Raw genomic sequence first — 288358 nt, forward strand, 5'->3', positions numbered from 1 at the left:
TAATAATGCAAAAAACTTCCAGTCCTTGTCTTGTTCTCCTTTTCTACGCCTGCCATGCTAGCCTGTCATACCTTTTCCTGGAGGGTCACACGTCTGGCGTGACTGTAGCTCCAGCAACATTCCCTGGTAGGACAGCAAGACCCAGCCCCTGGTTCATGAACCAGGGATGAGACACAGCCTGAAGTTCAAGTGGGCCCAGTGTCAACCTCTAGCCCAACCATCCTCTTCCCAAATCTTTGTTCTTCTTGGAAGTAGGTGTACAGGGATCTTGTTCCTCAGCTTTGCTTTTGCCAGAATCCCCTAGGTGTTATCAGCTCTAGGCCTTGACCCTGAAGGATCATGGGCAGGTGAAAAGATCATTTATACCCCTGAAGAATACACAGATGGCATGGAAGCAAGGGGAAAAGACGCTATAAGGTAAACTATCTAAGGTTAGGATTAGATTTAGTCTTAAAGAGAGGGTTTAGGTCAGGATGAAGGTCTGACATGAATAACAGCAGCCTTCCCCTTTAAGGATAGGGGAATGTGCCCCTTACTTCAATGAGGAGGCTGGTCAGAAACCCCTGGTGCCTCGATTAACAGGTCAAGAAGTGGATGGCAGCTCCCAAGCTGAGTGGAACAACCATGACAAAGAATGGTATTGGAAAAAAGAGCTATGTTTCTGTTATGAGGATTTAAACTCCCTAAACAACCCCGTTTTTTAGCTTTGCTGTCAGTCCTGGGTTCTAATGTCAGCGCTTTCACTTTTTAGCTTTCCAGTTTTTGGTTTCTTTAATCTTCAAGAAAATAAGGATAATTAGAATTGCTTCTTTGAGTTGCAAAGATTAAATGTGAAAATACATGTAAATTATATCATTAAAATCCTGGTGTATAGTAGATGCTCAAAAAATATCTCACACTTAAGGAACCCAAGGCCCTAAACAGAACACATTTACTATCTAGAGTTTTCACTGATATATTTCATTCCTTTTATCTAACTAGAAAACCATTCCTTTGAAAGAATACTAGGATCTTTCATTTATCATGACAAAGTATCATATAGTGTCATGGACTATATCTCAATTTAAACCTAGAAAATGAAGGATTGAAAAAGTGAAGAAAGACAGTGAGCTGATGATATGTATAAAAGCCAAATATAAAATGGACACTTTCTAATATGGCATTTTATCCACTGGGAAACACCTGATCCTGTCATACGTTAGGTCACGTACAGCAGGGTTGGCATGGGAGGTCAGCAGAGTGACAGACTGTGGAACATGTCTCTCAGTGTCCCTGAGGGCTCTGATGTCTTACCTCTCTAGAAGAGAGGCTACCCTGGGATTATGTATAGAAGTTTGGAGCTGTATATTCTAGACAGGCCAGCATGCTTCCCCTCTCTGGTATGAACAGTTGCTTCTTAAACAAAGGGAAGAGCAGTTAACTCATCTTCGATGACTTAACTCTAAAGCAAATCAATTAATGTCGATGAGCCTCTTTTTCTTCATTGGTAACAGGTAGATGATCATATTTTCTTTAAAGAATCATGAAATTCCAGGTATTACCTAGAAAGTGCCCAGTATAGCACAGTGCTTGGAGTACAGGGTGTTCAAAAAAGGATCTATTATTATGGCCATAGTCTGGTTCTCAGAAACAGGTTTGCCCAAATGGACTGGGCATTGACCCAAGTAAAGAATCTATATGTAGTATAGTATAGATTGTGTCCCCAACCTCAAGAGTCCTTTAGGAAAAGCCTACTTAAATACATTTGCTCTCTATATTTTTCCTCCAACTGAATCTTTAAGTAGCTGAAAGTTTTAGTCGCTCTTAACAAGGGTGATTAAAAAGAGAGACTGAAGGCTGGGCAGAAACAAAGGGCATGAAGCAGAAGTAGTAATAGAAAGAAGGGGCATAGGGATTTCTACACGTTGCTTTAAGAGAGGGAAAGTAACTGTGGGTGAACTAAACCTGGCCTTTGGAACACATTTTTGTCCTCCTCAGAAGATGGGGTCTGATCTCAGGAGAGAGGATGGGTGGAGATAGGTCACAGTGTCCTGCGGTTCTCTTGTGTGAAGTTAGCAAGGGTGGAACAAGGCTCCCTCAGGGAGCAGGGGGGGTGGATTGATAAAACCTCACTTTTTCCAGTGCAGGAGTCCAAGTTCTTCTTCATCTCTAAGTCTATGGTGGGATCCAGGAAAGAGAATCAACAGCTGAATCATTATAGATGAGACCTTGAACATCTGGATGGAGGAGCAGCCACAGAGGGAAAAAGCCTCTTGGTATCCATATTATCTGTGACTAATTAAAAGAACTTTATATGCATCCCACTGAAACTTAGAGCCTGAAAATATTCCAGTGGTGATGGGGGGGGTGCGGGGAGTGGTAGAGTAAATGGAAATCAACTGTAAAGTAGCCAATTGTAATAATTAAACATCTGCAAAATTTTGTGATAGTTTCCTTAGTGTATTGTTTTCATTATTTTTGAGCAAACCTAAACATACTCTTAAAAAAGGCTTCCATTATCCTCCTTGTCCCTTCTATTTTTCTCAGAATATTTTTTAAACCTCTTATTTACAAATTCTCCTACTACGGGGATTTTAAGCCTTGGGAGAAAAAAATTATAAACATCTGCCCTATTATTTTCCTGGTGGGGTAGATGGGTAACTTTCTGCTGAATAAGTCACCCAACTACTAGTGGAATGGCAGATATGTCACCAGCCATTCTGAATCTTCTCTGGACTAGTTCTATGACCTAAAGCTAGTTATTTAACCAACCACTCCTCCCCCTGCACCCTGCCCAGATCCCCAGCCTTGGCCATGTATTTTAAAATCCTGATATATTGCTTTCATGGACTGTTGAAAAATGCATGCAAATTTCTTAGCACAGTGTCTGGCTCTTCCTAGAAATGCTTTCTATTCTTATTATCATATTCCTATGACAGCAGTCATCAAGTACGAATGGAAAGTCTAGAGATGATATGTTTTATCTGAGGGAGAGGAAGAGAAGAGCCATGTAGAATTGGACAATGAGGCAAACAATCTCAGGAAGACATGCTCCCATAATTTCTTTCCAAACAACTGTTAGCTGATCTCTCTGCCTGGTGCCGGGAATGTATGAAAAAATATAGTCCTTACCCGCCCAGTCCGGTGGAGGAAATAAACACACAAACACCCAACCCCTATGGAGATAGGCTCATAAGAAGAAATGGATCTGCAAAGGAGCACTGCCTGTAAAGCCTCTGGGGCTTGTTAGGTGGCCCCAGGTGGTCCTCTGCTCTTTGGACAGCTAGGAGTGGTATGGTTATTGGCTATCTGGAAAATGGAGCTCTTTCTTGCTTTCAGCACAGAAGTTCTAAGTCCTCGGTATCCTCCTAGGACAAATCTCTATTAGGCAGGCCGTTTGTTTCTGGGTCCCTGAAGTTCATTTGGTGGACTCAGCTGTTTGTGAAACCCAAGGGAGTTATTCATTAACGTCAGTAAGAAATGCTTGACTAACATCTGGCTTGTTGGGGGCTGGGCTTGGTTAATTCTACTTGGAACAACACCAATATTAGTTCTGCTTGGATTAACACCAGCACTAATGATGACATAAGACTCTTACTTCATTAGCCTGATGAAGGGAAAATCTTGCATATTCAGCCTGAGCCAAAGAATAGAGCCCAGGTCCAAGACTCAGGAACTGAGCCTAATGAGTGAATCAAGTTAAGTGGACAGAAGAAATCACCCAAGTATAGAGGGAGGTGCAGGGGGATGTTACAAGGGTTACTCAGGCCCAGACAGATGTATTGGGAACACTTAAGTGTTTTAGAAGTTATAGGGATCAAAGAAGGCATAGACCAAGTCTCATTTTTTAAGGATAGTTACAGCCAACCAGAGAGCTGCTTTGGTTTTTGTATCTCAAATGTTCAAATACTGACTGATAAGGGGACAAATGGACTGTGCTCAGGAAAGAAAACCATTGGCAGTTTGATTGGGAGTACTTCTTTCATCCCTAAGTCATCTCTCCCCACCCCGGGTTCAAACACATCTATGCTTACACACACAGTTTTCCCACTTTCCACTCACACTGCAAATACTTAACATGCACGTGTCCCGAGTCTCATGAAGTGTTAGAGCTTGAGAGACAGATGAGGTGGACATGCCCCTCTTCAGGGAACCCAGACTGGAATCAGGGGTGTCCTGACAAGTAAGCAGAACACTAAGCAAATAGAGGTTTGGCTGATGGAATAGCACTTCTCTCAGGTGTGGGCAGGGCAAGGAGTGGGAGAAGGAAAGCCCTGAAACTGGAGTGAATAGGAATTACTCAGGTGAAAGATGCTCTGGCAGAGAGGCCAGCTACTGAAGACCCTTCAGAAGAGGGAACCTGGGGGCTAGAGGGGCGAAGAGCCCTCCAGTGTGTTCTGCAGGAGAACTGGGAGTAGGGAGAGCAGAGTAGAGAAGCTGGCAGGATCTAATCATCACATGCCAGTTGCAGTGAAGAGTTTGTCAACATCTTCGTCTCAGATGACATCTTTGAGACTATCCAGCCTAGACCCATCGTCAGAAATTCACTTTAGGAAACTGGGAAGTCCTACCAGCCAACCTGTTCCTACTACTCTTTCTTGGGTTTCAGATATTTAGGAAAACTTTGGCTTGAGTGGTGTGAGTCCAGATTCTGCTATACTTCCTTCTTTGTCCCAACCTGGAAATGACAAGTGTTGGAGGTAATGGTTGTGGTCCTGCTGTTATTCTGACCTGGACATGCCAGGGTATTCATCAGTGGCTGCCAATCCAAAAAGGCTTCCAGCCCTCAGTTCAGAAACTCCGCTTGGAGACGAGAAGCCCCTTCCTTGGGGTCTGGCTATCTTCACCTGCCTCTCAGCTGTCCAGAGTCATCCAATGCACAGCCCAACTCAATAAAATTTTTTAAAGATTTTATTTATTTATTTGAGAGAAAGAGCACGTCAGGGGGATGAGCAGAGGGAGAGGGCAAGAGAGAATCTCAAGCAGAATTCCTACTGAGCATAGAACCAGACTTGTGGCTGGATCCCAGGAACCGGAGATCATGACCTTAGCAGAAATCAGGAGTCCAATGCTTAACGGACTGAGCCACCCAGGCACCACCCCCCCCCAATTTAATCAAATTTTATTAATCTCTACTGCTTACAAACATGTCTTCTGTTCATGTTTATTCAAAGATAAGGGCCACTATTTAAGTCATGGAAAGAGTCAACAAATTTGCTACTACCATTTCATCTGCTGCCATCAAGTGCTTCCAGTGCCTCTGAAAGTATTTCCTCTTTTGTCTACATATTGTGTTGAGTCACTAGCGGCTGATGAACCCAATAGCCGCGCAGGCTCAGCCTCGGGTGCAGCTCTAGAGCAGGCAGCACAGTGCATGAGCATCACGAGAGGCTGTGGTCTGATTCCAAGACCAAATATCTGGTGACAGCAGGACTCAAAGACTACAGCTTAATCCCCCTGAACAAACAGGAAACAGTTTGCTAGTAAAACAGAGTTGAGTTTATTACAATTGACAATATTAAAATTAAAAGAAAAAATTGTTGATGCTGGCTTCGCTTTTCACTGGCCTGATGAAATGCAAAGGGACAGTAGGAAAAGCTGGTGACTTCATCGTGTTTTTGTCTCTATGGCAGAAATCTGAGGTCTGAGGCCTTTGCTGGTTCCCTGGGACACCAGGGGGGCAGTGGAGGGAGGCGGATTGAGGCTGGGAGCCACCACAGAGCAAATTCTGGGTTCGAACTTCTCTCAGTTCTTCCGCCCCTGATTTGCTGATGGTCCCTGAACAGGAGTCTTCCACTGCCCTGTGGTGACCTCTGGTAATAAAAGGAAATGGCTATAAATGATCAGTGGGGTCTCTGCAAATGTAAGACTTAATGAAAACATGAAATGAAGAAATAGAAAGTCCAGTTTTAAATCTGAGTTTTCTCAGCAGTGAGGACATCTGTTCTAGGAGGTCTGGCTTGGAAGGTGAAAGGATCAGTTTAGATTTGGAACAAGGAGCTAGAGCTTTGAAGGAGGTAATTGCCACTGATTAAGAAGAGCGAGGTCAATTCTGAGGTCCCCACTTAGAGAAGGCCATCTCAGATATTACTTGGGTTCTACATGACGTTGAAGCTAATATTACTCTCCAGGGGATCTAATGTTGATTGAGTGTATATATGAAATGAATTATGTACATCATTTATTTAGTCTGAAACTGTGAAGTCGACACTGACCCTTCCTATACAGAAGAAGAGTTGAGCTCAGAGAGATTAAGTCCCAGAAAGAGATATTGGAGTAGGGATTTCATTTGTCTGATTACAATAATTCTTTTTCCACTATACTTCCCAAAGGACATGGAGGAATGTGATGGTTTTTAATAAATCCTTTCCTTTACTGTAACATTACTGATACTTTACTGTAACTAATCTTTTTATGATGTTTTCTGGGGAGAGAAGTTTGAAGGACCAACCCTATGATTTGTCCCACTGGATTATAGATGCCCTTCCCCGCACCTCTGCCACATAAGCCCTGGAGGGGTTCACCCTGTCCTTGTTCCAGATACTGCCTTGGCCACCCCCTTCTGCAAAGGGAATGAATGCATGCACACATGCACAGACACACACAATTTTGAATAACATTTTTTTAAGGATTTTATTTATTTGAAAGAAAGAGAATGGAGCACTGGGTGGGGTGAAAAAAATAATGAATACTGTTTTTCTAAAAATAAATAAATTGAAAAAAAAATTAAAAAAAAAAGAAAGAGGGGGGACAAGATGGCGGGGTACTAGGAAGAGGCGTCTTTTCAGCTGGTACCCCAAAGTGAGCTGATTACCTACCAAAGAACTCTGATCACCCATGAAATCAGCCTGAGATCAGAATTATACACGTCTGGATCTCTACAGGGGCAGAAGACGCCAGTGAGCAGGTAAAGCGGAATGGGAACAGCGGACTGATATCGGAAGATAAACAAAAGGGGGAGGGAGCCACCAGAGGCGACCGGTGCGAAAGTAATACCCCGATACGAGCGAGAGTGCCCTGCGTCTGGGGACCAGCATTAACTCGGAGACTGGTTGAAAGCACTCCAAAAGAGCAAAGGATCGCGGGGGCAAACTGTGGGAATCGGGGCGGCTAGGGACAGGGGCTTGAGTCCCCGGTCCCAGACGGCCTCCCCGGCGCAGAGGCAGAGAGAGTGCGGCGGGGAAACCGGCTCCTGGTCCCTAAGCCGCCAGCGCACCCCAGAGCGCGGGGTTCCGGCTCCTGTGAGGGGATGGGAGCTGCGCCAGTCTGCAGAACGCGCGCTAGCCCTACCACAAAGCTTGAGATGCGCGTGCACATCGCTCCAGCTCTCCTGGGTTTCTAAGGCCCTGGGGCGCTTCTTGACCCGGGCCATTGTTTCAAAGTCTAAGCCTCCCGCCCGAGAAACTCTTCCCCGGACAGAGGCGCGCAAAAGCCCAGCCTGCGGCTTACGGACCAGCGCCCCGTTCTCAGTGCCCCAGACGCGCGCCCGACCCACAGCCGCCTCTGAAAAGAGGTGCGCGCAAGCCGGGCACTCCCAGCCCGGGCCGGCGGCAAAATCTCAGTGTGCGATCGCTGCTTGGAACCTCTCTGGCGGTCCGGAGCTCCCAGACAGCCGCCACTGCCTTGGCTTTGGGGACGAGCAAAAGATCCTGCGCCCTCAGGGTCTTTAACTTGGAACCTGCACTGCCAGCATCCAAGGGGGAATTTATTCAGCTTCTGCACCCAGACTGAGGCTTCTGAGACGGAGATCAGGAAGTGTTCCAGGGTGCACCTTGACTGCACCAGAGTTGATACATCCAGCTACATCTGTTCAGTCTTCTCCCACCAAAATGACTAGGAGGAGGAATGCCCAACAGAAGAAAAATACAGAGGATGGACCTTCCGCAACAGAGCTAACGGCTATCAACATAGACAATATGTCGGAAAGAGAATTCAGGCTAACAATTATCCAGGCAATAGCTAGGTTGGAGAAAGCCATGGATGACCAAACAGAATTGACTAGAGCCGAACTGAAAGCGACCAGACAGGATGTTCACAATGTTAGGGCGGAGCTTAAAGCTACCAGGGAGGAGGTCCACAATGCTCTCAATGAGTTCCAATCCAATCTAAACTCTCTCAAAGCTAGGGTAACTGAGACAGAAGATAGAATTAGTGATCTGGAAGACAAACAGATAGAGAGAAAGGATCAGGAGGAAGCCTGGAACAAACAGCTTAGATCCCACGAAAGCAGAATTAGGGAAATAAGTGATGCCATGAAGCGTTCCAACGTCAGAATTATTGGAATTCCTGAAGGGGAGGAGAAAGAAAGAAGTCTAGAAGATGTCGTGGAACAAGTCCTTCATGAAAACTTTCCGAATCTCGCGAATGAAACCAGCGTTCATGTACTAGAGGCTGAACGGTCTCCACCCAAGATTATACACTCCAAAAAAACATCACGACACCTGATAGTCAAATTGAGAAATTATAATTGTAGGTATAATCTCTTGAAAGCTGCCAGGGCAAAGAGGCTCCTTACTTACAGAGGGAAGCCCATCAGAATAACGTCAGACCTGTCCACAGAGACCTGGCAAGCCAGAAGAGGCTGGCAAGATATATTCAGGGCACTAAATGAGAAGAACATGCAGCCAAGAATACTTTATCCAGCAAGACTGACATTCAAAATGGATGGACAGATAAAGAGTTTCCAAGACCGGCAAGACTTAAAAGACTATGCAACCACCAAGCCGATACTGCAGGAAATATTAAGGGGGGTTCTATAAAAGAGGAAAAATCCCAAGAATAGCATTGAACAGAAATATAGAGACAGTCTACAGAAAGAAAGACTTCAAAGGTAACTCGATGTCAATAAAAACGTATCTATCAATAATCACTCTCAATGTGAATGGCCTCAATGCACCCATAAAACGGCACAGGGTTGCAGATTGGATAAAACGACAGGACCCATCCATATGCTGTCTACAAGAGACCCATTTTGAACCTAAAGATACACGCAGACTGAAAGTGAAGGGGTGGAGAAGCATCTTTCATGCCAATGGGACTCAAAAGAAGGCTGGGGTAGCGATTCTCATATCAGATAAATTAGACTTCAAACTAAAGACTGTAGTCAGAGATACAGAAGGACACTACATAATCCTTAAAGGGACTATCCACCAAGATGATCTAACAATTGTAAATATCTATGCTCCCAATATGGGAGCAGCCAATTACTTAAGAAAACTGTTAATCAAGATAAAGAGTCATATTGATATGAATACACTAATCGTAGGTGATCTTAACACGCCTCTTTCAGAATTAGACAGATCATCGAAGCAGAAAATCAATAAAGAAACAAGAGCATTGAACGACACATTGGACCAGATGGACCTCATAGATATATACAGAACATTCCACCCTAAAACAGCAGAATACTCATTCTTCTCAAGTGCACACGGAACCTTCTCCAGAATAGACCACATACTGGGTCACAAATCAGGACTCAGCCGATACCAAAAGACTGAGATTATTCCCTGCATATTCTCAGATCACAATGCTTTGAAACTGGAGCTCAATCACAAGGAAAAGTTCCGAAGGAACTCAAACACCTGGAAGCTAAAGACCACCTTGCTTAAGAATGCTTGGATCAACCAGGAGATCAAAGAAGAACTGAAACAATTCATGGAAACCAATGAGAATGAAGACACTTCGGTCCAAAACCTATGGGATACAGCAAAGGCGGTCCTAAGGGGAAAATATATAGCCATCCAAGCCCTGCTCAAAAAAATTGAAAAATCCAGAACACACCAGCTGTCTCTACACCTTAAAGAACTGGAGGATCAACAACAAATCAAACCAACTCCACACATAAGAAGGGAAATCATCAAGATTAGAGCTGAGATCAATGAGGGAGAAACCAGAGATACAGTAGAACGTATCAATGAAACTAGAAGCTGGTTTTTTGAAAGAATCAATAAGATCGATAAGCCACTGGCTACACTAATCCAAAAGAAAAGAGAGAAATCCCAAATTCATAAAATTATGAATGAAAGGGGAGAGATCACAACTAACACCAAGGAAGTAGAAACAATCATCAGAAGTTACTACGAACAGTTATATGCCAATAAGCTTAGCAACCTTGATGAAATGGATGCATTCCTGGAAAAATATAAACTACCAAAATTGAACCAGGAAGAAATCGACAACCTGAATAGACCGATATCTAATAACGAGATTGAAGCAGTGATCAAAAATCTCCCAAAAAACAAGAGCCCAGGACCTGACGGATTCCCTGGGGAATTCTACCAAACCTTCCAAGAAGAAATAACACCTATTCTCCTGAAGCTGTTTCAAAAAATTGAAGCAGAAGGAAAACTTCCAGACTCTTTCTATGAAGCCAGCATTACCCTGATCCCCAAACCAGGCAAGGACCATACCAAAAAGGAGAATTTCAGACCAATATCACTGATGAATATGGATGCTAAGATTCTCAACAAGATCCTAGCCAACAGGATCCAACAACACATTAAAAAGATTATCCACCATGATCAGGTGGGATTCATCCCTGGGCTACAAGGATGGTTCAACATTCGTAAATCAATCAATGTGATACAACAAATTAATAGGAGAAGAGAGAAGAACCACATGGTCCTCTCAATTGATGCAGAAAAAGCATTTGACAAAATCCAACATCCGTTCCTGATTAAAACGCTTCAAAGTATAGGGATAGAGGGAACATTCCTGAACCTCATCAAATCTATCTATGAAAGACCCACAGCAAATATCATCCTCAATGGGAAAAAGCTTGCAGCCTTCCCGTTGAGATCAGGAACAAGACAAGGATGCCCACTTTCACCACTCTTGTTCAACATAGTATTAGAAGTCCTAGCAACAGCAATAAGACAACAGAGAGAAATAAAAGGTATCCAAATTGGTAATGAAGAAGTCAAACTCTCTCTCTTCGCAGATGACATGATTCTTTATATGGAAAACCCAAAAGACTCCACCCCCAAACTACTAGAACTCATACAGCAATTCAGCAGCGTGGCAGGATACAAAGTCAATGTGCAGAAATCAGTGGCTTTCTTATACACTAACAAGGAAAATACAGAAAGGGAAATTAGAGAATCGATTCCATTTACTATAGCACCAAGAACCATAAGATACCTGGGAATAAACCTAACTAAAGAGGTAAAGGATCTATACTTGAGGAACTATAGAACACTCATGAAAGAAATTGAAGAAGACACAAAAAGATGGAAGACCATTCCATGCTCTTGGATCGGAAGAATAAACATCGTTAAAATGTCTATACTGCCTAGAGCAATCTATACTTTTAATGCCATTCCGATCAAAATTCCACCGGCATTCTTCAAAGAGCTGGAGCAAATAATCCAAAAATTTGTATGGAATCAGAAGAGACCCCGAATCGCTAAGGAAACGTTGAAAAACAAAAATAAAGCTGGCGGCATCACCTTACCTGATTTCAAGCTTTATTACAAAGCTGTGATCACCAAGACAGCATGGTACTGGCATAAAAACAGACACATAGACCAGTGGAACAGAGTAGAGAGCCCTGATATGGACCCTCAACTCTATGGTCAATTAATCTTCGACAAAACAGGAAAAAATATACAGTGGAAAAAAGACAGTCTCTTCAATAAATGGTGCTGGGAAAACTGGACAGCTATATGTAGAAGAATGAAACTCGACCATTCTCTTACACCGTACACAAAGATCAACTCAAAATGGATAAAAGACCTCAACGTGAGACAGGAATCTATCAGAATCTTAGAGGAGAACATAGGCAGTAATCTCTTCGATATCAGCCACAGCAACTTCTTTCAAGATACGTCTCCAAAGGCAAAGGAAACAAAAGCGAAAATAGACTTCTGGGACTTCATCAAAATCAAAAGCTTCTGCACAGCAAAGGAAACAGTCAAAAAAACAAAGAGGCAACCCACGGAATGGGAGAAGATATTTGCAAATGACAGTACAGACAAAAGGTTGATATCCAGGATCTATAATGAACTCCTCAAACTCAACCCACACGAAACAGACAAACACATCAAAAAATGGGCAGAAGATATGAACAGACACTTCTCCAATCAAGAAATACAAATGGCTATCAGACACATGAAAAAATGCTCATCATCATTAGCCCTCAGGGAGATTCAAATTAAAACCACATTGAGATATCACCTTACACCAGTTAGAATGGCCAAAATTAACAAAACAGGAAACAACATGTGTTGGAGAGGATGTGGAGAAAGGGGAACCCTCTTACACTGTTGGTGGGAATGCAAGTTGGTGCAGCCTCTTTGGAGAACAGTGTGGAGATTCCTCAAGAAATTAAAAATAGAGCTTCCCTACGACCCTGCAATTGCACTCCTGGGTATTTACCCCAAAGATACAGATGTCGTGAAAAGAAGGGCCATCTGTACCCCAATGTTTATAGCAGCAATGGCCACAGTCGCCAAACTATGGAAAGAACCAAGATGCCCTTCAACGGATGAATGGATAAGGAAGATGTGGTCCATATACACTATGGAGTATTATGCCTCCATCAGAAAGGACGAATATCCAACTTTTGTAGCAACATGGACGGGACTGGAAGAGATTATGCTGAGTGAAATCAGTCAAGCAGAGAGAGTCAATTATCATATGGTTTCACTCATTTGTGGAGCATAACCAATAGCATGGAGGACAAGGGGCGTTAGAGAGTAGTAGGGAATTTGGGTAAATTGGAAGGGGAGGTGAACCATGAGAGACTATGGACTCTGAAAAACAGTCTGAGGGGTTTGAAGTGGCGGGGGGGTGGGAGGTTGGGGTACCAGGTGGTGGGTATTATAGAGGGCACAGCTTGCATGGAGCACTGGGTGTGGTGAAAAAATAATGAATACTGTTTTTCTGAAAATAAATAAATTGGGAAAAAAAAAAAAAGAAAAAATAAATAAATAAAATATCTTAAAAATAAAAAAAAAAAATTAAAAAAAAAAGAAAGAAAGAGAGAAAGAGAAAGCACAAGTGGTGGGGGGCAAAAGGAAAGAGAGAAGCAGACTCCCTTTTCAGCAGGGAACCCTACACAGGGCTTGATCCCAAGACCCCGAGATCATGATCTCAGCCGAAGGCAGACACTTAACTGATTGAGCCACCCAGGTGCACCTTGAATTACATTTATTTTTTTAATTTTATTTTTTAAAAGATTTTATTTATTTATCTGACAGACAGAGATCACAAGTAGGCAGAGAGGCAGGCAGAGAGACGGGAGGGAGAAGGCCCCCTGCTGAGCAGAGAGCCCCATGCAGGGCTCCATCCCAGGACCCTGGGATCATGACCTGAGCTGAAGGCAGAGGCTTTAAGCCACTGAGCCACCCAGGTATCCCTTGAATTACATTTAAAAACCATTTTCCATTCATCTGACTTACCCCTAGTCCCTGGATTGCTCACCTGGTTTCAGAAGAGGATAACACAGAGAGTGCCTTTGAGGGGGATGTAGACATCATAATCACAGTGTTTATAACCAGTTCTGTCTCAGCTTCCAAAGTTCCCAAATTTTGGTTCCCATGATCTGCTTTCATTCTAGTGTCAAAGTACAGCTCCATTTGGAATTATTTTCTGAGCCAATTAGCTTATGTCTAATAACTTCTGGTCTTGCACATGTTCTCATGAAATCCGCATTCTGGATGCCCGCAAGAGTTAGACCATCCATGGTTTCCTCTCTGCAGACTTCTGGTATGTGACTTTCATAGTAATATAACCCATCCATCTGACTTCCCTAGAGCCACTGTAAAATTTACTATAAGAGTGGTGACTTAGAGCCTAAATAGAAATTTATTCTCCTGCAGTTCTGGAGGCCAGAACTCTGAAACCAGGGTGTTGGTAAGGCCATACTTCTAGGAGAGAAGCTGTTCTTTGCCTCTTCTGGAGGTTTCTCTCTTAGCTCCATCTTCACCCTCTCCTCTGTGCATCTGTCTCAGAACTTCCTCTGCCACTCACCTATAAAGATACCTGTGATCACTTGTAGGCTCCATTTCCCCCCAAACAGAAAATGCTCCTCCTCTAAAGATCTTTATTGCAATCACAGTTTTGCTGTATAAGGAAATATTCTCAGGTTCCAAGGACAAGGAGGCTGTGGGGCCACCATTCAGCTCACTACGCTGTCTCTGCTTCTTGCATTATCCCCACCTCCCATCATCAATCCTTGTTGCATGGCATGTCTGCTCCTTTTTGAGCCACATTGCTGAATGATTTATGGTCTTCTCTTCCAAGGGGCAATGGAGCACATGTGTTCCTGACATTGGTGGCCACCCTCACTCTCTTAGTCTTTTGTTTTTCTTTCTCATCAATCAGCTGTTGCATTTCAACCTATAGTCCCTTATCCAAGGGGCTGTGATGAACTCTCTCTTCTTTTCACTGATCCATTCCATCCTCTGCCCTGCCAGGCAATGGTAATTTCCCACAGCAATATCATCCAGCCAATATCCAATATGATAGTATTCAACCCAAATTTCCTTGGTCCTGATGAGGAACATCAAGAAAGAGTAAGAAAAGAAGCAACTAGGATATCAAAGACCTTTTTTTTTTTAATCTCTCTTAAAGCCATTGATTTCCCTTGAACTAAAATGCATTAGATAAAACATGAGAAAAATGTCCAGTTCATGCATAGTTATCAGGTCCTAAAAAGTAAAACCCAAGCTGGTGATGAATTCTTACTCTAGGCAAGAAAGTCTCTAAGAACAGGGATCAAAGAGAAGCACAATCCAGGAACAGTAATTTAGACCCAGAATCAAGAGACATGGATTCTAATTTTAATTCTCTCACTGAAAATTTACCTACCTGAGAAAGTTATTTCATCTCTCTGGACCTCAGGTGAATCATCTGTAAAGTGGGGTTAATAGTGTCAGCCTTGTTTGCCCAGTAGGGTTATTGTAAGTCTCAAATGACAGCTTTGGAAAACATCACATACAATGTGTGTCTTTCTTCTAGCAATGTGTGTCTTTCTTCTAGCAATGTGTGTCTTTCTTCTAGCAAGAAGACAGGAGCTTGAACTTGCTTCATACAGACCAAACCTAACCTTAGCATTGGGATGCCTACTTCTTGTCATCTACCTTATCCTCAGTAAGTCATTCGATTTGGAGTCTGCAGGCATGGATGTGTGTCACATACTTGCTTTTAATGTATGTGTGAGATTATAGGTAAGTATCACTATATTTGAACCTCAGCTTCTTTTCAGTAGAATGGGAATTCTCACTGTTATTCAATTTAATCACATAAACTCAGGTATTAAGAATAATTTTGAAATTACAAAGTGCTAGACAGATTGAAGTTCATGTTATTGAGATGATTGAATACCCACTGTCCTCCTCTTCTGATTCCCAAATAATTGGGATAAGTCATGGGATGAAGATGTCTCACCTACTGTGACCCCAGGGGCTCATGGTTGGTTCCATCATCCTCGTTTATGCAGCATGACAGGGGAGCTGGCATGGGAGCCAAAGGACACATTCCATATTTGTTATCTTTTGTGTGTCACACCAGCTAAAGTGGTCCACTAATCAGGACAGGGTAACTGCTGAAACAAACAACAAATTTCTGTGGGAATAATAGAACAAAGGACTGTTTCTTACTTGTGTCACAGTCTGAAGTAGGATAGGGAGAGAAGGCAGGTGGCTGCAACTCCTTCCATCCTGAGGCTCTGCCTTCCCCTTAGGCTTCCGAATCCTCTGCTTCATTTGATGCATTGAGCCTGTTGATAATAGAAAAGAGAGTCTAGACGACTATATGGGAAGGGGTAGAGATTAATCCTAGGGGCAGTCTACATCACTTCTACCTAGAGTCCACAGGCCAGAACTCAAGCACATGGCCTCACTTAACTTTAAGGCAAATGGGAAATGTAGCCCAGTGGTTCACCCAGAGAGAAATACATATACTGCTGAGCCCTAGCAATATCTGCCAAAGTGGAATCCTTTAGGATGATTTAGAGATATTTAAATTAGGATCAATTTTCCTTGGTGCATAGCCAGAGACAATAGACTAAATCTAAAAGATATTAGGCATTACTCAAAGTAAATGTATGTGTGTGTGCATACATGTACATATTCTATACTAATGGATGGGTGAGGTTCTTAGGAGTTATGTGTAAGTCAGTTGTTTAAAATTTAAACACATTTCTTAGAAAACCAGAAGAAGTTGTAGGATACATCAGTTAAGATATAAGATTTGGAATCAGACAGCCTGGATGCAAATCCCAAATCACCACTAGCTAGCTGAATAGCCTTAATAAAAGTAATGAATCTAGAGGCCTTCAAGCACATGTAAAAAAGATTTATTTATTTATTTATTTAGACAATGGGGAGCCACAGAGGGAGAGAGACTCTTAAGCAGACTCCGTACTGAGTCTGGAGCGCAATGCTGGGCTTGATCTCACCACCCTGAGATCATGACTTGAACCGAAATCAAGAGCCTTAACTGACTGGGCCACCTTGACTATCCTCAAACACTTTTGAATATGCATACACACATACATATACACATATACCACATATATCCTTGATTCATATGTATGTATGAGTATATGTACATACATGTGTGTATATGTATATATATGCTGTATGCATTTAGGCTGGTGGAGTCAACTTCATTGACTTTATTCCTAGTGATGGGTCATGACCTTCATTTGAAACCATTGACTTAACCTCTCATTAGTCTCAGTTTTCTCAACTGGAAATGGGCTTATTGCATCAAACAAACTAACATTCATAAAGGATTTCACAAAGCGAACATTTACTATATGTCAGCAATTATTATTATTAATTATTATTATTATTATACTGTTTTTTTAAATGCTAGTTTACCAAAATTCACACAACTAGTGAGAGGTGAAGACAGAATTCAAGCAAGGAATTGTTGCCCCCTTTCCATGTTAGCACAGGAGGATCATTTAATTCTTCTTTTTTTCCCTCTCTTCACTCAGTCAAGTAGGAAATATTTATTTAGTGCAAAATATGCACCAGGCATTGTGAGTAGTGCTGGGAATGGAAGAAGGAAGAAATCATGGCTGCTGTTTTCGTACAGCTTGGATATCTAGAAATGAGCTGTGTAGGACAGTGACCACTCAGCATATGTGCTTATTTGCATTTACATTTCAATTAAAATGTTAATAAAATTTAATAAATGTAAATTAAATGTAATAAAATTAAAATGAAATAAAATTTAAAATTCATCCCCTCGGTCACACTAGTCACATTTCAAGTGTTCAGCCACCATGTGAGGCTAAGTGGCTGCCATACTTGACAGTCCAGGTGTGGAAAGCCTTCTATCATCATAGAATGTTCCGAAGTATAAACAAAGTGCATTGATAGAATGGACATCTAGTCTTCAAATTTGGAAGTTGGGAAGAGAGAGAATTCACATGAAATGTCCTTCATCCTCTGAGGAGACTTCAGGATTTCCCAACCATTTCAGAATGGCTCTCATGGATCCAGCTCCATGCTACTCTTGGTTTGCCCTCTTCCTGCATTCCTGGGCTGGAAACTTTGTTACATAATGGAAAGAGCAAAACTTTGGAAACAGGACTGCTTCAAAATCATAATCATTTATGAACTGAGAGCTTGAGTAAGTTATCTATTCACTCCCACTGTTAGGCTCTTTGATCTACGAAACAAGGATCAAAGTGGACAAGCAAGCTGTCCAGGATTTAATTGTCTAGGATATAAAGAGGTAAGAAGGGACTTACACATAATTGATATAAATTTCTTTTTCCTTTCTCCTCCACTTCCTCTCCTAGAGGCTTACCTATCCTGGTTTTGGCTAACTCTGCCCTTGAACCAGCTATCCTCATGTGCTCTATTCCCCAGCCCTAATCTTCAGAGAATAAAGGGGACTATCCTGGGGTAGAGTGATGCAAACCCCCATCTAAGTGAAGGCTGGTGTTTCATTCCATGGTACAGTGGGGTGAAACTCTGATCTGGACTAGAACTGATGGTGGTTTTCTCTCTTTCATGCTGAAGTATAGGATCCTTTCACCTCTGAAGTCAAGTTCACTTGAGACCATGTAGTTTATGAACCAGGAAAGCAGATTATGAGAAAGGAACAGTTATATGCTTATACAAACATCATGTTTATTTGGAACTCTGTAAAGAACTTATCTTTCATATGGGAATGAGAAACATAAAGAAATACCCTCAGATAGGAAATATTAGAGGGTTGACAGTTGCATTAAGGGGGTCACAGTGGTCCTTGTTCAGGTCTTTAAACACCAAGCTCTTTCCTACCATATGATCATCACATATGCACTGACTCCTATCTGCCAAGAATGCTCCTCTTCCTCCTAGTGGGTTTTTGGCCAAGCCCTATTTGATATTCATTTCTCAACTATTAGTGCAGCCATTCTGGATACTCCAATAAAAACCATGCTGCCTGCTTATTCTTCTACCTCATATGCTTTATTCATAAACCTTATGGAAAATAGCAAATTACTATATATGTTCATTTTTATGATTGTATAATTTGTATCTCTTGAACTGGACTATAAGCTCTATGAGGCCATGGAAATATGCTACTAGCATGAGATCATTCTGGATTTTTCTCTTCTGCATATACAGTAGCATGATCCGTGGTCTCATGGTATATGAGCCTTCGATAGCAATAAGGTTATTGTCTAGGGGTACATTGGTCTTCTTTCCACTCTCATTCTGATTATGGTTAAAGATCTAGAGATTGTGAGATTATCCTGACTTACCTGTATGGATTCCATGTAGCTTCAAGGGTCTTTCTAAGAGGGAAGCAAGGGGATGAAGTCAGGAGAGAAGATTTGACTAAGAAGTAGAAGTGAAGAGCTTTAAAAATGGAGGGGAAAGGAGAGGAGTCAGGGATACATGTGCCTCTAGAAGGTAGGAAAGGCAAGGAAACAGATTTTCTAGACCTCTAGAAAGAATGCAGCTCTGCTGACACCTTGGTTTCAGTCCATAAGGTCCATTTTGGACTTCTGACCTCCTGAAGTGTAAAATAAAAAAAAGAAGTGTGTTGTTTCAGGTCATTAAGTGCGTGGCAATTTGCTAGAGCAGCAATAGAAAACAAATACGGCTCGGCAAACACTTGTCTGCCTGGATTAAAGCCTTGTGGGACAATCTGCAGGCTGATATACTTTTGAACCTACTTGGAAAGCAATGAAATGGATGTAAAATTTTCACGTAATCTATATGAAAAGGGTGGTTATATATGGAGAACCCTAGAGGTTAAGGATGCAGCCCAAGCTGTTCTACACTGAAGAGGCTGTAGGTCTTAGCTGTGCCCCTGGCTTGAGGGGCAGTTTGCAATTTACAAAGAGAGTCTATGTAGCTGCCACAAATCTGGGAAGAGGACATAGTTCATAATTTAGCTCAAAGTGGGCAAAGCCTCTGCCCCTGACATCGTGTGGCCTGTCCCGGGCCAAATGGGGCAGGCTCTCCTTTCCTGCTGGGTGCTCTCTAAGCTTTGGTAGAGGCAATGCTGCTATCCCAGTGGAAGTCAAATGCCAAACTGCAACAGGGTTGAAGGAATCCAGTTCTGTCTGGCTCCTGAGTGAGAGGGTGGTAGTTAAGCAGATTTCCTCCAAGCCAGAGAAGCACAACTCTGCCAGGGAAATCAAATTAAAACAGGAAGGTGGAGAAATGATCTTCATTAAAAGCATACCTGCCACACTATTTCTCCAAGCCAATTTGGCACGGAACCTGCCTCTACTGCTTTTAATAGGTGTGAACTGATGTTTTATTTAACTGTCCACCTTCTCTTGGCTCCTGATGCTGCCCAGAAAAATAAAGGTTTTAAAATTTATTTCTGATTTAGCTGGCCATGAGTCCAGGCTATTCCCAGGGCTACAGCCTGAGGGAAACATTAGAAAGAATCCTCATTTTTTTCAGAATTACTTATTTCATTCAAAAACTACTGAGCTCCTATGAATCACATTTGGAAATCTGAGCTTACTCTTTTTTTTGAGGGTTTGTGTGTGTTATTTTTGTTTTTGCAGTACTTTTGATTTTCTCCCCACTGGTTATTAATCAGTTTAAATGCTCTTACTTTTTGAGTTAATTTGTGTAATTTACATTTTTTCAGTAAAATCTTTATTTTCATCCATTTTTCAATTTTACTAGTGTAGTATCAAATGAAGGATTTTTTAAAAAGTCTTCTAATTTCCATGAAATCTGTGAATATACACCCTTTGTGTTCTCTTCTATTGTATACTTGTGTTTTCTTTTTTTATTTCTTGGTAGACCAGTTGGTAGATCCATCCGTTTTGCTTTGTAGATTTTACAAAATCCTAACTCATTGAGTTTTGGTTTTATCCATGTGAATTTAGTTCATATATTTCCTTGAAATTTGTTTACTTATTCTTCCAACTTTTTTTTTCCAATTTATTTATTTTCAGAAAAACAGTATTCATTATTTTTTCACCACACCCAGTGCTCCATGCAAGCTGTGCCCTCTATAATACCCACCACCTGGTACCCCAACCTCCCACCCCCCCGCCACTTCAAACCCCTCAGATTGTTTTTCAGAGTCCATAGTCTCTCATGGTTCATCTCCCCTTCCAATTTACCCAAAAGCACATACTTCCAACTTTTTGAATGAAATATTAATTATTTATGTTGGTTTTGTTAAGTAATGGTGTTGTTTCAGGGTATAAATCTTCCTCTGAGTACAATTTTGTGTGCATTCACGAAGTTTGGATGTGAAGGTTTCCTTTATTGTTATTTAATGTTTTAAGATGTTGACATTCTCTTTGACCTGAGGTTTTTTTAATTATAATTTTTTATTATGTTATGTTAGTCACGATACAGTACATCATTAGTTTTTGATGTAGTGTTCCATGATTCATTGTTTGCATATAATACCCAGTGCTCCATGCAATATCCTCCTTCATACTCATTAAAGTTAAGATATTTCAGTTTGTGAATTATTTGTACTTCTGTTATTTATTTCTCTTCTTAGAGCCTTATGGTCAAAGAGAGTATAGAGTTCTTTGGTATTTATTTAAATTTTCTTCACATTTTATATGATTAATTTTTTAAAAAGAAATTTAACATTTACACATAAAATGTAGATGTATTTTTACTATTAGATGTGAAGTTTGATATATAGAATTTGAAATGATATACATAACTTTATTGACTATGTCATTTGGCATAGGCATATTCTATTAAAAACATCAAAGGCTTTTCATATTTGATATGAAACAGTATTAATGCTTCCTATTTCCAGTGAGTTTCAGTAAAATTTTCATTATATTTTAAACAGATTTTTATATTATATAGTTTAATTTTATTCTGCTTGATGCATACAGGTAGAAGATCGATACACATTTAATACATGTTATGTCTTCATCATAAAAATAGGACTCTCTTTGTCCTATTTAATCCTTGAATTTTGAATTCCACTTTGCCAGACTTAACTCTTGAAATTCTGGCTCCTTCTATTTTAGTTGTACGTGGTTTTATTTCACTTTTCACTTATCTGCTATGTATTTGCCCATCATTTTAGTTTTGGCCTTAATGAATACCTGCTTTGTAGGCATGTTTTTTGTGGACTGAAGTTATGCTTTTTTTTTAACCCTAATCTGGGAGTTTTTCCTTGACTAGGTAAGTTATCTGTTTATATTTAGGAATATATAATGTATTTTTGAAATTATTATGTTATCTTACGTTTCTGTTTGTTATAGTTTTTCTCTTTTTTATGTTATACTAGTTCCTTCTTCCACTTCCCTTTCCTTCCTTCCTTCCCTCCTTCCTTCCCTCCCTCTCTCCCTCCCTTTCTTCCCTCCTTTCTATTTAAAAACATATTTTTTCCTGTCGTCCATGGTTTGTGCTTGTGTGTATCTTTTGCTATGTGTTCTTGATCCTTGTTGTGTCAGTTTTTTTGGGAACTGCTGTTTCTTCTGGTAGGGAATACATGCTGTGCTTAACTAATGTGCCAAAATTTATAATTATCACTTAATGAAATTGAGAAAGTAAATAACATTGATTTTTTTTTCCTGTTAAAGATATACAAATTAGATCATTTAGACTTTGCTGCCTGGGTTTTGTTGTTATATTCCTGAGTGGTTCTCTCAGCAAAATTATTACTACTACATTAAATTATCAAATTATATTCCAGCTCTTATTTTCTCTACTGCATGTCTTGTCTTTGAAGATTTAGATACCTATGATCTTTTCCCTCAACTAGCAAAATTACCTGGGGCCAACTCTCCGTTTCCATATGTTAGATGTCCAACATAATCTTTTCCCAAATATTCTTTATTCATGACCTCTTGACTTTGATTAATCTCTTAGTTGGTTAGACTCTATTCTCAGGAAGGTTTTTTCAGGAAGTGCTATGCTATGCTTTAGCCTCTGAGTTTTTCTTTCTGTTGTCAAAACACATGAATAGAAATTTGGCTACATGTAAAAATTCTTGGTTTCCATTCTCTCACTGCTTTAAAACTCTACAAATATTGTGCCATCTCCTTCTGGAATATTTTGTTTTTGAGGTTTTCCTTTGAGGTCAGTCTGATTGTTTTCCTTTGTAAGTTATTTTTGCCTGGCTCCTTATAACATTCCTTTCTTTATTTTTGAAATGCAAAAGATTCTTTAGGTTATGTCTTGAAGCTTATTGATAATTTCCAAAATTATGGTAAATTCTTTTTGTCTATAGATTGAAATCTTCATGAACTCTAGAAATGTTTTCTTCCATTATATATTGGATTGTCCCATTTCTTCTTCAAAATCATTTATCACTTGCATGATTATTTTCTGTCCATTCTCCATATAGCTTACTAGTTTTTTTTTTAGTGTTTTATGATTTTCCTCTATAGTTGAGGGGTTTTTTTTATTTGTATGTATGTTTGTTTGTTTGTTTGTTTTTAGCAGGCCTACCCTCCATATCCCTGATTCCATTGCTATTTTATTAATTCTCACCTTTCCTGGATCTTATGTCATTTAAATGCAATGGCATTATCATATTACATGTTATTATTTCTAGTAACTTTCTCTTTAAAAAGCTCAGGTTGCTGATTATCCCTGTCTTTTTTTTTTTTTTTAAGATTTTTTTTTTCCAATTTATTTATTTTCAGAAAAACAGTATTCATTATTTTTTCACCACACCCAGTGCTCCATGCAAGCTGTGCCCTCTATAATACCCACCACCTGGTACCCCAACCTCCCACCCCCCCACCACTTCAAACCCCTCAGATTGTTTTTCAGAGTCCATAGTCTCTCATGGTTCATCTCCCCTTCCAATTTACCCCAAAGCACATACCCTCCCCAATGTCCATAACCCTGCCCCCCTTCTCCCAACCCCCCTCCCCCCAGCAACCCACAGTTTGTTTCGTGAGATTAAGAGTCACTTATGGTTTGTCTCCCTCCCTATCCCATCTTGTTTCATGGATTCTTCTCCTACCCACTTAAGCCCCCATGTTGCATCACCACTCCCTCATATTAGGGAGATCATATGATAGTTGTCTTTCTCCGCTTGACTTATTTCGCTAAGCATGATACGCTCTAGTTCCATCCATGTTGTCGCAAATGGCAAGATTTCGTTTCTTTTGATGGCTGCATAGTATTCCATTGTGTATATATACCACCTCTTCTTGATCCATTCATCTGTTGATGGACATCTAGGTTCTTTCCATAGTTTGGCTATTGTGGACATTGCTGCTATAAACATTCGGGTGCACGTGCCTCTTTGGATCACTACGTTTGTATCTTTAGGGTAAATTCCCAGTAGTGCAATTGCTGGGTCATAGGGCAGTTCTATTTTCAACATTTTGAGGAACCTCCATGCTGTTTTCCAGAGGGGTTGCACCAGCTTGCATTCCCACCAACAGTGTAGGAGGGTTCCCCTTTCTCCGCATCCTCGCCAGCATCTGTCATTTCCTGACTTGTTGATTTTAGCCATTCTGACTGGTGTGAGGTGATATCTCATTGTGGTTTTGATTTGTATTTCCCTGATGCCGAGTGATATGGAGCACTTTTTCATGTGTCTGTTGGCCATCTGGATGTCTTCTTGGCAGAAACGTCTGTTCATGTCCTCTGCCCATTTCTTGATTGGATTATTTGTTCTTTGGGTGTTGAGTTTGTTAAGTTCTTTATAGATTTTGGACACTAGTCCTTTATCTGATATGTCGTTTGCAAATATCTTCTCCCATTCTGTCAGCTGTCTTTTGGTTTTGTTAACTGTTTCCTTTGCTGTGCAAAAGCTTTTGATTTTGATGAAATCCCAAAAGTTCATTTTTGCCCTTGCTTCCCTTGCCTTTGGCGATGTTCCTAGGAAGATGTTGCTGCGGCTGAGGTCGAAGAGGTTGCTGCCTGTGTTCTCCTCAAGGATTTTGATGGATTCCTTTCTCACATTGAGGTCCTTAATCCATTTTGAATCTATTTTTGTGTGTGGTGTAAGGAAATGGTCCAATTTCATTTTTCTGCACGTGGCTGTCCAATTTTCCCAACACCATTTATTGAAGAGGCTGTCTTTTTTCCATTGGACATTCTTTCCTGCTTTGTCAAAGATTAGTTGACCATAGAGTTGAGGGTCTATTTCTGGGCTCTCTATTCTGTTCCATTGGTCTATGTGTCTGTTTTTGTGCCAGTACCATGCTGTCTTGATGATGACAGCTTTGTAATAAAGCTTGAAGTCTGGAATTGTGATGCCACCAACTTTGTCTTTCTTTTTCAATATCCCTTTGGCTATTCGAGGTCTTTTCTGGTTCCATATAAATTTTAAAATTATTTGTTCCATTTCTTTGAAAAAGATGGATGGTACTTTGATAGGAATTGCATTAAATGTGTAGATTGCTTTAGGTAGCATAGACATTTTCACAATATTTATTCTTCCAATCCAGGAGCATGGAACATTTTTCCATGTCTTTGTGTCTTCCTCAATTTCTTTCATGAGTACTTTATAGTTTTCTGAGTATAGATTCTTAGCCTCTTTGGTTAGGTTTATTCCTAGGTATCTTATGGTTTGGGGTGCAATTGTAAATGGGATTGACTCCTTAATTTCTCTTTCTTCTGTCTTGTTGTTGGTGTAGAGAAATGCAACTGATTTCTGTGCATTGATCTTATATCCTGACACTTTACTGAATTCCTGTATAAGTTTTAGCAGTTTTGGAGTGGAGTCTTTTGGGTTTTCCACATAGAGTATCATATCATCTGCGAAGAGTGATAATTTGACTTCTTCTTTGCCGATTTGGATGCCTTTAATTTCCTTTTGTTGTCTGATTGCTGAGGCTAGGACTTCTAGTACTATGTTGAATAGCAGTGGTGATAATGGACATCCCTGCCGTGTTCCTGACCTTAGTGGAAAAGCTTTCAGTTTTTCTCCATTGAGAATGATATTTGCAGTGGGTTTTTCATAGATGGCTTTGATGATATTGAGGTATGTGCCCTCTATCCCTATACTTTGAAGGGTTTTGATCAGGAAGGGATGCTGTACTTTGTCAAATGCTTTTTCAGCATCTATTGAGAGTATCATATGGTTCTTGTTCTTTCTTTTATTGATGTGTTGTATCACATTGACTGATTTGCGGATGTTGAACCAACCTTGTAGCCCTGGGATAAATCCCTCTTGGTCGTGGTGAATAATCCTTTTAATGTACTGTTGAATCCTATTGGCTAGTACTTTGGTGAGAATTTTTGCATCTGTGTTAATCAAGGATATTGGTCTATAGCTCTCTTTTTTGATGGGATCCTTGTCTGGTTTTGGGATCAAGGTGATGCTGGCCTCATAAAATGAGTTTGGGAGTTTTCCTTCCATTTCTATTTTTTGGAACAGTTACAGGAGAATAGGAATTAGTTCTTCTTTAAATGTTTGGTAGAATTCCCCCGGGAAGCCATCTGGCCCTGGGCCTTTGTTTGTTTGGAGATTTTTAATGACTGTTTCAATCTCCTTACTGGTTATGGGTCTGTTCAGGCTTTCTATTTCTTCCTGGTTCAATTTTGGTAGTTTATATGTTTCTAGGAATGCATCCATTTCTTCCAGATTGTCAAATTTGTTGGCGTAGAGTTGCTCATAGTATGTTCTTATAATAGTTTGTATTTCTTTGGTGTTAGTTGTGATCTCTCCTCTTTCATTCATGATTTTATTTATTTGGGTCCTTTCTCTTTTCTTTTTGATAAGTCTGGCCAAGGGTTTATTAATTTTATTAATTCTTTCAAAGAACCAGCTCCTAGTTTGGTTGATTTGTTCTATTGTATTTTTGTTTCTATTTCATTGATTTCTGCTCTGATCTTTATGATTTCTCTTCTCCTGCTGGGCTTAGGGTTTCTTTCTTGTTCTTTCTCCAGCTCCTTTAGGTGTAGGGTTAGGTTGTGTACCTGAGACCTTTCTTGTTTCTTGAGAAAAGCTTGTACCGCTATATATTTTCCTCTCAGGACTGCCTTTGTTGTGTCCCACAGATTTTGAACCGTTGTATTTTCATTATCATTTGTTTCCATGATTTTTTTCAATTCTTCTTTAATTTCCCGGTTGACCCATTCATTCTTTAGAAGGATGCTGTTTAGTCTCCATGTATTTGTGTTCTTTCCAGACTTCCTCTTGTGGTTGAGTTCTAGCTTCAGAGCATTGTGGTCTGAAAATATACAGGGAATGATTCCAATCTTTTGATACTGGTTGAGTCCTGATTTAGGACCGAGGATGTGATCTATTCTGGAGAATGTTCCATGTGCACTAGAGAAGAATGTGTATTCTGTTGCTCTGGGATGAAATGTTCTGAATATATCTGTGATGTCCATCTCATCCAGTGTATCATTTAAGGCCTTTATTTCCCTGTTGATCTTTTGCTTGGATGATCTGTCCATTTCACTGAGGGGAGTGTTAAAGTCCCCTACTATTATTGTATTATTGTTGATGTGTTTCTTTGATTTTGTTATTAATTGGTTTATATAGTTGGCTGCTCCCACATTGGGGGCATAGATATTTAAAATTGTTAGATCTTCTTGTTGGACAGACCCTTTGAGTATGATATAGTGTCCTTCCTCATCTCTTATTATAGTCTTTGGCTTAAAATCTAAGTGATCTGATATAAGGATTGCCACTCCTGCTTTTTTCTGATGTCCATTAGCATGGTAAATTCTTTTCCACCCCCTCACTTTAAGTCTGGAGGTGTCTTCGGGTTTAAAATGGGTTTCTTGGAGGCAACATATAGATGGGTTTTGTTTTTTTATCCATTCTGATACCCTGTGTCTTTTGATTGGGGCATTTAGCCCATTAACATTCAGGGTAACTATTGAGAGATATGATTTTAGTGCCATTGTATTGCCTGTAAGGTGACTGTTACTGTATATTGTCTCTGTTCCTTTCTGATCTACCACTTGTAGGCTCTCTCTTTGCTTAGAGGACCCCTTTCAGTATTTCCTGTAGAGCTGGTTTGGTGTTTGCAAATTCTTTCAGTTTTTGTTTGTCCTGGAAGCTTTTAATCTCTCCTTCTATTTTCAATGATAGCCTAGCTGGATATAGTATTCTTGGCTGCATGTTTTTCTCGTTTAGTGCTCTGAAAATGTCATGCCAGCTCTTTCTGGCCTGCCAGGTCTCTGTGGATAAGTCAGCTGCCAATCTAATACTTTTACCATTGTATATTACAGACTTCTTTTCCCGGGCTGCTTTCAGGATTTTCTCCTTGTCACTAAGGCTTGTAAATTTTACTATTAGGTGACGGGGTGTGGGCCTATTCTTATTGATTTTGAGGGGCGTTCTCTGAACCTCCTGAATTTTGATGCTCGTTCCCTTTGCCATATTGGGGAAATTCTCCCCAATAATTCTCTCCAGTATACATTCTGCTCCCCTCTCTCTTTCTTCTTCTTCTGGAATCCCAATTATTCTAATGTTGTTTCGTCTGATGGTGTCACTTATCTCTCGAATTCTCTCCTCATGGTCCAGTAGCTGTTTGTCCCTCTTTTGCTCAGCTTCTTTATTCTCTGTCATTTGGTCTTCTATATCGCTAATTCTTTCTTCTGCCTCATTTATCCTAGCAGTGAGAGCCTCCATTTTTGATTGAACTTCATTAATAGCTTTTTTGATTTCAACTTGGTTGGATTTTAGTTCTTTTATTTCTCCAGAAAGGGCTTTTATATCTCTGGAGAGGGTTTCTCTAATATCTTCCATGCCTTTTTCAAGCCCGGCTATAACCTTGAGAACTGTCATTTTGAACTCTAGATCTGACATATTACCAATGTCTGTATTGATTAGGTCCCTAGCCTTCGGTACTGCCTCTTGTTCTTTTTTTTGTTGTGAATTTTTCCGCCTTGTCATTTTGTCCAGCTAAGAGTATATGAAGGAGCAAGTAAAATACTAAAAGGGTGGCAACAATCCCAGGAAAATATGCTTTAACCAAATCAGAAGAGATCCCAAATCGTGAGGGGGGATTTCTCCTCCCTCACGATTGGGTGAGGGATCTCCTCTGATTGGGATCTCCTTTGATTGGGATCTCCCAATCTCTTCTGATTGGGATCTCTTCTGATTTGGGGATAAAAAGAGGTTCAAAAAGAAAGAAAGAAAAAAAAATAAAAAAAGAATTAAAAAAAAGAGATTGAATTAAAAATTCAATCAAGAATTTAAAAAAGAATTAAGAAAAAAAAAGATTGAAGAGATTAGGATCTCTTCTGATTTGGGGATAAAAAGAGGTTCAAAAAGAAAGAAAGAAAAAAAAGAAAAAAAAAGAATTAAAAAAAAGAAAATGAATAAAGAAAAGTATAAAAAAGAAAAAATATATATATATTAGATAATCTAGTTAAAAAACGTTAAAAAAGAAAAGGGTAAAGTTATAAAAATTTTTAGCAGAAGAAGTGAAAAAAATGAAAAAGAAAAAAATTAAATTAACTGCAAGACTAAAAAATCACAGGCAGAAAGCCATGAGTTCCATGGTTTGTTTTCTCCTCCTCTGGAATTCTGCTGCTCTCTCCTTGGTATTGAAACTGCACTCCTTGGTAGGTGAACTTGGTCTTGCCTGGATTTCTTGTTGATCTTCTGGGGGAGGGGCCTGTTGTAGTGATTCTCAAGTGTCTTTGCCCCAGGCGGAATTACACCGCCCTTACCAGGGGCCGGGCTGAGTGATTTGCTTGGCTTTGCTTTCAGGAGCTTTTGTTCCCTGAGCGCTTTCCGTAGAGTTCCGGAGGATGGGAACACAAATGGCGGCCTCCTGGTCTCCGGCCCGGAGGAGCCGAGAGCCCGGGGCCCCGCTCCCCTGTGCGCCCTCAGCGAACAGCTCCTAGTAACTCGCGTCTGCCTAACCTCCGGCCGCGCTCCGAGCTCACCGAGCCTGCGACCGGTTCAAGGCAACTCCGAGCTGTGAGCTTACTGTCGGCTCTGTCTCTGCAGCCGGCTTTCCCGTTCCAATATCCGCAAGCTCTGCGACACTCAGACACCCCCGATCCTTCTGTGACCCCACGGGACCTGAGGTCACGCCGACCCCGTGTGGGCTTCGCCCCGGTTTAGCCTCCGGAGCGATGTTCCTCAGCAGAGCAGACTTTTAAAAGTCCTGATTTTGTGATCCGCTCCTCCGCCGCTTGCCGGGAGCCGGCCCCTCCCCCCGCGGTCTATCTTCCCATCGCTTTGGATTCACTTCTCCGCCAGTCCTACCTTTCAGAAAGTGGTTGTTTTTCTGTTTCTAGAATTGCTGTTCTTCTTCTCTTCGATCTGCCGATGGATTTGCAGGTGTTTGCAATCTTTAGATAAGCTCTCTAGCTGATCTCCTGCTAGCTGAGGTAGTCTCAGCCTGCTACTTCTCCGCCATCTTGACTCCTCCCTTATCCCTGTCTTTTAATTTGTTACATAGTTCATTTTCTTTAATTTCCTTGAACATGTGATACAGTTTGTATTTTGCTTACATCTTCTTATTAAATTTTATTCTGGAGGATATATTTCATTTAAAGTTTATGACTTCTATTCGTTTTCATTTTGGTGATGTGCATTTATCATTGCAGGATTTTTACATGGGCCTTACATGTGTTCACTTGTTTGATTCGCTTTCCTGGTTGTCCTTTGTTAACATCATGAAACTCTTTCTGGCCTTGCTATTTGCCCATCTGAAGTGAGTTTTTCTTGTTTCCATTTTCAGTTTATTTGCACACCATTTTTTTTTAAAGATTATTTATTTACTTATTTGACAGAGAGAGAGAGATAGATCACAAGTAGGCAGAGAGGCAGGCAGAGAGAGAGGAGGAAGCAGGCTCCCTGCTGAGATAGATCACAAGTAGGCAGAGAGGCAGGCAGAGAGAGAGGAGGAAGCGGGGCTCGATCCCAGGACCCTGGGATCATGAACTGAGCCGAAGGCAGAGGCTTTAACCCGCTGAGCCACCCAGGCGCCCCAGTTGCACACCATTTTGATTTTCCCTTTAAATTTTATCTGAGTTCCTCTATGATGGATTGAAATGTTAGATTCAACTGTTCAGTAGTCTGTGGGAGAGGAAATCAGGCCATGGGCAGCTGAAAAGTTTGGTGTGCAAATTTAGTCAGCAGTAGCCAAAACAACTGTCCTAGAGTTATTTCTGGTTCAAACTGTGTGCGTCCCCATATTAGGAAGGTTTATCTATGTTGCAGAGTTAGCCTAGGAGTCATGTTAGAGAGAAAAACATGTGGCATGACTGCAATTTTCTAACCTAATTGTTGGGTTTACAGGGTACTTTTGACTTCAGTCCAAAAAGAAAATCAGAGCAGGGTATTTGCTTTTTTTTTTTTTAAACTATGGCCAGTTCAATCTTTGTTTTAATAAATTGGGGATTAGAGTATTTAAAAATTATTATATAGAATTTCTTCATCTTCCTACAACACTTCATAGATCTCTTGGGGAGAGGGGGTGAGCTGTCAGCCTCTGATGACTCATTTCAATTTGGACCAGATTGTATCTAACACATATTTCTCAGGGCTTCATAATAAAAAGTAGGGATCATTTCCTCAGTGCAGCAGTTAATAAAGCATTTTTCCCTACTTTGCTTCTTTTTGGGTGTTTTGGGCAGTATATAAGAGGGGGTTTTGTGAACCTTCATTTACATTACCGTCTTTGGCAAAAATTCTCCATGGGATTCTGCTCATTACTTTGCTAAGCAGCTATTAACACAGTAATCTCTAGTGCTTTCTTTCTTCTCTTACCTAATCTCAAGCCTTTTCCTTTTCCTAGAATAACAACCACCTCCCTTCTTCTCATTCAAGTTTCACATATCACACAAGACCCTAACAGAATCTCACCTACTATGTGAAATCTTTCTTGAATACCACACCTTGTGTTTATTTCTCCCCCTCCAACATTTTACATTATTATTGTGTGTGCCTGGAACATACAAAGACATAATCTTTTTCTGGGTGCTCTATACCTTCTCCCAGCTATATTTTAATTGCCCAACATAACGCTTTGCACATAACAGGCTGCAATAAATTCTTGATGCCTCATGACAAATAGCTTCTGAGCAGGTAGAAGAAAACTGTCTTTTCAGATCCCTCCCCAGTAATGACCCCTTGCCCAGCCCTTCCTAGTCTGACCACCTGGATTAGTTTAGAGTCTACAGCATAGTCTTCAGTACTCTCAAGTTTATTTGGTTTTAAAATTTTTTCTGAAATCTCAATTTAAAGGGTCATCCGCAGGTCAACTGTCTAAATATCTCTGCCAGCAATGTAAACAGTGAATCAAATTACCTATTCACTTAGGAGCTCCTTAATTTCTTCTATCCCTTCATCACTCCTTTGCTTTTTATTGTTCTCACTCATTTTATCCTTGTGGCAAGAAAAGTTAAATGAGACTGAAAAAAAAATGCAGCTGATTAGAGCAGATGAACAGAGCTCAGGGAACTATCTTCTTAGGCCCCATCCAGTCTTTCCAACAGATCAATTTTATTTTCCATAGACAGCCTGGCACCTGAGGTATGGGTGACTTTAAAACCTCATATGTTTTTGCTTTCTGGCTGAGCTTCAGGTTTCTAATGCCAAATAGAGTAACAGAGAAGAACAAGGCAGAGGCAACTTTTTAAGAGTATTATTCCTTTCCTGACTCCCTAGACCTCACTCAAAGTTCTCCCAATAAATCATTTCTAGGGTTTTTTCAATGTTGTAGCATGAAGAGGCTGCTGATGATTCAAAGCAAGATCAGTCAGAGAGGGAGTCCAACTGGTGGATCTAATTCTGTATTCTATTTGCAACACACACACGCAGACATACGTACACATGCACAGAATGACTCCACAGACCAACTTCTCATGGAACACTCACTGACCCCATGGGTCAGGATTAATCCTGGGATTGCTGCTGCTGCCTTTGGGGTCTCTTTAGTAGCAGGCAGGTACTTGTTCTTTCTCTTACACAGAAAATCTTTAGAAATTCACATTCTGCTCTTCTTATTTCTGTCTGTCCCTGCCAAAGTCCTACATGAGGGTCTGGCACTCTTTCAGAAGTTGGAAGCCCAGTGTTTTGTTTGTTCGTTTTAAGATGTATTCACTTATTTGAGAAAGAGAGAGAGAGAGAGAGAATGAAAGCATACAAGTGGGAGGGGCAGGGAGAGAGGGAGAGAGAATCTCAAGTAGACTTCCTGCTGAGCACAAAGCCTGATGTGGGGCTGGACCTCATGATCCTGAGATCATGTCCTGAACTGAAATTGAGAGTTGGATGTTAACTGACTCAGCCATCCAGGTGTCCCTATGCTCAGTGTTTTGAGCACTATCTTTTCTCAGATGAGGGAGGGGATGAATGAGACCACAAATTGGTTGTGCTTACATGTGGAATTATAGCCTGAAGTTTCTAAAAGGGCAGCCAGCAGAGAATCTAAAAGCCCCATTGACAAACAACATGCAGAAAAACCCAGGCTCAGTGTCAAATATTCAACACCTAACAGATTGCCTAGGTGTTACACACTATTCTGAGGCTTCAGGGGCTCATATTGGCTGGAGGAGAGAGGATATGCAAATAACTATAGTATGCAAATAGCATGTGCGAAGTAAGATCTCATCAAGTGAATGTGTATGTAGCCATAAGGAAGAAAATATGTAAAATGAGTAAAAAAAAAAAACCAGTCCCCAATGATGATGTAAGATGCCCCACCCACCCAGAAAACGTTGTTGTCCTTTCTGATGAGTAGCTAGAAATTTCTGACTTCGTATCCCTGGCAACCCCTCAAATGGAAATGGTCACAGTTAGGAGGCTCTAGAGAGATGACAAGGAGATTAGGAGCTCTCCGGTGACTGGTTTCAGGAGACTGTGGGAGGGAGGAAGCTGATGATGGTTGTTTCAGTGTTAGCATTCTATCCTTCCAGGAGAGACTTGAGTCTAACGTCCCAGGAAGGTCATAGGCCCACAAATCCAACAGAGCTGAAGATGATGTATCAAAAATAAGGAAGAAATCAGATTTCAACAGTTGGGGGCAATAAAGTGTGGCCTCTGCTAAAATAAGCAAGTTGAACAGGTCAGGGCACAATTACTCCCAGGATCTCTTGAGCAACAGCATCGGGGTTATGTTATGTGCTTGAAAGTCCTGGATTACTAGATCCCTTCTGAGGCTCAGTAGGTGGTTTAGAGGTGCTGACACATAGTGTTCCTATCTCATGGCTTACTGTTCTTATTACTTTTCACTTCTCCTTTCTATTGCTTACTCCATAGTTAATATTCATTATTTCTTGCTTTCCCTATTTTTCCCATTTGTTTCCGATTTGTACATTTGCCTAGACTGGTAATTTTCAAGCATGGTTTCCAGACCAGCAGCATCAGCATCACCTGGGAGCTTATTAAAATGCAAATTATCTGGCCCCACTTCAGACTTACTGAATATGAAACTCTAGGGCTGAGTCTCAGTATCCTGTGTCTTACTAAGTCTTCCGGGTTACTCAGATGCCTGCTAAAGTCTGAGAACCACTGGCTAGGAATTGGGTTTATCCTAGGTAGAAGATGGTGACTCTCAGGAAAAAAAGCCTACCTAAGGAGATGTTAAGGAATATTTATCCATGGTCTTTCTGATGCTCCCTCTGGTAGAGGGTAGAGACTAATTGTTGCCTTCCAAATATTTGTTTTAATTTTCCACTCTAATTTCCCTAATTTCTCAAAGTAAAATTGATTTTTAGCTAAGGACATTGTCCCCTAACAAAGACTACGTTTCCTGGCCTCCCTTGCAGCTAAGAATGGCCACCTATTTTCACCAATGAGGGGCAAGTGGATTGGTCATGGAGATGAAGGCATGCTTTTCTAGCTCTTTGTCTACCTTGCTAATTGGAAATGAATGTGATGGCTGGAAACAGGACAACTGCCTTAGACCAAGTGGACAAAGACTATATCCACGGTTTTAGAGGAACTATCAGTAGGAAGGAGCTTGATTCCATCCAGATGACTTTGGAACTACCATATCACTCTTGGACATATCTATTTCCAACTTCTATTACATGACAGAGAAATAAACGTCTACTTATTTGAATTACTCTTTTCTAGGTCCCTGTTACTGACAGACAAATGTAATTTTAAACACTGTCCTCCTTACTGAAGCTGCAAGACAATACTGCTTCTTGTATTTCTACTTCCCAATCCTAAAGAAGAGGAGGTGATTTCATATTACTCTGCTAGTTGTCCCACAGGAATGCAGAGCATTTGGCAGAAAATTGCCTAATTCATCCACAGAGTTTAGGTTTAGCTTATTGACTGTTAAATGAAGCAGTGTATAAAAGGTAAAAATAATTTCCTCATAGGTTACTTTTCATTCTGCAATACAGTACAGGTTGCCTTAACACTGATGGGACTATTTAGTTTCTTAAAAAATGCTGAGGATTGTTCTGTCTGATTAACATAAGAACAAATTGAGCCTAAGGACATTTAAGTCACTTTTTTAGATCATGCAATTTTACTATGAGCTCCTTGAGGGTAAGGATTATGTCTTCTGTCCTGCATACCTTTAAAAAATGTTTGGGACATAGTAAGTCTTCAATAAATTTTGTTGAATGAGTTAATTAACTAAGAAGAAACTAGGACCAAATTCAGTTGCCTGGTCCCTCAATGAATCTATTTCAGTAAGGTAAATCAAGGGGAGATGAGTTCTGGGTCTTCAGTGATTTTCTAAACTGAGTTTTAGCCTTAGATTAATTTTAATTTGGAGTAATAGGGAAGGAGAGAAAGGAATAACAGGAAATGTAGAATTTTTATGAGGGTGGACATGGTAATTTTATTATCATGACAGTGGAGGATCTCTTTATAGTCTTAGTTTCACCTATAATAAGGTTCTGGAAATTGAGATGATTCTAGAAAATTTGGTCTAATTTTTATTTGTTTAGCCAGACTCTACTCTTTGATTTTTTTTAAATTGTGGAATGTCTCAAGAAGAAGAAGCATTTTGATATATTAGTCTCATTCTTAACTTTAAGTTTGCCCCATTGTGGAGCTCTGTCATTAGCCCATTTCTCCCTCCATCCCTCTCTAGGGTGAATTTCCCTTCATTTGAAGACTCCATCATTGACAGGACTCTGTGCCAAGCCTGTGAACCCAAATCTTTCTTTCTTTTTTTTCTTTTTTTTAAGTTTTTTTTTTTTTAAATTTATTCATTGGACAGAGAGAGAGATCACAAGTAGGCAGAGAGGCAGGCAGAGAGAGAAGAGGAAGCAGGCTCCCTGCTGAGCAGAGAGCCCATGTAGGATGTGGGGCTTGATCCCAGGACCCTGTGATCATGACCTGAGCTGAAGGCAGAGGCTTTAAGCCACTGACCCACCCAGGTGCCCTCATTCTCCTCATCTTTATTGTGCAAATGATGATAACACATTCACAAAAGTTAATGTAAATATAAACTAAATTTGAATTCCTATCAAGGAATTTTTTCAGCTTCCTTAATGCAAGCAAACACAGAGACTCCATGTTTGACAAAATTGTTGACTCTGGAGATTTATTTTCTTCTTGGGGATTTTTCACTAATATCTATCCCACCACCACTGCTCAATTAATGCTTAAACCTAAACTCATAGGTCAAAATATTTTTAAATAACCACATTAAAAAAAGAGGAGTGAGGGAGATAGCATTTAGAATAACGTGCAATTAGCTTGTATGGTCTAGTCCATTCATCTTCATACATATGCCCATACTTGTTCAGTGTCCACTAGTTGCCAGACACTGGCTAAGCCCTTGGCTGTTGAAACTCATGGAGGTGTAAAACTTTGATCTTACGGAGCTTATGCTCTTTTTATCTCCTTACATCTTTTCCAACCTGTCTTCTGTGGGAAAGATCATCTTTTCCCTACCTTCTAGAAACAGGATAGATGTAGAGACAATGAGAATGAGGGTGAGGGAAAGGATTTTTTTTCTTGGTAGTTTCACACTGATTTCTGTTGGCTTTCTAAGACCACCTCTTCCACGAAAACTTGACATTAAGGAAGTCTGTGTCCTTCAGATAGAGGACCCACCGTAAACAAAAGGCCACCCACTATATTTTTCAGTTGTCATGTTAGAACACAGCCAAAAGTAGAACCATGGGTTGTTTCCATTATATCTTGTCCTGAGGTCACCATGTAACAATTTAATGGATTTTAGTTCTACTGCTCCTGAGAGATTGGAATCCATATAACTTTGCTTTGGGGTCCTGGTCTTCTGCCATCTGGTCCAGCATTATATCCCATTATTTCTCTACTTGAACTCTCTGTGTTAGCCAAACTGGTCTACTTACTGTCTCTAAATCAAACTGTTATTTTTTTTCACACATTTATTTCCTTACCCCTCAAATTCTCTCATTTAAAAAATCTATTTCTTTCTTTCCTCCTTCTTCAAGATCAGCTCAATTTTTACTCCCACATGGAAGACTTCCTGAAGTGTTTCAGTCTGTTAAGACCTCTTCCTGCTTAGCATTTATTATCATATCACTTGGTCAATATTTATTTATGTTGTTGCATGGTGCTACTTATCTGTTATGGTTAAGACTTGTTTGTCTAAATGGACTGTATCCTCCCTGAAGGCAATTGGTGAGTTAGAGGGCCATAAGAACAGTATGTTCTCAATGAAATTTACAGATGTTGAAAATAAATTCTTAAAGTTTTGTATGAGGACAGATGGTAGCTACACTGGTGGTGAGCACAGCATAGTGCTTATACAGAGTTCTCAAACCATTATGTTGTACACCTCAAAGTAATATAACATTGTGTTTCAATCATACTTCAAAAAATTTATAATATCTCCTCCCAAAAAACAACATAACTAGAGATGGTACAAATGTCCATCATAATTAGAACACAGCCAAAAGTAGAACCATGTCTTAAATAGGATATTATATCCAGAGAAATGAATAAGCTAGAGCTATACAAAACACAATGGGTGAATCTTAGGGCGAAAAGTTAAAATCATAGATTACCTATAATTTGTAACCATTTTTATAAGGTTCAAAAACAAGGAGAAGCCAACAATATTCTGTATGGAGAAAACATATGTGATAAAGATGGAATGAAAATAATGTTAGATAACCATCTGCACACAAGGATAACAGTTGCCTTAAGGGCGGGATGTTGGGAGTATGGGAAAAAAAGGGGCACACAGGTTGAGCCAACAGTCTTAGTAATATTCTAATTCTTAAGTTGCATGGTCAGTTCATGATGTTCATTTTGTGTGAATTAGTACTTTAATGTTATTCATAACATATATTCTTTGTATGTATCATACACAAATCATACACATATTTTTAGAAGTTAAAAAGTCTACTTGTGAGACTTAACAACAAACTGGAGATAGTGTCAGTAAAGTTAAGGAGTTAAGGATACAGAAATAGGAAATATCCAATCTGAATAAGAGAGCAAAACAAAACAAAACAAGGGTGCCTGGGTGGCTCAGTCAGTTAAGTATCCGACTCTTGATTTCAGCTCAGGTCATGAGATCAAGATCCACATTAGGCTCTGTGTTAAGCGTGTGGTCTGCTTAAGATTCTCTCTCTCCCTCTGCCTCCACTTATGCTCTTTCTTTCAAAATAAATAAATAAACAAATAATATTAAAAATATAGCCAACAAGAAAATAATCCCCCTCTCAACAGAAACTTGGTAATGTGTGAACCAACACAGTATCAAAGCCTCTAACAAATGTGAGGTGCCAAAAGAAGAAGAGACAGATAATGGAAAAGAAAATAAAAATATTTGAAGAAATGATGGTCAAAATTTTTCCAGTTTGGTGAAAAGACAAAACTTTATAGATCAAGAAGCTCAGTGAACTCCAAGAAGGATAAATACCAAATCAAAATAAGCAAAAATAACCATATGTTATATTCAAAATGCTGAAAATCAAGGGAAAAGAGAAAATACTGTTAAAGTAGTAACATTATTTGTCCAGATCAGCACATTATTTTTTGGAAACTCAGACTTTGGGTACTGGAGCTGAGGAGAGGGGAGGGAGAACACAGTTGCTAAGTACATGGATGAAGCTGTGTCTCCCTAGGTGTTCTCTTGTTTCTATGTTGCTGCTGCTTGTTTTCCAGTTTACAACATGGCTCTGGGACAAAGTTAATTTGCTCCAGAGCAGGAGGTATTCTATGTTCTCATCAAGTATCATAAGTAAGGGAGGAAAATATCAGAATTCAGACTGAAGTCTCTGTCTGATCTCTGCAAGAATGAGGTTAATATCCAGGTGTTTCACAGGATCCCTGGAAATCCTCAATTTATCATGGGGCTTTCATCTGGACCCTAGGAATTCAGGGAGTGTCTGTCAAATTAACCTCTTGTGAAGAGAACCAGGAAATACTGGCTCTGGTCATACTCAACCTTTCTGCGAATCCTAAACCACAATGGCATCATAAATCTTATTCTGCCTTACCTTGTATTCTTCATAGCTCCAGGCCTTTCATTCTCTAAATACATTACAATTCTAGCAATGCTTTTCCTTCCCACATGGCTCTAGGGTACATAATGACTGATACTTAGTGGGCTGAGAAAGGGGCAGAATGGGGACTGGTGGTTGAGATGATCATGGGAAGGTGTAGCAGAGCTGGAGATGGATACTAGGGGGTGAAAAAGAAGCAGAAACCAACCTCCTCACAAGATGCTGGCCTGTAACAGAGGGAGACAGATCTGACTTTGCCTAAGCCCTCATATCAGTGTTGGGTATTAGGTCCAAAGCTCTACTTCTTTGAATACGTGTATTTTGAACTCTATCCCTCATTCCTGTAATGACAGATTTGTCAGCTTCTGTGAATGCTGGCAGGCGGGGCAGGCAAAAATGAGGAGAACTTTCATCACTAGGGCACACCCCTGGGAAGCTTACACTCACTTCCCCTCACCTAAACCTTCCCAGCAGCACACTTTCTTCTCTTCCCTACCTTGTCAACCACTCCTCTCTTCTGTCCAATGGCTTGCCTCCACAACCCTGAGTGAATGCTTCTTTCAGCAAGGGGATTTTTCCACCTGGTTGACTTGATGAAAGCTTTATGAGTTGACATTATGTGAAAAAAGAACAAAGTGAAGCCTGTGTGTGTGTATGCGTGTGTGTGCAGGGGCAGAGGTTGAAGCAGCTAAAGAGAGCTGCTGAAAACTTTATTACAAACTAAGAGACGTTGGAAGCAATAAATCACTCATGTGTCTGCCATGAGGCAACAGAAAACAGGGCTGGCTTTCAGGAAGAATCGGACATGCATGGGCCTCCTCTGCTAACAGTCAGGGGTCCTATTTCCCCTTGAAGCTGACCTGGGCATTGTTGTGGACCTCTCCCTTTTTCTATTTCTTAGACTTTTCTTAACCCAAAGAGTAAATAAAATCACTGAAAAGTGTGCAATAAAAGAACAAGCCATTAGCTACCTGGGATATGGGGCTTTTAGTTTTCCCCTACCTGCTGTGGGAAGGTTAAGAAATTAGGCATAAGGCAAATTTCCTCAATCAGATGCATGTTTTTCAATTTGTTTGCATGTGCATGCACACAGGCGTGTGAGCTTCTTGTCTTGAGTCTTTTTAATTTTTTTTTTTAATGGATAAGACACAAATACTTTGCCCTTACATCACTGCAGTTCCCTTCCGAAGAACACCAGTCTTCTCCATGACCCTAACCCAGACTTTGAAACAATCCATAGCAGTGATAAAGAGTGCCATGCATTTTTCTCCTACTCGGGCTTTCACCCCTTGACCTTGTCCCATATCTTCCTTTCAGTCTTCTGGAGAGATCAACACCAAGAAAGATGTATTTAGCTGAGCACAAGGGACCAGCAGTTCTGTTCAATGTACCTCTGTACCTCATTGTCCACAAATCTTCTAAGTCTCTCCTGACACCAAAACTCTCATCCCACAGGGCTCTGTACATTAACTAATCCATTTGTTTAATTAAAAAATGAGGCCATTAGAGTGAGGTAGCTTTCCTGCCTTAGGAGCATACATGAGCAAACCAAAAATCTAAGCCTGAAAAGTCTCAATGTTAAGAAAACAAACCCTAAGAGCAACCAATCACAAACAGCCAACCGGACTTTTCCAAATAAGGCAAATGCTTAAATTATAACCAAACAAATCATTTCCTTGCCTTGCTTCCACATCTTCGTTATAAAATCTTTCCCTTAGTTCCTGCCTATGGAGCACACCTAATCACTTCCACTTTGGCATTGTCCAATTCAAATTGATTTTTGCTCAGATGAACTCTTAAAATATTTAATATGCCTCACTTTATCCTCTAACACACTTTCATTCTTCTCAATCCCTTCAAATCCTTTCCTAGTGTGCTTGTCATCAGGAACTGGTATATGTTTAAACTCTTCTCTGATTTCTTCAATTTCCTGTTCTAACTGAAGACTGGCCGCCCATAAGACACTGACCACTGCTGTGCTCATAAGTACGAACTGTTTTTTTTCCTCTCAGCAGAGCCCTGAGCCTTGAGGTGGACTACTACTGCCCACCTTCCCACCTTTGTACCTTCTAGGCTTTTGTTTTTATTTGCCCTTTGAAGCACATATAATCCTTTATTCGGTTACCAACTATGCTCTTGAAGTTTCCACTTTCTTTCTTTCTTTTTTTTTTTTTAATTTCTTTTCAGCGTAACCGGATTCATTGTTTTTGCACCACACCCAGTGCTCCGTGCAATACGTGCCCTCCCTAATACCCACCACCTGATTCCCCCAACCTCCCACCCCCCACCCCTTCAAAACCCTCAGGTTGTTTTCCAGAGTCCATAGTCTCTCATGGTTTACCTCCCCTTCCAATTTCCCTCAACTCCCTTCTCCTTTCCATCTCCCCATGTCCTCCATGTTATTTGTTATGCTCCACAAATAAGTGAAACCATATGATAATTGACTCTCTCTGATTGACTTATTTCACTCAGTGTAATCTCTTCCAGTCCTGTCCATGCTGATACAAAAGTTGGATATTCATCCTTTCTGATAGAGGCATAATACTCCATAGTGTATATGGACCACATCTTCCTTATCCATTCATCCGTTGAAGGGCATTTTGGTTCTTTCCATAGTTTGGTGACCGTGGCGATTGCTGCTCTAAACATTGGGGTACAGATGGCCCTTCTTTTTACTACATCTGTATCTTTGGGGTAAATACCCAGTAGTACAAATGCAGGGTCTTAAGGAAGCTCTATTTTTTATTTCTTGAGGAATCTCCACACTGTTCTCCAAAGTGGCTGCACCAACTTGCATTCCCACCAACAGTGTAAGAGGGTTCCCCTTTCTCCACATCCTCTCCAACACATGTTGTTTCCTGTCTTGCTAATTTTGGCCATTCTAACTGGTGTAAGGTGGTATCTCAGTGTGGTTTTAATTTGAATCTCCCTGATGGCTAGTGATGATGAGCATTTTTTCATGTGTCTGATAGCCATTTGTATGTCTTCATTGGAGAAGTGTCTGTTCATATCTTCTGCCCATTTTTTGATATGATTATCTGTTTTGTGTGTGTTGAGTTTGAGGATTTCCTTATAGATCCTGGATATCAACATTTGTCTGTACTGTCAGTTGCAAATATCTTCTCCCATTCTGTGGGTTGCCTCTTTGTTTTGTTGACTGTTTTCTTTGCTGTGCAGAAACTTATGATCTTGATGGAGCATTGCACAAAATCCAGCATCCATTCCTGATTAAAACGCTTCAAAGTATAGGGATAGAGGGAACATTCCTGAACTTCATAAAATCTATCTATGAAAGACCCACAGCAAATATCATCCTCAATGGGAAAAAGCTTGCAGCCTTCCCATTGAGATCAGGAACATGACAAGGATGTCCACTTTCACCACTCTTGTTCAACATAGTATTAGAAGTCCTAGCAACAGCAATCAGACAACAAAGAGAAATAAAAGGTATCCACATTGGCAATGAAGAAGTCAAACTCTCTCTCTTCCCAATGACATGATTCTTTATATGGAAAACCCAAAAGACTCCACACCCAAAGTACTAGAACTCATATAGCAATTCAGTAATGTGGCAGGATACAAAGTCAATATACATAAATCAGTGTCTTTCTTATACATTAAAAATGAAAATACAGAAATGGAAATTAGAGAATTGATTCCATTTATTATAGCACCAAGAACCATAAGATACCCGGGAATAAACCTAACCAAAGAGGTAAAGGATCTGTACTCGAGGAACTACAGAACACTCATAAATGAAATTGAAGAAGACACAAAAAGATGGAAGACCATTCCATGCTCTTGGATCAGAAGAATAAACATTGTTAAAATATCTATACTGCCTAGAGCAATCTATACTTTTAATGCTATTCCCATCAAAATTGCACCGGTATTTTTCAAAGAGCTGGAGCAAATATTCCTAAAATTTGTATGGAATCAGAAAAGACCCCGAATTGCTAAGGAAATGTTGAAAAACAAAAATAAAACTGGGGGCATCACGTTACCTGATTTCAAGCTTTACTACAAAGCTGTGATCACCAAGACAGCATGGTACTGGCATAAAAACAGACACATAGACCAGTGGAAGAGTAGAGAGCCCAGTGGGCCCTCAACTCTATGGTCAAATAATCTTTGACAAAACAGAAAAATATACAGTGGAAAAAGACAGTTTCTTCAATAAATAGTGCTGGGAAAACTGGACAGCTATATGTAGAAGAATGAAACTCAACTATTCTCTTATACGGTACACAAAGATAAACTCAAAATGGATAAAAGACCTCAATGTGAGGCAGGAATCCATCAGAATCCTAGAGGAGAACATGGGCAGTAAGCTCTTCGACATCAGCCACAGCAACTTCTTTCAAGATATTTCTCCAAAGGCAAAGGAAACAAAAGTGAAAATGAACATTTGGGACTTCATCAATATCAAAAGCTTCTGCGGTTTCCATTTTCATTCATTCCATTTTCATTTCTGAAGCTGCTGCTTCTTCCCTGCCCCTTCCCCACCATGGTGGGTTCCCTTCCCCCTTCCCAACTACTCGTTTTTTTGTTGGTGACTTCAACATTAAGGTATGAAAATCCATCTAAAACTCTGGCCTCTCAGTTCCTTAATATCCTTCTTGGTATAGACACATCTCTACTCCCTTTTAGCCACATACTCCCTTGGTCATGGCTTAGTCTTTCTCATGATCGATGATAGTACCATGCCCCAATCTTGACTTCCACTGTCCCACCCTTTGATAACCACTTCCTACAATTGCTGCTCATTTCTTCTAAGCATCTTAACTCCAATTAATCTGTGCGTTAATGAGGTTTGCCAATTACTGAACCTAGTACTTTTTTTTCACTATTCTTTATAGCCCACCACCCACAATAACCTCCTCTTATTATTACCAGCTTAGATTCCATGGCCCATGACCATAGTTAGAGTCTTGAATACAGCCTCAATTGCCCTTGACTTCTCTTCCTTCATAGTATTAACCCAGCAAAACCCCAGCCCTGAGTCAATTCCACTCTCTACCTACTCCAAGCACTTCTGATTTTGTTGCCAATTTTACTTTGATGTTAAAATAGGCCTCCTACTCTTTGGTTAAGGGTCTGTAAAAGAAGGGGAGATACAAAACTATTATGGGTTCTGGAGGAAGTGAGTGACCCTTTCAGTTGGCATCTTCCAGATATCTTTAAGGAAATGGACACCTCAGGGAAAGACTCTCCTTTGGATTAAAAGGCCACTGAAGCCTATCAGTTAAAAAAGAGACATAATTGTAATTGAGAGAAGAGACTATCCTTGGACAAGCTGGTGGCCTAACTCAGCAACTGTTAGGGACAATTTTGATCTTGTTTTTCATAACTCAAAAGAAAAATAAAGAAAACTTAAAAAAATACAAAAAAGTTTTAAAGAAAACTTAGAAAAATATATATATACATGAGCCCCAAATTCATCCATAATTCCATCATCCAAAATACACATTGTGAATGCTAAAACTGAAATCATTTTTGTGATAGCCTGATAAAAGACTGATCAGTTTGTTTCACCACTTCTCTGATGCTCTCTGGAGACATTAAAAAAATGGTAAATGAATCCCTGGTGGCCCAGGGTGAGTGATCCCTTACTGCACAATTTATTTATTTATTTAATTTTTTAAAAGATTTTATTTATTTGTTTGAGAGAGAGAGAGCATGAAAGGGGAGAAGGTCAGAGGGAGAAGCAGACTCCCCATGGAGTTGGGAGCCTGATGTGGGACTTGATCTGGGGACTGCTGGACAATTTTAAAGGCTGTAATAGTTTGGTTCAGAACTTTGACATCTGAGGGTGCCAACTGTAGTTCTGGTAATCAGAATGTTGTTGACCCAGACAACTCCATGCAGAGGGAAGTTCAAGGAGAAAATCCTCCAGAGTCAAGAATAAAGCTGAAGGTGCTAGAGAATGTAATTCCTCCTCTTTTTGAAAGGAAATTTATTATTATTATTATTATTGTTGTTGTTGTTGTTATTGTTCTTATTATTATTTTTACCAATTCATCCTATAATTGTTATGACAATTGTAACTTCACTTCTGCTTTAAACTGAGGGATAGTGTGAGGGTTAGTTACAAGGTCTCAATAAGTACCAAGTGCAAAGCTAGATCTAAGTCAGTTCTTTTTGTTTTGCTTTGCTTCTATACATCTGCCTTTCTGGATTAACATAGGGCAACTTCCAAATTCCATTTGCCCATTTTATCTAATTTAATTCTTATAGAATTTCTTTAAATTATGCATTACTTATCTTGGGTTCCGTCTGATAATTATGCATTACTTATCTTGGGTTTCATCTTCTCAGATGCTACACTAAAAGTAAAGGTAAGTCAGTGACCTTCCATTTTATGTCAAAGAAAGCTTCTTTCCAGTATTATTCAAAAAACCAAAAAAACCCCAACAACAATAAAAACAAAACAAAACAAAACAATGTGTACATGACGTGTAGATTATCTCCTAAAACTCACTTCAAGGTTTATCCTTGGCTCTCTGCCAGCTCTCCTAATTCTCCAACAGAGCCAAGTTATCCCTAGAACAGCTTTCTTTTCTTTTTCATTTTTTTAAAAGATTTTATTTATTTATTTGACAGATAAAGAGACACTGAGAGAGGGAATACAAGCAGGGGGAGTGGGAGAGGGAGAAGCAGCCTGATGCAGGACTCGATCCCAGGACTCAGGGATCATGACCTGAAGGCAGCTGCTTAATTGCTGAGCCACCCAAGCCCCCCTAAAACACCTCTCTTAACCAAAATGTCCATCACCTTCTCTTCACTCCCAACTTCCCTTGCCCTGTAATTATCAGCATAGCCAAATTGCCAAGCAAGGCTTTCTACAACCCACACACAAGCTCCCCCCTCCTCCCCAAGCTGGTCGGGCTGCTGTGCTCCGCATTAGCTGCTCCTGCCTTCACCCTGTTCCTGGTCTCTGGGGCGCTACTCTCTGGGATGCCTTTTGCAACATAAGCTATTCTCCTGTTCTGTGAAGCAAAGCAAAGAATTAAAGACAAGCCTGAAATTAGAGTTACCACAGCCCTGGGATTCAGAGAATCATAAAATCATAGAATTTTTCTGGTTGGAAGGGACCATAGAGATCTTTGCAACCTGCTGATTTTACAGAATGGGGAAATGGAGAAAGAGAAAGAAAGAGAGTGTTCAGGGAAACTTACAACCAGAAATGTCCAGTTATGGGGTGATGTTAAGTTGTGGGCCATGGCTAGATGTGTGGAAAGAAGGGTAACATGCCAAGTGTAGGAATTTTCTAGCTTAAGTTTGAGCCCGTCGTTGTTAATGAAGTTTCTGTGGTAGAACATACTGAACATTTTAGACCTAGAAGCTGGGTTACTCTGTTCCTTGCCCACCACACACTGTTTCCCTTTAGATAAAGTAAGATGGCCAAATGATTTCATCCTTTACATATGGGTAGAAAAGGGAATTTTTCCTGAATATCATAGCATATTAAGTTTGGCTCATTTATTTGTTTTCAAGCAAAGCTGGAAAAGTAGGGAGAATGCTCTAAAAGGCAGTATTCTGATGTCTGCAAAGATATTTTTAAAGATCCAAGGATTAATGTTTTTTTCCTACTAAAACAAGGGACTGAAGTTACTTTCAAGGAATAAGTTCAAGTCAGAGTTAAAGTGAGTTAAAGTGAGTTAAAGTCAGAGTAGCTTCCTTCCTTCCCAGATTTTGACTTTTCCTACAGGCTTATCTCCACAGAAATGTCTCATTATCATTCTCTTTCTCTTTCTACCTCATGAAAAATCAAGTCATCAACCAACCTTCCAGAAGGCCTCAGGACAGTAAGAATCCATAGGTAGGTCACTGAGGTCCTGAATGGTTTGTAAACTTCTGTGTGTTTGCACATTTTCCCACAGAGTCCTTAGCTTCCAGAACCTTCTCAAAGAGGCTAAGAGAACTCAAACTCAGACCTCCTTGTAATAGTTTGCTAGCAGCTGCTCTTTTGGATTCTGCACCCAATTTTAATGTGTGGAAGAGGGTTTCTTTCCACACATACAACCATACCATGCTCAGGACAGCAGCTGTGTGTCCTACGGTTAATTCAGTTTTGACCCTATCCACCTATAGACAACATCGGATGCCCACAAGACCGCTCCTACTTCAGATGCCAGATGCAAGCCCAACTTGTTATCTGTGTTTCTGATCCACTGGTTATAAATCAGAGGTTCCCACGACCCCCTACTTGGGTTCAATTAATTTGCTAGAGCAGCTCACAAAACTCAGGAAACCCATTCACTAAGTACATCACTGGTTTGTTACAAAGATTATTAAAAGATACAAGTCAACAGCCAGATGAAGACACATAGGGTGATGTCCTGAACAAAGGAGCTTCTGTCTTTGTGGAGCATGGTGGCACATGGAAGTATTTTGGTTTCCCAACCTGGAGTCCCTCCAAACTACCTCCTTTTGGGTTTTTATGGAAGCTTCATTACATAGACATAATTGATTAAATCACTGGACATTGGTGATTGAACTCAACCTCCAGCCCTTCTCCTATTCTTTGAAATCAGGAGGTGGGACTGACAATTCCAACCCTCTGTTCACGAATAGTGGTTCCCCTGGCAACCAGCCAAGTGTTTTCCCAAAGTCACCTCATTAAGATAAACCCAGTTGTGGTGGAAAGGGCCTTGTTATGAATAATAATACACCAATTTCATCTTTATGGCTCTGAAGAGTTCAAAAAACAAGGAGAAGATACCAAATATAACAAAAGATGCTCCCATTGCTCTTTTTGCTTAGGAAATTCCAAGGGTTTGGGAGCTGTGAGTCAGGAACTGTGGATGAACAATAAATATATGTGAGAAATACATTTTGGTCATCTGACCAAATATATATTTCTTATAAATCATAATATTTAAGCTGCCATACAAGTACTACAGTTTGGGTAGCTTAAACAATAGAAAGTTATTATTATTATTATTATTATCTTAATTCAGAAGGCTAGAATTCCAAGATCAAGATGTGGCATCTGAATGTTTATGTCTCCCCTGCCCCCATAATTCATATGTTGAAATCCTAACCACTAAGGGGATGGTGTTAGGAGGTGGGGCCTTTGGGAGCTATTAGGTCAGGAGTGGGGGACCCTCATGATTGGGATTAGTGCCCTCAAAAGAAGTTTGAGAGAGATCCCTAACTTTTCCACTATGTGAGGACACAAGAAGTCTGCTGCCCTGAAGAGGGCTCTCACCCAACCATGTTGGCACCCTGATCTTAGATTTCTAGCCTCCAGTGCAATACAGAATAAATTTCTGTTGTTTATAACCCACCCGGTTTATGACTTTTTTTTTTTTTTAATATGGCAGCATGAACAGGCTAAGACAAGGTGATAGCAGAGTTGGATTCCTCTGAAGCCTCTATTCTTGGCTTATAGACGTTCTTCTCCCTGTATCTTCACATAAGCTTCCCTCTGTGCATGTCTGTGTTTTAATCTCCTCTTCGTATAAGGACACTACACTAATGACCTCATTTAATCTTAATCAAATTTTGGAAGCCCTACCTCTACATACAGTCACATTCTGAAGTACTAAGGGTTAGGACTTCAACATATGAATTTGGGGGGAACACAGTTCAGTCCATAACATTCCTTAGTTCTTTCCCTCATTGTGTAGGTGGGGACAATGGGTCTTGGGAAGGCTCCATAGTCGACCTTGGGCATATGGTAGAACCAGGCCAAAGCCCATGTGCCTCACTCCTACACCTGTCCTCAAAGCACCTGTCTTCAAGGAGTTCAAAGTCTAATGAAGAGTGATTGACACATAAGTGAATCACCAGTGCACACTGCAGATGTCATCATGTGTGTGATGCTGAAATGAGTAAGGCCTGGCTGTACAGGAACCAGGACGAAGGAGCGGCCTCTTTTGCTTGAGAAGGTCACAGGTCCAGAGAGCTTCTAAAAGTCACAGCCACTGGGTTCCCTTGTCCATGCGAAGGCAGTATGTAGGATGGAAAGAAAACTGGACTGAGAAACTGAATATTCACATTCTAGATGAAAAACAGCCTATGATGGCACTTTCTAGAGATGGACTGCTGAAGGTGGGAAGGGGAGGAGGGTGGGGAGGGACAGACAGGCCTCAGTCAACATCTGGGATGGCACATTCATACTCGAGGCTTGCTGACAGGCCCCTGATCCTGCAGCCTGATTTCAGGAACTTGTTTTTGGCTTTCGCTTTTCTCAGGGTAACGAGCTTCAGCCTTGCGCTTGCTAACACTAACAAATGAGGCCAATGGCAGCTTGGCTGTGCATCACCTTTCAGTAGTGGGTTGACAAGGAGAACAATGCATTTGTTTGTGGCTGTAGGGTCTTCAGGGAGGATCTGTCATCATTGTGGTGAGTGTCAAAGGGATTTCAGACTTCCTGTGACTGTCAGAATAGAGCACAGGAGAAAGGCAAGTTGGAACCCGCTGACATTTCTCAGGTGAAACTCACAGCCACCTTATCCTCTTCTGAGTTTCAACGGGAATAAACTTTGTTCTAGTCAAAAAGGCTTTTAATTATAACAATTGCACACTGCCAATTACTGTTCTTCTTTTTCCTGAGTAGTTACCTATACAACATGTGCAGTTTATGGCTACATGATGGAGGAAGGGTAGCTGCCTTCTCTATATAGAAGTATACATTTATGCCTACATAGAGTAGTTGCTCTCACCCTCATGCCTCTATTGATCTTTTCTAGGCTAGAGGTGGTCTTATGCCTCTTGGAAGATTCATTCTGGCTATTTGGAAGGCAATAAGCAGAACAGCTTGCCTCCTGCCAAGCTTCTGGTGAAACTGCCCTTCTATTAGCTGGGTGACCAGGTGGAAGGGTTGGCAAGGGTCTCAATTATTAGGACCTTTCCCCTGAAGTACTGGACATAACCCACTGACATGAACAATCCTCGGCATTTGTCAAAGGATGGAAACTTGACGGCATGTGCAGAGCTGTACAGAGCACCTGAAGCAGGAACCTATGCAAGTAACATTTCAACTTCTGGTAGTTTATCTATTGGTAACCCTCATGGGGAGCCCTATTTACAGTGAAGCCTCATTCATAGACCTCTGTCTCCCTATGATGCTCCCTATGATGTCTCCCGATGATGCTCTGAGGTGACTGTGATATTATTCGTTAGTTGGGTATTATGTCACAGTCTTTGCTTTCAGACCCCATTTCTGCCAGCTTCCTATATGACCTACTTTTCTGCAAGACCATTAACTTGAGTGTCTCACAATTCCTATCCAGCTGGATGTGACAACAACTGCTTATAACTGAGGGATGCATTTTAAAAAAGATGGAAATTAAACAAAAACAAAACAAAAACACTTTGAAGTTATATAAATTAATTCTACATTTTCTCTCTCATCTTTTTAATGTCACCATTCAATATAAGGGTTTTTTTTTTCTCCTTCCAGATTTGGTGGAAACCTCAACATCCATAAAGAAGAGATTCTGCACTACAGAAATGAGAAAAAAAATACTGCAATGATTTATAAGCAAGAACTTCGGAAAACTGAAGAGGAAGAAAAGTAATTTCAATGATCCAACTCCTGCATCAGGCTCAGGGTTCTTTTGGGCAGCACTTGACCTGCATTCCACAATTCAGTCTAATTCAATCTAGAGATTTCTTATCCTGCAAGGAACCTTAACAACCAAAGTTGTCATGGTTCCATTATTCCAGGGGTGAGATTGTCCAAATTTTCTCTCTTCTGATAAAAGGGGAGGATTCAAACTCCCTCCCCTTTTCCTCCTTCCAGCTCACCAAGGCAGAGATACCTCAGAAGTACTTTATGTTTTAAAAATTGTGAACTACAAGACTTCCCACCTCAAGCAATTGAGGGACTGGCTGACGGTTCTTTATCTGCTCTTTATGTTCTTGAAAGAGTATTCAATTAGGAAGTGAGGAGACTGGCTTTGCCACCAACTCATAATCATGAAGGTATGCAATAACTGTTTTTAAGGATTTTCTCACCACAAAAATTCCATCATTTCCCCTCTCTAATGAGCACAATCCAACCCCATTCTTCACTCAGCCCCACTTTCACCTCTTCCAATAAGTTGCCCAGGAGGTGTGCCCTCACAGGTTCCCTTTGTTTTGTTCATCCTTCCTTTCTGATGTCCCTGTAGTATCTATGAAGGTGTAGATGCATCTGTCCTACTGGATGATCAGCCCACTGGTCACTGGCAGCTGACAGTTCTGCTGGACATGTCTCTGACTGAAGGTCTTAATGACTCACCTTGTGGAGATGTGGAGTTGGAAGCTCCAGGGCTAGTGTTACTGATACTCTACACCGTCAATCTTCCATCTGTTCCATCCTCCAGACAACAGCAACAACTTTCTCCATCTCAAGATCACCACATTTGCTCTCACTAACAAAAACAGACTAGAAAAGAGCTTTGGAAGATTTCTGAGACCCTAGGATAACAAGTTTCTCAGTAGTGCCCATTGAGGGTCACAGCTGTTTTTAGAGGGGAGAGAAGTATCCTTGCAAAAAAGCCGAGGCATAGGGATGAGATAGGAATGTGTGATGACTCCAAGGTGGATACGAAACTAAAAACTAGTTAGGATTTATGTCTTCTCTGGGCTTTTATGCAGGAAGGTAAAAATGAGAGGACTCCAGCTCCAGGGAGTTCCTGGTCTCACCAGCCTGGAGAGGACTTGCCTTCTGGAACTGCTGCCTTCCTGTGTGTCTGAATGGCCACTGAGGGCTTGTGGTTCCCTGCTCCAGCAACCTTTAGAGGAACCTGAAACTAGCCGCTCTCAGTGTTGGGTGATTGTCCCTGGGAGCTGTGGATAAACAGATTTCCATGCTGTGACTCAAAAATGAGTCTATATTCTTCTAGAGAAAACCTTTATAGTATTGTGCTAAGTTAGGACTCCTTTTCTTTTTGCAAAGTAAAGGAGTTTGGCTGAGAAGTCCTACAGAACAGGGTTGGCAAACTTTTCTGGAAATGCCTGGACAGTAAATAATTTAGGCTTATGGGCCACACAGACTCTGTCACAACTATTCAGCTCTGCCTTTGTAGCACAAAAGCAACCACAGATTATACACAGACAAATGAGTGTGACTATATTCCAGAAATGTTCATGGACACTTGCAGTTGAACTTTATAACATTTCCATATGTCATAACATATTCTTCTTTTGATATTTTTAAACCATTTTAAAATATAAAAACCATCCCTTGCTCATTGCCCATACAAAAATTAGACCTCAGACCAGGTTTGAGACCAGGTTTTGCCCATGGGCCATAGTTTGCCTGGCGCTGCTGTAGAAGAAAACCATTTACTATGGAAATCTGTCTCTCCAAGCCCTGGGTGCTTACACTAGCCTTCGTCCTGACAGCCAAATTAGGGTGTCTCTTCAAATCTGTGAAACTAAATAAATGAGGGCAGGCCCCTCTTACCATCTAGAATGCAGTGTGTGTACACTGGTGTTATTTCATGTATCAGATTCCTGCACGGAAAACCCTGTCATGCCATTAATAATCTTCCGAGGAACACCTTGAAACTTGACTCCCTGAAGACACGTTGCAAATGGGCTCTAATGGCTTTTATTTCTCATTCTTGTCACCTCAGATCTAATCAGCTGTTTTGTCATTTTTAATTCCCATTTGGCAGGATTCTCCCAACTTCCCTGGCCTTTTAGAAAGAGGCTCAGAGGAGAACTGGGCCCAGAAGCTCTTGGAACTGGGGGATACATAGGAAGATGGAGGTCTGAGTATAGGGAGATGGGGGTCTGAGTAGATATTGACCTTCAACCTTGGCTGAATCAGGAGGACTGGGAAGGAACCTAAATCCTGGAATGACCCTTAGTCCTGCCCTTCACCTCTCTTCCCAAGTTCATTCGTGTCCTGAAATTGCTTTCTCTGTGGGGAAAAGTTCTCTCACTCCTCATGTAGGAATGAGGCTCAGAACTTGTATCATTCTGCGTTGGCTTGGGAGAAGATGAAGCTCTGAACTGGAGGCCTTTCAAGAATGTGACTCTTTCTTACATGGAGCAATTGAGCTGTGGTCTAGTTTCCCCAAAAATGAACATCCACACCCATCTGGCCTTGAATAAAAAAAGAGCCATCTTTGAGTAGGACTCTGCCTTCCTCAGAAGCAGCAGGGAATTGTCAATAATGAAAAGGAATCTGTTGGATAAAAATAAATTATAATTGTATGACAATTAAAAACAAATAAAACAAATAAGAGCAAGATAGTTTCTAGTGTTTGCATGATGCTAAGCCTCTTACCTATATTATCTTATTTAATATTTACTGTAACTCAGGAAGGATATTACTGTTTTCATTTTGTAGGTCCGAAAAAGCAGCTCAGAAGGCAAGTGGTTTCTCAAGGTCCACAGTGGGTAAGTAGCAGAGCAGTTTACAAGTGCAAATGTATCTTGCTTCAGAGTCTATGATTGTAACCACCCAGATGTGACTGTGCATCTTTGCCAAACCAAATCACCTCTCTGAGCCTCAGTCCTCTTAGTTCCAAAACGAAGCCTGAGACTATAAAATCTCTAACATTACTTCCAAGGCAAAATTTTGATTCTATTATTTTCAACCCCCCCCCCCCACTTTCAGGAAGGGGGAAAAAGTAAACAAATAAGTTCATATGGTAACATAGTTAAGTTAAAAAAAAAAAAAAAAGGTACTAAATTTCCAGAGTGTCATGAGACCATGTCTAGCTGGTGAGTCTCCTATACCCTTCATTATATAAACCTATGAGACAATTAGTACTCACTCTTTCCTAGCCTTGGTAAAGAAACAAAATGGGGGCCTGCTCTGATCTTTGCTTGCAAGAAGCTTGTAAAACTGTCTTGAAGGTAGATATAAATCAGAGCCAAGAGCTTTTCACTCAAAAATTCAAGATTCTGAATTATTAAAAAAAGCATTATGCTTATTACACTCTATTTATTAACACAGAAAAATAGTTGAGAGCAAGATTTTTCAGCAAGGATTAAGGCTCTAGGCACTTTGGAGTTGAGCAGAAACTTGTTTAATCCATCGTTTCAATGAACAGTATTTCTGTTTAATTCGGAAACCTAAGTAGGCAATTAACTAAGACCCCCATTTCTGGGGTGTTCCAATACTGAGTGTCAGAAACATATGGAAAGGATCAGGGCTGGGATGATAAAATCCAAAGCCCAGTCCTGAATAGTTGCTGAGCAAAAGATTGGAGTAATGTCTTTCCGACCAATTAAACCTAGAAATCCGGGATCTATCCCAGCAGGGACATGGGGGATCTGAGGAAGGTGAGTTCCCTAAATCCAACCCAGTGATGCTAGCCAATCAACTCATAGGGAGAAGGCATCACCGACCTCCCCATCGGGCACAAGTTGTGGCAATAAAAAATAGCTAAGAGTGTCTGGCAGAAGGCAGATTTCCTTCTCTGTCTTACAGGCCCCAGCAGAGTGACTTGCTCCCAACTCCATTTATATGCCTCCTTTTGGTCTTTCAAATATTGATTTTTAAAATATTCTTCAGGAGAAAGCCTCTTGGGGACCTTGATGCTGGAGTTCACAAATGACGCATGCCCAGATACGTTTATTGGAGGGTGGAAATAATAGACTTTTTCCCTCTCCTCCTTTCTCTCCACCTAAGTATCTCTTTATTCATTACTTTAATTACCTAATCGTAAATTTCTTTAGGGGGTTACTTAGAAAGAAAATTAGCATCAAAGCTTGGCAGTAAATTCTGGGGCTTTTGGAGACAGTCCAAGCTGTTTCACCTGTGATTAATTAGATGGGCTTTTTTTCCCCTTTAAGTGCCAGAAGGCTGTTGAGGTCTTTAAGCAGTTACATGACTGCTGGCAGTGCTGCAATTATGATGGATGCATGCGTCTGGAGTCTGGGGCTGCAGCCCAGCATTTGTTGGTGTGTATGTGAGAGACAGAGACAGAGGCAGAGACAGAGACAGACTTGGAAAGCACAGGCTTGGAAAAACTCCAAGAGTTTAAAAAACACAATGAGCTGCTTCTTTAATATTCTTGCAAATGCAAGTCTATAAGCGCCTGGCCAGGATCTCCTGTCAACATACTTTGGCAATTTCAGAAATGTTGGTTTAGCAGCACTCTTCCTCACCATTAGCCACCGAAGTCCTCTGCAGGTCTCTGCATAAGCTCTTTATGGCATGCTCAAAGGAATGCACATTTTCGACAATCCTTTTGCTATATAGAAAGCAGAGCAGTCACACCTGTTTTAACATTTCACCCTGGTGAAAATCAAGAAGGGGAGAATGCAGTCTCTTTGGGTAATTCACTGGGTATCAAATTATCCCCAAACACTGGCATAAAATCAAAGCGACATCTTGGTGTATTTGGAAGAAGGTTAATACTTCTAGTCACAATGAATATGCTATCAAGGATGCAACAGAGACATTTGGTGACTGTTTTATTACAAGCCCCGGCTTATCATTTTTTCCTTTATTCCCTGTGTGAATGAGAGAGTGAAAGGATCCTTCAAACCATTTGACTCATTCGAGGTAGCAGAACATTTAAAGTTTTTGCCAACTTCTGCTACAGTGTCCATGTAAACCCAGAAACTCCTAAGCTCCTGGCATTGAGATCGTTGTCATCTCCCATCTATTGCTCCATCTGCCCATAATGGCCATGACAATATTTAAACAGCAAATTAAGTATCTGGTACTAACCTGCCCTCCAAGAGCTGACAGAAATGTTAGTTACATGGGCTGGATACAGAGACTTCTGCCTAGAGCAGGGGTCTGCCAAGTCTCTCAGTAAAGAGTCAGAGAGGAAATGCCGTAGGCTTGCAGGACAGAAGGTCTCTGTTGCAACCACTCAACCCTGTTGCCATGTGTAAAAGCGGCATAATCAAGAGGCAAATGAATGGACATGCGGCATTGTAATATAATGTGTTTGCTGACCCCTGGCCTACAGCACGGCTTCTCAGACGTTAATGGGCATACAGAACACATGGGGATCTTGTTACAATGCAGATTTTAGTTCATCTGGTCAGGGCTGGGCCTGCAATCTGCATTCTAACCCCCTCCTAAATGAACATCCCAAATGATGCTGCTGGTCCTCGGACCTCGCTTTGAGCAGCAATCCTACAGTGTCTCCTGGAAATACACCCAGGGTCTTTTCAATAACACCGAGCCTCAGAGAACAGGGATGAGCAATTAGTTCATTAGGAATACTGCCGTAGGACTAGTATTAGGTTTATGCCCTTTAAGTCTATAATCTTCAAAGAGTCTTCCAGCATTCCACCCCAGGGAGAGCCCAGATTTCCCTCTCCTGAATGTTACCTTCCTTTTTCCACCTTTAAGATTGGTTGTAAAGGTCTTGCGTTCCTAAACGGACAGATGGCTCTGGCTGTGGCGCAGCTGCACACACAGCTCATCACCGTCATTTACGCCGTCTCTGCTGCCTAACTGCCAGCACCTTCCTGGCCCCGGCGTGGAGGGCTCTAATGGCCGAGCAAAGGGCCCTCTGGCCCCTGCCTAATTGGCTGCAATGCAAGAGCTAATGTAGGTTGAGAGACCAATTAACTGGGCTTGTTTCTACTAACACTGCATCTGAACATCAATTATGCTAAACACCACGCTATATTAAGACATTTCCCTGCCACTATCATTTGCTATGGGATACCTCAAAGCAGGGCGGAGAGGAGCTGCCTCTCACTGCCTGCCTGAAGGATTTCTCTCTCACAGTGCAGAGGACTGGCGATTGGGAGCTCAGCTTTAGAACTAGAAAAAGCACAACTCAGGGACATATCTGATACTAATTGGTTACCTTCTCTGGGCCTCAGTCTCTAGACCAGGAGGCTTCAGGTCCAAGAAGCCAGAGAATAAGATGGGTGAGACATAATGATAATTCTATATAACCTGCTGATTCCATTAAGAAATGAAGATGTTAAGCACTCCAAGATACTTCAAGAAAACCTTCCCTAAAACTGGAGAAAAATTAGTAACTGGAAGCTGTGAGGAGGAGGAGGAGGTTATATTTTCTTCTAAAGGTTTAGCTAGTTTTAAATTCCATTCCTCCATCATTTCAATGTGAGCTCCTCCCTTGGAATGAGCTGCTTCATTTTTACATCAACACTTTGGTCTTGAGGCAGCTCAATTCGTTTTCATCCATCCTGATTGTGTAGCTCCTATATGCTGAAAATGCTGAGCAATCCAACAAAATCTATGACACAGTGAGGTTTTCAGTTTAGTTCGGAGGATTGGACTGATTCTGAAAATTAGTCCATTTACTCAAGTATTGATCCCTTGAGCAAATGTTTGCCAATCACCCATTATATGTCAGACACTCTTCTAGGCTAGAAACACTGGTCCTACTCTATCTAGGGTTATTATTACATGGAAAGGCAGATAATCAAATGAGCAATGGTAATGTGGTGTGAGATATGCTATTATGTCTACCATAGATGCTACAAATTGTACAAAAAGCATTAAAATGTAATGTATGTTTAAAATTCTCCATTACCCACAGTACTTACTTCAAACTTCTATTATTTTCCTTAAAGTCTTTAAACTTACAAGAGAAAGAAGGATATCAGGTGTAAGCCACCTTAGTTTCAGCCATTGGAAAGCTATGTTTGCATTTATTCTGAAACCCATCCTTCTGGTCTCATGGAAAGAGATGCTATTTCTCTTGTTGAAGTCATTCCCTCCCCCTACACTCTGACCGACACTCCTGTCTCACCTAGGACCTTTCTGCAGCTGGGACTCTCTTTCTCCTTCCCCAGTTGGCAACTTCATCTCAACTGGTCCCTTCTGCACAGTGTAAAATTATGATCAAGTCTGGTGTCTATCTTAAAAATAAAATTCTCCATTGATCCTATACCTCCTTGTCTTTTCTTAACTTACAAGCCTAGAATTCTTGCTTCTTCCTTTGTTTTCTGTTATTTCCACCTTCTGCTCACTTGCTCTTCAAACACCTGCAGTCTGGCTTCCTCTGGCCCTGAGCACCCAGACACTGTTCTGGCAAAAGGCCCAAATAATCATCTCACACTAAATCTGATGCATTCTCATTTGACTTCATCTTTCTTTATCTTGACCCCAAATTTTACATTAATGATGATCCTCTTCTCTCTTTTCCTTCTTTGCCTCTGGCCTGGTTCTCCACTACTTCACTGACCTCTGCTGATTCTTATTTCTCTGCGTGTACCTTAAATATGGTGTTTCCCGTGTATGTTTCATTTTTCGATCTCTTCTTATCTCATACTATCCCTGAGTGATCCCTGATCACCTGCTGTCATCTACCACCATCTGTGGACTGTCAAAATGCATTCTAGTCAACTGTGCTCCTCTGAGCTTCGGCCCCTCCACCTGCCTCTCAGCCATTTCAGCTTGCTCTAAATGTAAGTCAACAACTTTCCACCCAAATCTGCTATTCCTTCTGTGTTGGTGAATGGTGAGATCATGAGGAACTTGGATGTTGTCATCTACTCTTTTATTTTCTCGCCCTGGCACCCAATCGATTGATAAATCCCGTCAACTCCATTTCTTTACCATTTATATTTGTTATATCTGTTCTCTTCTCCATTGTCACTGCTCTTCTCTTAGTTCAGGCCTCATCATCCTCCTTTACATGGACAAAAGGCAGTTAAATTATCATCTAATTCTTTTGCCTGTGATGGTTTCTTTGATTTTATACCCTTTCAGTCTACCCAACACCTTGTGGCCAGGGTTACCTCCCTAAAATAAAAACCTGATTGAAAACAAAAGCACACACAAAAAACCATCTGTGGCTGGCCACTGCCTGCAGTGGTTGTCAAACTATACAGGAGAGGTTCAGCTGAGACATCTGAGCAGCCTCTATGAGAGGAGAGAGAGGGTTATGAAGGACTTTAAAATCCAGGCTCCCTCTTTCTGTTCCTTACACCTCACCCACTCTTGTGTTGGCAAATGTTTACCAACAAACCCCCAAAGAGTAAAAATGAAAGTGGCAAAAAAACATTATTTGTAAAGTTTGATGGTTTCCATTGTGCCAATACTTCCACTATGGCCAATTTCAACTTACAAATATCTTTGGAGTTTGGAAAAAATGTTCACAGCTGACTCTCACAAGACCACAGTTCTTGTTCTCCTTCCCCACACTGGGTATTTCTATGGTATGTGTGTTGGGGGTGGGGAGGTGGGCAGGTGAAAACATTTTCCTGCCCACGTCTGGCCCATTGTAGGGTAGGCTTCTCACAAGCCTCACTTGGAATCAGCAGAGCCCCGGATGGGTATAGGCTTTCCTGCAGATTGCTAGAACTCAAGAAGGAGCAACGGCATGTAGAAACTGAATACAAACTGATGAGATACCTAGGCTCCATAAACAGAAGGTGGGATGGATCTGATGCCAACAGCAATGCTATGCAGCTACTTGTGGGAGTGCCCACTTTGACCCAGAGAACAGGGAGGCTTAATAAAGAGCTGCCCTTACTCATGGACTGGCCCGCCACCATGCTGATGTCCTGCAGCTGGCCTGCCTGAAAGCCAGCCTCCCAGATGGCACTGCCTCTGATCTCCAAAGCAGCACACATATAACTTTTCATAACTGTGACTGAAAGGATTACTCCTTTCTGTGCAAGAATGTATGTCGTTGTCAACATCAAAAACTTCCCTGCTTTGCTCTGGCAGCATCTGCCTTATTGATTGGGTGCCTTCTGAACAACTCACTTACACAAAGCATTTAAAACTGTCTGACTTCAAAAGTAAGGTAAGACAAGCCACGTCGAGCAGAATAGCACACACCTAATATGATTATTTCTCCTCTTCCTGGTGATAATAGAATTATGCAAAAGCTGCCTTGACCCAGTAAGGATTTGCTCTTCAGAATGAAATCTCTGCTTTCCCCGAATTCACCACTCCTCCCCTTGACCCCCACCCCGGTTTGCTTTCTACTCATTTGGCATTGCCTACATGTTTGTGCTCCATCTTGCAAATCCAAGTCTCCCTGGTAAAGTACAGCAAACTAATGAAAAATGTGACCAGATTTATCTAGTAGGTAAATGATGAAGAAAAGACATCCATCTTTATCTACTAATTCATTCTGCAATGTTAATTATCTCCAGTGGGGCTGCAGTCAGCTCAGCTACATTTAATTTAAGGAGTGAGGCTTTTTACAACTTTCTCAGGATTTCCCCTAGTTTTTACTGTCCTTAAGCTGTCTGAATCCTGGGAAGAGGTGGGCTTTACCACTGGACACTAGTAACAGTTGATTGATAGATGGCCAAATAGAGTCCTTGTAGGAAAGATCCAGAACAAAGCAGATTTCAGAAACCAACCAGCTCCAGGCAGTGGCCCTCACTTTACCTATGGGCAAAATCCTAGAGAGGATATACTTATCCTTCACAAACACCTTAAAAGGGAGTTATTAGTGGAAACCTTTCATGGGTCAAAAAATGATATTCAGAGAAGTTAGGCTACTTCTCCAAATTCATCCCTGACAAATCAGCAGAGCCTGAACTACAGCCTGGCCTCTACTTTTAAAACCAGATTCTTTTCTTCTTCCTGCATTTTACACAAGACTGGTGCTCAGATTTTCTTTCACCCTAGTAGGAAGACAACATGTGCCTAATGAGCATTTATTAGGTTATTTTGTTTGGTGGGTTATTAAGAGGCAAGAATAAAATGAGATTGTGGTGAGAAGGGCATTTGGGAAATGTTAGAGTGACTTAAGTAAGTGGCAGGTTCTATTAACTGTGGAACATTTAATAATCTACTTTAAATGCATGGATTAAGAAAGGACATAATTTCTGAAGAATATTTTCAAAAATAACAATTCTTTCCAGATCAGATCAGAACCCCATGTGTGAAGATGTCCAGACACAAAGTATCCTTTAAAAAAAAAAAAAAGACTTATTTATTTATTCTAGAGAGAGAGAAAGGGAGAGAGAGTGAACACACCAGTGGGGGCAGGCAGAGGGAGAGGGAGAGAACCTCAAGCAGACTCTCTACTCAGCATGGAACCTCCTATAGAGTTCAATCTCATGACCCTGAGATCATGACCTGAGCCAAAATCAAGAGTTGGACACTTAACTGACCAAGCCACCCAGGCGCCCCAACACAAGGTATCTTTGATAGTAATAAAACAATGAGCTGCCATTCTTCTGAACTCCTTTTGTTCATGACTTTAGTGGCTGAAACTTCAGGATGCATGATCTGACAACAAATTATAAATTTATTTGTGAATTAAGTAGTATTTGTAAAGCTATGAAAAGTTGTTCCTTTGGTAATAAAATCCATGTTTATTATTAATTTATTTATCTAATATCCATTTAGCACCTAATGTGTAGGAAGCACTAGTTTAGATGTTGAGAATACAATAGCAAATGGGGCAATGGGTCTTTTTAAAAATCTTACTTAAAGCAAATTGACTTAAAACTTAAAATCTTCTAGGGGGCCAAGAAAGAGTCCCATTGTGAAATTATGAACTAGGAGGAATTAGGCCATAGTGGTGGTGGGGGGCAATGAGTAGGTGAAACCAAGATATGTTTGAGAGGTAGAAGTGACAGAACATGCTGAAAGAATGGATGTGGACTGAGGAAAAGAGAGGATAGGGCCTTCTTCTTTTGATCTGAGCAACTGGGTACATGTGAGGGGAGTTAACTGAGATGCAGTTCCACAGAGGAGGAAAAGATTGGAGCCAAGGGAATGGTAGAATAAATAGTTTTTTCATGGCCATATTAAATTTCATATACTATCAGATATCCTGGTGTTGAAATTAATAGATGCACAGAACTCAAGGATTATATAAGGGCTGAAGATATGAATTTTAAAATATATAACATTTAGAGATCTTTAAAGTTATAGACTTAAACGAAGTCACTAAGGAAGCTAATAAACAGAGAAGATGAAGCAGTTTAGGTCTGAGCTCTGTAAATTTCCAACATTAAGGGGTAGATAAAGGGGTCTATTCAATATGCCTGGAAAGAATGACCAGTGGAAAAGGAAGAAAGCCCAGAGAGTGAGGTATCATGAAAGGGAAGTAAAGAAGGGGTTTTCAGAAAGAGACAATGATAATCTATGTACAACGCTGCTGAGAGAGCAAGTGAAATGAGAACAGCAAGTTAACCCCTGCACTGAACAGCAGTGCAGCAGGGCATTGATGAACTTGATAAGAATTATTTCTACAATATTATCTGGTAGAAGACCAGTTAGGATAATTGAAGAAAGAACTAGGAGTAAGGAAATAAGTCAAGTAGGAAGAATCATTTTGATTTAAAAAATTATATAATGAAGGTGGGGCACCTGGATGGCTCAGTGGGTTAAAGCCTCTGCCTTCGGCTCAGGCCCACATCGGGCTCTCTGCTCCGCAGGGAACCTGCTTTCTCCCCTCTCTCTCTCTGCCTGCCTCTCTGCCTGCTTGTGATTTCTCTCTCTGTCAAATACATAAAATCTTTAAAAAAAATTATATAATGAAGGCTCTCAAAAAAAATCTGTTATATGATAGAATAAATATCACACATCTCATCTGGAAGGTAATAGGGATTTCTAGAAAAGCTTCTCAGAAGAACTGATCTAGTCTTTAACAGAATGGAAAATTTTGTCCTAAATGAATGGCAAGTACCTTAGATTTCTTAGAACCAGAGCTGATATATGACTAGTATGTATATATGGCAATACTGTTTGATAAAACACTTTCATGGTGGTTGGTAAACAGTAATTTCCTTAAGTAACCCTGTTCTCCTTCCATCATACTATGTGACCCAGCCTTCTAGACTTATTCAGAATTTAACAATGATGTAACTACTGACAATGTCGGTGATCAAGGGCTCTGCTCCCTCCATACAGACAACATCCAATATGATTTTGAGTGTCTGTAATCTACGTTTTAGATAGTGTTAGATGCATGATTTCAAATGCCAGTAGGAGTTAACAAAGTATTGACATTTTGTAAAAAGACAGTCTGTTTCAGTGTAGGTTACTTGTGGATATTCTCAGTGGTGACTTTTAAATCAAAGCTCGAACTACACAGCTACACAGCCTCCATAGAAGTCAGAGTTTTTTCCTCTTCATTTGATCAAGTCTCTTGTCCCTTTAGGAAAGCCCAGGGCGTATCGATCATGTGTTTTCTATCTTTACTATCAAAGTTAAACTTATTTCAAGGTCAGAAGCCAGGATAACAAAAATTTAAAATAATGGTGGGTATTAAGGAGGGCATGTATTGCGTGGAGCAGTGGGTGTTATATGTAAACAATGAATCTTGGAACTCTACATAAAAAACGAATGATATATTGTATGGTGACTAACATAACACAATAAAAAAATCTAAAATAATTAATGGAATAGTTCCTGCTGTGGTTGAAGACAGCAAGATATAGGGTGGTACATGAGCTTGGTCTATTACTGGTTACAAAGGCACTAGTTTGCTCTTCCAATACCAATCCTACTCAAGTTATGGTAGGAGACCAACAATGTGGTCCCAGGGGAGAGTCATATAGTAGGAACCAGAAGTCTGGTTTCTGTAAGTTCTGTAATAGATTATCTTAAGTCACTTTTTTAAAAAAAATAGTTTGTATTAACATACAATATATTATTAGCCCCAGGGGTACAGGTCTGTGAATCACCAGGTTTACACTTCCCAGCACTCACCATAGCACATACCTTCCCCAATGTCGATAACCCAACCACCCTCTCCCTACCCCCCTACCCCTGGCAACCCTCAGTTTGTTTTGTGAGATTAAGAGTCTCTTATGGTTTGTCTCCCTCCCAATCCCATCTTGTTTCATTTATTCCTTTCCTACCCCCCAAACCCCTCTTGTTGTCTCTCAACTTCCTCATATCAGGAAGATCATATGATAATTGTCTTTCTCTGACTGACTTATTTTGCTAAGCATAATACCCTCTAGTTCCATCCATATCATCGAAAATGACAAGATTTAATTTCTTTTGATGGCTGCATAGTATCCCATTGTGTATATATATATATACATATATATACCACATCTTCTTTATCCATTCATCTGTTGATGGACATCTAGGTTCTTTCCATAGTTTGGCTGTTGTGGATATTGCGACCATAAACATTCAGGTGCTCTTGCCCCTTCGGATCACTACATTTGTATCTTTAGGTAAATCCCAGTATTGCAATTGCTGGGTCATAGGGTAGCTCTATTTTCAACTTTTTGAGGAACCTCCATGCTGTTTTCCAGAGTGGTTGCACCAGCTTGCATTCCCACCAACAGTGTAGGAGGGTTCCCCTTTCTCCGCATCCTTGCCAGCATCTGTCATTCCCTGACTTGTTAATTTTAGCCATTCTGACTGGTGTGGGGTGGTATCTCACTGTGGTTTTGATTGGTATTTCCCTGATGCTGAGTGACGTTGAGCACGTTTTTATGTGTCTGTTGGCCATCTGGATGTCTTCTTTGCTGAGAAGTCTGTTCATTTCCTCTGTCCATTTCTTGATTGGATTATTTGTTCTTTTGGTGTTGAGTTTGATAAGTTCTTTATAGATTTTGGATACTAGCCCTTTATCAGATATGTTGTTTGCAAATATCTTCTCCTATTCTGTCAGTTGTCTTTTGGTTTTGTCAACTGTTTCTTTTGCTGTGAAGAAGCTTTTGATCTTGATGAAGTCCCCATAGTTCATTTTTACCCATTGGACATTTTTTCCTGCTTTGTCAAAGATTAGTTGACTGTAGAATTGAGGGTCTATTTCTGGGCTTTCTTTTCTTTTCCATTGATCTGTGGATCAGTACTATACTGTCTTGATGATGACAGCTTTGTAATAGGGCTTGAAGTCTTTGGCTTTCTTTTTCAACATTCCTCTGGCTATTCAAGGTCTTTTCTGGTTCCATATAAATTTTAGGATTATTTGTTCCATTTATTTGAAAAAAATGAATGGGTTGATAGGGATTGCATTAAACATGTAGATTGCTTTAGTAGCATAGACATTTTTACAATATTTGTTCTTCCAATCCAGGAACATGGAACATTTTTCCATTTCTTTGTGTCTTCTTCAATTTCTTTCATGAGTACTTTATAGTTTTCTGAGTACAGATTCTTTGCCTCTTTGGTTAGGTTTATTCCTAGGTATCTTATGGTTTAGGGTGCAATTGTAAATGGGATTGGCTCCTTAATTTCTCTTTCTTCTGCCTTGTTGTTGGTGTATTGAAATGCAACTGAATTCTGTGTATTGATTGTATATCCTCCACCTACACCATCCCTGTGTCATACTTTTACCTGGCTCCTACACAGCACTGATTTTGGCCAGAGTTTATCAGAATTAATCATGAAAACATATCATTTGCTTTCTAGTCAAAATGAACTAGAACTTTTGCTTTTGTTGTTATAGTTGATAGGTATTCTTGAAGGGCCCTTACATGGCAAAATAAATTAGCTTGCATAGGAAATGTGCTTTGAGGCACTGCTGGCTGCATAAGAGGTAGAGGAATTTTCCATAGCCAAAACCTTAAAACAGGGAAACAAACATACAAACAAATAAAAATCTACATGCTATGTTCAGGGATGCAGCAATTTACAGGACCCAAGTAGTTGACCTAGGCAGACGACTGTCATAAAGTTACCATCAGGAAATAGAAAGTTGAGCTTGGAATTATGCACTGAATGTAGGGTGTGTGTGTGTGTGTGTGTGTAGAGAAGAGGAAGTGGTAGTATTGAAGTGATTCCAGTCAGTGGTGCCCTCTGAATAGTGGCAATGGTAGAAGCAAACATTTTCTGGAAGTAAGTTTCACAAGTAGATCCAAGTAATTTGACAGATTAAGATCAATAAGCTTGAATGAAATATCAGCAAGCCCAGAGAATTCAGATAATGATGAAAGTGAACAGAAACAAATAAACAAACAAAAAAAATAGAGTTCTAAGAACTGAAATGTTGGAATTGTCAGGCATTTATATACAAAATGTTAACCACACATTAAAGGATACAACCACAAGCACACATTCAAAAAGATACTGTCAAAATTAAATGAATAGAATTGAAAAGGAATACAATTGAGAGGCTCAGTTATTCAAGCATCTGCCTTTGGCTCAGGTCATGATCCCGGGGTCCTGGAATCAAGCCCTACATCAGGCTCCCTGCTCAGTGGGAGCCTGCTTCTCCCTCTGCCCCTTCCCCTGCTTGTGCTCTCTCTCTCTCCTAAATAAATAAATAAATAAATAAAATATTTATTAAAAAAGAATACAAGTAACATGTTTAGAAATTAAACATTTAATAGTTGGATTTTTAAAAATCCAAGTAGAATAATTAAATAGAGATTATTAAGAGCTGAGCAGACAATTAGTAAAGTGAACAATGCAGTCAAAGAACTACTTGTGGTCCTGCACAGAATGATAAAAAATGGATATTATGAAAGACATAATATATAGAAAACATGTCTAGGTATACCCAATCAGAGTGCCAGAAATAGGTAACAATGTTAAAAAGGAATAATATCTAAAGAAACAATGGCTCTAAATTTCCCATTACAAAATAAAATCCCACTAGATCAATGTATTCCAGGAGAGATTAAAAAAAAAAAGCAACTTATATCTGGGGCCATAATAGGATAAAGAAAGACATATAAAAGGTCTTCAAAAAGACATTAAGAGCAGACATTTAGAATTACATCACCCTCCTTAAAAATAACAGTGTAAGCCAGAAGACAATGGAATAATAACTTTAAAGTATTGAGAGAAAGTAACTTTCAATAACAAATTTGATACTTAAGAAATTTTCTTCCATAATGAAGATGAGATATATTTACAAAGACATAAAAACTATGAGAGTTTATCACCATACATTTTCTAAAAGAATTTCTTAAAAAAAAAAAGAATTTCTTAAGATGTACATCTAGAACAAGGAAAATTATTACAGAAGAACATTTTGACATGCAAGATGATGTGGTACAGAAAACCTAGAAGAAATGGGTAAATTCCTAGAAACATACAACTTACTAAGACTGAGTCATAAAGATATAGAAAATCTGAACAGACCTAAAACTGGTGGGGAGATTGAATCAGTAATCAAAATGCTCCCAAAACAAAGAAATGCCCAGGACCAGATTACTTCACTGGCGAATTCTCCCATACACTTAAAGAATGAATACCAACACAATAACAACAACAAAACCCCCAAAACAAACAAAGAAAAGGCCAAAAAATGCCCCCAAACCTCGCAAACAACAATAAAAACATACAAAAAAACAAAAAGAAAAACAATGTCAATCCTTCTCAATCTTTTACAAAGAACCAAAGAGGACAGAACTCTTCCAAACCTGTTTTTGGGGGCCCATATTACCTTATGTCAAAGTCAGATTTAAAAGACACTATAAGGAAAGAAAACTATAGGCCAGTATCTCTGATGAACATCGATACAAAAATCCTCATCAAAATACTAGTGAACCAAATTCAACAGCACATTTAAAGCATCACACAGCATAACTTTTATCCTGGAATGCAAAGATGGTTTAGCACATACAAATCAATTAATGTGATATACTACATTAACAGAATAAGGGAGTAAAACCACAAGATCATCTCCATAGATGCAAAAAAGCATTTGACAAAAGTCAACATCCTTTCATGATAAAAACTATAAAAAAAAAACCCCTAAGAATAGAAGAAAATTACCTCACTGTAATAAAAGCTATATATGAAAGGTCCATAACATACATCATACCTTATGGCGAAAAACTGGAAGTTTATCCTCTAAGATCAGAAAAAGCCAAGGATGCACACTCTCACCATTTCTATTCAATATAGTACTGGAGGTCCTAGCCATATCAATTAGGCAAACAAAAGAAATAAAAGGTATACAAATAGGAAAAGAAGAAGTAAAACTGTCTCTCTATGCAGACAACATGACATGATATGTAGAAATCCCTAAAGCTCTGCTTAAAAACTTTTAAAGTTAATAAATTCAGTAAAATTGTAGGTCGTAAAATCAATAAGGAAAAAAAATTTACATTTCTATGCACCAACAATTTAATATCTATAAGAGAAGTGAAGAAAACAATTCCATAAGCAATAGCATCAAAAAGTGGAGTGAAAACTCTGAGACACTGATGAAAGAAATTGTAGAAGACATGAGTGAGTGAAAAGATAACCTGTATTCATGGATAGAAAGAATTAATATTGTTAAAATTTCCATACTAACCAAAGCCATCTAAAAGTTCAATGCAATCTCTATCAGATTTCTAACAGCATTTTTCACAGAAATAGAACAAGCAATCCTAACATTTGTATGGAACCATAAAAGGATGTAAATTGGCACAGCCATGATGGAAAGCAGTATGGAGGTTCCCCAAAATAGAAAAGTTCTATTTAAAAATGGAATACCATATGATTCAGCAATCTCAATTCTGGTCATATACCCAAAGGAAATGAAATCACTATCTTATTAGGGATTAGTAATTAGTGGAGAGATATTTGCACCCCCCTCATGTTTGTTGCAGCATTATTTATGGGAGCCAAGACATGGAAACAACGTAAGTGCCCATCAACAGATGAGAGGAAAAGAAAATGTGGAACATAGATACAATGGCATATTATTTGGTCATAAAAAAGAAAGGAAATCCTGCCATTTGTAACAATATATATGACAATTGAGGGCATTAGGCTAAGTGAAGTAAGTTGCACAAAGACAAATACTATATAATCTCACTTCTATGTGTAAAACAAGGAGAAACAAGGTGGTTTCCAGGGCCTGGATGTGGGAGAAGTGGGTGATTGTGGTCAAAGGGTACAAAGGGTCCTGGGAAATCTAACATACAGCATGGTGACTATAGTTAACAATACTATATTACGGACATTAAAGTTGTGTGCTAACCTTATTATGGTAATCATTTTGCAATACATATGTATATCTATGTACACTTTAAACTTACTTATATATCAAATATACCTCAATATAGCTGGGGAAAAAAGTTATTATTCCTCAAAATTTTTGTGATGGATCATCACTTTTTGGTAACTTTCTCCATCTTGTCACCTAATTTTTCTTTTTCTTTTCTTTTCCTTTTCATTTCTCTGCAGGACTTCAGCCTCATTTATTAAGCAGCAGAGTTTTAGAAGTCTTAATGCAGAAATGAGTAAAGACCAAGGGGTGAATGAAGACAGGGTTCGTCCCCCTCCACACACTTTCTCACCACTGTGATAAACAATCTACAATAAACAGGCATTTTACATCAGAATTCTGCCTCAGAAAAGTGCTTACAACAAAAATGAGAGAACTTGAAGAATCACAACCAGCAGTGTAATGCTTTCTTCAAGAAGCCTTGTGTGAGGGTACCTCGCAAACATGCTTAGCCCTTCAAGAGCTAGGTACAACGGACTAAAACATCTAGTGTGACCCCTCAAGAGTCACTTTTGCTTTAATATTTATGAGGGTAGGTTTGATGAGAGCAAATAATGTACATAAAGCTGAAAACTGACAGGTTATTTGAAAAGCTCTTCCAGATTCATACTAGCAACTATGATTTCCTTGAAGATAGGCATGTAGTTTAGATTCACCTGCATTGGGCCCTATTCCAGAGTCTTGATCATAGTGTGCTTTGTGTCCTGCTGGGCCAGTGTCCCCTCACACAGCCAGGAGCATGCTGATGTGGTCATCCGTAAAGTCTGGCTGTTTGCTGATCAGTGATATGTCCACATAGAGCAGAGAAGGGTCAGTAATCTTAATGACTTCTGCAGCAGCAATGATAATGTCACCATGTCCACCTATATCTTCACCAAATCCACAAACCAGCTGCTGGAACAAGAAGTGGAATTGCTCAGCCTCCCTGACCATCCCCTCAGAACCTCCCTGTGCTCCAGAATGAAATGCCCTTCTGTGTGATGGCCCACAGGTCCACTTGCCATCCTCTTCTTTTTATATGGATTTTTGACTTTGGCAAAATCATTGAAATATTCATCCACAGTGAGACAGGGGATTTTTTTAATAATTTTTTTTATTTTTTATAAACATATATTTTTATCCCCAGGGGTACAGGTCTGTGAATTGCCAGGTTTACATACTTCACAGCACTCACCAAAGCACATACCCTCCCCAATGTCCATAACCCCACCACCTTCTCCCAACCCCCCCCCAACAACCCTCAGTTTGTTTTGTGAGATTAAGAGTCACTTATAGTTTGTCTCCCTCCCAATCCCATCTTGTTTCATTTATTCTTCTCCTACCCACTTAAGCCCCCATGTTGCATCTCCATTTCCTCATATCAAGGAGATCATATGATAGTTGTCTTTCTCCGCTTGACTTATTTCGCTGAGCATGATACGCTCTAGTTCCATCCATGTTGTCACAAATGGCAAGATTTCATTTCTTTTGATGGCTGCATAGTATTCCATTGTGTATATATACCACCTCTTCTTTATCCATTCATCTGTTGATGGACATCTAGGTTCTTTCCATAGTTTGGCTGTTGTGGACATTGCTGCTATAAACATCCGGGTGCACGTGCCCCTTTGGATCACTACTTTTGTATCTTTAGGGTAAATACCCAGTAGTGCAATTGCTGGGTCATAGGGCAGTTCTATTTTCAACATTTTGAGGAACCTCCATGCTGTTTTCCAGAGTGGTTGCACCAGCTTGCATTCCCACCAACAGTGTAGGAGGGTTCGAGACAGGGGATTTTTTACAGTGTTCGATGCTAACAGCCACTTCTTTGTCATCTTGGATGTTGCTCCAGGTCCAGGAAGATCTTCCCCAGCAGGCTGCTGCAGCCCTCCTTTGCAATGGTGTCTGAAATCCCATTCATGTTTGGTTGCCTCAGGGATATACCCTCTTCTATTTCATTTTGAAAAAATACTCCCTTTTTAAACCAACTTTAAATTCTTCAAAACTCTGACAGTTGATGGTTATCATATATTGAACCTAGTGTGGGCATTGTCGACTTCTCAGCTCTTCTTTATAAAACTGAACTTCTTCTTTGCATCTACTTAACAAAGAATTCATTTGCTGAAGACACAGACCAGTTTGCATCACAAACCTTTGTTTTCACTTATCTGAGCAGCAACATCAAAAATTTTTTCCAAAATGAAAAAGGGAGTGTTACCTGCTGGTACCCACTTTAGTCAAGCTTCAGGCTCAGCATGTTTTACCCAGTCTTTCTTGTCTGTTTCAAGTGCTCTTTGCAGCCAGGTAATAATGTCTGAAGTGAGAATTGACATCTACCTGTGGAGAAGATCAGACTATTTTAGAGAAAGTAAAGTTTCCAGGGGATGGATATCTACTTTTGAGGCAATTCCACATTCCCGGTCATCTCTGTGCTTGTGTAGGTGTTTGAGAGCCATGTCAACCACAGGCTCATGACCTCTTTTGCATCTAGATCTTCTGACCCAAGCTCCTGCATCCATTTTCTCAGAGTCTGGTGGTACATTTTCAGATGGTTTCTGAAAATCTCATAATGGTCAGGAAAACACTCAACTATCAGGATTTTGGCAATGATGGGTTATCCAGGACATACTTCCTTATGATTTCTGGGTGGTAGAGAAACCACATCTTATTGGAATCCTTGCGGTCTGCCTGTGTAGCCCCAATTCTAGTATTCATGGTTCCATCCAAGATGGCAACCATTTTCTCCTTGCAATTCTTGGGCCTCTGGGGATAAACCAAGCTAGTTTGCTTTTTTTGGTCAGATACACATTGGTCAATTTCTTCCTTTTTTCTGATCCTGAAAACTGAGACTAGCAGCGGGGGTCACAGGAGACAATGACCAGCAAACTGCAGCACCATCCACGTCGCTTGGCCAGCTCATCTGAGAGGCCCTGCATGCTCCCAAAGTAAAGCCATGGATAAGAGTCATGCTGTGCATGTTCCCTCTGTCCATGTGGGATGGCTTATACATCAGCTCTTCTTGGGAATGAGCACTCCAGGTCCACCAGCTCTCAGTGGGCCTGCAGGAATGTCCCTAGTACAATGAGGTCCTGTGTTTCCTTCACAATTTGGGGTCCTGAGATGTTCTTGAGGATCTCTGAAGCTGTAGTGATCTGGCTTGCCACATCACAGCATGCTTCACGTACTTGAGGCTCTCAGTGTCACTATTACTCTGTCTCCAGTCTTTGCTGACATCATCAAGGGACTTCTGGATGTCTCTGATTTTGTTCAGTGCCTTATGGAGCTGGCTCAGGGCCATACAATGAACCTGTGCACCCATAAATGGATAGCGATCTTCCATCTGGCACCTGTGGAGGCCCCTTTCCAGGCCTCTTTTCTGCATGGTGCTCCACTTTGTCCAGCTGGCCTGGGCACTGAAACAGCTCAGCGTCCCTTTGGAACATTCTTGCAATAGCTTCCTGATCTGTCTTCTTGGTGGCTAAAAAGCAGGTAAAATCCCTGTACCTGTGATACTAGAGTCACCCCTCCTCACTGCCACTGGGCACCCTGCTATCACCCAGTTTCTTAAACATGTTAATCACAGTTAAAGTAAGTCTACTGTACTAGCTCTAGATTATCTATAGGTTGTCTCCATTGTCTGTTTCTTTTCTCCTGGTTTTTGGTCATTTGAGTCTACTGTCATTCGTGGTAATTATTTTACTTATTTATTTCTTAAGGGTAAAAAGGAAATGAAAGACACTATCAACGTTGCCATATCTCAGCAACTAGAAGGAACCACACTTGAGGGCCTATCTAGAAGCTAATTTAGATTGCTAAAGAAAAACATAAATTAAGGCAAAGGTAAAACTGACTCCAATCATTTTTATAGAGTGCTGACTACTGTGTAGAAACTCTGAATAATGCTAACTTTCAGCAGAGAGTGTTTATTCATTTTGTTACTTACAGGTAGTTACAGGAGGGATTGATCACCTTGATACAATCAGGGAATGGGAAGCACAGAGGCTGACTTCAGGCTTTGTGAGAGCTATTCTATTTCTAGTTTGAAGTAATCCTCAAGTAGGACATTTAAAGAACATCAACTGAAAGGATGTTTACCTGGGACCATCCCCTTGCCAGGCCTTGAATGCCAATTTCTCCCTCCCCAGCATGTTGAGACTGGCAAAACTCTGCTTAGCTTTTTAGCTTCTTAACTGGTCTTTTCTTCCTGGCTTCTCAGCCTCTTACATTGAAAATGTTAGGAATAAATAATATCTGATGGGGTCCGTGATTAAAGGAGTGAGACTGATACAAAACGAAGGTCAAGCAAAGCTTTATTTCTTGCCAGCACCAAGAATCAAACCGACCGGCCCGGGCCATCTCTTACGGAGAGAGCAACCACCCCAGCTTCACAGACTAGCTTTTATAGAGCAAAGGCCATGTGGTTGAGCCTGGCCAATGAGATTGTCTTCACGTGGCCTGACTCATCCTTGTATTTGGGCTCTGTTATCTCCACCTGACCTGACCCGTCCTTGTATTTGGGCTCTGTTATCAGGGTCTGGTCGACCATATTTTACTGGTTTCCCAGACTTGCTTTTAAGTAAGTTCTTCCTCTGGGGTGGGGGGAGGGTGGGCAGGGTCAGTTTAAGTTTTACTGCACAAACAACAAAATGGCTGTTTAACTGAGATGGAGTTGTTCTGGCTAAGTAGGCCCCTACAATATCCTTATGGAAAAAAGAAAGCACAGAAAGTCATGCTCACAGTTCTCCAATTCTCTTTCTTCCAAATGTAGTCCCCCTAATTCCTAGCTGCCTTGACAACCCTCAACTCCACTTTTCTTCCTCCCAGCCCTATCAGACCTCTGAGAGCTCTTAGCTTTAAAATTCAACTTGACCTCCCACTTGGTGCCAATTAGTAGAGGGAGAAATAGCAGAGACTAGTAAGCTCACTCAGTGTTCTTTTATCTTGGCTCTTAGCCTTTCAAGATCTTACTTACTGTGTTGCTTTATGATTACTTCGAACAGGTAATTTCAAAACAATTTTTATACAGTTTAAAATTTTTTCCTTTGGAGTGAGGGTTGGTCTGCTACGCTACCCTATCATAACTATAAAAAATTAAAAAGCATAGTATTTTTATATAAAAATCAGAATTCTTAATTTCTCTGGAAAAACTGGGCCCACATTCTTACATGGAAATAATGACTAGAGATAAGTTGTTCCTGTTCTTTTAATTTCAGGTGTACACTCTCCAGTTTTCTTTAATTATTTGGATAACCCAGTGATCCCTGAGAGTAAAAAAGGAGGAGGTCCATAATCAAGCTTTGAGAAATGCTAATACCTAATTGTGTTGTATAAAAGGAGAGCTGAAGGTGATATGAGAATGCATATTCAAAAAAGGAAAAGGAAAATTGGAGATTGTTGTACCATGGAAATCAAGAGAAGACAATGTTTCAGGTTGGAAGGGGAGATGCCTGTGCCAATTAACTGTTCTAATTCTTCTATATTGAGTGACTGAAGTGTCATTAGTGATCTTGAAAGAGTATTTTTAGTAGAATAATGGAGATGACAGCCAGGTTGGGGTAGCTTAAGTAATGTAATCAGAGATGTGGAAATAAAGTAGTGCAGGTAGTGGGCCGGTGAAAAAGTCTGTCTGTGACAGGAGGGCAAGAGCCAGCATGTTACAAGGGAAAGATGGGATTGAATGATAAATTTGAGTGGCCTTTCTTTACTGCCTTCTTCCCAGTGCCATCAGCTAGCATTTCCTTGATTTCTTGCAAGATGAAATGCTGCTAAGATATTTCCTTGAAGGCAAGAAAGAGTGAAAGGTAGTTAGCATTTTCATATCTCACTGGGCTATCCAGAGGCTGATTTAGGTTGCTACCAAAAAGAGTACATTAAGGCAGAGAGAAGAATGACTTCAACCAGTCCCCTGACCTGAGGAGTCCCTGCATTGTCTGAAGTCACCTCCCTTTCCTGTCTTTCCCAGAAACAGTCAGGAGACAGCAGTACAAAAGATACCTTTCTCCTTTTCAAAAGCAAGAGGAGGGCTGGGACATTTCCCCCTATCTTCAAGGATCTGTTAATTGGCTCCCCAGTAAAATTACGGAAGCAGCCTGCCTGATAATGATTGTAAATGACAGAGATGATCAGGTTTACCTTGTGATGTCCCCATGGGACTTGCAGTTAGTTTGGTCTGAACTTAGCATCAGCTGCTCCGGCACCTTTTTTTCCAGGACGCAGTGGCTGGACTCATCCTGTATTCTTTCAAACGTCATTAGTGTTACAGCCTTCTCTCCCTCTCCCTCCCATCCCCAGCAGCCTCTTGCCTCTCACTGTCCCCCCTCCTCCTCAATTTTCAGGACTCCCAAAGCATGCCAATCTAATTGAAAAACTGATGTTAACATTACTTGTCGAGGTTGGGCTTTTTTGTCTTCTGGCATGGAAGAAACAACTCGTGGCTTTGAGGTGTGGGTTATTGTCCCTCCAGGAAACTACACACCAGCTTCACTGAACTCCAACCTCCATTAACTGCTTTACAGTTTGAAGGTACTCAGCTCGAGGATTTTATAGTTCATTAGAGGTGTTTGGAATGTACCGTAGGTCTTAAATAGGAGTTAATATGCCAAATAGCTAGATGTTGAAGGAGGCAGTTTTCATTAAAACCAAATCTTCAAATTTTCCAGAAGCCACTATGTATGTGGGTATAGTTACATATGTATGCATGTGTATGTGTGTGAATATGAGGATATTTAGTATATATTAAATATACATTATACATTACACATACATATATTGTAATACATGTAATCTATGTGTGCATTTATGTATATGTCTATATGGACACATATTACATATATGTATATATTATATATCTATTTATTTTACAAATACATATATGTATATATGCCATATATATATATGTATTTACACACATACACACACACACACACACACACACACACACACACGTGTATATATAAATCCAAACTTGAATGTATGGATTACTTACAGATCTCATTAAAATGCTGATTCTGATCCAGGAGTTCTGGGTTGGAACCCACTTTCAAGTAATGTAGATATTGTTCTTTGGGGACCACTTTTTTTTTTTTTTTTGGTGTCACAAATGCTGTTTTTATTTTTTTTTTAATTTTTATTTATTTTTTAAATTTCTTTTCAGTGTGCCAGAATTCATTGTTTATGCTGCATTGTTGTTGTTTACTGCATTGTTATCCAGTGCTCCATGCAATACATGCCCTCAATAACACCCACCACCAGGGTCACCCAATCTCCCACCCCCTGCCCCTCCAAAACCATCAGATTGTTTTTCAGAGTCCACAGTCTGTCATGAGTTGTCTCCCCCTCCAATTTCCCCCAACTCCCTTCTCTCCCCATGTCCTCCATGTTATTTCTTATGCTTCACAAATAAGCAAAACCATATGACAACTGACTCTCTCTGCTTGACTTATTTCATTCAGTGTAATCTCTTCCAGTCCCGTCCATGCTGATACAAAAGTTGGGTATTCATCCTTTCTGATGGAGGCATAATACTCCATTATATATATGGACCACATCTTCCTTATCCATTCATCTGTTGAAGGGCATCCTGGTTCTTTCCACAGTTTGGACTGTGGCCATTGCTGGAGTAAAGATGGCCCTTCTTTTCACTACATCTGTATCTTTGGGGCAAATACCCAGTAGTGCAATTGCAGGGTCATAGGGTAACTCTATTTTTAATTTCTTAAGGAATCTCCGCACTGTTTTCCGAAGAGACTGTATCAACTTGCATTCCCACCAACAGTGTAAGTGGATTCCCCTTTCTCCACATCCTCTCCACTACTTCCTGTTTGTTGTCTTGTTAATTTTGGCCATTCTAACTGGTGTAAGGTGGTATCTCAATGTAGTTTTGATTTGAATCTCCCTGATGGCTAGTGATGATGAACATTTTTTCATGTGTCTGTTAGCCATTTGTATCTTTATTGGAGAAGTGTCTGTTCATGTCTTCAGCCCATTTTTTGACATGATTATCTGTGTTGTGTGTGTTGAGTTTGAGGAGTTCTTTATAGATCCTGGAGATCAGCCCTTTGTCTGTATTATCATTTGCGAATATCTTTTCCCGTTCTGTGGGTTGCCTCTTTGTTTTGTTGACTGTTTCCTTTGTTGTGCAGAAGCTTTTGATCTTTTGAATTCCCAAAAGTTTATTTTCATTTTTGTTTCCTTTGCCTTTGGAGACATATCTTGAAAGAAGCTGCTGTGGCCGATGTCGAAGAGCTTACTGCCTATGTTCTCCTCTAGGATTCTGACGGATTCCTGCCTCATGTTGAGGTCTTTTATCCACTTCGAGTTTATCTTTGTGTATGGTGTAAGAGAATGGTCGAGTTTCATTCTACACATAGCTTGGGGACCACTTTTTGAACAGCAAATCTTAAAGAAAGCTTTGCTTATTCTCCTCCAGCTTCTTCATCTTAACCTAACTGCCCTACTCCTCAGTTCTATTCAAATGTTACTCCCATGTCTCTTCAGGCTAACAATCCATTTGTAGAGGGCATTTTTGCTATTTTTCAAAATAACAAAAACTTAGCTATTGAGTAGACTTTGGATTGGTGTTCTGGTTTCCTGTTCCAGTCAAGTACACTGGGAGATAACGAACATGATGTGAAATCTCTTTAGATTTATATTACTCTACTATTATTTCTTTAATTTGCTAAACTGAGCAATTAACTCATGAATTTTTAATTAATTTTTATATATTTCTATATATACATATAAGGTTAGAAATTCACTTTTTGTACTGATTTTTATGTTTACTGTAATTAATTTTTTATTGTGATCACAAACATAAAATTTACCACCATTTTAACCATCAATTAACCATTTTTCAATGTACCATCCAGTACATACAGTGTTAACTAGAAGCACATTGTCATACAACAGAGCTCTAGAATTTTTTCATCTTGCAAAACTGAAACTCTGTCCATTGATCAATAACCCCATTTTTTTCTCTCCCTCAGTCCCTGACAATTATCATTCTCCTTTTTATTGCTAAGAATTTGACTGTGTTAGATAGCCTATATAAGTGGAATATTCAGTACCTGTCTTTTTGTGACTGGCCTGTTTCACTTAGCATGATATTCTCAAGGTTCATCCATGTTGTATTATATGATAGAATTTCCTTCTTTTTAAGGCAGAAGAGTATTTCATTATGTATATATGCTACATGTTCTTTACCCATTCATTCATTGATGGACATGTAGTTTGCTTCCACCTCTTGGCTCTTGTGAATGCTGCTGCAGTGAACATGGGTGTGCAAACATCTCTTCAAGATCTTGTTTTCAATTTGGGAGTATAAATACCCAGAAACGGGATTGTTGGATCTTATGGTAAAATTCTATTTTAAACTTTTTAAGGAACCTACTTTCCCACAGCAGCTGCACCATTTTATGTTCCTACCAACAATGTGCAAATTTCCAATTCCTCTACATCCTCATCAATATGTAATTTTTTTTCTTTTTTGATGGTGGCCATCCTAGGGGATGTAAGTTGGTATTTCATTGTGGTTTTGATTTGCATTTCCCTGATGATTACTGATACTGAGCATCTCTTCATGTACCTGTTGGCCATTGGTATGCCTTCTTAGAAAAGTGTTTATTGAGGTCATTTGTTTATTCTTAAATAGGATTGTTTATGTTTCTTTATTTTTGAGTTGCAGAAGTTTTTTAAATACTTTGGATATTAACCCCTTATCAGATGTATGATTTGAAAATATTTGTTACCATTCCATTGGTTGCCTTTTCACTATGTTGATTGTTTCCATTGCTGTGCAAACGTTTTTAAGTTTGATGTAGTCCCCTTCTCTATTTTTGCTTTTGTTGTCTGTGCTTTTGGTGTCACATCCAATGTCGTGAAGCTTTTTCCTTCCTTATTTTTTATTCTAGAAGTTTTATAGTTTGAGGATTTATATTTAGGTCTTTAATCTATTTCGAGTTAGTTTTTGTACATGATGTAATGATAAGGGTCCCAATTCATTCTTTGCAGGTGTATGTGTGTATCTGGTGTTCCCATCACCATTTGTTGGAGAAACACACTACAAATTTTAATACATAGCCTTTCAATTATCATTTAGATTTCAAAAGGTTGTAATATCCATTATGAAGTTTTAAATTTGACCCATGGCTGATTTAAAATTTTTCTTGTTTTATTTCCAAATATGTTAGCAAATTTTATTTGTTGAGGTCTGGATATTTGTTAACAATTTCTAATTTTATTGCAACATGGTTGATATGGTATCATTGGTTCATTAAGCCTGACCTTGTTGATGACTCCATAGGAAATGAAAACATAGAATATGTATGCTGGAAAAGAATGTCCATTTGCTACTTGTTAGATTATCTATGTATCTACCTATCATCTATCTATCTGCCACCATTCAATCAAGCTAGTTAACTAGTTTGTATTATTCTATGCAAGAAATAATTATTTTTCTGCTTGATTTATCATTTTGAGAAAAGCGTGTTGAAATTCTTCCCTATGATTGATTTCTCAATTTTTCTTCATGATTTTGTCAATTTTTATTTTAAATATTTTAAGGCTATCTTATATGCATGATTTAGTTAAGGATTAGTATTTTGGTTACAAAATGAAATTATTTTCTTCAGTAATGATTTTTTATTTAAGGTATACTTTATCTGATATTAATAGTACCACTTGATTTGGTACATATTTTTCTAGTATATCTCTTTATTTTCTTTCAATTTTATACTTTGTGAATCATTATATTTCATGCTATAAACAGCATATAATTTTTAAAAATCTAATCAGAAAATCTTTATCCTTTATGTAACAAGATTGGTCCATTTACATTTATTTAATATCTTATGTATTTGTATTTCTTACTACCCTTTACATATTTTTCTATATGCTATTCTTTTAATTTCCTTTTCCAAAAAAAGGCTGGTTTCTCATGAATTGAGTTGGCATTTTTGGATTCCTTTTTTTTTTGTCCCTTTACTGATTCTTAACTAATTTAGAAGTCATGTATTCTTCCCTTTGTCTTTAAGGTTTATTCTCCATTTTTTTTTTTACATGCTAAAGACTTAACTAATACTGATGTTAATAATTACCTCTGTCCTCCTCCTGAACAATCATATGATGTTACAATAATTTTACTTAATCACACTTTTTCACATCCCCTATTATTTCTATTTAATTGTGTTAGTTGCAACTTATTTTCACCTCTTTAAATATATTATTAGTAGTAGCAGTATTACAATTGATATGTATTTATATTTACCTCAGAAAATTCCATTTATTTTCTTATCATTGGTCTTTATATATTTCTCCATCATTTGGGGTTTATTCTCTTCTTTCGAAGTATATCCCTTGTTAGTTCAAGGTTTATAAGTGTTATGTTTTCAATCTTTGTTTATCTAAAACTGTCTGTATGTTTGCCCTTCCCCTTTCAATGGTAATTTAGATAGTATAAGTATGCACATTTTTTAGCATTTTTGTTATTTTCTTCCTCAGCATTTTGATGTTATCAGTCCATTACCTTTTCTTTTCTCAATTTCTCAATGGTAATACCTTTGTAGGGAATCTGCTTTCCAGTCCAGGTATGGATATGTCTATATGTAGAATCATTTTAATTTTCCTGTTCATGACTCACCTGACTTCTTATATTTCAGGATTCTTATATTTTATCAGTTCTAAAAATTTTATGACTGTCTGGAAATTAAGTTATTTTCACATTAGACTTTTTCATTCTCTCTTCCATGTTCCCTAACTAATCTTTCATATTTTGCATTTGCTTATCTCTTTATTTTACATTTTATATAAATTATCCAGATTTATCTGTATCTAACTTTGCTTATGTCCACATACTGAATTTTTATTTAATCAGCTATTTCCAGAAGTTCTGCTTCTTTTTCAACTCTGCCTGCTCATTTTTTCACAATATCCTTTTCATTCTGATTTATAATTATATCTTTTTAACCTTTTTCATCATTTTAAATGTATCAATTTTATGATCTTTTCAGATTGTTCTAATATCCAAAGTCTGGGGTCATACTAACCCTCTTATTTGATTTGTCCACTGACTCTGATTTATGAGGATAATTTCCTCATTTCATTTCTAATTTTTTATTGCAGGTTATTGTCAGTTTTTAGAAAATTTTGAATTCATGACTACCCCTCTCATATCAGTGGAGTTGTTTGCCCCAAGTTGTAAAGTTCTTTTCTACAAAGCATTATTCATTTCTTTCTACCAATTATCTCCAGAATGTTCCTTGTCTAGAACCATATTTTTTTTTCCATTTCTTTCTCAGTTTTAAATTCCTGCCACATAGAGTATAAATTTGGATACTAAATTTACATAGAATATGAACTTGGGGCTTCAATTTCTCATAATAGGTGTTTTTCATACAAGGATCCCTAAGCAGAGATAAGGTTTTATTGTGCCTTTCTTGGGCCAGTATGAGGAACTTGTTTATTGCCTCTCACACAGATAAGCTGATCTTTCCCAGTTGATGGCATATTGGGTTTCAGTATCATCTGTATTTCCTGGTTCCACATGGCATTACAATCCCAGCCACTGACTAAACAGTCCTATGTATGAGATGTATGAGTCTTATATCTCTCATAGACACTCTCTCTGACTATGACCTCCCACTTGTTTCTGGCTGTAAGTTTCCACTTCTTTCAAAAAACTGCTGTATGTTTAAAAATTCTGTTAAAATTTACCTAGCATTTCTGAGTATTTGTAGAAGGAAGAAAATCCATTTGAATTCAATTAGTCACACTGTTGGAACCTTAAGTGACAGAGTAATCTTTCAAAATATAAATGACAACACATTCTATTATTTAAAATTGTTAAAGAGCTTTTTAGTGTACTTAGAATAAAATGTAATTTGTTTCTCATGGTCTAAGACTCTTACTTAATCAGATCCTGCCTGTTTTTTCAATATCACCTCATGTAACTCTTCCTGTGGTTTATTCACTATTCTCTAAACATACTGGATTGCTTCCTTTTCTTGAACATGCCAACTCCCCTTTCCTAAAACTGTGTTTCCTTGGGATCCTTCCCACCCTTCAGTTGTCTCTGATCACCATATTCTTTATCACATCAATATGTTTAATTCTTTTCTAGTATGAATAAATACAAAAGTAATGTTCAAAATCCTCTAGTTCAACTTTCGGTTTTTATAAAAAAGTAAAGTGAGCTGGGAAAGTGAAGGAAAGTTTTATGAATATGTTGGGCAAATTCTCTTAAAATCTCTCTTGGAGACTCTAAGTGTTTAATGAGATAGCTAAAACAAGTACTCATGTCTCCTGATTCCCCTGCCCTCTGGTGACTTTCTTTCCCATGGTTCTTTCTGGTGACTACTCCAGTGGTTGTAGAAGGTCTGTAAAAGGAATTAGGGAAGACAATAGATAGACTATAAGGTGATCCATGTCCTCCCTCCCACTTATATGATGAATTTTGTGGAATATACAGACATAATAGTTTTCTGGGGAGGAAGGATGTAACTTCATCTAATTTTCAAAAGAGTCAAAGCCTAAAAAAACTTAGAAACTACTGGCCTACATATTGTTTATGAATTACTAATTTCCCTGCATATTTTCTCTTGTCTTCATATCAGTTCTTCTATAAATAGGAATTGAACAATCATTAAAGGAGTGAAAGAGGGGGAGGAGTCAAGATGGCGGAGAAGTAGCAGGCTGAGGCTACATTAGGTAGCAGGAGATCAGCTAGAAAGCTTATTTAAACATCGCAAACACCTACAAATTCAATGGGAGATCAAAGAGAAGAAGAACAGCAATTCTAGAAACAGAAAATCAACCACTTTCTGAAAGGTAGGACTGGTGGAGAAGTAAATCCAAAGCGACGGGAAGATAGACTGTGGGGAGAGGGGCCGGCTCCCGGCAAGTGGCGGAGCAATGGAGCACAAAATTGGGACTTTTAAAAATCTGTCCCGCTGAGGGACATCACTCCAGAGGCTAAACCGGGATGAAGCCCATGCGGGGTCAGCATGGCCCCAGGTCCCGCAGGGTCACAGAAGGATTGGGGGCATCTCAGTGTTGCAGAGCTTGCAGGTATTAGAACAGGGAGGCTGGCTACAGAGACAGAGCCAAGGAGTGAGCTCCAAGCTTGGGGCTACCTTGAACTGGTCGCAGCCTGGGTGAGCTCAGAGCACTGCTGGAGGCGAGGGAGATGGGGGTTATTGGGCACTATTCTCTGAGGGTGCACTGAGGAGTGGGGCCCCGAGCTTTGGGATCCTTTGGGCCAGAGACTGGGAGGGCGCCATTTTCATTCCCGGCCTCTGGAACTCTACAGAAAGCATTCAGGGAACAAAATCTCCTGAAAACAAACTGAGCAGGATTACTCAGCCCAGCCCCTGATAAGGGTGGAGCAATTCTGCCTGGGGCAAAGACACTTGAGAATCACTACAATAGGCCCCTCCCCCAGAAGATCAACAAGAAATCCAGCCAGGACCAAGTTCACTTACCAAGGAGTGCAGGTTCAATAACAAGGAGAGCAACAGAATTCCAGAGAAGAAAGCAAAGCACTGAACTCTTGGCTTTCTCCCCATGATTCATTAGTCTTGCAGTTAATTTAATTTTTTTTTTTTTCAATTTTTTTTCTTCTGCTGCTAATTTTTTTTAAACTTTTGCCCTTTTCGTTATTAATGTTTTTTTAACTAGTTTATCTAATATATATATATGTATTTTTTTCTTTTTTATATTTTTTCTTTATTTGTTTTCTTTTTTTGTTTCTGTTTATTTTCCTGAACCTCTTTTTATCCCCTTTCTCCCCCCCATGATTTGGGGTCTCTTCTGATTTGATTAAAGCGTATTTTCCTGAGGTCTTTGCCACCCTTTTAGTATTTTACTTGCTCCTTTATATACTCTTATCTGGACAAAATGACAAGGCGGAAAAATTTACCACAAAAAAAAGAACAAGAGGCAGTACTGAAGGCTAGGGACCTAATCAATACAGACATTGGTAATATGTCAGATATAGAGTTCAGAATGATGATTCTCAAGGTTCTAGCCGGGCTCGAAAAAGGCATGGAAGATATTAGAGAAACCCTCTCGGGAGATATAAAAGTCCTTTCTGGAGAAATAAAAGAACTAAAATCGAACCAAGTTGAAATAAAAAAAGCTATTAATGAGGTGCAATAAAAAATGGAGGCTCTCACTGCTAGGATAAATGAGGCAGAAGAAAGAATTAGTGATATAGAAAACCAAATGACAGAGAATAAAGAAGCTGAGCAAAAGAGGGACAAACAGCTACTGGACCACGAAGGGAGAATTTGAGAGATAAGTGACACCATAAGACGAAACAACATTAGAATAATTGGGAGTCCAGAAGAAGAAGAGAGAGAGAGGGGAGCAGAAGGTATATTGGAGAGAATTATTGGAGAGAATTTCCCCAATATGGCAAAGGGAACAAGCATCAAAATCCAGGAAGTGTAGAGAACCCCCCTCAAAATCAACACCCCATCACCTAATAGTAAAATTTACAAGTCTTAGTGACAAAGAGAAAATCCTGAAAGCAGCCCAGGAAAAGAAGTGTGTAACATATAATGGTAAAAATATTAGTTTGGCAGCAGACTTATCCACAGAGACCTGGCAGGCCAGAAAGAACTGGCATGATATATTCAGATCACTAAACGAGAAAAATATGCAGCCAAGAATACTATATCCAGCTAGGCTATCACTGAAAATAGAAGGAGAGATTAAAAGCTTCCAGAACAAACAAAAACTGAAAGAATTTGCAAACACCAAACCAGCTCTACAGGAAATATTGAAAGGGGTCCTCTAAGCAAAAATAGACCCTAAAAGTAGTAGATCAGAAAGGAACAGAGACAATATACAGTAACAGTCACCTTACAGGCAATACAATGGCACTAAATTCATATCTCTCTATAGTTACCATGAATGTTAATGGGCTAAATGCCCCAATCAAAAGACACAGGGTATCAGAATGGATAAAAAAACAAAACCCATCTATATGTTGCCTACAAGAAACACATTTCAGACCCAAAGACACCTCCAGATTTAAAGTGAAGGGGTGGAAAACAATTTACCATGCCAATGGACATAAGAAGAAAGCAGGGGTGGCAATCTTATATCAGATCAATTAGATTTTAAGCCAAAGACTATAATAAGAGATGAGGAAGGACACTATATCATACTCAAAGGGTCTGTCCAACAAGAAGATCTAACAATTTTAAATATTTACGCCCCTAACGTGGGAGCAGCCAACTATATAAACCAATTAATAACAAAATCAAAGAAACACATCAACAGTAATACAATAATAGTAGGGGACTTTAACACTCCCCTCACTGAAATGGACAGATCATCCAAGCAAAAGATCAACAAGGAAATAAAGGCCTTAAATAACACACTGGACCAGATGGACATCACAGATATATTCAGAACATTTCATCCCAAAGCAACAGAATACACATTCTTCTCCAGTGCACATGGAACATTCTCCAGAATAGATCACATCCTGGGTCCTAAATCAGGTCTCAACTGGTATCAAAAGATTGGGCTCATTCTCTGCATATTTTCAGATCACAATGCTCTGAAGTTAGAACTCAATCACAAGAGGAAATTTGGAAAGAACCCAAATACATGGAGACTAAACAGCATCCTTTTAAAGAATGAATGGGTCAACCAGGAAATTAAAGAAGAATTGAAAAAATTCGTGGGAACAAATGATAATGAAAACACAATGGTTCAAAATCTGTGGGACACAGCAAAGGCAGTCCTGAGAGGAAAATATATAGCAGTACAAGCCTTTCTCAAGAAACAAGAAAGGTCTCAAGTACACAACCTAACCCTACACCTAAAGGAGCTGGAGAAAGAACAAGAAAGAAACCCTAAACCCAGCAGGAGAAGATAAATCATAAAGATCGGAGCAGAAATCAATGAAATAGAAACCAAAAAAATAGAACAAATCAATGAAACTAGGAGCTGGTTCTTTGAAAGAATTAATAAGATTGATAAACCCCTGGCCAGACTTACCAAAAAGAAAAGAGAAAGGACCCAAATAAATAAAATCATGAATGAAAGAGGAGAGATCACAACTAACACCAAAGAAATACAAACAATTATAAGAACATACTATGAGCAACTCAACACAAACAAATTTGACAATCTGGAAGAAATGGATGTATTTCTAGAGATATATAAACTACCACAACTGAACCAGGAAGAAAGAGAAAACCTGAACAGACCCATAACCAGTGAGGAGATTGAAGAAGTCATCAAAAATCTCCAAACAAACAAAAGGCCAGGCCAGATGGCTTCCCAGGGGAATTCTACCAAATGTATAAAGAAGAACTAATTCCTATTCTCCTGAAACTTTCCAAAAAATAGAAATGGAAGCAAAACTTCCAAACTCATTTTATGAGTCCAGCATCACCTTGATCCCCAAACCAGACAAGGATCCCATCAAAAAAGAGAACTACAGACCAATATCCTTGATGAACACAGATGCAAAAATTCTCACCAAAATACTAGCCAATAGGATTCAACAGTACATTAAAAGGATTATTCACCATGACCAAGTGGGATTTATTTCAGGGCTGCAAGGTTGGTTCAACATCTGCAGATCAATCAATGTGATACAATACATTAATAAAAGAAAGAACAAGAACCATATGATACTCTCAATAGACGCTGAAAAAGCATTTGACAAAGTACAGCATCCCTTCCTGATCAAAACTCTTCAAAGTGTAGGGATAGAGGGCACATACCTCAATATTAGCAAAGCCATCTATGAAAAACCCACCACAAATATCATTCAAATGGAGAAAAACTGAAAGCTTTTCCGCTAAAGGCAGGAACATGGCAGGGATGTCCATTATCACCACTGCTATTCAACATAGAACTAGAAGTCCTAGCCTCAGCAATCAGACAACAAAAGGAAATTAAAGGCATCCAAATTGGCAAAGAAGAAGTCAAACTATCACTCTTTGCAGATGATATGATACTATATGTGGAAAACCCAAAAGACTCCACTCCAAAACTGCTAGAACTTATAAGGAATTAAGTAATGTGTCAGGATATAAAATCAATGCACAAAAATCAGTTGCATTTCTCTACACCAACAACAAGACAGAAGAAAGAGAAATTAAGGAGTCAATCCCATTTACAATTGCACCCAAAACTATAAGATACCGAGTTTTAAACTTAACCAAAGAGGCTAAGAATGTATACTCAGAAAACTATAAAGTAGTCATGAAAGAAATGGAGGAAGACACAAAGAAATGGAAAAATGTTCCATGCTCCTGGATTGGAAAAATAAATATTGTGAAAATGTTTATGCTACCTAAAGCAATCTACACATTTAATGCAATTCCTATCAAAATACCATCCATTTTTTTCAAAGAAATGGAACAAATAATTTTAAAATTTATATGGAACCAGAAAAGACCTCGAATAGCCAGAGGAATATTGAAAAAGAAAGCCAAAGTTGGTGGCATCACAATTCCAAACTTCAAGGTCTATTACAAAGCTGTCATCATCAGGACAGCATGGTACTGGCACAAAAACAGACAAATAGATCAATGGAACAGAGAGAGCCCAGAAATAGACCCTCAACTCTATGGTCAACTAATCTTTGACAAAGCAGGAAAGAATGTCCAATGGAAAAAAGACAGCCTCTTCAATAAATGGTGTTGGGAAAATTGGACAGCCACATGCAGAAAAATGAAATTGGACCATTTCCTTACACCACACATGAAAATAGACTCAAAATAAATAAAGGACCTCAATGTGAGAAAGGAATCCAACAAAATCCTTGAGGAGAACACAGGCAGCAACCTCTTTGACCTCAGCCACAGCAACATCTTCCTAGGAACATCGCCAAAGGCAACAGAAGCAAGGGCAAAAATGAACTATTGGGATTTCATCAAGATCAAAAGCTTTTGCACAGCAAAGGAAACAGTTAACAAAACCAAAAGACAACTGACAGAATGGGAGAAGATATTTGCAAATGACATATCAGATAAAGGACTAGTGTCCAAAAATCTATAAAGAACTTAGCAAACTCAACACCAAAAGAACAAATAATCCAATCAAGAAATGGGCAGAAGACATGAACAGACATTTCTGCAAAGACGACATCCAGATGGCCAACAGACACATAAAAAAGTGCGCAACATCACTCGGCATCAGGGAAATACAAATCAAAGCCACAATGAGACATCACCTCACACCAGTCAGAATGGCTAAAATTAACAAGTCAGGGAATGACAGATGCTGGCGAGGATGCGGAGAAAGGGCAACCCTCCTATACTGTTGGTGGGAATGCAAGCTGGTGCAACCACTCTGGAAAACAGCTTGGAAGTTCCTCAAAATGTTGAAAATAGAAGTACCCTATGACCCAGCAATTGCACTACTGGGTATTTACCCTAAAGATATAAACGTAGTGATCTGAAGGGGCTTGTGCACCTGAATGTTTATAGCAGCAATGTCTACAATAGCCAAACTATGGAAAGGACCTAGATGTCCATCAACAGATGAATGGATAAAGAAGAGGTGGTATAGATACACAATGGAATACTATGCAGCCATCAAAAGAAATGAAATCTTGGGCGCCTGGGTGGCTCAGTGGGTTAAGCCGCTGCCTTCGGCTCAGGTCATGATCTCAGGGTCCTGGGATCGAGTCCCGCATCGGGTTCTCTGCTCAGCAGGGAGCCTGCTTCCCTCTCTCTCTCTGCCTGCCTCTCCATCTACTTGTGATTTCTCTCTGTAAATAAATAAATAAATAAATAATCAAAAAAAAAAAAAAGAAATGAAATCTTGCCATTTGCGGTAACGTGGATGGAACTAGAGGGTATCATGCTTAGCAAAATAAGTCAATAGGAGAAAGACAATTATTATATCATATGAGGAAGTGGAGATGGAACATGGGGGGTTAAGGGAGTAGGAGAAGAATGAATGAAACAAGATAAGATTGGGAGGGAGACAAACCATAAGTGACTCTTAATCTTACAAAATAAACTGAGGGTTGCTGGGGGGAGGGGATGTGGGAGAGGGTGGTGGGGTTATGGACATTGGGGAGGGTATGTGCTATGGTGAGTGCTGTGAAGTGTGTAAACCTGGCGATCACAGACCTGTACCCCTGGGGATAAAAATACATTATATGTTTATAAAAAATAAAGAATATTAAAAATTTTTAATTTTTTAAAAATAAATAAGTAAAAATAAAGGAGTTAAAGACCTATATTCCCAAAACCATAAAACATTGATGAGGGAAACTGGTGATGATACAAACAAATGGGAAGATATTTCATGCTCATGTTGAAAGAATATTGTTAAAATGTCTGTATTATCCAAAGAAATCTACAAATTTCGTTCAACCCTTATCAAAATACCAATAGCATTTTTCATAGAATTACAGCAAGTAACACTAAAATTTGTATGGAGCCACTGAAGAGTGAATAGCCAAAGCAATCTTGAGAAAGGAAAACAAAGCTGGAGGTATCATAATTCCAGATTTCAAGGTACACTACAAAGCTACAATAATCTAAACAACACAGTATAGGCAGAAAAAAAGAAACATTCAGATAAAAGGAACAAAATAGCCCAGAAATAAACCGACACTTGTATGATAAATCTATGTTAAAAGAGGCAAGAATATAAAATGAAAGAAAGCATCTCTTTGATAAATGGTTCTGGGAAAACTGGACACCTACATGCAAAAGAATGAAACTGAAACACTTTATTATGCCATATACACAAAAACAAAGTCAAAATGAATTAAAGACCTAAATGTGAGATCTGAGACCATAATACCTCTAGACAAAAATATACAAATGGTCAGAGCAACATCTTTCTAGATATGTCTCCTCAGGCAAGAGAAACAAAAAGAAAAACTATTGGGACTACATCCAAAGAATTTTTGGCACAGTGAAGGAAATCATCAACAAAATGAAAAAGCAACCTTCTGAATAGAAGAAGATCTTTGCAAATGACACATCTGAGAAGGGGTTAATATTAAAAATATATAAAGTATACAATTCGCCAAAAAAAATCCAAATAATCCAGGAAAAAAATGGGCAGAGGACCTGAATAGACATTTTTCCAAAGAAGACATTCAGACAGCCAACACACACATGAAAAGATACTCAACATCACTAATCATCAGGGAAGTGCAAATCATAACATAATGAGATATCACCTAACACCTGTCAGAATTCTTATTATCAAAAAGACAAGGAATAACAAGTTTTGATGAATATGTGGAGAAAAAGGAACCCTCATACACTGTTGGTAAGATTTAGTCAATATAGTAAATCAGCGTAGCCACTGTAGAAAACAGTGTAGAGATTCCTCAAAAAATTACAAATAGAAATACCCCATAATCCAGTAATTCCACTACTGAATATCTACCTAAAGAAAATAAAAACACTAATCCAAAAAGATATGTGGACCCTATGTTTATTGCAGCATTATTTAAATAGTCAAGATAAAAAACAGCCCAGGTGTCCATCAATAGATGAATGAATAAAGAAGATGTGGTGTATATGGGTACACACACACACACACACACACACAGAGGAATAGTACTCAGTCACCAAAATAAAATAAAATAAAAAGTTCGATGGACTTAGAGGTTTTCATGCTAAGTGAAATAAGTCAGACAAAGACAAATACCATATGATTTCACTTGCATTTTAATAAGGAAAAACAAAACAAATGAACAAAGTAGAAATGGACCCATTAATACAGAGAACTGGTGGTTGTCAGAATGGAGAAGGATGGGAGAAAGGGGTGAATTACTATGTTGTGCACCTGCAACTATTGTAATATTGTGTGTCAACCATACTTCAATAAAATAAAGGTCTGAACAATCATTATGAATTAAGAATCCACCATATTGCCAACAGATCTAGTGTTGTGACTTGTATTAAAATGTTGCCATTTAGGGGCACCTGGGTGTCTCAGTTAGTTGAGCAACTGCTTTCAGCCTGGGTCATGTCCCTGGAATTCTGGGATCCAGCCCCACATCAGGCTACCTGCTCAGCAAGGGGTCTCCTTCTGCCTCTGCCCTTCCCCCTCTCATGCTCTCTCTCTCATTCTATCTCTCAAATAAATAAATAAAATTGTTAAAAAATGTTGCCATTTATAAGTGAAGTGTTTCCTTCTGGAGTTATGGAATCACTTTGCACATGAATCTAGGGGTATTCTGACAATTTTATTTATCAAGACTGGCAATATAAGTACTCAAATGTTGATGATAGTGTAAACACCTCTATATTTCTTTAGCCACATTTCTGTTACCCAATCCCCTAAAATACTGAAAAATAAAGAATTGCTCATTCTGATTTCTCTGTTGTTTTGGAAATGAGATCATTTGTGAGATGCCCTTTTACTTTGGAGAACTGACTGAGATGCTAATCAGATTGGTTGATATGTGTACAGCAGACTTGTGGATTTTAAGTAAACATAGGCCTAATCTCCACTTTTCTTTCTCAGGAATATTTTGTTTCTACTAAATAGAAATAAACACTGCTATGTGTATAAAATGGCCCAGTGAATAGGGAAAGGAATGATACTGCCTTTGCAGTAGATGTTTGGTAGAATGTCTTCCCAGACAATGAACCATCTTCCCCTTCTTCCCTGAGGACAAGTCCTTCAGCAGAGGCACTCTGCTCCTCAGCCACTGATAGCTGGGGCGACCCCACTAGGGTAGCCAAAGTTGACCCCACTTACATATCTTCTTTCAGAAATTAGAATCTGAGGTTCAGAGATAGGCCAGTGAAATCTTTGATGTATCTATAATTCTACCTATAAATGTGGAATTACAAGCAAATATATTTTGCCACATGTAATGAAAAACAAACAAACAGAAGTCTGTAAAAAGTGAAGGATGAAGAAGACTCAGGTAAGTTTAAAAGAGTGAGGAGGAAAAAAAAAAAGAATTTCCTTGGTTTCTAACAACTTTCCTTAAAATGACTCCCTTTTTTCCCCACATAGGCTGAGTGGATTTTATTACGACCAAAGCTTAACTAATATAAAATTTTATTTTCTGTGGATGAGTGTTTTTTTTTTAAGATTTTATTTATTTATTTGACAGAGAGAGAGATCACAAGTAGGCAGAGAGGCAGGCGGCGGTGGGAGAGGGAGGGGTGGGAGCAGGCTCCACGTAGAGCAGAGAGCCCGATGTAGGGCTCGATCTCAGGACCCTGAGATCATGACCTGAGCTGAAGGCAGAGGCTTAACCCACTGAGCCACCCAGGTGTCACAGAGTGTTTTGTTTTTCTTTTAGTTTTGTTTCATTTATTTGTGTGCTTAGATGCTGAATGTCTGTAAGTGCTGGAGTTAAGTCAATCAGGTTTAAATGTTGATGTGATCACTTGCTAGCAAAGTATACTAATTTGGATGCATCATACTAAAAATTTACTCATTATCTGAAATTCAAATTTAATTGGGTACCCTTTCTTTTATCCAGCAACCCTATTGGTGACATAGTTTCTTCCTTTGTAAAATGGAGGTAAACATACTAAATAAGAAAATATGTTGTTAAAAATGTCAAGAACATCATAAACATTATTTAAAATAATGTATTAGAAATGTGATTCAGGGGCTCCTGGGTGGCTCAGTGGGTTAAGCCTCTGCCTTCGACTCAGGTCATGATCTCAGGGTCGTGGGATCAAGCCCCGCATCTGACTCTCTGCTCCACAAGCAAGGATCCTGCTTCTCCGTCTCTCTCTGCCTGCCTCTCTGCCTACTAAATAAAATCTTTAAAAAAAAAAAAAGTGATTCATTATTTTCTTTTGTCTTCCCTTTTACTTGTGTTGTATCTGTCACACAAGAAGGTGTTGCTTACAAATCACCCATTGGGATTGGAACATGGGGAGATGTTTTATACCTTTTATGCAATGAGGTCTTTATTCTCAGATTAGGGAATTTGGGAGGCTGTCTATATCTGTCTACCTGACTTTACCTAGGCACCCCATCCCAGGATACTCTAATATCCATTCTTGTGCTGATCTTAGTTATACGCAGACTGGTTTCCAATTCAAACCAACATCTCCCCATCTGATCTTTCTCACCTTCTATAGAAAAAGATGAAGAAAGAAAATGAGTGGGGAATAAAAGAAGGAGATAATACACTAGTTTACTATTTGCCTGCTTGAGGATAAAGAATGTAAGATTCTTTATTTCTCATCTCCTGTGTCTAAGTCCTTCTCATTTTTTTTTTTTTTTAATCTTGATGGCTTATATACCCTGACCGGATGAACCCAACAAGTATTGAAGGACCTCTTTAACACAGCTCAGTTTAACATGTTTCCTGCTCGAGGGACAACGGACACAGAGCAATGAACTTTCCTTACAGAGCATTTGTTATGCATTTCTTTATTTATCACTCTAGATCCAGTGGGATTGGATCAGACTTTCGTCTTTCCCCACTGTGGGTTTGCTGATCCACCACTAACCAAAGGGCACAGAAGTGGCATGCTTCCATTTTTATTTTCCTGTTCAAAGTCACCATCTCTGGAGATGCTTTATAAGTAGTGAGCTGGGAGCTTGTGGAGAATATCAACAGGCCTTAGTTTGGTTTTGAAGAAGCAGGGGCATTCTCCTCTGTCCTTTCCTTCATTTTTTCCTTCCCATTTTCTCTCATGGTTTCAGTTTCACCTAAATATGTCTGGGATGGTAGTTTACTGCTCTGAGTCAATACAGTTTGCTTAGAATCACTAATGGAACTAGTTTTTGGCTCCAAATAATGAACGGATGTCGTCAAAGGTTGTGTTGTTGTCTGACTGACTGGGTTAATGGTAGAAGACTGATTTGTGTTTGTAGTTTTCTCTGATGTTGGCACTATATTTATCGTTTCATATGGACTTGGAGATGTAGTATCCAATTTGTAACAAGAAGTGCTGAAAGGGATGGCACAAAACACAAGATCCGAGGGCAGGAGCTTAAAAGTATTGCATGGCCGGGTGATCACAAACCTGTAAGAAAAGCCAAAGATGACTCTGGAGCCTCTGCAGCCGGACAGTTGTGGCTCCAGGCAAAGGTCCAAACAAGAAAGTCTTTCTGCTGGGCCCGAGGAGGAAATATTTTTTGTTTTGCTTGGCTTCATTGGTTTCTTATTAAAAGTAAATACTTCTGGCACAGGGCAACAGAAGTCCTAGACTAGTAACCGGGAGACTAACATTTACTCCTGCCTCCAAACCCAAGAATCTCTGACCTGGGTTTGGCATGGCATCTCCCTTCCTTGGGCCTTGATTTGCTCAACGTTTTAATGGCAGAGGGATAGATAGAGATGTGGACTGACTTATGTCTAATGATCTTTTGGACTCCAGGTTTCCCTGCCTTTAATATCGACTACTCTAATGAATTCAGTCATCCCAATATTGAGCACTTGTCCAAGATTTATCAAAATCAGAATATTACGTACTTCCAGCTTTTTCAATTCTACCTTAGGCTTACCCTAATACTTGTGCCACCAACTTTCACAATGTAGAGTGTCCAGTGTGAGGGGGAAGAATATTAAACTGAAGTTGTATTTGAAATTTTGACTAGAAAGCAAATAGTGAATGTCAATGAGTCTTAAAGAACACCAAGAGCCTGGACTGTATAAGATGACTTCCTAGGGAAGCAGGATATCTTAGCCCCGTATCAGGCACATGGCAAATCCTCAATAATGTGAGCTAAATTAATTAACACACCAGCATTCAGGTCAGAACATTGAGGCAGAATAAACTTTCATGGTTTTTATCCTGCATTTCTTCATTGCTGCCCCAAATGGTCACCTTTTCTTTATAGAACCACCATCTGAAAGCACCTCTGACCTCTTTTTGCTGAATAATCTTCCCCCTTATATCTTTCCCACTGAATCCCCTGTAATGTCTATAATAGTTTGAGCAAGACCTATTATAGTCAAATACTCCCTTTGAAACAGAAATATCATTTCCTTCCTGGGGTCCTCTCAAGTATGGGCTGCACATTCTCCCAATTACAGAGCTCCATGGGTTTTTTGGAGGTGTTGGAGCAAGGGCATGGAGTTCAAGCAGAGATAGATAGATAGATAGATAGAGAGAGAGAAACCAGCATCATTCATGCTTTGCAGTGCTGCTTTCAGAACATCACTGCTCCCTCAGCGTCTTTGTGATTAGTGCTCTATAGCCATATCACCTTCCCTCTCAATTCACTGGTGCCATCTATAGACCTCCATGTTTATTTAGGTCTCTGGCACTAAGGACACTTTCTCTTTCAAACTCTGGTGTCACTATCATCTCATCAATGGCTATGCCTGTACTTCACAGAGAAATTCTGGTGTTACATACAAATTCCTTTGAGTATAGCCCTCACCTATGGCTATGTTTGTCTTGGCACACATTCTTTTCCTTCATTTCCCTGATGAGTAGAAAAGTCTTCTTTCCTTTCAAGACTACCTCACTTTAGCGGCACCTGGGTGGCTCAGCGGGTTAAAGCCTCTGCCTTTGACTTGGGTCGTGATCCCAGGGTCCTGGAATCGAGCCCTGTGTCAGGCTTTCTGCTCAGCAGGGAGCCTATTTCCTCCTCTCTCTCCACCTGCCTCTCTGCCTACTTTTGATCTCTGTGTGTCAAATAAATAAATAAAATCTTAAAAAAAAACCTACCCCACTTTGAGTATCTTGATTTCGTTCCCCTCAGAAAGGAGAACAAGTTTCCTTCAATCTTTCTCCACTCTTTCTTAATTTCTCCTCCTTCTACTGAATCCTGTCCAATCCCACTGTGAGGATCTCAGTTTGGACATATATTATTGTGTTTTCTGTAGATTGTACACTCTCTTTCCCCCTCCTCTCCACATGCATTTCCTTTATGCTCTCCTACACTGTGGTCAGATTGCTCTTTCAACTGAAATCTGAGCATATCACTCCCCTAATTTATACATGTAAAACACAGTGTGCTAGAAATGAGGCAGTCAATAAACATTTACCCAATGAGTCCAACAGAAAAGAAATAAATCTTTCCAATGTGGACAGTGGCTTTCACCTTTAAGAAGTCTCATAGATAAGCTAATACAGCCACTCTTGAAAACAGTATGGAACCTCAAGACATTAAAAATAGAGCTATACTATGACCCACCAATTGCACTACTAGGTATTTACCCAAAAATACAGGTGTAGTAAAAAGAAGGAGCACATGCACCCCAAAGTTCATAACAGCAATGTCCAGAATAGCCAAACTGAAGAAGGAGCTGAGATGTCCTTCAACAGACGAATGGATAAAGAAGATGTCGTCCATTTGTACGATGGAATATTACTCATCCATCAGAAAGAATGAATACTTACTATCTGCATTGACATGGCTGGAACTGGAGGGGATTATGCTAAGTGAAATAGGTCAAGCAAAGAAAAACAATTATCATATGGTTTCACTCATATGTGGAATATAAGGAATAGATCAGAGGACCATAGGGGAAGGGAGGGAAGCCTGAATGGAAAGAAATCAGAGAGGGAGACAAACCATAAAAGACTCTGGACTTCAAGAACCAAATTGAGGGTTACAAAAGGGAGCGGGGTGAGGAGATGGGGTGACTGGGTGACAGATATTAGAGAGGGCACATGGGGTAAGCACTGGGTGTTATATTCAATTAATGAATTGTTAAACACTACATCAAGATCTAATGATATAGGTCAGCTGACTGAACATAATAGAAATAAATAAATAAATAAATAAATAAATAAATAAAACTTTTGAAAAAGTCACATGGACATGGATGAGAGGTAAGTTACAAAAGAATCCCGATTTAAAGTCTGGGTCTACATCTCACAGTTCACTGGAGACACAGACACCATTCTCCTTACATGGTCAATATTAGCCAGATCATCAGTTCATTCATGTTATTTATACCCAGGTTCCTTCTTCCTACATCACTGTCTACTTCCCCTGGACCCATCTTTGTAATTATGAACCCTGATCTCTGGACTTCTCTTTCATATTGAATAAAGTAACTTCGATTCTTGTTTGGACAGAAGGGTAGCACTCTCTGAGCAAGCATACTCCCCTAGTTTGTTCCGGCTTGTTCTCCTCTTCATCTATCATGCGGTATAAACCAAGGCACAGGATTCCAAAATTATCTATTGAGCCACAGAACAGTTGCCCAAATGTCTGTCTTGGCTGGGGAGAAAAGAGAAAAACATGTGTCTGTTGGTACTTTAATTAAGCAATAACAAGCACTTACTGGAAAGCTATTTTCTTTCCTTGCACTAAAAGTTTGGAAGACCCAAAAGCCATTTCCAAATATCTTTTATGGTGGCAGTGTTAAGTAGGAAATTAGGCTTATAAGTTTTGAGCATCTAATCCCAGTGATTATTTTTATCACTGTGGACTTTCAAGAGCCTCTTGAGTGCATGACAGAGCATGTTGTTATCTAGTTTTTATTACTATTGCTATTTTGGTAACTGTTAAAGAAGTAACAATTAGTAAAAGATTGGGAAATTCAGTTTTCAATCTATATAATGGGTTGGGATGTTCAGTGACCTCCAGAGAGTGATCTTCTCATCCTACTCTACCACAGTTTATAGTCCCAAGCATTCCTCTTGACCCTGCTCTCAGGCTGGGCATGATGGGTAGACAACAGGGTCAAAGCAGAGCAAATGGATTCAATGAAGTCACATGAGAGCAGTTTGTCTCATTATGTGATTCGCTAGGGTAGAAAACAAGGTGAGGACCAGATTCAAGTAAAGAAAGGAAGGAGAGCAATGTTGCCTTGTCTACTGTCACCTCTGATACTAAAAAGAGGTTGCCAGCAGCAGTTGTTCTGGGCTTATAATCACTCACAAGTCAGTCTCAGGTGAGGAGCCCAGGACCACAGAAATGCAAAGGACCAGAATGTGCTAAGAGAGCTTTGCCATGTTATTTGCACCTGGAATTCAGATGTACAAAGCATGGGGTTTTCCCTCTTTGGCAGTATCTATCAGGACATATCAGGTGCAGAGACCTGGAAGAGCCTGCTCCACGTGAAGGGGACTTTGCTGATGTCCTCTGAACAAACAAAAAATATGTCCTTAAAATGTCCTGTTCTAGACACTGGTAGAGGGCTAAATGTAATGTCAACCAAAGCTAGACCAAAAGGCACTGATAAGTACATTACTCATTGCATTACTCATTGCCCAAACACACAGATGCCCCATGACTTTGCCATAATGACCTTCTCCCCTTGCCATAATCCACTGCTCACTAGCTCAGTGGGCTTAGAAAATGCAAGCATTTTCCCCTGGCTAGGTCAATCAGAGTCTTAGACCCAAACACAGAACCCCTTTGCCTGATTTAGACTGACATGATCAGATTTCTTTATCAGCTCAGGTATAGGAAGAGAGAGCAGAGCCTGAGTGAGACTGCCTTGGAGGGTTCCCTGCTTTTCCAGTGGGACACGATGTGGCCTCAGGCAAGTCCTTTTCTCTGAGTCTCAGTTTCTTGATCTGTTCAGTGCAATTAATAACAATGCCTACCATATAAATCCTTGGACAAATTAAGTAAACAACAACAACAAAGCAGACAAGCACAGGGAGCATGCTCAGTAAATATTAGTTATAATAATTATTAATAAACTTGCTAAGGTACAAAGTCATTATATTTCTCAGACGCTTCCTGCATACTTGGATTTTTTTTATCTGGAAGATGAGGATAATAATACCTGCCTTACTTACCTCCTGGAATTGTTGTAAAAAAATAAATAGGATACATGAAAATGCACTTTGAATTTTAAAATATTCTATGAATACATGGTTTTATTAGCTTTTGGTATTATTTCTATGCTCTAAGCCATCTAGGAACCCAAAGAGCCTGAATCATTTTCAGAAACCCAGAGTAGTAAGGAAGTAGGAACCTTAATTATGATAAGAGTAGACTCACTTTAATGTCTGACAAAATAGTTTCATTTAAGGACAGAATCCCCAGTTTACACCGCATTCTTTCAGACGTCAATGAAGTACCATGGTTTGTCAGCCCACAGACACTCCTATCAACTTGTTGTTCCATTTGAGAACTTATCCCTCCTGTAACCAGCATCTGAAGTAATTCCAGGACATGATAATTGTAGAAGGCCTGGAAAGCAAGGACAAGCCACGTGCAAAGTCAGAAGAGTGAGCACAGACACTGTGGATGTAAGATGTAAAGTCTTGCAGACTTAGAGGGCATCGCTGTTTAAAATGGACGCAGTGAGGCAAAACAGGGTCTGTCATCATTATTAAAATCAACTAAAAGCTCTCAGTTCAGGTAGGACACTGGGTTAGGCAAAGTACAGAGAAAATAACACTGACCCAGTTCCTGCTCCCTCTTGGCTTACACTGTGGCACAAGAAGAAAATGAGTAATGATGCTAACACCAAGGATGTCCCCTCTCCCAAAAATAAGCAGAGGAGTATGTTGGGCCACAGATACCCTTATAATCATCACTATATTCTTAAAACTATGTACTTAATATGACTTCTATAGATTTTTCCTTAGGGGGCTACTGATACTATTACTGTCATCTATAGCTGAATCTTCTGGATGTGAGTCTACTTGTATTAAATAGGTTAAAAGATGATTTCAAGTGCCTTTTCCTTCCTAATGTCCTGACTGAAGGGATCCCCTGGCTGATGGTCTCCTCCTTTTGATTGTGACCTACATGAGGACAGGTATTGACTTGGGCTTATTAATATTTAGGTCTCCCTTAGTTCTTTTGTACTATACAAATTGTAGCTGTTGAATAAATTAATAGAATTTTGGAATATTTGGCATCAAAATGAAACCAAAGGAGGACATGTGGGACATCTTCTTATTTTGCAACTACTTTGAGTCTGAATAACCCTAACCATGTTCCTAAAATACTTTCCCAAAGGATTCCTACCATATTTAGTGTAAACTAGGCAGTGGCATACATGTAAATAGCACTGTAATATATTACCCATTAGATTTTCCCAAATCTATTGAATACATAGTGTTTTAAATTTTCAACATTTTGTTTTATCTAAATTAGACTTTTACTCCAATAGACAGGAGGAGTTACATGTTTATCTATTACCTATATAAAAGTCAATACTTTTGTTTTTATGAAAAAGAATAGGAATGACCTCAATTGCTACTGTCATAGAAATTTTGCCATTTACTTTCTCTAAGTTCAGGGACTTCTCTTCTGCAGACTGAATTATGATAGGGGCCTATTTGCTAGTCTTCCTGTATTGTTTTTATTCTTACTTGCAATTCATGTTCAAAATGTTTCCAGAAAGATTCTCTAGGACATGAATCAAATCATGCCGCCCACCTCCTCAAACCTTAAATGTCATACCCTTACTGTGAAACCAAGATCATCCCCTCCATTAATCATGCCCTGCAGCGCACAACAGTCTATCTGCTGCTCAAGCTACATATGCACTCCTCCATACCTTTGCTTTGGAACATCTGACCGATAACTCATCAAGCCCTCTGACTGGCAAACTCTATGCTGGTCGTCTCATCAGAAAGAAGTTTTCCTTTTTTGGTGATCTCACAGACACTGACTTTTGCTCCATTTCATCCTTCTGTATTTTCTAGTTAGGAGTTTGTCTGAAACATTCCTGACTTTGAATCTTGGGACTGCCATGTCCTAACTGAGTACCTTTGAACAACTGACGTATTTTCTCAGGAAGTTTTATAACCTTTAAAGTTGACATGACAGTACCATCTTTGAGCATTGTTTGTGGGATGAAATGAGATATACCACACATATTATGCAATTCTGTTCTCATGTATTGGGATCACCTGGAAGGGTATTCAAGAGTGTAGATTTCTGGGATCCAAGATCTAGTGGATCAGACTGTATAAAGAGGAGTGGGAATCAGAAATTTAAAGGCCACCTCTGGTGGTTCTGACACTGGTTGGTGCTTAGATTACCCTCTGTGGCAGCACTTCCTTAAATGATATGGTCTTTCAGAGGACAGACTTTGTCTATTTAATATTCATGCCCTCAGGGGTGCATTGAACAAGGCAGGTGTTCAACAACTATAAGAATATTGACTGCAATTGATAGTCAGTTTTTAACAAATAAACAAATATTGCTGGTAAAATGTAGAAGCCATTGGGACAAGAGGGTCTGGGAAATAATATAAGCTATATGAAACAGGAAAATAAGTTTTAGAATAGTTTTTAGGTTAAAAGATGACTTCAAATGCCTTTTCCTTCCAACATCCTGACTGAAGGGATTTCCTGACTGCTGGTCTCCTTACTTCTTCTTTGTTCCATTTTGCTACCACCCAGAAGGGTGCTTATGGAATCAGCTCCCTGAAATCCAGGCATGAACAGGGGATGTAAATCCAGGTTGAGCCACAATCCGTTTAAGAAGAAATGACCATAGTATAGAGTGATTAGATGTAATGCTGTTAGAATAATTCTCCACTGATTAAAGAAAAGGTGTAAATTCTAGGGTTATCCTGGTGTCAAGGGCTCTAGGGAAACGTACTTTACATATTTAACTGAGAGAGGCTTAGATTTTGAATATATCATTTCTTCAGTTTTGACATCAAAAGGATTGCAATTCTATATTGGGGAAAATAAAAGGATTTACATATCACCCTTACTCCATGAGCTCATCTAATATTCTTATTTTTTGGAGTTCTATGGTATTGATCTCTTCTTTTTTTCCTCCCTTCTTCCCCTCTTCTTTCCTTCCTCCCTCCTTTCTTTCTTTCCTTCCCCCCTCCTTTCCTTTTCTTTTTTTCTTTCGCAGGAAAATAAGAAAGTTGAAATGTGCTTCAAATATTTTAAGATCTTTAAACTTCGATAGTATTTCTAATATAATCAGATTTACTAAAATTTGGACTTCCAGGGTTAGAAAATGTTGCAGCCCAAAGTGTTTCAACTTTTAGCTAATCTGTGGTATCTCTCACAACTTATATATTACTTAATAACATTCAGGCTTTGTTCTATCCTTGGGACTTGCTCATTCATTCCTTTGCATTTATTAAGGGGAAATGGAGAAAAAGGGGGAGAAGTCGGAGTCAAGACTGGTGATCTCATCTTGTTTCTGACTTGGATGAGGTGATAACTAACTTTTTCCTGAGGGAGTCTGTTCTGAATGCTTCTATATTCCCCATACACTCCTGTGTGGTGTGGGCATCAAGGAAACAGAGCTCTAATTATAACTTCCGACCATGCATCAGTGGAAAACAGATCTCTTGGTTCATTGAGCTGGACAGCACATTGGAAGAACCCCCTGGAGGGTGTTCTTTGGCTGGGAGGAAGCTATGGGACAAAAAGCACATGCAGAATGGGGCGGGATGGTGGACTCTTGTTTCTCATACAGGACTCTTGACTGGAAACTGAAAATCTGTCTTAGAAGAGAGTAGAGGATTTTGGTCCTTTCATTTTATGTCTCCCTCTCTGTTGGTCATATATTCTAACTTTTAGGGAGTGGTTTTCTAAGTCTTCTTAACAACGGAAATCCTACTTCACATCAAATCCTAGGCAGAAGCCTCACGCACAGCACAGATGAAAGCAGTCATTTTGATTGAAGAGACAGGTGCAGGCAGGGGGCATGATGGGGTAGGTACACCCTGGGCCCCTCCCTGCTTGTCTGTTCAGCATCTACTGAGCACCTAGGGAGCAGGTTCCTTTAAGCAAAACTTGAAAATCAGTGCACTGGAAGGACACACATAATCACAGAAAGAGCTTTCTGGAAGGACAGCGGACTGTGACAGTGAGGTCTAACTTGGGAATCATACACAGTGGGGTTCAAAAACCAGTTTGTCATCTGTAAGGGCTGTAATTGTGGCACTTCATTCTCCTGCTAAGCCTCAGAACCTTGATTTGTAAAATGAGGCTCATAATTGTATTCTCCTATTTGGGTTGAAAGAAGAATTAAACAAGGTGTTGTAGCAAAGACTTTGGTCCAAAGTAAGTGCTTCAAAGATGTAATTACTCTTCCTATCACAGCTTTTTCTATGATTATTAACATTATTCTAGCAAGAAAATTTATTGGCAGAAGTTGCCTTGAGGTCTGTGTTGAAAAAGACCTGTGGGTGTGATCTGGAGGCAGAGAACTGTGATCCTTAGTGGCAGCTTCCATGGGAATGTGTTAGAGGGAGTGATAACCATGGAGCCCACAACTGCTGTCCTAACTTTAAGACCAAGAGCTTTGCCTTTCTTTCCCATATTGGTGCTCCAATATGTACGGAGAAGAAACTGGAGTATGGACGAATGTATGCTGCAGCTACACAGTGGTGGCTCCCAGATGTTTCAGTGCCAGAGGATAAGTGGTCTCTTCTCTGAGGCTACTGCTCTCAATTCCAGGAGACCCTATGTAAGGTCAGGAGGCCAGCCAAGATCAAATGGTACACAGAAGACTCCAGGTGATAGAATTGGAGGCCCGAACCTGGCCTGTGGGCTCTTTCTTTCTGTGTGGCTGGACAATGGAAAGTCACCCCCACCTTTAGAGATCCAAGTGGACCCAGTACCACCAGACCTAGAGACAAGGGAATCAAGAGTGGGCAGTATGACCTGATCATTTTCAATAGTCTAGCTCGGCTCATCATGGCCAGGGATTTAGGACTGGAGATCCAAATAGTATTAAAGTGTGTACATTTTGTTGTGCCATGAATCATTAAAGATTCAATATCTGAGGCAGAATGCCACTAGGTAAATAGATATGCAGAGGGTCAAGACCCAAGCCAGTCCCCTTAATAGAAAGGTTTTCCCTGAAGCTTGATTGTTATGCTTGTGACCTCGTGTGACTCTCCCGTGGATCAGGCACAGTGTGTGGATTTTCTCTCTCCTACAGACTTCACTGTGGGAAAGACTCCTGAGTTTTTACATAGCTTATTTCCTTTTCTAGGAGGACTAAATCATCCTCTCCCACTGAGAAGCCCACTGATACAATATCTGAAGGTACCCTCAGAGGCAGTGCTGCTCCTCAGTGTGATCACAGGACCTATGGTGAATGAGGAGAGGCCCAGCGGCTGGCTACCATGACCAAGTTTGTGTTTGCTATGCTGGCTGACATTATGTGCTCATTTATTTTTATGTCTACTCTCTCAGCTCTTCTCTGCCCATCTTGCCCTTCCCACTAGCTCTAAACAGAGTTGGTGACTTTGTTCCTACCTCTGGGGGCCAGTGGAGTTTAGTTAAGGCCCCAGTTTACTTTAAGGCACAAAGCCGCCTGCCATTTAGGGATCTCTGAGGAGAATGGGGACCTTAACCCTATTTAAAATGTATCCTGCAGATAGGTCCAGTTCACCAAAGTCACCTCCTGCCTGACACTCCAGTCATTAATTACTGGCAAAGTAACATATCAATGACAGACAGTGATAAAGTCCTTTCCATGACAGAGCCACCTTCCCAGAAAAGTCTTCTGACTGGACTCCTGGCTCAGTTAAGGCTGAATGCTGCCTAACCCTTTAGGAAATTCATTGTCTACCCACACATGCTCAATGTTAAACTATCATTGACGTAGTTTTATCTCTCTGAGAGCTTGATGGGGTTTATGAGGACCACCCTCCATCCCCAAGGCTTAGGGAAGCAGAGCCCAAGGCAACATAATCCCTTCAGGACCAGTGGCACTAATACTATGAGGGCAGCATGTGTGGCCCAGCCATGCTCCTCTAAAAGTGCCAACTGTGCCTTTGAGGCATCCACACAGTTCAGGAATGATGCCCCTTCCACATGGAATTACAGAAGGCTGCAAGTTTATCAAACTGTTCAGAGCCCTGGGAATCTGTACACTGTTATTCAGCTAGGTTGCAACACTTTCATGGAAAATATGGGGGAGAAGGAGTCTGGGAGGTCTTAGACAACAAGAATTTCCTTCAGAGGAGTTCTTGCAATCATTTTCCAATGGCTATGTATAGATTTTGTGCAGATATTTTGTGTTTTGGTCCAATTCCTTGACTTAACCAAGAGTGCTTACAGCTCACTGCCTTTTCCCTTCTTCTCTCTGCCCAGTGTGTCTCTTCCCCAAAGATCAGAATGCCGTGTGCTCTCTTCTCCGTAGCTGGACTCCCATGCCGCCATGTCAGTGCTGCCTTCCCTCTCCAGCCACACTATTGCAACTTTCAGCTCCTTTCCTAACCCCTGTATTTCTCATCTCACATTGCCTTAGTCTTCTAGCTGACATGCCACATATGTTCCTCATTTATCATGTTTCTGTTACTCTCCTCTATGAGCCTGAGCTCCACATGGGCACAGATGTTAGTCTGTTTCATCATTGCTATACTCCTGGCACTTAGAACAGTGTGCCCTGCACACAGTAGGTATTCACCCAGTGGATCAGTGCCACTTACAGAAATACCATGGCCAAGGCAAGGGACCTTCTCAGAAGCTAAAGGGCACCTGAGAGCTGAAGAGCAACCGCGTAATCAAAACCATACCCCAGGAGTGGGGCAGCATGGAGGGAGTGTGGGCTTAACTCTGAACGAAGCTCATACCACCAAAGGCCAAAGCTTTTCCTTGGTCCCCATATCCCTTATGACAAATTTCTGTATAAGCTGTTGGGGATATTTTAGAGACAAAAGAAAGCAGTGTCTTCTAAGCTCTGAAACCAGAGCTTGGTCTGCCAAGATGTAATTGAAGCTAAAAGGTGGGCACTTTGCTTTTTATGTGCTCATTCTTCCTGGTACCAAGTGTTCTGGTTCTAAGGGCCAGATACATTTTAAATCTTGAAAATGTGAAAATTTGGCCTCGTTTGCCAAGTAGTTGTGAAGAAAAATGAAATAATGTATGTGAGCAAGCTTTTTCAGAAAATCAAAGAGAACTCTGAATTGTGAGGCATTCTCATTATTTCCCAAAGCTTGAACCATCCTTTCTCCCCTCTGCAAGCTGCACTTAGCTGCACTTACTGTGGCCAGGAGGGAATCCAAGAAGCTGCCAGAAAAGACAGTGCCAGTGGAAAAGGACGTGCTGAGATGTAGGCTTGTTCCTGAGAAGCTTTCATCCAGTCCACTCAGCTGTTCAATATAGTGGATATTGGAAGGATTTTCTGCAAGGTAAAAGAAGAAAAAAGGAAAGACAGGCAGACAAGCTTAAGAATATAGGACTGTCATACTAAGCAAGCCAAGGGATGACCACCGTACAAAGAATTTGTTGTCTATGCTGGGGTCAATGTGGGATCTGCCCTTACTTCATTAGCTATCTATCATCTATCTATCTATCTATCTTTTCTTCTTTCCAAGTATCTTCCTCCCCTAAACACATGTATCCTTCTTGGGTACCTTCATCATCAACGGCATATACTTGCACCCCAGGCCAGCTCCTCCAAACAACTCCCAGTGTAACCTTTATATACTTTATCTTTCAAACAAAGACACTTTTGGAAGTAAAAGGAGATACTCTCAATAACTTCCCTGGGAAAACAAGTATAAATGGGAACATATGGTCACCCCAGTTACAGACATTTTTCATAATATTATGCCATAGATACCCTGGTATTTACTTGGGTGTTTAGAGTTATCTACATCCAGAATGAGTTAAAGCAGTTCTTATAAAAAATTTAATGTGCATATGAATCTCCTGGAGATCATGTGACAATAGATTATGATTCATTGGGTCTAGGGTTAAGAATGGGATTCTAGGTGTCCAACAAGCTTCCAGATGCTACTGATTCATGGACTACCACTCTGAGTACCAGTGTTTAGAGAACTCTCCTAACTGGGGCTCATGTAGCAGTATCCAAAGTAATTATTTACTTTATCCTTTATTATTATTTTTTACATTACTCTATTATTACTTTATTTACATTATCCTGTTTCTACTTGACCCAGGATGCAACTCAGATCCCTGGAGGAAGCCTCTGAAGGGAATGCAGCTAGTCATTGGAAGTACAAACAGAAGCACTGACTGCCTTTGTTCCAAGACTATTATTTCAAAAATGTTTAAGTAGAAAATAGCATGGGAAGATAGAGATAATATCTCCCACCAGAGCAAAGAGGATCATGCTTACTGCTCATTATAAAAAGTTCTAGTTCCCAAAGCCCAGGGTTCCTCTCCTATAAAGGAATCCATGGTGGGTCCAGGTATTATTTGACCCTTTTCATGTCACCCTGTGGGAACAAGGCCTTGGTCAAGCAACACAAAATTGATGATACTCTGGCCTTGCTTGAGTAGTAAACTGTTCTTTATCTCTGACCCAGAGGTCTCGTGTCTTCTGTTAATGTCCATGAAACTGTGGCAGGTTACGTTGTTGGTTTGCAAGTAAGCATAGGTCTTACTTACATCTTTCATAGTTCCTGACAGTCATATTATAGATCAAACCAAATCTACCAGGCATATGATGCAGAATACATTCCTAACTAAGATTGGATTATTCTTTAATTCTTTAAATTACTCCATGTTTTTATAAAAGATGAGAAATGCATGATAATATCAACCCACATTTTTTATGCACATGTATTTTCTTTTCTCCTTGCATTGCCAATCCAAGACATGCTCACATACCCCAGGAGACCTTGTCCAAATCTTGCTGTGTCATCTTAAACTACTGGCCTCTATTCTCCTAGACATTTTCCTGTATGCCACGGTACATTCTGTACCAAAGTGCTGGCAGTCAGACTTGCAGCTCTCATGTCATCCTGACCCTTTCCAGCCAGTGAAGGAACAAAAAACTGAGTGAGCTGACAAGTGATTTGTTAGACTAATTTAACAAGAGCTTCCTGGTGCCAGCAAGTCTTTCCAAGCTCTGAGTCCCTGAAGAATGACCAGATGTACTTTGGGGTCAGTGAAAAGCTGGTTGGTCCCCTCCTGACTACTCCAACTTACAACACAGTCTTCTAATCAATGTCCTCAGGGTATATATACCTTGGGTTAAATACAGATAAAAACTATGGTTGACAGCTTCAGGTTCTAATCTATTTTAAAGACACTATTCTCCTCTTTCATATCTTCCCCTTTTTACATCAATTATTGTCAGTATTAAATCCCAGTGTGTCCCATTTCCTTCCAAACATATCCCCAAATACACACAGGCACCCTTCCTGCCTTTCCCACCATTCTTTCTATTCCCAGAGCTCCTTACATCTAGGAAAGTCTCATATATGTGTATTTACTGTAAGGTGTTGATGAGTGATAACAGCTTGTTCTGGTATTTCTGCATCGAGTGTTTCCATTTTAGGAGAGCAGTGCCACTTAGGATCAGGATTAAGATGACACAAAGTAGACACTTGGGGCACAACATTTAAGGACCCCAGGAATGGGTGCCTCCTTAACATCTGCATCCTGAGTGCCTCATATGTGTCACCCAAACTCCAGCCCTGGTATCACTACAGGAAAGGAAGTCGTCTGATTTAAAGTCCCACGATGGGTAGTTAAGTGGGTATAGGAACATTCTTCATAGTCCTCCTCAAACTCATGCCTCAACCCTAGGAGATTTCCTCCAAACAAGACTGAGCCAGCTACTGGTCTCCCTTTCCTGATAACTAAATAAAAGGAGAAGGCAGATGTTATTCCTGCACCCTGACACCCAGATATGCCATGCTTTGCATGATGTCACCAGCTAGATAAAAGCCCAATGTAATGTCCAGTCAAACACTTAACATTTATCTGGGGTCCATTCTGATTCCTCAGTCCTTTGTGGATTCTAAAAAGAAACTTGGGAAATCAATTACAGATGACAAAGGTTTCTCCCTTGCGCTTTGTCCTTGAAACACAACTTACTCAGTTCCGTAAGGATGGGGATTCTTCGGTATTTTGACGTCCCAGAAAATCTGTAGCCTGAATCCCTTCCTGTGGACACAGACCACAACAAAGAAGAAAAGAGATGGTTAAATGCAAACAAAGTGGCTTACAAAACTTGGCAAGAATGGAGAAGCCCACCATGTAAGTTGATGCTTCATCTTAACAAAGTTACTCTCATGTCCAAATCCTTGTTTGTTTGTTTGTTTGTTTGTTTTTTCTAGATTTAGGGAGGGAAGTTGGGGCCTCCTCAGCATATTCATTTAAGAAGTGGTGTGTGTATGTATGTGTGTGTGTGTGTGTTTAAATGGCACTTAAAGTGAACTTCAAAAAAGGCAAAGCTCATCCAGTGGCTGCTTATTGACCCCAGTAGTAAACTAGGATTATTCTCTGTGGACTGGTAGTGCTGGAATGCATACGCATTTGCACACAGAACTTCCAGGAATCCGTGAATAACTAGGTGGGGCTGCCCCACCAGTGCTTCTGGCGCACAACAAAAGGCTTCTGACTCCTAGCGCTCTCAGCCTCTTGGAGATGGTCTCTGGATATTCAGGTGCACACAAAATACCACTCATGTCTTCTTTCTTCTTCCACAGAATTGGCTGCCTCCCATCCCCGGTTGGCCTGCCTCAATTCTGAATGCCTTAGAAGTTCCTTAAAGATGGGCAGGGTGTCACGTGGAGCCTCTGAGCTTTGCTTTCAGTTTACAGATTTCCCTCCTATGTGAGGAGGTAAAACCCTTCGCTTTCTTCGGTGAGCCTCGACTCCGTAGGACAGTGATGCATAGCATCAGCCGGAGACAAGTGCTACTAGACAGGGAACTATGGAGAGGTTCAAAACCAGGCAGAGGACCAGGGTTTGTGTCTCTAAGCCAAACTAAAAACTGTAAAGAATGAAAAGGGAAGAGAGAAATGGGGAGCCGGGGCCCCCTTAAAAAAGATACATACACATAATGATCTCGACAGAAGTGATCCTTTAAAACTGCTGGTTACCTTTCTTGAACCTTTTTGAGAATACTACTGTGAAAGGTAAAAGTTCTACTACTTATAATTAAAGCTCCCTACTGTCATGGAAGAGGGTCTGCTGTTTACTGAGCCAGGCACATGGGAGGGGATGGGGTAAGATGGGGAATGAATGGCGATGAACATAGTGGTAAGACAGGCTGACAGAAGACAACAGGAGGGCTGCTGAGATGGGCACAGGGAAAAAGAAATGACCCAGAAGAAGATTCTTCTTTCCAGAGAAAATGCTATGTGCTATAATATTTACCAGCTTCTCCATTTCCCTAAGACATTCAGTGAAAGAGGCACGTCTTGTTAATGAGTTTCTGAGAGCTGCTAAAATTCGGAGTCATACTTCAAGGTGAATTTGGGGGAAAACCTGATGCTCCATAGGAAGCTCCCAAGCTATTTAGTTTATAGTTAGAACTGGCAAGGACCTTTCCCAAGCTATTTAGTTTATAGTTAGAACTGGCATGGACCTTAGGAATTCAGTAAACCCTTCAACTTCAGGTAGGCAGGTAGAAGACCAGAGGGCTAATTATGTTCACACAGCTATTTAGGAGGAAGGCTTATATCACAACTAGAGAGCAGATATCTAACTCATTGGTAAATCTTAATTGTAATGAGATCTGAATACCTTCCAACTATTTTTCCTAAAAAAAAGTCTCTGGGATTTCCATAGTGCATGAAGATTGGGGGAACTAAGATTTACTTTATTCTCAGATTTGTGTTAGATGCTTTCTCTGCTCTATGCACCTTTCCTGCTTTCCTCCTTCTTCCAATATTTAAAGAAAATCTTCTTCATGCTAGGATTATGAAGAGTCCCTGTCCCAGTGGCATTCTCTATGATGCAAATATAAAATATTTTCAGTGATGGGTACTGTGGAAAAACCTAACTTTTACGGGCCAGTGATTGATAAGGGAAGGTGACTTTAGATAGTGTCTGAAGAGAGTCTTCTCTGATATTGGAATGGATTTCTGAGGGGTGAAAACCAACCCAGGCAGAGGGAATGGGATAAGGAATCCAAGGTATAAAAAAGCCAGTATGAACAGGATGAAGTAGGAGAAAATTCAAACTCCCTACAGGCCTGCAAGACCCTATGTGATCTTCCTATAATTGTCATGGGTCACATTATAGGGTTTAAAGTATGGAGCTGACATTACCTACTAAATATTATAAAAGATCCCTCTGGCTGCTGTGAGCAGTAGAAACTATAGAGAGATCAGAATTTTACTACAGTCATATCAAATCAGTGAATTCAGTATATACAGTCAAATACTTCCATCTCAAATGCCCTTATTGGGTGCAGACACATGTAAAACAGTTGGAATAACTGCTTTGGACATCAGCAGAAGGACGGCAACTGAATTTATGCCTTAATTCTATCTTGTCTTGTAGAGCAATGGTTAATTTGAAAATGTGTCAGATCGTAGCCTGGGTATACTGTACTAATGTCAATATTTTTGCTACCTAATAGTACATAGTATTATACCTGAAATCTTCCAGTCTGGCAGGGTGCTATTACAAAAGATTGCTTAATTGTAGATCACTACTGTACATTTAAATTTCAGTAGCATATTAAGTTGTCAGACTTAATTACCGTTATATGTTTAGATTATGCCACAGATTATTTAGTTCAGTACCTAGGTTTGCCAACCTGCTCTCCTTATGATGTGACAGGGAAGCAATTAGAGCATCACTGGAAAGCCTAGAGTTTCCCATGAAAATGTCCAGGAGGGCTGGCATTCTTATAGGCCTTTCAGAAAGTCCTCACTCTGCTGTCCCCAATCCCCAACACCTCTTGGTGAATCACTGTACGAACAGTCTTGGTGGTCCAAGATGGCCTTCATATATAAGTTTATCATGACTGAAGATGTGAGAAAATCCACGTTCCACAAAGGTCTCACCAGATATGCAAGGGCAAGTTTTCTGATCTTGGTACAATTAATCTTTGGGGCCCAAAAGTTCATTTGTTTGTTTGTTTGAAACTATGTGGGGCTGTCCTGTGCATTATAGGATGTCTACCAGCATCCCTGACCTCTACTCACTAGATGCCAATAGTATTCCCCCAAGATGTGACAGCCAAAACTGTCTCCAGACATTGTCAGATGGCCTTTTGGGGCAAAACTGTCTCTGGTTGACAACCATTGTCTCAGAAGAAGGGAAAGTGAACTGTTCATTAGCTAGTCTTATGTTGGAGCACAGCATGCAAGATGTTCTCTGCCTCCTAGTAGAATTTCATAATCCTTTATACTGTCAATTCTTGGGGGCATATACCATTTCCACCTTTTAGAGATGGTACAAGAGTAGTATTAATGTGAAATGGGAAGAATGTTAAGAGAACCAAACAGGCTTCTCCGAGGATTGGGAATCTTTAGATATAAACTCAAGGTAGATTCTTATAATGCCAGAGTAATTTATGAAATTTCTGAATAATGATGCTATGCTCTTCACAAGTTCATAATGTGACTTTACTGATGCTGTGGCACCAGAGAAGCCGATTCCATGACCTTTGCTAGGTGGCACAGTAGCGCCTGACTGGATCTGCATTTCCTGGTTACACAAAAGGGTATGGTGTACCATCCATAAAAGAAATGGTGCATAGTCTACACCACACATTTTTCACTAAACTTTCGCTATTTTCTTTGGGGAAAGCACCTACTCATACTTCATAATGATTGAAATTCTTTGATATTCCTTTATTTTTTCTGCCTCCTTTCAAATCTTTCCCCCCCTCTCCTTTACCTCCTTCTACCAATTCCTCTTTCTCCTTGAGGGCAACCTCTTAACGTGTAACAGAGTACATGGCACATCATACAGGAACATTGTTTTGTTGTATTAATAAATAAGTGAAAAGATAAAAATCACTAGATATATAGGGAACTAGGACTAATTTCTATCTTTCTAGCCCATATAAGATGTGAGACTTAAGTAAAACTAATAGTAGAAAGGACAAGTCACCCAGATGATTAAGTAGATGACCAATGTCAGTTTATCTCTGGCTTATGTTATGTGGGCATTTTCATTTGTATATTGATGATATTGCCTTTACAGTGAATACTTCTCTGTCCAGTCATAGAAAGTTGTAAGTATGGTGTACTCATATACACACTCACACATATACCACACACATATCTCATGTAAATCTGAATGAGCTTAATTGCTATGCTAAGGATTTATGTGCAGAACACAACAGCATTTTTAGATTTGCTCATCAGTGAAATGGCTCACACCTCCTTAGTCTGGATTTTCATGGCACCTTGCTATTTATAAAGTGCTTTGTTATCAGTCTGCTTTGCAAAACACCCTGAAACTCTGGGTGCCAAGTGGGCTTTTGTTACTTAGGAAGGGCATCTCAAGTAGCTGGCTCAGTTCACCTACTAAAGAGTAGGCTTGATTATTCATTTATTCCTTTGGTCCAGGAACCTTCTACTTTCCCACCTAGCAACAGTGACTTAGAAGTCAGAGAGAGTTCCTTTGGTTTCCTAATTTGACATATGAACGTTTTTATCCACAACCAGAATCCTGAAAGCCTTGCAATTCCTGTGATGTCTGACTGCTCCAAGTTCCATGCATAGTAGAACAGTTGTGCTCAGCATCTGCACGGGACTGCACAGAGGACTGAGTTCCTGATCCTGATGATCAACATCCCCAAGGGAAATGGCTGGATTAAGGGGACCACAACAATGATTTATTTTTATTTTTTGAGTTGAAAAAATGTTTTAGATACAGAAAATTCTTCACTAATAACACTTTCATATTAGGTTGAATGTCTAGTAGTCAATTTTAGAAATAGATGCATAGATAAACCTTTTCCTATTTGAGGGGAGAAGGGAAACCACAATTTTTAGTGGGGATTTACCTCAAACATTTGGGTACAGTGAAATGAATGGGAACTCCTCAAGAGTCCAGCTTCCTGGCTCATTTGCTTCAATTCATTAAGTATATGGTAAGCATCGAAGTGACCATAATTGTACTAGGCATTAAGAGGAAGAGAAAGCAGCGCCTGGGTGGCTTAGTGGGTTAAGCCTCTGCCTTCGGCTCAGGTCATGATCTCAGGGTCCTGGGATCAAGCCCCACATCGGGCTCTCTGCTCAGCAGGAAGCCTACTTCCTCCCTCTCTCTCTGCCTGCCTCTCTGCCTACTTGTGATTTCTGTGTGTCAAATAAATAAGTAAAATCTTTTTTAAAAAATGAAGAAGAGAAAGGAAGAAAACACTTGATCTCCACCCTGAATAGACCCTGCTTCTGACATATCTTTCCAGTCTGAAGCTGCAATATGACATTCTTAGTCTATGGAAGTTGAAAGAGACCTTAGATACAGTCTTCTAATGTTCATAGATTGAAAGCACCTTAAAAGAGTAAAAGAGAATTTATACTTCATTTTCTCAAACATAAAACTAGGAATAGTAGTGGAACATCTCTAAGATCCAGTGAGAATTGATACTACTACTATGACTACTAAATATTATTAATTATAATAGCTAGTTTCTATCTTAATTAATATTAAATTATTAATATTAATGAATAACAAAAATATTAATGACAAAATATAATTAATTACAGTAATATAAATAAATAATATATTATGATTAATTATATTAATATAAATAATTTAAAATTAACAAAAATAAAATAAATAAACATATAAATAAAACATTAAAAAATAAACATATAAACATATAAATAAAAGCAAAAAAATTAATTAATAACAAAAATATAATTAATAACAAAAGCAGCACTTAAAATTCAGTGATTTTTCTTAAAATGGGAAAACAGCGTTACATATATTCCATTTAGAAGTTAGAAATAGTTTTTGGCTTAGGATTACCAAGAACTTAACTGTCTGCTACTTCTATTACAGAATTCTCAGAGTTGGGAGGGGTCTTTGAAGATAACTGACCCAACATCCCCATGATCAAAGTACTTCAGAGAGAAGTTAATTCTCCTTCCTTACTGCATTCCTTTAGCCTCCTCCTGTCAGGGAGTTGTTCTTACGTGATTCTCCCGGCGACTGATCAGAGCAGCTAATTCTCAGTGATCCAATGTTGAGGGTGGCCATGATGGTCTCTGTGTCTACCAAAGCTGGGTTGCTTGATGCCTTGCATGAAGAGGATAAAACAGCACACATGGAACATTCTTCTATGTTGGCTGCATGCAGGTCTTGAGGAAAGAGTGCAGATCCCTAATGAGAGAAAACCCAGTAGAGGAGGGACTTCTCAGATGGAGGGATTTTATATTATGACTCATGGTGATGGCTCTTTGTGAATGATGCAGTTTTTGAGCCAAAGCCACTTCAGGCTTCACTGAGTAGGTTTTAAAACTTAGTCACCTGATATGTAAACACATTTAGCATCATTGATCATTAATATCTCAGTGTGACTAAATTTCACAGACCCTTTCCTGAGAGCAAATCTGGATGAGCCAAAGGAGTGTGGAGAAGGAGGATTACATTTAGATGATTCAAGTGAGAGAAATAAAGTAGGGATAACAGTAGGGGTAAAGCTGAAGTTATGGATCTAAAGGCAAATTTGGCATCCCCACAATTTTGCTTGCAGCTGACCTTTCCTATACCCTCTGGATTAACTGGCATAGTGGTGGTTGCTTATTTCCCAATTTAGTGGAGAAATAGAGATATATCTGGTTCTGGATTCAGGTAGCTTAGGGATGAACACCAATAATTCCCAACACTAGCTAGATCTAGAGGTTTCTGGTTCTCTTCCTGTCTTCCTTTCTATGGCTTAAAGTAAGTGCAGAGAACTTTATGGTGGCTTTTTTTTTTTAAGATTTTATTTATTTATTTGACAGAGATCACAGGAGGCAGAGAGGCAGTGAGAGGAAGGAAGCAGGCTCCTCGCTGAGCAGAGAGCCCGATGCGGTGCTTGATCCCAGGACCCTGGGATCATGACCTGAGCTGAAGGCAGAGGCTTTAACCCACTGAGCCACCCAGGCTCCCCTTTATGGTGGCTTTTTAAAAAAGCAAATAAAATTTGTTTCTTGAGAGAACCAATTTTGAAATTTGAACAATATTACATATTGTCAGCATTATTTCATGAAAAAATTAATTGCTTTGGGTGCAGTTTACACTGCACCTACATTTTTTTTTAATCCAGGGAAATAGTGGCATACAATGGCATAGATGTGTATAAAGGTTCAGAGCAAATACAATTACAAACACAGTGCCACATATGCATAATGAATCCACTTCTCATAAATGTAAGCCTAATTCCTCCTCCTCACACATCTATCAGGGATCATGTGGCATTATGTGTTCCATAAAAATGTGTCTTCAGAAAAGATGAGGAAGTCAGACCACAAAGGCTATCTAGTATCAATATTTAGCTGTGGGCATTAAGTCAGAATCAGATTCAGAAATGCAGAGAAACTCATGATTATAAACATAAACATAAAATGTAGTGGCTCCTGGGCATAAACTCAGGAGCCACGATATCTAGATTTAAATCTTTATTCTGCTGCTTACCTGATGTGTAAACTTGTACAGGTTATCTACTCTCTCCATACCCAAAGTTCAACAACTTAAAATCTACCCCACAAATTATTTTGAGAGTAAAATGAGTTAATATATGTAAAATGCTTAGAACAGTTTTTGATACCAGTAAGCACTATATAATTACAAGCTACCGTTTTATTATTATTAATGCTAGTACCATTACGCTATATTATATTCACGATCTCTAATGTGACACTTACAGGTAGAATGAATATTCGGGGAAAATTCCGTAGAAATATCCATTCTCTCTTCAGGTAATCCAGAGACCCAATGAACACAATGTCTTTCAGCTCCATTCGTGTATAACTGCTAGCTCTCAAGGGCATTACAAAATTCCGAAGCCCTATCAGTGTTGAGGTAGCATCTCCAAAGACACATGCTACTACGTGGTCCCGAAACTCGTGTTTTGACTTGTCCATTCGTTTCTAAGAATAAGCATGCCAGAGTCTGGTCAGTTTTAGAAACAAGTTGAGAGTTTCTCAAAGGAGGCTCCATCCCCTCATCCCAACTCTTCCAGGTTCATTCAAAGGAGAACTTTCATAAGAATAATTAAATTCTGCAAATTGCTCATTAAACAGAATTTACCTACTATGAGGCAATTATACTTTTTGCCTTTTTGTGGAGTTCCTTCTTAGTCTACTTTTTAAAGTCTTTTATTAGCATGGAGTGCGTCAATTATAACTCAGTGTTATTCCCCAAGGTGTGAAACCATAGAACCAAATGGGGAATTACATCTTTTATTTTCATTACATGATTTTGGTCTTATATGCGCCATAGTAAGATTCAATGAAAAATTAAAATATTACAAATTTTATTGTTAAATTTATGTCTTCTAGTGAGCCCTGAAAATCACACAATGTTGTACAACATGTTGCAGTTTTTGGTGGATTTTTACACGGATGAAAATACCTATTAGTTTGGAACATATGAAATTGCCTTTTCATGGATCAAAATGGTTGAATATTGGTAACTTCATATAGTTCAACCTAACATACCAAACTCATTCAACAGATACTTTCCAAAGTTGAGGAAATTTGTTATGCGAAGTGCAGAAAAGAAATGAAAAGGTCACAAAAATTCTATGTGAACCCAAACATTTGAACATGCCAGTACTACCATGAGCATCACCAATTGTTAACATTTCCTCTATATCTCTAAGTACTACCTCCAAATAACCAGATACACGAAAAATATTTAGATGAGCTTTACCCTCACATTCACAGAGATTTTTAAGAGTGGTAAATAATTTTTTTTTAAAAAATCTTTATTTATTTATTTGACAGAGAGAGATCACAAGCAGGCAGAGAGGCAGGCAGAGAGAGAGGGGGAAGAAGGCCCCCCACTGAGCAGAGAGCCCGATGCGGGGCTCGATCCCAGGACCCTGGGATCATGACCTGAGCCAAAGGCAGAGGCTTTAACCCACTGAGCCACACAGGCGCCCCAACAATGAATAAAATTTTAAAAAGAGAGAGGGAGATGATATTCCTGTAGGAAACTCATTTCAAGCCTTTGTCTGATTTCTTCTGGGAATGAGTCAGTGCCTTCTTTTGTGGCTCTGGAATGGGCTAGATAGAGCACTGGATCTGGAGATCTGATTCTGTATTCTTTTTTATGACTGTGAACAAGCTAGGTTACCCTCTGACCCTCAATTTTTTTTAAGTTTGAATGGTTTAAAAAATAAAAACTAATTCTGTTGTGGAAATGAAATAATATATTGAAAGTACAGTGTTCAACTCATTAGCTATTGTTCAATACCTTTAATCAACTCTGAATCTTTTTGAACTCCTAGAGTTTCAGAGGAGGACTCTTGGAAGCTGGTAGAGAATAGGTTAAATGCGTGTAGAAGCACGTCATACATGAGTGTGGCCTATATTTCTCAGCACATGAAGACTCAGAATACTTCAAATGTGTATATCATCCTGCCCTATGCCCAACTTTAGCTGGGTTAAATGACAAGCTTCTGTGAAACAGGGGATGATAAAGCCTAACAAGATAAATAAGTAACATCTGACATCTCCACAATTAGTTCATCAAATTAGCATATACTAGGAAATACTCTCTTTTCAAAGGGAATTGCCCTGTGAGGGGAACTAAAGCTACTTGTCTGGAGAGCCTTCTTGGAGAGTGATGTGAATCTTAACCAAATCTATTAAATAATTGTCTCTAGCTAATCCGATTAGTTTTAACTTGAATAATGAAGCCTCTAGCAGTATTTAATGTAACATGCCTGAAGTCCAAAGATTGCTCTTCTGAGTAGAACTAAACAATTAGAAATAAGATACATGGCAGAGTGCATTAATGGGCACAGCCAGAGAGGCAATTTCTCCAAGAAACTGTGGCACAAAACTGTCTTCCAAATGAGAAAGATGGTGGTTTTTGGAGGATGGGAGGACGCACTATTTGTTCAAAGTAGCTTAAATCAACCACTTCCACTTGACCCTTCTGCAAATGAAACCAAATTCAAAGCCTCTCTGAATTCTGCAATATGGACATTTCTCCTCTATGGTCACAAGTTTGAAAACCCTTAGAATTTCTTAAACTAGAAGCCCTTCTAAACTTATCAAAAGACTCAGTTGGTGTTCTGAACTATATTCCACATCAAGTATCATAAAGGAGATATCTATCATAGCAACCTGTCTCTGTGTTAAGAAATACGGTATAATAAAACATCTGCTATTTCTGTTTCTTGGTCTCTTGGATGCCTCCATCTGCAACCAACTTCTCAACCTTTCTAATGATTTCTCTCCCACTGAAAACATGTTTAGCTTCCTGTTCAATGGTGTTTACTTTGCTTAGTTTACAGGAAGACATAATTGCTAAATGGTGAATTTCAGTAGCAGCCCTAAAGGTTTTCTAGTTGATATGACAGCTCTGACAATTTTATGCTTCTGATCAAATGATTGATCATGCTTTTACAAAAAAATTTACAAAAGTATTTATAAAAATATTCTGTTAGGACACTGGTACCAAGCCACAAGGATTGTGTGTGTGTGTGTGTTTAACAGGAAAAAAAAGTGAACATAACTCTTTAGGAAAACAAGAAAAATATATAGTTATCAATTAGTCATAGTTGAAAAAATTATATAGGGTTCATACAAAAATCACTTTGATTATGACACCTGGAAAGCAGGTGTCAGAGTGTGGATTAGAATACAGATTTTTAACATCTTAGTTGTTAGCATTTCAGTAAATTGAGTTAGTTCATTTCCTTGAGAGAACAGAGATAGAGACAGGATTCTAATATTTATTAGGATTCACCCATGTTATGCATCTAGAAGATACATTCTTGACTAATATGTTAAGTATAAGTACAGCCAGCTTTAAGAGAATCACTATAGAAAATCCAAACTTTAAACCAATAATTAGGAAAATATTTACTTAAAAAAAAAAGGGAAAGTCTTTGGAGCTGTTGTAAATGGTTTCCCTGGTGCATTTAAATTAATTAAATTTACTAGCAAAATAACAACATGTCAGGAGAACATTATTCTAAATAACTGACTCAGCTAAACTGTGAAAGGGGGGAAAAAGGACTTGAACAATCTGATCTAATTGTTTCAAATCCAGCATATTACCTGCATGGTCTTTGTCAAATGCCTCATCTGTTACCCTGCAGGCTGGTGAGGAAGGTGTTTTCCTTTGGAATTCACAGTTTACAAACTAAAATGGCAGGTTCTTGCTTATAACTACTATAAGGACATTATTTACCCTAGGTATGGCTTTACCTTATTTGAAATTTGGTGCAAGATGACCTACCAGAATCACACTGTCCAAAGAGGTTGCTCTGCACCAATGAAACATGCCACTGCTATCAAGGTTGTCAGAATCTTTTTCCACTTCATACAGAAAAGTCCTAAACAGGGAAAATGGAGAGTTAGCTGAAAACATTTGTGGCACTGGTGTAACAAAGCCAAGATATCAAACGCATTAGAACCTTGAATGCAAAGCACAAAATAGCACAAGAATAACCTTGGCCTGTTGAGACTCCAGAATAAAGATTCATGTCAGAAGGACACCAAGATTTGAGTTTACAGAGTGTATCACAGCTGAAGACGCACAAAGCACTTTGTGTGTGTATGTGCACATATGTATATTGCATGTGTGTGCATTTAGCAGACATATCAAGCTCTCCTTTTACCTTACATTATATGTGCCTTGAAGGTGGTTAATTTTGCTACTGTAGTGATGCTACTATTGCTTGGGAGAAATCAGGGGAGGTGTTCTGGGCACCTGAGCATAGGTGAAGGCTGTGAGATTGAGTCATGAATGGTATCTCTCTCCTTGGCCTGTTTTCCTCCCCTCTCCTTTCCATATCTTTTTGTTTTAGTCCCTGTTGAAAACTTCCTCCTTATTACATGCATTTTACATTCTTTACAACTTCTATCACTGGCCTGCATTTGACTAAACTCTGCTCTAATCTTAGTTTGAGTCTTGTCAAAGCCCTCCACATGATCGCCCAACACTGCGGTTGGGCACAATCCTAGTCATGTAATATATTCAACCACCCAAAGGGTTAGATGATCTTTGGGAAAAATCCCATTATATCTGAAAGAATGCATATTTGCTCAATAGAGAAGAAAGTAAGCCCTTCTAGAAGCACAGAAAGTTTAGAGTCTGGACCTATTTTAGTCAGGAGAATCAAGGCTTAGTCTTCAGAAACAACCTCAAAATTCTAGGGGCTGAACATAATACAGGTTCTCACTCACACTACATATTGCTCAGGTGAACAAGTGTCTGTGCTCCACACAGCCACTCAGAGTGGTGCAGAGGCTGTACCATCTTTAGAGTCACACACCTAGAACATGCATCCTTCTTAGTCATTAAGGCAAGGGAAGAGAAAGGGACTGGAGAAACAAGCCTGGGCTTTTAACTGACCATGGCCCAAAGTGATGCACATCATTTTTTTATCATATTTCATTGACCAGAACTTGTCACATGTCTCCTGCTAACTTTATGGAAGTTGAGGAACATGGGAAGTGACTGAAATACTTGGTGAACATTTCAGTCTCTACCAGAGTTTAAAGACCACTCCACGTTTTAGGGATAAAGATCAAAGAGCTAACAAATGGTAAAGGTGGCATTTGAACAGAATGGCTGAGATTGAGGTTACTGATGCTCAGAAGATCCAATTCTCCTTCCCATCTTTAACAAATGAGCAACCAGATGGAGCCACATGACTAGTTCTGGACAATGAGAAGTGATGGCTGATGTAGGGACAAGCTCCTGTGTGATTCTTCAGGCCCACTCTTGATCTTTTGTAGTGACGACCAGCCCAGAACTGAGTGCCCATATACAACAGAGTGTCCTGGCCTCGATGACCTGTGTTGGATATGTAACGGGAAGAAGAAAGGTACCTTTGTTATGTTCAGTCACTGAGATTTTGTGGTTGTTACTACAGCATACATCCATCCTATTCTGACAGAAATGCCTATTCTAAAAAAACACGTTGCATGGAATATTAGTAACTGGAGAAGTTGTGAGGAAATTCTTTCTGCAGTCAAATTAAGTTTGAGAAAAATGTCCCCTCTTAGATTCACACTGCACTTCAGTGTTATGAAAGGTTTAGAAAAGTCATACAATAAAGAAAACCTTTTGAGTTTGTATAATCCAGTGTTTTACACACTTAGTTGACTGTATGCTCTTACCATTTACTGATTCATTTATTTATTTAAAAATATCTGTTACTATATCTTGAGACACCTTTTGGGACATATGGTACAGTGTCATACTATAGGTTTAGCCATGGTAATCAGTATGTTAGACAGCACTTTCCTGTGAGACTTTACTATACGTCCTGGGAAAAATACAAAATACTGTGCTCTGTGCTGCAGGGTGAAGGTTTTTGTTGTTGCTGTTTTCCTGTGAATTAATGCAGCTTGTTATTCAACACCTGGCCCAAAGACTCAGACTCTAAGATAAAATCAAGCAATTTTGATCTCTTTAACCTAGTCAGTTTCTAAATTACTCTTAAGTCATAATTTTTCAGACAAAGAAACTTAATATTGTCAGCTTAGAAGTGTCAGGCTTAAAGTAATAGGATAGAGAGAGGACCCAGAGAGGCTGACATGGGGGAAGAGTTTGGAAAGTTAAGAGCTTATTGTTAATGAGATTGGCCAAGGCTGAGATACAATCCTTTGTATTCTTCCCCACTGAAGACTCCCTGTGAACTTAGTGAATTCTAGCCGTTTACCTGGCCAGAAGATGTTGCAATGTAAGCCTTAAGGTCAGTTTAACCAAAATGGGTTACCTTATTCTTTCAACTTAACATGCCTTTTGGTGGTTTAAATATCCTTAACTCAGCAGCTCCAACCCCAAATTCAAACAGCCACTTAGGCTCTCTTAATGCTACTACATAGGTACTACATAGGACTATAATGATAGCTTTAGGCCAAGCTGATTAAAGAAACTCATCAGGAAACACACCTAAGACCAGAGTCTGTTTTTTATTTTTATCAGGATCTGGAGAACTGGCCCTGTTACTCATTCATAGAATGTATTTTTCTTTCCACACGTACCTTCCTAGACACTGTCCCAGACATCCAAGTCTGGGACAACAGTTACTACTTTTCTTCTGGTCAATTTCTTCAGCCTTTTCACATTTCCCCTCCTTTCACTCTTCCCCCTTCTCCATCTCCATAATAAATGAAGACTCCTGCTCTGGAAATTAAATGTCTTTTGGAAAATGGAAAATTATCTTCTCCCAAGCACATTTAAGCTTGACTTGGAATACCAAATCAATCACTGTACACTTTTCTATCATAATAAAAGCATGATCTATATACACAAACTGTCACAGACAACATCTTTCTTTATTCTGATGTTATGGAAAACAGATATGCCTTAGAGGAAACACCTGTTGGAGACCCGCGTAAAAGAAAAGGCTGGAGGATCTCCACTTCATCATAAAGGCATCCATCTGGTGCTCTTGCCAAGCAAAACCTGATGCAACTTATTTCACCATCCTTAGCTATAGCTCCCTTCTGCCATATGCCTTGCAAATGACATGATCCTTGCAGAAATATACCTTCATAAAGAGAATAATAAATCATCTGTGGGAATGTGTGGCACTAGCAGTCTTATTAACTAGGAAATGACGATCAGAACATAAAGGCTGGTGCTATTAGGGGAAAAGGAGCCACAGAACACCATCCAGGTCATCCGGGGCAAAAAGAAAAAACGACATCCTAACCACAGGCAGAAGCCTTTTGCGTGAGGGACCTTTCTGTGTAGGAGAGGCTGGCAAAGCAATATGGTAGGAGCTACCTGAGAGGGCCTTCAGCAGGACATGTTTGGAATAAGGGCAGGTGAGTTCACTGGTCACAAGATAGGCTTCTCCTTGCCCAAGCAAAGTAGGATACTTCTACCTGGGAGCATCCAGGTAGAATGAAATGTCCTCAGAGTTAGGTCTCTGACTGCCATATTTGAAGGCTGACAGGTTCTAGTTTGCTGGGTGAGACTAGCTTTTGTAGCCAGTCCACTTGAGGATGTGCAGAGCAGCATGGGAATGAAGGCTCCAGCTTTCTTTGCTGATGACTGCCTTTTTCTGGGCTGCTGTTGTATGCATGAAGCCAATTGCCTTGTGGGTACGAGCTTGAACCTGTCCCAGCTAAGGAACACAGATTCTTTCCACTCTGCTTTCTGGAACCATTCTGAAGAGTACTTTTATTCTTCCATGTCCATAGCAACATACCCTCTATGAATCCTATCACTTAAAGGAAAATATAAGTGAAGGACTATGTGCCTTTGGTTTCCAATGGTGGCATCTGATGAAAGAGAGAGATCAAACCAAGTAGAAAACCCTCCGTTAAGGTGGGGTAGGTTTCAGTGCCACATCAGGAAGCACAGTATCCAAGAGGGTAAAAGTCTGCTGTCATTATTTTCTCCAATTTACAGATTTGACTCAGATTATTCTTGAAGATGATCTACCATTAGATCCTCCACTGTTCACAATATCTATTATAAAGTTTAAAAGGTACTGACAGGTTCCCCCCCCCCACCATTTGTAGCCTTCATTTTTGGATGTGTTAGGAAATCCTGGCACATAACCATTCTATTTGAAGACTTTTTAAAACTCCATAGGTGGCTTGTAAATTCTTAGGAGACAGCTTTCTGGCCTGGATGTAGAACAATATATTTTTTCGCTCAAGACTTGAGTTAAATAAAAGTAACAAGTTTCAAAGACTTCGCGTAGAAATGACAAGTCCCTTGGCTAAACATTGGGAAGCAGTGGGGAGGAATGTGTCAGTGTGTCCAGGAGTTTCAGTGCCTTTCTTGGTTCAGTCTTTGGAAAAATCCACTGAAACTATATCTTGAAGGCAGTGACCAAGTTCCCACCAAAAATGGATGGAAAATCCTCTGTTCCACTGATGCGTTTGGTGCTGTTAAGACTTTTGTATGCTCCAGCTGTCCTCTCTCTAATTACTTCACATATAGTGATGAGATTACTCAGTTTATACTTAATCTGAAAATACTAATTGATTGTCAATTCTGAATACCACCATTTGTGTTCTGGGAAGAAGACAATCACCTAAAATTTGGGAATCTGAGAGCAAGTTGTATAATCAGCACTTCCCACTCCATCCTGTGCCTGTCTCTTTCTCTCCCTGTCTTGTGCACATTTATACACACCCCTACATACTACACACATGTGATCATCAAATTCAGAATATGAGCCTTTATGGACACATTATGATTTCATTTTTCTTGGTTTCACCTGGTCGCCATTTATTCATAACAAGGCATTTTCTTTTCTTTCTTTCTTTCTTTTTTTTTTATTTTAAACCTTGGAGAGAAACTTAAGGTTTAAAAACATGGGTAATTTTTTACAGTCCATTTCCCTGGAAACCTATGTCTGAGAAAATGGAAAAAGGTTCCTGCGAGGTCTGAGAAACTTTCAGGACCAAGAAACTATGTAAGAATCTCAGGAAGGAGAACACAGTCCACCTTCCCCGTTAGAAAGGCTAGAAAGGCCTCTGTGATCACATCCTTTTCCATGAGAAGGAAAATGGTGCACCAAGCTCTGTGCCTTAACCTCCAGCTTGACCAGATATCATTGCTGCAACTCCTTTACTATAAGGTAAAATGCAAAAAAAACCTGCCCTGAAATCTCATGAGATATTCTATGTGTTGACAGCAGGTTATTTATCTCCAAAGCATCATGCCCGCTTGATTGCCATGTGGGAAGCCTTAGGCAGGAAAGGGAATGGCTGTCACTGTGTGCTCAGATGGAGTTTCCCAGGACAGAAGACTTCCAGCCCTAAAACTGGGCACTCTATTATTAGAATGGGGAAAAGCCCATAGGAGGGAGGAAAGGGGAAGGAAGAATAAAACACTTGAAACACTATGCCCAGAAAACCTTCCGCACCTCTGTCTATAGGTAGGTTTAGTTGATGCCCAATGGAAGAAATGATATTTAGGTGGTCAGAGACATGCATGTTTTAAGGCATACAGAGAATTATATCTTCCAACCTTCTTCTGATTCCTGTCTCTTGAGTCTTTGCATAAGAAATTACTGAGTATTATAAACTTAAATAGTGAGGTTTGTGGGTATAATTTTTTAAAAACCTGTAAACGGCATTTTAAAAATACATATTAAATACAATACATAAAAATACATATTAAAATTCAAGATATCATTGTGTTCAGTATAATCTTATTTCAGTCTACATAGGAGAATATAAACTGTGTGCTAATGTAAGCCAAATCAGCTGTGAACAGAGTGTTCTGTTTGCCTTTAAATGTTGCTTTACAGATGGAGTCTATCAAATCCATGGCCTCTGTTTTTAGTGTTTACAATTTAAAATCTCCACAAAGACATTTTTCCACCCTCCTGCTTAGAAGTGAGACACAAGGTCAGAGTGGTCCCAGACCAGATGAAGGCTAGAATAGGATGGTGTTTCTATTAAATAAATTAACATCTGAACGTACATTTGAGCATCTCTCTGTTAAGCTTTGCTTATTTCTGATGACTACAAACTGACAGCTTTCTTCAGAGCATTTTCTATGAAAACATACATGTAGGCATCTCAGAATTTAAATGGTTACCAGACAGACGATCAAGGAAAAAGATGAAAAAGACAGTTTCCCTCTTCCCTGCCCATTCCCCAGACAGACCGTCATTTAAATCCCTTTAGATCTTATGGATATTGCATTTAGGATTTCCTACAGTGTGAGGACAAATGAGGCATGACCTGAAGCAGCAGGTACTTCTAATAAAGGCTGGAGTTTGTGCCCTCAGTAGAAGAGCCTGGGGCTCCGGTCAAGCTACACATCTCAGGAGAACAAGATCCACAGCCAATCTTTCCAGCGTAAAGCTGTATTTTTAGGTGCTCTTTCCCACACAACCCAAAACCTTCTAAATACCAAACGACATATTAAAAAACAGAGGTTGACCTAAATGAAAAATATTTTCCACAGAGTTTGAGATATAGTCTTCTCTATTCAGTGGACTAGGAACTGAACAATCAACTCCGTTACTGATACTTTTGATCCTAACACACATTACTAAAGCAAATGTGAATTTCAGGCCAAAGGCTTTTACTTCTGTGTTGGGATATGGAGGTGGGAAGTAGGAATTTGATATATGTAAAAACTAACAAATTTTTCACTGTATTGATACACTTTCTAAGGTTTTAAGGGATTGAGCCTGAGTCGAAGATTAGCATAAACAAAACAATTTCCTTTGGCACCAGGTAAGCAGTTTGGTCTGGACAATTACCAATAATCATAACCCCTCAGAAGAAATTAAGATGGGGAAAAAATAGCACCTGCCACAATGTTACCAGTTTGAATGTGTGCATGTGCTTGTATAAATATGCTTGTGTGTATGTGTGTGTGCTTGTGTGCCTGGATGTGTATGAGAGAGAGGCAGAGAGAGAGACAGGGAAGAGGTATCAAATTGAATGGTATAAATTGTGCAAGGAAACACAACTAATTTCAGGGTACATGAATACTATTTGGTGTTCTTCCTAAATAGGAGGTTGTTTGTGAATTCTCCTTATCTACATTCCTTAGTTTTTCTGACATTCCTGTTGCTGATGTCAACATGGAGAGAGATTATCAGTGTGCTGGGGACTAGAGATTTTTGGAAACACTGAAAGGATTTAATGATGTGTTGAGGGCCATAGACTTTAAAAATTTCCTCCCATCTGGAAGCCATCACTGGAGGAAAGGCTGTTGAATAAAGGTATCTTGAATGTTAGAATATTTTACTTAGCACCAGTGACCTGTCAAGAAGCAATGGGGATAATGGAGGGGGAGGCCACTTGGGATCACTCAGGACATGGGGCCCTCCTTCTGCTCAATGGGCTGCATGACGGCTCTTTTTTAAAAGTGGCATGCCTTGATGAAATGTGAAAAGTTAGAAGTAGGAGCCTCTGGTGGGAGGGAGAAGGTTGTGATTAGTGTTCTTTAACAACAAGAAGAAGTGATTAAAGCCAGGCTGTTATTAGGGATGAAAGCTAAGAGTCAGGGTTTTTTCATGTGTGGGGCTATAGAAGAGGATCTGCAACATGAGGTGGACTTAACAAGGCAGGAGAGTCACAGGCACTCTCACTAGAGGTTCCCCAGGTTTTAGCTCTTTAAGTTAAGGATGAATGAGAAAGAAGGAGGAAAGAAGCAGAATGTTCATCTTGTCTGTTCATCTTTAACTTGAAATTGAGTTTCCACAGCAGGTCAAGTCCTTCACTTCCCTTATGTGTCACTATGAAAGTGACGTTCACATTGGGATTTCCTGAAGCCGAGCCTGTTGCATCAAAAAACAATCTGGATGCTCTACCTCTCACCTCTACTGCTTATGCTCCAGAAGGAACGTCCCAATGTTGTTTACTTAGTTGCAGCCATTGAGAGAGGGGGGGAAGGCGGGAGGGAGGGAGGGAGAGAGAGAGGAGAAAAATGAATGGTTCTACAAACTTTGTGTGAACTTTGTTATAATTTAAAAATCACCACCAAATAAAATTCCTTTGTATGTCTCCCGTAAACATCTCCTGTGCTATGGAACCACTGTGCATGTTGATAAGTGAGTTTTGTCTTGGATCTTTCTCGCCCTCTTTCAGAGAAGGGACAAGATTATCCGATGGCCCAACACACTAGTCACCCAGCAGGCAGAAATGCATGCCTGTCCCTCTTTACTGTTGATGTAGACCAAATGGAAGACCCAAAATAGTGCATTGTCAAAGGTTTCAGCTAAACACTCTGCCTTTTGTACATTAGAATAAGTTGACATTTGCACAGAATTATACAGACTACTTAATGCAAATAAAAATGGTATCTGCTTTCCTGATGAGTACTTCCTTGACTATTTTATAAGAATGCAAATGATTTCCTATCATCCCTTTTCCCTCCATATCAAAATCTCCATGAAATAGATTCCAAATTATGTCTGAGCTTTCACCACTCTGTGAAAGAATAAAGAAATTACATGCTCTGTGAAATCTTCCAACCTCTTCCATTAGAGCATCTGAAAGGAACCCATCCTCTCTCACTTAGGATGCTAGGGTAAAAGTCCAACAGCAACCATGCCACATGTCTTAATGGTTATTTTATTCCACCCATTGATTCTTTAATCTTCTATATTATTTATTAATTTGTTTTGGTTTCAGTGGAAAATTGAGATTATATCATTGAAAAGTCACTTTTTATGTGGGCCCTCTTCATTAACCTCTACTCTTCCAAGCTTTTGAACACCCTTTTAATTTAAACTCAAAACTTTTGGTAATAGTTTGAGATGAAAATTAATGCCTTGGTGAAATTATCCTAAAGTTAATCTTCACCTATTATTTACAGACATCTGATGAGATACTATTAACCTCTCTATCTAGAACAGGATCAACAAGTTATTTTAAATGTGAGGGAGCTGAGCAGATAGTAAGTATGTTAAATTCTGCAGGTCAAGAGACAAAAGAGATACTATGAGGTAGTTGTATAAAAAAACAGAAATTAAATTTTCACAATTTCTCATTATGATATTAAATATATAATTAAATAATAGTGAAGAAAAAGAAAAAGGATGAGGAGGAGAAGAAGAGGAAGGGGGAGGGGGTTTTTTGGTATTACAGAGTTACTAATAAAAGTAAAGATTTTTTTTTAAAAGATTTTATTTATTTATTTATTTGACAGAGGAGAGAGAGACAGTGAGAAAGAGAATACAAACAGTGGGAGTGGGAGAGGGAGAAGCAGGCTTCCCACTGAGCAGGGAGCCATGCAGGGCTCCATCCCAGGACCCTGGGATCATGACCTGAACTGAAGGCAGATGCTTAAAAACTGAACCACCCAGGTGCCCCAACTTTATGCTGATTTCATTAAGAAACATTATAAAACCTACAGTGAATGTTAAGTTTTGAAGCCATTTAGTGTTCTATAATCGTGATCTTGGGCAGTTCTCCAGAAAAATTTCAATCTTAACCTAGAGCTAAAAAAAAAGAAAAAAAATCAGTGCTAAGCTCTTAAGCTGCTTTGTGGTAGGGTAAGTCAAAATATTCAGTTTATTTTCTGAGAAAAATTCACAGAACTAACAAGAGAGAAGTCCATGAGAGCAAATGAAATTCATCATTGACAATACTAGCCAAATAAATATGATAAACTCAAATATTTTCCACAAAACACCTGCTGATGAATAATACAATGAATAACAAGAGTATTTACACACCTTATATTTCACAAGTTTTGTGAATTTGTCTAAGTAGAATTTGTTGTTGTTGTTGTTGTTCTACGTGTATTTTTTACCTCTATCAGCTGAAATACATCTTAGCAGGTTCCACTTCAGATTGTACTGGATTAGCGTTTTCTCAGCTCTTTTGAAGACATTTTCATAGGTAGTTGGACCATGCAGACTATTCGCAAAGGCTAATTTTTCAGTTATTTCAAATTCAGCATTGGCTCCCTTAATGAACAACAACTAGACAGTATCAGTAACATTTGTTGACTCACAAGAAGCCAAGGAAACCACTCAAAATCATTTGCCTTGTTTTTTAATTGACTATTGAGATTGCTCCCAATGTCAACTCTTCAGGCAACTGTTTTTGCTGAATGGTCAATAGTATTAAATAATTTTATTTCCTATGGACACCCTCACTGGATGTTGCCATAACAATTTAACTGGCTTACCATTAGTAAATGGCTTTCCTTGCTTGGTTATCATAAATTTTGGTTGCAAATTCTATGTGATTACGTAGTCTTTTCAAATTTTCAAATTTTTTTTTTTTTTTTTTTTAGATTTTACTTATTTATTTGACAGATCACAAGTATGCAGAGAGGCAGGCGGGGCGGTGAGGGGGAGGGGGAAGCAGGCTCCCCACTGAGCAGAGAGCCTGATACAGTGCTCAATCCCAGAATTCTGGGATCATGACCTGAGTTGAAGGCAGAGGCTTCAACCCATTGAGCCACACAGGTGTCCTCAAACTTTCTAATTTTTTAAACCAGTGCTTTACTGTAACAAGGAATACTGCAATGATATATAATACATAATAATGTAATAAATGTCATTTTTTTAGTTTTATGGCAGCTCCCTGGACATAACCACCCACAAATAAAGCCTTGTGTTTATATGACCTGACTTGGAGCTTCCTGGGGGGAATAGCTGGTTCCCCTAGAGAATTTTCCAAAACTGGTAAGCAGCAGTTGCTTAAAATTGCAGATAACTGAGGAAGAGATAGAGTGTGACAAAAAAAAAAAAAAAAAAAAAGAGCAAAAAGTCTTCAAACAGAAAAGCTGGAGAATGAGAAGTCCACAGGAGCTTTGAAAGCTTTGATTTATTCATTGCAGGAATCTAAAAGGAACCACATGCATGTACAGGGCTGTGTACATGATGCCAAAGAGATCTGAGACATCACTAATCTCTTCTTGAAAATCTGCACAAACAAGAAGTGAAGGTTAAGACAGAGATGTAAGCAGCTAGGGTGCGGAAGGCATCCCCCAACATGCAAACAGAGCCCCTTGGCAAAGGTGGAGAGATTTACTGGTTCAAGGCATTTAAGGAAATCTCAGTGCAATCATTAGCTAACCACAAAGCTGAGTGTGTACAGACTTGGTGTCAACACACCACAAAGAATATAAACTTTAAAAAAATATTTCAGAAAAGTTATGAAACAAACAAACAACAGAATGCCACCAACAGCAAACTCTGGGGTGAGGGAGGAAAAGAATTTCTAGAGCTGCCATTTGATATTATTAAAAACATGTAGCTTTCAACGAGAAAGTTTGAGACACAAATACCAAGGAAGTACAGCCCATACATGGCAAAAAAGCAGTCAAGAGACACTGTCCCTGAGGAAACCCAGACCCTGGACTTACTAGACAAAGATTTTTAAAGCAGCTATTATAAATACAGGCAAAAACATGAGGAAATCATGGCTGAGGAACTAAAGAAAATTATGGGAACAATGTATTACCAGATACAGAATATCAATGAAGAGACAGAAAATAAGAACCAAATGGAAATTCTGGAGTTGAAAATATAATAATTGAGAACATATTTTAAGTTTTTAAACTCCAGTTATTTTATATTATATATTAATTATATTTATAATAATATACATTAATTTGTTATTATATTCTAAAATAACAGTTATTTTTTATTTCAAGTGTAAAATATGGTGATTCAGTACTTCTATACATCACCTGGTGCTCATCACTACAAGGACATTCCTTAATTCCCTCACCCACCTCCCCTCTGGTAACCACCAGTTTGTTCTCTATAGTTTAGAGTCTGTTTTTGGTTTGTCACTCTTTTTTTTTTTTTTTTCATTTGTTCATTTATTTTGTTTCTTAAATTCCACACATGAGTGAAATAATATGGTATTTGTCATTCTCTGACTGACTTATTTCACTTAGCATTATACTCTCCAGCTCCATCCATATTGTTGCAAATGGTAAGATTTCATTTTTTATGGCTGAATAATATTTTCATATATATGAAGGAATATTTTATATATATACATATATATGTATATATGTATATACAACATCTTCTTTCTCCATTTTTCTATTGATGGCTGCTTCCATAATTTGGCTACTCTAAGTAATACTGTAATAAACCGGGGTGCATAGTTCCTTTCAAGTTAATGTTTCCATGTTCTTTGTGCTCCATAGTGTGATTATGGGATCATAGGGTAGTTCTATTTTAATTTTTTGAGGAACATCCACAGTGTTTTCCACAGTGGCTCACCAGCTTGCATTCCTACCAGTAGTGCATGAGGATCCCCTTTTCTCCACATCCTCAACAACATTTGTTGTTCCTTGTGTTTTCAGTTCTCACCATTCTGATAGATGTGAGGTGATATCTCATTATGGTTTTTATTTGCATTTCCCTGATGATGAGTGTTGTAGAACATCTTTTCATGTGTCTGTGGGCCATTTGCATGTCTTCACTGGAGAAACATCTGTTCATGTCTTCTGCCCATTTTAATTGAATTATTTGTTTTTTGGGGTAAAAATATTTTTACTAGAGGGTCTCAACAAAAGATTTGAACTGGCAGGAGAAAATCAATTAACACACCTTGATACATTATAATTAAACTGTTGAGGCCAAAGACAAAGAGAGAATCTTGAATGCCAGGAAAAAAATACTAGATTAGGCACAAGACAAAAGTTGTCAAATCTCACTATTTCTATTCAACATTGTACTGGAAGTTCTAGTCAGGCAATCAGGCAAAGAAAGAGAGAGAGAGAATAGAGAAATGGATGAGGGAAAAAAGGAAGATAAGAAGAAAGGGAGGAAAGAAGGAAGGAAGGGAGGGAGAGGAGAGCACCTAGATAAGACAAACAGAAATATGGGGCACCTGGGTAGCTCAATTGGTTAATGTCTTCCCTCAGCTCAGGTACTGATCCCAGGGCCCTGGGATCAAGCCCTGCATGGGGACTCCCTGTGCATCAGGGAGTCTGCTTCTCCCTCTGCTTCTGCCCCCTGCTTGTACTGTTTATCTCAAATAAATAAAGTCTTTTAAAAAATAAAAATTAAAAAAAAAACAACAAACAGAAGTAAAAATAACACTGCATAGGACAAAATCTTATATATACATGAAAAATCCTAAGAAACACACACACACACAAATCTGTTAAAACTAATAAACAACTTTGGTAAGTTTGCAGGATACAGACTGGTAAACAAAAATATATTGTATGTCTATATACTAGCAATGAACAATCTGAATGTAAATTGAAAAAACAATTTCATTTACAGCAGCATCAAAAAATTAAAATACTCAGGAATAACTTTAACAAAAGACATGCAGGATTTGTACAGGGAACACCCCAAAATTTTGTTGAAAGAAATTAAAGAAGATCTAAAGAATGGAAAGGCATCCTATGTTCATGGATTGAAAGACTAAGTACTGTTAAAATGACAATACTCTCCAAATTTATTTGAAATTTTAATTCAGTCCGTATCACAATTCTAGCTATATTTATTTTAGGATAACCTAACAAACTGATCCTAGAATCTATATGTAAATGGAAGGAACCTAGAATAACCAAAGCAATCTAGACAAAGAAGAAAGTTGGGGAATCACAATTCCTGAATTACAAATGACATTAATAAAGATATTAAATTACTGTCATAAGGATGGACATATGGTTCAATGGAATAGAATTAATAATCCAGATATGAACCCTTTCATTAATGGCCAATTCACTTTCAATAAGGAAACACCATAATTCAATGGGGAAAAGAATATCATTTTCAACAAATACTACTAAGACAACTGGATATCCACAGGCAGAAAAATGAGGTAAGACTTTTCCTTACACTTTAGATAAAAATTAACTCAAACTGCATCAAAGACTTAAATATAAGGGCTAAAAGCATAAACTCTTAGAACAACACAGGTATAAATCTTCAAAGCCTTGGATTAGGCAATAGTCTCTTAGACATAACAGTAAAGAGCACAAGCAATAAAAGAAAATATAGACAACTGGATGTCATTAAATTAGGAACCTTTGTGGTTCAAAGGACTCTAAGAAGAAAGAGAAAAGACAACTCATGAAATGTGAGAAAATATATACAAATAATGTATCTGATGAAGGACTTCATCAGGAACATATAAATAACTTTCACAATTCAACAACAAAAAGATAATTCAGTTAAAAATGGGTAAAAATGTTTGAATAGCCATTTCTCTAAAGAAAACATGTCTATGAACATTAAACAGTTGAAAAGTTTCTCAAAATTATTAGCCATCAAGGATATTCAAATCAAAACAACGAGATACTTCACACACACTAGAGTAGCTATAATAAAAAAGACACATAGTAACAAGTGTTAGGATGACAGAAATTAGAAATTTCATACATTCCTCATATCTCATAATTTTAAGTATATACCCAAGGGAAATGAAAATTTGTTTATACAAAACCCAGACACAAAAGTTCATTGCAGCACTACTCATAATACTCATAATACTCATAATAGCAAAGGAAAGAAACAACCCAAATATTTATCAACTGACAAATGGATAAACAAAATATAGTGTGCTGATACATTGGCATATTACCCAGTGCTAAAGAGAATGAAGGACTGACATGCTATAAACCTTGAAAACATTATACTAAGTGAAAGAAGCCAGATAAAAAGGACAAATATTGTATCATTCAAATTTATAAAATTTTTATAATAGAAAAATCCATAGAAGTAGAAAGTAGATTAGTGATTACAAGAGGGTATGAGGAGGGGTGAATGGGAAGTGACCGTTAATGGCTATGGAGTTTCCTTTGGGAGTGATAACCTGTTCTGAATTTAGATACTCATGACAGTTGACAACTCTGTGACTATTCTAAAAACCAGTGTAACAACACTAAACAGCACTTTAAAGGGTGAAGATTAAAGTATATGACATCTCAATAAAGCTTTCAACAAAAACACAAAGTAGCCTTGAGGACAAAGTATAGTATTCTTTTATTTTGTACTATTCATTATTTTGTGTATGTATTATAGCACTAATATAGTATTCTACTATTTTTTTTTCTTGTAGGATCAAATTCTCCTCCAATCCAATGAACTATAACTGCCATGTATCATAATACACATGATCACTGACAGCCATAATGGTTATTGAATACCTTAGAAGAAATTCAGATACAGTTAATATTTTCTTCCATAAAGAATCAGGAAAGTGCCTATGTTTCTAGGATTATTTCCATCATCTAAACTTGTTAAATGATAGTGCTTAGATTATAAATTCTCAGGAAAGCTATCCAGAATGATTCATTCCAAGAGTTCTGACTCACTGAGGTTGAAAAACGTTGTACTGAGTATCTCATATAACATCAAGATTTATAGAAGATGAGGTATTGTTCAAATTTCCTCTCTAAGGCTTATAGAGAACCCTTACATGTTCTATTACTTCCATGGGAACAGCGATCACATGTGTGATCTGGCAACTAGCACAGGGTCTTCCACACTGAAGTTACTGGGGCACCTCTTAAATTTCCAATAAATCTTTGTTAACTTAGTGTTTGGAGACTGAATAACTGATGAGAGCCACTGACTGTATCTCTAAACTTAGCCAGTTGTGTTGTCACATTTTATCGGTTTAAGAGGTATAAATCCAGCATCTCTCCTACTACTGAGAAAGTCAAACTCAAAAATAGAATTCAACTATCTTATAGTTTTCCTTTCCATCACCTTCTATGGTGTTAGGGAAATTCATATCTCTTTGTAGATGCATGGTGATTGCAGTGAGATGTACCTCCCCCAAGAAAAACCTGTAAAACAACAGGTGAAATTTAAAATAATAAAATCCACATGATGGATAATATGGGATGCACTGGAGAACAAACCAAGAGATTATACAAATACCCCCAGATTCCAAGGAAAAATGTTCAAGGTAGCAGGCCGAATATGATCATGATTTAGTAAATGGATCTCAAAAACACCATTTTTGAAGAAATATTCTCTAAGTAAACTCCCTTCAACCTAAGAAATGAAGAGCTGCTGGACCAATATCACCCATCTAAATACTTCCCATAGGAAACATTTCCCTCACTCCTGAGCTCAAACTTATTTGGCAACAGGTTGGAGAGGACTGGTCCTGACAAGTAGATGCAACAGGCTGTGATTAGCATACGAATCATTCAACTAACTCATTCTGTTCTTCAAGCACATTTCAGATTATAATTTGTTTTATAATAGGTACCATGTTTTGAGTGAGCACTGTTTGGAATGCACGGTGCTAGGCACTTCACGTTTATTACTGCTAATCCTGCAATGACCTTATTTTTAAATGAGGAATTTTAGAAAGCTAGATAACTTGGTCAAGATCCCTTTGTTGTTCAGTGAATAAAGAGGGAAAGAATGGCCATATCAACTTGAGTATTTATGTAGTTTAATTGTAAAGGAACATATGTTCATTTGGTTGGCATATCCTCTCCTGGAAGACCAAATTAAAGCTGATCAAACTGAAAACCAAATTCCAAAGAGTGGCAAATAACCAGTTTAATAGGAATACCAACACAAGAGAGGTCTTGAAAGCAAGCAAATATTGCCAGCCTCTCCCATTTAAACAGCACTTACAAAGGCAAAAGTATTGGAAATTCTTTAAAAAAAAAAAAAAAAAGCATTTCTGAAGTGTAACAAATTCATGGGAGAACAAATGGTACATCATGCTGTTTCAAAACATACACAATTTTATCTTGTGTATGGGCAACCTTTAGCCTGAGTTTATCCAGGTAGGTAATGGCTTTTGTTTTTACTATCATTATAGCTTTGCCTTTTTCATCATATAATTTGAATCATAAGATATGTAGCCTTTTTGGATTGACTCCTTTTTCTCAGGAATAACCATTTAAGATTCATCCATGTCTTTTTATAGCTTTATTTTTTTAATTAAAAATTAAAATTCCATTTTTTGAACAGCACAGTTTGTTATCCATTCATTTATTAAAAGATACCTTCATTGCTTGCACTTTCTGGTGTTTATGAATAAGATGCTATAACATTCACATGCACAGGTTTTTGTGCAGATATAAATTTTCAAAGAAGTTGGGTTAAAAAAAAAAGAAAAAAAGAAGTTGGGTAAATACCTAAGAGCAAATTAGTGGATTGAATATTAAGACTATGTTTAATTTTGTAAGAAACTGCCAAACTCTCTCCTAAAGTGACTGCCATTTTTCATTCCCACCATCAATGAATGAGAATTTCTGCTGCTATGCACTATTGGGAGCAATTGGTATTGTCAGTTTTGTTGAATTTTAGTCAAATGAAAAGTTATGAATTCTATCTCATTGATGTTCTTTCTGAAATGACAAATGAGTTGAAGATCTTTTTATATGTTTATTTTCCATCTATATATCTTTTCCTTTAGCTATTTGCTCATTTTTAATTAGAGTGTTTTTCTTACTGGATTTTAGGTGTTCTTTATTTTAGATGCAAGTCTTTTATAGGATATTATGTTTTGCAAATATTTGCTGTGGCTTATATTTTCATTTTTTTAATAGTGCCTTTTTCAAGTGGGATTCCTTTTTTATTTTTTTAATATGATTTTTTTCAGTGTTCCAAAATTCATTGTTTATGCACCATACCCATAGCTCCATGCCATACATGCCCTCCATGGAGGCTCACCATCAGGCTCACCCCACTCCCCTGTCCAAAACCCTGTTTGTTTCTCAGAGTCCACAGTCTCTCATGGTTTGTTTCCCCCTCCAATTTCCCCCCAGCTCCTCTTCTCCATCTCCCCATGTCCTCCATGCTATTCCTTATGCTCCACAAGTAAGTGAAACTATATGATAATTGACTCTCTCTGCTTGACTTATTTCACTCAGTGTAAATCTCTTCCAGTCCCCTCCATGCTGATACAAAAGTTGAGTATTCATCCTTTCTGATGGAGGCATAATACTCCATTATATATATGGACCATATTTTCTTTATCCATTTGTCTGTTGAAGGGCATCTTCGTTCTTTCCACAGTTTGGTGACTGTGGCCATTGCTGCTATGAACATTGAGGTACAGATGGCCCTTCTTTTCACTACATCAGTATCTTTGGGGTAAATACCCAGTAGTGCAATTGCAGGGTCATAGGGTAACTCTATTTTTAATTTCTTAAGGAATCTCCACACTGTTTTCCAAAGTGGCTGTACCAATTTGCATTCCCACCAACAGTGTAAGTAGATTCCCCTTTCGCTACATGCTCTCCAACAGTTGTTGTTTAGTGTCTTGTTAATTTTGACCATTCTAACTGGTATAAGGTGGTATCTCAGTGTGGTTTTGATTTGAGTCTACCTGATGGCTAGTGATGATGAGCATTTTTTCATGTGTCTGATAGCCATTTGTATGTCTTCATTGGAGAAATGTCTGTTCATGTCTTCTGCCCATTTTCTGATGTGATTATCTGTTTTGTGTGTGTTGAGTTTGAGGGGTTCTTTATAGCTCTTGGATATCAGCCCTTTGCCTGTAGTGTCATTTGTGAAGATCTTCTCCCATTCCATGGGTAGCCTCTTTGTTTTGTTGACTGTTTTCTTTGCTGTGCAGAAGCTTTTGATCTTGATTAAGTCCCAAAAGTTCATTTTCACTTTTGTTTCCTTTGCCTTTAGAGACATATCTTGAAAGAAGTTGCTGTGGCTGATGTTGAAGAGCCTACTGCCTATGTTCTCCTCTAGGACTTTGATAGATTCCTACCTCACGTTGAGGTCTTTTATCCATTTCGAGTTTATATTTGTGTATAATGTAAGAAAGTGGCCAAGTTTTACTCTTCTATACATAGCTGTCCAATTTTCCCAGCACTATTTATTGAAGAGAATGTCTTTTTTCCACTGTATATTTTTTCCTGCTTTGTCGAAGATTATTTGACCATAGAGTTGCATGTCCATATCTGGGCTCTCTACTCTGTTCCACTGTTCTATGTGTCTGTTTTTGCCCCAGTACCATGCTGTCCTGGTGATTACCATGTAGTAAAGATTGAAATCAAGCAACATGATGCCCCCAGTTTTGTTTTCCTTTTCCAACATTTCCTTAGCAATTTGGGATCTCTTCTTGTTCCATACAAATTTTAGGGTTTTTTGTTCCAGCTCTTTGAAAAATGCCAGTGGAATTTCGATTGGGATGGGATTGAAAGTATAGATGGTTCTAGGCAGTATAGACATTTTAACAATGTTTATTCTTCCGATCCATGAGCATGGAATGCTATTCCATCTTCTTGTGTCTTCTTCAATTTCTTTCATGAGTGTTCTGTAGTTCTTTGAGTACAGATCCTTTACTTCTTTGATTAGGTTTATTCTCAGGTATCTTATGGTTCTTGGTGCTATATTAAATGGAATCGATTCTCTCATTTCCCTTTCTATTTTTTCATTGTTAGTGTATAAGAAAGCAAATGATTTCTGTACATTGATTTTGTATCCTGCCACATTACTGAACTGCTCTATGAGTTATAGTAGTTTGCGGTGGAGTCTTTTGGATTTTTCATATAAAATATCATGTCATCTGGGAAGAGAGAGTTTAACTTCTTCTTTGCCAATCTGAATACCTTTTATTTTTCTTTGTTGTCTGATTGCTGTTGCTAGAACTTCTAATACTATGTTGAACAATGGTGGTGAGAGTGGACACCCTCGCTGTGTTCCTGATCTCAAATGGAAGGCTGTCAGCTTTTCCCCATTAAGGATGATATTTGTTGTGGGTTTTTCTTTCTTTTTTTAAAGATTTTATTTATTTATTTGACAGAGAGAGATCACAAGTAGGCAGAGAGGCAGGCAGAGAGAGAGAGAGAGAGAGAGAGGAGGAAGCAGGCTCCCTGCTGAGCAGAGAACGAGATGTGGGACTCGATCCCAGGACCCTGAGATCATGACCTGAGCCGAAGGCAGCGGCTTAACCCACTTAGCCACCCAGGCACCCTGTTGTGGGTTTTTCATAGATAGATTTTATGAAGTTGAGAAATGTTCCCTTTATCCCTATACTTCGAATTGTTTTAATCAGGAATGGATGCTGTATCCTGTCAAATGTTTTTTTCTGCATCAATTGAGAGGACCATGTGGTTCTTTTCCCTTCTTTTATTGATTTGTTCTATCACATTGATTGATTTGCAAATGTTGAGGCAGAAGATAGAATTAGTGATCTAGAGGACAAACTGTTAGAGAAAAGAGATCAGGAGGAGGCCTGGAACAAACAGCTTAGAAGTTATGAAAACAGAATTAGGGAAATAAATAATGCCATGAAATGTTCTAACATCAGAATTATTAGGATCCCTGAGGGGGAGGAGAAATAAAGAAGACTAGAAGATATAGTTGAACAAATTCTCCATGAAAACTTTCCCAATACAGAGAATGGAACCAGCATTCATGTCAGAGGTAGAAAGATCACCCCCGCCAAGATGAATGAATCTAGAAAGACCTTGAGGCACTTGATTGTAAGACTGACAAATCATAATTTTAGACAAGAACTTTTGAGAGTAGTGAGGAGAAAGAGATTCCTTACATACACAGTAGAAGGTCCATCAGAATAACGTCAAACCTGTCCACAGAAACCTGGCAAGCCAGAAAGGGCTGGCAAAGCATATTCAGGGCCCTAAATGAGAAGAACATGCAGCCAAGAATACTTTATCCAGCAAGGTTGACATTCAAAATGGATGGAGAGATAAAGAGCTTCCAAGACCTGCAAGGTTTAAAAGAGCATGTGACTATGGGCCAGCACTACAAGAAATATTAAGGGGAGTTCTATAAAAAAAGAAAGAATCCAAGAGTGTCACAGAACAGAAATTTACAGACAATATGTAGAAACAAGGACTTCACAGGCAACATGATGTCAATAAAAATGTATCTTTCAATAATCACTCTCAACACGAATGGCCTAAATGTTCCCATAAATTGGCACAGGGTTGCAGATTGGATAAAATGACAGGACCTGTCCATATGTTGTCTACAAGAGACCCATTTGGAACCTAAAGATACATCCATACTAAAAGGGATGGAAAAGCATCTTTCATGCCAATGGGCCTCAAAAGCAAGCTGGGGTAGCGATTCTCATATCAGATAAATTAGATTTTAAACTAAAGACTATAGTCAGAGATAAAGAAGGACACTACATCATTCTTAAAGGGTCTATCCACCAAGAAGATCTAACAATTGTAAATATTTATGCCCCCAGTAGAGGACTAACCAACTACATAAGACAACTGTTGATCAAGATAAAGCATCATTTTGATATGAATACATTAATAGTAGGGGATCTTAACATGCCACTCTCAGTAATAGATCATCCAAGCAGAAAATAAATAAAGAAACAAAAGCATTGAATGGCACATTGGACCAGATGGACCTCATAGATACATACAGAACACTGCAGCCTAAAACAACAGAGTACTCACTCTTCTTGAGTGCACATGGAACTTTCTCCAGAATAGACCACATACTGGGTCACAAATCAGGGCTCAACCGATACCAAAAGATTGAGAGTATTCCCTGCATATTCTCAGACCACAATGCTTTGAAACTGGAACTCAACCACAAGAAAAAGTTTGGAAGGAATTCAAACACTTGGAAGTTTAAAGACCACTTTAGCTTAAGAATGTTTGGATTAACCAGGAAATCAAAGAACTTAAACAATTCATGGAAACCAATGTGAATGAAGACACTTCTGTCTAAAACCTATGCAATACAGCAAAAGCGGTCCTAAGGGGGAAATACATAGCCATCCAAGCCTCCCTCAAAAAAACTGAAAAATCCAGATTACAGCAGCTCTCTCAGGTTTTAGTTTGTTATGTTTTATATTGATTAATGGGTATATTCTTTTACCAATATTATGATGTCTTGATTAATGTAGCTTTCTAGTAAACCTTGCAATTGGAAAGCATGAGTTCTCCAACTTTGTTCTTTTTTTTTTAATTTATTTTTTATTTATTTTCAGCACAACAGTATTCATTATTTTTGCACCACACCCAGTGCTCCATGCAATCTGTGCCCTCTATAATTCCCACCACCTAAAAATGGATAAAAGACCTCAATGTGAGACAGGAATCCATCAGAATCCTAGAAGAGGACATAGGCAGTAATCTCTTCGATATCAGCCACAACAACTTCTTTCAAGATGTCTCCAAAGGCAAAGGAAACAAAAGCAAAAATGAACTTTTGGGACTTCATCAAAATCAAAAGCTTCTGCACAGCAAAGGAAACAGTCAACAAAACAAAGAGGCAACCCACGGAATGGGAGAAGATATTTGCAAATGACAGTACAGACAAAAGGTTGATATCCAGGATCTATAAAGAACTCCTCAAATTCAACACACACAAAACAGACAATCATATCAAAAAATGGGCAGAAGATATGAACAGACACTTCTCCAATGAAGAAATACAAATGGCTATCCAACTTTGTTCTTGTTCAATATTGCATTGGCTATTCCAGATCTTTTCCTTTTCAAATAAATTTTACAATCAGTTTGTAAATATCTATAAAATAACTCATTGGAATTCTGATTGGGATTGTGTTGAAGCTATAGATCAAGTTGGGAAGAACTGACATCTTAAAAATACTTAGTCTTCTGGGGTGCCTGGGTGGCTCAGTGGGCTAAAGCCTCTGCCTTCGGCTCAGGTCATGATCCCAGCATCCTGGGATTGAGCCCCGTGTCAGGCTCTCTGCTCAGCGGGGAGCCTGCTTCCCCCTCTCTCTCTGCCTGCCTCTTTGCCTACTTGTTATCTCTTTCTGTGTCAAATAAAAAAAATACTCAGTCTTCCAATTGATGAATATAGAACCATTTTGCATTATTTAGATCTTCTTTAATTTCTTCCATCAGTTTTATTTTTTATATATACATCCAATACATATTTTGTGAGTCATATGTAATTTTCTTTTGATGTCACTGTCAATAATATTTTTAAAATTTCATATTCTAATTGTTCGTGGTTGGGAAACAAGAAAGTAATTGATTTTTGTATATTAACCTTATAAGACTTTGCTATTTTCACATAACAGTTGCAAGCATATTTTTGTAGAATCTCTGGGATATTTACAGAGACAGTCACGTCATCTGTAAAGAAACATACTTTTACTTTTTCCTTTTTAATTTGTGTAGATCTTAATTTCTCTTTGCCTTGTTGCACTTACTAGAACACTGAATATATTGTTAAATAAGAGTGTTGAAGGTTATATCCTTGACTTGTATCTGATCTTAAGGGGAAAGCATCCAGTTTCTGATCATTAAGTATAATGTTACCCATACATTTTTCATTGATATTCATTATCAAGTTGAGAAATGTAGCCTCTCTTTATCAAGTTTGCTGAGGTTTTCCGTTTTGCTTTGTTTTGTTTTTAAATCATCAGTGAATGTCGTATTTTGTCAAATGCTTTTAATGCATTGATTGAAATAGCCATATGATTTTTCTTCTTTAGTCTGCCACATAGATGATTACATTGATTGATTTTTCAATGTTCAACCAGCCTCAGATAACTGGAATAAATCTTACACGGGTATAATAAAAACTCTTTTCATATATTATTGGATTTGAATTGTTTTCATTTTGTTCAGAATTTTTGCATTATGTTCCTGTGAGATGCTGGCCTGTAGTTTTCCTTTCTCATAATATCTATATCTAGTTTGGTATTAGGATAATGCTGGTCTTGAGTAAAGAAGCATGCACTCTACTATTTTGTGAAAGAGGTTGTGGAGAATTGATACCATTTCTTACTGGCTTGGTAAAATTCACCAGTAAAACTTCTGAGGGGTGGGGAGGTGGTTGGGTATTAACTACTGGATATATTTATTTAATACATATAGGCCTATTCAAAGAGTTTTGGTACTTCATGTCTTTAAGAAATTGTTTTGTATCATCTAAATTATCAAATTCTTTGCATAGAGTTAATAGAACTCCTGAATTATCCTTTTAATGTCCATGGAATCAGTAGTTGTGACCCCTCTCATTTAGTCTGGCTAGAAGTTTAAAAATTATATTGATATTTACAAAAACTTTTGGGTTTTGATTTTTTTTCTTTTTCATTTCAATTGATTTATTCTCTAATTTCATTACTTTTCTGCTTAGTTTAGACTTAAAATTTTTTTTTAAGGTAGAAGTTTAGATTCTTGATTTTAGTTGTCTCTTTTCTGAATATATTCATTTAGTGTCATAAATTTCCCTTCAGGCACTACTTTTTTTTTTCCATCCCACTAATTTTGATAATCTGTATTTTCATTTTTCTTTAGTCAAAACATCTTAAAATTTTGACTTCTTCTTTGAACTATGTATTATTTAGAATTTATTTATTTCCACATAGTTGGGTGGTTTTCCTGTTCTTTCCATAGTTGATTTCTGTTTTAATTCCCACTGAGTTCTGAGAACAGATTTTGTATGATTTTGATTATTTCAAATTTGTTAATATATTGGCCCAGAATGCAGTATGGCCCTACAGAATGCAGTCTATTTTGTGTACTTAAGAATGTGCATTTTGCTATTGTTGAAGTATTCTACAAATGTCAATTAGATCAAGTTGATTGATAATCCTGTTTAGAGCAACTATATCCTTACTGATTTTCTGTTAACTTGATCAATTACTGAAAAAAGGGTCATTAAATCTCCAACTTCAAGAGTAGATTTGTTCATTTCCTCTTTCAGTTCTATCATTTTTTTTTCTCCATGTATTTTGATACTCTGGTTTTAGGTACATAGGCTTTTAGAATCATTACATCTTCTTGAAGGATTGACCTCTTTATTATTATGTAATGCTCCTCTTTATCCATTTTCCATTTTGAATCTTCTTTGACTAAAATTTAAGCTTTTTCTGCATTAGTGTTAGTGCAGTTTACCTTTCTCCATCTTTTCATTTTTAACCTATCTGAATATTTGTATTTAAACTGGGTTTCTTATAGATATTTCTTTTTGCATTTTATATAAATATTTATATTTAAACTGGGTTTCATATAGTTAGGTTCTGTTTCCTTATTCACTCTGACAATATGTCTTTTAACTTTTATTTATGCCATTTTTATTCAAAGCAATTATTGATACAGTTGGATTATCTACCATGTTTATAATTTTGCTATTTGCTTCATTTGTTCATTTCCCACACCTTTCTTCCTGCTTTTTCTGGTTTTAATTGAGTATTTTATATTATGCCATTGTATCTCCTCTCTTGCATACTGCTTGTACTTTTTTTTTTTTTAATTAGGAGTTGCCTTTAAGTTGGCAATATACATTTTTGACTAATCTAAGTCCACCTTAAAATAACACTATAATGCTTCATGTGTAGTGCTGGTAGCTTATGAAAGAGTATCCCAATGTCTCCATACCCTCTCTTATGACAATGCTGCTATTCATCTCATGTATATATATGTTATAATCACCAATACAATTTTACTACCATTACTTTAAATCAGTATATTTTAGATTAAGAGTAAGAAAAACATTTTATTCTATCTTCATTTATTCCTTCTGGAATGCTCTTTTAATGTAGATCTGTGTTTCTGACCTGTATCACTTTCCATCTTCCTCAAAAGACCATCTTAATTTCTTGCCTTCTTTTGACTCTTCTTGCAAGACAGGTCTTCTAGTGATGAATTTCCTCATTTTGCCCATCTGAAAAATTATTTTTCCTTTGTTTCCTTTTTCTCCCCAAAGACTTTATTTATTTCAGAGAGACAAAGAGAGCACAAGCAGGGGAGGGGAAGAGAAAGAGGGAGAGGGACAAGTAAATTCTCCTCTGAAGACAGAGCGCAAGGCAGGGCTTGATCCTAAGACTCCAAGATCATGAACTGAGCTGAAGTAAGACATTTAACTGACTGATCCACTGACTGAGGTGCCCCTTTCCTTTACTTCTGAAAGAAAATTTGACTGCATATAAATTTTACCTTGATGGGTTTTTTTTTTCTACCAACATTTTAAATATTTCACTTCACTCTTTTTTTAAATTATTTTTTAAATTTTATTTTATGTAAATTCAATTAACACATAGTGTATCACTAGTTTCAGAGGTAGAGTTGTTATTGATCAGTTGCATATAACACCCAGCGCTCTTCACATCACATACCCTCTTTAATGCCCATCACCCAGTTATCCCATCCCCCTACATACGTCCCCTCCAGCAATGCTCAATTTGTTTCTTAGAGTTAGGAGTCTTTCAAGGTTTGCCTCCCTCTCTGATTTCTTATTTTATTTTTCTCTCACTTCTCCTATGATCCTCTGCTTTCTTTCATAAATTCCACATATGAGTGAAATCATATGATAATTGTTCTTTCTCTGATTGACTTGTTTCGGTTAGCATAATACCCTCTAGTTCCCACTACATCACTGTAAGTTGTAAAATTCCTTCCCCGCCCCCCTTTGGCAGTTGGGACCCTCAGTTCTATGGTCAATTAATCTTTGACAAAGCAGGAAAGAATATCTGATGGAAAAAGACAGTCTCTTCAATAAATGGCATTGGGAAAATTGGACAGTCACATGTAGAAGAATGAAACTGGACCATTCTCTTGACACCATACAAAAACACTCCATTCTCTTCTATATTACAGTTTCTGAAAATAAGGCCACATAATTCTTATCCTTGTTCTTCCACAGTTTGGCTAGCCTTTCTCCCTTAGTTTCCTTCACAAATTTCTCTTTGTTTCATTTTTAGTGGCTTGATATGATATGCAGAGTTGTAGATGTTTTCATATTTATCACACTTTGTATTCTCTGAACTTCCTGGATCTGTGATTAGGTGTCATCAGTTTAGGAATGTTCTCAGCCAGTATGGCTTCAAATATTTCTTCTGCTCTTTTTTCTTCATATTCTAGTAATGCATGTTCTACACAATTCGAAATTGTCCCACATTTCTTCAATATTGTTCTGATTTTTAATTATTTTTTTTTCTTTCATATCAGTTTGGGAAAGTTCTGGGAAAGCTCACTCATTCTTCTGCTTTGTCTAGTCTACTGGTGAACCTACCAAGGCCTTTTTTTAAAAATTTCTATTATACTATTTTTTTATTTCTAGCATTTCCTTTTAATTCTTAGAGTTCTTTCCTCTGCTTACATTACTCACATGTTCTTCCATGCTGCCTACTTTTTTCATCAGAGCCCTTAACATTTCAATCACAGTCATTTTAAATTCTCTGTCCAATAATTCCAAATTGGTGAGATATTTGAGTCTTATTCTAATACTTGCTTTGTCTTTTCAAATAGTGTTCTTTTGTGCTTTTTAGGATGCTTTTTTGTTTTGTTTTGTTTTGTTTTTACAATGGGATATGATGTATTAAATAATAGGAACTAAAGTAAATAGATGTGAGTATGCGGTTTTATGTTAATCTGGCTAGCAGTTGCACTGTGTTTAATGTTCATGTTGCTGAAGTTCCTAGAGACTTCAAATTCCTCTAGTGTCCTTGCTTTTGTCTCATTTGTCTTTGGGTTCCTCTAAGAACTGTTGTTTGCATCCTCTGCACCTTGCAACATTTTCAGCTATTATCCACTGTCATTGTATCTAAGCCCTGTTGGTATGGTGGTAAAGTATGGGAAAGGGAAAAATTACCTAATTTGTGATTAAATCTCAGTTTTCAGTAGCCCAGTATGTTGAAACTATGATCTTCACAAGTGTATCTTAGCTCCACCCCGCTCCCCTCAGGTGAGAAAGAAGGCTCAACTGGGAGAAATGCCATTCCCTCACCTGAGAGGAATTGGTAAAATCTTTTCCTTTAGGGAGTAGACCTGTGTTATGGTGAACCCCTGGATATATTTCACCATAGTTACTCTTCCCCTTCTGCTCTTGAAGTTACTGAGGGTATTTTTCTGGCTCTTTGCTATGAGACTTTGGTAGAGTTCCTGGAGGTAAAATCCCCAAAAGTGTGGAGGTCCCTGAAAGCCTGCAGCCCCAAGGAATTTCTCACTCTTCACCTAATTCACATTAGACCTCCAGGAATTCATCAAAATTACCTTTTAAGTGTTCATACCAGTTTATGACTCCAGTGGTTCTCTCCCCAGGTAAGTGATCTCTGTTGTGACTCCCCAGATTTCAGGGTGATGGTTTGCCCTGGAAACCTCAGTTCTCTTATGGGTGAAGAAAAGTCTTTATTTTTCAGTTTGTTCAGGTTTTTTGTTTTTGTTTTCCTGTTATGAGAACAGAAGTGATGACTTCAAAGCTCTTTAAATGTTGGAGCTAAAACTGGAAATTGGCAATGGCTTTCCTTATTCTCTATAATACAAGTTTCAGAGGCTGGTTCTTCCATGTCACAGAATCAGGCAGTTCAGTTTTCAAATATGGTTTATATCTTAGCATATCCCATCTACCTGTTTAATCTGAGAACTCCCCTTTCAGTAATTAAATATACTTTCTTTATGGGTCATTATGATGTGATTTATTACATGTGTGTAATTGTCAGAAATACTGTGGGTAATTAAAATATGAAGTGAATGCTGCCAGAGGCTTCAGTCACTCTCAGTGCCCTCATTAAAAATCAGGAGCTGACCAAATTATAAATAGACTGGTTTATACAAGTTCCCGGCAAAACCTAATTATGAAACTTATCCTTATTCTATCAGAACTCACTCCATTAGTCATGCAAATTCTGAAAATGATTAAGTTATTTTATGTGCTGGAATTGTGGAATTAATAATAAAGAGGTGAGTAGCAATAATTAGACATTATTAGGAAACTTTATTATGTCAGGTCACTCTGGGTCATACTACTTCTCTTCCTGACCCCACATCCAACACGATGCAGCACAGACACAGACACACACAGACACACATACGCTCTCTTTAAGATAGTCTAGTAAGTGGCTTAATGGTTTTAGTGGATTTATAAGGACTTTTTAAAATGAGAGCTAAAACAAAAGAAGGATTTGTAAACTCTGCATGAGGTATTATCTTGAAATTGGTCAGAGAAAGAGATTTGGTAATTATTATCACGGGAATCCTCTCTATAAAAGGCAAAGTGTCACAAGGAGAAATCAGTTACTATGAAGATGTTTCAAGATATGGAAGCTGTGTCAGGAGCAAGAGATAATTTAAAGCTTAAAGGAGCTTTAGATGATCATGTCTACCTCCTTTCTAATTTATAGATAGGGGATTTACCTTAGAGAAATTATGTGGCTGCCAATGAATAAGAGAGTCAGGCTTCGAACTTAGTGCCATGCTTCTCTTCCCTAACATGTGGGAGGACACGGACTGATAGGGAAATTGGTGAACATCAAAGTTTTCTCATAAGGGAACTGGGTGAGAGAACACTGAAGGTGGGTCCACACTAAGTTTACAGAGTAAGGAAAAGTAATCCACTGGTGATTTGGTGAATCATAGTCTCATCTGAGACAAGAAAGTTACTCTATGGAAACAGAGACATCAAAATTCTTATTCAGAAAAGCCTGAAAACTTTGATGGCTCAATCAACACATTTGGGGAAGCAAAAGTAAATAAAATTTAAATGGTAAAAGAAAAAAAAAAAGAGAGGGAGGAATAGGAAAAGGAAAGAAGAAGAGGGAGAAGAAAGGAGAGAGAGAAAAAAGGGAAAGTATACTTTATAGGTACGTGTAAGATTTAAGAGCTCTACATTTATGGGGTGCCTGGGTGGCTCAGTTGATTAAGATTAAGCATCTGCCTTCAACTAGGGATCCTGGGATTCAGCCTCACATCCGCATCGGGGCTCTCTACTCAGCAAAGAGCCTGCTTCGCCCTCTCCCTCTGCTGCTCCCCTGCTTGTACTCTCTGTCAAATAAAGAAAATTTTTAAAAAGAGTACTACGTTTATGTATCAGTTAGATTGTAGGGGCTTCAGCATTGCCAGTTTTGGGCTGGGGTAGGGCTTATGCAAATGTTCCTTTGTGGGAGACAAGAAAGAAAACAACTTGGGTGAGGAAGAGAGAGGCAGTGGGGGGGTGTATTTCTAATAGGCGTACAGAAATTCAACCTACATAAATAACTGACTGGATTTACAAACTTGGTAGATATTTGAGATTTATCCTTCGGTACTCTCTCTTTGGGTTAGGGGCAGAAAACTTTCTGAGATCTCAAGTGAAAGATAGCAAAGCTGTGACCTTTGCCCAGAATGAAGCAGTTCTCTCCTCTGCTCTGCTGGTTTCAGGTGTGCAGGGTGAATGTCAACAATTACACAGTGGTATCCAGATGTCATCTTTATGCAAATGTGACAAATAAGCAAACATGGAAGGTCCCTGGGAAGATGACACAGAAGACAAGATGGGAGACAAGAGTACCACATGAGAGAATGGGTCTGGTCTCAGGGAGGGGGGCTGCTGAAGCTCACATTATGTGTCTACAAGTCACTCCTAGCAAGGTAACAATTTTAAGAAATTGTGGAAGGAGGGTCTGACATTAAGGGATCTGGGAATGAAGAGATGAGTGAGAGAGACTGATAAACCTGAGAAAATTCAGAGCTTTATTGGAGAAGGCAAAGATCTATTGACAGATGCAGAAGCCAATCATTTTTTTAAAAAAATTCTGTTCAGTTAACCAACGTATAGTATAGCATTAGTTTTTTATATAGTGTTCAACAATTCATTAGTTGCATATAACACCCAGTGTTTATCACAACACATGCTCCCCTTAATACCCATCACCTGGCTGGGCCAATCACTTCTAATGGTGGTGGTAGTGGTGGTGGTGGTGTGTGTGTGTATGTGTGTGTTACATTACATGGTATGACTTTTCATAGCAAAACCATAAGGTAAAGAGGAAAAATATTCTTACCCACTTTTTATGATGATGAGAAATTAGGCAACTCACTCCAAGTCCTAACATGGTAAGCAAGGACTTTAGACTCCCACCACTTAGACTCTATTTCTACCATATGCTCATCTATGATGTGCTGACACTTTATAGAACTGCTCTGAATGTATGTAGTGATAAGTAGAGAAGGTGAGAAAAATAGATGTAGTTTTAAGTAGAGAATGTGTTCTTCCCACCTCTTAAAAAGTTGCTTGGCTTTTTAATGGGTTTGTTTTCTGTCCTCTCCAATGGTGGCAGGGCCTCAGGACTCTGCAGAGGTGCTTATGTGACAATTAGGCAACTGTGTGGTCCCATCAGAGGAGGACAGCTGAAGCCTCCCAAGGATACACCTTACCTTAGTGTGCACAAGGCCTTGCAGACCTCTAGTCCTGCATCCTTCATAAAGGGCTGAAAACCTACATGGGGTGACTTTTATTTATTTATTTTTTAAAAAACTATTTTTTCTCACCTGCCCCATCCAATGTCCATCACCCAGCCACCCCCTCCTTCCCACCCACTTCCCCTCTAACAACCCTCAGTTTGTTTCCTGAGATTAAGTGTCTCTTATGGTTTATCTCCCTCTCTGGTTTAGTCTTGTTTCCTTTTCCCCTCCCTCCACTATGATGCTCTGTCTTGCTTCTCAAGCTCCTCATATCAGTGAGATCATATGATAATTGTCTTTCTCTGGTTGCAAATGGCAAGATTTCTTTTATTTTCTTTTTGATAGCTGCATAGTATTTCATTGTATGTATATACCACATATTTTTGATCCATTCATCTGTTGATGGACATCTAAGTTCTTTCCATAGTTTGGCTACTGTGGACATTGATGCTATAAATATTCATGTGCACACGTCCCTTCGGATCACTACATTTGTATCTTTAGGGTAAATACCCAGTAGTGCTATTGCTGGGTCATAGGGTAGCTCTATTTTCAACTTTTAGAGGAACCTCCATGCTGTTATCCAGAGTGGCTGCACCAGATTGCATTCCCACCAACAGTGTAGGAGGGTTCCCCTTTCTATGCATCTTTGCCAACAACTGTCATTTCCTGACTGGTTAATTTTAGTCTGACTGGTGTGAGGTTGTATCTCATTGTGGTTTTGATTTGTATTTCCCTGATGCCAAGAGATGTTGACCACTTTTTCATGTGTCTGTTGGCCATTTGGATGTCTTCTTTGCAGAAATGTCTGTTCATGTCTTCTGCCCATTTCTTGATTGGATTATTTATTCTTTGGGTGTTGAGTTTGATAAGTTCTTTATAGATTTTGGAAAAACAAAAGACAACTGACAGAATGGGAGAAGATATTTGCAAATGACATATCAGATAAAGGGCTAGTATCCAAAATCTATAAAGAACTTACCAAACTCAACATTTATTTCTTTCATATAGATTTTAAGGGTGCTGCTGAACAGTTCAGATTGCACAGACTCCTTTGTGCACCCCCACAGGATGCTTGCAAATTTTTCACTCACTCAAAGAAGAGTAAATCCTTCCAATGTGTCCTTGTTCTTGTTCTGTGTGTTTGTGTGTATGTTTCAAATTTCTCAGCTTTTTAGGATAAGAGTATGACACAGTCACCTCCAAACATGGAAGTGTCTCAGCAAGAGGCACTCTGAGAAAAACGCATTTGAAAATGGCATTTGTTGGCTGACTTGAGCCAAATACAGCCACCTCATCTCTTGCTTGAAACCCAAACAGGGTGACTGCCAGTCAGGGATTCCAACCAGCTGGTGGAATTGGCCTGCACAATCTGACAAAAGGGATCCCTTTTCCTTAACAGCAGCTTCTCCACCTCTTTCTCTCTCTTTTTTGCTTGAGAACACACAGTTTTGCACTTGTCCTTCATACAAATAACTGGAGGGTGGGAATTATTCAGAAAGCTCATGTTCGACACCCCATCTGTTCATTTCTGACGGCAATATATAATGTAAGGCTATAAAAACTTGAAAAATAATGCAACATAAAAAGGGATTGACTCAGCTCCAAGAGGCCATAAATGGTAACAAATACCACTGGATGATTTATTTCATGCTGTAATCTTTACAGTAAGTCATCTTTCAGACATTTCCTTGTGACAGGTTTTAATAATATTAATGCCCAGAGCAATCCAAATCATCACCAATAGACGTATTTATCAAGCTGCCAATCTGAGTAAATGAAATTCTATAAGCAATAATGTAACATGTTTAAAGGAAGCTAATAAAACAAGTCAGCAGAGAAATATTACTTCAAAGTATTCTCTCCCTCTAATCCAGTCCTGTATGTTATACAGCCAAAATGCAAATCTTTCCATACTTGATGTATTGCTCCAAAAATACCAATGACCTTTTCCCCAAGCTTCTGTATATTCACTCTCACACATTCATAAAGACTGCCGTGCATCCTGCCAGAGTCACTGAACACTGGAGTGCTTAGCATTCATTGTTATGTTTGTCTTGCTTTTTACGCAGGTACTTGATTGGCAGCTGCGGTGAATAACATCTAAGTTTCCAAGTCTTATTAAAATATAACAAATATATGAGCCATAAGCCAACCTTTGCAGTGCCCATTCTAGGCAGGCCTTCCAGGATACCCAAGAAAGCGACTTGAACAAAGTCCTAATGGTTCACTAGTTGCCAGGTAAATTTCATAGGAGGAAAAGCCAACCTGCATTTTCCTTCCATCAGGTTTCCTGGGCTTTGCATTAATAATTTGTTATTCATGCGGCTCTCAGTATGCCAGCTGTTAAAGCATTTGGCATTTCAAATGCAGCTCAAGATCTGCCTCCTGCAGGAAGCCTTCCTTATTAATTTCACTAATTTTCTGATCTCTAGCACAATAACTTCTAATTAATGAATTCATAAAGGCACAATGCACCTCAAAGGCATTCACCAAATATCAGATGGAAATACAAAGATTTATTTGATGCATAATACAATGAATGGATGCCTCCTTTTTTCTTGCCTATCACACATATGCTCCTTGAAGACAGATTTACTGGTTGATGGGCACCACAAGTGTTCACAAGGCCACTGTGTACCCTGTAAGAACATGGTATATTGTGTATGTGTGTGTGTGTGTGTGTGTGTTTGTGTGTATACATAAATACACACACATATATATGTGAGAGAGACAGAGGATAGATATATATCTTCTAATTGACATGATATTATTTAAATGTGTTCACTTATTATGATTATGGTTCCTGTGTTTATTTGGAGTAGATCCCTTTGGAGTGTACAACTGCCATCTCACCGCTGGTCCAGGAAGAAAGAAGCTGGTGGCTTGGATTGGGATTAGAATTGGAGATGGAAAGGGTAGAGAGATTAAAGGTATTTTTAGGAGTGAAACAAAGAAAATGGGACAACTGAGTGAATCCAGGAGAGAATCCTATCTCACAACTTCCCCACTTGCTTCTCTTACCTCTCACCAGGACTGTTGCCCAGGTGTTGGCTGCTGATAGACCTGGCTGGGTTCACCACTGGTTTTATTATTCATTTTGCCTTTGTTTTTGCATACCTTAGAGTATGTTTCTGAGTACAGTGAATACAGGCAGGTTAGAAATCAGGCACTTGGGGTTAAGTATTAATTTTAGAAATTTTTGCCCATTTGGTATAGTGCAATTGGTTCCAGAATCATTGATTTTACTACTTCTCCATTTCTTCTCACTTCTTTTCAACTTCAGTGCTCCCGTCGATGATGTCTCACCCTGTACACTGTGATTCTTGGTGTGAAAACAAGCCAGCCAGGGGTGGTATCAGGGTCAGGGGTCCAGATACAGTTTGAAGAGGCCTCTCATCCCCTGAAAATGTAATTCTGTGCCCATATACACACAGGCAAACTCCTGGGAATTACTGTTATCCCTTCTCTACTCTTCTGTTAGTTCCTGGCTTGGAAAAATACAATGATGAGATCCCATGGCTGAAACAGTAAGACGAAGGATAGTAAAGAAGGAGTGAGGGAAGGAGAAAGAACTAGAGGCAGCTGCACAGATCTGGAGGTAGAGCTGGGAGTATCTGGGTAAAGAGTGAAAGAGTTATGGGTTAGGAACCACGTTCCTTTACTCCCAGTGTCCTGAAGAAAGAAAAAGGTTCCAAGTGGGCAGGTAGACCAAGAAAGTCCCTCTGGATGGAGGATATAATCAGGGTAGGTTTAGATAATCTGCTTATGCAGACTGTAAAAACATGTTTCTTCTGCGCTCTCCTTCCTGGTCCCAATAGTCTTTCAAGATTTAGAGTCAGTCACCTGACAAAGGCCCGTGACTTTGAAAAACAGAGGAGTGTAAATTCACCCAAGATGGTTTCTGCCTGCTTTATTCTTTAATATGTTCAACTTTTCCCCCTTACAAATTAGATGTTAAAATTAAAAAAGGAAGAAAGAAAAAAAAAAAAAGAACGACAGATAGAATCCATATAAAGAGGTGAGAGCCTTGTGCCTCTGGGCTCATTGATTTTTTTTTTTTTTTCCTCCCTACATCAGACCTTGTTCCTGGGTGAGCTTAAGGGATGCAGATGGAAATCAATTACTTAGGGTGTGGGTGCCGAGAACTGTTCCTGGAAGACTGAGTTCATAGGCCAAGCAGACACTTGACCTGGCCCTACAAATTCTTCCCAGTTATCGTCTCCCTCTGAGCTATCTCTAAGTCTCTTAAAACTGGTTTCTGGTGTTGATCCACAAAAAGGATTTCTCAAGGATTAAAACAGAAATAAAGCAAGAAAAAAGGAAACATATTACCCATGGTCCTGGCATTGAACACCTATGTGCTAAGCAAAAACTGAAACCAGGGACATCAAGAAAGGGTTGAGAATATTCAGATCTACTCCCAAACGGTGTAAAGCCAGGCACAAGGTTTGGCTGACTATAAAATCTAACAGAATATTTCAGTGGAAGCAAATCTAGCTAATCAGTATGAAAATGCTTTTCATAAAATATTATTTTCAGAACTAGAAATATTAATGTATTCTTACTTATGATAAAATGCAAATATAAAGGTCTTAATCCTAATAATCACTTCAGTCAAGAAATAAGGATTGTGAACAGTTTCATGTTGGAAGACCATTTACACTGTTCATGGTTACTAAGCCATACCTATGGATTAAGATGCTACTTGGAATCAAACTCTGTAGTTTGCTACTCTCCATTTCAGGCTCCTTTAGATTTTCCTATAAACATGTATATATGTATATACAGATGTGTATGAAGTATAAATATATAAAGTAAATCATATATATATTTATACTATATAAATATATTTATACTATATACATATATGATTTACTTTATTGATTGAGTGATTGATTCTTATATAGGAACACCAGAATCTTCCCCCAAAGAGTAATTTATTCACAATGTATGCACTAGTGATTCTAAAAAATATGTATTAAAAATTTCTTCCATTATCTAAACTGAACATTTTACTGGAAATTTGAGACTAAAAATGGCAGCTTCTCTTACACTTATAAATTGCTTTATGATTTTTTTTAACTAGCTTTCTCCCACTAGTACCTTAAATATAGAGGAAATATAATAATACCTACATTTCATTATGAGGAAACCAGAAAGTGGAGAGGCAGCAACCTGTCTGGGTTAAAACTGGAACTGGGATTAGAATTGCAGCTTCCAGAAGAGGGGTCAACCTCATCTGATGGACAGAGGCTCCTGCAACAAAGAAAGCCAGCCTAGCAAGGGCAAGTGGTGGCACCTGGCACCATCTTGTCTGGGAGTAGAGCTGTCTTCCCAATAAGACCCTGGGAGTAGAGAAAACTCTGGGTTTTAAAACAAAAATAAAGGAGTTGTTTCTTGTCTTTACGTAAGGGTTCTCCGTAGAAGTACATATAGTGACCCACTCATTTAGAGCATAAAACAGAGTAACACTGAGAAAAAAAATACTTAATTTCCACATGTTTTAAGGAATGTGACTATTGCTTAAAGACAGGTGGGTTTGTAAATAAAAAAGGAACAGTGATTACTCAGCTTGTCTTGTGGCTTTGGGGAGATTAGAGTAGGTTTTCAAGAAGCCAGGTTATTTAGTTTACTTTTTAGCACTATCTGCAGCAATATTTCAGAGTGAAATAAGTAAAATATCTGTTCCTCTTCATTTGGCAGCAGCAAAGATCTCAGGAAAAAAAAAATAAATAAGAAATATGTAATCCCCACGGTGTAATCCCAGGGTATGGAAACTCACTTCTTTTAAATACCTCCCTCTGGCATAATTGACTTTTCATATGCATTTTAATAATGGTATTTCAGCAGGTTGCAAGGGAATTTTTTTCTTCAGTTGTTGTTGTTGTAAATTATGGTTTGGAAAAAAAAGTGTTATAAATCTAATTGCATTTTCACTTATATTAACAAGTCAGCACAATCTTCCAGCATGTTTACCAAGCAATTCCAATATTTACAGCTGACCTAATTGGTTGTGGGGTAGAAGCAATGAACAATATTTTATTGTCCTTGTAGCTGCACATGCGCTGAAGACAGCTGTGGCAGTGTGCAGCTACCCAGCAACCCTGAGGTTTTGCCTGCCCTGGTTTGCCCGTCGTCCACCAGCTGAACTGAACAGGATGCAGGGAGACCAAGGAGAGTGAGTCCTGGAGTGGAGTGGAGAGGAGTTTGTTAAAGATGCCTTTTCTCAATCTTCTCTTGACAACAAAGACTTCCCAACTATTTGGGGGCTGTTAAAGACTCAGAATGAAGCTGTTCTTGGCAAGTTTGGAGGAAAAATTAAAAATAGTAGCAAGAAAGTTAACAAGGTATTGGGTGAACATCCTTGATATTTGATGCTGACTTGAGGACAATTATGGGCCAGTCTTTGACTTTCACTATCAAAGTCACCACGGTATTTAGGAGCCTAATGTGGGACTAACATAGGTTGCATTCTGATATTCTAACATTCTTGGGGAAAGAGGTAAAAAGATCATTGTTCCTACCAGACAGAGACCATATTGCCTCATGGGGAGACAGGAATTTGGGTCTCCCTTTCTTTTTACTGAAGGTAAGTATAGTGGCTGCTCTGCCACTCCTCAGATTTAAATTGAAATGACATTTCTCTCTAAGGCCTCTGTCTTACCTACTCAAGCTATTGGTGGTAACACAGATGTAGAGTGCTAATACAATTTTAGCAGAAAACTGCTTTGAGGTGAATCTCCAGAACATGGGTTCAATTATTTTGTGTGACAGTCATGCCTCCTGTGTCATGATAATGGCTGACATTCATTGAGTGCTTACTGTTTGCTAGGAACTTGGCCAAGAGCCTTACATTTAGTCTTCTCAGCCTCCTAAGATCAGCGCCCCTTGCTTTACAGAAGAAGGACCTGAGCCACAGTCCAGGAAGTGCCTTGCTCATGATCACATAGCATGGAAGTCATAGAGTTGAGATCTTATTTTCGATAGTCCATTTCTGGCATGTCCACCTTACCCATGGGACTGGGCAGCCTTCTACTCTATCACTCTTGCAACCAAAAAACCAAAATGCCATAGCACACAATAGACTTTGATTTGCGATTTTAGATGTACCCAAAAGGCCCTCATTGAATGTCTCCTGAAAACATACCTCCCATTCTGGTTGATGCCTGAAAACTCATAGTTGGGGGAGTTCTTTAGCTGAACCCCTTGATCCCTGATAAGAGAAAAACTACCCTTGGAAGGGCTAATATTTTCAGCTTGTGTTCTTGTAAATGATGGTTCAGATGCTGATGGGGATAGTAAGTAGCTGGGAAGTATGAGTTTTGGAGAAGGGTGATGGTGGGTGTCAAACAGAGAGCAAAGAACACAGAATGAAAAGTGTGACAATTTTTCCTACATAAGTCATGTCCTCATCCTTGAAAAGAGTTTTACACAGAAACAGTAACTAAGCTTCCCATAATCTTCACCTTGTCTTGTCCTTTATATATGACCTTAAACAAACATGGCCTCATCCCTGCCTTTTAAGAGATTATAAATGACAAAAATGAAGACATGCAAAAACTAACTACTTAATGCAAATAAATATATGCACTCAGTAAGTGATCAGTTGTCCCACTGTAATTTTTATTTCCATATTAGAAGAGCTGCTTCCTCATCTTCCCAACCAACTAAATCAATGGAAATTTCCATACCCGAAAGTCCTAGGAGAATATGACTTCATTTTTCTTAAGACCTGTCCACAGATTAACAAAGAGGTTATAAAAGGCATTTGTCCCTCCTTTATTACAGCCTTCTAAGCTAGTCAGACAGCTAGAGCAAAGAAGACAGGAGTGATGGAAGGAATATGTTGAATTTTCCATGGAATTCCTCGGACATTTTTATGAAGCCTGAAGCTATTTTGTCCACTATTTTTAAGTAATAATAATAAAATATTATTCATTAATCTGAATTATTCACTTGTTTAATAAATAACTGATGAATTATTCCTCTCTATATAGTACTTTGCTAGTATTGTGGCACTTTGCTTCTTAGAAATCTGATATTTGCCTCTAGGTACAAGATAAGAACTAGTTCTTTCCAAATTCTTATTCTTCTACTTACTAGGACCCTAATTCTTTCACCTGTTTTTAGAACTCAGGCTCATTGGGCATAAAAATATAATTCCTACCTGTATATACGTATGTCTTTCTTTATCCCTACCCCCATACCTATCTGTACATGATGCATTCATATTACTGTTTTATTTGGACTTTGTATTAAGACTTGATGAAGATGTTTATTACACTTCATGACCAACCCATACCCCTGGTAGGGATTCCTACATACCCAAATACAATCAGTTGCTATGAGGAGGACATCTTTAGAGGTTCTAGAATCTATAAGACTACAAACATAAGTGCTATCTGGAATCTTAGAGAAAGGTAACTCTGGAAAATCAAAAGCTGGCTGTACAGTATGAAGTACATGTGGGTTTCTAGAACATGACTTGAAATCCTACAGTAAGGGCAAATTCAATATGCATATATGCATAAAAGAATCAAAGAACACTTTGATTTACTAGTTATGGTCTCTATTTTATTCAAATAAAAAAGTCAATGCTTGTCCAGAGGGAAAGTCATTTTAAAAGCTTAAAGGAAAGAAAGGAAGAAAGGGGAAAGTACCCGCTCAGACAATGTTATAACCTCAGTTTCTGTAGAAAGCTCAGATAGGATGTAGAGAACTATGTGTGGTGATTTGTACCCAATATTCTCACCCTGGAAAGACCCTAAAAACTGTTCCTCAGTAGCAGTCCAGACATCACTGAGGTTAAAAGATGGTGTTTCTCTTGCCTGGATCATCTGGGGCACAGAATTTAATAAGATGAGTAGAACTGAGAATAAAATGACAAGAAGGTCCAGCTTTCTTTCCCAGCTGTGTGTGTGGGGGGAGTGAAGGTGTGAGTGTGCATAGTATCTGAAAGTGAGCAGTCTAGGGACAGATGTCTCAGGAGACATCCGTGAGAATAAATTATATAGGCTGGGAATGGGTGTGACAGAAGAGACACAATTTCCCCCAGTTAGATGCATTTCCCCATGTCCTTATGGATGGTACACTTCTGACACTAACAAGCTTCTGTCCTGGCAGAGGATATAATGGCAGTCCTTCTGGATGGACTATAATTTGCTCAGAAACTGAAGATTGCCATTAAATCAGCTGTGCTGGAAGATACTGAGGAACAGCCAAAGAGAGAGCTGGAGCTGCCATGGAAAAGTGTTGCTGAGGGGGAACAGCAGACTACAGGCGGATGTGGACATGGTGAAGTGACCACACCAGTGGGAGGTTCTGTGTCACAGATCTTCACTGAAAACCCTGATGATCTGCTCCGTTGAGCTGATGGTCTGAGGATGGTGGGTGGTAGACAGTGAATGAAATTTTGGAAGTTCTGAAACTTGACCCTCTCCATCTGAATGTGAAAGAAATTGGTTGCAAAAGCATGAAAATCTAAGAGCCAGAAAAATAGTGGCAGAGGAGGATGGGGAAGCAGAACAACAAAAGCAGGGACCATTTTCCACTGGCTCAATTTTGACTGTGTGTTAGGCTTTACATAAGAACTTAATCTGTTATCTTGATTATTATCTATTATATTATCTCTATTTTGCAGAATAGAAAACTGAAGCAAAAAGGCTAAAGAGGATGGTGATCCAGGATTCATGCCTGTTATAGGGACAATGCTTATGACTGGTATCTGTGGGACACTTGACCTTTAAGGAACTAAGGTGGGCTTAGACATTAAGAGAGAAAAAAATGGCACTCATGGTCTCTGGTGTCTCATGGAGAGTATGAAGATGAAGTGGATAACATATGTACATATGATCTGAGTCATAGGTTACAAAGATATGGTGGGAAGGGAAATTACGCAGGAAAGTACAGTATTTAGATTTCAATATAGTCTGTAACAGTTGAATTAAATAGATCCAGAGGGAGGATCTCTAGAGAAGGGCTGATATGCCCAATGAAGACACATCTTTCTGTTGGAAATGGTTTCTTCTCCTGACCCAGATATATCATAAACTGCTTGGAAATTCCTGCCTCCTCTACTTCACTTGATTAGACATCTGTCAATATGTGTCTGAGTTTATAAACACCTACTTTTTAAAAATACTGGATGGTTTAGTGTGGTTGTTGCATTACTGGTTAGTCACTCCATAATGCAAACTAGCTGTATCTAAATCTTTTTTTTTTTGTAATATCTAATTAAAATCAGTTTTACTGAAAAATTAAATAACTATAGAATGGTAGAATGGTTAGAACAGTCTCCAGATCACCTAAATTAGGGTGGCCCTAATAAAGAAATTGGAAATGAGGACTGAGAGGCTATAGGAGCAGTTGAAACGCATTCTTATTTATCATAAAAATTTGCATAAGTCTAACTGGACCACCATGGAAAGGAAGAGGAAATTCATTTTTGCTCTGTCCTATTACATGACCTCTTGGTATAAAGACACAGAACTCAACTGAATAGAGCTACTGTTTGTTTATTAATTCAACAAACACACATTTAACTACTACTTATTAAACAGACTTTTGCGTGCTAGTCTGAGAACCTACCTGCTATTTATAACATTACTTATTCTATGGGAAGAGAAAGACCCCAGGGATGCAAAGAAATATTGGATTATAAATTCTGTATAAGTTAGGACTGTCTCTATTGCTTCAAGTACTAAGAATAGAAGATAGTAGTTTCTGAACTTACTGGAAAACCCACTGGTGGCCTGAAGATTACATCTTTGAAAGCACCAAGCCCTTGTCAGCAAAACTATAAATAATATTATGCTGCTTTGGGTATGTGAATGTAATACTATTAACACATCAGAAATGGATCACAAAGAGCACATACCGCACATTTTATATCCCCCCCAGTAGTGACTACTTGTCTCCATTAAGCCTTCAAGTTTATTTTACCACTCATTGTTAATCAGGACATATGTTTGTCAATTTGTTAACTGGAGTTATCTTTGCCCTGTAAAAGAAAAAAGAAAAGAAAAGAAGAGAAGAGAAGAGAAGAGAAAAGAAAAGAGAAAAACAAAACAAACAAAGACAAAAACAAAACAAAACAAAACACACCCTATTCCATAGCACTAAGTGGAAGAAGGTTATAATTGATCCCATTAACACTGTACTTAAATCAACTGAGCTAACCAACACGGTTGGTGAAATATCACAGAAATGTACCCACAAATGGCTCATGTATATATATGAAATGTGTAACACTAACTGGTAGTATGACTCTGATTAGTTTTAGAAATCTGTAGCTCAAGTGAACATATCTTGCCTGTCAATTAAGAGGTACAGATGACTTCAGCATCATCTTTAGAGATAGTTTGGATGGCTAACTTTCATGATCTCTGACCTTCTTTATGGGCTCTTAAAGCATATTCAGTAATGCCTCCAGCCAGATACGGGGCTGACAGGCCCAGTCTGTGGGCAGACGATGCCATCCAAATCAATCTTCCTTTTAGATGCTTGCTTTGGACCATTTCTTTATTTATCATAGACAGTGGAGGGATTAAAGACAATGGGAAACATACCAATATGTAATTTCATTGTTATAGCTGTGATAAAGAATAGCAGGGGGGAAAAGTCTGTAAAACTGAATGGCTACATTTACATTTAAATATTTTCTGTAGTGTTTGGTATTCATTACTTGCGGATCCTCTATTATCAGAGAAAAAATGTGGGAAAAGAATCAATGACAGCATAAGCATGGCTGGAGCACTTCATGTGTTCTCCTATACGCTATCTTTATATTCTTGAAAACAATTTTTAAATGTAAATCATGTTTTTGTAAGAATTGTGTATTAACATAAACATAACATATACACAAATACACACATGCACAATACCAATAGCTAAGAATGTATTCTTTTAAAAAAAATATTTTATGTATTTACTTGACAGAGAGAGAGATCACAAGTAGACAGAGAGACAGGCAGAGAGAGACGGGGAAGCAGGCTCTAAGCTGAGCAGAGAGCCTGATGCTGGGCTCGATCCCAGGACCCTGAGATCATGACCTGAGCGGAAGGAAGAGGCTTAACCAACTGAGCCACCAGGCGCCCCTAAGAATATATTCTTGAGAAATTTGTGATGTTATGTTTCATAACACTCAAACACACACTCTCACCTCCAGTCAGATAAGCTGGTAGATAAGCTGATAGATAAGCAGGTTTCCCCCTGGCTTTCCCTTGTCGTAGCCTTCAAAGGAGTTGAGATGCCTACTCTCTCCTACCTTTAATCCTACCTGCCACAGGAAACTTTCTGGAACAATCCATCCATCCCTTATTGACCTCTTCTTCCTCTGACCTCCTGGCAGAATCATTGATGTAGCATAGGAAGGAGTGCTGCTTTATTTGGCTTCTGATTTATTTTATAGGAATTCATTTTGTTTACCCAACTAGATTGCATGGGGGTTGAAACATCATTTCTATATATACAAATGCATCAAGCAGAGTGCCTATTTAGCACATGGAGATACTCAATAAAAACCTATTAACCTATTTCCCAACCATCTTAAAAGTAAAAATATTTGCAAATCCCAATTATAGTGAGTAGCTATTTTGCTGTCATTAAGAGTAAGACAAAATGTGAATTTCTGCAATACCATAGCACTTTCCTCCACACAGTTCTTAATACTTTCCCACAGATTATCTCAGTCTGATAAAATGTTGGAATAGAAGGCAAGGAAGGGCAGAATCTGTAAGTCCTAGGACTTCTATGTTCCTCTTGGAAAGTGCACACGGGAAGAAGTAGCACCTTTGGTGGCTCAGACATTAATGCCAGCCTCACCTGCAGGAGTGGTACAATAAAGCCTCTGTTAACTAGGCCCATCTATAAAGAACCCCCAATTAAACAGAAGCATGATTCTTCATATATTAAAAGAAAGAAATAAGTTACTTAAAAAAAGGATCAAGGATTTATTTCAAAATCTACCTCCTTGAAGGCTCTGTACTTACTAATTATAATAAGGAACATCTATTGAGGATTTACTGTTGACCAAGAATCAAAGCACTTTAAATACCTAATCTAATTCAATTAATAGAAAAAACCTACAAAGTATTCATGACTACTACACTCCTTTAATGTAGCAAAACTGAGACACCTAGAAGTAAAGCAACTTGCCCAAGATCACACAGTTTAAAGTGAGCATTTCAACTTAACCCTAACCCTAACCCTCATCTACATTATGTAATGTCAATGCACAATGACCATGTTCTGCTGGTAATACAGGATTTACCTGGAGACAATCACAATCATTAAAAAGTTTCCTGGTATAGTACAGGCACTAACCTGAAATGTTGGCAACATATTATAAAGCTATGCACAATCAACTTTGAGGTGAAAGAACTTTTAGATTGACCCTCTATTTAAAATCAGCTGAACAGATCACCCTCTACCTCTAACTCTGCATTCTGGTTATCAAGATTTTAATATACTACAAGGAAAAAGGAGTGAGGGGGGAGGCATTATTTGACCCTGTTTTGCAGACTGGATAACAAAAGCAATCTCATCATCGGTTTGTTGTAAATAGGTGATGGATTAATAATAGAAATTGGGAATAACTGAAATTTCACCCCAATCTATGTGTGTAGAGTGCCTGAAAGGTGATCAGAGAGAAAACTGAGTACAGGACCTTTGGTTATCACAGGTAGAAAGTATTTTGAGCCACACAGCAAGGAGATTTTTTTGTTTAGCTTACTGACATTGGGAGAAGCAGAGATGAATTTACATTGGTGAGGAAAGATTCCACTGGTCACTATAAGAGCTGATAAAGCCAACATTCTTGTTTACATCACATTTTTTATTGTCCAAGGGTCCTCAGAAACCCACAGGGAACCAGGGTTCTCTGAGGCTCTTACCTGGTGGTGAGGGTCACATTGCTTATCATTTTCTGCTGTCCCCATATCATACAGTCATGCACTGTAGAATCAGAGAATTCTCTCACGGTGTTTTTCTTCACCATCACCGTTGTCCCTGCAAGAACACAGGAATCTTGATGAATCGCCATATCTTTCTGGAAGGTATTTTTTAAGCTATCTCTACTGACTAGGCTTTTGGCTAGGGAGAGGGTGAGATCCTTAGCCACAGATCAATTCTAAGAGGATGGGTTATAGAAATCTCTTTCATTTCCTTCTGCAGAGTTAGTGGGTGGAAAATGATTGTGAGAACTTCAATACCATATGGATGCTTAAATAAGCACCTACTGAGTTGCTGCTGTACCTTCTTAAGACATCACCCCTCTGTCTCACCCAAGTGTAGCATCCAGGGAGCCTTCCTGCCACAGGCAGGGTCTGCAGCCAAGTATGGACTCTAAAAAAGGATCACTATACAAGTCCCCTTCTCCCCTTCTGCAGATACTACTCACGCTGCATTTTATTCTCAGTGGATACTGTCTTTTACTTTATTCTTTCCCTCAAAGGATTCCTTTATTATTAATTTTAACTTTTGAAAAATCTTGATCTTACATGGGTTGGGCCTCAAAATATTTGTGAATTTCCAAACCTGGAAATAACACAAAGGCAAATAATGTTCTCATCTGCAAAATGGGGATGAAGCTGGGACTTCAAAGGGTGACTGTGAAGACAAATGCAAGAATGCTTTAAATGTAATAATTAAATGAGCCATATGAAGCTGCTCTGAGATAGAAAAAAACTGACACATGAGCCATTATTCTTCTTGCACCCATATGTTGGTATTCAATCATGCCTTTCTTATTCCAGGACCCAGATTCAACCTGGGAACCTTTTCAACACACTGGACTAGGGCATCATTACTGGTTGAATAAGAATTGGCACTTAGTATTATGATAAGAAATTATGGTTCTGAAGGATGCTTGGAAGTTAAATGCTTCTCTTTCATTCTCCAAGGACCCTGCATTATCCTTCTGCCTGAACCAAATTCCTGGGTGATCAGAGATGCAGAACGGTCTGAGAAGAAGTTATCAAGGAGATGGACAAAGTCAAAGAGTAGCCATCACTCTTATTCTTCCTTGCCCACCCAAGTGGAGAAAAGAAACATGGCCTTTTCTTCCTGTGTCAATTTAAGAATGATCTGTGTACTAAGACTACTCTTTTTTCATGTGGAACAAACTTTAAATCCACATATCCCCAGATTTTAGACAATGGCTGGCAGAAAGAACCACACAGTATCTTAGTTTCCCTCTTCTTTTGATGTAATGTTTTCTGACCCATTCTAATCTATAGAAAATATCAATTGAGTGAAAACATACTTCTAGAAAAAAAAGAGACCTCCTTTGGATATGTGATTTGTCAACTTAAATCAGCAGTAACTGCCTCACACAGGTGTTCTAAGAGCCAGGTTTGGAATAAGACTGCTCCCTTCCTATAATCCTCTGGTGCCTTCACTTACGTATGGGGGCTTCATGGGGGTTTTCGGATTGACTGGTGTTTCTTTATTTCCTGGTTACCTTTTGCCCTGGGGGAAATGGCTCAGGGACAGAACATCTGAAGAAAATTCTGAGTGAGGACTGACATGTCAACTGTCAGTCTTTAAAGCTAGCCGCTAAGTACATGTGATAGAAGCTGAGGTATGGAACGCAAAAGGCAACATGCCCAAACTGGCTTAGGAACAATGGAACTTTCGGGAAGTCTCTGCTTTTTCAAAGCCTAACTCAGCAGCCAACATTTGCCAGGTATTAAGAAATGGGTGGGAGGGGATAAGTGGGTGAGGCAAATGCTAGGTATCAACTGCTCAAATTTTTTGCTAAAGCTTTGAATCTTCCCTTGTGTCATTCTTAAGAAAATCTCTTCTGAAAACACATTAAAGATCTGTATAATCTTGGAAGCTTTCATAGTTATGGAAGTGTATGCATGTGGGGGTCAGAAAGAGCAGCCTGCAGGAGGGCTGGGGGCACCTCAGGTGGACTGAGGTGGACTGCCTGAAGGCAAAAGGTGAACTGGCCCCATGACCTCTCTCCGTCCCTTCCAACTCTAATTCTAATCCTAATGACCTTTGCAAACTGTCTAAAAGTGTTCTCTCTAGCAGGTTGCAGACACGGCAGTTAAGAATGTGCAACATCTATTGTTGCCCTTGCCCCCAGCTTCTAGGCTGCTTCAAACAACTGAGGAAAAAGCCAAGAATACCATCAAAATCAGAAGCCAAAGTACTCTCTCTCAAGGCAGTTAATAAGCAACTGAAGTTTCCCTGATTACATTCTAAAGCAGTTTGATCACTTTATTTAGTTATATTTTTATCTATCTACAGCTGACCGTGTGTAAATATTTTTTCATATTTTAGGCAAGAAAAGAACAGAATGGATTTTTGCCTTACACTCTAGCTACACTGTTAACATCTTGTCATGGCTTCCTATGACCTCCCTATAGATATTTCAAAGGTTTCTGGATAAAGCATTAGACATCAAAAAGGACATGACATCTAACATCTGTGAATGACTGAAAAGAAGTAAGTCCCTATAAAAAGGCCAATATTTTGATTAAATTTCTCTCTTCTTCAAGAAATGATACCCTTGGAAGGTATAAGCAAGCATTTTCCTCTTTGGCATACGTGATAGGACTGCATATGAAGACATGCCTCATATATAATTTCCATATAGATAGTAGTAATTCTACCCCTTTCTATCTCCTTCAAGAAATCTTGTGACAACAACACTAAAAAGCGATATCATATATTCTGGATAAGAATATGAGATGACTCTAGGAGATGAAGAAGAAACAGGACAACAGATCAAGTCAGTGCCTTCATCTTGCAAAAGGAAGGATAGCATTCATCTATCTGCTTTTTTATTATTATTATTTCTATATCCAATCATGATCAGAAGGTTTTTTTCAAGAAAATATAGCCATGAAGGATGACATGGATTGGCATAAAAAAGAGGCTAGAACCAGGGAAACCAGCTCAGAAGCTATTATAATCACCGGGATGAGACATAGAGAGGGCCATAGCTGAGGTGGAGATGGACACCAAAGATGGGAGAAAATGGAGCCCTGCCGTCACCTATAGGATTAGAATAACAACCATCATGAATAGAGGAATACGAAATACTTGTGCATGGTCTTCGTAGTTATCAAGTTGCTTTCCTTTATATTGAGATTCAGTGGACGTGTGGTCCTTGACCCTGCTTCAGAGAAGAAGAGTCATCTAAGAACCCCTTCTATTCTCTCTCCTACCTAAAGCCACTGGTACAGGAGAAGAGTCCCGCTGATGGGACTTCAGGGCTGCTCAGGTAAGCCAACTCAGAGAGACCACCTGGTACATTCATTCAGACATTTCTATCTCAGCTGTCTGGGTTTGGAATTCTCCTCCCTGGGAAACTGTGGCTGGGGTGGCTCCTATCTTAAAGAGGTCAATCAGTCTTGGATATTAATGAAAAACGTGACCCAGGGATAAACCTTAAAGAGAACTGTGAAATGGGCTAAATTCAAATTTGGACCACAGATCCAAACCACTCCTATCGTCACCTCCTGCTCTTGACTTTTTTCATATCCTCTTTCCAATTTCTTTTTCAAAATTCCTCTCTCCTTTAGGTACGACTCCAGGGCAAAAATTAACATTTTAATGAGGACTCTAAAACAGTGCTCAAGGGGTGGAGATTAGGGAAATCTGGACACAACTTTCCCCAGGGCCATTTTCTTATTGCTCATCTATACCACCACCCCACCAGTGCATACAGATACTCCTATAAGTTCCTCCTTGCCCTGGTTAAGGACCACTACTCTACAGCCTGGGGCATCTGAGATTCCAGTGGTGAAACAGCAGGCAGTGATCTGTCTAGTTAGGGCTGGAGAAGTTCCTGCCCAATAATTTACCTAACTATAGTAAGAAAAACAGAAACACTACTCCTCCTGATTTGAAGGCTAGCCCTGCTAGTCTTCCTGGTCTGAACCCCAAAACGTCAGGGAATGGGCTAAAATAAATATAATCCACTAGGACTTCTCTGCCAATTCTTATTTCATCTGCATTTCATTGATGAGAAAAAAAAATAATGAGATTCTTTTGGAGCTTCTATTCCCACGGGTAATATGATAATTAACATACATATACTTACTATTTTCCAGGTACTGGTCTTAATGCTTTTTATATTAATATGCTCAATTTGTATACTCTTTATGTGCTAATATTCTCATTTAATCTTCTGAGATATGTGATATTATCATCAGCATTTTACAATAATCTGAAGCACAATGAGAGTTTGAATAATTTGCTTAAAGGCACACAGCTAGGAGGTGGCCAATGCAGAATCTATGCTCTTCACTACCACACTATGCTGCCTCTTGGAAATGTTTAGATTATAAATTTAAGTGGAGAACCTCTGATGTGGTTTCAGCTTAGAAAAATGCAAGTAATCAAAGGCAAGAGGGATTATAAATCACTGAACATCAGAACTGAAAAGGGCCATTGAGATGACAAGAACTGCCCAGTCTGGAAGTAATGACAGCACTGAGACCTGCAAAAGTAGCAGATCTTCCCTTAACCACAGTAAATCAGTGGCACAGTTGTCGTTAGCATTCAAGTCTTCTGAACTCTCAATTAGCATAGCAGGAGGAAGAAATTGGTGGGACTGAGCAAACTCAATTAACTCAAGAACGAAATGGTTATTAGAGAAGAGTAGACTGGGGATACTCTCTATTAGAGAAGAGATACTGGGGAAACATGAAATACTCAACCTGAAATTTCTACTAATCCAAAGTCAGAAAATTTTTCTATTTTGCTATCTATTACTAGGTTCTTAAGTCCTTTTTGAAAGCTAATTTGCTGGAAGAACTTCCAGATATTATTATGACTCTTAAATTTCTAAGGTTGAAGAACCCCCTTCTATAGTGATGCCCTTTTGGGCGCATTTTGATGAGGACTCTCTCCAGATTCAAATTCCTACATAAGCTTACTTCCCTAGCTGCCAGACCTGTGAGCATTTCATAGTACTCTGCTGCCATCATCTGGTAAACTGAAGTCAAGAACAGCTGACACCTCCCACTATTTCAGCATCTGGGTACCAGATTATTTGGTAAGAGTTCTCTAGGACACATGGGATGGGCATGCCAGGAGTGATGACTGAGGATCAGTGCCAAGCAGGAAGAAGAAAAGATCCTATTATGAGAAGAATAAAAGATTCTGAGAATTGTGATCACTACAGGGTAACTCAAACATTTGATTATAGGTTAAAAATCTTACTAATTTATTCCCTAGTTATTATCAAATGCATGTTACAGAGATGGGTAAAATTTGGCCTATCTACAAATATGATGTCAGAGCCTTTCTATTTATGGAAAAATCTTTCCCTCTTTAGACTAGAGCAACTTCCTGCTTTAAAATATATATAGTAAGGGCACCTGGGTGGTTCAGTTGATTAAATGTCAGACTCTTGATTTTGTCTCAGGGTCCTGAGATCAAGTTCCACCCAGAATGGAGCCTGCTTAAGATTCTCTCTCTCCCTTTACCTCTGCTCCTCTCCACCCTGCTTGTTCACTCTCCCTTTCTTGCCCTCAAAAAATAAAATAAAATGTAAAACCACGCTTAAAACCTTGCTAAAGGGGTGATTTTTAATTTTTATAAAACACTTTTGTTTTGAAAAGTGGTTAACAAAAGTGCACACATATATGTGTGTATACTGAGCTTGCAAAATTTTGACTTGTATACTATATTTACAGAAATACATCTACTGTGTGAAACCATGCTAAATTTTCGTATATTATAAAGATACATGTAGTGAGATGATACTTTTAATGTATTTTTTCTTTCTTCACCCCTTTTTTAATGGATATTTATCCTATTTATTCATTCTCATCCCTGGCCTCAAGAAAGAGTCATAGGTTATAGAACACAAAAGGAGTCAATATTTGGCTTCTGAATCCAAAATAGGGTCTCAAAACCTATTCAATTCATAATCTTCAGACACCCATTTAATTCACAATCTTTAGATTTAAGCATTCAGTGGCAACCCTATGGACAATAGAGATATCAGGTTACCCTCATCCTAGCTCAAACTGAAGGCAGAGTTTCTACAGTGAGAAAATCAAACCAGGAAGACAAGAGGCTACCACCACTGCCCAGTGCCCCACTCAAAAAGCAGATGTGTTGCTTCGAGAGAAGTCTCCAGCTCTGGAGCAGTGGCTCAGACATTCTGACAAGAAGGAGAGGCAGGCCATTAAAACAGCAAATGCTGAAGCTCTTCCCAAGGGAGCTTCCTTTATTTGGACCAGTGTGGAAAAGTTCAAGCCCAAAGGTGCTTTTGAAAACAATGGTGATTTTGGTGGCAAACAATTAGGTTGAGGTTGGTAGCTCCATGAAAGCAATAAGGTAAACCATAGGCCAGAGTTTACTACAGTGAAAGAAAGACAGGAAAAGAGAGAGCTAATAAGTGCTCTCTTTGGGTCAGAAGGGACCTCAAAGACTGGCCTCAAAAATTAGTCCTGCAACGGGACCCACATTTAATTGAGTAATACCTTAGAACAATATAAGCCTGAGGGTATTGTCAAGAATAATAGAATCAACAGCAACCAGTAGTACACCCCAAGAGATGGGTGTGATACCAACAGAGACAGAAAGATGAAAAGAGAGATCAGGAAAGGAGACAGTACCAAGAGCCCTTATCAAAACCACCATCAACCCCTGCTGACCATGTGCCAAGTCAAGGTTACACTCTGATGAGAAATATCAGAGTCTTAATGCTGCCAGGGGAATAGACTTCAATGAAATAGTCAATCCCAATCACTAATTCATTAATCAAACAAGCAATGACAACAAGCTCTGGTATCCAGAGTTGCTACATTATATTGTCTAAAAGTCTAGTTTTCAACAAGAACAGCAAAATTATGAGATATGTAAAGAAGCAGGAAAACATGAACCATACACAGGGGTAAAAAAAAAAAGAGGCAAACAACAGAAATGGCCTGTGCAAGGGTCCAGATGTCCCACTTAGCAGACAAATTCTTCAGAGTAGCTATTACAAATATGTTTTAAGAATTTAAAAAAACACGATTCAGTAAATAAAGAAAGACATGTTGACAATGTCTTTTCAAAGAGACAATAATAAACAGATGGAAATTATAAAAAAAGGAACCCAAAGGAAATTCTATACTTGAAAAGTATACTAATTGAAGAGAGGCTAATGGACTGAAGAGTGTCCCCCCAGTTCATGTCTACTTGGAACCTCAGAATGTGACTGCTCTGGGCTGAATTGTGTCCTTCCCAAATTCACATGTTGAAGCCCTAACTCCCAGTGTGACTGTATGTGGAGACAGAGACTTCATAGAAGTAATTTAGGCCAAATGAGGACCCTGATTGGATAGGAATAGTATTCTTATAAGAAGAGGAAGAGAGACCAGAGCTTGCTGTCTGCCATTTGAGGACACTGGGGGAAAGTGGCTATCTATAAGCCAGGAACAGACCTCTTTCCAGAAACTGAGTTGGCTGGTACCTTGATCTTGGGACTTCTAGCCTCCAGAACCATGAGAAAATAAATTCCTCCTGATTAAGCCATCCCAGTTCCTGGTATTTTTTTTTTTTCTGCCTACTACAATGACCTTAAAGAAATGACATCCCTACAGACATAATTAGTTAGGAATCTCAAGACGAAATCATCCTGGATTTTGGATGAGTTCTAAGTCCAAAACTGGTGTCCTTAAAAGAAGAAGAGACACAGGAAAGAGGGCCATGTGAAGACAGAGGCAGGCTACAGTGATGCCAACACAGGCAATGGCCACCAGCAGCCTCTAGAGCTAGAAAAGACAACAAAGGATTCTCCCGTGAGCCTTCAGAAGGAGTGTGGCCCTGCTGATACCCTGACTTCAGACTTTGGTCTCAGAACTAGAACAGAATAATTTTCTGTTGTTTGAAGCTACCCAGTTTAATCAAGTGGCTTCTGATTGGCACAGAATACACCATCCCCCAAAGATGTCCACGTCCTAATCACCAGAACCAGTGAGTATTTCATGTTATATATGGTGAGGGGGATTCAAGGTTGCAAATGGAAAGGTGCTAATCAGCTCACCTTGAAAGATTTTCCCAGATTAACCAGGTGGCTCAATTGAATCACAGGAGTTCTTTCAATGTGGAGCACAGAGGCAGAAGATTCAGAGTCAGAGAAGGTAACGTGATGATGGAAATAGAGTCTGAACAATAAGACGTGAGAAAGACCTGCACACATTGCTGGCTTTAAAGACAGACTGGGGCCATAAGCCAAGGAGTATAGGCAGCCTCTACAACCTGAGTAAGCAAGGCCATGGATTCTTGCTTAGAACTTCCATAAGGACACTTTCCAGGTAGACCCATTCAGACTTCTGAATGATAAAATTATGTTAATTTATCACTAAGCCACTAAACATGTGTTAATTTGTTACAATAGCAATTGGAAACTAATGCAGGGCCTAGCAATAGATTTGAGCGCCAGAAGAAAAAAAAAATCAGCAAATATAGGACAGGCTGGGAGGGACTACAATCCAAAAGAGCAAGAGCAGAAGACAGAGAGACAGACAGACAACAGAAAGAGAGAGAAGGAAGATAAATAAACAATTCCAGAAATATGTGGATCCCCAGTAAGTGTACCATATATATGTAAAGATAGGACAAATTAGGAAGAAAAGAGATAAAGGAGGGAGAAAACATAATCAAATAAACAATGAATTAAATCTTCCCAAATTTGATGAAAAATATTATACTACATATATGGGCACACCTTAGAGGTATTGTGGATTTGATTCCAGACCACTTTACTAAAACAAATATCACGGTAAAGCAAGTCAATTAATTTTATGGTTTCCTTGTTCATATATGTCTATGCTCTACTGTGGTCTCAGTGTACAATAGCATTATGTCTAAAAAAAGGTACATAATTTAAAAATACCTTATTGCTAAATAATGCTACCCATCCTCTGAACTTATAGTGAATCACAATGTTTTTGCTGGTGAAAAGGCTTGCCTTGGTACTGATGGCTGCTGACTGATCAGAGTGGTGGTTGCTGAAGGTGGGGGTGTCTGTGGCAATTTCTTAAAATAAAACAATGACGTTTCCTGCATCAACTGACTCTTCTATTGTGTCTCAGGGAATAAGGAGGCCTAATAAGAAGTGGAGTAGCTGGGCAGTGGAGTAATCAGAACACATACCATATATCAATTAAGTTATATGTGTTAGAGGGGCATGGTCCATGGCACTCAAAACAATTGCCATAGTAACACCAAAGATCACTGATCACAGATCATTAAAACAAATATAATAATACTAAATAATACTAGTAATACTAAAGTTTGAAATACTGTAAGATTAACAAAATGTGACACAGAAACATGAAGTGAGGAAATGGTATTGGGAAAATAATGCCAACAGACTTGCTTGATGCAGGGTTGTTATAAAACTTTAATTTGTAAAAAATGCAATAACTGTGAAGTGCAATAAAGTGAAGAACAATAAAATGAGGTATGCCTATATTACTTCCCTATGAGTGTTGTAACAAATTATCACAAAATATTGGCTTAAAACAATATTCCTTTATTCTCTTACAGTTCTGGAGTTCAGAAGATAGAATTAATTTTCCCTGAGCTAAAATCAGGGCATTAAGTTTCTTTCAGCCATTCTAGGAGATAATCCATCTCCTTGAATTTTCCACCTAGGAAAGGCTCCCTGTATTCCTTGCCCTGTGGCTCTTTCCTCCATCTTCAAAGACAATGGCATAACCTTTTCTCTCTCTGAATTAGCTGCCATCTGCTTTCACCACAAGCCCTTTTTCCTTGTTCAGGTAGTTGAATCTCCTCCTTCTGCCTCCCTTTCATAAGGACCTTTATGATTACATTTAGACTCCACATGGATAATCCAGGATAATCTGCCCATCTCAAGATCCTTAATTCAATCACATCTGCAAAGTTCCTTTTGTCATATGAAAATAACATTCACAGAGTTCAGGGGTTAGAGTATGGCTGTCTTTGGGGGCCATTATTTACTCTATTACATTACACATCCAAAGATATCAGTGAATGCCAAACAGGATAAGCACAAAGATATCCAGACACAGACATATCATAGGAGCAATGCTGAAAGTCAAAGACAAGAAAAAAATCTTAAAAGCAGCAAAAGACAGGCAAAACTTGACTTACAAGTGAAACCCAGTGAGGTTAACAGATGACTTTTTATCAGAATGAATGGAGGCTAGAAGGCAGTGGGATGATATACTCAAGGTGTTGGAATAAACTGTCAACCAAAAATTCTATATTCAGTAAAACTATCTTTCAAAAATGAAATTGAGCCACACACACAAAAATGATAAAGACTTAATAAAGTTTGTTTCTCCATAAAAACAAAGAATAAACTGACAAAAATGGTCAGAATGAATTTTTTCAGAATTCTGAAAACTAATCAGCAGTGATCCAAGAACAATAGTCCAGAAAAATGAATATATCTTCATTAAAACAGAAATATTTGTGATGTTTTAACTTACATTGGTCCCATCTCCAACTCCCTAGCTAATTAGTAACCTTGAAAAATAATGCCCCATATTCCTGGTGTCAGAGGGAGTAGAGCAGAACTACATTTCTTTCAAAGCCTTATTTCCAAAGGAGAGTCATTATTTGACTTGTGTAGTGGTTCCCTGGATGATGCTACTTGAATGACTTGTCTTTTTTCAACCTTATTTAAACTTACCTAGTTCTAAAACCCTCTATCCAGTAAGCCATAGAAAATGTTTTAGTATCACAGCTGTGTGAGAAAATGGATAAAAGGGCAAACAATAGACTAAAAAAAGTTTAAAGGAAAAACTGAGGAATAAGTTGTCCATGGACACTTTAAAAAATCCTAGAACAGTCCTGAAAATGCAAACAACATACATGCCCAGGACTCCAGGAATATACCCAGATGTGTTCATGCTGAGAAGGTCTTAAGTTCTCACCTCTAACTGACTTGATGTTCTGTTCAAGCAGGAAGTGAAGGCTAAAGCAGAGTTGACAACTGCCTAGCTGAATATTGGAGGCATGTCTCAACAAAAACACTAAATCCTTTGACAAATACTGGGAGATTTACTGGTTGCAGGTATTTAACAAGATCTCTGTCCAGTTAATAGATGGCCACTAAACAAACACAAGAGAGAATTAAGTGGCTACAAATGACAAAGAAGAAGACATTATATAGTCCATAAAAGTCACTAAAATAATGACAACTACAACAAACAGTAACAACAACAAAAAAAAAAACACTAGGGAATAAGGTGGGTGAAATTTGATTTCCATAATTACCACATTTATATTTGGAATGTCTAATTTTCAACAAAAAGTTATGAGACATGGAAAGAAATGGAAAGTATTATCCATACACACGATGAAAAGCTATCAGTAGATACTGTCCCTGAGAAAGCCAGACATTTCATTTAGTAGTCTAAGACTTTAAATCTATTAAAAGTTATTTTAAGTATGTTCAGAGAACTAAGGGAAATTAGAGCTAAAAACTGAAAGAATATGAGAATGATGTCTCACAAAACAGAGAATACTAATAAAGAGTTACAGTTATTAGGGGAACCTGGGTGGCTCAGTTAGCTAAGCATATGCCTTTGGCTTAGGTCACAATCTTGGGGTCCTGAGTTTCTTGCTCAGCTGGTGTCTGTTTCTCCCTCTCCCTCTGCTGCACCTCCCAGCTTGTACTTTCTGTCTCTCTTGCTCTCTCTCTCTCTCTCAAATAAATAAATGAAACCTTAAAAAAATTAAAAAATAAAAAAGAGTTAGAATTATTAAAAAATATAAAATCCTGGAGTTGAAAAGCATAAGAACCAAAATAAAAAAATTAGTTTAATTTGAGATCAAATATGAGCATCCTGAAAAAAGAATCAGCCAAGTCAATGATAGGTCAAGGGAGATTATCCAGTCTGAGTTACAGGAGAAAAAATAAAGAACGAAAAGTGAACTGAATGTGAGAGATCCTCTGGGATGCCATATAAATGTACCAACATCCATTCAATGGTAGTCACAGAAGGAGAAGAGAGACAAAGCATAGAAAGAATATTTGAAGAAATAATGTCCAAAAACTTCTCAAATTGGATGAAAAGCATTAATCTACACAACCAAGAAGGTTACAAATTCTAAATATCATAAATTCAAAAAGATCAACATCTAGATACTCCATAAAAAAAACTACTGAAACCCAAAGAAAAGGAGAGAATACTCAAAGCAGCAAGAAGTGACTCATCATGTACAAAGGATCCTCTATAGGACTGACAGCTGATTTCTTTTTTTCCTTTTTTAAAAAATAGTTTATTTATTTATTTGACAGAGAGAGAGAGCACAAGCAGGGGGAACAGCCGACAGAGGAAGAGGGAGAAGCAGGCTCCCCGCCAAGAAGGGAGCCCAATGTGGGAACTGATCCCCAGGACCTGAGATCATGACCTGAGCTGAAGGCAGATGCTTAACCAACTGAGCCACCCAGGTGCTGCAACAGCTGATTTCTTATTATAAACAATGGAGGCCAGGAAGCAGTAGGATGACCTATTCAAAGTCCTGAATGAAAAATTATCAAGAAACAATTCCATATTTGCTAAAACTATTCTTCAAAAATTAAAGATAAATTAAGACATTTTAGGACTAAAAAAACCTGAGAGAGTTCATTGTTTATGAACATAAAAAGTCCTACATCAAATACAAATAGGAGTCCTTGAATTTGAAATAAAAGGACACCAGGCAGTAACTCAAATCCACATGAAGAAATAAAGAGCATTGGTGAAGGCATATTTACATAAATAAATATAAAAGAAAATATAGAGCTTTTTGTTTGTTTGTAAACTCTTTTCTTTCTATCTGATTTAAAAGATGAATTTATAAAGAAATAATTACAAATTTATGCTGATGGCCACACATATGTAAAGATTTAATTTGTGATGATAACCTAAAGAGAGGAAAAGGAACTATATAAGAACACAGTTTTTGTATAGTATAAAAACTAACGTGGCATTAATCCAAACAAAATTATTATACATTGTGAGGGTAACAACATATTCCAGGTCAACTATCAAGAAAATAACTAAAAAATATATATGAAAACAAATAGCAAGAGGTTTAAAATGGTACTCTAGAAAATACCTAACACAAAAGAAGGCAGTAATAAATGATTTAAGAAACAAAAGAGATGTGACATGTTAGAAAAATAGCAAAACAGCAAAACAACAGTTGTAAATACTAATTTATCGGTAATTGCATTAATGTGAATGAATTAACCTTGCCATAAAGAAGCAGAGAGGACACCTGGGTGGCTCAGTCAGTTAAGCAACTGCCTTTGACTCATGTTATGATCCCTGGGTCCTGGGATCGAGCCCCACATCAGGCTGCCTGCCCAGCAGGTAGGCTGCTTCTCCCTCGCCCTCTGCCTATTTCTGACCTTGTTTGCGCTCTCTCTCTGTCAAATAAATAACTAAAATCTTAAATAAAATAAAATAAAGAAGCAGGGATTTTCAGAATGGGGAAAAAGAACATGATCCAACTGTATGCTACATACAGGATACATACTTTAGATTCAAAGACCCAAGTAGATTGAAAGAAAAAGGATGAAAAACATTTTACTCAAATGGTAACCGAAAGAGCAGTAGAGTGGTTACATTAATGTCACACAAAATAGAATTTAAGACAAATATATTACTAAAGACAAAAACATTTTATAATGATAAAATGGTTAATCTACTGCTAAGATGTAACAGACTCATAGGCACATAACAATAGAAATCCAAAATACATGATTCATAAAACTAACATATTTAAATGGGGAAATAGATAATTCAACAATAATAACTGGAACTTTAATACCCCCCTTTCAATAGCAGGCAGAACTATCCATTGTTCTATCAGCAAGGATCAGCAAGGAAATAGAAGACTTTAAAAAAAAAAAAATGAAACCTATAACCCAACCTGACCTAACATCTATATAACATTCCACTCAATGAAAAAAGAATACAGACTCTTTTCAGCTATACATTGACTATTCTCCAGGATGGATCATATAATAGCCCATAAAATAAGTATGAATGTATTTAAAGGAATTTAAATCATACAAAGATTTTTTATTTAAATACAAATCATTTTGTTCTTCAATAAAAATGAAATGAAATGAAAAGTCAGTAACAAAGGAATTTGGGAAATCCATAAATATGTGGAAACAAAACAACATATGCCTAAATAACCAATGGGTCCTGCCCCTACAAATCACAAGTGAAATTATACAATACTTTTAGATAAATATGAAAATAAAAACATAACTCATCAAAATATGACATGCCCCTAAAGAGTGCTTAGAGGAAATTTTACTGATATTAATTCTTCTGTTTATTTAAAAAGAAAAAAAGATCTAAAATCACATAACCTAATCTTTCATGTTAAGACATTGAGAAGAGAAAATTAACTCATATCAAATTGAAAGAAGGAAATAATAAAAATTAGAGTATACACAACTTCATTAAAAGCTTGAATAACAGTAGATTAAAAAATTAAAATTGATTCTTTGGAAACCCAATAAAATTGACAAGCATTTTTTGCAAGACTGGCCACAAAAATGAGGAAATACTCATATTACTAAAATCATAAATGAATGAGCAGAAATTAGGCAAGAAAATGAAATAAAAGGCCACAAAAAAGGGTATTAGAGCTAATAAAACAGGTTCAGTAAGGTTGCGGAATAGAAGATCAATGCCCAAAAATCAACTGTATTTCTAGACCCTAACAATGAATCATCTGCAAATGGCTTCATTTTGGATCATGATGTCAGGGTTGTGAGTCAGAGCCTCATGTAGGGCTCTGTGCTCAGTGCAGAGTCTGCTTGAGATTCTCTCACTTTCCATCTGCCTCTCCCCGCTGCTCATACTCTTGCTCTCTTTCTCTCTAAAATAAATAAATAAATAAAATCTTAAAAAAGAAAGAAAGAAAGAAAGAAAATATTTGCATTTAGAATAGCACTAAAAAGAATAAAATACTTAGGAATCAACTGAACATGAATAGTATAAAACCTATCATCTGAAAATTATAAAACACCATTGAAGGAAATTACAGGTATAAATAGATATAAAGACATCACATGTTAATGCGTTCAGAAGACGTACTGTCTTAATAACAATATTTCCAAAATTGGCTTACAGACTCACCAAAATGCCGATCAAAATCCCAGGTGGCTTCTTTGCAGAAATTGACATGTTTATCCCAAAATTTGTAAGGAAATGCAGGGACACAGAATAATCAGAACAATCTTGAAAAAGAATAACAAACTTGGAGGACTCATATTTCCAGATTTCAGAATTTAATACAAAACTATGGTAGAGAAGTCAGTGTGGTACTGACACAAAGCTAGACATACAGATCAAAGAAATAAAACTGAGACTCAGAAATAAACCCTCACCTTTGCAGTCCATTGTTTTTTGACAAGGGTACCAAAAAGAGTTCAAGAAAAAGTGATGCATGGACAACCGAATATCCACGCTGAAAAGAATGAAATTGGATCCTCTCCTCAAACCAAACATAAAAATCAACTCAAAAAGAATCACTGACCACCATGTAAGAGCTAAAAACAAAATTCTTAGAAGAATTTTATGTTGGAGTAAATATTTACGACCCCAGGTTAGCTATTCCACAAAAACACAAACAACAAATGATGAAATACATCACTGGACTTCATCAAAATTTAAATTTTGATGAGGAAATAAACTTTGATGAAGAAAAATTATATGAAGAAAAAAAGACAAACCACAAAATGGGAGGAAAAATGAAGAAAATAGGACAAACCACAAAATGGGAGAAGATATTGGGAGACCATACATCTGATAAGGGACATATATTTAGAATATATGAAGACTGTATACAACCCAATGATAGAAAGACAACAACCCAATTTAAAAAGTGGGTAAAGGATCCAAATAGACATTCCAACGACATACAAATGGCCCATAATATCCTCACAAAAGATGCTCAACTTCATTAGCCATTAGGGTAATTCAAGTTAAAACCACAATAAGACACCAATTTATACTCATTAGGATGGCTATTATTTAAAAAGGGGGGGTATTTTTTTAAAAAGGATGTGGAGAAATTGGAACTCTTACATATTGCTGGTAGAAATATGAAATGAGGTAGCTGCTGTGGAAAACAGTATAGCAGTTCCTCAAAGAATTAAACATAGAATTAATATCTGATTTAGCAATTCTACTGCTGGATATATACATGAAAAATCACAAGCAGGAACTCAAACAGATATCTGAGCACCAATATTCATAGCCACATTATCCACAATATCCAAAAGGTGCAAACAACTTAAATGTCCATCAACAGATGAATGGATAAACAAAATGAAGTATATCCATACAACATAATATCATTCAGCCATAAAAAGAAATGAGATATTGATACATGCTACAACATGGCTAAGTGAAGGGTGCCAGACAAAAGAGACCTCATGCTGTCTGATTCCCATTTCATGAAATGACCAAAACAGACAAATCTAGAGACACAAAAATAGACTAGTGGTTGCCAGGGGTGTTGGCAGAAAAAAATGGGGAGTAACCACTACTGGGTACAGAGTTCCTCTCTGAGTTATGGAAAATGTTCTAAAATTGGAGTGCTGGTTTCACAAATCTGTTTGCACACTAAAACCCGCTGAATTGTATGCTTTAAAAGTATTTATTTCATGGTATTTAAATTATATCTTAATAAAGCTATTGTGATATAAAAACGTTAGAGCTGGGATTCCTCAGAAAGGACACAGCCCCCTCCCATACTCAACACACACAACTTGTGTTTCAGGTTGCTGAGGACAGGTTGTGTTTCAAGTTGCTGGACAAGGAAAATGTGATAGCTTCAGAGGTGTACAAGGGGGAGAAATGAGGGATGTGTTTCCTCTGTCATATGGATTTTCATTGGTGGAGGGGGCTCAGAAGAGTATTTGGTATCAATGCAAGATGATTACGGAGGAGGAGACAAGGCAGCAGGTATGCTTAAGAAGAGAGAAGGCCAGAGAGGTCTCCCACCTTCTATATTCACCAGGAGACTGGAAAGACTCAAACAGCTGAGGGGCCAAAATGACATACAGAATGAATAGATCAGGAGTACAGGAAAAGGAGCTTTGCAGACCTCAAGATCAGAGGCTATGGCAGGGATGATGGATTTCGATAATAAATGACAGAAGGGGACCCAAAGCCAGGAAGAACAAATACTGGTTACTGATGGAGAGGTCACAGAGGCTGACACTTACCAAGGGAATGAGGTACCTCAGGAACTGGGAAGGACTTGTATGAAAGTCCACTATAAGAACAACCATGGGGGTGCCTGGGTAGTTCAGTCACTAAAGTGTCCAACTCTCGATTTAGGCTCAGGCCATGATCTCAGGGTCAGGACATTAAACTCTGAGTGGGGCTCTGCACTGGGTGTGGAGCCTGCTTAAGATTCTCTCCCTCTGCTCCTCTACCTAACCCCCTTGCAAGCTTGCGCTCTCTCTCTCACTCTCAAAAATAAAAACAAAAAAACAAAAAAAAAAAAAACCCAACAACCATGACATTGAGCAAACTTACTCCTGCATTTAAATAGAATTCTGGGGAGAAGGAAAGGATGAAACCTTAAAGATAAGAATAGTCCTGATAGGAAATTCAAATTTTGAATTAAGTTTAAATGCTGAAACACTGGGATTTTACCCACAGAATCCTTACGTACTTGGAAGAGACTAAGTTTTAAACTACAAGAGGAGAAGTTATCATGAATGTATAAGACAATCTCTCTTTTGCTGCTGTAGGGTAAAGTTGTTGGTAAGCTATTGAGTTCAATTAGAGATGAGAGAAAAAATTACATTTCCTCATCACTATGTCAGAATGAGTAAACTTTAAATCCCCTACAGTCCATTCAGGGTACTCAAGGAATGGTCCTGTTCCCAACGCTAGGAAAAATGATAATTATGTGACAAAATAAAAGTGTAAAGCTAATACTACAGTGGCAATCCCATTGCAGTATAAATATATCAAATTAATACATAGCACACCTTAAATTTACACAATGTTGTCAAACATAGCTCGGTAAAATAATTTTTTTTTTAAAAGAGTGGTCATGAGGGACGCCTGGGTGGCTCAGTTGGTTAAGCAGCTGCCTTCGGCTCAGGTCATGATCCCAGCGTCCTGGGATCGAGTCCCACATCGGGCTCCTTGCTCGGCAGGGAGCCTGCTTCTCCCTCTGCCTCTGCCTGCCTCTCTGTCTGCCTGTGCTTGCTCTCTCTCCCTCTCTCTCTGACAAATAAATAAATAAAATCTTTAAAAAAAAAAAAAAAAAAAAAGAGTGGTCATGAGGTAGCCTTGTGGCCAACCAAGCAGTCAGGTATAGGCTGAACTTTGAGACTGAAGAGGGAAAACCATTGTGATGGAGTTAAGAGCAACAGGCTGAAAGTCAGCAGGTCTGGCATTGAGTTGGGGGTGCCTCCGATTGGCGCTGGACTTTCAACATTACTGAAACTCATCTGGTACTCATTTGCTTGGCCTGAGAAGAAGTCTAACTAGATACCTAGCAAGATTTCTTCCAGCTCTAAAAAAACTGATTCTCAGGTCTTGTATGCCCAGTTTGGGGAAACATCTGCCACTTCGGGGCCAAGTTCAAATAGGTATTATCTTAAGAGACGGAACTTCTCTTTCTTTGGTCATGCCCCGGAAGCTGGGCTGAGGGCGACCAGATATGAAGTGTAATTACCTGGAAAGTGTCGATGGACTTTGGCTTTGCAGCTACATTTTCCAATGAGCTCAGGAGTAAAGATATCATTGTGACAGCTGGCACAGTAAAAGAAGGCTCTGGACAATGAAAGCAAATCAAGAATGACTTATGTGAGGCTTAACGCTAAGCATTGTGCTGAATCAGTTTGCCATTGAGTTGCATTTGCTTTAGGACTTTCTCCCTATAAAGTTATTTAAAAAAATACCTTATGACTTCCTTTGCAGATTCAGCAATAAAGAACCCTAGTGTGTTCTTACGCAGCTTAACCTGTACAGGTGGATTTAGCATCAGACAACTGGAAACAGAAAAAAAAAATACAGTAATTTTCCCCTCTAATTTCTATGGAAATATTTGGCGTTTCATTCTATCATTACCAATGGATTCCCTGAACTGTGGAGTTAATAAGACTCCATCCCCTTCTACTGCCAAATAGGGTAGAAAAACTGCATTTGATTGCTGCTAAATATCCAGAAGGGAGTCAGGTCACAACATGATTACTGAGTTGCACACAGCTGAGCGAAGGGTGAACTCCTCCCTGGACTGCATCCTAAACCTAAACTGGATAAACCAACTCAGATGCACGAAGCCTTGCTAATTTAGCCTACTCAATGCCATAGCCAAATGGTTGCAAGTCTTATAGTCATAGTAGTGGTGTTTATCTTTAGGCTACTTCTCCTATAAAATTAAATTTTGCCTAGTTAACCAGCTGGATTCAAAAGTTCCTTTTATTTGCTTATGCGATTTTTGAACTTGCATATTTCTTTAGACTTCATTTTTTTCTATCTTGATTGCCAGATTTTTGAGAGCAGGAACCACATGAATTGTTTCTATTGCTACATGAACACTTTGATTTTCTCTTTCCTTATGGTTTGTGTGTTTGAAAATGACATCTTACAAATTTCACCCATGAGACTCCTTGATGCAGTGCTACATCACGACTATTTGAATTCCCCACATTTCTCCCTATGTTTGTCAGGCTATCCCATTTTTATTTCCTTTAATTCAGACCCTCAACACAATGAGGTCTTATAAACTTGAAAGTACCATCACTTCATTTGCATATGGTAAAAGTACTCCTTTACTTCCTTAAAACACTCCTTTTATATTAACACTGGAAAGAAGTCAAATATTAATTTTGGCAAAGCTTATTCTGTTGTTAGGGTACTCCAAAGTAACTTCTGAGTTTAAGAGCTTTACAAAAATAAAAGGGGTTGTGCCACAAAAGCTCTTCCCCACTATGCCAAGAATCAAAAGATGCTGGGTAGCTGCATTGATGCTATATTGAGGTAGTTTATTATCTGAGGCACTGGACGGCATTTTCCAAATGTTTACTGACTGATACTAATGAGTAGAATAAACGCTTTTAACTTTGAAAGGAAAAGAACATGGATTTGTGTCCCCATCATTGGCTGATGTTCACTAGCTAGCAAACATAAATTGAGTTGTATCTTCATAGCTCTTATTTTTAGCAGTGCCCTCTGAACTCATATTAAATATTTAGTAATGGGGGCACCTGGGTGGCTCAGTGGCTTAAGCCTCTGCCTTCGGCTCAGGTCATGATCCCAGTGTCCTGGGATGGAGTCCTGCATTTGGCTCTCTGCTCAGCGGGGAGCCTGCTTCCTCCTCTCTCTCTCTCTGCCTGCCACTCTGCCTACTTGTGATCTCTCTCTGTCAAATAAAAAATAAAATCTTTAAAAAAATAAATATTTAGTAATGAAGATACTGTCACAATAATAGCTGGGGTTGCATTTGAAAGGAGAGGTGAACTCCCTTTGCACATTTTTCCAAACTGGCTTGAAATCCCCTTCATGAATCATGGCTACTTGCTCTCTAGAGAATGTTTGCTACTGCCACAAACTTAGAACATTATCTGACTGGGGTCAGAGCCAGCTTTATCGCTTAGCAGATAATAAATTATTCCCTAAGACAAATCCATATGATTGTCAAGGGCTTTTTTTTTTTTTTTAAGATTTATTTACTTATTTATTTGAAAGAGAGAGAGAGAGCGCACAGGCACGCAAGTCAGAGAGGGACACAGGGAAAGGGAGAGAGAGAATAGTAAGCAGGCTCCACTCCTAGCTTGGAGCCTGATGGGAGCGGGGCGGGGGGGGGGCTCCATCTCACATCCCTGAGATCACAACCTGAGCTGAAATCAAGAGTTGGATGCTTAACTAAGGCACCCAGGTGACCTGGGCTTTCCCAAGTTTTAAAGTCTATTCAAGTGTATCAATTAAGAGAGAAAATAAAAGGTGAGAAAAGATGGGTTTTCCCTTCAGTTTTTCTGTATACTAATCTAAACATCAGCCATTGAGACGCCCTATTTTCCTCCCACTTAGGGCTGCAGTGGATTTAGTACAGCACAGTGATGAGGATCACCACCTTCCTTGCTGAGTTCAGATGCTGGCTTTGCCACCTGGGACTGATGTGAGTTTGGGAAAATTATTTAACTTTTCTGGGCCTCATCTTCCTTCTCTATAAAATGGGACTAAGAAGTATACCCATTGTTGTAGAGATTCAAGAGATTACGTAAGCAAAGTGCCTGTAGCATTGCTGGTCATGAACTGGCAATCATGTAAAAGACTATTATCCAAATCAGGATTTAATCTCTTTGATTCACCTGACTCTTCGGTGAGAAAACAAAGTTAAATGTAAGTTAGAGCAGGTTCCTCTTTCATTAGGGGTACATATGTGCAGGTAATAAACAGCATCAAGGCATCTTAAATATATGTGGAAATTAGCTGCCTAATAAATGTTTGTGTTTCTGTTCTGTGATGTCCCATAGTCATCCTAATAAAGTTTAAAGAAATCTAGGATGCTAAAGTTGGAAGGGACCTCAAGAACATTTGGTCTAGTAGTTTACAAATACCAGCAAAAAAACTGACTATATCATGGGGTCTTCAAAAATTCTCTGGTTCCAGCCTTGGAGATTTTGATTTTGTAAAGATCAGAGTGGGATTTTGGAATCTATATGCCTTTAAGGCTTTGCAAATAGTTCCAATGCATAGCCCATGTTGCTGAAGGTGAAGTTCTGGACCAGTCTAAAACTCAAACTGCCTGGATTATGGTTCTCCATCCTTTTTGCTGTAACCTATTTCTGGCAGAAAGGCCATTTGTGCACAGATTTAGATTCTGAGATGTTCTTGAGCATGGGCAGGATTGTTAAATAGAAGTAAGCCAGCTAGATGATACTATTTGTTATTCTCTCCTTAGTGACTTCCTTTGTATAGTACCCTGCTGACTTCTTTTGCCCAGATGCATTTTGCAATATCTCTACTTAGATTTTTCTTCTGTCTAACATTTCATATAAAATTATTCCTTTGTAGTCTGTCTGATATCATTCAAACTTGTTGAATTTTGACTATTTCCCTATAATTTTAGGGCTCCTGATAATGTCAGTTTTAGAGCTAGAAAGGGTCTCAGATATTGACATGACCTCCTCAATTCACAGAGAATGGATGTTTCTCCAACACCACAGAGCTAGCAAGTCATAATCAGGATCAGAATTTGGTCTGTTGATTCCAATTTAATTCAACTTAGTTTTCCACTAAAAAAATACATAAGCCAATATAATAGTCTTTCTTGTTCCCCAACCTATTTAAACCCTCAGTTTTTCTCATTTTTCAGCATTTTTTATTCTCTCTCTTATATATCATAGTAGTTGATTTGCTGTTTTGCTAGATTTTCTTTTTTATTACCTGATAAATTATTTTACTTCTCATATTATTCATTATGGGTTCTCAATAAATTCCAGTGGTCTAATAATGTTGGTTCTCTCTTTTATCTACTATACCAAAAGCAGACTTTGTCCAGTAGTCCGAATTCCCATTTTGCCATATTCTACAGCTTGGTTTCTAAAGCTACAGTTTATGGGAGCATTTATTGTCATAAATAATTCTATCTCATAGTACTATTTCATGGTCAAGACTTATAAGATCTAGTAATAAATTAAAAGGAATCCCAGATCTGAGAAGGAGAGCATTTCTTCTCTCCCTTGCTCATGAGAGAGAATTTGGGGAGGGCCATGGAAACAAAGGCAAAGCACCTATCCACCCACTAGGGTAACCATTCTAACTCCAAACATTAGATTCTAACTGCAATCATTAAAGACAGTACAAAGTGCACCACAGCAAACTGGGTGCCCAACAGGCTGGCTCTCAACATATGGCAATATCTTAGTTATGTCTGTATTTTTGGAGATGTCTTAATCATAAAGATTCTCCTTTTACAAAACTGAAGAGATTCAAAGTCTCATTGGTACCAGTAACCATGAAAAACGGATTTGTGTTCGATGGCTATCAGCATGAGTCCCAGCTTCACAAAGCAGATCCTAGGAAGGAAGACAAGTAATTGTGAGTAAAAAGGATAGCAGGGTGCTAATTCACAAGACTATGACCAACACTCTGTGCTCTGTGCTAGGAAAATACTAGTACTTCAGCAAAGGAAGAGACCCCTGAATGCAAGTGAATCTATTCTAAAGTTTATCATAGCCAGCATGGTGACTATGTCTCACACAGAATGCAAGCTTCTCAATTGCACAGATGCAGACTTGTTGTTCATTCTTACACCTTCAGTATTTATCATGGAGCCTGGCCTACAGTGGTCCCCCCAGTGAACATTATTGAAAGAATGTCATTGCATAAAGAACAAGGAAAGCATTTCTTTTAACTTACCGGGAAACGTCAGGAAAACTCATTCCAGCAAAGTCATCAGAGAGACGTTGAGTCAGGATTTTGTTCTTCAGACCATTGAAGAAATATTTTTGCCAGGGCTGTTTAGGAAAAACCTGGAATACACAATCATGCCACATGTAGAACTCGGACATGGAATATGGGATGTTACAATTCAAGTTGTATGTCCTGCTAAGCAGCAAACCAGCATCCATAGCTCTTAAGTTATAGAAAAGAGATTTGTCCTAGTGGTTCATTGAAGAAATGTCAAAGGAAGAACTAAAACTCTACCATACACCTCAACTATTTACGCTAGAGAGTTCAGAAGAAAATGAAAGCATAATGACTTGGTTTCTTCCCAGATGGCATTCATGACACCTTGTAGAAACTGGAATTCTCCCAATAATTTCAGCAAGGTAGACTGGTTTTTGAGTCAGTAACAATAAGAGGAGAAGGACAATATGGAATCTAAGTTGTCTCTCCATAAATATAGCTGTTCAAGATTTTTTTTTAACAAATTAAGTTTTCCATTGACTAGCCATATGCCACAAAGAAAAAACATTCAAGGCTTTTCTGCCCAGTATCAGAACTTTTCAAAGCTTCAGATGAACTTAAGGAGCCATCCTGATCAATGGACATGAGATAAAAGTCAGGAACAGCAGCAGGTTTCCAGAGAAAATGAAGAAGGGGAGAGAGAAGGATATCGCTTACAAAGGCTAAATATAGGCTGTGCGGGGTTTGGGCTGTTGGGTAACTCATCTCTGATATTTGTATAAGAACTCAGAATTTTGTTATGCTCTCCATACATTCTCATCATCCTCTCCATTTGTTGCCATGAAAACCCCCACCACACTGCTCCGTCATGGCAAGACAGGCTCCTCTTAAAGCCCAGAAACCTAGGTGAATGTCTGGAATTCCTATAAGTTCTGAAACACTGTGGCTGTGGAGAGTTAAGGCTAGTTCAGAAATATTCAGATGACCAGCCTGTGGTTTAGAAAACACAACACACACACACACACACACACACACAGAGAGAGAGAGAAAAAATATTCTGACTTACAAAAAAGGACTACTCATATCAAACAATCCAAGCACTCACTCTGCAATCCCCATTCCAAGATTCAGCCAAATCTCCTGCCTTCTCCCACTCTCTTAAATTTTTCTTTGACGAGTACTCACTTCACTGGGAGTCCCTATTTAAGTCTCCATAACTTAAAAAAAGCGGGGGGGCTTAATGTTTCTAATGTAAATGTTTCAGTTTTTGACAGAGGGTAAAAGAATGATAGAGATGGAGAAGACTTCCTGTGATCTTTTTTTTTTAAGATCAGAAAGGGAAACAGGAGGATAAGATAGAGTTTCGATTTACATAGTAGAATCAGGGAGCTCAAGTATGTCAACTGGTAGATTTAGTCCAAGCTTAAGCCTAACACAATGCTGTCTCTGCCTTGAAGAAACTGGAAGTGCTCTTTGGACCATGATTTCTCGCCATGTAATTAATACAGTTGAAACACAGATCATTGATCCAAGGTCTTGGAATCTGAGTACTTGAAATTTTTACAGATACTGATGTCATACTCAGAAAAATCAGGTTATGAGATGAATAACTCTCATTTTATTGATCCAGAAGCTGACAGAGAAAGTGTCTAATCCAAGAAAAATCAATCATAAGACACTAGAGCCCTAGTTGTTAAATCCAAGTTAATAGTTTATTATAGAATCTAAAACACCAGAGCTAGGAGTATAACATTAAAAAAATCTTACCTTGACCCTGCCTGGTTTAGGATATTTGAAAGTAGGTTTGAGACTTCACTCCCCCCCACCCCCCCAAAAAAATATCATAACCACAAATTTCTCTCAGTTCCTATGAATATTAATAGATGATCATCTTCAGTGAGATGGTTACAACTTTAGATCACACAGAAAGAACAACAATATAATATAGGGTTGGTTTTAAATATCTTCCTCCTCTACTTCCATGAAAGACATGAAGTCCTCATAAAGAGCTCCCATTCCATTTCCTTTCTCCAGCCATGGAGATGTTATTGTGTTACTATGTAGACTGTGTATACCATAATACTACTGTCATTTACTCTTGTTAATATTTTCCAGTCTTTAAAATGTCCATAGACCAGCAGCCTACACACTCCTGGGAGCTTTTTTCAGAAGTGAAGCCCCACTCAGACTTTTGTGATTAGAATCTGCATTTTAACCAGACCTCCAGGGGATTTGCACACACAATTCATGTTTTGGAAGCACCCTTTCAAACATCCCTGTCTTTGAGAGTTGGTGAAAAGGGATGATTTCAAACCCCCAGTGTAGCAGCAGTTTACAAATTCCAATATCTGGGTTGGAGACTCCATGGAGAGCCCAAGCGAGTCACTGAACATGAATACATGTATCTTGCAGAACAGTTATCTTGCACTTTATGAGTACACAGCACAGGCAGAGACAATTTACTCACAAGCACTTTTCAAGGACAAACACAGTAAGCAGGAAGAGGAGGATAAGGCAGGTTCATTATAGTGTCATCAAGGCTCATTCTTATTATCTGATGTCGTGTCTATTTATCTGTATATGATATTTCCTCCAATTCACAGAAGGAATTATAGAAGAATTCCATGTTTTCCAGTTAGCATTTTGCTGGCCAGAGCATCTTTCATGGTTTTTTATTTTGTTTTGTTTGTTCATTTGGGATTTTTTGTTTGTTTGTTTCGTTTTGTTTTAGATAGTACCAGGGACAAAACCAAAAAAGATGTAAAAATTTTTTAAATTTACTAATAAAGGAAATAAAGTGTAAAGAAAGGCCAAGAGGGAAATTGAATATAAGAGAAGACGTATGTAGACTCCTAATAAATGGAGAGGAAAGGTCACTCCCTGGAGAACCTCCGGACAATGGGAAATTGGGTCCAGCTGAGGTTGGAACCTTTCTTGGAACATTTCATGCAGGTGGCATTCCAAAGGCTGGACTTTGTGCTTACAGCAGTTGTCCCAATATCCCCTTGACCATTTATTTAGTCTCAAAGGCATCAAAGGTCATGATATGTGGGTGATTGTGAGTAGATACCCAACAACCACAGGTATCAAGCATAGTGGTAAGATATTAGGTCAGACAATTCTACCTCTTCTACTCATTAACTTAACTATAAAATCAAGTTAGTTAGCTTCACTGACCCATTACTGGGATTCTACCTTGAAATATTATCAATGGGAAGCATAAGGTATTTAAAATGAGTGAAATACTAGATACTCAATATGTGGTGACTATTGTTGTTATTGCATAGAATGTTCCCAAAATAACCTGAAAAAGATTTTAATTGTTATTTGTTCTGTGAATATATTTATTATTATCATGAATTTAATTTATATTTAAATATATAATTTTACCACTAATAATATAACCTTTATTTTTAATTTTTTTTACAATCCTCTATGGATTTTTTAATTTTTTCTTAATATTTTCTAATTCAAATTTTAAAAATTAATACAAACAATTCAGTTGCATCAGTACATTTAGAATGTTGTATAGTCACTTCCCCTATCTAGTTTGAAAATACTTCTGTCAAACCAAAGTAAAATCCCTATCCATTAACAAATTGTTCTCAATTCTTTTTTTTTTAAAAGATTTTATTTATTTACTTGACAGACAGAGACCCCAAGTAGGCAGAGAGGCAGGCAGAGAGAGAGAGAGAGAGAGAGAGGAGGAAGCAGGCTTCCCTGCAGAGCAGAGAGCCCGATGCGGGGCTAGATCCCAGGACCCTGGGATCATGACCTGAGCCGAAGGCAGAGGCTTTAACACACTGAGCCACCCAGGCACCCCACAAATTGTTCTCAATTCTTACCACTCTCCCCAATGTCTGCTCTTGGCAACATGGATCCAACTATCAGCATTCTGTCTTCTATTTATTTTGGTTATTTGATATAAACTGAATTAATGAAATATGTGAGATTTTTGAAATATCAGGCTTTACAGCATATATCCATGTTGCAGCATATTCCAGTAGTTCATTTCTCTTTATGGCTGAATAATATCCCCTTATTCCTATGTTACATTTTGTTTGTCCATTCAACAACTGGTAGAGATCTGGGCTATTTCTGCCTTTTGAATATTGTGAATCATCCTCCTATATAACCTTTATTTTTATTTATATTTCTTCCTTCAGTAGCTCCAAGTACTTCTACCTTTATGTTCATAACCTCTGGACTGCAGGTAGAAAGCAAAACTATGATTTCTATTTTGCAGATAAATATTCTTAGACAAGAATAAGATCCATAATCTCTTCAAGGTCAGCACCGTACCTGGGACTTCAGTCTAGACCTCTCAATCCTTCATAGTTCAAGTGGAAGTCAAATCTCATTTCTTGGGGCCTTCTCGCTTTCCTCAATTTTCTATTTCTGATCCTAACTTGTGAGGATATGGGGGAAAAAGCCAAGATTCAACAACAATTTACAAGGTTACCTTTTTGTTTTGTTCAACAAATAGAGACGTTAGAAAGGTGCACATGCCTGGCACCAGACAGCCTTGGGCGATGAAGCCAAGCTTCAGCTCAGCAAAGCAGATGATGTTGTCTCCGGTACTCCAGCTCCAGCTGGGGATCTTTGGCAGAAAAACCTGTTTCATGGTAGAAAATGGGTCAGACGTTAAGAAGAAATACAATTCAAGAAAGTTTTTTTCTGAATGGACATCTTTCTTGCATTTGTTTCAAAGCATTTACTTGAAAACATTTATTGTGTCCACGTCAGTGGAAGTGATAAGAACAAATTCAGCTTTTAAAGACTGTGAGTCACTTTTTAAAGCAAAAATAGTGAGAGTACAAAATTGGGTCAAATGATATAGACCTCTGATACTGTCCTTAGTGTACAATCTGTGTTTGTTTTTGTCCTTGTTTTTACTGAAATATAATTGACATCTTACATTGTATTAGCTTCAGGTGTACAAGCAAATGATCCAATGTTAGTATATGTTATGAAACGACCACCACAATAAGTCTAGTTACCATCCACCACCTCAATGTTTACAATTACTTATTACTTGTGAAGGGAACTTTTAAGATCGACTCTCTTCGCAACTTTCAAATGTACTATAAAGTATTATCAACTGTAGTCACCATGTTGTACATTATATTCCCATGACTTATTTATTTTATAAACAGAAGTTTGTTCTTTTGGGTCCCTTTCACCCATTTCACCCCCCTACCACCCCCCAACTCTGGCAAATACCAATCAGTTCTACCTGTACTTTATTTTTTGTATTTTTAAGGTATCATGGATGAGGGAAATCATATATTTGTCTTTCTCTGACTTATTACACTTAGTATAATTCCTTCAAGGCCCATCCATACTGTAGCAAATGCAGAATCTCCTTCTTTTTTATGGCTGAACAAAATTCCAATATACTTATATATTTCATTTACAAATATATATATGTATATGTCTATACATATATATATATCTTTTTCTTTAAATGTAAATGGATAATCCATCTATATTTAAGGTAATTATTGGTAGGTATGTACCTATTGTCATTTGTTCTTTTTTTTTGACTATTTTATAAATCCTCTGTTCCTTTCTTCTTCTCTTGCTCTTTTCATGAGTTAGTGATTTTCTGCAGATCTTAGCATCCTTTCTCTTCATTTGTTGGGTATCTACTACTATAGGTTTTTCCTTTGTGGTTACTATGAGGCTTATATAACTCATTTTATAACAATAGATAGTTAAGTTTGATCACATTCTAAAAGTACATTTTTACCTCCCTCCCGCATTTTATTTTTGATATCACAAGTTACAGCTTTTGGCCTTGCATAGCCCTTACTAGGAATCACAATTAGAGCTACTTTCACTCCTTTCGTCTTTTAACCTCCATAATTCATGAATCCACTTTACAACATGAGATTGTTCTGAATTTTACCATGAATTTGCCTTTGTCATTGAGATGTATACTTCGGTATCTTTTCCTGTTAGTAATTGATGCCCTTTCCTTTCAATTTTAAGAAATTTCTCTAATGTTTCTTGTAAAGTAGTCCTAGTTATGATGAACTCCTCTAGATTTCGCTGGTATGGAAAACTCTCTTCTTTAATTCTGCAGGACAACACTGCCAGATAGAATATTCAGGATTGACGTCTTTTTTATTTCTTTCAGTACTTTGAATAGATTGGGTCACTTCCTTCTGGTCTGTGATGTTTTTGCTTAAAAATCTGCTGGTAGGGGGGGACAAGATGGCGGGGTACTAGGAAGAGGCGTCTTTTCAGCTGGTACCCCAAAGTGAGCTGATTACCTACCAAAGAACTCTGATCACCCATGAAATCAGCCTGAGATCAGAATTATACACGTCCTGATCTCTACAGGGGCAGAAGACGCCAGTGAGCAGGTAAAGCGGAATGGGAACAGCGGACTGATATCGGAAGATAAACAAAAGGGGGAGGGAGCCACCAGAGGCGACCGGGGCAAAAGTAATACCCCCATACGAGCGAGAGTGCCCTGCGTCTGGGGACCAGCATTAACTTGGAGACTGGTTGAAAGCACTCCAAAAGAGCAAAGGATCGCGGGGGCAAATTGTGGGAATCAGGGCGGCTAGGGACAGGGGCTTAAGTCCCCGGTCCCAGACCGCCTCCCCGGTGCGGAGGCAGAGAGAGTGCGGCGGTGAAACCAGCTCCTGGTCCCTAAGCCGCCAGCGCGCCCCAGAGCGCGGGGGTTCCGGCTCCTGTGAGGGGATGGGAGCTGCGCCGGTCTGCGGAACGCGCGCTAGCCCTACCACAAAGCTTGAGACGCGCGCGCACGTCTCTCTTGCTCTCCTGGGTTTCTAAGGCCCAGGGGCGCTTCTTGACCCGCACCATTGTTTCAAAGTCTAAGCCGAGTGCGCTCGAAACTCTTCCCCGGACAGAGGCGCGCAAAAGCCCAGCCTCCGGCTTACGGACCAGCGCCCCGTTCTCAGTGCCCCAGACACGCGCCCGACCCACAGCCGCCTCTGAAAAGAGGTGCGCGCAAGCCGGGCACTCCCAGCCCGGGCCGGCGGCAAAATCTCAGTGTGCGATCGCTGCTTGGAACCTCTCTGGCGGTCAGGAGCTCCCAGACAGCCGCCACTGCCTTGGCTTTGGGGACGAGCAAAAGATCCTGCGCCCCCAGGGTCTTTAATGTGGAACCTACACTGCCAGCGGCCAAGGGGGAATTTATTCAGCTTCTGCACCCAGACTGAGGCTTCTCTCTGAGACGGAGATCAGGAAGTGTTCCAGGGTGCACCTTGACTGCACCAGAGTTGATACATCCAGCTACATCTGTTCAGTCTTCTCCCACCAAAATGACTAGGAGGAGGAATGCCCAACAGAAGAAAAATACAGAGGATGGACCTTCTGCAATAGAGCTAACGGCTATCAACATAGACAATATGTCGGAAAGAGAATTCAGGCTAACAATTATCCAGGCAATAGCTAGGTTGGAGAAAGCCATGGATGACCAAACAGAATTGATTAGGGCCGAACTGAGAGCGACCAGACAGGATGTTCACAATGTTAGGGCAGAGCTTAAAGCTACCAGGGAGGAGGTCCACAATGCTCTCAATGAGTTCCAATCCAATCTAAACTCTCTCAAAGCTAGGGTAACTGAGACAGAAGATAGAATTAGTGATCTGGAAGACAAACAGATAGAGAGAAAGGATCAGGAGGAAGCCTGGAACAAACAGCTTAGATCCCACGAAAGCAGAATTAGGGAAATAAATGATGCCATGAAGCGTTCCAACGTCAGAATTATTGGAATTCCTGAAGGGGAGGAGAAAGAAAGAAGTCTAGAAGATGTCGTGGAACAAGTCCTTCATGAAAACTTTCCGAATCTCGCGAATGAAACCAGCGTTCATGTACTAGAGGCTGAACGGTCTCCACCCAAGATTATACACTCCAAAAAAAATCACGACACCTGATAGTCAAATTGAGAAATTATAATTGTAGGTATAATCTCTTGAAAGCTGCCAGGGCAAAGAGGCTCCTTACTTACAGAGGGAAGCCCATCAGAATAACGTCAGACCTGTCCACAGAGACCTGGCAAGCCAGAAGAGGCTGGCAAGATATATTCAGGGCACTAAATGAGAAGAACATGCAGCCAAGAATACTTTATCCAGCAAGACTGACATTCAAAATGGATGGAGAGATAAAGAGTTTCCAAGACCGGCAAGGCTTAAAAGACTATGCAACCACCAAGCCGATACTGCAGGAAATATTAAGGGGGGTTCTATAAAAGAGGAAAAATCCCAAGAATAGCATTGAACAGAAATATAGAGACAGTCTACAGAAAGAAAGACTTCAAAGGTAACTCGATGTCAATAAAAACGTATCTATCAATAATCACTCTCAATGTGAATGGCCTAAATGCACCCATAAAACGGCACAGGGTTGCAGATTGGATAAAACGACAGGACCCATCCATATGCTGTCTACAAGAGACCCATTTTGAACCTAAAGATACACGCAGACTGAAAGTGAAGGGGTGGAGAAGCATCTTTCATGCCAATGGGACTCAAAAGAAGGCTGGGGTAGCGATTCTCATATCAGATAAATTAGACTTCAAACTAAAGACTGTAGTCAGAGATACAGAAGGACACTACATAATCCTTAAAGGGACTATCCACCAAGATGATCTAACAATTGTAAATATCTATGCTCCCAATATGGGAGCAGCCAATTACTTAAGAAAACTGTTAATCAAGATAAAGAGTCATATTGATATGAATACACTAATCGTAGGTGATCTTAACACGCCTCTTTCAGAATTAGACAGATCATCGAAGCAGAAACTCAACAAAGAAACAAGAGCATTGAATGACACATTGGACCAGATGGACCTCATAGATATATACAGAACATTCCACCCTAAAACAGCAGAATACTCATTCTTCTCAAGTGCACACGGAACCTTCTCCAGAATAGACCACATACTGGGTCACAAATCAGGACTCAGCCGATACCAAAAGACTGAGATTATTCCCTGCATATTCTCAGATCACAATGCTTTGAAACTGGAGCTCAATCACAAGGAAAAGTTCCGAAGGAACTCAAACACCTGGAAGCTAAAGACCACCTTGCTTAAGAATGCTTGGATCAACCAGGAGATCAAAGAAGAACTGAAACAATTCATGGAAACCAATGAGAATGAAGACACTTCGGTCCAAAACCTATGGGATACAGCAAAGGCGGTCCTAAGGGGAAAATATATAGCCATCCAAGCCTTGCTCAAAAAAATTGAAAAATCCAGAACACACCAGCTGTCTCTACACCTTAAAGAACTGGAGGATCAACAACAAATCAAACCAACTCCACACATAAGAAGGGAAATCATCAAGATTAGAGCTGAGATCAATGAGGGAGAAACCAGAGATACAGTAGAACGTATCAATGAAACTAGAAGCTGGTTTTTTGAAAGAATCAATAAGATCGATAAGCCACTGGCTACACTAATCCAAAAGAAAAGAGAGAAATCCCAAATTCATAAAATTATGAATGAAAAGGGAGAGATCACAACTAACACCAAGGAAGTAGAAACAATCATCAGAAGTTATTACGAACAGTTATATGCCAATAAGCTTAGCAACCTAGAGGAAATGGATGCATTCCTGGAAAAATATAAACTACCAACATTGAACCAGGAAGAAATCGACAACCTGAATAGACCGATATCTAATAACGAGATTGAAGCAGTGATCAAAAATCTCCCAAAAAACAAGAGCCCAGGACCTGACGGATTCCCTGGGGAATTCTACCAAACCTTCCAAGAAGAAATAACACCTATTCTCCTGAAGCTGTTTCAAAAAATTGAAGCAGAAGGAAAACTTCCAGACTCTTTCTATGAAGCCAGCATTACCCTGATCCCCAAACCAGGCAAGGACCATACCAAAAAGGAGAATTTCAGACCAATATCACTGATGAATATGGATGCTAAGATTCTCAACAAGATCCTAGCCAACAGGATCCAACAACACATTAAAAAGATTATCCACCATGATCAGGTGGGATTCATCCCTGGGCTACAAGGATGGTTCAACATTCGTAAATCAATCAATGTGATACAACAAATTAATAGGAGAAGAGAGAAGAACCACATGGTCCTCTCAATTGATGCAGAAAAAGCATTTGACAAAATCCAACATCCGTTCCTGATTAAAACGCTTCAAAGTATAGGGATAGAGGGAACATTCCTGAACCTCATCAAATCTATCTATGAAAGACCCACAGCAAATATCATCCTCAATGGGAAAAAGCTTGCAGCCTTCCCGTTGAGATCAGGAACAAGACAAGGATGCCCACTTTCACCACTCTTGTTCAACATAGTATTAGAAGTCCTAGCAACAGCAATCAGACAACAGAGAGAAATAAAAGGTATCCAAATTGGTAATGAAGAAGTCAAACTCTCTCTCTTCGCAGATGACATGATTCTTTATATGGAAAACCCAAAAGACTCCACCCCCAAACTACTAGAACTCATACAGCAATTCAGCAGCGTGGCAGGATACAAAGTCAATGTGCAGAAATCAGTGGCTTTCTTATACACTAACAATGAAAATACAGAAAGGGAAATTAGAGAATCGATTCCATTTACTATAGCACCAAGAACCATAAGATACCTGGGAATAAACCTAACTAAAGAGGTAAAGGATCTATACTTGAGGAACTATAGAACACTCATGAAAGAAATTGAAGAAGACACAAAAAGATGGAAGACCATTCCATGCTCTTGGATCGGAAGAATAAACATTGTTAAAATGTCTATACTGCCTAGAGCAATCTATACTTTTAATGCCATTCCGATCAAAATTCCACTGGCATTCTTCAAAGAGCTGGAGCAAATAATCCTAAAATTTGTATGGAATCAGAAGAGACCCCGAATCGCTAAGTAAATGTTGAAAAACAAAAATAAAGCTGGCGGCATCACCTTACCTGATTTCAAGCTTTATTACAAAGCTGTGATCACCAAGACAGCATGGTACTGGCATAAAAACAGACACATAGACCAGTGGAACAGAGTAGAGAGCCCTGATATGGACCCTCAACTCTATGGTCAATTAATCTTCGACAAAACAGGAAAAAATATACAGTGGAAAAAAGACAGTCTCTTCAATAAATGGTGCTGGGAAAACTGGACAGCTATATGTAGAAGAATGAAACTCGACCATTCTCTTACACCGTACACAAAGATCAACTCAAAATGGATAAAAGACCTCAATGTGAGACAGGAATCTATCAGAATCTTAGAGGAGAACATAGGCAGTAATCTCTTTGATATCAGCCACAGCAACTTCTTTCAAGATACGTCTCCAAAGGCAAAGGAAACAAAAGCGAAAATAAACTTCTGGGACTTCATCAAAATCAAAAGCTTCTGCACAGCAAAGGAAACAGTCAAAAAAACAAAGAGGCAACCCACGGAATGGGAGAAGATATTTGCAAATGACAGTACAGACAAAAGGTTGATATCCAGGATCTATAATGAACTCCTCAAACTCAACCCACACGAAACAGACAAACACATCAAAAAATGGGCAGAAGATATGAACAGACACTTCTCCAATCAAGAAATACAAATGGCTATCAGACACATGAAAAAATGCTCATCATCATTAGCCCTCAGGGAGATTCAAATTAAAACCACATTGAGATATCACCTTACACCAGTTAGAATGGCCAAAATTAACACAACAGGAAACAACATGTGTTGGAGAGGATGTGGAGAAAGGGGAACCCTCTTACACTGTTGGTGGGAATGCAAGTTGGTGCAGCCTCTTTGGAGAACAGTGTGGAGATTCCTCAAGAAATTAAAAATAGAGCTTCCATACGACCCTGCAATTGCACTCCTGGGTATTTACCCCAAAGATACAGATGTCGTGAAAAGAAAGGCCATCTGTACCCCAATGTTTATAGCAGCAATGGCCACAGTCGCCAAACTATGGAAAGAACCAAGATGCCCTTCAACGGATGAATGGATAAGGAAGATGTGGTCCATATACACTATGGACTATTATGCCTCCATCAGAAAGGACGAATACCCAACTTTTGTAGCAACATGGACAGGACTGGAAGAGATTATGCTGAGTGAAATAAGTCAAGCAGAGAGAGTCAATTATCATATGGTTTCACTCATTTGTGGAGTATAACCAATAGCATGGAGGACAAGGGGCGTTAGAGAGTAGTAGGGAATTTGGGTAAATTGGAAGGGGAGGTGAACCATGAGAGACTATGGACTCTGAAAAACAGTCTGAGGGGTTTGAAGTGGCGGGGGGGTGGGAGGTTGGGGGTACCAGGTGGTGGGTATTATAGAGGGCACAGCTTGCATGGAGCACTGGGTGTGGTGAAAAAATAATGAATAATGTTTTTCTGAAAATAAATAAATTGGGGAAAAAGAAAAAAAAATCTACTGGTAGTCTTACAGTGGTTCACTTTTTTTTTTTTTAAGATTTTATTTATTTATTTGACAGAGAGAGAGAGCATAAGCAGGGGGTGTGGCAGCCAGAGGGAGAGGGAGAATCAGGCTCCCCGCAGAGCAGATAGTCCAAGACTCTCATTCCAGGACCCTAGGATTTTGACCTGAGCCAAAGGCAGATGCTTAACCAACTGAGCCACCCACGCACCCCATTGTGGTTCCCTTGTACATTACAAGTTGTTTTTCTCTTGCTGACTTTAAGATTCTCTCATTATCTTTAACTTTTGATACTTTAGTTATGAGTCTTGGTGTGGGTCTCTTTATTTCATCTTATTTGGAATTCTCTTTGCTTCCTGGATGTAGAGGTCTGTTTTCTTCCCTAGATTAGGGTAGTATTCAGTCACTATTTCTTCACATACATTTTCTACCCCTCTTTTGTTTTCTCCTTCTGGGACTCCTATAATGCAATTGATATTGTCCCTTAAGCGTCTTTATTCATTTTACTCTTTTTTTTTTCTTTTTGCTACTCTGATTAGGTGTGTTCCACTATCCTGTCTTCAAGTTTGCTGATTCTTCTGCTGCATCTAGTTTGCTGTTGAACCCCTCTACTGTATTTTTTGGTTCAGTTATTAAATTCCTCAGCTCTATGGCTTCTATTTTGTACTTTCTTATATATTCCATCTCTTTGTTGAAGTTATTACTTTCTTCATCCATTCTTCACCCTAGCTCAGTGAGCATCTTTATGACAGTTTTGAACTCTCTTTTAGGTAAGTCATTCATCTCTGTTTCATTGAGGTTTTTTTCTGAGGTCTTATCTTATTCATTAATTTGGAAATATTCCTCTTTTTATTCATTTCCCCTAAAATTCTGCATTAGATAAAACCATCTCACCAGTTTTGAAGAAATGGTGTTGCACAGTTGAACCTTATTGTTCAATTCTGACAAAGCTTCTGGTTGCCTCTCAAACTTTTGTGAATATCTAATCCTCCTAATTCTTTTTTAGGGGATGCCAGTAATTGAGGGTATTCCCAGAGCTGTCAATGTCCCAAAGGGAAGAATCTCAGCACCTACATTCAGGTGGATTGGAAGTTCGACTCTCAGATAGCAGCTGTTAAAGTATGAAACTATGCTTCTTTACAAATTCATATTTCTCATTTTTTTTAAGATTTATTTATTTATTTGAGAGAGAGAGAACATTAACGGGGATTGTGAAGGGGTGAGGGAGAGAATTCTCAAGCAGACTGCCTTCTGAGCATGACCGTGATGTGGGGCTCAATCCCAGGACCCTGAGATCATGACCTGAGCTAAAATCAAGAGCTGGATGCTTGACCCACTGAGCCTCCCAGGTGCCCTTAAGTAATTTACAATATTAATGAGACTCCAAATTTCACCTGTAATTGGCAGAAAACTTTTTGAGTATAGACCTATATTAATTATAGAAATTAATAAGTTCTATTATTTAGATGAAATAAGTCATTTAACTCCATAGTTTGAAAGAGGAGGATAATAGACCAGAATATTATCATACCTTGTTTTGGGATTGAAGTATCTGTATGATGATTCTAGTATTAGGGCAATAGTTCTTGATAGAGAGAACCCTACAAAAAGAACAAATACACACATCAGTGATGTGCCATATCCAATGGCTTTAAAATATAATTAAATTCAGAATTAAATTGATGTGTGGGTAAGCATAATAAAACATAAGATTCACTGTTACGTAGGTCTAAAAATGTTCTGTTTAAAAGCATACATGGTAAACGGTGCTATCGTTTTAGTGATTTAGTAAATGAAATCTATGAAAAGGTCAGGTCTTGGTACTAGGAGACTGGTCTTCTATTCTTGAGGAGGAAATAGTTTCATGTATTTTAGCCTTCAAACTCAAACACATTAATTATAGGAAAAACAGAGATTGCATTTTTGTCTATAACATGAAGTAGCTCATAGAATATCTTATTCAACTTTCTCATTATGCATAATAAGAAACTAAGGTCTATCTCATCTGTACTGTATAATGCACAGCATATGTTCTCAACTGTTTCTTGCTTTTGTAGAATCACCTTCAGCTATGTATGTTTATTATGCTCTGGGAACCAGGAGATCTTCTGGGTTAGACATAATGCTATTACCTTCACAATGAAGCTATTAATATAAGTCAAGTTCCTGCTCATAGATAGTTCATAGTTGAAGGTGGTCAACACCAATTCTAGTCATCTTGAAGATAAACTTGCCAATAATCACAAGCACATTATACCAAATGATACATAATATTTCCGGAGAACTACTGGCATAAAACCCCGGTAAGTAAAGTCTACTAACAGGGCTCACCAATCACAAATGACATCTTTATTTTTGGTGGGTTAAAGATTTTATTTATAATGGTGTTATTTGAACAGTTATCAGTTATTTGTATGCTTGCTTTTTTAATTTAAAGAGTTAGTATCCGTATGAAACTTTAGGAAATATGCGAAGAAGCATAGAGATACTCAGAATACTCTATTTTTTACTTCCTTATTCCTTCAACTTCACAGTCAAAAAAAATAAAATGGCAGAAGAAACCTGGAATACAATGAACCTAGTGCTGTGACAGATGATATCATCTCCTCTTTAGTCCACTGCACTAGGCTTTATTTTAAAAAGAGGTAGAAATAAAATCAGCACTGAAGCATATAAAGCAAAGTGCCAGCTTCTTACCTCATAATGTTTGAAGTGTCTTCAGCTTGCAAATCACTGCACAGAGGGTTGGCTATAATCAGGCACGCTTCTGCAGATTCCACCTATTCGTCAAGATTAAACGAATCTTGTTAATTACATGGGAAATGCTCCACTGCTCCCCCTGTGGGTTTTCCTATGGTTTTATCATAAAGTTTCCCATAAGAAAGAGAGCACTCTTGAGAAGGAGTTGTGGTAAGGACATCTTTACATCAGAATCAGAGTCTTAGAGAAGCTGGAAGCGCTGGAAGTGCTGCAGCAGACAGATCTGTGCTTAAGGTCTAACAAAGATGCAAGAGAAAGTGCATACTTATAGTTCTCCCATAGCCCAAAACCAAGTTTTTAAGCAACTCCCTGTATATTTATGTGACTTTCAGAAGAGCAAAGAATGGGGAAACTGGAAGAATGCTTGGCCCAAAGTAAGCATTCCATACTTGTGGACTCTGAATCTTAAGGGTTTAGATTATTGAAGTGGCTCTTGTAATATCAACTTTTGAGAAAGAGAAAGCTTATTCTGAGACTGTCATTTTCTATTTCAGTTCTTTATGTTAACTCTATCGATCTCTGATTCTAAAAACTGGAGCCCTTGGTATGATTCTGTGAAACCTAAAACATGGGGGAAGCTGCCTTTGATCTTAATTGAAAGCTGTCTAGATGTCCTGACTTAGCTCATTATTTTTCTTCCCAGCCTTAATGGGATTTCTGCTATTTTCCTTCATGTTTCTCCTATGAGAAGGCATATCAGTGTGTTTAGAAGAAGCTGGGAAATCTGTCATCTGGTAACAATCTTACTTGCATGGTAAAATTAAAAACACTTTTGCTATCCATAACTTTTTCAGATTTCTTAGACTGATAAAATAAAATTGCATTAGATAAATAGAGAATTTAGTAAAATAAATAAATATAAGTATAGGTAAACAATGAGTTCTGCTTGGTATCCATCAAGGAGGATTTAGAGATCAATTATTACATTTCCTTTATGATCAGTTTTTAAAATTGAGGAAGTCTTAGTTTCCTCCAATTAAAGCATCTAGAGTAATATTTTTGAAAGAGCAATACATCTTATCATCTTAATTGTTGCAGCTTAGGGAAACTAGAAAAAGAAAAAGAACTAGTTCTTACCGCAACCCGCCTCAGATCATCCCACTTTAGTGCAGATCCAGAAACAAAAGTTGTATAGGCCATGTTGCACTTAAATATAGTTTCTAATTCCAAGGAAGGAGGGACCCTGGGCAAAGAATGTAGTACCAAAGATGTAAAAAGATGCCTGAATTTGGTGTAGAAATTGTTATATTTATTTAGTGCCTTTAATAGAACTCTTAATCTCCTCTAGGATCCTCCCTTCCTTATCCATACCAGCCTTATTCTAGGCATGGGACTGAAGCTCAGACCCATCAATCACCAAGATACGATAAAATGCAAGATATGATAAAATGCAAATCAGGTTGATGTCCAAAAATTTAAAAAAAGGAATTACTAATAAGGATGATAAAATAAAAACATCTCAATTATTTGAAAAGACATGGTATTTTAAAACAACGATGAATTTAATGAAATACCTTCTAAATATATAAAGAAAAAATTGACAAAACTAGAGAGATAAATTGATGAATTATGACAGTAATGAGAGATTTCAACACATTGCTCTCAACTGATTGACTGAACAGAAAAAAAAATTGTCAAATTTGATGTTTCTAAGTCCTTTTTTTCCCCTTTTATTTAGGTAAAAATTAAAATTGAGAGTTATATAAAAGGTATCATGTGATAATTTTATATGTGTATATATTATGAAAGGCTTCTTCCTATTAACTTAATTTATACATCGATCACTTCACATGATTATATTTTTTTTCAGGAGACCCTCAGATGTTATTCATCTTAAAACTAGAAGTTTGAACCCTTTTACTAACAATTGTCTATGTCCTCCCCCCACATCCTAGCTTTAGGCAACCACCTTTCTACCTTCTGCTTTTATGAGTTTGACTTTTTTTTTTTGAAATCCTAGATATAAGTGATAGCACACAGTATTTATGTTTCTTTGTCTGGCTTATTTCACTTATCACAATGCCCTCCAGGTTCATCCATGTTGTCATAAATAACAGGAGTTCCTTTTTTAAGGCTAAATAATATTCCACTGCATATATATGTATATACACATGTATTCATATGTATATGTGTGTATGTATATACATACATGTATGTGCTGTCTGTGTTTATTTTTTTATATATTCATCCATCAATTGACACTTAAGTTAGCTTGTTTCTATACCTTAGTATTGTGAATATTCTCCTAATTTTTGTTGAGAGCATACAAATATTTATCAAACTGATAAATTACTTGACCAATAGGGAAAGCCTCAGCATACCACAAAAAATAGTTGTCATACATATTACAATCTCTGATCACAATACACTTTAAGTTAGAAGTTAATAACAAAAAAATCTCCATTTCTTAAAAAAAAAATAGACTGCTAAAAGTGACATGGGTTAAGAAGCAATTATAATGGAAGTTATAAAATTCTTACAAATAAATCATGTTGCAAACACTAAACAGTTGAGCCCTGGGATATAACAAATGCAATGCTTTAGAAGTCGTTTATAGTTTTGGACATTAATTTTGGAATAAACCCACAGAAATAAGAAGGAAAGAGACAATAAAAATAGGAGTGCAAAGAATGAAATAGAAAATAAATTATGAAATAAAGAAGATCAATAAAACCAAAAGCTGGGTCTTTGAAACAAACAAACAATAAGAAACTTATACAATAGGCAAAGTGTAGTAAAATCAATGGGGAATGAAAAAAGACAAAAATACAGGAAATTGAATTTGTTACATCAAAAGAAGAAGATAAAATACCTATAGGGAAAGTAGAGATAAAAATAAGAATGAAAGAATATAACAGATAACCAAGTGTAACAGCTTTTGAGATTCAACAAAATATATTACTAAAAATATGTCTTATCAGAACTCACTCTAGAGGAAACATAAAGCCCATATAGTCTTATGACTATTAAAGAAATTAAAGCCATAATTTTAAATCTCTCAAAACAAAATAAAAACAAAACACACACAGACACCAAACAAAAATTTAAATCCACCATTCTAAATGGTCTTATGTTATCTTCTACTACACTTTCAAGCAACAAATTATCCAATTTTTTTATACAATGTCTTTCAAAGACATTAAAAAGAGGGAATAGTCTCTAGCTAACACTACAAAGCCAAACTAACCATAACCACTAATGTAATTTACCACATTAACAAAAGTAAAAATACAGAGTCATCTCAGACGTAGGAATTTTTTTTTTAATCTTTAAAGATTTTATTTATTTATTTGACAGAGAGATCACAAGTAGGCAGAGAGGCAGGCAGAGAGAGAGGAGGAAGCAGGCTCCCTGCTGAACAGAGAACCTGATACAGGGCTCAATCCCAGGACCCTGAGATCATGACCAGAGGTGAAAGCAGAAGCTTAATCCACTGAGCCACCCAGGCACCCAGATGCAGGAATATTTTTAAAATAAAAAGGATGTCCTTAATGACAAAATGTTAGAATAGTTTTCTTTGAAATGAGAAAGAAAAGAGATAATTGCCACTTTTTTGCTGTTATATTTGATGTCTTATCAAGTACAGTAATAAAATAAAATAAATAGTACACAGGATTAGAAAGGAGGAAATAACTGTCTTTATTTGAAACTATTATTTACATAGAAACTCTTAACACTATAAAGAAAAACATTTAAGTAATGGAGAAATTTAGCAATATGGATAGACAGAAGGTTAATATACAAAAGTCAATACTGTATTTTATACCAAAAGCAAACAACTAGAAAAATTAACTAACAAGATAGTATTTCTAATAATATTAGAAAATATCAACTACTTAGAAATATAAATATACATAAAATAAATATCACAATATTATTCTTTTATGCTATATATTCTCTAAGCCTAGTTATCTGGCTCTTCTGGAAGTTATGAGAGCTAATATCTATTTATACATTTCTTTCTGCTTAATTTAACCATAAGTAGTTTTTGTTATATGCCACTAAGTATCCTGATACACAGGAATATAAATTAGTATTTTAGTTTGTGACAATTTTTATCATAACATCTTGGAATTTTTGTTTTTTAAACAACAGGAAACCAAAGAAAGAAAAGTAACAGTTTCTCTATCAGTTACATAATTTTTTAAGATCTTCGTGGCTAGAAATAACAAATTGTTATTTCTTGAAATTCTTTGGTTTGATTTGGCTCAGCTGGATGATTTTTCTGTTCCATGTAGTTTTGCTGGAGTCACTCCTATGCCTGCATTTAGCTGAGAGTGTTAGTGGGTTAGAACATCGAAGATAACCTCACCTATATATCTATACCTCAACTGGGCTAGCTGTAGGAGCTGGCACCTGGAAGGACCTCCTCTCCACCAGAGTAGGTGAACTTCTTCTATAGTGCTTCAGGGCTCCCAGAGACTGGAAGCAGAAGCTGTCAGGCCTCTTAAGGGCTGAGCCCATAACTGGCCCAATCACTCATGTATATTTTATTGGTTAAAATGAAACAAAAGTTTGTCTAATTTCAACAGAAGGGAGAACAGACTACTTTTGTTGGAGGAGTAGACTATGTGTCAGTGAGGAATCCTGGTAGCCACCTTATAAATACAATCTACCACAAGGATTCGCATCCCTCCCCTATACAAAATATTCTCACTTTCTCTACCCAAAGTTTCGTCTCTTTAAAGCCTCAGTTTCAAGTCCTGGATCTTGTCATCTACATCAAGTCTAGATGTGGATGGGGCTCCTCTGGTACGTCTCTTCCTTATCTGATGACCCATGACCTAGATAGACAAGTCATCTCCACCTCAACACCCAGAACATCCTGACAAGGCAGGAAATCTGCAGCAGACATTCCCAACCAGAAGACACTGGGATGGTAATGGACAGCACACAGAAATCACTGGTCCTCTGAAACTGTGAAATCTATCTGAGCACATATTATCATGCCCCCTGACTCAGAGGGCAGAGCATGTTTTTGATTAGGGCCCCATTCTTCTCAAATGAGCCAATCCATTGTTTTTCTTAGTTCTTATCTCTGCCCTCTGACCCTATGAGTCATCTTCTGTTTTCCAAATAAATGGCCCATGTTTGTTCCTGAGTAGCTTTCTCAGCCTACTTCCTACCTATGCTGGGCTGGAAGCCAAGAGGCATTTGCTTCCATTGTGAAGTCTCTCTGTCCCTTTTACTCCAAGCTGACAGTTAAAATTTTCTTTAAAGCACTGATGACTTTCTATAAATGTTATTCAGGTTCATGCCCCCAAACTCATATCCTTAAGATTCCTTTGGAGACAGATCTCTACTTTGAGAAAAGTCAGAGTTCTGGGAAGAATGTCCTTCAGCTTCTTAGAAGCCCTTTGCCTGCCTAAGAGGACCACCTACAAGTCATCACCTTACATTTTTCTGAGGTCTTAACAAAGGATCTTATAGCTGAGCTGCATCCTTGATTAGATCCTACCCTTTGACTTGAGGTCATATTTTATAGCAGTCTGGATTTGACTCCTTTACCCCGAGGTCATTTACCACTGGCAACTTTGGGCCAGCTGGAGAGACTATCCTGAGCCTTCTATATTTTGTTTAAGTTCTGCTTGAAGACTAAAGAGTTACTTTTTACCTCCATTTTCTTACCATATCTCATCATACATGATTATACTTAGAGCAAATGGCACCTAACATTCTTTCAGGAAATTTTCTCAGCCATCTTCACAGTCTTACTTAGTGTATTTCCTATCTATCATGCTATTTGGGGTGACATTGTTACCAAAATTGTGGTGTTCTTTCTGTACCCGATGGCAGTTTTTCTCACTGTTTTTCTAGCCTCTAATAACAGTCTCCAGGCAACCCATCTAGCCTCTGCCTACCACCCATTCCAAGGAGAAAGCCACATTTTGGCTTTTGTTGTGATAGCAGCCCACTTCCAGGACCACCTTTTATATCAATTATCTCTCCATTCTAGAACTTATTGATCTAAAACAACAATAGTATATTATTTCTCAAGATTTTGCGGGTTGGCTTGTCTCAGCAAGGCAAATCTTCTGTTCCATACTGTGTTGACTGTGGCCATTCACTAGGGTACATTCATCACAGAGCTTGACTGAGAGCTGGAATGTCCAAAATAATTTTACCTGCACGACTGTTGTCTCATGTGACTAGAGCAGCTGAGGGTTGGCTGGGCCTTCTCCCCACCAAAGCAAGCTACGCTGACTCTTTACATGATGATATAGGTTTCCAAGACAGTGAAATGTGAAACTACCAATCCTATTCAAGTTTAGGCCTGAAACCAGCAAAGTGTCACCTCTGTCGCATGTGGCATTCAATTGATCAAATCAAGTCATAGGGCAGCCCAGACTCAAAGCGAAGTGGAAGAGACTGTGCCTCTTATCTGGAGGAGCACTATGAATATACAGTAGGGAAAGGAAATGTTAATAGTTGTGATAGAAAAAAATCTACCAAAATAGCAGATCATGATCATTGTTTTAAAGGAAATGCAATGGAGCGGTGAGAAAGGAGGATTAGAAGACACTAATTCAGATGGCTTGAATCGGGGGTGGGGAGACTCTCAGAGTGCTAAAGCATAAGAATAAACTGATCATACACAGTAGAAGAAGAGTTTCTGAGAAAAAAGCACAAATAAAGTGGCCTTCCTAGAAACTAAGGAGAGACAAATTATTAATTTTGAATAGGGCTGTGACAGTGGAGATGAAGAGGCAGAAACAGAATTAAAATTTATTAAGGAGACAAAATTGATGATTTTGATGAAAGTGTACACAGGGTTTGAGGGAAAGGAGTGGCAAACACAATGTTTCATTTTCTGTTTTAAGGAACTGCACCGATAACATCCCATTTACTGAGAAAGAAAAATGCTGTTTTCTTTCCTTCCTTTATATATATGTATGGTACATATTTCCTTCCTACACACACACACACACACACACATACACACACGAGAGGAACACAAGATCCTGAGTTTACTTTTGAAAGTGTTTAATCTGAGGGGCCTTTGAAAAACTGGGATGGAAATATCCAGTAAGCAATTACTTTGTGAATACAGAGCCACAGAGAATGTCTGGCAGGGGGTATAAATTCGGATGACAATAGAGTCATCAGAAATTATAGGTAATTGGTAAAATTCTAGATGAATTTTATATCATTTTAAAAAATTTCATTCATTCTCTTGACAAGTACCTGTAATAACCTACATTAGTCCATGAAAATGCAGCAGCAAATACATCTAATAATATTTTTTTGTCTCAACTGGATTATAATTATTAGCCCCTTATCACGATTTTAGCACTTTTTTATTATTTTTTAATATAAGGATTCAAGTAATATGCCAATTACTGAGAAGACAGGAAGGCAATGATAGTGAAACAAAACTGTTGGCTGTCCATTGGAGCTTACAGTGCTTACTGGTTATCTCATATATGAGAGCCCAAAGAGATAGTGGACAGTGGACTCGGCATGCCTTAATCTAAAAAGTACAAAGTGTTAACTATAAAATGTGTGAAGCTGAAGTGATCCCGTATACAATGCTGTGTAAGAGCAAAATGTTATTTTGAATATGTCTAACTTATTTAGCAAAGTGTGGATGACTGATGAGCCTTTTGGACAAAATGGAGAAGCTAGTTCAGTACACTTTGTACAAAATCAATTCCAGAGAGCTTAAATTTAAAATATCTCAGTATGAAAACATAAAAATGCCAGAAGAATATTTGCTTAATTCTAGAACAGAAAGACCAAAAAATGCCAGAAAAGCCAGATCCCAAAATGAAAGAATCGATGGATTATAGTGCATGTAAATCCAATGCTCTGTATTAAAATAAGAGCACATGTGCACACACACACACACACACACACACACACAAGCAAAGAGAAAAATATTTACAACATATGACACAAAAAGGCTAATATCAAAATACATTAAGACTGCTTAGAAGTCAGCGAAGCAACAGAAAATCTTCCTCGTAGAGAAGGAAATAGAAATGAAAAGACAAGTTCCTTCATCCATCAAAAAGGAAAAGAAAATGGTCAAAACATACAAAACCTGTTCAGTCTCACTGGGAAACAAAATTGTAGGAAGGGAAAGCAAAAAGGAAACCATCGAAACATAAAAATTGTTTAATCTCACTATGAATCTAATTGTAAAATAAAACGAGAAAACCATTTTGCCTACTTAAAAATCTTTTTGTATTAAGTGTGCATTTTCCAGTGTTTCACAAAATAGTTGACCTGCACTCTACTTGTGGAAATGTAAGCTTCATAGAATAAAAACATCACCAAAAACAGTCCTCTCTGCATCAGTTTGAACTGACACTTCCAATTCTGAGAACTAGCAGAATAATAGTTGTAAAATGCAGCAGACTTGTGTACAAAAAATGATGGTCATATGTAATAATAATAAATATGGAATACTTTCCTAAATGACAGGAAAGCTTTCAAACAATGTTAGGACATACACAGGAAAATGCCAGGCAAGATATATTTTAAAATATTCTCTGAGATTAACTCTGATTTTTAAGATTGCCTTTTCTTTTCTTTTTCCTTATTATTCTTTCTTAATTATTCGTCGAATATTGTAAGGGTCATTTTTTTTTCCCATTAAAAAAATGCACACATATTTCAAGGAAATACGGATACACTTACTCTCCCAGAAAAACAATCTCGGTGTTGATTTCTCCTGCCTTATGGCGGAGAAAATTCCTCAGGAAGGCAGTCACACTGTCAACTGTAATGTTTCCACAGACCACGATGAACCTAGGGAGCAAGACTATGTGAGACGGATCATCTGAGGAACAGAAGTATCTTCCTGTCAAGATTTAGAGATGGGCAATTGCTTAAATCCAGTTTTAAATCAGTCTGGTATTTGAATTACCCAGATTTTAAAAACAGAAACACTGAAGATTGCATCTCCAATAAGGAGAAGAAACCTAGACTGCTGTATTCCCAACTCATCCCACATTGGGTATGAATCCAATCATCTGAATTCTACATAGCTTTTCAGGAACACAATAATAACGATCATAATTGCTATGTTTTTCATAGTTATTATAACTTATAATGGACTGGTGCATGTGTTATTTCACTTGATTTTTCTTTCCACTTGATTCCTGATTAGCTGATACAGTCTTTTTTCAAAGGAACAACAGAGGCTCAGCATGGTTCACTGAGTTTCTCACAATCAGACAGTATGGTTGAGGTGGCAGTTCATTCTAGGTCATTGTGGTTTCTCTTTCACATCAAAAATAGCTAGTCCCTACAGAAAACTGAGTCCAATGGAGAGACATCTAGGACAGGTGCAAAAATCTACGCATGTAACTTTTACAAGGAGAAATAGCTGTCCTTTTCCTTGGGTTTCATGCATTTAAAGAATGCATTACTCGTTTAAGGAAACCAAAAGTGTACATTTGGCCTAACTTAACCTTAAATTTTCCAGACATTTTGAGCTACTTTGGCATGTGTTCCGCATCCCTTTCCTGCAATAAATTGGATTAGACTTTGGCTTATCTAGTTCATTTCACTGTTTTCAATATTTGTTTTTCACTCATTTCATCATCATCATTACTAGTTTTTACTTTCCCCTTCAGACTCCTAGGTCAATCTTGGTTTTTGTCCAATTGTGCTGAGACCACTCCAAGAGAGTTTCTCTTCACTGTACCTGTTTCCTCTACAGCAGATGGAGACTAAATAAAAAAAGAACTCCTCAAATTAAAGATCTCCAATCCATTCTCTCTTTCTTAGATGTGAAAACCATAATGGAAACTGAAGTAACACATCACAGAGAAATAGGTTACAAAAACAACTCCAGTTCTGTTTCCCTTCTGGAACAGGTGGCTGTGACATGGACAAAACAGTTGATCTACGAAGTGTTGTAGAAACTGTGGAAATTGTTCTTCCCCCTAGCAAAGCTCTGCCTGGGAATGAGCCCCCATATAGCAGAGGGGAATACGGGCCAAGACAATATAATTGAAGCCATTATTTTAAATGTGAACTTAATTTGAACCATTATGTGAGGTTAGCCATAAGTTTGCCATATGATCAAAATGAATAGGACAATTAGTAATAGATGTAAGAGAGGAGTTAGTGATAAGGGAAAGTAGAAATGTTGCTATAATCAATACTTGACAGGAAATGACAACATTATCTGTCATTTTAGTTGATTTACTATGAGCTAAGCATCTATACAGCAGTGATTATCAAATAGCAAATATCTTCTTCTGGTATTTATTTTAGCACAAACCTCTTGGCTAAATGAAGGACCTTGCCAAGAATTCACCTAGGCCAGGCAATAGGTGTTTAGAAAGGGATATGTGACTAGTAGGATTTCTCAAACTGTAGAAATTATACTTGAAAGCTATACTTACTTCTTCCCTTTGACTACTTCATAGGCACTGGTGTATTTCCTCTTGTTAGCAAAAAGTTCCACCATTTCAGGGACATAATTCGCAAATAGGACCTACAATGACCAGCAAATAAAATCTTAGATGTCTTTATTTCTAAGGGTAGTCCAAACTTCTGAGATTATAAAGGAGAAAGAAGGTACCTAAACTATCTCTTATTTAGGAGGGGTATGACTATGAACTGTTTTTAAAAGGCAGATTAAGGTGATTTTTCTTCCTTACTTGAACCTTTGGATTTGTTTAAATAGAATAAAGTGCTTTGCAGCATTCGAAATGATGAAAGCAAATAAGGCCAATTTCCTGCCTGCCTAGTCACATCTACCTGCCTTTCTGACTCTTTGAGTTGGTCTTCTTGAGGCCTTAGAAAAAAATAAAGCATGTGGGACAGAAAGGGACTCAGGAAAAATGAATGAAATGAGGGATGTAGCAATATGGACAGAGGAATATCAGCAAGATAGAGTAGAGAATTCTGTTAATGGTTTTTAAGGGATTGAAATTAAAAGTCACTAAAAGAAAAGGAGGTTTCCTTGTCTAAGACGCACTCCTGACCCAGGTACAGATATTTACATATCTGAAGTAGAATGCTAGTTCAGAGAGAGCTTACTCATTTGGTCTGGAAAGAACAGAATTTTCTTCAAATCAAATCTCAAATGCCCTTCTTCCTCTTTGGAAGAAAGACTTTAGTTTGATGGCCAAAGATTAAGGAATACAACATTGCTCAATTCAGTGTAGAGGGTAATAGGGAAAGTCTGCTCTCCTTCGTCTGCCATCCTCATCTTTGTCCATCAAGCAATTATGTCATGCACTCCAGGGGGTGCAGTTTGGAAAATGTGGGCTCTAAATATCTTTCCATTTCATCTGACACCTGCTCTAAATAAAATGCAACATTCATTCTCAAACCTTTATTGTTTTATTTCTCACCATTAACTACATGTTTTTGGTTAGTAGAGATATTAAAAATATTGTTCACCAAACTCCCCAGAGTGAAGAACATGATGAAGGTCCGTCCTAGGGATGTCTTGGCTACCACATCTCCAAAGCCAACAGTTGACGTTGTTGCCATGACCAGGTAAACAGACTCAAAATATGATATATTCTGTGAATTTCTACCTTTGAGCCAGGGATCACCAGAATTTTCTACCTGTGCAAAGAAAGGAGATTCAGGAAAGGTCTCTGAATGGAATCCAAGGGAAAGTTTATAAAGAATAGGCAAAACAGTCAATTCAATCCAAACGAAGTGTTAGGTGATTCCCAGGTTGCACTGAAGGGTTTGCAAAGTGTGGGCTGTGATTGTGCAGTCTTGTTTTACTTCATTGTGATAAATGCTGAACCCTGAGGTGACATGTAGCTTGAGCCCACATTTGGAATGTTCCACCAGAGGACTGGCAGCCCACATCTTTCTCTTCCCTGGGTCAAATCATCGAATCTGAGAGTCATGAGACTCCAAAGCTCTCAGATTGACAATTACTATTTATTCTCATTTTCCACCCGCTCAGGATTATCATTAAAAAAGAAGCACTTATAAAAAGGAAGAAGCCCTTACATAAGCACTTCATTTCAATGAGCTTAAGCACATGAAGGCTAGCGTCTAAGGAAAAGCAAATACACAAGTTTTCCAGGTCATTCCCCACCTCCAAAAAAAAAAAAATCTTTTCAGTGATTAGACAAAAAAACTCTGAAGAATATTTCCTCTGATTTCTCCCTAAGTCTCCACATTTTAAGAAAACTAAATTTATTAGATATCTTTCTTATATTAAATAAAATGAGTAACTTAGGCAATGGCACTATACTTCATGTTTGTAGTATATACATAAAGTTATAAATATGATATATACCATACATAACAAACAATAATTACATAACGTATACAACTTTCCTTTTTCCATTTTTAGACTTCTTTCACCAAATAGCTTACCTATTTTCCATGTTTTCCATTTCTATTTTGCACAAAAATGATAAAATGTTAGAGATGCTTGGTGAAAGTAGGTTTTTTGTTTCAGTGTTAAGAACTGAAACAGAAATCAGAAATAACACTTTTTATTCAGGTATTTGATAACTTTTTAAAAGTGACCTTTTCTGGGCATCTGGGTGGCTAGTTGGTGAAGCATCTGACTTAGGCTCAGGTCATGATCCTACATTTGCCGTGTCCTTTTCCTCAGGAACACTAATTTTATAGTCTGTTCAATTTTATAGTCTGTCCTAAGATTGATCCCACATCGGGCTCCCTGCTTCGCAGAGAGCCTGCTTCTCCCTCTTCCTCTGACCCCCTGAGCTCTCTCTAGTGCTCTCTCTAATAAAATCTTTAAAAAAAAAAAAAGGTGATTTTTCTTAAGTTTTTTTTGTTTTTTTTTTTTAAGATTTTTATTTATTTATTTGAGGGAGAGATCAAACAGGGATGGAGAAGGGGCAGAGGGAGAGGGAGTGGGAAGGCCAATTCGGGGCTTGATCCCAGGACCCTGAGATCATGACCTGAGCTGAAATGAGATGCTTACCTGACTTAGCCATGCAGGTGTCCCTAAAAGTGACCTTTTGTTAAATTTGATGAGTAGGTTAAGCATATGGACTCCTATAATATCCTACTCCAAAATAAAGAAGGGATCGTACATCTATATTTAACGCTCATGGCTGGCAGTGCATTTTGTTGCGAAGTCTACTAATCTGCTTCCACTAACTTCCTGAGTCTTCACTGCTTTCTAAGACTAGTATATTATAAGAAAACCAGTTTAAACCACACAGATTAAGTTATATATATGTATTTAAGTCATATATATATATATGTATATATATATATATATATATATATATATATATATATATACACATACATACATACCCCCAGGATTAACAGATAATTTCAAGTTAAAACTTCATAGTGTCTTTTATAGCATCATTTCAGGACAGGGGTTCAATCCTATCCTGACACATTTTATATAAACGAAAACTAAATTTATTTCAACCTGGAAATCTCCTTCACAAGTTAAATCACTCTTTAAGGTTTAGCTCTCCCTCTTTGGGAGTATTTAGTGATTCGTCCTCCTCCCTTCTTTCCTTCCCAGCACCTCTCACAGATTTGGCAGCCTCCCACTGGCCTACTTGTCCACTCTGCTCTTCCTTCTAACCTCGGGAGCGTAGACCCATCAGTCTCAGATGGGAAATAAGCTAAGTTAAGGTAAAGGATTATGGACCAATGTCAAGATATGGAATTATTTTCTATTTTTAACTCCATCTTTCAAAACAAATGCCATGTTTTAAAACTTCATGTTGTTCAACTTTGGAAAAGAGATTCTATAGAGGAGGACACAAGGATACTTTCCCATCTCCTCTTACCTCCTCACCATGTGCACGAGTTATGTTATCTTTATATTGTACAAGTGTGTATAGTCTACAGCCATAATTCCCTTAGTTATATCTTAGCCTACTTCTAATTCATTAACTAATCACTAACACTACTTTATATCATGTTTTCCTCTTTCTTGAGTTTCTGGTTTTGATTTATCTCCTATGTGGCTGGATTTTCCCATCAAAATATATTTTTATTTTATTTTAATTTAATTTTTTTCAGTGTTCCAAAATTCCTTGTTTATGCACCACCCCCAGTACTCCATGCAATCTGTGCCCTCCGTAATACCCACCACCAGACTTACCCATCCCCCCAGCCCCCTCCCTTCCTCAGTTTGTTTCTTAGAGTCCATAGTCTCTCATGGTATACCTTTAAAAGGGACTCATGGGTGCTATTTTTCTCTTGAGTGTTCAAAACAACAGGATAGGCTATATTTTCACACAACTTTGCAGACCCAACTCTAACACCTTTGGTATTGATTGATTTTGTTAAGAAATCTGAGGCTGGTTTTCATATCTTCCTCTTATATAGACTTCACTTTCTTCTGCTTGGATTCTCCCCTTATCCTTAAAGATCAGTAAACTACTCCAGAATATGGTTGGATTATGGAATTCAGGGTCATTTTTTCTGGGATACAGTATACCCTCTAGCCCACAGATTCAAGACTTTATTTTAAAGCATTTTTCTGGTGCCATTTGCCGTGTCCTTTTCCTCAGGAACACTAATTTTATAGTCTGTTCAATCAACATTGCTTGGAGTACCTTTGTTCTTTTCCACATCAGTGTTTTCATCGTAAAACTGTCTACCATGTTCCTAAGCATGTTTCTGTCACATTGATTACATTTTGGTTCCCTCTAATGTAATTTTCAGCTCTGATAATACTTTGTCCTTTTCCCCTGATATTATTCAGTCCATTTTTCCAACTCCTGCTACTGATTAATAATCCTTTATTTCAAACCTTATGTATTTTGTTTGAATTTGTATTTTTAGTTTTCAAAGCCTTTTATTTGCATTTTTTTCTCAAATATGGATGTGTTTTGTTTCTTAACTTTTCCTTTGTTTCCTTGGACAAATTATCTCGTAACTGTTATTCTTCTGAAAGTTACATTAAAGAACTATCATTATACTGACGTCTGTCTGTTCTCCACCATACCTCCTTGCTATTTTTGGCAGATTTTAAGCATGTGCATCATCCTGATTACTTTCTGGTTAATACTCACCTTTTAATGATATCAACTTTTAGCTGAAGGCCAGTAAGTACATGTGAAGATGGTGAGCTATGACAATTATAGCTTTCATTATGGTATGTCATTTCAAATATTCTCCCCCAAGAAAATCTGGGATCTAGCTCTTCTAGGTTTTCAACAAATGTTGGGGTTACTTACAGTGAATCCCCTTACATCACAAGCCATCTGGTTGCTTCTCCATCTTCCTCTGCATGCATCCTTCTCTGGAGGTCTCCTCACCTAGGAGACTAGATGCCCAACAAATGCCCAAAAAGGACACGTGTTCACATGTTTAGAAAGGACGAGCAAGAGACTTTGATTCAAGTGAGCCTGGTAGAAAGTGTCCAACCCAAGAACTCATGCTATTAACAGGGAGCAGCTAGTCTTCAACGAGGACTGTTGGTGATCATGGTAGGGTGGATTGCCAGAATTTTGGTTTTCCCCAAAGAATCCAGAAATCTGAACTTTTATGTGAGCTCACCAATAAAAGTGAGAAAACAATTAAAAAGAAGAAAAATAACAGAAAACACAAACTAATTAGGTCAAATAAAATATGTTGATAGGTCACATTCAGCCTAAGAGTCCTTCATTGGAACTGCTACTGAAGATGAAAACTTCCTGTTACCAGGGTTTCTCCTGTAGCATTCTCTTGCCTACCATCCTGCGATGACCAATGGGTCTTGAAGACACTGATGATTGCTGCTCCCATGGTGGGCCCATGCATCCAGGTGCAATCCTCTAGATCCAGGATCTGCTTGGATGGCTGTGATATTCTCTCAGTGCAATTTCTCTCCTGCTTGAGGACTGAGGAAGGATATGGCTGGTTTCAGATTTCTGAAAGGTTCATATCATAGTGCACTGGGTGCTTGACATTTTGCTTGACAGCTCAAGATGGTAACTTCAATTTCTTTTATTGTTAATATTTTAATTAATTTTGAAAGAAGGACTCAAGGGGAAAAGATGCTTGCTGTATTTATTTTTTGTTTCATTTTTCTGAAAGAAAAACGATCCTACTTCAATTTTTGCATTTTAAATGACTGTTCCTCAACTGTCCTCAAGCAATAAAGTCCAGGAGTTTGTTCCTTATGGTTGAAATCTATTTATTATGATGTCGATTATGTGAGATAAGAATGAGCCTTTCCTACAGGCAAAGGAGGCAGCTACATATGCAGATTGATTTCAGGAGAACTAAGAAAGCCCCAAAGCTCCCCTTTGCAACTCACCAATTCCTCTCCCACAACTCTCCACCTTCATTAGTGTGAAAATCTCCCACCTTCATTTCTTTGACTTTTTATTCTTTTGTAAAAGCTGAGACCTCTATGAAAATATAGCAATACGATTCACCTGTTGCTTATTCTTTTGAAGGGTAAGCTTGTTAGAACCTTTCCTGAGAGCAAGTTTTGAAAGTTGAAAGAAGGAACATAGATACCTTGAGTACAAGCACCATGTATTTGTGAAAAATATGGAGGTGTAGAAGACCCACAAAGGGAAAGTAAAATGATAAACTTATACAACAAGACAGGAGTTGAGAATGTTTGCCTGCATTTTTAAAAGAAAAGATATTCATGCTGACCAGCAAGATTAGAGAGTTTGATGAGATGCTTACCAAGTGAATGAATCCTGCAGCAGTGAACCAGGTACTAAGGACTATTGATAACAGTTTGGAAAACTTCACTGCATTGCTAGAGGAAGAAAGACAAAAAACTGTTTGGCTCTGACTGGATCCAGGAAAACAATACCCTGTCCTCTAAATTCTGGTTACTCTTTGTTTTTTTTTTGTTTGTTTGTTTGTTTGTTTGTTTTTTAAACATATAATGTATTATTTGCCCCGGGGATACATTTTTGTGAATCATCAGCCTTAACCCATTTCACAGCACTCACCATAGCACATACCCTCCCCAATGTCCATAACCCAGCCAGCCTATCCCTACCCCCTACCTCCCAGCAACTCTCAGTTTGTTTCCTGAGATTAAGAGACTCTTGTGCTTTGTCTCCCTCCCTGGTCCCATTTTGTTTCATTTTTTTCCATCCCTTCACCTCACAAACCCCCACCCTGACTCTCAAATTCCTCATATCAGTGAGAGCACATGATATTTGTCTTTCTCTGATTGACTTATTTCCCTTGGCATAATACCCTCTATTTTCATCCACATCATTGCAAATGGCAGGATTTGGTTTTTTGATGGCTGCATAGTATTCCATTGTGTATATATACCACATCTTCTTTATCCATTCATCTGTTGATGGAAATCTAGGTTCTTTCCATAGTTTGGTTATTGTGGACACTGCTGCTATAAACATTCAGGTGCACATGTCCGTTTGGATCACCACATTTGTATCTTTAGGGTAAATACCCAGTAGTGCATAAAATCTGGCTACTCTTCTGTGCCAGAAACGATGGTATACTTACCTGGGAGCATTTTTAGAAATGCAAGACCCCAGACTCCACCCCTGATTATAGATCTGCATCCTCTGCTTGATTCATATACACATTAGGGGTCTGAGATGCCCAGCTCTGAACACAGCCAGTCCCACACTGTTCAAAAACTTTACACATTGCTATGACATCCACTACCCTTATATTATATTACTTTTAAAAATATATGTTTATCATCATAAAATGCATTTGATACATTTCTACAGTGTCTAAAGTAACAGTATAAAGCACAGTATCCTAGGAATCCAGAGAATGGGTTTGTAAAATGGAATTTTGAGTCAATCACAGAAATGTCTTATATTGCTAAACTCACACCAGGATCTTTGAGTGAAAGTGATCAGACAAGCTCCTATTTAAAGTAAAACTCTAGAGTTTAGCTGAAATCTCTATGGTTTTCAGGTAGAGCCACCTGTTACGCAAGAACAGCCTAGTCCCGACTGCATGAACACTTAGCAGGGAAATCCACCTGGCCTATAAAATTTGATGCTTCTAGGGAGAACATAGAGGCATGAAGATTTTCAATAGGTAACATTAAACCAAACTGCTTAAAACTTTAGAAGTATTGCTGTTCCAGGTACTTTGAACTTCTTTTTTTTTTTTAAGATAATTAGGTGGTTCTATTTTTGTAAGCAATTTCACGGCTGCTACTGGTTACCTCATGCTCAGAGAAATTGATCTTCCATTTCTAGACAGAAGAGAAGTGAGTCATGATAGCAAGTAGGTAGAACCAAAGCCTGTGAATTACTATTATTTTGAAACTCTTTTGAGGGGAAAGGCAGAATTAAAGTGTAAATGGACTTACACATTGTAGCTCTGCAAAACAAAGAAAAAACAAACTCTTCCAAGTGATGGCAAACTTCTCAGCCACCATATGATAGGAATACAACGGGAGTGAGTGAGTAGATAGTGTCTTGGGAGCTAAGGGATTTCATGGGATTTGCACTGAAATTCTGATGGGAAATAAATTGAAGGTTCAGTTTACATTTTAATTTCCTAATCCAAACCAGCAAGTAAACAGGATTTAAGGCAGGGCTGGCACTTACCTGGTTCTGATGGCTCGGAGAATTTGCAGGATTTGAGGGAGTTCTAGCAGTCGCAAAGCTCTTAAGAACCGTAAACCTACAAAGCAATCAAAAGGAGAAATCTGCCAAAAGGAGAGGGTCGCCTCGGGGAGAACTCTGCGTTATAACACAATTGGGACTATTTATACTCTTCTTCTCCTAGAGATGCTCAAATACAAGGTAAGACACCACAGGTTTAGGAGCATGACCTCTACCTCAAATTCTGACCCTGACACTAAACAGCTGGTATAATCTAAAGCAGTTCCCTTAACTTTCCTAGTTCCTCATCTGCAAAATGGGAATTATAAGTACCCACCTCATAGGGCTGTTGAGCTAATAATATAAAGCCTGCGGAAGCAGGGCTCACGTATCATCAACACAACTCAACATCTAACTCTATTGAACTCTTCTTTAGAACAGACGGTCCATGACTCATAAACCACTTAAACTCTTCACTATAGAATCTCTACGATCTGTTTCTCACTTTTCACGTGATGTTTTACTTTACATAATTTGAGAAATGGGATGGCAAAGAATATTTGACAGGTAATAGATAAGAGTACAAATTCCATAAAATCTGATAAAAGCCATCTAATTCTCATGTGCTGTCCCTACGTCTACATTGAAGACAAAATAATTAGGTAAATGTCTAACATGTCACAGCCTATGCAGATAGGAGGATTTAGAGTTTTTAAAGATCCAGAGATGCTTTTCATGTCTTCTAGTCCCTGTGGGATTCCAGCGTCATAAAGGTGCTGTAGGAGGATGGACTGTCTGGGCCTTACCTCTTGGGTTGTGGACCAGCCAGTCAGTAAACAGTAAACAATAAACAAATACTGTCACTTACTCTGCATCAGGTACACCATCAGGCACTGAGTTAACAAAAATAAGTGCTGAAAATATGTTACAAAACTATCTGATCATGACGAGAAAAATTTTAAATAGCATTTAGGCTTTAAAGAAAAATGAAGGATCCTTATGAGTGAATGTAGTTTTTTTTTTTGTTTTGTTTTGTTTTTTTTTTTTGAGAGATTGATCCTGATTCCCACAACACACTTACCTAGCCAGTTACTTTTCAAATAATAACAAATAAAGGTTGGTGGAACAGTAAAGATGTCCACGATTGAATTCATCTCCAACCAGAACTTGATCTTGTCATCAGCCGCCACAAACTATGAAATAGAAACAAAAGACTCCAAATTCTGTTACCCTCAAGAATTTTAAAATGAACCTAAGAGTGGCTGCATTCAGCTACATTTCACTCACCCACTGAAGCTTTGATCTCATTCTATTATAGGCAGACATACACACACACACAAACACACACACATGCACGCACAGATAGCTATACAGATGAATATGTTAGTATAGATAAATACCTATATATTTATCTAGACGTAAGGACAGTACCTTTAGTGGGTGTTCAATAAATGAACATGAATCCATTTTACTCACCAGATCTTAACTCTCACACTTCAGAATAAACACTTTGACCTTCTTGCTGCTCCTAGAACTTTCTGATTTCTATAATTGCATTGATAAAGCCTCCTAGTTGTGAGCAATGAAGATTTAGGATGGCCTTCAATGGTAAAAATACAACCATCTAAAAGCTTGACTGGCCAACTCTGTGTCTGAGCTTCCCTGTTTAGATTAAGAAAGTAAGCAGTTCCAGAGGGAGATTACTGTAAAAAGATTTTGATGGTCAGTGTGGTCGGAGTTTTGAAGGAAGGTCATAAACACACACACACACACACACACACAGAGTCTCCCATAAACATGGGATGGATAAATACAATGAAATCTAGTTCTAGGATGGATCCTCAATAAATGCCTGCAGAATGAGAGAACTACTTAATAATGTATAACAAAAATTGAAACAAAGATATGAAACTATTTTATATAGTTATATGGCACATATGCCATCAGTGGCATCAGTGAAACCAATGACGTCTTCAGAGGCTATTACTCATGTTTGCTAGCTTGTGGTTATTAACAAAGCTTTCTCAGTGATAGGTGGGAAGCCAATAAGGAGGACAGTGTGACAGGGTGGTGATATTTAAAAAGGAATCATTTTCATTTGCATTGGGATTTTTGGCCTAGATACAGTTTCAAGTACAAGAGAGAGTTTTCATGCCTCTTTATATATTGGACAATTTAGGGCACAGACCCTCTAGTTTTAGAGCCTGAAAACATAGGCAGATTGTACAACTAAGGCACATACAGAGCTCTTTGGGTTGCACCTGTTGTGTTCATCTGTTTATTCCCACTTTCCATAGATACTTACTCTCAACCCAAAATAGAAACTAAAGAACACATTGAAAGTCAAATCAATAGGGATGGTTTTGTCTTCATATGAAGAACAGCTTCCAACAGGGCTGGAAAAGGAACAAGAGCAATGTATAAACATGTACATTTTAAAAGTTCTGACTATACAAGCCCAAATGAAGAGAAAGTGTAGTCAATGTTCTATTTATTCACCATGAATGGTTAATCCAAGACACTTAAATTCACATCATAAGGAAATTACTTTTCTCTTGGGAAGAAAGGTCTGCACAAACAAAACCACAGACTGCACACAGAGCTGAAAATAACAGGACAATTACTTGCTCTTCCTTTCACAGAGCTTACTGGTTCTATTTCTGCTTTATCAATGAGGATTCAGGGGTATAAAGATTATGTGGCTCTTCTTGGTTTAGCAAAACCATCTATACAGCAAGGATATTCTGGCTTCTGTACCTTTCTGGTACAGAGCTAACTCTAAGTCAAATGGATTGATCTGAACCCAAATTTAGGGAAAATTTCCTAAAATCAGTAGGGAGACCACAAAACAAATGCTGCTAGTTTCCCTAGGCTTTCTAAAATTGCCCTACTTCAGTGGCCCTGTAATCCTAATTTTACTTTAGCTGGAAATCAAATGTAATTCCCAGCTGATCAGTGTGGAGTTCATATTAGATTGGGTTGTGTCCAAGAAACCATTCTAACTTGGGCATAGAGAAGAGATCGGCATTAGAGAAGAGCAGACAATAACATGCACCTTTATCCCAGGTTAGAAGTAGCATTTGCCTTTCTCAAAACCATCCAAAGTTGTTTGAAGCCTATGAGAAACCCTGAAATAACTGCAGAACTTCTGTTTCAACACATAGGGACTCCAAAGGCATAACACCCTCCTAAATGGAGACCAAGGATCCAAGGATGGAGACCAGCTGGAGGCTTCCAGTCTCAGAGATTCTAGAACAGACCTGTGTCCATTACCCCAGCCTCTAGCAATGCATGGTCATAGGATACAGGGGAAACTTGCATATTTTTTTGTGGAATTGGGTGTAATGCTTCTTGGTGGTGGGGAACACTTACTGTTTTTTATGAGTTTGTGTGTGTGTATATCTAAAAGCATGGTAAGCATCATGCCTGACAGAAAATTCCAGATTAGCTGGCAACCTACTGACATAGCAGACAAGGGTAACTGGGGATTTTACTTACTCAGAAGAGTTGATGAAATAGATTACAAGAGACCCAATGCTTAGTACAAATACAAGGATCACCTGCAAAGAAAAAGAAAAGAAGGACCGATGTACAAATAATTTTCTTGATATAGAGATGAATAAAAAAAACAAAAAAAAACCCTGTATTTTCTCTTTTAACCTTACCTATATATACGTAGCCATTTTTCACACATTCATCCATTAGCATGCACTCATTGAAGAAAAATGGATTAGAACTTTCCTGGGTATTCAGTAAATGACAAGCACCCACTCATTTTACTTACATAATTTTAACTTCCACAAATTTAAGAATAAACAGCTTGTCCCTCATACTGCTCATAAAGCCTTCTGATTTCAAGAAGTCCTATCATTTATTCATTCCTTCACTCATCAAACATTTATGAAGTGCTTAATATGTGTTACACACTTTATTATGTAAAATCAGGGCTTTTACATGCAAAAATCAGGGCTATGGGATATTGGCTCTGGATGAGAATTGCTTGTGATACTGGAGAAGAAACAGTCCCAACATGTCCATTAAAGGATAGTCAGGATTTTGACAGGAAGGAATGTGCTGTAAGTAAGAAAAAGAAAAATGAGTGCATTTAACACAAAAATGTACTTTGTCAAAGAAGCAGAGCTGGCAGAATGTAATCAGAAATTTACCCCTTCAAAACCGTCAAGGCATTTGGATGAAACATTCTGAAGCCTCCATAACTTTTCAGATCAACTTCAGGTGCATTAACATTCCTCTAGTCATTCTTAGTTTCTGAGCCATTTGTTTTTCTATGTTCAGTCCAGTGTAGTGTTGGTAATACTAATAATAAAATTGAATTTTGTTATAATTAAAGCTTTACTCCCTTCCACCTCAGGTGTTCCTTGGGCAGGTTACCTATACTGGGAAAAGGGTTTGGTTTCCTCTCTATTAACCCTCTCTGAGTTTTTACTTCTAGTTGCCCACAGACTAGCCTACCTCTGGTTGTTCTAGAATTATAGGTCAGTGTCAGAGAGTAAACAGAAGAGGGAGGTCAGAAGAGGAAATGCTGGACTTGACTGCTGTTGGATTGGTAGGCTCTCACCCTGGAGCTCTGAGAATGGGAGGTGTTTAATGTTTATTTGTATGGGCTGTTTCATTACTCTTGGGAGATACCAATTCAATTCATATTCAAATGTAATGAGCATTTTTTTAGTACCTATCATGACCCAAATATTATTCTGGTGATGGGGATCTATCAGTGAAAAGCATACACAAAAGATCTTGCCTTTATGGATCTTACAGTGTAGGCAATAAATAAAGACAACTGATATGTAACTTGCATGATATGGTAGCAGTTATATGCTAGGAAAATAAAGTTAAGCAAGGTAAAGGGGATCAGAAATGCAAGGGGAGCGGGTAGAAGGACTGCGGTAGAGATAATACTTAATCACTAAGTGTCCCCTTTGCAGTTCCCTTGAATTGGGTGGAAACATGTTCTCGAACTGGTTGCTCACAGTTTTTTTCTCGGTACACCTCACATGCCTTTATTCTGCTGGGACCTGTACTCCTCCAGATGCCTACTTGAGCAGATAAGAGAAGACTCTTACATGTGACCCAAATCTGGCTCTGGGAACAAGTCTAGCATTCTTTGCCTCAACAAACAGTGGAGATTATCTTCAGTGTGACAATTTCTGCCTAGAGCAGCTAGCTCAATGGCCCCTTATCACAAATGAGCCAGAGGTCAGTCTTCTGTGTCCCCAACATTCTCAAAGATGCAAACTGAAAATTCTGAGTGGAACCTCTCAAGCGTCTTTCCTTAGGCTTGACATGAGACAAAAGCTCTCCCACACCTCTGCCATAACAGAACTTGCTCTAAAAATCCTCTTCTATTTCCCATTTCACTTTTTTTAAAAACATTTTTATTTAAATCTAGTTAGTTAACATACAATGTAACATTGATTTTAGGTGTGCAATATAGTGACTCAACACTTTCATACATCACTCAGGGCTCATCACCGGCATTCCTTAATCCCCATCACCTCCCCCCACCTACCTCCCCCTGATAACCATCAGTTTGTTCTTTATAGTTAAGAATCTGTTTCTTGGTTTGCCTCCTTTCCTTTTTTCCTCCTTTGCCCACTTGTTTTGTTTTTTAAATTCTACATACGCATGAAATCGTGTGGTATTTGGCTTTCTCTGACTCATTTATTTCACTTGGCATAATACCCTCTAGTTCCATCCATTTCATTGCAAATGGCAAGACTTCATCCTTTTTTATGGTCAGGTAAATATACACTACATCTTCTTTAACTGTTCATCAGCTGATAGACACTTGGACTATTTCCATAATTTGACTATTATAGATAATGTTGCTTAAACAATGGGGTGTATGTATCCCCTTGAATTAGTTTAGTGTGTATGTGTATGCACACACATATACGAATATATATATATATATATGTATGTATATATATATATATATATTTTTTTTTAATTCCTAGTAGTGCAATTGCTGGATCATAGTGTAGCTCTATTTTTAATTTTTTGAGGAGCCTCCATACTGTTGTCTAGGGTGGCTGCACTAGTTTGCATTCTGACCAACAGTGCAAAAATGTTCCCCTTTCTCCACATCATTGCCAGGATCTGTTGTTTCTTGTGTTATTGATTTTAGCAGGTCTGACAGTTGTGAGGTGATTACTTCATTGTTGTTTTGATTTGTATTTCCCTGATGATGAGTGATTTTGGGCATCTCTTCATGGGTCTATTGGTCAGCTGTATGTCTTCTTTGAAAAAATTCATGTCTTCTACCCATTTGTTAACTGGATTATTCGTTTTTCAGATGTTGAGTTTTGTAAGGTCTTTAAATCATTCACCACAATCAAGTGGTTCAATATTCAAAGTCACTCAACATGATACACCACATTAATAAAAGAAAGAATAAGAATATGATTATTTCAGTAGATGCAAAAAAAAAAGCAATTGACAAAGTAAAGCATCCATTCATGATAAAAACCCCCAACAAAGTAGGTTTAGAAGGAACATACCTCAACATAATAAAGATCATATATGAAAAACCCACAGCTAATATCATCCTCAGGGGTGAAAAACTGAGCGCTTTTCCTCTATGGCTGGTAACAAGATAGGAATATCCAGTCTCACCACTGTGATTTAATGTAGTACTAGAAGTCCTAGCCACAGCAATCAGCCACAAAAATAAATAAAAGGCATCCAGAGATCAACATGGAAGAAGTAAAATTTTCACTATTTGCAGATGACATGATACTCTATATAAAGAACCCAAACAACATCATTCAAAATCTCCTAGAACTATTTTATTTTTTATTTTTTTTAAGATTTTATTTATTTATTTGACAGAGCGAGATCATAAGTAGGCAGAGAGGCAGGCAGAGAGAGAGAGGAGGAAGCAGGCTCCCTGCCAAGCAGAGAGCCCAATACGGGACTTGATCCCAGGACCCTGAGATCATGACCTGAGCCGAAGGCAGAGGCTCAACCCACTGAGCCACCCAGGTGCCCGTCTCCTAGAACTATTAAATGAACTCAGTAAAGTCACAGAATACAAAACCAGTGCACAAAAATCTGTTCCATTTCTATACACCGATAATGAAGCAGTGAAAAGAAAAATTAAGGAATCAATCCCATCTAAATTTCACAAAAAAACAATGAGATATCTAGGTATAAACCTAACCAAAGAGGTAAAAGACCACTATTCTAAAAACTATAAAATACTGACAAAAGAAATTGATGATGACACAAAGAAATGAAAAAACATTCCATGTCCAAGTATTGGAAAAACAAATATTGTTAAATGTTTATACTACCAAAACAATCTATTCATTTAAAGTAATCTCTATCAAAACACCAACAGCATTTTTCACAGAAATAGAATAAACAATCCTAAACTTTGTATGGAACCACAAAAAGATTCAAACTGCCAAAGCAAACTTGGAAAAGAAAAGCCAACTTGGAGGCATCACAATTCGGGACTTCAAGTTGTATTAAAAAGCTATAGTAATCAAAAAGTATGGTAGTGGCACAAAAATAGACACTTGGATCAATGGAACAAAATAGAAAACCCAGAAATAAACCCACAACTATATAGTAAATTAATTTCCTTCTTCAACAAAGCAGGACAAAGCTGACACCCTCCAACCTCCCCAACCTTCCCCCACCCCTACTCCTGGGTGGGACATATGTGACATTCTTTAGGAATTTCCCACCCATCTTAATGTTAATACCTTGCTAGAGGGCAAAACAACCTTGGCAATGGCAAGGCCTCTGGTATCTGGTATTTTGTAGGTCCTCTTTAGCATATGCAAGTTCTACTGAAATCTCTCTTCCCCACCCCCCACCCCCCCCCACCCCCCCCCCCCCCCGTACATAACCCGCCACCCCTCACAACCCCAGGGCAGCAGCTCTTCCTGCCCAGGGGTCCTGTTCCTGTGCTTTAATAAACCACCATTTTGCACCAAAGATGTCTCAAGAATTCTTTCTTGGTCATTGGCTGGGGACTTCACCCCACCAAACCTCACCTACATTTTAAAACTTCATCAAAATGATATTGGAAAAACTAGACAGCAACATGCAAAAGAATGAAATTGGACTTCTTTCTTACACCATACAAAAAAATAAATTCAAAATAGATTAAAGACCTAAATGTGAGACTGGAAACCATAAAAATCCTAAGAACAGAGGCAGTAAACTTTTTAACATGGACTTCTTTCTAGATAGGACTCTGGAAGAAAGAGAAACAAAAGCAAAAATAAAATATTGGGACTTCAACAAAATAAAAAGTTCCTGCATAGTGAAGGAAACAATCAAGAAAACTAAAAGGCAACCTGCAGAATGGGAGAAATATTAGTAAATGATATATCTGACAAAAGGTTATTTTCTAGAAAAGATGAAGAACTGGCTTACCCTAATTTGCATGTAATTGGGTAACAAGCTAAGAGCTTTAACTGGTTTTCTTCCAGTTGGTTTGTAAGTGGCAATGCTGCAGCTTACTTAATACCTGAGAGTTACTGGCATCTATTTCTTCGGGATCTCAGCTCTCACTATAAGTTCCATTTAATATCTATGGTAAGTGTCAGGAGGGATATTACTAGGTTTCTCGGTCTAACAGCAGTTAGAAATGTATTTTGCAGCTCAGGACAGATGTTGGGTATGGATATGTGGAAATTATATACATATATCTCAGTATTGATAATTATTAATAGTTTCCATAAAATGTTTTTCTGTTCTTTACACATGATTTTTTTTTCTCTCTTACTAAGTGATTCTTCAAGTATAAATCATTTACTGACAAGCTTCCAGAAAGATGATGGTAGGCCATATGTTTACAATCCTCCCACCCACAGAAATTACTGCCCCCCTCCCCGAAAAAGAAAACAATTTAGTTTCATTCAAACTAAGAACAATACCAACCTCATGCCACAAACCAAAAGAATATTATCCAGAAATAATATATAACAAACAGAAAAATTTATACCCAATCAAAAACAGGCATTGGGAGCTAGCAGCTTATGAACACTGCAAAGTAAGTCAGGCAAAAATTGGAGGAAATTCCGAGAGGACACGTAAATTTCTCTTGGGTTGGGGAGGCATGACTGTTTGGGAGTGCACAGGGGGTAGAAAGCCCCCTCATCTGAGCTCATACACTGAAGATGAAGCCACAAAGCCAGAAGGGCCTGGGGGAGATTGTCGCCACACAATGGCTGATGGGGGACCTCTTGGCTAGCAGCAGCAACACTACTTTTCCCAGATGCACTTGGGAAAGCAGTCAGAGAGAAATGAAAAACATGAGATCTGGTCCAGAGAAAGCCTTGTCTGTGGAGTTGCTGGCCATAGCATTATCCCATGTGTGTGTCTGTGTAGAAAAACACCCAGTAAATTGGGATAGATTTCCACAGTGGGACTTAAAACTGCCCATTTGGCTGGTGGATAGTTATGCATGTATCTATAAACATGAACAGCAGCCAACAGAGTAAACAAGGTATTCTAAACCTTCATTTATGAACATTAGCAGACAACATAAAATGCCATTTACAGGGGGAGTATAAGAAAAATAAGAGGCTAAAACAGAGGAAAGAGATAAAATGACCTTCAGTGAAAGCATTAACAGAGAACATGTAAATAAGCTTTGTCAAATTACAATTAATGTTCCCAGTGAGATTCTAAAAATCTGTTAAACAGAACTGGAGGATTGGAAATGTAAAAAGGAAAAGATGGGGATAATATAGAGACAGTAAGCGAAAGAAGCACCCTAGAGCCTGGCTGGGGGATTAACAAAAAAAGGTCAGGATTATCAACATTAGCATCTTAAAAGAGGTGCCCTTTGGAGTTGAGTTTCAGACTTTGGAGGTGGGGTCCTAGTTGACCTGACTGGTGGTGGTACCTCTGAGATGATGTGAGTCTGGTTCTGGTAATGTTGGAAAAACTGGGACACATATAATTGCTGAGGCCTGGCCTCATTTCACAAAGCAGAGAGGAGAGGGTAGATTTGGAGTTTAGAGACATGAGCTTCATATCTAACAGTTAGCCTTAAGTGCTAGAAGATATTGGAACAACTGCATTTACAGAGATTTTAGGAAAAAGGATGACAAAGCAAAAATCCTCCACAAAACAAAACTGTTGTTCACCAGTGACAGCAAGGAAAAAAAAATGTTTTGGACATTCAAGGAATGACAATACACCATCCAAACCTTCCCTTGCAAATGGAGAGTCTCAAGAAAAAGACAACATTCAGAAACAGAAAGCATGCTGTGTAAGAAAAACTGGTACCTAATGAAACTGGTAAAGTTAATTTTTGACTCTAAAGCAAATATGAAGAAAAAGCTCTTATACCAGATGTATAATGCTAAAAACAAAACAAAACAACCCCCCCCAAAAAAAACCCCACTAAACAAACAAACAAAAAAACCCCACAAACCCACAACAGCAATCTGGAACTGAATGTTCAGATTCATTCAACAATTTCTGGAAGGAAGGAGGGGTGCTGTGGTGGAAAACATGCCAAAGATTTTTTTTTTTTTAATATAGATATAAAACATGCGGAGATATATAGAGGAAATATAGAATGGGAAATTTGTTCTAAACTTGGCTTGCCTAGTATGTCTATGATATTCTATTAAAAGTGGAATTATAAGGGCACCTGGGTGGCTCAGTGGGTTAAAGCCTCTGCCTTCGACTCAGGTCATGATCCCAGGGTCCTGGGATCGAGCCCCGCATTCGACTCTCTGTTCAGCAGGAAGTCTGCTTCCTCCTCTCTCTCTGCCTGCCTCTCTGCCTATTGTAAGGGCCTACTTAGCCAGAGTGGCTCCATCTCGGTTGAACAGCCATTTTGTTGTTTAAGCAGTAAAACTTAAACTGACCATGCCCCCCTCAGGGGACTTCCTTAAAAGCAAGTCTGGGAAATTAGTAAAATATGATTAACCAGTCCCAGGTAACAGAGCCCAAATACAAGGGCAGGTAAGGCCAAGTGGAGACATCCAATCACTACCTCCCTAAAGAATGTGGGTCCCACCTTTTGGGCCCCAATTCTGACCAAGGTGATAGGCTAGTTCAAATATCTACTATAGGGTAAATTGTAATTCAATTGGCCACCCATGTGTGACCTACCATGACTATACAACTTTCTCTGTGTGTTACAATCTCATTGGCCACCTGTGTGTGGCCAGGCTCAACTACATGGCCTTTGCCCTATAAAAGTTAGTCTATAAGGCTGGGAGGGGTCTTGCTTTCTGTAAGAGATGGCCCCGACCTGTCGGTTTGATTCTTGATGCTTGGCACGAAATAAAGCTTTGCTTGAACTTCGCTTTGTATCAGTCTCACTTCTTTGATCACGGACCCTATCACTACTTGTGATCTCTCTCTCTGTCAAATAAATAAAATAATAAAAAAAATAAAGTGGAATTATAAAAATCAGAAATAAGTAAGAAAATAAATAAAAAGTAATAAAAATTAACAAATAAACGAAAATATCAGCCAATGGTGAATGCTTAGTTTACCCTGAATGGTTTACACGTATTATCATACAATTCTCCCTACAATACTCTAAAGGAGGTTATTCATATTGTATGAATGAAATCCAATTTAGAAAAGTTAATTTGCCCAAGATTACACAGTAGGAAGTGGAGGAGCTAGTGTTTGAGGCCATGTCTCTCAAAATTCACAGTCACCATGTAATTCTGGTCTCTCCAGTAAAACAAGGAACTAAGACTATGCCAGAGTTCTTAGCTGCGTAACACCTATTTTCCTTTTCTTTACTAACTTATCTTCCTTTTTTTTCTTTTTTCAGGCCACTTATATTTAGATATTTTTTATGCAGCAAACTCAATTTCTAGGTATTATGAGAACCAATAAAACAAATCACCATAAAGGAGAATAATCAAATTCCCCTGGTAAATTAATAAAATGTATTCTTAAGTCATTAAGAGAACAGAAATCCAGTTCTATGGTATTTATAAGAGACACACTTAACAGGAAATTAGACAAAAAGATTGACATATAGCTGGGCAAAGATATTCCAATCAAATATGAATAAAACGAAAGCAAAGTTACATGCTAATATTGTATTCAAAACTATTTAAGCAAAAAACCCCAAAATCCACTGAGACAATAATATTTCATATAGATAAAAAGCACAATCAAGCAGTAAGATTCAATAGGTAACTTTATGCAGTAACTGATATTATAGAAAATATATAATTTAAAATGTGTTGGAAAGGCAAGATATTTGATAAACCTACAAAATGAAAATGAAAACTTTTGACATGTCCCTTTCAATCAGTCAGCAAATAATTAAGGATATGGAAAATACATATAACATAATTAATAATGCTTATATATCAAACATAATACATATTCTTTCAAAAGTCAGTGAAGCAATAAAAATTGAACATGCACAGGGCGACAATGAATCTTCCCATAAATTTCAGAAACCAGAAGTCATAAAGATAGTGATATTCTTGGACCATAAATTTTAACCAAAGTAGAATAGATGGCCACTCTATCCCAAGGAAACAAAAGCGTACAGCATTCCTCTAAATAGATCATGAATCAAACAAGAAATCAGAATTAAGGAGGAGTCAAGATGGCGGAGAAGCAGCAGGCTGAGACTACTTCAGCTAGCAGGAGATCAGCTAGATAGCTTATCTAAAGATTGCAAACACCTGCAAATCCATCGGCAGATAGAAGAGAAGAAGAACAGGAATTCTAGAACAGAAAAACAACCACTTTCTGAAAGGTAGGACTGGTGGAGAAGTGAATCCAAAGCGACGGGAAGATAGACCCCGGGGGGAGGGGCCGGCTCCCGGCAAGCGGCGGAGCAACGGAGCACAAAATCAGGACTTTTAAAAGTCTGTTCGGCTGAGGGACATTGCTCCAGAGGCTAAACCGGGGCGAAGCCCATGCAGGGGCAGCGTGGCCTCAGGTCCCGCAAGGTCACAGAAGGATCGGGGCTGTCTGAGTGTCACAGAGCTTGCAGGAAGTAGAACAGGAAAGCCGGCTATAGAGACAGAGCCAACAGTGAGCTCACAGCTCAGGGTTACCTTGAACCAGCCGCAGGCTCGGTGAGCTCCGAGCCCGGCCGGAGGTCAGGCAGACGGGAGTTACTGGGCGCTGTTCTCTGAGTGCGCACTGAGGAGTGGAGCCCCGGGCTCTCGGATCCTCCGGGCCAGAGACCAGGAGGCCGCCATTTGTATTCCCGTCCTCCGGAACTCTACGGAAAGTGCTCAGGGAACAAAATATCCTGAAAGCAAACCCGAGCGGATTACTCAGCCTGGCCCCTGGTAAGGGCGGTGCAATTCCGCCTGGGGCAAAGACACTTGAGAATCACTACACCAGGCCCCTCCCCCAGAAGATCAGCAAGAAAGCCAGCCAAGACCAAGTTCACCCACCAAGGAGTGTGGTTTCAATACCAAGGAGAGCAGCAGAATTCCAGAGGAGGAGAAATCAAAGCACGGAAGTCATGGCTTTCTCCCTGTGATTTTTTAGTCTTGCAGTTAATTTAATTTTTTTCTTTTTCATTTTTTTTCTCTTCTTCTGCTAAATTTTTTTTAACTTTTACGCTTTTCGTTTTTAACGTTTTTTAACTAGTTTATCTAATATATATATTTTTTCTTTTTTATACTTTCCTTTATTCCTTTTTTTTTAAATTCTTTTCTTTTTTTTCCTTTCATTCTTTTTGAACCTCTTTTTATCCCCTTTGTCCCACCTCACGATATGGGATCTCTTCTGATTTGGTTAAAGCATATTTTCCTGGGGTTGTTGCCACCCTTTCAGTATTTTACTTGCTCCTTCATATACTCTTAGCTGGACAAAATGACAAGGCGGAAAAATTCACAACAAAAAAGAACAAGAGGCAGTACAGAAGGTTAGGGACCTAATCAATACAGACATTGGTAATATGTCAGATCTAGAGTTCAAAATGATGATTCTCAAGGTTCTAGCCGGGCTTGAAAAAGGCATGGAAGATATTAGAGAAACCCTCTCGGGAGATATAAAAGCCCTTTCTGGAGAAATAAAAGAACTAAAATCTAACCAATAAATAAAATGAATAAAAAAAGATGTTAATGAGGTGCAATAAAAAATGGAGGCTCTCACTGCTAGGATAAATGAGGCAGAAGAAAGAATTAGCGATATAGAAGACCAAATGACAGAGAAAAAAGAAGCTGAGCAAAAGAGGGACAAACAGCTACTGGACCACGAGGGGAGAATTCAAGAGATAAGTGACACCATAAGACGAAACAACATTAGAATAATTGGGATTCCAGAAGAAGAAGAAAGAGAGAGGGGAGCAGAAGGTATACTGGAGAGAATTATTGGGGAGAATTTCCCCAATATGGCAAAGGGAACGAGCATCAAAATCCAGGAGGTTCAGAGAACGCCCCTCAAAATCAATAAGAATAGGCCCACACCCCGTCACCTAATAGTAAAATTTACAAGACTTAGTGACAAAGAGAAAATCCTGAAACCAGCCCGGGAAAAGAAGTCTGTAACATACAATGGTAAAAATATTAGATTGGCAGATGACTTATCCACAGAGACCTGGCAGGTCAGAAAGAGCTGGCATGATATTTTCAGAGCACTAAATGAGAAAAACATGCAGCCAAGAATACTATATCCAGCTAGGCTATCATTGAAAATAGAAGGAGAGATTAAAAGCTTCCAGGACAAACAAAAACTGAAAGAATTTGCAAACACCAAACCAGCTCTACAGGAAATACTGAAAGGGGTCCTCTAAGCAAAGAGAGAGCCTACAAGTGGTAGATCAGAAAGGAACAGAGACCATATACAGTAACAGTCACCTTACAGGCAATACAATGGCACTAAATTCATATCTCTCAATAGTTATCCTGAATGTTAATGGGCTAAATGCCCCAATCAAAAGACACAGGGTATCAGAATGGATAAAAAAACAAAACCCATCTATATGTTGCCTCCAAGAAACTCATTTTAAGCCCGAAGACACCTCCAGATTTAAAGTGAGGGGGTGGAAAAGAATTTACCATGCTAATGGACATCAGAAGAAAGCAGGAGTGGCAATCCTTATATCAGGTCAATTAGATTTTAAGCCAAAGACTATAATAAGAGATGAGGAAGGACAATATATCATACTCAAAGGGTCTGTCCAGCAAGAAGATCTAATAATTTTAGATATCTATGCCCAGAGCGTGGGAGCAGCCAACTATATAAACCAATTAATAACAAAATCAAAGAAACACATCAACAATAATACAATAATAGTAGGGGACTTTAACACTCCCCGCACGGAAATGGACAGATCATCCAAGCAAAAGATCAACAAGGAAATAAAGGCCTTAAACGACACACTGCACCAGATGGACATCACAGATATATTCAGAACATTTCATCCCAAAGCAACAGAATACACATTCTTCTCCAGTGCACATGGAACATTCTCCAGAATAGATAACATCCTCGGTCCTAAATCAGGATTTAGCTGGTATCAAAAGATTGGGATCATTCCCTACATATTGTCAGACCACAATGCTCTGAAGCTAGAACTCAACCACAAGAGGAAGTTTGGAAAGAACCCAAATACATGGAGACTAAACAGCATCCTTCTAAAGAATGAATGGGTCAACTGGGAAATTAAAGAGGATTGAAAAAAATCATGGAAAGAAATGATAATGAAAATACAATGGTTCAAAATCTGTGGGACACAGCAAAGGCAGTCCTGAGAGGAAAATATATAGCGGTACAAGCCTTTCTCAAGAACAAGAAAGGTCTCAGGTACACAACCTAACCCTACACCTAAAGGAGCTGGAGAAAGAACAAGAAAGAAACCCTAAGCCCAGCAGGAGAAGAGAAATCATAAAGATCAGAGCAGAAATCAATGAAATAGAAACCAAAAAAAACAATAGAACAAATCAATGAAACTAGGAGCTGGTTCTTTGAAAGAATTAATAAAATTGATAAACCACTGGCCAGACTTATCAAAAAGAAAAGAGAAAGGACCCAAATAAATAAAATCATGAATGAAAGAGGAGAGATCACAACTAACACCAAAGAAATACAAACTATTATAAGAACATACTATGAGCAACTCTATGCCAACAAATTTGAATCTGGAAGAAATGGATGCATTCCTAGAAACATATAAGCTACCACAACTGAACCAGGAAGAAATAGAAAGCCTGAACAGACCCATAACCAGTAAGGAGATTGAAACAGTCATTAAAAATCTCCAAACAAACAAAAGCCAAGGGACAGACGGCTTCCCGGGGGAATTCTACCAAACATTTAAAGAAGAACTAATTCCTATTCTCCTGAAACTGTTCCAAAAAATAGAAATGGAAGGAAAACTTCCAAACTCATTTTATGAGGCCAGCATCACCTTGATCCCAAAACCAGACAAGGATCCTATCAAAAAAGAGAGCTATAGACCAATATCCTTGATGAACACAGATGCGAAAATTCTCACCAAAATACTAGCCAATAGGATTCAACAGTACATTAAAAGGATTATTCACCACGACCAAGTGGGATTTATTCCAGGGCGGCAAGGTTGGTTCAACATCCGCAAATCAGTCAATGTGATACAACACATCAATAAAAGAAAGAACAAGAACGATATGATACTCTCAATAGATGCTGAAGAAGCATTTGACAAAGTACAGCATCCCTTCCTGATCAAAACTCTTCAAAGTGTAGGGATAGAGGGCACATACCTCAATATTATCAAAGCCATCTATGAAAAACCCACCGCAAATATCATTCTCAATGGAGAAAAACTGAAAGCTTTTCCACTAAGGTCAGGAACACGGCAGGGATGTCCATTATCACCACTGCTATTCAACATAGAACTAGAAGTCCTAGCCTCAGCAATCAGACAACAAAAGGAAATTAAAGGCATCCAAATCAGCAAAGAAGAAGTCAAATTATCACTCTTCGCAGATGATATGATACTATATGTGGAAAACCCAAAAGACTCCACTCCAAAACTGCTAGAACTTGTACAGGAATTCAGTAAAGTGTCAGGATATAAAATCAATGCACAGAAATCAGTTGCATTTCTCTACACCAACAACAAGACAGAAGAAAGAGAAATTAAGGAGTTAATCCCATTTACAATTGCACCCCAAACCACAAGATACCTAGGAATAAACCTAACCAAAGAGTCTAAGAATCTATACTCAGAAAACTATAAAGTACTCATGAAAGAAATTGAGGAAGACACAAAGAAATGGAAAAATGTTCCATGCTCCTGGATTGGAAGAATAAATATTGTGAAAATGTCTATGCTACCTAAAGCAATCTACACATTTAATGCAATTCCTATCAAAGTACCATCCATCTTTTTCAAAGAAATGGAACAAATAATTCTAAAATTTATATGGAACCAGAAAAGACCTCGAATAGCCAAAGGGATATTGAAAAAGAAAGCCAAAGTTGGTGGCATCACAATTCCGGACTTCAAGCTCTATTACAAAGCTGTCATCATCAAGACAGCATGGTACTGGCACAAAAACAGACAAATAGATCAATGGAACAGAATAGAGAGCCCAGAAATAGACCCTCAACTCTATGGTCAACTAATCTTTGACAAAGCAGGAAAGAATGTCCAATGGAAAAAAGACAGCCTCTTCAATAAATGGTGCTGGGAAAATTGGACAGCCACATGCAGAAAAATGAAATTGGACCATTTCCTTACACCACACACAAAAATAGACTCAAAATGGATGAAGGACCTCAATGTGAGAAAGGAATCCATCAAAATCCTTGAGGAGAACACAGGCAGCAACTTCTTCGACCTCAACCACAGCAACATCTTCCTAGGAACCTCGCCAAAGGCAACAGAAGCAAGGGCAAAAATGAACTATTGGGATTTCATCAAGATCAAAAGATTTTGCACAGCAAAGGAAACAGTTAACAAAATCAAAAGACAACTGACAGAATGGGAGAAGATATTTGCAAACGACATATCAGATAAAGGACTAGTGTCCAAAATCTATAAAGAATTTAGCAAACTCAACACCCAAAGAACAAATAATCCAATCAAGAAATGGGCAGAGGACATGAACAGACATTTCTGCAAAGACGACATCCAGATGGCCAACAGACACATGAAAAAGTGCTCCATATCACTCAGCATCAGGGAAATACAAATCAAAACCACAATGAGATATCACCTCAGACCAGTCAGAATGGCTAAAATCAACAAGTCAGGAAATGACAGATGCTGGCGAGGATGCGGAGAAAGGGGAACCCTCCTCCACTGTTGGTGGGAATGCAAGCCGGTGCAACCACTCTGGAAAACAGCATGGAGGTTCCTCAAAATGTTGAAAATAGAACTGCCCTATGACCCTGCAATTGCACTACTGGGTATTTACCCTAAAGATACAAACGTAGTGATCCAAAGGGGCACGTTCACCTGAATGTTTATAGCAGCAATGTCCACAATAGCCAAACTATGGAAAGAACCTAGATGTCCATCAACAGATGAATGGATCAAGAAGAGGTGGTATATATACACAATGGAATACTATGCAGCCATCAAAAGAAATGAAATCTTGCCATTTGCGACAACAAGGATGGAACTAGAGGGTATCATCCTTAGTGAAATAAGTCAAGCGGAGAAAGACAACTATCATATGATCTCTCTGATATGAGGAAGTGGTGATGCAACATGGGGGCTTAAGTGGGTAGGAGAAGAGTAAATGAAACAAGATGGGATTGGGAAGGAGACAAACCATAAGTGACTCTTAATCTCACAAAACAAAGTGAGAGTTGCTGGGGGGAGGGGGGTGGGAGAAGGGGGGTGGGGTTATAGACATTGGGGTGGGTGTGCTTTGGTGAGTGCTGTGGGGCATGTGGACCTGGCAATCATGGACCTGTACCCTTGGGGATAAAAATATATGTTTATAAAAAATAAAAAATTAAAAAAAAGAAAAAAGATATCAGAATTAAAATTTTAAACAAGATGAATTAAGCACTCATTAAAATAATAATCCTTGGAAAAGTTTATGAGACATGACCAAAGAAGGACTCGGAGGAAACATTTTTGTAAAACAAATTCTACTCAAACTGGAAAAATTAGGCCAGCGCAGAGCATGGATTGCGGAAAGGGCTGGGCAAGCGCGGTGGGACCTCAGCCAGGCATGCGCAGTGCTGTCCTGCGGCTTCTAGGCTAAGCCTGGTGAGGTGCGGTGGATGTGCCGAGGAATACAGGGATCCCCGGATAGATAAGGGATATTACTGTTAACCTTTAACGCGCTGACTGAGGAGGAAGTATGAGGGCAGCTCAGGAAGACTCCGATCATCAAACTGGCCCAGCAGCGACAATAAATTCCGTGCTCGGAGACCCAGTGACCAGTAGTGAATTGATGAACACAAGGAAACAAAATACTGCCAGCACCCTCAGGACAGGGACACGGGAAGCTGTGCAAAGGGTGCAGATTAAGCAGTGCTGCCCTGCTTTTGCAGCTGGACGGCGATCCATCGACCATAACTCACGGACTGCCTTCCACCAGGCCCTAGAAATCCCAGAGCCTGCGGGGGCTCGTACCTATCCTTGGGGCTGGCTCTTTCTACCAGGTCGCTGTGTCCCCAGCTGACCCATGTGGCCGCTTTCTGACCCGGCTTCCTGGGAGAAGCGGCCCCAGCGGAGGGCGGGGCAGTCGCACCAGCTGCGCGAGGAGCTCCACAACCGCGCCAGGTGATGAAGAGGAAGCTTGAGGAACCCAAGATGGCCGAGGCCGCCCCGCCCTGGCCCGTCGCCACGGCAGGTGGAGGGACAGTGGAAGCCCCAGGCCCTCTGCCATGAGAAACAGCGTGAGCTGCCGCTACGTTGGAACATAACGTGTGAGTTAAGGTTGTTCCTTTAAAGGCAAGCTTCCCAAGGTAGAGCAGCATGTTTACTCCTTATTAAGCCTTTGGTGGCTTGAACTTGCGCTCCCTGCCTCATCTTCTGTCAAAGGGGAAACCTGTCGATGTGGGGATGTCTCCTCAATAAGCTCAGGGTCCATCCAGTCAGCTCTTTCCCAAGCTTCGGGTAGACTTTTGGATCATAGGAAAAGAAGCAGGCTTTGCATCAGAAAAAAGTTATTCAAAAATTCTCACCCTGATCTGATGGGGAAGCATGCCACATAGTATCGTCATTCATTAAAACTGACCAGAGGGAGAGAATGAAATTAAACAAAATAAATGGAAAATGGGATATTGAAATTAAGAAGGATAAGAAGATATTAATTATAGGTACACATGTATATGTCATATTGAAACTCATGAAATATAGAACTCCCCAGCAAGGCTAAATGAAACCGAGAGAGGGACATGGCCCATCATGAGAGAGGAATAGAGAGAAAAGAAAAGTGTTCTTTCTAACCAAAGTTAGAGTTTAGTCTATAGAGCTGTCAACGGAGACCTTCAAAATTGCATTCCTGATAGTGGCTCCTTTTCCTTGGAAAATTACCTCTGGCTTCAAAAAACAAATCTTTTTATTTAAAACTAAGGAGGCTGTATTATTTATTGTGCAAATACATAACCTTCTAAGAATGAAAGTTACTGTGTTAACAGACCAGACAACTGACAAAAACTTGACCTTATGAGCATCATGCTTATAAGATAATTAGCATGTTGATTTATTAGCATGTTGATTCAGTAATTACTTCTTAACCCATGTGAGAAACACCTAGGAGAACAGGTTTGTAATCTCAAGATACGTGCAAGAAACTAAAAGACATCTAAATTTTCTAACACCAGCCTCTAAATTTTTATAAAAAAATTTTTCTAGATTGAATGTTAGTTTCAATATTCATGTTAGATTCATGTTAGATTCTAGATTGAATTTTTCTAGATTAAATTGTTAACACATCTGGTTAAAGCAACAAAACTATACTACAAATTCTAATAATTTTCAAACACAAGAAGTAAAACCGTATAGTAAATTTATCCAAATGAGGTAGATTTTTTTCAATTAATTAAGGATATAACTTGTTGCTAGAATGAGATAGACTTGAGCATCAATTTTAATCGCTTTTTGTGATTTACAAAATAAATATATAATTATTTACAAAAATATTAAGAAGCTATACCTATATATGTATTATATGCTAGGCATACATGTGTATATTTACCTAATAATTAGTAACTCATGTAATAATTACTTTAATTCTCATACATTAACTCATTTATTGAAATAGACTACAGATGAGTAATTCTTATTCCTATTTTATAATTTTTGATTTTTATTTCTCTGTGCATCAGATTCTTCATTTTTCAAAAAGAGGTAATGATGGGTGCCTGGGTGGCTCAGTGGGTTAAGCCGCTGCCTTCGGCTCAGGTCATGATCTCAGGGTCCTGGGATCGAGTCCCGCATCGGGCTCTCTGCTCAGCGGGGAGCCTGCTTCCTCCTCTCTCTCTCTCTCTCTGCCTGCCTCTCTGCCTACTTGTGATCTCTGTCTGTCAAATAAATAAATAAAATCTTTAAAAAAAAAAAAAAGAGGTAATGATAATCCACCTGTTTTGTAAAATGGGTTTTAAAAGGGTGTTGGGAGAGGAGAACTGGTGTGAGGAGTCCTCAGGTAAATCCATTTTAGGAAATAGCATCCATGAAACCTGGAGAACTGCTACAGAACAAAGCCGGCCCTTTGAAAATCTGTTAGAATACCCCTACCCCACTTTCCCAGGATATTCCAATTTGGAAGACACAAGATATCAGTTAAACTGAATTCAGATCTAATTTTGCCTTCACTGGCTGCATTAACCACTCACTTTACTAGTCTCCACAAAGAACTGCCACAAGCAGTTCTATAAAATTTAAATTTTATAGATACAACTTATGGGGGAAAAGAGTTGTCTTAAGTCACCTAAACACCTAAAGAAAATATATCTGAGAATGTTGCTGAGAATCATGAGGTTTGAAGAAAGAAGCTCATAGCAGTGGATGGAGTTAGAGGTAAAGAGAAATTAGTTTTTTACTGTGTACCCTTTGATAATTTTTTGAATATTGTGCCAAGTGCATAAAAGGGAAAATGTCACCATGTACAAATAGTGAAAATATTGTCTAGTATCTTCTGTCAGTTTTTTCTGTCAATTCATATGAATTGTATTCATAGGATAAAGATGTCTAAGACATAGTCTCATACAAAATAAGTCCCTGATGCTTGATCGTATATTAGATATAAAATATGAAATAATGGAAGAAAATGGAAAGTAAAACAGAAAGATACAACTCATCTCAAGGTGGTAGAAAAGGTTTTTAATTTTTTTTTTTTTTTTTGCATAAACAATGGATGTAAAGTATGAAAGCACTGGTTTTTATGTTTTTTCCCCCAGGAAGTATCATTAAATTATGAAAATGAGGAAAATCCAGTGAAATAAATGTTTCTTTAGTCAATTTTTACAACATTATTTTTGAAACATTTTTGTCTCATTTCCAAACAAACTGTGATGCTTCCTTTGCTCATTTAGTTGTTCTGTACACAACAACTGTTGCTCTAACCAAGGGCTTATTTACAAATTTACAGAAATGATTACACATTTATGGAAAGGAGTTAAAACAGAATATGAAGACATGTGAAGTGCTGGATTACCTGAGAAAATAGAAGCAAGGGAAGATGGGAAAATAGAATGTGGACTTAAAATGGTGCCTAGAATGCTGCCCAAAATAGATATATTTATTAAAGATAAGCCATAATTTTAGTTCTGAATGTTCTGGCGATCAAAGCAACAGAGAAGCATTGTTAATTACTCAATTAACTACAACCTGTGTGCTCTGGGAAAAAGCAAAGATTGTTTAAGAATAGGACTGCATTTGGAACTAATACAAAACAAAATCTCCCAGATAGTCATAACCTAACTTGTGATGACAAAAACAACAAGCCCACAGATGCTACAACGTTGATTAATACCTTGCCATGTTTTAATCTATAGAGGGATCTCTAGAAGGTATCCTGTTTTGAAAAATAATGTATTTTTCCCTTTGACTATTGGAATTTTCCTTTTTCTTTGCCATTCTTTTCCTCTTTTTACCTTCCTCTCTTTTTCCTCCTCTGTCCTTTAGTTCTGCTTTCATTGGGTGATTGGCTGTATATGCCCCCCAAAGCATTTAATATGTTAGTCTGTAGATTTTTTTGTTTTACTTGCTTTATTTGGGAGGTTTGATATAGATACTGCACCTTCACTGAAGAAGAAAATTGATTGTTTTCTTTCTTTTCCATGTGGATATCCAGGGATATCCACATCTTGATTTGGTTGACTGGACCTTGAAGTCATCTAGGTTTCCCACAGATGTTGGGGGAGGAGAGATGATTATGGTGGTGGTGATACAGATCTTTGACAATATCTGTATTTCTTCCAGATATTTGTCTAAGTTTCTTTTTTGATCAGTTTTGGAAATTTTGATTGTCCTAAGAAGTCATTCAGTTTTCAAATTTGAATTGCTTATGTACCTTTCAGTTTGCTTTTTATTTGTAGCCTCATTTTAATGTCTTATTTCTTATATATTTGCGCTTTTTCTCTTTTTCCCTTGTTTAGGCTAGCTATTGATTTCTGTATGTTATTGTTTTAAGTAATCAGCTCTTTTTTTACTCATTAATTTCGGACTCTTTATATTCTGTATAGATTTAATGTGTTTTAATTTTTTGAGATTGATAATTCATGTAATTGTTTTCATTTATCAAAATAGGTTTTTATTGTTAAACATTTACCTCAGAACCACTTCCATCTTGTACTCTAGGTCCAAGGGGTATGTGGTGTTTTCATTATCATTGTTTTTTAAAGATATTTCAAGTGTTTTGATTTTTCCGAGTGAAGGGTCTTTTGAGAGAGGGAAATGGTAAGATTTCTAGCTGTAAGGTCTTCGTTTTTCTCCCCCCACCCTCCCCTGGTTTACTGTTTTCTTATTATCGTGTTGTAGTCATTTAATATCTATCTATCCTTTGTAAGTTTCAAAATTGAGTTTCATAATTGAGACTGTTTTTTTGTGGCCCAATATATGCTAAATTTTTACAAACAGTCCATAGACACTTTCTGTTTTCAGTATATGGAGTTTCATCATTTCAGTCAGCTTTCTCTTAATAATTAAGTTACTCTGATCTTCATTATGCTTATTATTGTTTAAAACAGGTCCAAAATGGAGTTGCTTATGTTAAGCCCCAAGAAAGACTTAATACCTAACCTAATTGTTGTTTTAACCTTTCTTGGGAATGCAGTTTTGAACCAATCAATCTGGAATTTCCTTACCAGCACTAGTGAGGTAATCTGCACAATAAGACCATCTGCTCTATCCCCTTAGGGAAGGTTATCTTGCCTGAAAACATTTTTCTTTTGTTTTACTAATAGCTTCCTTGTTCCATTCTTCGGATAAAACCTTCCCATTTTTACAACTCTGTTTACAACTCCTCCTCCTCTGCTTGTTAGACCCATCTAATGCTACCTGATTCATGAATTGCTTGATAAAGCCAATTACATCTTCAAGTTTACTTGCTTAAATTTTGTTTTTTAACATTTTTCTATTTATTATGTCCTTATATGATAGGTAAACTAAAATCTCCTACAACTAATGTGTTTTTAAGATTTCTGTTTATACCTTATAATTTTTATTTATTATCTTGAAGTTATATTTTTGGTGTAGGTATTTTTTTGGGTGATACTTGGTACTTGGTATTTTTGGTGATATTCATGTTGTTATATTTTGGTTGAGGTTTGTTACATTTACCATTACAAATGTTGTGTCTTGAATTGTGTTCCCTCCAAAAAGATATGTTGAAATCCTAACCCTCAGTACTGCAAAAAGTGACCTTGTTTGGAAGTAGGGTCTTTGCAGTTATATTCAAGTTAAGAGAAGGTCATGAGTATGGGCTCTAATTCAGTATGACTATTATCCTTGGGAAAGGAAAATTTGGATGTATACACAAGCAGAGGAAACATCATGTGAATGCCATGTGAAAATGAAGGCAAAGATCTGGAATCCTGTGTGAGTAAACTCACACCAAAGATTGCTAACCAACTAGGAGAAACTAGGGGAGAGGCATGGAACCACTTGGCTCTCACAACCCTCATAACGAACCAAGCCTTGACTTTAGACTTCTAGCCACCAGAACCACAAGACAAAAAATTTCTGTTGTTTTTTGTTGGTGTATGGTACTTTGTTACAGTGACCCTAGGAAACTAATACAGGTTATTTGGCTTCATTTATTGTTTTTTTTTTTTTTTTTTTGCCCAGAATTCAAACTTACCTGATATTAAAATGTGCTCCCAATTTTTGTTGTCACTTGCCTGGTATACTTTTGACAGTTCCTTTATTTTCAAACTTCAGTGCCTCTTGAATTTTTAAAACATAATTAGACCATGTCAACCCCATGCTCAAAAAACCCTCAATGGCTTCCCTTTGCATTAGAGTAAAATTATTCCATTATATGAAGTGTAAAGCATCCCGTGATTCTTCTGTTTCTTCTCAGACCTCGTTTTGCCCTGCCCTCCAGAACCTCTAGAAGTCTCACTGTGGTACTTGGAGTAAGCTGAGCTCTTTACCTCCACAAGTCTGTTCTCTCTGTGAGCAACCTTGTTTCCTCTACTCTTTAGTGGCTTTATACTTCTGGTTCTTCACGTCTTAGCTCAAACCTTAGCTTTTTAGAGATTTCTTCTCTGATCACTCTATCTCATATGATCTAATTCCTTTTCCACCAAAACTCTCAAACACATCACTCATAAATCCCTGATAGAATAGATAACCATATGAATTTGTCTTATATATATTTGTATTTGTCACCTCTACCCTCACTAGAATCTAAGTCCCTAAGACTTAAGACTCTTGCCTGCATTTTCACCATGTGTAGAATATTGGCCTTGCATGTAGTTGGCAAACAGTAAATATCTGTTGAAAGAAGTAAGGGAATTACAAAGAAAGAAAGAACGGATGGATGGAAAGGAAATCTACAAGCCTTTTTTTACTCTTCTCAGCCTTTCATAAAATACTTGCGTGGGACCCCTATTGAGAAGTACCTTTCAATGTTAAGGTGTTTATTCTAATCTAACCTTTACTGTGTGCCTCCTGCTGTTTCAACTACTTAATCTTCAACTGCAACAGATTGGGGGAAAAAAAAAACAAACAAAACCAACAACAGTTCTTCCATTACTAAAGAAGTAATTTTTATTGTTGTGTAATCAGTGGTCATTCCTTCTTCACCCACTCCTCATAGGCAGTGCTCATATGGTGGATGGTGTAAGTTCTCTTCTCCCTCACCCTAGAGACCTTTAATATGTTATTCCCAACATTATCCTCATACAGTCACACATGATTTGAACATTCGAGGAGATCCTAGCCAAGGAACCCCTGATCTAATTAAAAAGAATCACTAAATTCTTCTCTAACAAGTCATACTGACAGGCATTTCAGAAAAGGGATCAAAACCAGAAGAAAGTAAAAAGGACAGGTACATTCCCAGATGATTCAACATTCCCTGTAGATTTTATCAAGAATTGTATATATTTCCAAATACGTTTTAAAAAGTAATTTTATCTTAATTAAACAACATTAACCAGAAAAGAGCAACTTTTTCACCAATTACAAAAAAAGCAAAGGATAATCTCTAGCTCACACACATCTACTTCCACCATATCACCATCTGATGGCAGCATACCCTCAAAATTTAGATTCTATTTTTTAATGTTTCAGATCAATTTATTCCTTTATAGGGCATCTGCTATTTCCAGACAATGTGATATAAATATTTCCCTGGCCTGGTCTGTTCTCTTAAGGAGCACACAGCACACTGGAAGAGACAGAAATATACACAGATAATCTTAATAACTGTTCAATGAATAGTATAGAAGCTTAGAGATGGACTCTTAGACTAATATGAAGATAAGGTAAAATTTTTCCCTATGAGATTTTGCCTGAATTGAGTTTTAGTATGTTCAAGTTACCTAGATTAAAATAGGTAGTAAAATGATGAATATCATCATAGAGAGGCAAAAGAAACTAGTTTGTAAATGACGAAGAGACTAATGGAATAAAAGGAGGGGAAAATAGTTGTATATTTTCAGGCCCGATGATCCACCAAACATCATGTTTTTGGGGGCACATCTACTATATGCCAGACATCCATTTATGTACAAGAAAAACAAAATGAACACAATCTTTGTCCTAATAAAACTTTTCTTCTAGCACATGCACTAATGATCAATTGAAACTATAATGCCAAGTAATTATATTCAAATTAAAAACAAGCAGGATAATGGATAGGGAAGAAACAGGGAGACAGCAGTGGGATGGCAGTGATATTTTAGATAAGGCCACCAGGGAACACCAGATGTTTACCTAGGTGATAAAATTACATACACGGACTACAATCACACTCATGGCTAAAGTACATCAGCGAGCTAACAACGAAAATGCACTTACCAACACTTGCCCCACAAAGGTCTGTGCCGAGAGCAGCATTTCTATATGATCACGAAATATTCCTTGGAAGCGGAGACTTTCCAAATGTCTATTACCGATGCTCTTTGTCAAGAGCAGTTCCTATAAGCAAGAGAGAAGAAGTGAGAGCGAGCTGCCTCCCAGAGAAAAGATCCCAAAGGGTGTTGGTGGAACCTCCTGCTGTGTTATCAGCCAGACATCACTACACCTTGTCCAACCCAGAGAACCCCAGAGTCGCTTGTTCAGCATATCATGAAATGAATTTCACTGGGTATGCATTTTACTGGCCTTTTGCACAGCTTTTTAGTTAGAATTCTGCAGTCTTCTCCATGCCTTCTTCACATGCTCTCAGTCCTAGACCCTTCAAACTAACGTTATGGTAGTGATCAGGGTTGGGAGTACCATGCTTCTTCCTGCTCTGGGAACATCTCTTATCCTTTTCTATCAAGATAAATGGACAAAGGAAAAGATTGCAAATTGATTTTTAGTGATTACTGAAGTATCTGCTCTCTTTTTTTGAGGAAGAAGTTGTTTCAGCAATTTTGTTACTTTTAGTTCCTTATCTTGTGACACATCCTGCTGATGAATCCCTCCTCATATTTATAAAATGCCTTCACTTACATTTAAAATTTGTAGTAATCTTATGAAGTAAACAGAAGTGTGATTAAACCCATGATGTGCTGATAAGGAAACGGGGGCATAGAGAAATTACATGACTGGCCCATAAGCAGGGGATGAGGTACTCCTGGAGTCTGAACTAGCCCCCATATCTGTTGATAAGCTACCACCAAGAAAGACACAGGTAAGCTAGGATTGACCACACCATGCTGCCTGAAACCCCCCGACTTTTACAAAAACTCATTATATACAGAGCCAGGGTTTTATTTTATTTTTATTTTTTTTAAAGATGTTATTTATTTATTTGACAGATAGAGATCACAAGTAGGCAGAGAGGCAGGCAGATAGAGAGAGGTGGAAGCAGGTTTCCTGCTGAGCAGAGAGCCCGATGCAGGGCTCGATCCCAGGACCCTGAGATCATGAGCCGAAGGCAGAGGCTTTAACCCACTGAGCCACCCAGGTGCCCCAGAGCCAGGGTTTTAAAATGACTTAATTTTTCTACTCATAATTTCTGAATGGTAGAAGAGAAGTCTCATTAAATAACTCTCTGATAGAATTCATATCTTGATCAATAATTTGTCTTCTAACACTTATGGCTCATCATGTGCATTCCTAAGATGTTGTCTGAGACTTGATTTTAAAAACGTTCAATATAACATTGATATGGAATGCTCCTTTGAATTTCATTATGAAATTAGAGGACCCTTCTGTGGGAAAACCACTTGACCCTAAGGTATAATATAATCATACTTATGAATATAGTAAACATCTTAAAAATTCACATTTAAGGAGAAAACTACTACTCCAAATAATTTTTAAAATGACTCTGATAGTTGTGACATTTTTTGCATTAGGCCACTTTCCCAAAGGCTTAGAGAAAAAATACAGCACTGTCAATTTAATTGAATATAACAAGTTACTGAGAAGTCACTCAACTTATACCAAATTTTCTCCTCAAGGTCCAAAACCAGAAAAGTAGAGTATTCTGGTGGCTTGGACCCTACTTCTTAACATTGTAATAGTTGCCTTCTATTAGAAATTAAAAGGCATCTCTGGACAGAATGGTAGACATGAATTACATCCAAAAAAAAGGAAAAATACAACAAATGTTTATAGACAAATGGGTTCTCACATTTTTGTAACCACACAAAAATAAATGGGGAAAAAAGACACATTTTCTGGAGCAAAAGTCTAAGGAGATTAAAAAATTCTAGCAATTCAGTTGTTCATTGGGAAAAAGAGAAAAAAGGTTAGAAGGCCATTACTCATTTGTGTACTCTGTCAGTCTTGTTAAGTAGTAAGTGCACCTCAGAATCCTTTCCACAGTTTTTATGCCATTGCTTAAAGTCTTAACAAATAATTAAGAATAGAGGGAACTTATTTAGCAACAAAATCTATGAACTGCAGTACTGGGTACATGTTCAATGTAGAAACCTGAATTCCATTTTATGATATTGCCAATAACCTTAAAAGTTACCAAGTTATTACAAATTCTGTTATTTTATGTCGAAGTTTACCATTAAGAGAAATGTTTTAAGCAACTTTTCAATATCGATTACAGTGCACAAGTGAAATGTGTTCTGTTATGAAAATTACTATATCAGGAAAACAAAGTCTGAGAAATAAAAATTGGAAAGAAATCACACAGGGCATGATAGAGCTCTTTGCCTTCGGTCACTGGTATTAGAACAGCCATTATACAACATTTGAGAGTTTTATTTCAAGCTCTTAAGGAAGATCTTATCTGAATAAGATACCATTATTCTCATCATCATCATTTGCCAGCTGTTACTCAACAGCACCCACTCTTGCAAAGCTTGTTTGGTTGTGAAAAGTGTCTCTGAATTTGTGGCTGGATGGCATGTGCATGTATGCATGGGTTTCTGTTGAATGTATGTACAACTAGGTATGTTGTGTTAACAAGGTCTATAAAAGACAGTGGTGTACATGTGTTAAGTACATATGCATCCTGCATGCGTGATTTATGAAAGTAAGGTTGACCTGATGGTGGTTTTTGCCTGCCTCATAGTACCAAGAACAACTATCATTTTAAAATTCGAAATAGAGGCATAGATACAATGTTTGTGGACATTTTTTCTTTTTTCAGAATAGTGACCCTCTGTTTCCAGAGGTACCATTCATCATCAGCCACACCAGACACTGCTTCTCTGAGTGGTGGGAGAGGAGGCCCAGCTCTGTACCTGTGGCCTTTGAATGGCCTCCTGGGGTCCTGTTTCCCACCCCTGGGGAGGATCTGCCCCTTTCTAAGGCACTAGATTAGAGCTGGTTCTGTTAACTCATGAAAACTGAGTGGAGCTTAAATTGTTTTCTAAACCCAATCACTTGTCAAACCTGTCTCAGTCTTCACAAGTGGGATCCAAAATAAGGAAACTGACCAAGAGAATTCCTGTTCCCTTGATGTTTTGCCATTTTTTAATGGTTCTCCAGATTAGTCTGAAAATGAGTAAGATGAGGAGTCCAAGGAAGAAGGTCACAAAGGATGAAAGAATAAACGCTACTTGGATTTCACTTGGGCAGGGCATTTTCCCAGATCATCCCTACTATCACTCTGTGGCTTTGTTCAAAAGATCAGCAGACGGAACTGCTGGGCTTCTGTGATGTCATGATCACATGGTAATGATTCCAGAAATTAGAGTTGAGTGTATTACTGAGTCCTAATGCCAGGTGTAATAGCAATGAGTGATTCCAGGAACAAGGGTCAGCTAGCCACTGAAATGCTGACTCACAGGTTGCAAAGGAATGAGCAGGAGAAGGCCAGGGTCCACAACATGGGTCTTCAGAAGATAAGAATTCTAGATCTGATTCTGTTCTTTCTCTCTGACTTAGAGGAAATTGCAGCCTTCATGGCTGTGGTCAATGGGCTATTTATTTGGTTTGTAACAAACACCTACAGAACAAATTTTTTTTTTTTTTTTTGTGAAATGACATCTAGCCATCTGTGTGTCAGTGAATTGATTCTTCACCTGAGCAGATGCCCCATTCTCAGTAATCTTGGAAGGACAGATGAGAAGAACACTTAGATTTTTGCTTAGCTCATCAGTAAAAAAGGCATGGTAGTGCAGGTATTGTAGAAGGCAATTTTACCGGTGCAATTTGGTCAGTTGTTAAATATTTGAGCTCAGGAATCCATTCCCCTTGTCTCTTCTTTATGGGACCCTCCTCTTTCTTGCTTTTATCTATGCTCTATCAGCAAACACTTTGGTCCAACAGAGGTAAAGTTCAGAATGAGAGCAATTTCTTTTATTTTCTCTGATGTTTTCAAAGGCGTAAGAAATGTCATGCTTTTCAGGGCACCCAAGTGGCAGGCAAAATGTCAAAAGCCTGATGGGGGGGCTTAGTCCCCCCAGTTATTGTGAAGATGGCCTGACACAAGGTGATGAGACCCAAGAGAAATGTTGTTGTCCTTTGAAGCCCTCCATGATTCTGCTCTACGTGGCAGACTATTTCTAGAAAGGAATTACAACATTTCCTAGAACTGCTGCCACAGTTATATTTCCTTCTAAGCTGAGTTATAATTTCCACAAAATCTAGTCATTAAGCTAGCATAGGGCAATATTAGGAAGGACTCTGGTCTCTAGTTAAGAGCCCTAAATTCTGGCCTTAGTCTTTCAATTAAGTTGCTCTGTGATGTCTAACAAGTCACTTTACCTTTCACAATCTTATATTTTATGTTGAAAATAAAATAATAATGTACCTGATGGAATTACTGTGGGGATTCAATAAGGTAGTGTGATCATATTTTGAAAAGCATAAAACTTAAAACAAGAAAAGAAAAGCACCATTAACTATTTCAGATCCTTTTCTGAATGGCACTGATTATAAAATAAAGAGGAAGGAAGGAAGGAAAGAAGGGGGAGGAAGAAAAGGAAGAAATTACATGTTTAGGTCACATGCACGCATGAGTGCAAGTTCCTCTAGTTAGCTTTTTGGGATATAAGATCACAGTTTCCAAGTTAAAGCTCATTTACTTAGTCTGATTAATCTTAATGGTTAAGCTATCATCATCAATGAAACTTACTTTCCTAATTTTTGCTATTTAATATTATCAAAGTAGTACTAGTTCCTTCCAAGATGCTATCTAGGCATCTCGTTCCCCTTTCCCAGCAATTGTCCTATGAGAACAAAAATATCCAATTTCAATTAAACAGCCAGGTAGTTTGTCCCTCTAATATTATGTTAAGGTGATGGTAATATTAGCTTCTTTGGCTGAGTCAAGAAATGTGTGGATGGTTTCAAAAGTCAGTCTTTCCAAATTGGTCTTGAACCTGGAGTATCTGGGTCATCTTGTTTCCCTGGAACTGTCCCAGATTCTGTACTAGAAGTCCAACATCCTGAGAAGACCCTTGGTCCTGGGCAGATTGGGGTAGATGGGCCTCCTGCCACCCACACTTCCACTTTCTCATCTACACAGTGCTGCAGCCGCCCTTCCCTACCCTAGCTAAAAGAGCACGCAAATCCTTTTCTTTCCCCAGGCCTTTCTGACATACTCTTCCCTCTGCCTAGAACACACACTTGTGTCTCCACCAGCTGCTTTCTTATGGTCTCTTTTTAAATGTCACATCGCACTTTCCTGACCATCCTATAGAAAGGAGGGCTGGTCACATGCCCCAGGATTCTGTTGTGGCCCTTTCCTTCACGGCACTTCATGGCATTTCTTGTAATTACCTTATTTCCTGTTGCCTGGTTTATTTTCTATCTTCCCTCACAAGAATGCAAGCTCCACAAGCTTAGGGATCATACCTGTTTTATTCATGACTGAGTAGCCCGTGTCAAGTAATATACCTGCCGCATGCTTGGCAAGTCACTTAAACTTAATAAATATCTGGAGATTGAATGAATAAATTCCAGATCCTTAGAAATATTTGTTAGGTGAATGAAATACTGACTCTACACAGACTTTAACCAAAGTTATCCATACTTCTCTGCTTTATATTTCTCTCCTCTCACTCCAAACTATTTTCATGAAGGAAGTTTGCTATTTGCAGTTTCCTTATGCACAGAGCATAGTGTGTGGTGTGTGTATGTGTGCGCAGAATGTTTGTATACAATGTGTGTGTACGGTTGGGGTGTGTGTGTGTGTATGTGGTGTGTGCATGTGATGACAGTACTAAGTGTGTGTGGGCGCATGGTGACGTGTGTGTGCTTAATGTGAGCAGTGTGTATGTGTTGAGTGGTGCCGTGTATATGTATGTAGTGGAAAGAGCACATGATTTGGGTCAAGGTATTAATATCTTTGCTAACAGGTACAAATTTGATAACTTTTTTCAGAGTTACTGAGTTATTTTATCACGGTAGACACATATGATGAAGGAAAAGCTGCCCTTTGTAGCTTGGTAACAATTCAGTATTCAGGACTAGAGAGATAAACAACATTACCTTTTATAATAACTGAGAAACGATTCTCCTTATACTACGTAATTTGATGAAAAGAAAAAAAAATCACTATTCTGTTGGCTACTACTCTCAGCCAGAATCTATGTGCTCTGTGTGTGTGTGTGTATGTGTGTGTGTGTGTGTGTGTGTGTATTGAGCAAGTACTATGTACCAGGCACAGTGGAAGCACAATGGTCAACAAAAAAAACCTAGTTCATCCTCACAGGGGATACAGTTAACTGAGGAATATGTTTACAATGAGAAACTGGGACAAGTGTTTGAGGGAAAAAAAAAAAAAAACAGGTGGTGGAAGGATGAACCTAATCGAGGTAAGGAAGCCAGAAGCTGCGTCAAGCATATTGTGTGTGAAACTGAGGGCTGAACCATGACATGCGACCACAACCAGATCCCCGAGTGGGTGTGGAAAAACTGGGAACAAACACTGTGCCCACTGTTAGGCAGAGGCACCATCGTGGGCAAGGTTAGCACTTCTGAAGAGGGTAGTTGGATGCACTGTAATGACCCAAGAGGAGGCTGCTGCGTTTGAAGGGGACCAGATCACACAAGGCCTTGTGTTCCAGTATAGGATAAAAAAAAATACAAACAGACCAACAAAAATTCAAGAACAAGAGGAAACATTTGAAGGCTTTCAGAGAAGGGGGTTAAGTGACTGAATCCCAGTTGTAAAGGGATTCCCTTGCCTTACTAAGATGCCACTGCAGGTGAGATGTGTTGGCTGCTGGAAGTAACATCCAGGAGGTAACATCTGCTCCCATGTGTGAGGGAGATGAGGGAAAGGACTGGTAAAATCTACCCTGCTTTTCCAGCTGGTACTTCTGGGTGGTTCTTGGGACCATTCACTGCTATGCCTAAAACTCCATCTAAGAGGGGCGCCTGGGTGGCTCAGTGGTTTAAGCATCTGCCTTTGGCTCAGGGGTCCTGGGATAGAGCCCTGTCTCCCTGCTCTATGGGGAGTCTGCTTCTCCCTATGCCACTCCTCCCTTCTTGTGCTCTCTCTCTCTCTGTCAAATAAGTGAATAAAGTCTTAAAAAAAAAAAACCCAAAAAACAAAACTCCATCTAAGAAATAAAGACTATGTGATGAAGAACTTTTTTTCCCCACTCAAGAGGAATTTTTTAACATGTCAGTGATTTGATTAGAAAATAGTTTCACTTTGTACACATCTCTATAATTTACCTCTGGGCATTCAAATATTCTGGAAAAATGGTACTTTATAATGAGAATGAATAAATGTTTTATCTTAAAAAATTTAGTTTTCAACAAATGTGCCCTATTTGACAAAGGTGAGTAAAACCTTCATTTTTAAAGTGTATTCAGCAGGACTTATGAGTGTGTGTGTGTGTGTGTATAATGCTTCTGAAAATAATCATATTGTGATGTTATCTTTTAAGGGCCTAAATCCAACCATCACAGTGAATGGTATAACCTTACCTTCTCCTGTTTCTATAAGAAGAGGTTCATTTCATACCCCAATAAACATCCTCACCTTCCGTCAGACACTGGTCAAAGGCCTCAGTTCATGTAGCTAATCAATGTGAGAACTAAGTCTAAAGTCAGGGACAAAGATGGTTTCACCTCCACAGAACACTCACACGCTAGTGAAAGGACATCAGCTTGCTGTGGTAAACATCTTGTTCACTTCATGTATCTGTGGCTTGGGAAAGGTTACTTACAGATTGTAGCCACAGTCTCTCAAGACCTTTGCATGAAGCTATTTTAGTCATCAGTTCTTTACCTTTCACCTTCTTAATGATTCATTTCTACTTTTGGTTTAACTCCTTAAGTGTCATGAAATAGAAGAAATAGTAAATGAACTACGTTTGGAGAAAGATTAGTGTTGAGGAAATATGTTTTCTTCTGTATTCTCTTCAGAGCCATGATCCCACCTTTTTTTTTTTTTTTTTTAACTTCACTGTTCTTTTTAACTCACTGCTGTTCCCTGTGTATTCTAAGTGGACAGACCACAGCAAAACGTTCCACTATGGTAGGCACTTCAACTCAATTGGATGTCAGTCTACACTATTTTGATGAGACTCTGGGTTTCTGTTTAGAAACTGTTAGCTCTGGAAAGGCTGATATCATCAGCGAGGTAATTGTAGTTAAAACCCATACAGAAACTTGACTTCCATTTTTCTCTTTTCATCGAATTTGTTGGTTTACTTCTGAAGCATAAGCCTTTGGACAAGCGTCTTATGCTAACCCCATCTTCATTTTTTCGTTAGTAAAGTGAGGAGCTGCTACTGGTACTTGGGATTCTTACCAGCTTTGAAACATGAATCTTTGATTCTATAATCCTAGACTATTATTCTACTAGACTATAAATTCTTTTCCACATGCCAGGGTCTAACCTCATTCAACAGATGAATTCATTAAAAACATGAAAAAAAGGAAGAAGCATCATTTCTGAGTGGCTGTTTACTGAAAGGTTGTCCCCTTTGGTAAGTTAACTTGGAACCCAATTTGATTTCTTCTTGGATTTCATGGAAATTTCCTTCATAGAGGGAATATGTTGGTCACAGTCTCTGACTCCATCTGTGCATCCTCTTTCCCTATGTGATCTGATTAGAAATATGCCAGCCGGTTTGCCAGAGACACCATGTCTTCGGTTCTCTGTCCAGTCTCCCATTCCTTCTCATACTAATTTGATTTCTGTGGTACTGCAGAGTCAGTACCACAGAATACAAAATGCTTCATTTTGGGTATTTGCAAACTGCACACTTAAGTCCATATATATATCAAACATGTGGGTGGATTGCTAAATGTAAAATGAAGAATTTCCCCAAACTTTTTAATTTTCTCATTTGTGGTCTCTAATTATTGTACTGTTTGGAGCGTGGTCTTCAATCCTGGTACAAGTATTAACAAAAAAATTAAGACATGAGCCTTCTCCATTTGGCCAGTAGATGGGAGTATTTTGCAGGGAATTGGCAAGCTGAAGGGTTTTGTTTGTTTGGGTTTGGTTGGTTGGTTGGTTGGTTTTCAAGATGATGGAGGATCCTTCTGGAAGAGAAGGAAAAAGGAGAAAACAAAAACAGGAAGTTAAGAACTAAGAGAGGGATACTCAATCATATAAAATACAGGGCTGGTAAACAATCTCATCCAAAACCCATTTCTGCTCAGGCTCTGGTTATCCTCTGATTCTGCCCCCTTTTGAAAGAATAGAAGAATGAATTAAACTATTGATAACTCTGGAGTTTTTGTTGTTGTTGTTGCTGCTGCTGTTGTTTTCGTATAATCTCTGTGGATCCTTGAGAGTCGTAAAAACCTTTTCATGAGAATGAATAATGCAATCAGTCTCTCCAGCAATCAGGCCAACTGAACATCAAGCTGGTGATTTCATCGGAATGCTTAATGCCCACCAGCAGAACTGGTGTGAGAGCAACAGAAGCGGAGGCTCACTGTTGGCAGCTTCAACCAGAAACTCTGGCCAGGGTCTCAACACAATTATCACTACGTCGTTCCTTTGCCGTCTTCTCTGTTGCTCCTGTTTGAAATTACTGGTCTACCACTGAAAAGATTAAGGCAAATTACCAAGCATTGTCCCAGCAGCTGGTTACTTTGTGACTGTGTTTCCACAGTCAAAATTTCAACGAACTGTGTGTTTGAGTTTCTGAGCAGTCATATCCAACTTGAAGATTAGGTTGAAAAAAGGAGTTGTCACCCCTGGCATAGGAGATGAAAGCCATCTCTTCTATATCAGCTTCCTTTGAATTGGTATATTCACCCAGACTCTCCTCTCCAAACCCCTACTGTGTTCTTACAAGCTTTGGCAGGAGACCAAAGGATGGATTGGCCTCCTGCTCTGTCATTGGTTTGAGGATAGCCCAGCAGTTTTTCAATTATTATCAGAAGAGAATCTAGAACCCTATAGAGACAAAATAACTTTCCAAAATACAAAGGTATTTTAATCTACTTATTTGAAAGACAGTCCCAAAGAATGATGAAAGGGGAATACAGGAGGCAAATGAAGTTCTCTGAAACTAGTTAACATCTTCTGAGACACAGCTTTGCATATTCACTAGCTCTATTATTTCTCCCAGCAAAGGATAAATTTGCCCTCTTTATTGGCATTTCTGACTTTCTTCATCAGTATTGTGATTTTAATTGCATTTATCCAAAAACTGCCTCTCTAAGCAATGCCCTTGGTACAGTGTGAAAGTAACTGTTGCATTAATACATTTATTTTCTTTTTTCAAGATGTCCTTGAAGTAAGGGTCTTTGGAATATAATATGCAAACACTATGTAGATAAGCACTGAGGTACAAGAATTACTGAGCACTAAATCTGTTTATCCCTAAGTCCTACTCATTTCTTTTAAAAACACGGGAACTGAGACCCAGGCAGAGGAATTCATTCTTTCGTTTGTGAAAACAGAGCTAGCTCAGCCCATCCAAATGCATAGCATTTTGGAGGAAAATAAAGATAAGCCAATGCTGTCGAGTAGTAATCAAGATCTAATGGTAAGCTTGTTTGGTAAAATCTTTGGGCCTCTTGAATACTTAAAAATATCTTTTAATATCACTTCTAACAAGCATTGAATTGATGGTGTGAAAAATATAAGTGCTATAAAAGAGATAAGGATCAAATCCTTTCTGGACAGGAGAGTGAAAGCAGAAAGTACAGCAATTTGGCTGCAAGAATTTACTTGCTAGTTGAGAAAGTCAAACTCCGTGGGATGCCCCTCACTGTGCAAGTAAGAGCATCCCTTTCCTCCTTTACACTTGTCTGTAGTAGTGCCAGAGGCCAGGTCCTTGCATTCAAGTGTCATTGAAGTTATTCACTAACAGTTGCTCTTTGGAAATTTTGCCACTAGGGAGCAACATTGACTAACTTTTGCCCTGAAGGGTTTTGTTTGTTTGTCTTGGGTTGTTGTTTTTTGTTTTTAAGGAAAAGCTAGGCTTCTTTGCCCTGGGATATATCCAAATAAACCCTTCAGAAATTACACTTTTGCAGTTCCTGCTCACAGTAAGAGAAAGGATGGAGTCCTAGATGACTGCAAGATCAAGAAGAAGCTTGGCTCTCCTTTGTTTGCAAAAACTGTGGCTCATCTCAATGTAGTTGGAAGGAGAGATGTACAGGTCTATGCACATGAATCTTATTAATTTGGGAAAGGTTCTTCAGGATACTGAAAATTCCTCTCTGGATTTTCATATGTCAGAAAGCTGTAACTTTTATTTGCAAAAGTTAATCCTTGCCCTGAAACAACATCCTTGGGTTAGTTGGCTTGATGAACGAATGAAAATAATCCATTTTATTGTTATTCCACTCAAAATATCTTCTCTAGCATGAGGTTTTCTTGTTGCAAAGTCCACCTTCCAAGAATGATCTCAATCAGGGAGTCAAGGTTCGCCACAGAGATCAAGAAATTGGCAAGAGAATCTTAAAAATGTTTCCCACTGAAGGTGATGATGCAAAACAAAGCACGGAGAGGTAGAAGAAATTTAACTAGTTTCCTCCAGAAAGGCAATGGTTCTATAGAAAAGATGATCCAGAATATTCTCGTCTTTGGCTGTCTGGGTTCTTCCAATCTCTTCTGCAGCTGGTAAAAAAGCTCCTGGGAGCCCTTTCGATTTCTAGACTTTCCTTTCTAAGCCTGTCACTAACTGGTTGTTGTTCCCTCTTACCCTGCTGCCCCATCTGCTTCTCCCTTCTGGAATGAGGCCACAGAGGGTAGTGGAGGTCTGCAGAGCCTAGTACCTCAGCCTGGCTGAACAATACCCAGATAATCACAACACTAATATTTCTTTTGGGGGTGGTATTGGGGATGAGCCAGCTCTGCTTCCCTGTTTGCTGAGAGTTCCCAGTTTGACTAATGCGCCTTTCTGCCTAATGGGCAATCTGTCCCTTGCGCTCTAATATAAATCACCTGCTCGCAAATAATATGTTATATGTTAATAGAAATAATTTTAAAAAAAGAAATCACCTGCTCCTGGAATAATGGTTCAATAGGTTGACAGCACACAATAGCTAGGCTTCTTAGCTGTAATACTGCCTGGCTGAATCAAGTAGATGGAATAAAAACAACTGAAAACACACCACCACACACTGTTTAGAAACATTATTCACAGGGGAATCACAGCCTCTGGCCATGGTGGCTTCTCCTCTAGAGACTCAAGAGGTCCTCGGTGGCCAGGGGCAAGTGCTCTGGACCCTCAAGGGAGGGCTTTGAGTCTCGCTTTTGTTACTTACTAAATATGGGGTGGGGGGCAAAAACAAACCAAAAAACCCCACAAAAAAACAAAAAACAAAACCCCACCAGTCTCCTGGGAGATAAAATATCTACCCAGTCTTCCTCACAGATTGCATGAAGGTCAAGATTTCTATGGGGAAAGCAGTTCGTAAAGTATTAAGCCCTCAGTGGGATAGTTCTTTGAACATGCAGTAATAATAGCTCCATTTACTAAGCATAGGATTCCCTTTTAAACACTTTGTGTAGATTGTCTCACTAAGTCATCACAACTACAGAGATTAAAAATTTGAGGTTCAGAGAAATTGAGCAATTTGTCCATGTTCTCTGACCTAACAAATGGTGATTTCAATTCAAACCCCAGTCTGTAGTCCTGTAGACTCCAGAATTAGTGTTCTCCCTGATGGGGTTCAGGACACGCTGCCTCCAAATACTAAATATCGTAAGTAATCTTTTAGAAGTGGCAGAAGCAAGAAGCTCACTCTGATCTCCCTTGCCCCTTGCCCTTATTCCAAGAAACAGATCATAAAACTCCTATGTGAAAGGTATCTTTCTGTACCTGGAGGAAAGAAGACATTGTTATCACCAAAGACAGGGAATTCATGATTTATTTCACTACTTATTACCCCTAGCCCAAACTCTTTTATCTTGTCAATTCTCTACAGATGTATTTTTTGTTGTTCAAAAGGTATAAAAGATTCCTGCTCTAGTTACTTCTTGGGGTCTTCATTCTCTTGTGAAACCTCCCCTGTACGTGGAAAAATTCATTTCTTATTGGGTATGCTTTTCTCTTGTTCATCTTTTTTTTTGCCAGTTTAATTATCTGGCCCAGCCAGAGACCCCATGAGTGTGGAGGAAATTTTTTTTTTTTTTTCTCCTCTACTTCACTGTTAAGCAACACTGCTCTACAGATTGGCTTGTTGCAGGCTGCCCCCTGTATCTTGGGCAGTGAAACCTGCAGAATCTGAGGCTCTTCCCTGCAGAGAGGTTAAACCTCTTTCCTCCTTCAGGGCCACAAGGTTCATTACAAAGGGGCACTCAATGCTAATGAAGCATCTTTAATGGCCTTCTATAACTATCTCCATTGCTTCCACCACTCTAATTTGGAAATCACATTGTGATGTAAGGGAAGACCTTCAGGCTGAGGGAGAAAGAACAGAGAAATGGAAGATGGAGAGAAAGGAAGACAGAACCCATGGGATGAGGCCAGTCACCATGTCTCATTAGCAGCATTTTGCAGCCTGCAAAATGTTCTTAGGAGTTCTAAGGAGAACTCTCCTAAGAAGTCAGATTAAGGGGTTGTGGTGTTTTGAAGATGCCACTGTCCATTAGGAGATGGGAAGGAGTGGAGTGTGGGAGGTAGGTCCAGGTTATCTGGAAGGTCTCAACTCTGGATAGTGTGAGCAGAACAGGGAAATAGCCCCGTAGCTCCAAGATGCAGCAGGAAGATCTAACCTATAACACATCATGTGCCATCTAGGGCTTGGTGTGTATAGCTAGAATCAGATTGACCCCTCTACACATATGTATCTTTTTAAGACACAAGTTCCTTGGTTAGGGTAGGGTTGACAGTAAGGATTAACCTCTTGTATATTGATTTTATTTTGATAAATCAAAAAAAAAAACCTGTCAGCTGAAATTGTAGATCTTCTTTTCCTTCCTTCCTTTCCTTTCGCATCTGGCGAAATCTGTCCGTTATTTTAAAAGATGAGTTTAGTGGAGCAGATAGTTTTTCAGAGATGGCTAATATACAAAAAACACTGAGAAACTATGAAGAGATTGGTGGGACTCTGGAATAGAAAATGATCAACATCTTCATCAGAAAATATGGCTGTGTGATCATGAATAATGCTAGTAGAAACAGAGAAGAATGGATGGGTGTGTGTTTAGGAGGTAAAATTGTGAGGACGTGGTTGTAACTGCACATGGGGATGGCAGTAAATCATGCTAGTATTTATCATGTAAATCTACTTGAAATTTATTTACTAGACTGGAAGAGTTAACAGCTGCTAAGTTTTATGACGATCATTGACAAAATCCTTTAAAATATTTCTTTAACCTAAGCAAATTTACACCAGAAATATATTCAAAGGTAAGCCTCAGTCCAAGTCATTAACTTGTTCAAAACTCCAAGTACATAAGTAGCCATGGACAGATCCCATCTCTTTGTCACCAGTTAGGAGTCTGGGTTTCTGGCTCATTAGACCACAAGATAGATCTTTTCACAGTCTTCATTCAACATGACAAAGCCAGACTATGTTTTGACATACCAGTCTAATAGTTCTGAAGTGAACTGGTATTTGCTGGGGAACACAGGAAGAACATGACCGTTAGAGTGTTCATCTGCTCTTTATTTCGTACAAGGGATGGTGAAATTTGATGCCTCCACTATACATTAGCAATGCAATTTCCCCCTTTCATTCACGATGTTAAATAGCATACTTCTCATCTGCTTTCATTGGTGAAAAGACCCAATAGATCATGATGTATTTTAAACTCTTAGAATAGAACAAAGCATTCACTTTGGGATAATGTTGGGAATCATAGGTTTGGTTGTATTTGACCTAGGGGTGTCCAAAGAGCATGGATTTTAGTCTTTCCTTTCTTGTCCCATTAACAGTTTGAACCAGCTTTATTTGCAGAGTTATGTCACACAGCCAAATGTGTAAGTAAGTCAGAGCAACTATTTTATACTAGGGATGAGGTTAGAAACAGAAAAACATCTATTTACACTAATTGGAAGGGGGATATGCTAGGCAGAGTATAATAAAAGGAGACTATAAAGTGTCTTACTGGGAATCAAAAACCATAAGAAAATAAAATAATAGAATAGATTCTTGGCATTCGAGGATAACATTTTACATTTCAATTATTTAGGAATATGTAGTAGTAATTAGTAACTTAACAGGGCTCATGAATTTGAACTTAATGTTCTAGAATGAGCTAAGATGGCAAGTGGGTAGAATTAGTTGGCTTCTAGGTGTCTGAACTCGACCATGTTCTCTACTTAGCACTGTCTATTCACTACTTCTCATGATTGAATTTAAAAAACAAAACTAAACTAAAACCCCACATTTATATATTTTGGGAAAATGACCGTGAAAGAAAGTCAACAACTAACTTTGAGATGAAAGTGAGGAAGCTCCAAAGATTATGTTCCTCAGACAGAAAGTAATATTAAGGAGTCTAATGGTGAGTTCAACTCAGAACTATGATGTTCTCTACAGAGAAACAAGAGTAAGCAATCTGTGAAACTACTTCAGCAATTACTTCTACCAGAATTTATTTTAATAGCTATATAAAAGACTTAAGTACTAAATTTATGGAATCATTAATTGTCTGAGGGGGTCAATTAAAATTTTAAGTTATACTTTATGGCATTTTACGGAGGAAATGATATGTAATAGTGGTATTTTCAAACTTGTGAATTTGAGACGACTTAGAGGCATTTCCCTCAGGAATGCGTATTTCCCAAAGTGTTAATGATATGGCACCGATAAGAAAAATGGAATAATTTAGAGAAAAGATGATGCAAAGTAGTAAAAAAAGGATTCACTTTTTCCAGGCAGATAAGGATTTGGAGATCAAGGCAGTTTGACTCCAATTCATAACTGGCTGATAAGCAAAATGTTAATGAGAGAGAGAGAGAGATGTGATGATGTAGGCGAGAATTTGGAAACCCCAAAGTCATGTGCCATAGGTCTGGAACTCCACGTGAGCAAATTCCATGAGCTAGAATGAGGAGTGGAGGGCATAGAATACCAGTTCTGGTCTGCTCCAAACTACCCCTGTGACTTCAGGGGATAGTCATTTATCTTCTCCCATCCTTCATTTCTTTTTTTGAGCCTTAATTTCTTTGTAAAATGATTGCAAGGGCCTGGGCAATGTCTGAGGTACAGTTCAGTGATTTCATGGCTTCTAAACAATTATAGTATACAGTTTTGCATCTTTTTTTCCTCCTTCTGTTGTACATGAGATATTAAATATTGTCCACATAACTGAAATTACCCTAAAACATTGTTTTGATGATTGTGTAATACATATTATCTTAATTATTTAGCTATTTCCTATTTAGGTTTTCACTGTTTTTATTATAAAAGTGCTACAATAAGTATATTTGTAAATATTTCTTCCCTCTCTAATGATTTTCTTAGATTGAGTCCTAAAAGTTACTATGTCGAAGAATATGAGCATTTTTAAGTGCTGTGTATTTATTGTCAAATCTCTTCTTAGCTTGTGTTCTTTATCCCTACTAGAATTTATGGGTCTTCTCTCCTCTACCTTGTCATGTTCAATATGTTTCAAATATTGGGTCAATTGATAATTAAATGTATTTTATCATTTTAATTTTTATTTCTTCTTTCATTTTGTAAATGTATGTTTATAAATCTTAATGCTTCATGTAGGGCAGGAAAAAGCTTTCCTCCAACCTCTTCACGTCCCTAGCTGAGTATAAAAATGAAATTGGCAAAGACAGATGAGTAGGAGAAAAGCACACAAATTTTATTAAATTTTTACATGCACATAGGAGCCTTCACACACACACACGCGCGCGTGTGCACGCACAGACACGTGTGCACACAAAATTAAGGTCCATATAAGTGATCAGAACAGGAAGTTTTATAAACAATAAATTTGTGAGGAATTGACAAGGAAAGGGGTTTTGTGCTAGGGGGAGTAAATGGTGAAGAAGTAACTAGAAGATAAGGGTTGGTTTAACCATGGTTTGTTTGCAGTTTCCTCTGGTACCCTCTCTGGGCTGATAAGAATTTATCTCCAATAAAAGAAGAATTTATATCCTCCCTTTAAGCAGAAAAGGGATTTTCTGCTTTTTTTTTTTTTTTTTTTTTTTTACTTTTTCTTAATTGCCTTCAACTCAAACAAATTTTTATGTCAAAGAGACATGTATTGGGGTGACATATTCTAGTTTCCTTCATTCACTAGGAAATTATCTGTTGCTATCCATTGACATTTTTTTTTCTTCTATTGGAAAGGCAGTCCTTTCTTTGCTTTAGTGTTAAGAGTATCTTTTAAACTAAGGACACTATTAACCCTCTGGTTCTTTCCTTTTTAACCCATAGATGTCCAGGCTTCACCTACCAGCAATTAGAAATTTCTACCCTTCACAAATCTTAATGTTCAGAGCTTTACCCTTGTTGATAAAGCACTTCTGGGGTTTCTCTTGCCCATTATTCTTTAGAAACTTGGGTAGAGAAGGGGAGGAACTCACATAAAGATCAGATATTTGTACCTTCCCATGGTGGCTGCTCCTTCTGTCTAAACAAACAACCCAATGCTGTTTCCCACAGTCCCTCACCAACATGTGGACTCTTCTCTGTTTGACCAGCAGGTAAAATTCTCTACAGTTTCTAACCAGCTCTTTGGAAAGCGTTTCCATACTAGGATAGTTGTATCACAGGCCTGGCCTCTCTTCCTCAGACAGCAAAGGTGATCCAAGGGTGGTGGTGTTTCTATGGCAGGCAGTGGGCATATAGCTTCACACTTTCCTTGGAACCAGTCTTCACACTGATTGTTAGGCTCTGGCACTTTCTTTCTGACATACCCCTCCATGTTCTCCTTTCTGTCCAGTTTACAAGTCAACTCTGTGAACAAATTTGAATGTGCTCAAGATTCTTGTCCTCTTGGGGCACCTATATGGCTCAGTCATTAGTCATGACCTATATGGCATGGTCATGATCCCAGGGTCCTGAGATAGAACCCTGCATGAGGCTCCCTGCTCAGCAGGAAGTTTGCTTCTCCCTCTCCCACTCCCCTCGCTTGTGTTCCCTCTCTTGCTGCCTCTCTGTCAAATAAATAAATAAAATCTTAAAAAAAAAAAAAAAGATTCTTGTTCTCTCTTTCAGATTGACTCTTAGATCCTCCCAACTAAGAGGCTGATTTGAACATCCATTCCTTCTCTTGAGCATTCCATGGCAGTTGGGCAACTTGCTAGCTGGTAAGGGCTAGGGGACTTCAGGGGGTGGTACGACCTGAGGTCTTGAGGCTCATAGCATCTGCCTGACTCCTATCCAAATACTGCTACACATTGTGCAAATACTTCCCCCAGTGTGTTTCTGATCTTTTCATGTACAGAAGTTCATGTTTTTATGTAATCAAATTTAGGATTTTTTTCTCCTTTAGAATCTGTTCCATGTTTATTTTACATCAAAATATCCCTATAGTCTGAACTCTAGCATTCATCTGGAAAAGACTTCCTATGAAGAGCTTTAGAGGGGAAGAGTAATAATTTGCCCTATCAGTTACCACAAAGTTTATTAAGTCAAAATGATTAAAAATAGATTGGCCTTGGCAAAAGTCATATACACCCAAGTGACAGAGTGGAAAATCATGAACTAGAACTTATGTAAACATGTAACACATAATACAGTAAACATTGCATGTTAGTGAATAGGAAGCCTCTTATTCCATGAATAGTATCTGAAAATTTGGCTAGTTAGGTAAAATATCAAGGCAGAACTTCATAGAACTATGAGGTACATGTATAGCTATTTAACCCAGTTTCAGATAGGCAGTTTTACTTAAAGTGTTGGATACTATTTTAGGTACTGAGGATACAACTGTGGAACAGACAAAGACTCTCCCCTATTTTACAGGAGAAACATGTGCTAAATGAAAGAAAGAATAATAAAACATCTCCCAATACAAGTTCTATGAAGGAAATGAGCATGATGATGAGTTAAAGAAGGAATGGGGAGGAGGTAGAGTGACTTCTGATGGGGTAGTCGTAGAAAGCTCTGCTAAGAAGGTGGAATGTGAGCAGAGGCTGCCAGAATCCCCTCTTCAGTAAAGGAATGAGAAAGAGTAGATGACAACAATGAGGAGAGTGGGGTCTCGGGATATCCTGATGACCTGAGCATGAGGGACTGGGGGATTGTAGGAGCAAGGAGCGGTGTTGGGGGCACAGATACCACAAAGTGAGGAGAGCACTCATACTGTCTCATGAACCGGAAGGGCAGGGGAATGGAAGAGGGAGATGAAGCCTCCAACAAGAAGATGTGGGAGAAATGGAGCTCTTTGCAGAGAGACAGTTTTCAGTAAGGGGCAAAGTCATGCAGAGTTAGAGGATTTACTCTTTCCAGATGAGGGGACCAAAGGTGCAGATTAGAGGCTTTGCAGGGGCAGGAAGGTGTGGGGAATGGATGAAGTATCCCAACCAGGAGCAGGATGTGAGTGGTGATAGCAGCCAGGAGATGGGAGTGCAGATGGTCCTTAAGTAAGCAGTATCCTTTAAGGGAAGAATTGGCATCATAAGATTACCTCTGAGGATCTCCTGGAGAAAGACAAACAACTAGTTCCAACATACTCCCAAGAAATTAACTAAACAATGTGGAGTGAGTGTTCTCCTGTGGATCTCCAGAATATATTTATTTTACAATATTCATTCGACTGGGGGAAGATGAGCAAGCTGGAAGTTTCTCATTGGGAATGAGAAGCAAAGCGTTGTTCTTTGAGTATCTATTTTCTCAATTGTTTTCTATTATAATGGTAAGTCAGGAATGTAGGAAATATTTCATAAGGTAAAGTTATAGACACTGATACCTCAAGTCTTAGTTGGAACTGTCTCAACAAAGAACAGGAGGTGGAAAGTATTGTTTCTGCTAAAGATTTGCAAAGAAAGTACTTGTAAGCCAGTCCATGAGCAGTAATTACTTGGAAAAGAATTTTAAGCCCCAAGAAATGTTATGCAATACTGTCAATGGTGCTGAAAATCATGTGTATCTTTACACTTGAGCAACTCATACTAGCTTAAATACCTGGGAGTGCTGGGTAACTAAGCTTGTGGACCATGTAGCTAAAGTAAGATTCAGAACAGTGCCACACATTTCATCTGTTGGGATACCAATATTATTACGAATTATGGTGGGCAGAATGGAGCCATTAGAATGCCCACATCCTAGTCCCCAGAGCCTGCAAATATGTTACTTAATGGGGTGAGAGGGACTTTGCAGATGTATTGAAGACAATAGACCCTAAGATAGGGAGACTATATACTGTTTTATCCAGGGGCATCCAATATCATCACATGAGTGAAATAAAGAACCTTTTTTTTTTTTTCTGCCTGGAAGCAGAAGAGAGTGGCAGGGAAGAAGCCAGAGAGGTCTGAAGCATGAGTAGGACTCTGCATCATTGCTGGTTTGAAAATGGAGGCAGCAACATGATGATGGGTGCAAGTGGCCTTAAGGAGCTGAGAGAGGTTCCCAGATGACAGCTAGATAAAATGTGGGGAGCTCAACCTAATACTACAAAGAACAAACTGAATGAACTTGGAGAGGATCTTTAAGCACACCCAAGACAAGGCAAGGCCAAGATTGAGACCAGACTGTTCTTACTGGTAAAGATACAGTGAACCACTTTTTGATACAGTTTATTAGTTGCATAAACAGCAAAAAGATTAGCCAAAGGATCTGTTTTTCCCATGGTCTTTGTCCCACATACCAGAAAAGACAATGCCTAAACAAAAGGGGCCTGATGACTATAATGTGAATTGTGGAATATCTCATTGCTGAGGAGCAAATTCTAGGCTACAACTAAGCAGTTTTATATCCTACAACTCTGTTTTTATGGGGGAAGATGACAGGAAAGAAAGTCTCATACCTCATCTTAACTGAGGAGGTGCTGAACAATGGTGTTATGAACGTATCCTGGGGGAGATAGAACCAGTGGGAAATGACCTCATAGAAACTCTCTATCATCTTCCCACCCTCTCCTACTCTGGGAGAAAGACGGGCTTTCTACCAAGGCTCAGATAAGTCACAGTTCAAGCCTTTGCCAGTGTGGTCTACCCGATACAAGATACATAAGGTCAACCGGGTGCTGTGGAAGAGCCATTCTCCTACATGAATTCTTACCCAGAACCTCCAGATAAGAGCCCAGGTAGGCCACCACCTTGATATTTTTCTTATGAGACTCAGAGTGGAGAAATCAGTCAAGTCCACCCATACTTCTGACCTTTGTGTTGTTTTAAAGTGCAAAGATGGTAGTAATTTGTTACACAGCAATAGGAAACAAATGTGAACTCTATGTACCGTAGTGATCAGGACTGTTGACTGAATGTTACTGCAGGCATTTCAGATGCTGGTACTCTTTGAAACTGGATGCACCCACATCTACTTTCAGAGAATTTCTTCCTATCTTGCTTTTCTGTTTTCCTAGTTCTTTATTCAAGTTCCAGAATGAATGCTTGTTATTAGCTATTTGATAACATGCCCATTGTACTAATTGCAAAGGGGTGCTGGATAGGGAATACTTCAGCCTCTATAATGGGAGGTAGGCACTGCCTCTTTTTTAGCTCATAATTTGAGGAAATCCCTAATATTGAAAGGAGATTCAAATAATGGTCAGGGAAAAAAAGTGTTGTTACTGTTATATAACACTCTTCTTGTTGTCTAATACCAAGATACACCCAGGGCTCTTACAGTTTCAAGATTTTAGTATTTCAGAAGAATAGTACTTCCACTAAAGGGCTAAATGGTTAAGTCTATTAAATCTGAAGCTGTAACATGCACCTGGCTATTTTGGGCTTCTCTAGCAACTGATTAAACAAAAAGAAAGGAGGTTTGTGATATTGGAACTTTGGTCAAGAAAATTGATGTTGATTATCAAGAGGGATGGGTTTGCTGCTACATGAAGTGAAATTTTATGAGAAGGTCATTATGTGTGCAAAACTAAGAGAGGATCTTTTCACTTTGAGCTCTTGAATCCTGCACCTGTGCCTTCAGGAGGAAAGAGCTCCATTGTTGCTTGCTGGTGTAGAGTGAATACTAAATCTATGTACAACACCATTATCTTATTGGTGCTTTCTCCCAGATAACATTATGTCTGTTTCTTATAGCACTGGAAAAACATTGCATCTTACTGAGCCATTCTACGGTTTTACAGAGCTAGCTGCTACTAGATGATGGATTGGATAGTAAGATCAGTAAATACCATGGCCTTGGAGCCTTTCACTGTAAAGTGAGTTCACTGAAAAGTGAGCTCCTTGGTTAAAAACAGTGTTCTGTGGAATATTACTGTATTTTCTAATTTTGTTGGAATTTTTAGTTTGAAGTGTGAGGTGTATATGCATGTCTAAATTAACATTAATCTATACTTTAGGAGTGGGTACATAACGTGTGAAGTGTGCTACTCACTAATTTACACTTCAGAATATTTCACAGGTGATTGGTTAGAATGTGAAATCTTATTCCACAGTTCACACTCTCTTCAGAGGGGACTCTAGAAGCTGTTTCACATATCATAGTCTGATTTGGCACCAGAGGGTTTATTAATTAACATAAATAATATTAAATTATGTCACTAGAGAAATAAATAGTATCAATATATGTCAAACAGAAAGATTTGTCCAAAAAAATCTGCCACTGTGTGATTAATAGTCTGCCATGTTTATGACAATCCCAGTAGGCTAAATATTTTTTCAGCAGTTCCTTAGGTCTAGAACTCTACTTATTTCTGAGTTCCTCACTTTATAGACAATTCTTTGCTCTAATCAAGCCACATAACTGGTCTACCATGTAAATATTTGCTGTGGCAAGATAAAACTTTCATGCATGGGGCTTGTTGAATGCCTACAGAGACAGAGTGGAAAGGAGGGGAGTGAGGACTTCACCAAATTTGCAGATTGATTATTTGCATGTTTTGATTCTGCTTGCTGATAAATATTGGTTCTTGTGGCAAAATTAGGCATAGTGTTTGTTTTTTTTTTTTTTAATCTAATAATGACATTGCAGAGAGAATAATTGTCTCCAACCATCACTAACCACTGGGGCAAGCAATATTTGCCCAAAAGAGCTATGGACTCTGAATGGGCATATTGGCTTAGCTCAGTCTTAATAGATGTCATTAGGGTGAAAATGCATTCAGTAGGTCACATATGGCCATAGTGACAGGTATATGGTGGACAGAAATCAGTTTTCTGGTTGTTCCCTGACTGGTTTCATTGGTATACAGAAATGACTTGGCTTATATCAGCTTTCGTCTCCTTGTAGATGGTGGCTGCTAGCAAACTCAGTGTAGTTTATTTGTCATTATACTGCCGCCCTCCATAAGAGGGCACGACTGACCTCAAACCACTAAGAGCTACAACATCTTACACGTGCCAAATAAAGTTGTCCTTTCTCTGAGATTTCCAGGTGCTGGAGCCATGTGGTAATCTGAAGAGAAATACAGAGAATGCCATTCTTTCTGGTTGACTTTCTTACTTAAGTACTTTCTGGTTCAGAGTCTTACAAGCTTTCTCAAGGGAAGAGTCATTTTATCCTCTGGTTTTAACATCATTCTCCACAAGAACTGAAACACTGTAGCTCAAGAGACCCTGAGAGTGATAGCCAATGTTCCATTATCTTATTACACCCAGTATCTCTTATAATGCAAACACCCAGCTATATAAACTCACACAAATAAGACACGTAAGAGAAAAATATGTGTGTATGTTTAGGTTTATGTGTGGGAAGAGGGGTGTTGCTGACACCCCCTATCAGGCTGTCTTTAGGATAAGGTCATAACTAATACTAATGTATACCTCAGTGAAAAAAAAAATTATTTTGGAAAGATTAGTCATTATTCCATTTGGGACAGTTTCCTTGCTGTGTTTAAAGTCTTTTGACACATAGAATGCTTCAGAATGTTTATGACAAAATGGAATTTTAACCAAAGCAACATAGCATTTGCAAATACTCTAAGGTAGCATATAGGACAGTCGTGTTCAGGCCCAGAGAAATACACAGTTGGGCCCAAGGATGGTATTTTAAGTTTTAAAAAATGAGTTGTTAACATTTCAAAATCAAGAAATTTGGGGGCAGATGGGTGGCTCAGTTGGTTAAGCATCTGCCTTTGGCTCAGGTCATCATCATGGCTCCTGGGATAGAGTAGGGATTGGTAGGGAGTTGGTTTTTCTACCCCTGCTGGCCACTCCCTGTGACCGTGCGCTCTTTCTCACTGTGCTCTCTCTCTCTGACAAATAAAAATATTTTTTTAAAAGCAGAAATTTCTCTTCAAAGTATCCGTAAAGTCATACTGCACCCCTCATTCCAAGATGGCAGTAATAGGAGAGTGCACTCTTCTCCAGTTTTTTTTATACTTTCCACCTGTTTGTTTCATTCTATAGGCATTTATATTTGTATTCTCTGCTTTGGAGCCTCATTCAAATGGCATATTTATGAAAGTGCCCAAATTAATTCTACAGAAGTTAACCTACTCTACTAAAATCTCTACAAATACAATATCATAGACTCTTTAATTTCATCTCATCCAGTGGTTTCCAAAAATCTGGTCATGAACTAGCGGATGATTGCAAGAAAATTAACTGGGGGAGTTTTCTGAATCCAGATTACCATACCCCCATCCTCAAAGTTGTCTACTGTGTTTATGAAAATATCTAGAGAAATTCTCTTGTACAGTGTGTTGAGACTCATTGGTTTCCTCCAGTCCTTCTTATTTTGGAGTGAGGAAGTTGTGGGAGGGGCCATGAAAGTGTCTCACTGACTACCAAAGCTTGACTACCTGATAGGTCCAGGAATACTGATAAGTAGAATTAAATTTGTTGGCATTATTAATTCTATGTTGATCAGAACAGTACACAGAATGCAAAAATCAATATCAAAGAGAAAGTTGGCCGAAGGCAAAATTAGGTCAGAAACAATATCTGGTCAGATGTCTCATTCCCATGTTTCCTCTATTTTCCTCCAAACTATTCTCTGATGACATGAGCATCTCTGCTCTGCACATCCTCTTAGTTCCCAGGTTGCTTCCAGTTTTTCAAAATGCTTAGAAGAGGGGTAAGTAATTGAGTGATTCTTGAGTTTGATATTTCCTCTCATTTTATCTCTTCTACTTTTTTCTTAATCCCCTCTGTCCACAGATAGAGTTTGAGGTTCTTGCACAGTATCAAGATAGAGCACTGACATTCCAATGCTGGGTCACATAAATATCTCTTATCTAAGTTTTGACATTGATCAGTTTTTCTCTGTTTTTTTTTAGTATTTTTCACCAGAGAATGTTCATCATTTATTTCCTGATGTTACACACACACACACACTCAGAGGAGGTTATACTCAGAGGAAATGTATGGTGGGAGTCAAGGAAGAAATTAGTAGCTTCAGATTGGAGTCCAGAATACCTGTGGCTTCAGGAATCTGTTTATTGTCCCCTGAAAAAAATTACCCCAGTCAATACTCTGTCAACAGCACTTTAAAAAGCAAAGCACTGGTATCCTAATGGGCACAGGAAAGCAATAATGTTCTGGCATGGGCTTAATCCAAGAAAAAAGTGCTAGACAAGATTAAGTAGCTACTTACCGCTAGAAGATTGATGCTGCTTCTGCGCTTATGAACTAATGGCAAATGAAGAAAATTTCTCCTGAATTATAATTAGTTCTTTTATCTGTATGAATATTTCAAACCTTCAAGTTTGATAAAATAGAAGAAACACAATATAATTTCTGTGGTTTTGCTGATTGCCACCAATGCAACAGCAGCCCTGATTAAATAAAATACAGTATTCACGACTTCGATGAAAAATGCTGTTCATGTGCTCAGGCTTTCTCTTTTCCCTTCCTGACTCCTTCCTCTCTTTTCCTTAATCTCCCCCACTTTGACTCTTGCATTAGTTATCTTTCTCTATGCAAAACACCATCACAAACAGAGTGGCTTAAAACTACAAACATTTATCACACAGTTCTGTGAGTTGGCAATTCTGCTTTCAGCTTGGTTCAGTAATTAATGCATCTAGTCAGCTTCTGGTCAGCCAGGAGGCTCTGCTTCTAAGTGTTGGCTGCTTATCAGCTGAGGGATTGAGAACAATAGAGCAAGTATTTTAAGACAGCGCAGGCTAGCCTGTGTCATTTCACATGGTGGCTGGGAAGATTCTGAAAGAGTGTAAGGTATGCAAGTTCTTGAGTAGTAGGCTCAGGACTGGTACAGCTTCATTTTTACCACATTCCATGGTCAAAGCAAGGACAGCCCAGATGCAAAGGATTAAGGGTTAGATTCTGCCTCTTGCTGGGAAGTCCTATAAAGTCACATTGGAGGGGGTTGGAGAAAGTTCAGAGTGGAGAACTGAGGCATATTTTGTAATCTATCACCTCCTTCCTGCAATTTTAATGAGTCTCTTGGTGACCTAGATCATTGTAGCATGTGTATGTGTAAGTAATATAAAATGATTATGAAGTGACAAAAAGAACAAAAAATGCTGTTGCTATACTCAAGTTGCTTATAATCTACTGGGAAGAAAAACATCACCTTCATCTGAGATCTCCAGATATAAGCATTTCAGCTTATATCAACAGTCAAATGTATACACACTAGGAAAAGATGAATGAAAGGTTATTGGGAGTGAGGAGTATTTGAAGCACAATGAAATTTGTTTAGCTACCTCAGCAACCTGTTTATTTCTACTGTCCCCTTTGATCTTGTTCCACACCATTTAGATAACCTCTTGCATCTTCAGCATTTTATTTTCAACAATTGTAAACATATTTAAAAGCAGGAAAAAATACTATAATTACTCCCCCATATACTCACCACCTAAATCAACAATTCTTATGCTTTGCTATACTTGTATCATATATACATATATGCATACATAAGCACATACATATAGATATAGGTATCATCTCTTAAATGTTGATGGTGCTAGAAATACTGACCCATAGATTATTTCCCAATTGTAAGGGGGAAAATGAACATTCACAATGGAGAAATCTGATTATCACCACTGTAAATAATGAAGCAACTAGTCATTTTGTGACTCTGGATATGAAGCAACATATCCAGCACCAATAATGAGTTATTTTGTTAAATTGTGGTCAAATATACATAACATAAAATGTATGGTTTTGACCATTTTCAAGTATACGGTTCATTGGCATTAAGTATATTCACATTGTTGTGCAACCATCACCACTATCTGTCACTAGAACTTGTTTTCATCTTCCCAGATGGAAACTCCCTACCACTGAACATTGACTCTCTGTTTCTCCTTTTCCCAAGCCCCTGACAACCACCACGCTATTTAAGAACTTGACCTCATATATACGAAATCACAATATTTATCCTTTTGTCATTAGTTTATTTCACTTAGTATGTCATCAAGACTCATCCATGTTGTAGAATGTGTCAGGATTTCTTCCTTCTTAGGGTTGAATAATATTCCATTGTATGCATATATCATATTTTGTTTATCCATGCATCCACTGACGGACATTTAGATCACTTTCAGCTTTTGGCTGTTGTGAATACAGCTGCTATGAACGTGGATATATAGCTACCTGTCCGTGTCACTGCTTTCAGTTCTTTTAGATACTCTTGAAAATGTTATTTTCTTTTCTTAATTTCCTTTTTAGATTGTTAGTTGTTAGTGTATTGAAATGCAATGGATTTTTGCATGTTGATTTTGTGTTCTGCAACTTTGCTGAGTGAGTTTATTAGTTCTAACAGTTGTTTGTTTTCATCTCCATGTTTCCTACATATGAGGTCATGGCATCTGTGAACTGAGATAATTTGTTTCTTCCTTTCCATTTTTTTTTTTTAATATTTTATTTATTTATTTGACAGAGAGAGATCACAAGCAGGCAGAGAGAGAAGGAAGCAGGCTCCCGGCTGAGCAGAGAGCCCGATGCGGGGCTCGATCCCAGGACCCTGGGATCATGACTTGAGCCGAAGGCAGCGGCTTAACCCACTGAGCCACCCAGGCGCCTCTTCCTTTCCATTTTGAATGCCTTTTTTTTCTTTTTCTTGCCTATATTTTTTTGGCTAGGACTTCCAGTTCTATGTTAAGTAGAAGTGACCAAAGTAGGCATTTTTTTGTCTCGTTCCCAGGCTTAGAGGAAAAACTTTCAGTCTTTCACTGTTGAGTTTGATGTTAGCAATGGGCTTTTCATATAAGGTTTTTATTACATTAAGGTAATTTCCCTCTATTCCTCACTTGGTGAGTGTTTTTATCATGATAGTTGTTGAATTTTTTAAAATACCTTTTCTGCATCAATTGAGATAATCATGTGGGATATTTTTTCTTTCTCTTAATGTGGTGTTTTACAGATTTTTGCTTGTTGACCCAACCGCACATTCCAGGTATAAATCCCTGTTGGTCGTAGGTATATCTTTTTAACATGCTGTTGAGTTTGGCTTCCTAGTAATATTGCTGAGGGTATTTGGGTTAATATTCATAAACAATATTGATATATAGTTTTCTTTTCTTAAAGTGTCTTTGGTTTTGGAATCAGGATAATGCTGGCCTCGTAGAGAGATTTAGGAAGTGTTACCTCCCCTTCATTTTTTAGAAGAGTTTGAAATTGTGTTAATTCTTCTTTAAATGTTTGGTAGAATTCACCAGTGAAGCCATCTGGTCCTAAATCTTTCTGGGTTGGGAGGTTTTTGATTACTGGCTCAGTTTTCTTGTTCCTTACTAGTCTGTTCAGATTTTCCATTTCTTCACAATTCTGTCTTGGTAGGTTATAAGTTTATAGGAATTTGTGCATTTCTTTTAGATTATAATCCTTTTCATTTCTGTCAAGTCAGTATTAACATAAGCCACTTTCAATTCTGATTTTATTTACTTGAGTCTTTTGCTTAGTTACTCTAGGTGCAGATTGTTAATTTTGTGATCTTTTTTTGAAAACAAAACAAAACAAAACAAAGAAAGATTTTTTTTTTTTTACCCACTGATTTTCTCTATTGTTTTCCTATCTCTATTTTATGGATCTCCACTCTAGTCTTTATTATGCTCTTCTTTTTTTTTCTTTTTAAGATTTTATTTATTTATTTAACAGAGAGAGAGAGATCACAAGTAGGCAGAGAGGCAGGCAAAGAGAGAGGGGGAAGCAGGCTCCCTGCTGAGCAGAGAGGCCAACACAAGGTTCAGTCTCAGGATCCTGAGATCATGACCAGAGCCAAAGGCAGAGGCTTAACCCACTGAGCCACCTGGCACCCCACATGCTCTTCTTTCTGCAAGCTCTGAGTTTAATTTTTTTCTTCTTTTTTCTAGTTCTTTAGGCTAAACTCTTCCTTTGTGACCCTTGTTCTTTTCAGATATAAGCCTTTACTGCTATATATTTCCCTCCTTACATTGCTTTTGCTGCATCCCATATCCTTTTGTGGATACACTATTTTTCTAAAAATAATGAGTTTATGTAGTCTTTATTTCAACACAACAGAAAATTTACTTAATTTTTGAACTTTGTGTCTCTTTTTCCATACATTGAAATCACAATGTAGAATAATGTTAAAATGATTACTTACTTGTAGCATAATAGAGTGTTCACAAGTGTCAAAATAAGAAAATAAATATTAACACCGAAATTAAACTACTGAACAAATTTACGATTGCTTTTGTACTTCTTTTTAAAATAGGCCTATTAGTTATTTTTTTAAAATTGTGATTAGAATACATTAAGGCTTCTTTTAACTTGAGAGTTACCCTCTCAAGAAATTTTTAACTGTACTGTGCCATATTGTTAAGTATAGGCACACTGTTGTAAAGCAGATCTCTAAAATTTATTCATCTTATATATTGAAATTTTACATCCATTGAAAAGCAACTTCCCATTTTTACCACCCCCCAGCCCCTGGCAATGATCATTTTCCTTTTGTGTTTCTATTTTAGATAACTCATATGAGTAAAATCATGCAGTGTTTTTCCTTCTGTGTCTGGCTAATTTCACTTAGCATAATGTCTTCAAAGTTTATCCATGTTGTTGCATATAGCAGGACTGACTTCTTTTTGAAGGCTGACTATTCTATTGTATGTATGTGCTCCATTTGCTTTATTCATCTGTTCATGGACACTTAAATTTTTTCTATATCTTGGCTATTGTGAATAATACTGCAGGAGACATGAGAGTGCTAACGTCTCTTTGAAATCCTGATTTCAGTTATTTAGGATATATATATAAAGGTGGAGGTAAGATTGGGGGTCATATGGTAGTTCTATTTTTAATTTTTTGAGGAGCCTCCATATTTTCCTTAGAGGTTGAACCATTTTCCATTCTGATCAACAGTGTACAAGGGCTCCAATCTCTCCACATCTTTGTTAGCTGTTGCTATTTTATATATGACAGCCATCCTAACAAGTATGAGGTGATATCATTGTAGGTTTTCATTTTCAATTTCCTGATCATTAGTGTTATTGAGTAACCATATCTACATAGTTAAAAAATAAATTACAAACTCAAAGAAATTTAGCTTATTTGTCCCCTCAACCCATATCCCTTTACCATTTCTATATAAACATTTAAATTAATTTTTAGCTGTTTCTTCTGATGAATCTCTTTATAAGTGTATATATTTGTGCTTATATATAAATAAATGTATATAAATAAATGTTAGCAAGTTTTATACAGTGTTTTGTACCTTATTTTGATTAATGAATTTTTTCTAGAGCTATTTCCATATATGCACATAGTTAACTTTTTCATTCTTTTTATGTAACTGCATAATTAATTCAATGTACAAATGCAATGTACAAATGATATCTTATTTAGGTACTCCCTTATCAGAAGACATTTTATGTTTTTCCAGACATTTACTGTTACAAATAATGCAATACTAAATAACTTTGTGAATTATATTTTGGACTCCTATAGGTAAGTAAATTACTCTGAACAGAATTATAGGTAAAAGCATGAATGCATCTGTAATTTACCTAACTTAATTTTATCAACTATCCAGTGTGTGCTGCTTTTTCCACATAAGTAGTGCAATGCAGTGGAATGCTTAGGCTTTGGAGTCTCACTGATCTGGATTGCATCCTGATTTTCTAACTTACTAATAAATTTTGTGGCCTTGAAAGTTAATAATACCTACTCCACAGGGTTATTAAAATTAAAGAAAATGTTTAAAGCATCTAGTATCTTGTTTTGCAACAGAGATGCTCCCCAAATATTAGTTCCCTTTTCAGTTGCTTGAGACAATGACATCTTAATGAGTTTGGCTGTTAGATATTTTCAGAATTCTAGATTCCTTGCTTTTCATTCTTTCGTGATATCTCTTATTAACCTTCACATGGGCTTAGCTTAGCCATAGAGTATTCTGAGTTTTCTCCAGAAATTTTCAACCATTTTGTTGTTGTTCTTGTTGTTGGTGTTAGCTTAGAGTGCCTATTGCTGTGGACTGTAGGACACCATTCTTCTCTGGGTCAGAGTTGGTCTCTGCTTTAAATAAGCTTCTTTGTTGTATAACCCATAGAAAGAAGGGCTCATCTGTCCACACCTGGCATCCTCTGCTTCATCTGTTCTTAGGATTCTAGAAATGAAATCTACGTGATCAATTTCTATCTTAAAATATCTCACCACTTTGCATCATAAAAATTTTCCAAAATTTATGTTATCAAAATTTCTCTATTATCCTACTTTTAATTGTCAGAGTGATTTTCATGGATCCTAATTGAGCCTGTATAGCCTAGGTCTGAGAATATAAGAGGTTTTTAAACTGCTTGGATTGAACTAACTCAGCAGCATTCATGCATATAGGCATGAGTCTCCACCAAATATTGAATCAAACAGAGACCATCTTGCTAAACTAGTGTTTCTAACTTGAGAAAGTAATTGCTTTTGGATTATTCCAGTGACTTATATGATTCAATATAGTAGGATTCTTAGCTTTGTAAAATCTCTTTCATATTGTAGGGCACATGAATTTTATTTTTTTAAATAAACTTTAAGTGAAGAATATCTTTTAGCAAATATTCACTTTTTCTGGGCAAATATATGTATTTTTAGCAAAGTGTTTGTTTTGGCTATGAATAGGGGTTCCTACCTCTTAATATCAACTGTATGATCTCACTTATATGTGGAATTTAATAATAACAAGTTCATAAAAACCAATAGTAGAATGGTGGTTGCCAGGGACTGGGGCTGGGAAAATGGAGAGAAGTTGCTCAAAGGGTACAAACTTTCAGTTATATGTAAGTTCCCGTGAACTAAGGTACATCATGGTAGCTGTAATTAATACTGTGCTATATACTTGAATGTTGGCACAAGAGTAGAGATTCAATGTTTTCACTATAACAAGAAAATGGTGATTATGTGAGGTGAAGGCTGTGTTAACTAACTTTATTGTGGTAAACATTTAGTAATAGACATATGTATCAAATCATCACACTGTACACCTTAAACTTACAGGAAGTTATGTGTCAATTATATCTCAACATAGTTAAAGATTTCAGGAAATTTTGGACATAAAAATAATTGTTACTATTGTCAACATCAAGTGACATTGCATTATAAAAGCTTTTATAATTCAACTAGAGACAGTGCAATCTCAAAGTCCTGAGTAATAAAGAAGAAATTATTCAATTCATTCTCCACCCCTCACTCCTGCCAAAAAATTATGAGAATCAACTCTTAGTAGGGGCTGCTCATATTTTGAAGAACAGGAAATCTACCCACATTAGGTTTATTAATCCTGCCTTCTTCACAATTCTTCACATTTGATTAAAACTCAAATGAATTCTGAGTCTGGAAAAAGGAGAAGCTGAGAAAATATCAATTGATAGGATAGCCCAGAACTGGCTCCTAATTTAACAACTGTTCTGGTATTACGATATCTTCTAGATTAAGCAACATTTTGAAGGAACCCAAAATCCCATTTTATATAAGAATCTAAGCTCTTTTTTTTTTTTTAAAGATTTTATTTATTTACTTGACAGAGAAAGATAGATTACAAGTAGGCAGAGAGGCAGACAGAGAGAGGGGAGGAAGCAGGCTCCCCGCTGAGCAGAGAGCCTGATGTGGGGCTCGATTCCAGGACTCTGGGATCACGACTTGAGCCGAAGGCAGAGGCTCAACCCACTGAGCCACCCAGGCGCCCCTAAGAACCTAAGCTCTTACCATGGCCTTTAGTTATCTTTTGTTTTTCAGCTAAGAGTCAGGAGACAATTGAGAAGGATTAAACCCAATCAGAGCATAAGAAGAAAAGAAATCATTTTCTCCTGGTGAATTATTTTAAAGGAGATAAGATGCACTGAGAGAGATTTATATTCTGCCAGTTTATTTAAAAGAATGATATTCAACATTGCAACACATTTTTATTAACATATCTGAACAGAAATACCTTTTCCCCCTTGAACATAGTGAACTAGCCTCCTTGGTTTTAAAAATTACAACCATGCAAGAAATACCTAATGTCAGTAAATGAAACAAACAAAGAAAAGAACCATTTCTTAAATGGGGTTGTGTACAATGTTGTAACTGAATGTATTACTTTGTTATTTTAAACTTTACTTCAAGCTTCTGATATGCCACATAAATTTTTTTGCTACTTATGCCATCTTGAATCACAATGTGAAACACAAAAGAGAGCTACTGGAATCCAGTAGGCTAAGATTGCAGCTATGGACACTCTTCCAACTGGAAAAGCAACTCCTTTTTCCTCCTTAACCCCTGGGTCTTTGGGGTATCTTGAGAATCCAGCAAAACTTCAGAAGAAAGAGTATGACCAGGCTTCAGGAGTTTCATTCCAGTTGTAAGGACAGCTGGTGAGCTGTTGGTAGTTGGTTATCTCCTGATTTTGCCCCTGGGAGCAGGTTCATTCCCTCAGAAGTCCCTGGGGAATGACTGGAAGTCCTTACAGCTCTACCTCTGTTCTCCACAATATTCTGTTTACCAGCCAGTATTAACTTTGGATTAAGAGATTTTCATTCCCAGGTTCTCTTGTTAAATTTAACACCTCTCATAAGAATACTCAATACTAACAAGTTGCTAATGAATTACAACACTATCTGGGGGAATTATAGAACAAAGATAAAAGAAAACTTAGAGTGATGTGTCTGGTGGAGAGTGCCCTGGTACAAGGGACTGACACACTGAGAGCATTTGGCAAATAGAAGTGAACGTGTCAGAGAGGGAGAGACAGAAACTTCCCACAGATAAATTGGGCAATTGTTGGTGCCTCCAAGGGTTTATATGCTGCAGTCATATTATGGGCAGAGTTGGGTGCAGAATGGTTTTTCCTACTTCTCATACATTAGGGTGAGAAACCATCAGCCTTGAAGTGGAAAAGAATGCTATTTCATTGAATTTTTTTCCTTGGGTTAAACAGATATGGTTCTTTTTGTTTAATCCAGTTTTCTCTTAATTCACCATTTGGGTGAATTATATAGCTTAAGAGTAGAACAGAATTATGTAGCATAAGAGTAGAACAGAATTGAAGAATTATGAACAATAAATAAATTAAATAAGGAACTTCACATTTCAAAAAAAAAAAAACTGTGGTAAGAGGTAAAAGAAAATTGGGGATCCTTTGTGGATAGCAGTGTGTGACATCAGTGACTTATGAACACTAGGGGACCCCTGGGCTACCCGCATACCTGCCTCTCTGCCAGTCTCTAGCACTGACCCAGCTGTGACTTTTGCTTTACTTCTCTTCATGCCTACTATGTTCTCATGCCTGGGAGGCAGCATGTTTTCCTGCAGTTAGAAAGTTTAGATTTGTTTGAGCCCTGACTCTGACACATTTCAAATGTACAACCTTAGGGAAATATCTTCATCTCTTTGAGAGATGGTACCACATGCTTAGCACTTGCATTATGGAGCCACCAGGATCCTACTGCTAACAGTTGGATACAGTGTTTTCCAATTGACAAGGTCTCTTCAACTGTTATTTCTTTTTGTTTTTTTCTGCCCTTGCTCTCCCAAATTGAAGTGTACTAAAATCTTCCCTGATTTATCTTTAGTAAAGTTTTGTTACATCAAATCTATAAATTAGATAATTATGAGCAAAGAAAACTAAAATGTTTTACTGGAGTAAATGTTTTACTGGAGTAAATTTACTGGAGTAAATTTTACTGGAGTAAAATGTTTTACTGGAGTTTTAATGTTTGTTTATCTGTTTATTTATTTATTTTTAAAATTTTGGTTTGAAACAAATAATTCTCCATTGCAGGTTCATGGCTTTATGAGTTTTCTCTCTCTCTCTCTCTCTCTCTTTTTTTTATAGAGGTTTTTTTTTTTCTTTTTGAATTTTATTTATTTATTTGACAGACAGAGATCACAAGTAGGCAGAGAGGCAGGCAGAGAGAGAGGGAGGAAGCAGGCTCCCCGCTGAGCAGAGAGCCCAATGTGGGCCTGGATGCCAGGACCCTAAGATCATGATCTGAGCAGAATGCAGAGGCCTTAACCCACTGAGCCACCCAGGCACCCCATTTTTCTCTTCAAGATCTAATAAAATCCTGTCTTTCAGCCCTCAGTTTGGAGCTTCCATACTGATATTACACTGGTTGGGGTGATGCAAAAAAAACAAAATAAAATAACTATTGACCTTGTTCAAAATTCTTCCCCTCTTCCTGAAATAGATATACTGCTCCAAGACTGATGACCCAGAAAACTTTATAGTCACCTTTACACAGCTGTTGTCTGTGAGAACTGAAGGAATTTAATAGTCTGGATGCTAATGGGAACTTGCCTCTCAGATACCCAGAACAATGAGATTGATATGGGGGAAAATAAAGCCTATGCACTTTGTGTCAGTGAATTAGATCTAAAATAGCACCCATTCATATTGACCAGGATGATAAGTGAGAACTTCCAGGTCAGTCTTATGAAGATCATGGGAAGGAAGGAGCTGTTAGTTAGTGTTGACGTTTTCCAACAGTTCTCAACATTCAACTACCTTAAAATTCTTGCACTCTATACTTGGTGCATTTGACTGTGTATTTTGTTCCAAATAAAATTATCTCTGTTTATTAGTATTTATTATTATTGCTAGCCTAATATTTATGGAATCATGAAATAAATAGAGATTGGGTCAATGTCCTTCAGACTTTGGGACCTAACAAGATATTGAATGTATGGTAGAGATTCCTAATCCTTCCCTTATCATCTGGTGTCCTCTTCATTAGATAGCAAACCCTGATGTTTAGCTGAATGTATTGCAACCCAGAATAAAAGACCATATTCCCAACCTTCTTTGCCAGATAGAAATGCAAAGGGATGAAGATCCAGAAGGATTCTGTGCTTTTCTGTTAATCCTCCTCCTTCTTCCTCAACAGAGTTAAGCATAACCACAAGGTGACCTTGAAAAGGGAGCCATAGGCTGAATTTAGTGGAATAAACTGGGAGGAACCCAAATTCCCAATAGTGCCATAGAGCTCTTTCCCAGCCAAGAGCTGCTGATTCAAGACTTCTATGCAAGAAAAAAGTTAGTTTCTCTCTTGTTTAAACCTGATTGTTGTTTTCTTTGTTACAGGAGTAAATCCTGAGTTTTTAAATATAGACAGGATCAATAACAGTAAAGAGTAAAGATATAAAGTTTCTTTAAATTGATATATGGGCTTAATACAACTATTATCAAAATCCCAGCAAAATTTTGTGTAGGTATAGGTATGACTATCCTAAAATGCGTATGGAAATGCAAAAGAAGTAGAATATAGCTAAAATAAATTTGCAATAAATAAAGTCAAGGGATTTAGTCTACCTGATTTTAAGACTTATTAGGTAGTTAAAATAATCAAGTCACTATGTGATTGTCATAGGGACCAATACATGGATCAATAGAACACAACAGAGAACGAAGAAATAGCTTCAGATAAATATGACCAACTGATTTTTCACAAAGGTGCAAAAGTGATATAATGGAGGAAAGATGGGATGTAATCCAGTTTTATTTTACAGAGATCATGAGTAGGCAGAGAGGCAGGCAGAGAGAGGAGGAAAGAGGCTCCCTGCTGAGCAGAGATTCCCAATGCAGGGCTGGATCCCAGGACCCTGATACCATGACCTGAGCCGAAGACAGAGGCTTTTAACCACCCAAGGGCCCCAGGAAGATAGCCCAGAACTGCTCAGAGCCAACCAGGGGCCCTAGAAAGATAGCCTTTTAATATAAATAATGTTGCAGCAAGTGGATATCCATAGACAAAGAAGTGAAATTCAACCAAAGTCTCACACTTGATGCAAAGATTAACTCAGAATGGATCATGGACTAAAATGTAAAACAGAAAAATATAAAAACTTTTAGGAAATTCAGGTATAGGAAGAAAAATCTTTGGAATTTAAGGCTAGGCAAAAATTCACAAACTTGACACAAAGTGACTTGAAGATCCATAAACTCAATGATCCATAAAAAGAAATTAATTTGGACTTCATCAAAATTAAACTTATTTTCTTCTGAAAGATCCTTCAAGTAGATGAAAATATTTGTAAGCCATATGCCTGACAAAGAACAATATTGAAGATAATAACTCTTAAAATGCAACAGTAAAACAAAAAATACAACAAAATTACAAATAAACAAAAATCCAATTAGAACATGGCAAAAGATATGAACAGACGTTTCACGAAACAGGACAAATTGATGATGACAAACACATGAAAAGACATCCAACATCATTATCCATTAGGGAAATGCAAATTAAAACTGCAATGATTAGGCTGATAGTTTTCCACATCTCAAGTCTGGTTCCTTTTAGCATAGAAATTTATCTACTTCCTCTTGTATTTCACTATAAGCTGCAAGGAGAAACCAGGTCATGCCTGCAACATTTAGCTTATAAATCTCTGCTAACTATCCAAATTCATCATTTACAAGTTCTACTTTCCACAAAACATTAAGACACAAATCAGTCAAATTCTATGCCACTTACTGCAATAATAAGGATCACCTTTCCTCCAGTTTCCAGTAACCTCTGATACCCTACCAGAGGCACCATTAAAGTCTTTTCAGAGCAATCTAAGTTTTTTCATTCTTTAAATTATTATGTTCAATTAGCCAGCATATAGTAAATCATGAGTTTTTGATGTAGTGTTCAACAATTCATTAGTTGCATATAATACCCAATGCTCATTGCCACACATGCCCTTCTTAATACTCATCACTCAGTTACCTAATCCTCTACCCCTCTCCCCTCTGTAACCCTCAATTTTGTTCCCTGAGTCCAGCGTCTGTCATGGTTCATCTCCCCCTCTTTTTCTACTATATATATATATTTTTTACCATCTTTTTTTTTTTTAAAGATTTCTATTTACTTATTTGACAGAGAGAGAGAGAGAGATCACAAGTAGGCAGAGAGGCAAGCAGAGAGAGAGGGATCTCCCCCTCTTTTTCTAAAATGCAGCTCTGACCTGTCCAGCCTCTATCCATTCATTACTCAGTTCCAAGCCACTTCCACAATTTGTTACAGTGGCAACACCCTACTTCTCCATACCAAATTCTGTATTAGTTTGCTGCCACAACAAAGCCATGACAAACTAGGTGGCTTAAATGACAGAAATGTATTTTCTCATAATTCTGGAGGCTAGAATTTCAAGTTCAAGGTGTCAGTAAATTTGGTTTCTTCTGTGGACTGTCTCCCTGGCTTGTAGATAGATGTCTTTATATCATCCTTCCTCTATGTGAGTCTGTGTCCTACAAACTCCCCTTTTTATGACAATACCAGCCATATTGAATTATGTCCACCATGTGATCTAATTTTACCTTAATTCCTTTTAAGGTGTTATCTCCAAATATAGTCATGTTCTACAGTTAATATTTAAACATATGAACTTGGGGGAATCACAGTTCAGCCACATGGCCCCTTATGTATTATTTATTAAATCAATATATTTAGTTTTCCTCATTCTCCCAATTCTCTCCAAAGATAATAAAAATTCAAGGGTGTGCTTTTTGGGACCAATAAAAATTAATCAATGAGCAAATATTAATAAAAGTGCCATTTTAAATTTTATTAAGTGTTTACTATATGCTAGACAATGTATACATATTAACTATTTAAAAAATTTTTAAACAATCCTTTATAAAGGGAATATTCCACTTAAAGTAGCACTTTCCTACTTTTCTGATATAGTAGATATCGGAATTCACTATCATATTTCATAACTGACTCTAAGCAACTGATGTAGACAGAAAGCATGAAATTTGAATGATGCTAGTACCCTAGACCCTTATTGAACCTAACTGAAGACATTTTTTACCAATGAGCAAGGGGACTTATTTCAACTAATTGTACTGGACATGTGGATTCATTCTATTCTAACATAATGCTGGTCTTTCATGATGAAGTAGCATAGCCTCTATTAATAGCTCCTTTCTAGCATTTAAAGCCCTTGATTTCTTCTTCTATCCAGTAAATAGCTAAGTGAATTTCTTCACTGCTCTATGTTCCCTTGGTGGCAAGTTAATAGATGTAGAGTTGTAAGTCTGTCAGGTTCTAAACCAGATTTGAATCGAGGTCTGTTAAATTCCAAACCCAAAGCTCTTGCCTTCATCCTATACTGCCTCTATGTGCCCATGACTTCCAGGTGCTAGGAATAATGCACGCCTTTTCAAAATACAGCTCTGATCCCTCAAGAAGCTAATGGATGTGCTG

General features: G+C 38.5%; 1 protein-coding gene, 1 long non-coding RNA gene and 1 pseudogene across 2 annotated transcripts; 1 reads left to right on the forward strand and 2 right to left on the reverse strand.

Moving 5' to 3' along the window:
- The first annotated feature begins 50340 nt into the window (after positions 1 to 50340).
- LOC122919272 lies at positions 50341 to 68705 on the forward strand. Its single transcript, XR_006386782.1, has 3 exons — positions 50341 to 50627; positions 52990 to 53039; positions 68608 to 68705. It is a non-coding gene; the product is annotated as an uncharacterized LOC122919272 (long non-coding RNA).
- A 1533-nt stretch (positions 68706 to 70238) lies between these two features.
- LOC122890381 lies at positions 70239 to 74658 on the reverse strand (annotated as a pseudogene).
- Positions 74659 to 92729: 18071 nt separating this feature from the next.
- On the reverse strand, positions 92730 to 241316 carry KCNU1 (potassium calcium-activated channel subfamily U member 1). The gene is made up of 27 exons (XM_044226005.1): positions 240970 to 241316; positions 234488 to 234509; positions 224943 to 225004; positions 223750 to 223840; positions 222526 to 222637; positions 221448 to 221523; positions 219574 to 219649; positions 214372 to 214542; positions 213366 to 213457; positions 211648 to 211758; positions 204082 to 204187; positions 202942 to 203024; positions 201776 to 201845; positions 192313 to 192465; positions 187860 to 187972; positions 187448 to 187516; positions 183395 to 183484; positions 183169 to 183266; positions 164391 to 164505; positions 119281 to 119377; positions 115728 to 115952; positions 114015 to 114201; positions 107998 to 108066; positions 105189 to 105328; positions 98255 to 98446; positions 96405 to 96517; positions 92730 to 93360 (listed from the first exon to the last, which is right to left on the reverse strand). Exons 1-27 carry the CDS (start codon positions 241314 to 241316, stop codon positions 92955 to 92957), a joined length of 3486 nt encoding a protein of 1161 aa, XP_044081940.1. The 3' UTR covers positions 92730 to 92954.
- Positions 241317 to 288358: the final 47042 nt, after the last annotated feature.

This window comes from Neovison vison, chromosome 11 (genome assembly GCF_020171115.1).
Source record: "Neovison vison isolate M4711 chromosome 11, ASM_NN_V1, whole genome shotgun sequence".
In the NCBI taxonomy this organism is placed as follows: domain Eukaryota; kingdom Metazoa; phylum Chordata; class Mammalia; order Carnivora; family Mustelidae; genus Neogale; species Neogale vison.

Excerpts from the sequence above, each read along its gene's own strand:
- KCNU1 (XM_044226005.1), bottom strand. The coding sequence starts at position 241,316 with ATGCTGCTCTACCTTGGGAAGCTTGCCTTTAAAGGAACAACCTTAACT. Across the intron at positions 115,953-119,280 it reads CTTTGGACAGTGTGATTCTG|AAACGAATGGACAAGTCAAA; the intron begins GTAGGTCATCTT and ends GCTTATTCTTAG. Across the intron at positions 98,447-105,188 it reads TGGATTCCCTCCTGGCCACA|GCCTTCTACAATTATCATGT; the intron begins GTAAGTGCAGCT and ends CTTGCTTTCCAG.